This window comes from Anolis carolinensis, chromosome 5, assembly GCF_035594765.1.
Source record: "Anolis carolinensis isolate JA03-04 chromosome 5, rAnoCar3.1.pri, whole genome shotgun sequence".
Lineage (NCBI taxonomy): Eukaryota > Metazoa > Chordata > Lepidosauria > Squamata > Dactyloidae > Anolis > Anolis carolinensis.
The window spans coordinates 6,478,010-6,764,462 of record NC_085845.1 but is presented as its reverse complement, the minus strand read 5'-3'; the positions used below and the strand labels follow the sequence as shown (position 1 = coordinate 6,764,462).

The 286,453-nt window shown below is 41.9% G+C and overlaps 1 protein-coding gene across 1 annotated transcript; it reads left to right on the top strand.

The window, feature by feature from the left end:
• The first annotated feature begins 75,614 nt into the window (after positions 1-75,614).
• On the top strand, positions 75,615-286,127 carry atrn (attractin). The gene is made up of 29 exons (XM_062981636.1): positions 75,615-76,183; positions 133,394-133,477; positions 135,692-135,805; positions 150,705-150,833; positions 152,000-152,205; positions 152,841-153,009; positions 154,766-154,856; positions 155,980-156,223; positions 157,080-157,263; positions 159,077-159,231; positions 169,068-169,152; positions 172,912-173,129; positions 176,120-176,241; positions 178,237-178,375; positions 180,988-181,169; positions 181,562-181,778; positions 183,362-183,547; positions 184,703-184,948; positions 186,155-186,292; positions 187,247-187,340; positions 190,288-190,340; positions 192,687-192,781; positions 193,791-193,869; positions 195,575-195,732; positions 219,696-219,757; positions 228,849-228,927; positions 259,065-259,172; positions 275,780-275,894; positions 277,353-286,127. The coding sequence occupies exons 1-29, from the start codon at positions 75,909-75,911 to the stop codon at positions 277,475-277,477; spliced, it is 4,152 nt and encodes a 1,383-aa protein (XP_062837706.1). The 5' UTR covers positions 75,615-75,908; the 3' UTR covers positions 277,478-286,127.
• The last annotated feature ends 326 nt before the right edge of the window (positions 286,128-286,453 follow it).

Sequence of the window (286,453 nt, the reverse complement as noted above, 5' to 3'; positions counted from 1 at the left end):
CTCCCAATTGTAAATATACACAGCTGGGGTTGGGTTTTGCGTGGGGGATTTTATGCACGGCTTCCTGAGAAATTCAGGCTCCACTTGCTCAAGTTACCAACAGCAATCGGATTTCCAAATGTACAAACTAGGCTGAATTATTGATTCAGATCAGACATCCCCAAGCTGGTGTCTGCCAGATGTTCTGGATCAAAACGCCCATCCTCCCCAGGCAACATGGCCTGCTTTATCTCTCTGCTAGGAAAGCATTCTCTCCAGCATTATTTCGAAGTTTTGATCAAGCTTAAGTACAAGAGGGGAGACAGTGGCTTAAGCCAATGTGATTCTAGGTTGCATCAATAGGATCATAGTGTCCAAATTAATGAAAGTTGTATTCTCTTTCTATTCTGTTTTGGTCAGACCTCTTTACTTGGAATAATAACTCTGTGTCCAGTTCTGGGCAAAGCAATTCAAGAAGGATATTGATCAGCTGGACGGTGTCCGGAGAAAATTAAAGTAGTCAAGTGCTTAGATCAGTGGTTCTCAACCTGTGGGTTCCCAGATGTTTTTGGCCTACGACTCCCAGAAATCCCAGCCAGTTTACCAGCTGTTAGGATTTCTGGGAGTTGAAGGCCAAATCATCTGGGGACCTACAGGTTTAGATGAAAAACTTAAGGTGCCAGGTATGTTTAGCTTGGAGAAGAGAAAGTTGATAGAAGATATAATAAGTTTATTGTCATTGTATATTGTACAATGAAATTAAATGATTTCCCCAGTACACACTATAAAACAACACTCCCATCTCTCCACACTCCAACCACCACCAAACAGTCCCCAATGCCACCTCAATGTGAAGCCATGGAGTTCAACATAGCCACAGCCCTAGGATAAAAGCTATCTCTCAGTCTGTTTGTCCTTGCCTTTGTCACGCTGTACCATCTGCCAGATGGTAATAGTTCAAAAAAAGAAAAAGACAAAAAAGAATATGCTGGGTGAGATGAATCCTTAAGAATGTTCTGTGCTTTCTTAGGGTTGTGGGACCTATAAAGTTCTTCCAAAGAGGGGGAAAGAGGGCAAACAATGATTCTTTGTGCAAAAGTGGTGACCCTTTGGAGCGCTCTCCTATCTGCCACTGTGCAGTTACTAAACCATATGCAGATCCAGTGGATTAGGAATCATAGAATCATAGAGTTGGAAGAGACTTCGTGGGCCATCCAGTCCAATCCCATTCTGCCAAGAAGCAGGAAATCACATTCAAAGCACCCCTGACAGATGGCCATCCATCCTTTGCTTAAAAGCCTCCAAAGAAGGAACCTCCACCACACTCCAGGGCAGAGAGTTCCACTGCCAAACAGCTCTCACAGTGAGGAAGTTCTTCTTAATGTTCAGGTGGAATCTCCTTTCCTGTAGTTTGAAGCCGTTGTTCTGTGTCCTAGTCTCCAGGGCAGCAGAAAACAAACTTGCCCTCTCCTCCGTGTGCCTTCCCCTCATATACATGGCCAAAATGTCTCCCCTCACCCTTCCCTTCTGCAGGCTAAACATTCCCCGTTCTTTAAGCTGCTCCTCATAGGGCTTGTTCTCCAGACCCTTGATCATTTTAGTCGCCCTCCTCTGAACGCATTCCAGCTTGTCAACATCTCCTTTCAACTGTGGTGCCCAGAATTGGACACAGTACTCTAGGTGTGGTCTGACCAAGGCAGAATAGAGGGCTAGCATGACACTCTCTATAGTGCACTGGTAGAAAGTCACCAGCAGTTTTTCATTCAGTTGTTGGTTCCTTAGGAGTCTCAGATGGTACAGTTTCTGCTGGGCCTCTCCACCAATGCTACCATATGAACGCTGCCCCAGGTCTGATCTTTCTTAACAGTGACTCCAGGAGCTTAAAACTGGCCACCTGCTCCACTTGGTCTTCATGAGCTCCTTCCTCTTGTTGATGTTAAGAACCAGATGATTGTCCCTGCATCACGAGAGCAGCCCATTGACCTCATCCTGATAGGCAGAGTCATCCCCTTCAGATGTATCATCCGCAAATTTGATAATGATAGTTCTCCGATGGATGGGTTGCAATCATATGTATACAAAGTGTAGAGCAGAGGACTCAACACTTCAGAATGAGAGCTGAAGAGGTATGATTCCCTAATGTAACCCTCTGGGAATGTCCAGACAAGAAGTCCATAAACCAAGAACAGATTAAATATGACAGTGCAAGATCCACAGGTTTAAACACTAGTCTATATGGGAATAATGGAGAAGAGAAGGTTGAGAGGAGACATGATAGTCATGTTTCAACAGTTGAAAGGATGTCATGTTGTGGAGGGGGCAATTGTATTTCTGCTGCTCTGGAGGCCAAGACACAATGGAGCAATGGATTCAAATTGCAGGAAAAGAGAGATTCCACGGAAACATTAGGAAGAGGCGTTTGGCAGTGGAATATGCTGAATTGGAATCCCATAATAATAATAATAATAATAATAATAATAATAATAATAATAATAATAATAATAAAACTTTATTTATACCCCGCCACCATCTCCCCAACGGGGACTCGGGGCGGCTTACATGGCGCCATGCCCAAAACAATACAATGTAAACAGCATATAAAGGAACAGCACAACACAATACAATAAGCAATACAGTAAATAATATCCATTACAAAATAAAGCAAGGAGACAATGAAAACAAGGGCAGACCACATGAACATTAAGTTAAAACTCGGGGTGAGAAAGACATAAAAATAAAACCACATCGAACAGGGTCATAAGGGAGTGGGGTATTCTGGAGGATAGATATTAGAGGTAACAACGGAAAAGAAATATAAAATGGTTACTCTCCAAAAGCACAGCGAAAGAGCCATGTTTTCAAGTCTTTCTTGAAGGCTGCTAGTGTGGGGGCTTGCCTAATCTCCGCAGGCAGAGAATTCCACAATCGGGGGGCCACAGAAGAAAAGGCCCTCTCCCTTGTTCCCACAAGGCGGGTCTGGGATATCGGGAGTGGGGACAGGAGAGCTTCCCCTGAAGAACGAAGGGATCGTGTAGGTTTGTGATAGGAGATACGGTCACGAAGGTAGGTGGGTCCCAAACCGTTTAGGGCTTTATATGTGATGGTGTACACCTTGAATTGGGACCGGAAAATAAAAGGCAGCCAGTGGAGCTCCTTGAACAGGGGAGTAGATCCCATGGTGTTTCCTTCTCTGGAGGTTTCTAAGCAGAAGGCTTAGATTGTAAGAAGGAGGTGGATTGGATGGCTTTTGGGTGCCTCTTCCAACTCTTGGATTCTTATGATTCTAAAGCAGCGTGAGTCTTCCAGCTCTGGGACCATTGCCTTCTTATGGACTCTTCCCGGCTGCAGGGGAGACTGCCAGGAAAAGGACGCTGGGGAGACGGGGGAGAAGCTAATTAGAGCAGGTTAGGCCTGGCGCTTTTCCTGACCTACTTTCCCTCTGACACGCATCCCCGGATCTGGGTTAAGTACGCCTTCTTGCTGTACTCCTGACCTCAAGGCAGCGATTGCGAAGAATGCACAGCCTTTGGCTCACATCTCTCTGGGATCTGGCTCCCGTCCTGGAAAGAAAGATCCCTGCTCTTGGCTCTTGTTTTATTCTCTAATACTCTGAACAAAATACAAATAATAATAATAATAATTAAAAGAGGTTGTGGTTTTTGCCGCACACCTGCAATGCCTTTTAGATAAACCGCACTGATTTCATCTGGCCACATCTGCGGAGATTGTATCTTGTAGGTGTGAGTGCTCACAGCGGATGTCTTTTATTACTGTTTCAGCCGCAGAAGCAGTAAGAGAAGAAGGAGAGGAAGCGTTTGCGCTTGACAGTCGCAGAAAGTCACAATGGCTCTCTTATGCCGGATTGAATTAATCAGAGCGAGTGAACACAAAGGACATTCGCACGCCCAGCAGCTGCGTCCCTTCCAGAAATGAATGAACCACTAAGGGTGCATCTGCACTGCAGAATTAATGCAGAGTGACAGCACTTTAACTGCCATGGTTTAATGTTATGGAATCCTGAGAAGTGTAGCTTTACACATTCTTGCAGCGTCTCTGTCAAAGAGTGTCGGTGCTTCAGCAAACTAGAAATCCTTGGATCCCATTGCACAAAAATGTCTGTGTGCAAATGAATGCAAACACACTTGCATAACAAGCACAGAATCTGATTGATGATTAAAAAATGATTTTGAACAACTATTTACAATTACTGTTGTACAATTGTGTTGTCACACAGTTTGCTTTCTAAAACCACTGTTTTCACAGATGCAATAACACTTGCCAAGAAAGGCAGAAAATGCCTTGCCATCTTGCAGACTTGGAAAAATACATGAGATGTAAGTCCCTTCTATCATGGTTTGCAAAGGCACGGTGCTGTGTGTGTTAACTGGAAAATGAAGTGCATTAAGCCGATTGGCTGAGCCTGCAAAGACCTGGGAATTGATATGATACTGTTTCTGTTCTGCTGTTGCAGAACCAGTTTGGACAGGTTTTTCAATGCTGACTGAGTACTGTTGGTGAAGAGAGTAATGTGTACTCAGAGAGGCCTTGCTATTTTTGAGGCCTGTTTGCTGCTAAGAAAAGAGGGTGAAGAACTAGGACTGTATTCTTCTCTGAAGCAGATTTGTGGACTGAAAAAGGACTGTTTATGACTGTGGACTTCTGTAAGCAATCAGAGGGACCATTGTAAATACTACTTTTTTTTGATCTCTTGGAATTAGTAACATTCCTGTATTTTTGTTCTGCAAACCTGAGTGGCATGTTATTGTTCTGCGAGTGACTCTGGATCGCGGGCACACATAAGAGCTTCCATTTATCACCATCAATCCATAATACCTTCTACACTGCCATATAATCCCGATTTTCAAAAGCAGATAATCTACATTATCTGCTTTGAATTGGATTATATGAGTCCACACTGCCATATAATCCAGTTCAAAGCAGATAATGTGGATTTTATATGCCATTGTAGAAGGGGCCCATGCTCTTCCAATAATTTGTTTTTTATTATCCGAAAGTAACTGAACGGAATTGGTTTTCCATTCATTCTCGTTAAAAGAGAAAAAGCATAATCATCGCTATATATTTCCTGCCTGCTTTTGTTCATTGTTGTTTTCTTGTATTCTGCATTTCCTATGTTGGTGTTGTTTTCCTTCTCCTTGTAGTGTGGTACTAATGGTGTTGTTTACTGCTGTGAGCTTTGCTGCAAAAATTTGTTATAAATAAAAATCAATGTTTAAACATTATTAGCTGCTAATGTTTGCACACAGGCTGCTAATTAGAGCGGCTGGCTGGAAAGTGGCTGCATCTTTACTGAAGCAAAAGCACGTTTGCTAGATGTTGTGCTAAATGAAAACACATCTGGTGCCTGCTTTTCAGCTGGGTGTCAAATTAATCCTGGGTTCGAACAGTGGAAGATAGCAGAGAGACTCATCTATGGAACGGAGAGCACAACTAAACAATTAGCTTGCCAAGTGTAGTAGTACTAATGATAACAACAACAACTACTACTACTAACATATATACCCAGTGTTACTTAAATCTTTGTGCTCTTTCCTTTTTTTCTTCCTTCCCCTCACATACATGTCACCTTTTTTTCCCAGTCACATTACAAAGGGCCAGTCAACCTTGCAACAGCCAACCCAGTAACATCACAGAGGGCCACTCCACCCAACAACAGTCAATCCAGTAAAAAAACACAGAAGGCCACACTACCTAGCAACATCCAATCTGGTAACATCACAGAAGGCCACTCAACATAGTAACAGCCAATCCAGTAAAATCACAGAGGGCCGCTCTACCTAGCAACAGCCAACCCAATAACATCACAGAGGGCCACTCCACCCAGCAATAGCCAATTCAGTAAAAATCACAGAGGGCCATTCCACCCAGCAACCCAGTAAAATCACAGAGGGTCGCTCTACCTAGTAACAGCCAACCTAATAACATCACAGAGGGCCACTCCACCCAGCAACAGCCAATCCAGTAAAATCACAGAGGGTCGCTCTACCTAGTAACAGCCAACCTAATAACATCACAGAGGGCCACTCCACCCAGCAACAGCCAATCCAGTAAAATCACAGAGGGTCGCTCTACCTAGTAACAGCCAACCTAATAACATCACAGAGGGCCACTCCACCCAGCAACAGCTAACCAGTAAAATCACAGAGGGCCACTCTACCTAGCAACATCAAATCTGGTAACATCACAGAGAACCACTCCACACAGCAACAGTCAATCTGGCAAAATGATAGAGGGCCACTCCACCCAACAACAGCCAGTCCAGTAACATCACAGAGGGCCACTCCACCTAGCAACCACCTTTGTGATATAAACAGACAGACAAACATACATACACAATTGAACTTTTATAGATGATGGATAGATAGATACTTAGATTTTGCAAGGCTCAAGAAGTACAACAGAACTAAATTACACAGATGAAGCGAAGGACTGTAAAATGCATATATTAAAAATAAAATAAAGGTTAAAATGCCAATACTAATAAAATATGAATGTTATTAAAATATAAGGAAAGGAGAGAGAAATAAATGGCATTTGGGATCCCATGTAGCAGGTGTCGAATCCACATAGCAAACTCCGAGAGTGCTATCCAGGGTGCTGAACCCTTTTGGGATTAGAGTTCAGTACCTTTGGCTGTCTCTTTTAATGTACAGATGAAAAACTGGTGTGGATTTGCTGATTGACATTGGAGCAGCTAGTCCGCAAAGGAGGAAATCTAGCAATGCCATTAGACAAGCTCCAAAGTTCTCATCTTGGGGTCCATAGGATGGCGCAAACTACATTAAATCTGCAGTGCAGATGCACCCTTAAGTCTTCTTGTCCTTTCTTCACTATGGTCTCCTTTTGATTGATGTCTGCACCAAGGTGTAGAGAAATGTTAACAACTGTGATGCCTTTCTTATCAAACTGAAAGTTACTATAATTAATGCATTTATATTTCTTTTTCCTCTTTCTTGGCTTTGCTTGTTTTGCATTATTATTATTTTCTTCTTCTTCTAAGGCAATCGTCATTTCTGCTTAGAGCACATAAAATGCCTTTTTAAACCATTTCCTGGTAGAATGTAAATTCCTGTATGTTTCAGACGGTTGGGATTAAGCAAATTCCTTGATCCCTTCATATCAAATTATTTCTGCTAGGTTTTCCTCCCTCTCTATCAGGGAAGCCGGAGATATAATCTTCTATGACTGAATCCCTATAAAAGATTTAGGAGTTTGAGAATGAACAGATCCTCTTTACTCCAAGGACCGCTTCCAAGGTTATTTAGGGGTCACATCTAAGCTTTTCTAGCTGATGAGTTTTGAGGGAGAAAAAAATCACTGTCTACACTGCCATATAATCCAGTTCAAAGCAGACAATCTGGATTTTATAAGGGTCTCATATACGAGGGTTGAATGAAAAGTAATGCCTCCACCTTCGTAACTCCTCAACAGATGTCAATACTGGTATGTGGCAGGTCCTGGCTTGTTCAGTAGACTCTCCTCTACAGTTAGTTCCATTTGATGGGAAGCCTTAGCATTGAACGGTTGTGTTGTTAAAGTGCGAAGTATGGAACCCTGCGCAGACGGTCGGTCAATGCGACTTAAGCAACATGCACTCACTGAATTCTTGACAGCAGAAGGTGTCACCCCAAAGGAGATTCATCCGAGAATGCAAGATGTTTATGGTGATTGTGTTGATGTGAGTCCTGTGCGACGTTGGGTGAGTAAGTTTAAAGATGTTGAGGTGGGAACATCTGACTTGCATGACAAATAAAGAGTTGGACGTCCTGTGACAGCAACCACCAAGTTTCACAAGCCAAAGTTTGACAGATTGATTCAGGATGATCATCGTATTACTTAAAGAAAAATTTCAAGCATAATCAACATTTCACAAGAACATGTGGGTCACATTCTTCCTTGCTTGGCTCTTGGAAGATCTGTGTACGATGGGTCCTGAGAGACGCCAGTTGCGGAAACAGAGTGTCGACTTCTTCCGTGACGGCTTCAGAAAACTTGTTCATTGTTGAAAACATGGGAATTGAAAACATGGTTGTTCCAGAGCGCGTTTAAATGAACAGGCCCAATAGAGCTGTTATTAGAATACTTCTTTCTGTTTTAAAAGCATATGACACTTTATCACTGCTACTTATTCCCATGATACAGCACTTTATGAAACCTGTCCCCACTGGGTTGCTTTTAATTACTCTGATTTTATCTGCTTGGATTTTAATGTATTTATCCATTATTTTATTTTGTGTATTGTTGTAATGTTTTAAGTTTATGTTAAATATGTTGTTGTTGTTTGGGCTTGTCCCTGTTGTGAGCCACCCCGAGTCCCTTCGGGGAGATGGGGCGGGATATAAAAATAAAGTTTATTTATTATTTATTATCGTTGGCAGAAATGTATCCAATGGTCTGGTGGTTATGTGGAAAAGTGAATAGTGGTAGTTTAAGGGCACATTCTAAGGATTAATTCTGCGTTTGATTTATTAAAATATTCCCACCCAAACCAAAGTAACGAAGGTGGAGGCATTACTTTTCATTCAACCCTCGTAATGCAAACTGAATAGCATTGAACTGGATTATGAGTCTACGCTGCCATACAATCCGGTTCAATCTGCGTAATAATGGCAGCATAGATGGGGCTGTAGGCAGAGAAGGCTAAAGACCTAACAACAACAACAACAAAAACGACAAAAACAACAACATCAACAACAGAAAAAGAAGAAAACTGATGACAATCCCCTACTCATTGCACCCACGTAGTGATGTCGACAGACCTGACCTGCCCAGAAAATCAGGAGGCAAAGGCTTCTGCAAGTAAATCTATATATATAAAAGGGTAATGAAATTTCGGCCTAGGACAAAACAACAAAACTACACATCCCAGAAATACTAAACTTGGCAGCACAACTCCTCAACCATGCCTCTACGTTCATACAACAAAAAGCTACTCCAAAAAACGGCCAGGCTTTGAGACTGCAAGGCTATTCACTGCTATTTCACCTGGCCAACAAAGGATTCCCATAAGCCACAGCAACACGTGGCTGGGCAAAGATAGTAATATAATAAGAATAAAACTTTATTTATATTCTGCTCCATCTCCTCGAGAGGACTCAGGGCGGTTTCCAACATGAACATCAAAACATTCAACTGTCAAAAAACACCATACAACAAAATTAAACATAGTAAACATAATAAACAACATCATAAGACAGAACCAAAACAATTCTATTAAAACAGACACAAAATTACAAATCCAAATCAATATACTCCATCAGGGATTCAAATACCAGTAAACAGGACTTCAAGGTAGACGTGATCAATTCTAGGGATAGGTAAAATTTTGTCCATCAGAGTATTATAGGGCCAAGGAGTGGATAAAGTGCAGAGCAGGGTCTTAGTTGACATGCAACATGCACTGGCAGAAACACGTGAAAGACAGTCAAGAACCAACATTGATGGAAATCAATAGCTTAAAATGCAAAAGACAACGGGTGAATACTGTAAAAATAGAATGCATTGAAAACTGGCCAAAGAAGGCTCTCCATGGACAGTTCCTGAGAAAAACTGAGAGCAAAATTGACAAGGAAAGCACATGGATGTGTCTCACAAATGGAACTTTGTAAAAGGAGACAGAGGGCCTGATTCTTGCAGCCGAAGAACAAGCCATTAGAACAAAGGCCATCAAAGCCAGTCGAAAAGTCGACTACAGATCCCAAGTGTAGACTCTGAAAGGAAGCAGATGAAACAATGGATCCCATCCTCAGCTGCTACAAGAAGATTGCGCAGACAGACTTCAAGCAGAGGCATAATACCGTTGCTCAGATGATCCATTGGAACTTGTGCCACAAAGACCATCTGCCTGAGACAAAGAAATGGTGGGATCACTAGCCGGAAAAAGTTACAGAGAATGAACATGTCAAACTACTCTGGGGACCGAATTCATACTGACAAGAGTTTTGGAGCATAATACTCCTGACCTCACAATAGTGGAAAAAAACAAATTATAGATTGTTGATGTTGCAATCCCAAGAAGCAACTGGAAAAGCTTACCTGATACGAGGATTTAAAGATCAAACTGCAAAGACTCTGACATAAGCCAGTCAAGATGGTCCTAGTGGTGATCGGCACACTGAGTGCAGTGCCTAAACACCTTGGCCAGCACTTAAACACAATCGGCACTGACAAAATTGCGATCTGTCAACTGCAAAAAGCCACCTGGCTTGGATCTGCACACATTATTCGCCGATACATCACACAATCCTAGACACTTGGGAAGTGTCTAAAGTGTGATCCAATACAACAGTCAGCATAGTGATCTTGTTTGCTGTGTACTAATCTTGTTGTGTATCAAACAACAACAGCAACAACAACAAGTAGTTTTCTTCTTACGCGCCTCTCCTTGTGGCTCGAGGCAGGTTACAGACTAATTAAAACACATGAATGTTGTAAAAATATCACAAATACACATATTAAAACATACTTATATAAAATACATATTAAAATACACAAAACAGAGATTAAACAAAGGACACACGTTTAAAATTCATGCTTAAAAACTACAGCTCCCAGGATTCCTTAGCATTCAGCCATGGCAGTTAAAGCGATATCAAACTGCATTAATTCTACAATGTAGATGCACCCCTAAGGAGATGACTGTGAGGTTGCATAAGTTGACAGGCAACCTGAAAGCATGTGTGTGTGTGTGTGTGTGGCATTTCATGCCACCAACTTCCACTTTTGGCCTCCTTTCTTGGCAACACGTTTCCTCCGTTTTGCTTCCTGTCGTTAATGAAAGATAATGTGCCAAATGCATTGAACCAATGTAAAAAGAGAGAAAGGAGGCCCAGATTTTCGTCTCTTCTTTGCAATTGCAGCCTGTTTTCATCATCCTCCCAGGAGAAGCCTGACTAAACCTCACCTGGAGCCAAACATGAGAAAAAGATCCCGTATCTTCCCGCTGAAAGACATCTTTGTTCCTCCTTGCACTTGGATGCCATATATGATCTCTCTCTCCCTTTGGCTTTTCCAATAGAATTATTCTCAACGCAGCAGTCTGGATGATTTCTGGAAATGCCCTTTGGGAGAGTCTCTGGAAATCACACCTCAGGTGGTTTTCATCCCTGCAATGTCCCTTGATGGTTGCAATCTCTTTCACCATCTAAGGGCCCTTTCACACAGCCATATAACCTAGAATATCAAGACAGATAGTCCACAATATCTGCTTTGAACTGGGTTATTTGAGCTCACACTGCCATATAATCCAGTTCAATGTGGATTTTATACAGCTGTGTGGAAGGGGCCTAAGAGGCTGCTTTTGGGGTGGTTGAGAAACAATAGTAATAGTAATAGCATAATAATAATAATAATAATAATAATAATAATAATAATAATAATAATAATAATACCTGGCTCTGGCTCACGAATGGGACCCTGAAGAAGGAGACAGAAGGCCTGATCCTTGCAGCCCAGGAGCAAGCCATCAGGACAAAGGCAATTCAGGCCAAGATCGAAAAATCAGCTGATGACCCAAAATGCAGACTGTGCAAGGAAACCGACGAAACCATGGATCATCTCCTCAGCTGCTGTAAGAAAATTGCACAGACAGACTACAAACAGAGGCACAACTATGTGGGCCAAATGATTCATTGGAACTTATGCCTCAAGTACCACCTTCCAGCAGCAAAGAACTGGTGGGATCACAAACCTGCAAAAGTATTGGAAAATAAGCACGCAAAGATACTGTGGGACTTCCGAATCCAGACTGACAAAGTTCTGGAACACAACACACCAGACATCACAGTTGTGGAAAAGAAAAAGGGTTGGATCATTGATGTCGCCATCCCAGGTGACAGTCGCATTGACGAAAAACAACAGGAAAAACTCAGCCGCTATCAGGACCTCAAGATTGAACTGCAAAGACTCTGGCAGAAACCAGTGCAGGTGGTCCCGGTGGTGATCGGCACATTGGGTGCCGTGCCAAAAGATCTCAGCCGGCATTTGGAAACAATAGACATTGACAAGATTACGATCTGCCAACTGCAAAAGGCCACCCTGCTGGGATCTGCGTGCATCATCCGAAAATACATCAAACAGTCCTAGACACTTGGGAAGTGTTTGACTTGTGATTTTGTGATACAAAATCCAGCATATCTGTCTTGTTTGCTGTGTCATACTATGTCGTTGTGTCAATAATAATAATAATAATAATAATAATAATAATAATAATAATATTTCTTCATCCACCTATCCTTGCAGCTAATAGTTGGAATAGTTAGAATACATTGATTAAAAGCATAAAACTATTAGAACATATATTCTAAAAACACAGACATGAGATTAAAACTCATTTCTTACTATTAATGTGCCAATCTAAAACTCATAGTTTAGGACAGAAATGGACGCTGGCAAGTAATTCAAATAATTCTAGAATCTGGTGGGGAAAGAAAGGCCCCATCTACACTGACCATATAATCCAGTTTCTAAATTGAGTCTACACTGGACCCCTGGTGGTACAGTGGGTTAAACTGCTGAGCTGCTGAACTTGCTGACCGAAAGATTGGCAGTTTGAATCTGGGGAATGGAGTGAGCTCCTGCTGTTAGCCCCAGCTTCTGCCAACCTAGCAGTTCAAAAACATACAAATGTGAGTAGATCAATAGGTACTGCTCCGGCAGGAAGGTAACAGCACTCCATGCAGTCATGCCAGCCACATGACTTTAGAGGTGTCTACGGACAATGCCGGCTCTTTGGCTTAGAAATGGAGATGAGCACCAACTGCCAGAGTCAGACACGAAGGGAAAACCTTTACCTTTAATTACACTGGCATAAAATCCAGTTAAAAGCAGATGAGCTGCATTCAGAAACTGGATTATATCACTGTGTAAAATGGGGCCAAAGTACACCTATCCCTTACCAGAATCCTTTTTGGTGTTTTCTGGTGGGCATAAGTTCAACTTTTTCAGATTTGACTGTTCATGGATTTGATTGACATGAGGTGCATCTATATTATAGAACAGATGCAGTTCGACACCACATTAACTGCCGTGGTCCAATGCCATGAAATCCTGGGAATTGCAGTTTCATAGGAAGATTTGACTGTCCATGGATTTGATTGACATGGGATGCATCTACATTGTAGAACGGATGCAGTTTGACACATTAACTGCCATGGTCCTATGCTATGAAATCCTGAGAATTGCAGTTTTATAGGAAGATTTGACTGTTCATGGATTTGATTGACATGGGGTGCATCTACATTGTAGAATGGATGCAGTTCGATGCCACATTAACTGCCATGGTCCAATGCCATGAAATCCTGGGAATTGCAGTTTCATAGGAAGATTTGACTGTTCATGGATTTGATTGACATGGGGTGCATCTACATCGTAGAACGGATGCAGTTTGACACCAAATAACTGCCATGGTCCAATGCTATGAAATCCTGGGAATTGCAGTTTTATAGAGAGACTTGACTGTTCATGGATTTGATTGACATGGGCTGCATCTACATTGTAGAACGGATGCAGTTTGACACCAAATAACTGCCATGGTCCAATGCTATGAAATCCTGGGAATTGGAGTTTTACAAGCTCTTTAAAGCTTCTCTGCCAAAGAATGCTGCTGCCTCACCAAACTACAAAATTCCAATTTGCACAACCCTAAAGATGATTATAAACAAAGGGATATTTTTTAGTGTAGCACGGGCCTGGACAAACTTAGTTAAAGTGGCTTCAAACTGCACAGTTAGCTGCACCACAATTCCCTTACCTTTAGTAATATCGTCAAACTTGTTGCATTTTTAAAGGATGGGAAGGATGGGAAAATATCTCCTTGTTGCTTCAAAATGTGCATTCAAAATAGCACAGCAACAGCAAGGACTATATTTCTTTCTCGCCAGGAAACAGGCTAAGAGACTATATTAAATATAGCCCCATTGTTCTCCTGAAATAGAAAGAATACAGGTCATACAAGGAGAAGCAATATATCAACTGTCACTTGAGGCAATTTGCACAAAAACAAAGGGATATTTTAGTGTAGCTTGGGCATGGGCAAACTTGGGCCCTCCAGGTGTTTTGGACTCCAACTCCCACCATTCCTAACAGCCTACCGGCTGTTAGGAATGGTGGGAGTTGAAGTCCAAAACACCTGGAGGGCCCAAGTTTGCCCAGGCCTGGTCTAGTTGGATATGACTGCATCTTCACTGTAGCATTAATGCAGCTTGACACCACTTTTAACTCCCATGGCTCAATGTTATGGAATTATAGGAACTTATAAGGTCTTCAGCCTTTAAGCAGCCTCCAAAAAGGAACTTTTCCCAAGCTCTGGATTGCGTCAATTTGGTTCTCAGTGTTCTTTACTGAGTTGCTGGATTTTCCGTAAACACAAGGAGGCAGCAAAACCCCAAGAAAACCACAGTTGTGTTTGTGTAGGAACTGGAAATACAGATGCGATTGTTTTCACTCTTGAGAGCCTTCCTCACCAAAACATAATCAGTCTTCCATATTTCCAAAAGGACTTTCTCAGGCCCAGATGCGAGGTGAAAGAAAGGACAGCCAGATGTTTTTTTGTTCCTGGTGGAGAAGCTGGGCTTTTTACGGGGGTGAAGCTTGATGAAAAATGAAGACTTCTGGGATGTGATTGTGGAAGTTTGGAAAGATGTCTCATTAGTGTCCCCATATAATACAGCTGTCTCACCAAAGATGGGACAATATTCCATGGATATTTTAATACTCAAAAGTGGGCATTAAGAAGGTTGGATTTTCATAGAATCATAGAATAGTAGAGTTGGAAGAGACCTCATGGGCCATCCAGTCCAACCCCCTGCTAAGAAGCAGGAAATCGCATTCAAAGCACCCCCGACAGATGGCCATCCAGCCTCTGCTTAAAAGCCTCCAAAGAAGGAGCCTCCACCACAGTCCGGGGGAGAGAGTTCCACTGCCGAACAGCCCTTCTCACAGTGAGGAAGTTCTTCCTGATGTTCAGGTGGAATTTCCCTTCCTGCAGTTTGAAGCCATTGTTCCGTGTCCTAGTCTGCAGGGCCGCAGAAAACAAGCTTGCTCCCTCCTCCCTATGACTTCCCTTCACGTATTTGTACATGGCTATCATGTCTCCTCTCAGCCTTCTCTTCTGCAGGCTAAACATGCCCAGCTCTTTCAGCCGCTCCTCATAGGGCTTGTTCTCCAGAACTTTTATCATTTTAGTCGCCCTCCTCTGGACGCTTTCCAGCTTGTCAATATCTCCCTTCAACTGTGGTGCCCAAAATTGGACACAGTATTCACAGTATTTTCTACCCATAAGAAGAGCATAAGCGACTTCAGGTGCCTCTACAGTGTAGGTAACGGTTTTCCTTTGACTTTAAGTCTAGTTGTGTCCGACTCTGGGGGTTGGTGCTCATCTTCACTTCTAATCTGAAGAGCCGGCATTGTCCATAGACGTCTCCAAGGTTATGTGGCTGGCATGACTGCATGGAGCACCGTTACCTTCCCGCCGGAGCGGTCCTATTGATCTACTCACATTTGCATGTTTTCGAACTGCTAGGTTGGCAGATGCTGGGGCTAACAGCGGGCGCTCACTCCGCTCCCCGAATTCAAACCTGGCAACCTTTTGGTCAGCAAGTTCAGCAGCTCAACGGTTTAACCCACTGTGCCACCGGGGGCTCCTACAGTGTGGAATACGATATTGAGTAATTAAACCCCCAAATGATCAAATATGCAAATATGAAATGGACCCTCCGGTGGCTGAGTGTGTGTGCTGGGAGGGAGTTATAGTGCAATGCGTTGGATTAATATTGAGCAAAGGAGGCTTTGAACAAAACCTTGCCACATGGAGTGTTGCTCCCCAGGGTACCAGTCATCCATAGGTTTATCTATGCTTGGGTGTTCGGGTGCCTTTAAGGACAGGCATACCCAATCCTAACTACTTTAACATCTTGGGTTTCAGCACTGATTTCTATCAGAAACTCTCTTGGTTTCATTCCCTTGGAGAATAGCAAGTCGATGCAAACTAGAGAGAAAGCTACCCAAAGAAGGGGACAATTCTCTCTAAACTTCTTAACAAGTTGGTGAAGAAGCCCAAGATACTCAATCCAGGACGCAAATGAATTCAGCAGCTTGGATAATGCCTTTAACGGTCACTCTACTATCCAAGATTGACCATTTCACTGGTGTGATAGGCAAACAACTGTCTTTGTGGTGGCCAAATGCACGGTTCCAAGACAAAACACAACAACTGCAGACACAAAGAAGTGGATTCTAGAAAGGGGGATACATTTGTGATTCTGAAAAGGGTGCTGCCTCGTGAAAGCTTATTTCACAATAAAATTGTTAGGCTTCTGAGTTCTATAGTAGGTTTTAGGCTTGCTCAAATAATTCGATTTCCCCGTTACCCGTTATTAATTCGTTACTTTCGTTACCTTTGAAGCAATATACGACCTTGATTGTCCACACGTCTGGATATCGCGGTTTCGAACCGCGACTAGCCGTTTTTGTTATGTCGTCGTTTTTTTCGTTTTGCAAATCACCCAAACTCCCACCATTCCTAACAGCCTCAGGCCCTTTCCTTTTGCCACTCAGCAAAAGGGGCGTCACGGGCTCAGCCAATGGGAGGGGGCGAGGGGGAAGGAGGCCGAGGAGGAGGAGGAAGACGGAGGGGGGAAATGGCCGCCGCCGCCGCCGCCGCCTCGCCTCAGCTCAGGCCTGGTGTCTCTCTGTGAGGCGGGAAGGCGGCGGATGGAGCCGGGAATGGAGAGACCGAGAGAGACAGAGGTCTGACACGCAGAGATGGAGGCTGGCGCGGGGCCCGGCGGTGACGAGGAAGAGGCCCGGGATGCGAGGGGGTGTGGGCCAGGCCCGTCCTCGGCTGCTCCCGGGGAGGGAGGGAGGGAGGACTACGACTCCCAGGGGCCCAGATTCGCACCCTCCCTCCCCCCAATACAGGTCTCCATACGACGCTACATGAACTTGAATGGATACTGTGGTTGTGTTGTCGAAAGCTTTCATGGCCGGGATCACACTGTTGTGGTATGTATTCCGGGCTCTATGGCCATGTGCCAGAAGCATTCTCTCCTGACGTTTCACCCACATCTGTGGCAGACATACTCAGAGGTTTTGACGTCTGTGCGAAGCTAGGCAAGTGGGGTTTATATATCTGTGGAAGGTCCAGGGTGGGAGAAAGAACTCTTGTCTGTGGGAGGCAAGTGTGAATGTTGCAATTGGTCACCTTGATTAGCATTGAATAGCCTTGCAGCTTCAAAGCCTGGCTGCTTCCTACCTGGGGGAATCCTTTGTTGGGAGGTATTAGCTGGCCCTGATTGTTTCCTGTCTGGAATTCCCATTTTCTGGGTGTTGTTCTTTTACTGTCCTGATTTTAGCTTTTCTGTAGCTAAAAATGCATATAAAATTGATTCTATAGGAAGGATAAATGATTGGATTTCAACTCCTACAGCTTGGCTTTCTCTGCCAATAATGGTACCATACCAAACTAAAGCTCCCAAGATTCTGTAGCAGTGAGCCATCTTGGATATTGTAAGGGATTTTATTATTATTATTATTATTATTATTATTATTATTATTATTAATATTTATTATTATTATTAGACCTTGCTCCCAGGAAGGTGCCTTCGCTGTGGCTCCCAACTTATCTATCTACCTTTCCACATATTCTCCACATTGTGTGTATGTGTATGTATATTATATATACATGAGCCCCGATGGCGAAGTGTGTTAAAGCACTGAGCTGCTGAACTTGCAGACCGAAAGGTCCCAGGTTCAAATCCCGGGAGCAGAGTGAGTGCCCGCTGTTAGCTCCAGCTTCTGCCAACCTAGCAGCTTGAAAACATGCCAATGTGAGTAGATCAATAGGTACCGCTCTGGCGGGAAGGTAATGGCACTCCATGTAGTCATGCCGGCCACATGACCTTGGAGGTGTCTATGGACAACACTGGCTCTTGGGCTTAGAAATGGAGATGAGCACCAACCCCCAGAGTCAGACATGACTGAACTTAACGTCAAGGGATACCTTTACCTTTACCTATACACACACACACACACACACACACACACACATATGCAGGGACTATATATATATATATATATATATATATATATATATATATATATACACATACATACACAGTATATATCACACACACACCAATTTAACAAGGTTTCAGCCACAAAAACAAAGTTTCTGAAGTAGAACAATGACTTTCACAGTAAAGACAACCCAATTTAACAGGAAATAAGACTTTCAAACCAGGAACAGATTTCTGCAATTATTAAAAAATGGTTTATTATAAAAGATATGAAAATTCGCCAAAAATCAGAGGATAAGGGAAACGTTCCAAATTTTGGTGAGCTATCAGTGTTAAATGTGTTCTACCACTGTACCAAGTTTGAAGAAGATCACTCAAAAAATGAGGGCGGGAGAGTCCTGTAAAATCTCCCCTCGTGCTGTTTTTTTTGGCCACTGCACATGCGCGGCCGCCATTAACGAATTAATTTCGAAAATAACGAATTTTCGTTAATTTCGAATTTTTTGGGGGGCAAAATTCGGAAATGACATCAGAAACGAAGCGCTGGCGCCCCCTACTTTTGAAACGAGTTTAGAATCAATTTTTTCATGGATCGCTCAAGCCTAGTAGGTTTCTATGATGACTTTTGTGTCCGAGACTTGGGGAGCAATGCCACCTTGTGTTGGTCTGTGTGAATTACTCAAGAGAAATGTCACTTTGCAAGCAGTTCTCTCAAACCAGTACCTCCTCTAAATGGTCAGTGGTTGATAAAAAAAATGAATTGAAACAGGACAAAACTCTGGTATAAATCCGACAGAGCTCTTTCTCTCATAGGAGCAGCGTTGAAAGTGCTGAACCTGATTTGATGAAAGGGTTTCTTTGACACCTTGGTTGTATGTAGAGGGCTGTAATATCTGTAAAACTCCTTATCTGTGGCTTCATTTATCCACAGCTGACAAAATATGTCCTCTCTTGGCATTTCCTGGGTCCATCAGAGTAGAGTGGCCCTGTGGTATTTTTGGGTCAGAAGAACTTCATTTCAATAGGGTTTGTTATGCATATTCACTCAAAATCCTGAAACATATCCTTAATTGATATGAGGTCCATACTGTACGTCAAGCAACCAAACAATGGGGAGATTGCCCATAAGTCTGTGTATTTTTGAATGTTTTCTGGTGATCTTACTTATGCTGACCCAAATATTAGTTTCCCGCAAGGATTTCTCAGCCAGATCCTCCATAGGTTTGCCACCGGGAGGACCTTTGCACAATTAAAACTTGTGCGCCAACTGCGACCGCACCTCGTGAAGTCTGAATTCGTTTGTGTTTTTATACTACTTGTTGCTTGTTTTTTATTGTCTTGTTTTATATTTTAACTTGCTCACACTTTGTCTTTTGGGCTTGGCCCCTGTTAGCCACCCCGAGTCTCTTCGGGGAGATGGTGGCGGGATACAGAAATAAAGTATTATTATTATTATTATTATTATTATTATTATTATTATTATTATCATCATCATCATCATCATTATTTTGTGGCTGAAAGAATGCAACCTGCTCATGATTGCCCAGAGGGTTTCTATGGCCGAGCAAGGATTCAAACCCTAATCACAAGAGTCCTAGTCCAACACTAAACAAAGCTCCATATATTCAAGAGGTAAACCAATACAATACAACATTGCTGATTGAGAGGTGCTGGATTAATCAGAGTTTCTGATCTGGAAGGAGCCTCTGATCTGGGATGGGAAGAAAATCCTGCTGATTGAAAGGTTTGCAGTTCGGGCTCGGGTCGGGGTGAGCACCTGCTGCCAGTCCCAGCTCACCTGCCCACGTAGCAGATTGAAAGCAGAAATGTGAGTAACTAAATAGGTACCCCTTTTAGTGGGGAGGTAATAAAAAGCGCCCTTAAGGACATCATTAGGGAGGATGAGATTACAAAAAGCTTGTCGGCACAGATAATGGAGCAACAGCACCTCCTGTGGCCGGAGTCTAGCACAGCCTCCAAGATGTCGGAAATAAGATGGAGAAAGCCTTTACCTCTGTTTGTGTATTGTCTGTCTTTGTTTAACGGCATTGAATGATTGCATTATGTGTGTTCTGTAATCCACCCTGAGTCCCCTCGGGGAGATAAAGTGAAATATAAATAAAGATTATTATTATTATTATTATTATTATTATTATTGACACAACAACATTGTATGACACAGCAAACAAGATAGATATGCTGGATTTCGTTTCACAAAATCACAAGTCGAACACTTCCCAAGTGTCTAGGACCATGTGATGTATTTTCTGATGATGTGCGCAGATCCCAGTCAGGTGGCCTTTTGCAGTTGGCAGATCGTAATTTTGTCAATGTCTATTGTTTCCAAATGCCAGCTGAGATCTTTTGGCACGGCACCCAATGTGCCCATCACCACCGGGACCACCTGCACTGGTTTCTGCCAGAGTCTTTGAAGTTCAATCTTGAGGTCCTGATAGTGGCTGAATTTTTCCTGTTGTTTTTTGTCAATGCGACTGTCACCTGGGATGGCAACATCAATGATCCAACCCTAGTTCTTTTCCACAACTGTGATGTCTGGCGTGTTGTGTTCCAGAACTTTGTCAGTCTGGATTCGGAAGTCCCACAGTATTTTTGCGTGCTCATTCTCCAATGCTTTTGCAGGTTTGTGATCCCACCAGTTCTTTGCTGCTGGGAGGTGGTACTTGAGGCATAAGTTCCAATGAATCATTTGGGACACATAGCTGTGCCTCTGTTTGTAGTCTGTCTGTGCGATTTTCTTACAGCAGCTGAGGACATGATCAATGGTTTCATCAGTTTCCTTGCAGAGTCTGCATTTTGGGTCATCAGCTGATTTTTCAATCTTGGCCTTGATTGCCTTTGTCCTGATGGCTTGCTCCTGGGCTGCAAGGATCAGGCCTTCTGTCTCCTTCTTCAGGGTCCCATTCGTGAGCCAGAGCCAGGTCTTCTCCTTATCAGCTTTTCCTTCAATTTTGTCAAGGAACTTTCCATGCAATGTTTTGTTGTGCCAGCTGTCAGCTCTAGTTTGTAGTGCGGTTTTCTTGTACTGGTTTTTTGTCTGCTGTGCTTTGAGGAGTTTTTGATTTTTGACTTCAATCAAAGCAGGTTCTTCCCTTTGCTTGACATATTCTGCCAGGGCATGTTCTTCTTCTTTGACTGCTTGTTTGACTTGTAAGAGTCCTCTGCCCCCTGATCTTCTAGGCAGATATAGCCGGTCAACATCACTGCGAGGATGCAGTGAATGATGAATGGTCATGAGTTTTCTTGTTTTTCTGCCCAAATTGTCCAGTTCCGCCTGTGTCCAATTTATAATGCCAGCAGTATATCTTATGACAGGTATGGCCCAGGTGTTTATGGCCTTGATGGTGTTGCCTCCATTGAGCTTGCTTTTGAGAATTTTTCTGACCCTTTGTGTGTATTCTTTGCTGACCACAGTTTTGACCACATGTTCATGCTTGATGTTGTCCAGCTGTAAGATGCCCAGATATTTATAGGCTTCTGGCTGGTGACACTTCATTGTTTGGCCATTGGGCATATTTATGCCCTCACTTTCAATGATTTTTCCCTTCTTCAATGCCACTGTCGAGCATTTGTCCAAACCAAACTCCATGCTGATATCAGTGCTAAAAATTCGGACAGTGTTGGTCAGAGACTGGATTTCAGTAATAATAATAATAATAATAACAATAATAATAATAATTTTATATTATTATTTTATTATGACACAGCAAACAAGATAGATATGCTGGATTTCATATCACAAAATCACAAGTCGAACACTTCCCAAGTGTCTAGGACTGTGTGATGTATTTTCGGATGATGCGCGCAGATCCCAGCAGGGTGGCCTTTTGCAGTTGGCAGATCGTAATTTTGTCAATGTCTATTGTTTCCAAATGCCGGCTGAGATCTTTTGGCACGGCACCCAATGTATTATTATTATTATTATTATTATTATTATTATTATTATTATTATTATTATTCTGTGTGAGATAAGCACAAGGAAAACTATCCCTTCCTTTCTTTCTTCCCTTAATAATAATAAAAATAATTAAACTTTATTATTCTCTTGTGCTTCCATAGCTCCCACCAAGAAAGGAGGGGATCAATGTGTTAAGGCAGCTCCCTGGTTCTCCTTCACCTCCAGCAGCAGAGACCCCAGGGAAGTTCAAAAACGAGAAAGGGAAAACATGAGAACAAACCCTTCTGAATAAAATAACAAGACATTTAAAAACCTCGTCTCCCCTGGGCTCCTTTTGCATTATAATGAGCCGGTGTTTCGGCACAAGAGACCCAAGGGCTGCATTTGTACAGCAAAATCCTTTCCTCCCGGGAAGGGAATCTCTTCCTCTTGGATTGCCAGGCGTCTGCAACAAGTCAGCCGTGAAAGGAAGAATTGCTTCAAGAAGAAAGGAAGAGATGCTTTAAGAAGTGGGACTTTGGTGAGGGTTTTTGTGTGTGCAAGCAGAGGCCTTCTACTCCATGAGTCCTTGGAAAAGACTTTGGAAAAGTTCCTTTTTTTTTTTGAATAAGCACTGCCTGAATCCCCTGGGCAACACTGTACTTTGATTGTTTGGTTCGTCCCCTCGATCTTCCACCAGCAGGCAAAAGTCTTTTGATTTGAATTGTCCTTGGTTTGTAATGTGTGTGATGGAAATATTATTTGTTTATTTACGACATTTATATCCCGCCTTTCTCACCCAGAAGGGAACTCAAGGCAGCTTACATGAGTGCCGTTATTTCATGCCCGAGCAACAACAACAATCAAAAGCCTTTAAGTAAAGGTAAGGTAAAGGTTTCCCCCTGACATTAAGCCTAGTCGTGTCAAACTCTGGGGAGTTGGTGCTCATCTCCATTTCTAATCTGAAGAGCCGGTGTTGTCCGTAGACACCTCCAGGGTCGTGTGGCCGGCATGACTGCATGGAGCACCATCACCTTCCCACATGGGAAATACCTATTGCTCTACTCACATTTGCATGTTTTCGAACTGCTAGGTTGGCAGAAGCTGTGGCTAACAGCAGGAGCTCACCCCACACAGATTCGAACAGCCGACCTTTCAGTCAGCAAGTTCAGCAACTCAGCACTTTAACACACTGCACCACCGGGGGCTCCAAAAAGCAATTAAACAACAATTTAAAACAACATTAAAACAACATATGTAAACATTAGACAGCTATTGTGCATAGGTCCAAAGCCAGATAATCAGATAATCATATTCATGAGTCCAAAGCCAATTCCAACTGTATTGCACAGATAATTATGCTAGGCCAAATGCCGCACGCCGGATTAGTTGAAGCTTCAGAACAGTCTTCAAAGGCAGCCCCACGTAGACGGCGTTGCAGGAGTCTATACAAGATGTAACCAGCGCATGTACTACATGGCCAAGTCTGACTTCCCAAGGTATGGGCACAACTGGCACACAAGTTTTAATTGTGCAAAAAGCCCCCCTTGGCACTGCCAGGGGTTCCAGGTTCAGCAATGAGTCCAGGAGAACTCCCAAGGTTTAACATGGTTGCATTTTTATCTTTATGTTGTTTAAATATTTTTTTCAGTCTTATAAAAAACATTTCAACTGATTTTTAAATGCACTAGGAAGTTTTGAATCCTGTACGAGGAGAAAAGCAAAGTATTAATTAAGGAAGTCAACCACATCTAGTGCATATCGATTGGCAGCAACTCATATCTTTATTCAAAATTAAATATCTCAAAATTCGCATTACCTGATCCAAACCACATTGTCATGCACAATGCTTTCCTTCTGTAGAAAGGAAAAGGAAGCCAAAAAAACCCCAAAAACACTGAAGCAAAAGATATCTCTTCCTGTAGAATGACGGATGCCTTCCTTTGAAGAAGCCACACAACTTACGGTGTCAGAAAGGTTACCAAAGTCTTTCGTAGGTAGTTTTATTATCCCTTTGAAGGGTAACTGTGACAGCTGGTGGGTTCTTGCCATTTCTGGATTTGACAGAATGCCCTTTTCTCCAGTTTTTGTCTTGTTTAAAACTGAAAAAGTAAAAGATGTGTGGGACTTCTCAGTGACACTTCTGTCTCTGCAAAAGACTGAGTGGTCTTTGTCTTATTACTTATCCATCTGTAAGTCAGAGTTCCTTCAAGTCTCCCAGTTTGGTCGTTTAGGACTCACCTAGCTTGCAAACAACACTATAGTCTCTTATCTGTTTATGTTCTGGATTTTGAGGACTTCAACTTCCACAATTCCTAACAGCCTATTTATTTATTTACAGTATTTATATTCCGCTCTTCTCACCCCAAAGGGGACTCAGGGCAGATCACAATGCACATATACATGACAAACATTCATTGCCATTAGACATACGACATATAGACAGACACAGAGGCAATTTTACATTTTCCAGCTTCTGGCTCCATGAGGGTATGCTCGATTCCTGCCACAGGGGGAGCTGCCGCTTCATCATCCACTTGTGACACCGAGTCCTTGATGGAGTACTTCCTAATTCCTTTACACACACTGCTGGAAGTTTTATGGTGTCGTAAATTGGTTAAATTAGCCTCCCCACATAAAGCAGTACCTAGAATTTTCTACTCAATAGATGCAAATGTGTTTTTTTTTTGCAATTATTTTTTATTATGCAATTTATAAGCAACTTGTACATATTGTATTTCAAACAAGGTCCAATAATCTTTTCCATAATGTGATGCAACTGTTTTTTGAGCTGCTTAGGTCAACAGCGAGCTAGGCTATTAATGGTCGGGAGTTCAATCTCAACCAGGCTTCAATCTCATGACCTCTTGGTCAACAGTGATTTATTGCATCTGGCTACTAACCAGCTGCGCCATAGCCCGGCCCTACTGGCTGTTAGGAATTGTGGGAGGTGAAGTCCAAAACACCTGGAAGGCCAAAGTTTGTCCATGCCTGCCATAGAATCATTGAGTTGGAAGAGACCATATTAGCCATCCAGTCCAATCCCATTCTGCCAGGCAGGAAAAGCACCATCAAAGCACCCCCAACAGATGGCTATCCAGCCTCTGTTTAAAAGCTTACAAAGAAGGAGTTTCTACCACACTCCAAGGCAGTGAGTTCCACTGTTGAACAGCACTTACAGTCAGGAATTTCTTCCTAATGTTTAGGTGGAAACCCATGGATCCATTGAGTCTTAGTCTGCATGGCAGCAGAAAACAAGTCTTGCTCCCTCTTCCTAATGGCATCCTTTCACATATTTATACATGGTTCCTCTCATGTCTCCTCTCAACCTTCTCTTCTTCAGGGAAAACATCCCCAATTCTTTAAGATGCTCCTCATAGGGATTAATGTTCTCCAGACCTTTGAGCATTTTGGTTGCTCTCCTCTGGACATGTTCCAGCTGGTCAATATCCCTCTTGAACAGAACAGCACACAGGGTTGTTATTCCAGGTGAGGTCTGACCAAAGCAGAAGAGAGAATAATAATTACTTGCCTTCTATTTGGAGTCTTTGGTATTGAATATGCTTCAAACTCCAACAAAGACAAGGTCTGGGGAGATTTTGAGTGATCTCTCACCCACAAACGTTTTAAGGAATTCAGGGACAAAAGCAAAAACAAAAGAAGTTTACTCTGTTCACAGAATAATTCCTTTTCCCCACAAAGAAAATAAGAGGAAACTTGAGGTCCCCAAAAGCAGTCTTGAGGTCCACATACAGGTTGCTTTTGTCGTGGTTCAGTCTGATGATGAAGGGGGATTTGGGTTTGCACAGTCTGAAACTGAAAATGTTAGACAGTCTGAGCAGCAGGAAAATCAGAGAAGGCTGAAGGCAAGCAGCCAAGATGAGCTAGCAAAGATAACAGGCTTCAGATCAGAGTGACCTTTCCCAGGTCTTAGAACGAGAGGAGGGCAAAGAAAGTCAACAACAACCAGGTGGTTCTGAAAGTGATAATGAGGAAGTCCAACTAGACAGAGAAACAAGGCTGAGTCTGAGAACGAAACTCCCTAGACGCTCGCTATGGATTGCTGTCAAAAGGCTGGGAACCCAAGGTCAAAGGAATGCCTTCATGTCTTGTAAGAATGGGTAAATAAGGGGAAATGTGGGGACACATTTCAGATCAAGCAACTTTGCTTTCAGAGCAAGATCTCCTGCTCTGTTCCTGTCTTGGTTCAAGTGTTGCCGATGGTTTCTTGGGAAAGTATTCTTGCTTTCATGCTCCTGTTTGTATCATGTACTTTGGATTTTGCTTTGAAGATCATGTTCCTGTTTTAAGCCTTGTCTTTTAAGGATTTATTTGCTGTTTTTGGCACATTGAACGCTATTTGGATCACTGCATTTCCCTTTGGATTATTGCATTTCTGTATTGCTTTTTGCCTTACGTTTTGCTACCTTTTTATCAATAAACTGATTATATCAAGTCTGTCTCAGTGGTATGTGTTGAGAGCAAGGTGGACTCTCGCTGGGGTACAACAGCTTTACACTATACAAAATCCCAGAATACTTGTAAAGTATCTACACAAATACAAGATGGTCTATGTACAAAGAAAATATGTCCAAATAGCATATAATATTATTAAAGTTCCCCGTACAAAGCTCAATTTGGCAGTACCAGACAAAATGAAAAGGAGCAACATCTCTAACACAAAAGTTATCCAAGTCTGATACTGGTTCCAATGTATAGGCTTCAGGGATACATAGTCAATGAAAATATCTTCCAAACAAAGTAAACAGACGGTTGGTCATGTTGCTGTATACTGGAATGAAGAAAATAATGATGGAGCACCGCTCTCAAAAAAGTCTTCGTAAGTAAAGTCCAAATAAAGTCTACAGGGGTTCCCGGGTATTTTTATACCCTGTTTTGGGGAGAAAATCGCCTTCTTCCCAACTCCCAGCTTTAGCTTAATGGGCTCCCGGTTGCTGATATAGGCAGCCCTATTCATATATTCATTGCAGATATGATGCCAAAGGTTCCCTGTTTGTATGAAGTGTCTCTTGAATGCTGTTCATGCAGAATAAGAAGTGAGGAACATAACCTTTTTTCTGATTGAACATATACTGTGTCAATTGAAAGTATTCAGGGAGAAACCCGTGACATTTGAAGCCCGGTTCAGGAAATCTCACGGTCTCCTCCAACAGCAGTTTTGCAAGCGTCTAATTCTGTCTGAGGAGACCTTCTCGGTCACCTTGCAGAGGAATCAGGCACTTAATCCAACAGACCTGCCAAAGAGATACAGTTTTTTCCATATCTGATACCTTCTGCAAATACACAAAAGGATTAAACAGGATTAAGGAAGGGGAAGGGGAAGTACCCTGTGTTTTGGATAGATACCGCTTTCAGGGGCTGATTAAACGTGGTGTCCGACGTGATTAACTCTGAAGGCTGACCTTGGTTGGAATCAGGCTGCAAACAATGTGAGGCTGCCTGGATTTAGAAGGCACAGGCTTCATTCAGGTTGCATGGGTTCTCCCTCTTTTCTGCAGCACCTCTTGTCATACTCCGCTATAATACTCAAACTGGGAAGGGACAAGTTTATTACGGATTGGTGATGATAAATGCAAGCTCCTACGTGTGCCCACGATCCAGAGTCACCTGCAGAACAATAACATGCCACTCAGATTTGCAGAACAAAATACAGGAACTTTACTGATTCTAAGAGATCAAAAACAGTAGTATTTACAATGGTCCCTCTGATCACTTCCAGAAGTCCATAGTCATAAACAGTCCTTTCTCAATCCACAAATATGCTTCAGAGAAAAATATAGTCCTGGTTCTTCTCCCTCTTTTCTCAGTAGCAAACAGGCCTCAAAATAGTAAGACCTCTATGAGTACACTGCTCTCTTCACTAACAGTACTCAGTCAGCACTGAAAAACTTGTCCAAACTAGTTCTGCAGCAGCAGAACAGAAACAGTATCAAATCAATCTCTAGGTCTTTGCAGGCTCAGCCAATTGGCTTCATGCACTTTATTTTCCAGTTAACGCACACAGCACAGTTCCTTTGCAAACCATGACAAAGTTGAGCTTACATAGTTTAGTTTTATGTATCATACCCCATGTTTACATTCCCAAATTTTAATTACATCTAATTTGTACATACTGTTTTAGATGTGCCGTCGGTAGGTTGCGAACGTGACGCTTATCCTGTGGTCTGCATATGCTTATGTTTCCCATTTCTGGGTCTGGAACTCCAATAAATGAAACTTGAACTTTGCAAGCAAAACTTTCCTTGGGGAAACCAATTGATGTTTTATTAATGTAATCGAGGCCCATAATATTGCTAAGGCAATTGGCGAGTCCAAATAAAAAATCTGCTGGCTTAATGCCAGTTGGCTTCTTAGGTGCAAGGCATTACAATTAATTAACCAGCTGGAACATGTCCGGAGAAGTGTGACCAAATGGTCAAAGGGTTGCTGTGAGTCTTTTGGGCTGTATGGCCATGTTCCAGAAGCTTTCTCTCCTGACGTTTCGCCCACACCTGTGGCAGGCGGAAAGAACTCTTGTCTATTGGAGGCAGGTGTGGATGTTGCAATGATGATTAATTACAAAATCCACACCTGCCTCCAACAGACAAGACTTCTTTCTCCCACCCTGGACCTTCCCCAGATATATAAACCTCCCTTGTATAGTTTCCAACATACCCCACAACCTCTGAGGATGCCAGCCACAGATGTGGGCGAAATGTCAGGAGAGAGTGCTTCTGGAATATGGACATACAGCCCGAAAGACTCACAGCAACCCAGTGATATTGGCCATGAAAGCCTTCAACAATACATTAAATGGCCAAAGGTCTGGAAACCAAGAATCCTTATGAGGAACAGCTTAGGGAGGAGATTTTGTACAGCTTAGAGAAGAGAAGGAGGAGAAGAGGGGACATTATGGCCATGATTAAATATCTGAAAGGATGTCCCATTGAGAAAGGGGCAAGCTTATTTTCTCCTGCTCTGGAGACTAGGACACAATGAAGGCATGGAATCAAACTTAGTTTTTCCTCTTTCGCAGCTTCAAAAAGGGCTAAATGAAGAGGCCAGCACCTTGACATTCTACTAACCTCACAATTAATTATTATTATTGTCTCAGTTGATCAACAGTTTAAACCAGACATGGGCAAACTTCAGCCCATGTTGTGCCTTCTTGCTTGGCAGAAGAGGGTTGGACCGAAAGATGTTTGGGGTCTCTCCTAACTTCAAAAGTCTATGGCCCCCTTTAAACTACCACATAATCCTGATTATCAAAGCAGATAATCCATATTATCTGCTTTGAACTTGGTTGAGTCTACACTGCCATATAATCCTGTTCAAAGCATATAACCTGGGTTTTATATGGCAGTGTAGAAGGGGACTATGATTCTACAGTAGAGTCTTGCTTAGCAAACCTTTGCTCATCCAACGTTCTGTATTATCCAACGCGGTCTGCCTCCTGCCCGGATCCACAGCTATTTCTAATAGTCAATGTTTTTGTAGTCAATGTTTTCAATACATTGCAATACTTTGGTGCTAAATTCGTAAATACAGTAATTACTAGACATTACCATGTACTGAATTGCTTTTCTGTCAATTCATTGTAAAACATGATGTTTTGGTACTTAATTTGTAAAACCATAACATAATTTGACATTTAATAGGTTTTTCCTTAATCCCTCCTTATTATCCAACATTTTTGCTTATCCAACGTTCTGCTGGCCCGTTTATGTTGGATAAGTGAGACTCTGCTGTATTATTATTTCTCAAGGATCACATAGGCCCGTATTGCAGAGTTTGTGAGACAAATAATTTTTGTAAATCACTATCATCCGATCCACTGCAAACTTGGCTGCCTTCTTATGAAAAGTGCCAGACGCACAATCCTGGCAAGACAAATGGAAAGCTGCCAAGTTAGTTAGTTGGACATATACACCTTTCTGAGTTTTCTCCCCTACGATACTCCCAGTTATTTGGTCAGATGTTTTGCTCCCAGGTGAGACACAAAACCTGCAAGTGAACTCCTACAGTGAGGAAATCTATTTCACTTCATAGGGACTATCTGGGCCCAACCAAATTATTTCATCTTTTGCATACAAACAAAAATCAATCTCAACCAAAATTAAGTATCAATTTACATCATAGATTTGATGTCACAGATCCAAATGCATAAACCCCTGCAAGAGAAACATGATCTGCTTTTTCGTTCTGCTGCTTCAACAAGCGTTATCGCTTATAAAATGAATATCTGGTCTCATTTTCCTTCACCAAACCAAAGAGCATCCTTCAAACCCTCCTGCACACATTGGCTTCCCATTTAAACACTCCATTAGAGGTGAATGCATTACCTGCTTCACCATTCCTGTCAGTTTCACATGTCTTCTTCATCCATAAGTGCACTCTCTCCGACATTTTAAAAGCTGCAAAATATTGCTTGATATTTGTGTAGACTTTTGTTTCTTTTTATACTATCCAGGTTTTTAAGTTGAAAGATGTATTCTTACACGGATCGGATCTCTTTTAACGAAGGCCTTTTTCTCTCAGCATTTGGAGAAGTGCATAACCAGAAAAATACTTGCATTATGAAATGCCTGTTAATTGGAGAAATTGACAATTTATCTGCATTGGCTTAAAAATGTAAATTAAAAAACACCCTTGAACATCCCTTTACTACAAAACCTGAATGTGTGATCAATATGTTTATTATCATTTCTGCATCTTTGGAACAAGTGAAAGATGAGGAAATAGTAATACATGTATTGACTGCACATTTCGGTTTTGTAGTAAAGGGAGGCTCAAAGGCATAAAAAGACTGCTAATAGATGGGGGAAATCCCTTATTTCATTTATGATGAGAGCATTTACTTACATATTAAATCTGCAAATCAGTTCATAGCAGATGCCATCATTGACTAGAAAGCCAAAAATGTTAAGCTGCCCAGATGCAAAGTAAATATGCAAACACAAACACACAAATGTATCATATTCATCATCATAGCCTATTCCTCGTGGCTGAGTATGAGTGCCTTCCAAGTGTAGGGTCTTGACGGTAGGTCCATAAGTGATTGTAGAGACCTATTCTTGATCTGCATGTTCTTTCTCAGTGAGGACATCGGTTTCCAGGTAGAAGGTGATCCCAACAAGAGTTGGCTTGATGTTCCTCCTTCTTCTTGACACTTTTCTCCCTTCCACCCTCCATTCGTGCCTCTTTGAATTCCACAGCACTGTGGGTCACAGCTGACCTCCAGTGAGAACGTTTGAGGGCCAGGACTTCCCAGTTCTCTCTTGGTGTCAATGCCACAATCTTAAGATTACCTTTAAACCCATTTTTACGTCTCTTTTCCTGTTCACCAACATTTTTTTTTCAGTTCGTGAGTTGGGAGTAGAGTAACTGTTTTCGGAGACGGTGATCTTTGGGCATTCGGACAACGTGGCATTCAGCCCAGCAGAGTTGATGGCAAATGATCATCGCTTCAAAGCTGGTGGTCTTTATTTCTTCCAGGACACTGACATTTGTCCACCTGTCTTCTTCCCAAGAGATTTGCAGGATTTTTTTGGAGGCAACGCTGATGGAATCGTTCCAAGAGTTGAGTGTGACGTCTGTAGACAGTCCACGTTTCGCAGTCGTATAACAGGGTTGAGAAGACAATAGCTTTATAAAAAAGCACGTTGGTCTCCCTATGAAAGTCCCGATCCTCAAACACTCTCTGCTTCATTCGGAAAAATGCTGCACTTGCAGAGCTCAGGCAGTATTGTATTTCAGTGTCAATGTTGACTTTTGTGGAGAGGTGGCTGCCAAGGGAGCGGAAATGGTCAACATTTTCTAATGTGACACCATTAAGCTGTATTTCTGGCCTTGCAGAGGGATTGGTTGGTGCCTGCTGGAAGAGCACTTTGGTTTTCTCAATGTTCAATGAGAGGCCGAGCTTCCCGTATGCTTCTGCGAAGGCGTTTAGAGTAGCTTGTAGGTCTTCTTCTGAGTGTGCACAGACTACGTTGTCATCGGCATATTGGAGTTCTATAACAGATGTTGTGGCGACCTAGGTTTTGGCTCTCAGTCTGCTGAGGTTAAAGCGCTTGCCATCTATCTCATAGATAATTTCCACACTGGTGGGAAGCTTCCCATCAACAAGGTGCAAAGCTTCCCACCGGCACAAAAATCATCTGTCGGACAGATGGCAAGCTATTTAACCTCAGAAGACTGAAAGCCAAAACTATGTATCCACTAACTTCATACTTATATAAATCATGATAGGCTGCACAGTGTGGCTATAGCCCTGACTTTACATTAAAAGGAAATAGAAGATCATACAAAAGAAACCTTCCAAAAGGAGACATTATTCCACCCTCCTTTTCACATATTATTAATATGCAGCCATTCAGCTGGGCTTCAGAAATGGATTTGGTTATCTGCATCTTGGAGGAATGAGCTTATGTATTATATCACCAACACATCATTTAGGTTGGACAAAGGCAGGAGAGCAGACACTGCCATTAGAAAGTTATTGAACTTCCAAAAAGACAAGGGAACATAAGGAAAATCTGCCTTCTGGTAGTAGACTGAGAGAATACAGTTTGAGTGGGTAGTAACCAGCTGGGCAATCCTTTCTCAGATTCACACATATCAGGTGTCTCCCAATGGTCTTATGCAGCCTGGTTTCAATCACCGCTGAGCACTAAATTGAGCAAAATGGGTTGTTCAAGGAAGGATAAAATCTGTGGGATTCCCTTAGGAGCAACTGCCTTAATTGACGTGAAACAATTAACATGTCTCTTTCCAGGCTTCTGCTGGGAGACAAGCCTGTCGATGGGAGGCTCAGCATTCAAACAGCTCCAAAAAGCTTAGAGAAAAGCAATATAAATAAATAGAAGCTTTACCACTGTTTCGGAACCAAAACATACCCTACAGTATAATAAAGTGTCACTCAGGTTTGTGTAACAAGTCATAGGCATGTGCGATCCATGAAAAAAAAATGGTTCAATACTTGCTTTGAAAGTAGGGGGCACTGGCGCTTTGTTTCTAAAGTCATTCCCATATTTTGAAGCAAAAAGTTCAAAACTTTCAGAAAGTTCCGATTCTTCGTATGTACTTTGTTAATGGCGGATGCACATGTGCATGAAGGGAAACATTATTGTCAATGGGAAAACTTGAGGGGCTTCTCTCTCCCTCATTTTTTGAGCTATCCTAATGAAATTTCATACAGTGGTAGAACACATTTACCACTGTTAGCTCACCAAATCTAAGAACATTTGACTTACCCTCAGATTTTTTTTATAAACACATTTTTAATAATAACAAAAAGCTGTTCCTGGTTTGGAAGTGTTATTTACTTGGGTTTTCTGGGGCTGAGAGTGTGTGACTTGCCCAAGATCACCCAGTCGGTTTCCATGGCTGCGTGGAAATCAAGCCACAATTGTAGTCCAACTCTCAAACCAGTACACCAGCGGGCCGTTTTGAGACACCATGCTGTCTCAAAACGGCCCGCTGTTTCTTCCTATGAGGCTTAGCCCTGTTCTAACCACTCAGGAGGGAAATGCTCACCTTTCCCTCCTTTTCCTCCCCTTCCCCGGCAGAAGCCATTAAATAAATGGGCTCCAATGCTTTGCATTTGAAGGTTAATTCAGAATGGCCAAACCACCTCGGAACCCCATTCGGAACCCAAAAAGATACGAATTTTTTTTACGATTAACGACGATTCCGAGAAATTTGCTCACATCTAATAAGTAACAGTAACTTTACTTCAGTTCAAAAGGTCAAATAGGGCAACAATATTTACAGCAGTCTCTCTGAATTCTTACAGACAACAGAGGGAACAAACAGTATTTTTTAACAGTATTTAAATATGCCTCAATTTCTTTAGAAATAATCAGGCTTCAGAGAGTTGGCAGCCCATTCCTTCCTGGCTATTTCCAGCCAGCACTCTCTTCACTCTCTGAGGTGAAAAATGGCAAGCCAGAGATAGTAGCCAATCAGAATCTTGGCTCCTGGCATGCTCAGCCAATCAGCTGCCGACACATGCCTTTCCAGGCAACTCATTATATCATGGTGCCTTTTACAAATCCCCACAGGAGCGACTGCCTTAATGGATGTGAAACAATTAACACGGCTCTTTCCAGGCTTCTGCTGGTAGACAGGCCTGTTGATGGCAGGCTCCGCATTCAAACAGCTCCAAAAAGCTTGGAGAAAAGTGACATAATTCTCAGAAAGCCACATAATGACCACATCTGATCACTATTGAATTCATCCTACTGTTGAGAGAGAGACACTTCTGAAACAAGGTCATACCTGCAGAAGGGAAAATACAAAATATAGACGTTTTGTACTCAGGTTCAAAGCTGCTAATTTATACTGCTCACAACACTCGAAGGAGAAGAATGGGACACTGAAAGGGATATTTACTTCGCTCATAGATAAAACCAGTATTGATTTGGGTACCTAATCCTTCTGCCGATAATATAAACTTCTGTTCTTTTTATTAATATGGAAAAATATCCTCAGAGTAACTTCAAATAAATTCAAAAAGTCTGTGGAAGACAAAATGAAAAAAGAGTGAGATTATTCTATCCCCCCCCCCCCCCCCAGTGCTATCTTCAAATGTTCTCCTTGGACATCATTCAAGCAGGAGATGAATAGGGAAGTTCTCCTTTAATGTCTTTTCGCCCTGAAGTTCTGTGCTTGAAAGCCAGCTCGTCACTCAGCCGCATGAACTACTGTTTGATGCTCCTTTTAACTTCCATGGCCCCAGACAACGGGACCCAGAGACCTGTCGCTTCATGAAGTATTTAGACTTTTCAGCCAGGGAACTGCATTACCTCCCAAAACTACAAATCCTGGGACTGTTGGAGGCCGTCATGCCAGTTGAAGTAGTATGAGAGTAGTATGACATGGTTATAATTTAGCAGTCTGAGATAGTTCAATACTTTTTCCTTTGGTAAGCCAGATGAGCAATAATTTCAACACTTTTATAGGTGACTAGCTGTGCCCGGACACGCGTTGCTGTGGCGAAGTCTGGTGGTATGGGAAATAAAGTATTGAGGAATTTGTGGTAGTTAAGGTAAAGGGTAAAGGTTTTCCCCTGACAGTAAGTCCATTATAAATGGGTTATATAGCTGTGTGGAAGATCCTTGAGTCTACACTGCCATATAATCCAGTTAAAATCAGCTAATCTGTATTTTATAGTCAGTGTGGAAGAGGCCTGAGTGAGGCCTAACTCTGCCTGTCCCCTGGGCTGAGTGGGTTGCTAGGAGACCAAGTGGGCAGAGCTTAGCCTTCTAACTGGCAGCAATTGGATAAAAACAATTATTCCTCTCCCTCTAATTAGGACTTTATTTTTCTTTTCTTTTTGTTGTATGAACATTGAGGCATGGATGAGGGGTTGTGCTGCCAAGTTTAGTGTTTCTGGAATGTGTGATTTTGTTGTTTTGTCCTAGGCCGAAATTTCATTACCCTTTTATATATATATAGATGTCAAACCCTGTCTAATTTTAAGGTACATCATCAAAGAAATGCAGGAGGCCACAACTTCTGGGACCATCTCATTGCTTTCCCTAAGCTGTGTATCAAAACAAATGATGATCAACATATGATGCTTTGAGTTTAGCTTGTTCAACATCAAGGGAGATCTGTGGAATTGGAATTTCCCACTAATTTCCAATCTTGAGAAGGATTACTAGCAGCCTAAACAGATATGCTGCTTCCCGGTACAGGCAGTCCCCGAATTACAGAAAGAAAGGTTCTGTAGGTTTGTTTTTAAGTTGAAATTTTGTGTGTAAGTCAGAACAGGTACATTTTGTAAATGTGACTCTAGTCATATACGGGTGTGAGTTAAACCGCTAGCTGCAGGAAATCTGCTGACCAGAGGGTTGTCCGTTTGAAGCCGCGAATCAGGATGAGCTCCTGCTGTTAACCCTCGCTTATGCCAAACTAGCACTGAGAAAGCATGCAATGCGAGTAGATCAATAGGTACTGCCTCAGTGGGAAAAGGTAAAAAGGCATCCCATGCAGACATGTCGGCTATACAATCAGAGACGTCTACAGACAACAGGTTCCTCAGCATGAAAAAATGAAACAAGAGCACCTCCCCATGGCCGCAGTTGATAATGAGATTTTGAAAAAGCTATCTTGTGGAAACAAGGACTGGAGAGAAAGCTTCAGTGGAGACACTTTTTCCCCATAATAATGACTTATCCAGGAGTGGATTTCCCTTCCAAGGGGTTGATTTCTCCCTCTTCCTGTTCTTAACTATGAGTTGTATGTAAGTCGGATGTCTACAACTTGGGGATTGCATGTATTCATTAATGACACCGAGAGTCGAATCCAGAAATTCCACTATGCAAGGATATCAGGGCGGGAGATAACTTGTAGGTAATACTAAGGCCCCTTCTACACTGCCATATAAAATCCAGATTATCTGCCTTGAACTGGATTATATGGCAGCGTGAACATATAATCCAGTTCAAAGCAAATAAAACTTTGATAATCTGGATTATATGGCAGTGTAGGAGGGGTTTAAGAAGCATTTCAGTATCCAAAGAATGAGAACCTACAGAAACAAGCAACTCTCCTGAAAAATTTCAGAATATCTCGGTCAAAAGCATGAGAAAAATGATTAAAAACCAAAAATCTTTTTAACTCTGCCCGAAATTAAGTTTATGTAAGTTCTCTATTGTGAGGAAGGTAAGCTGCAAAACAAATGAATGAAAGCTACCACCGTTATCAAGGTAAAACAGAAACCAAAAGCCTATTTTCATATATTGAAATGTGTTTTCTCTTCTATTGCTGATTTCCAAGTGTTTCCTATAAAACTTCAAAACACGCAGCTCGTTAGACTCATGAACTACTTAGGAGGCCAATTAAAAAGCCATTCATCTGAGAAGGATTAAATAAAAAACAGCCAACTTCACTCTTTCAGATTAAAATGCAGTTTAATGTATCTGTTTGATTAGAGTGTAACGGCTACATTATTTGTCCAGGCGGACCACTTCTTTGTTGTGCTCATGTGATCTGAATGCCGGCTAAAAAAGAAATAAGGTTCCAAATACTCCCATTAAAAGCCCCCAGCCTGTGGTGGGTCAAGCATGGGCTTCATAATTAAAACCCCATCAAGTGTTCTCTGTTGGTGTTTTTTTGTTGTTGTTGTTGTTGTAAGTGTGAAATGTTGAATCAAGTGTTTTGCTGTTGGAGTTTTGCAACTATGTATTCCAGCATGCTTTCCAGCAGCACACAAGTTAATGGCAAGCCAACTTGATTGATAGCCTGCCTAGCCAATAGGTCAAGCCTTCCGGTCTCAGAAGTGCGGACAGGACATTCGTCATTCAGCAATGGAATGTGGGAGTTGCTGGAAGATTTTTCTTCTCAGACGATCGGTTTTGCCTTTGCTTGGGAAGCATGGGTCCTATGAGCGATGGATTTTGTAATTGTATATAGTTGTATATAATAAAGCCTTAGAACCGCTGGGATCAGCTGAATTACGACTGTGGTGTCGTTTGTCGGGGCTGCTTGTAGCCAGTTGCTTAAGCGGTCTGACGGAAGATGGATTGGTGAGAGGCCTGATTCACCAATAAATCAGGGAGGTTCAGAGTTAATTAACCCCCTGGCATTCTCCTTTGCCTCCCTTTGAGGCTGAGAGAGTGTGAGAGACTGGGTTTCTATGGCCAAGAGGGATTTGAACCCTGGTCTCCTGAATCAGAGCCCCATATTTTAAGATTGGCTTTGAATCTCGTGGTGCCAGAGCACAGTCTGTTCAGTGCCTTCCAAGTCGCCCAGTCTTCTGTGTGACCAGGAGGGAATTCCTCATCCAGTATCGGCCGCTGATTGAGGTTCTGGGTCTTAGTCTGCCACTTTTGGACTCTCATCTGCTGAGGTGTTCCTACGAGTATCTCTGTAGATCTTAGGAAGCTGTTTCTTGATTTAAGGCGTTGGCTTGCTGGCTGATATCCGAACACAGGATGGGTCGGAGATATCACTGCCTTGGTACTTTCATTGTTGGCTGCTCCTTCCCGGTGGATTTCAGATGGTGCAATACCGGCTAAACAGTATAATTTCTCCAGCAGTGTGGGGTGTAGACATCCTGTGATAATGTGGCATGTCTCATTAAGAGCCACATCCATTGTTTTAATATGGTAAGATGTACTCCATACTGGGCATGCATACTCAGCAGCAGATTAGCAAAGTGCAAGGGCAGATATCTTCACTAGGTCTGGTTGTGATCCCCAGGTTGTGCCAGTCAGCTTTCATATGATATTATTTCTAGCACCCACTTTTTGCTTGATAGTCAAGCAATGTTTCTTCTAAGTCAGAGCACGGTCCAGAGTAACTCCCAGGTATGTTGCTGTGCTGCAATGTTCCTTCCCAGGTAATTCTCAGGGCTTGAGGTGCTTGTCTGTTCTTAAGATGAAAAGCTCACATTTGCATTTTAGATGGGTTAGGAATCTGTTGGTTTTCCCTATAATAGGCAGTAAAAGCACCCAAAGCTTTGGAGAGCTTCTGTTCAACCATTACAAAACACTCTGTTTGAGCGGTGATGGCATGATCGTCAGCATAGATGAAACTCTCTGTCCTTTCTGGCAGTGGCTCATCATTTTCGTAAACACTGCTGGAGCAAGCACGCTCCCCTGGAGCAGGCCGTTCTTCTTTCTTTGTCATTTGCTTCTCTGACCCTGGAATTCAACAAAAAAGCTCCTGTTTTGTAGCAGTTTTCCTATGAAATGGGAGAGGTGATAATCCTTGGTGATATTATACATTTATCTCAGGAGGAGGCAATGATTTACGGTATCATAAGCTGCTGACAGGTCTATGAAGAGAGCTCCTGTAATCTGCTGACTTTCAAAACCATCTTCTACGTGTTGATTCAGGTTCAATACTTGTGATGTGCTTTTCCCTTTCCTGAAATTACCATATATAGTCGAGTATAAGCCGTCCCGAATATAAGCCAAGGCATCTAATTTTACAACAATAAAACTGGGAAAACATTGACTCCAGTATAAGCCGAGGGTGGTAAATTTCAGAAATAAAAATAGATACCAATAAAATTACATTAATTGAGGCATCAGTAGGTTAAATGTTTTTGAATATTTACATAAAGCTCAAATTTAAGATAAGACTGTCCAACTCTGATCAAATCATGATTCTCATCTTCTTCAATGTAAATGTGATTATGTATCCTTTTAATAATAATAGAGTAAAGTAATACATGTAATAATAATAATAATAATAATAATTATTATTATTATTATTATTACAGGAAAATAATACATGTAATAATAAACAGAGTAAAATAATAAATGCAATAATAATAATAATAATAGAGTAAAATAAATGTAATAGTAGCAACAATAATAGAGAAAAATAATAAATGTACCATATATTCTCGAGTATAAGCTGACCCAAATATAAGCCAACCAGGACCCTCACCCGAGTATGAGCCAAGGGGGGCTTTTTCAGTCTTAAAAAAAGGGCTGAAAAACTAGGCTTATACTCAAGTATATACAGTAGTTTTGAATAATTAAGAATAAATAATGGTTAACTAATGGTAACTTATTCACCATAAGATCTACATTTGCAGAACAACGTTTTTGTTACAACGAATCTTGCAAATCACGGCTGGAGATGATATAGGAAGGAATTGTGGCTGTCTATCTGCTTGTGTCTTGTCCATGGCTGTGTCTCAGCTAAATGACCTTCCCGTATTGCCGAGCCCAACATCCTGAATTTTTGTAATGCAAACCTCCAGGCTAAACAGGAAGAATCACATTAAAACAGTATGACAGAGCAATTAGCTTCCCGCTGTGCTTGGTGGCTTACCTAAAAGCAGCCAGTAAAGGAGCGTAAATGGAATCGCCATCGTAGACATACAAGTGGTGCCAGCTGCATTCCGTCGCAAAATGATTAAAGCGGAGCCTAAGGATTGCATTTGGAAAATGCAGGCAGCAGGGTTACTACATGTTTTATTGACATATTGCTCTGAGGAGAATGCTGTCCTCTGGTTATCATAATACTTTCTGGTTTTAAAAAAAACCCCCTTAAATTGCACTATACTTGTCTCATAACAATGGGACCATTGTCAGCATTTGTTTAAGAGGAGTATTTTTCCCTCCTGAAGAGTCCTCCACACAATGCAAGTCTGCAAAACTGGACAAAGCCTAAACTCCGGAGGATGTAGACTTGACACAGAGAGGATCAATCAGAAACACACAGAGAAGCTGTATCCCACTGTCAAACCAATCCTGGTTTGTCGCTTCGATAGAGTATGTGTCCTGTCTTGTCTTTCAAGAACAACCTTAAAACACTGTGGTAAGTAAATGAAAACTGCTTTACTTCAGCAAAACATAAAGAACAGCACACTCAGTGGAATAATGCAAAAGGAAGCAAGGAAGTCTTAGGGCAACCACAGTTCTTAGTCTCTGATAAATTCCTAAATCAAATATCAGCCTTACTTCAGACAAAGAAACAGCAATAAATCCTTAGAAGCAGTTTCTCAGATGCAGATTCGAAGCAGGCACAAGGGGAGCGAAGGCTTAGGCATTAGATAAATTCCCAAATCAAATATCACTCTTACTTCAGACAAAGAAACAGCACTAAATCCTTACGAGCAGTTTCTCAGATGCAGATTCAAAGCAGGCACAAGGGGAGCGAAGGCTTAGGCATTAGAGTCAGTTTGTTACCAGCAAGAGCTGGCTGCACCTCCTTCTGCTTTATAGCCCTGAGTCCCCTCCCAGCTGCAAGGGCAGTTCCCAATTACTCAGCTGCATTTCTGGCAGCTATTCTAGCTGAACGACGTCTCTGCTCAGTTTCCTTTCGCCTCTCCTGAAAAGTGGGTACTTGCAAAATCTCCTCCTCAGATTCCAACTGCCCCTCTGACTCATGAACACTTTCCTGCTCCCCTTCCTCCTCTGAAGAAGAGGAATCCCTAACACTATGCTGCATTTCAGAGTGAGATCCTGCGTGCAAACATTAACTGCATAAACATGGCATGAGCAAACTTGGGTCCTCCAGGTGTTTTGGACTTCAACTCCCACAATTCCTAACAGCCATTAGGCTGTTAGGAATTGTGGGAGTTGAAGTCCAAAACACCTGGAGGACCCAAGTTTGCTCACGCCCAGTATAAACTATATGTGCCTAGTGTAAATTCTATACACACATGACAAATGGAACATTCTGTGCCTTGAAAACAAAGGTTGTATTTGCCATAATTCAGAGGAAAAGCTCCTATCATGACTAAATATAGGCATAAGTCCCCCTCAGGAGGTTGGATAGTAAGGCTTGCCATTCTTTGAAATGAAGTCCCTTAGCAGAAATAGCTGGAAGGAGATTAAATTATCAATGGAGTTCACAAAAACTCCTCTTCACAGCTTGAACACAACCCTCCCTAAAAAGGTCAGCTTTCTTTTGAAGGCTTGTCTGAGAAAATGTGAATCTGGGACAACATCAGAGAAGCCCAAGCTTTCTTTGGGGGAAAATGACTTTTCATGCAGGAGAGAAAGCTGTATGAAGTCCAGTCTTTCTTGCCTTTGGCACAATCATAAAAAATGGACATCTATGTTGTGATGCTGAAGTTTAAGGTCGGAGGAGAATAAGTAACTGATCTTTCTATCCATCTTTCCATACTTGAAGCACCGGAGCAGCTAGAAATGCTCATGGAGAATACCAGGAAATACTCATAGAATCATAGAATCATAGAATAGTAGAGTTGGAAGAGACCTCAAGGGCCATCTAGTCCAACCCCCCGCTAAGAAGCAGGAAATCGCATTCAAAGCACCCCCGACAGATGGCCATCCAGCCTCTGCTTAAAAGCCTCCAAAGAAGGAGCCTCCACCATGGCCCGGGGGAGAGAGTTCCACTGCCGAACAGCCCTCACAGTGAGGAAGTTCTTCCTGATGTTCAGGTGGAATCTCCTTTCCTGTAGTTTGAAGCCATTGTTCCGTGTCCTAGTCTGCAGGGCAGCAGAAAATAAGCTTGCTCCCTCCTCCCTATGACTTCCCCTCACATATTTGTACATGGCTATCATGTCTCCTCTCAGCCTTCTCTTCTGCAGGCTAAACATGCCCAGCTCTTTAAGCCTCTCCTCATAGGGCTTGTTCTCCAGACCCTTAATCATTTTAGTTGCCCTCCTCTGGACGCTTTCCAGCTTGTCAGCATCTCCCTTCATCTGCGGTGCCCAAAACTGGACACAGTATTCCAGGTGTGGTCTGACCAAGGCAGAATAGAGGGGGAGCATGACTTCCCTGGATCTAGACGTTATTCCCCTATTGATGCAGGCCAAAATCCCATTGGCTTTTTTAGCTGCCGCATCACATTGTAGGCTCATGTTTAACTTGTTGTCCACGAGGACTCCAAGATCTTTTTCGCACACACTGCTGTCAAGCCAGGCGTCCCCCATTCTGTATCTTTGATTTCCATTTTTTCTGCCGAAGTGAAGTATCTTGCATTTGTCCCTGTTGAACTTCATTTTGTTAGTTTCGGCCCATCTCTCTAGTCTGTCAAGATCGTTTTGAATTCTGCTCCTGTCTTCTGGAGTGTTAGCTATCCCTCCGAGTTTGGTGTCATCTGCAAACTTGATGATCGTGCCTTCTAACCCTTCGTCTAAGTCGTTAATAAAGATGTTGAACAGAACCGGGCCCAGGACGGAGCCCTGCGGCACTCCACTTGTCACTTCTTTCCATGATGAAGACGACGCATTGGTGAGCACCCTTTGGGTTCGTTCGCTTAGCCAATTACAGATCCACCTAACCGTAGTTTTGTCTAGCCCACATTTTACTAGTTTGTTTGCCAGAAGGTCGTGGGGGACTTTGTCGAAGGCCTTACTGAAATCTAGATATGCTACATCCACGGCATTCCCTGTATCGACCCAACTCGTAACTCTATCGAAAAAAGAGATCAGATTAGTCTGGCATGACTTGTTTACAATTACAAAGCAGATCTCCCACCATCCCTATTATAGAAGCCCACCCAAACTGTCAATATTTTACAAATTTGCCATCATATCCCACCAGTCAATAGAAATCTCTAACTCTGAAGGAAATGTCACCTGAAAAATTATTGTGGCCTATACCAACAAAAACTGTTTCTGGTTAGTAGAAGCAGAACCAAAACTCCCACGACTTGCTTCAACTGTGAAAAATGGCCTTAACAAGATGAGATACTGGCAGGAATCATGAAGAGTATGTTAAGGATTGTAGATGATGTTAAATAGAAACTCTTAAGTCCCCTTGTGAACCAAAGTCACCCTGTAGGGCAATGGAATGGGTAAGGGAAGGCCATAAATGGAGTAATCTATATATATAAAAGAGTGATGGCATCACAGCGACCCACAAAACAACAAAACTACAGGCCCCCCAACCTCGAAATTTGACAACACAACCCATCATCCACGCCTCTAGGTTGATACAACAAAAAGAAAAGAAAAATAAAGTCCTAATTAGAGAGAATTGAATAATTGCTTTTATTCAATTGCTGCCAGTTAGAAGGCTAAGCTCCTCCAACTTGGTCTCCTAGCAACCCAATAAAAAATAATAAAAAACACTAAAAAATTTAATACAATAAAATACTATAATAACAGAAAATAACTAAAAATAATACAAGAAAATAATAAAATATAATAAATAAAAATGTAACTTACAATAAAATTAATAAAAAAATGCAAATACAGTAGAGTCTCATTTATCCAAGCTAAACGGGCTGACAGAAGCTTGGATAAGCGAATATCTTGGATTATAAGGACGGATTGAGGAAAAGCCTATTAAATATCCAATTAGGTTATGATTTTACAAATTAAGCACCAAAACATCATGTTATACAACAAATTTGACAGAAAAAGTAGTTTAATACGCAGTAATGTTATGTTGTAATTACTGTATTTACGAATTTAGCACCAAAATATCACGATATATTGAAAACATTGACTACAAAAATGGCTTGGATTATCCAGAGGCATGGATAAGCGAGGCTTGAAGTGAGACTCTACTGTAATGTCAAATAAAAATTACACAACAATTTTTAACCAATACCACCACCACTTTGCCACAGCAACGCGTGGCCGGGCACAGCTAGTAAATAAATAAAAGGTTGAATTCCAGACTGATAGATTCAGCCCCGAGACCATTGAGAACAGGGTGACTTGGAGGTTTCTCCTTCATAGGATCAGCTTTAGTAAAAGTTGTCTTGAAGGCAGCTATCAGCAAATATATCTCGTACATATATATCATGTCTATCTTTCCGTCAACTAGATAAGCAAATTATAGCATAAAGGCAGTGGGCACATACTTCCTACATTCCTATCTAGTCTGTGGCAGCTATAACGTTAGTAAAAATATGGGGAAAATATGAGACAGATACTCAAGAAAGGTAGTAGATGAAGCAATGAGAACAAAAAACCAGCAAGGTCTGTCATTCCCTTCAGTGACTTTTAATATCTCCCTTTTTATTGTATGATTGCAATAGGGAATGAACGCAGACAAAACACAATACCAACACAAAGATCCCAATTGTCTGGCTGGAATTTATTTTTCCAGACATGTGAGCATCAGATAATACTAAACCATATTTATTAACATTTCGGCAATGGCGGGGAGATAAAGATCAGAGCAAGGAGGGGCTCAGAAATGCGATGATGTGAGATGACACCAAGAAAATGCTGGTTTGACACCTAGATTGTATTGCAGTGATTACAACCGCTCTCGGCCGATACGGCAGTGCTGAGCTTACTTGTTAGATAGAGCAGAAGAGAAGTAAACAAGCAATCCTAAGAGAGGGCATTTTATTAGAGGACTGCCTTAAGTGGGATTTAGAAAGTAATTTCATGTGTAATAAGCAGCCGAGAAAGAGGTGAGACCATAAGCTCGGAAACGTATGGCTGGCGTTTAATTACAACAGCCCACAGGAGAGAGCATTTATGGAAAATAATTTTTACATTTCATCAGTGTTCTCAAACCCATCAATACATCTTTGAAGATACCAACAGGGATTCGCTGAACACAGCTCTGAAGAAGCCAGATCAATATACGGTATTTAACGTTTCAGAATCATCAATAAACTCTTTATGGTATTCAATATTGTAACTTTTGAATTCAACCACTGTCTCCCCAAGCCTAGCGAATTTCAGATTCTATCTCCCAAGATGTCTACCAACAGAGACATTAACCATGCCGACTGAGGATGATGAGAGCCATGGTCCAATACATTTGAAAGGTTGTTCCCATTGAATAAATAACTTTGATTTTGCCAATAGGAAGTATATATGAGAGTCATATCTCAATGTATCTAGAAGGGCTTTCTCTGCCCGCTTAGCTGGAAGGTGAGCAATTGAAGTCTGATGTCTTCACTTGGCGAGCATCACAAAAAAGGTAGGGCAGATGTGCTACTTAATTTACAACCAAGCCCAACCAAAAAGCCATCAAATCAGGCCTCACACACCTGAGTTTCAACAACTTCTCACGGAGTCTCTCTGAATGCCTAATTAATCTATCTTTCACTCCCTCTCTCCGGAGACCTAATCTGACATCACGGGAAAACTCCCCATGGACTGAAGGCTGATTCCCAAGAGAAATGGACGTTTCACCCGTTTCCTTTTCCCCTGGTGCTAAGGAATGAACATTGGAATCCAAAACATCCTCTGTCTCATCTTCAACTGCCTGCAATTTTCCCTGATTACACACAGACTCTTAACTTTGCTCTGTTTGAAACCCATCATCCCTCTCATCCTTTGTCAAATTTTATATGGTCTTTTACACAATGTTGTGAGCCACTTTGGGTCCCCTTTAGGGAGAAAAGCAGGATACAAATAAAGATGATGATGATGATGATGATTCTCCTGCTCCTTGCTGAGCCCTAACACTGGACTTCTCCAGATATTTTGGACTTCAGCTCCCACAATTCCTAACAGGTGGTAAACTGGCTGGGATTTATGAGAGTTGAAATCCAAAACACCTGGAGGAGCCCAGTTTCAGAAACACAGCCCTATGTAATAGGCTCCCCTCAGACTCCATTTGTATAATGAGTTCAGGAGCCACAACACAGAACAAGATTTGTCCGTATTCCAAATCTACATAGTGATAGCCACTGAATAAATTAGACCTAATTTTCCACCTTTGTTTGCGATACTATCAAGGACAGGGCCAAATTCCCACTAGGGATCTCATAGGTTCATGGAATCCAGCCAGAGGATAGCCAATTGAGTACTAACTTATATTGGAAACCCACAAAAAGCTATCAATTCCATGCTCTCTGTTTCTACTCAAAACATCCCACAGAGTTCACTGCCTATAGTCAAGCATTACAATCATATTTTTATAGAGTTGAAAGAAGCCTCGAGGGCCATCTATTCCAGCCTCCTTGACATGTTGAAATGAACCCGCCCTTAAAACACCCCCGAGAGAAAGCTACGCAACTTCTGTGAAAAGCCGTCCAATGAAGAAGAGTGTGCTTCAAAACTGTTGTTGCCGTTTTACTGACAGAGGTGGCATTTTATTTGAGACCAAAGAAAGATCAAAAGAAGGGATGCACCTGAGATGAAAGAAACTAATAACGGTGGCATATGACAAAAGACTTGACAACTGCCAAGTATCACTACTCCACTAGCAGCAGATGCAACAATGGAATTATTAAGAACATAAGAAGAACTGTGCTGAATTAGACAAAAGGTTTCTACTAGAGATATGTGTGAAAAAATTTCCTTCTTTTCCTTCATGCTATGGTTTCGTTTCAACCATTCTTCTACACAAAACGAATGACGACATTTTTGTAGGAAACGAGAGGCGACACGAAAATGAAAGCCACACAGTCATTGTGCTTGCTTTCATTGTCCTTTCATTTTGGCCCTGTAACAATAAGCAGGTACTGAGAGAGAGCTGCTTTCCCATTACAGCTGATGTGTACCAATGGGCGTTAATAATAATATTAATATTAATAACGAAAGTTACTCTGGCACTCTAGCTGAGTCTGAGAGAGGTCTGCTTCCCCATTACATCTCATATGTACCAATGGGTATTAATAATAAGATTAATATTAAGAACAACAGTTATTCTGGGACCCTAAGCTGGGTTTGGGAGAGGAGTGCCTCCCCATTACATCCGAAGTGTACCAATGGGTGTTCATAATAAAATTAATATTAACATTAAGGACAAGTTATTCTAGGACCCTAAGCGGGGTCTGGGAGAGGAGTGCCTCCCCATTACATCCGATGTGTTACCAATGGGTCTTAATAATAAAATTAATATTAATATTAAGAACAACAGTTATTCTAGGACCCTAAGATTAGTCTGAAAGAGGAGTGCCTCCCCATTACATCTGATGTGTACCAATGGGTCTTAATAATAATAATAATAATAATAATAATAATAATAATAATAATAATAAATTTATTCTTATATCCCGCCCCATCTCCCCGAGGGGACTCGGGGCGGCTCACAACAATAATAAAAACAGTGACAAATTACACATTGTAAAATCAAACATGAAAAGCAGTCATACAATCAATACATACATCACATGTTAAAAACAAGGAGATAAAAATATTGATTAATATTAATATTAAGAACAACAGTCATTCTGGGACCCTAAACTGAGTCTGAGAGAGGGCTGCTTCCCCATGACAGCTGATGTGTGCCAATGGGTGTTGTTGTTGTTATTATTATTATTAATAATAATAACAATAGTACTCTGGGGAAGACCCAAACATTTTAAAAATTGGTGTGTTAAAAGGGGTCGAAATGCCCTCCGTGTGTATTGATTTTCACCCTTCTAGCTTAAAAACAGAGCTGGGGGGAGGGGGGCCTTGGAAGCCTTCCCATTGCAGCCAATGGTCAGAAAATTTTAGTTTTTTTCATAAGCCAGACGAAAATTCTGTTCGTATAGGCGCCCCATTTTTGTTAGCGAGAACAAATACGAAAATGAGATGAAACGAATGAAACTACAAAACGAACAGCAATTCCATACAAAAGCACAACACTAATCGCTACTCCAGTCTTTCTCTCCTTCCATAGTAGCTACAGCAAAAGGCATTCAGAAGCATATTTCCCTCCAACAGTGGAAGCAACATATAACCACTGAAGAGGAAAAAAATACTGATAACATCATCTTCTGTGGAAAGAAAGACCTGGGAATATGGAAAGTCACTCCTAAATAAAGCTGAAGCTTTTCCTGGGGCCAGCTTCAATGCCCCTGATTCCCTAGATTCCCTCCTTAAGAAAGTTTGTGCAGAAAGAAAACATTATTGTAGCCAGTTCTCTGCTGCACACCACGGCTTGTTTAGAATTGAGACCCTTTAGACCGCCTCCTGAATCCTAATCTTGTAGACTTGGATTTTTTTAAATTTTTGCAGAAGCACTTCTTGACAAAGTACAGTAACCACGGACAACCATTTCAAGGTGCTGACTTTCAAGAAGTCATTTTGAGCAGTGAACTGAGGAGTCCAGGTGGTTTGCAGTGGAGTTCATAACTATTTAGAAGAGTTTCTTGAGAAAGCGTTGATGGATGTCGTACATCTGAACTCACACACTAATGGATACAGCTCTTCCCAGCTCCATTTCCTCAAGGCAATTTTTTCCTGACAGTAAGTGCAAAGCAGTTTTCAAGCATGAATTATTTCTGTTTAGGGACTGTCCGTATACTGGATTTGTGGAGGGAATAAGCAAGTGTGCATTACAAAACATCATGGATTTTATTACAGCTCACTTAAAGACAGGAACCGGTAGGGCTAAAAGCAAGTGCTTCACCAAAACATAACCATTCTGAGACCCCAAAAACATACACTTTGCAACCAATAAACCATATATAGGGTTGTTGTATGTTTTGCGGGCTGTATGGCCATGTTCCAGAAGTATTCTCTCCTGACGTTTCGCCCACATTTATGGCAGGCATCCTCAGATGTATATACACACACCTCACAACCTCTGAGGATGCCTGCCATAGATGTTGGAGAAACATCAGGAGAGAATACTTTTGGAACATGGCCATACAGCCCGGAAAACATACAACAACCCTGCGATTCCAGCCATGAAAGCCTTCAACAACACATTAAACCATATATAGATTGAACACCGATCTTCGGGATCTTTAAGGAGACATGAGTGCAGCGCATGAATAGATCAGTGGTGAGGATATATAGGAGCTACAATCCAGATTTGTCCATTCTTCATTGGACATTGTCCTGATATTTTCATCAGGACAATGTTGACCGGGCTGTGGTGCAGCTGGTTAGTAACCAGCTGCTATAAATCACTACTGACTGAGAGGTTGTGAGTTCGAAGCCCGAGTCAGATTGAGTGCCCGACTGTTAAATAGCCCCAGCTTGTTATTTACCTAAGCAAACTGAAAGACAGTTGCATCTGTCAAGTAGGAAAATTTAGGGACTGCTTATACGGGGAGGATAATTTAACTAATTTCCAACACCATAAAAATGTCCAGCAGCGTGCGTGCCAGATGAGGAAGTACTCCATCAAAAGGACTTGTTGTCACAGTGGATGATGAAGCAGCAGCTCCTCCTGTGGCCGGAATCGAGCAGACCCTCACAAAGCCAGAAACTGGGAAGATAAATAGCCTCTGTGTCTGTCTGTGTGTTGTTTGTCTAATGGCATTGAATGTTTGCCATATATATGTACATTGTGATCCACCCTGAGTCCCCTTCGGGGTGAGAAGGGTGGAATATAAATACTTAAATAAATAAATAAATAAATAAATAAATTTTCAGCTAAAGCAAGGGGAATATAGACTGGACAGAAACCACTGCCTAGGTGTTAGGGAAGCAGGAAAGTGTTCATGAATCTGAGGGTGAGTTGGAATTGGAGGAGGAAACTTTGCAAGTACCCTCATTCCAGAAGAAGCAAAAGGAAACAGAGCAGAGATGTTGTTCAGCTAGATTAGCTGCCAGAAATGCAGCTGAGTAATTGGGAACTGCCCTAGCAGCTGTGAGGAAACTCAGGGCTATAAAGCAGAAGCAGGTGCAGCCAGCTCTCGCTGTTAACAAACTGACTCTAATGCCTTCACGTCACTCTCCTTGTGCCTGCTTCAAGTCTGCATCTTGATTTATTGCTGTTTCTTTGTCTGAAGTAAGACTGCTGTTTGTTTTGGGAGTTTACCAGAGACTGTGTTTGTCCTATGACTTCCTTGTTTCTTTTTGCATTATTCCATTGAATGTGCAATACTTTATGTTTGCTGAATTAAAGCAGTTTTCATTTACTTACCACAGTGTGTTAAGGCTGTTCTTGAAAGACCAAAACTGGACAATAGGTGCATTTTGGTGATTATGTTCAGACTCAACCTACAAAAAGTCAAATGAATCAGGACTGGAACAAGAACACTCTGTACCCAGAACTGCAAGGTCGACACTGCTTTCAGAGTACTATAAATATTTCTATATGTTTGCATTGAGTTGAGTCAGTTTTTGCAGCACAGACTTTGCTGACATCCACTTTGGCCGAGGTGGATAAATCGATCTGTTCTTTGCCTTCAACCCATTTGTGTCTTATGTGGTCCTTTGGAGCTTGACACGCCTGGCCCCTGAACCCACGGTTCTTGTGGAGCTGAAATCACAAAACAGTAGTGTTTACATAATGTCCAGATGGTCATCATGGGTACTATCATTGTGCTACATTCCTTCCTTGAGTATGGGACTGGGCTAAATGGCTTCTAAAAGGCCTTACAACTGGACCATTCACTGATTCAGTGAATCATCAGTTTGATGCACAATTACATTTAAAAATTATGATTCAGGTATTTTCTGTATTTGTCTTTAAATTCTGCATGAGCCTTCAGAGACAAATTTAGATAGGAGAATCCCAGAGCTGTGCCTAGTAAGTTCCTATATATAAAGAGAGAATTGAAACCTTGTCATCCGGATTCGAGCATCTTCTACACGCAGGCTATAGAGGAAGTGGTGCTCTGTTATTTGAAGTCTTCTTTCAGCAGAATGCTTCCCATGGATCAACTGTCAAGAAGAGCTAGAGATGCTTAAGTGTTGCTTTTGTCAGTTGTGAAGTTGGCATTGCGCATTTCAGGGCCGTCATGATGTTCACTTTTCTCTCTCTTGTTCTGCTGTTCCTGCCACACTTTTCCGCGTCCGTCACTCCTTGTTCAATAACATGTCATGGCAGCTATGACTTGCGCCATGCGTTTAAAATCTCTCTTTTTCATGACGGCTCAATATTTCTGAGTTTCTTTTAATCCTGTCTGCCGGGTCGAACAGCGGCAGGCCCGCGTTCCTGGGGAGAAACAAAAGATAGCTACTCCGTCTCGCTGGCTGTTTATTGACCTCCGTCTCTTTAGAGCCGCAGAGGAGCCCATTGATTGTCTCCAAATCCTTTTGTGGAGGAACCTGCATCTAACAAGCCACGGTTCTGCTTGACACCGTTTTATTCAGGAGCATCGATACACCAGATTTGCTGCTGGAGAATCACGAGCGGAAAAAGAGAAGTCTTGTAGTCCGATGCCTGAAGATAGCTAGATAGGTAGATATTAACATTAACTGAGATGTTTTGAAATGAAGTTGAATCAATTTGTGGTTTAGAAACCCAACAACAAAGCAGAATTGTGTATCTTTTATCTGCTTGTGACCTTGATCTAATTCAGTGTTAACCTGGGGGTTAAGAAACATTTGAGCATATTGAGTATTCATGGCAAGTTTGGTCTAGATCCATATTGTTTGGAGTCCACAAGCTCTCTGGATATAGGTGAACTATAGCTCCAAAACTCTAGGTCAGTCCCCAATGTCAAGGTCTATTTTCTCCAAACTCCACCAGTTTTCACATTTGGGCATATTGAGTATTCATGGCAAGTTTGGTCCAGATCCCTCATTGTTTGGAGTCCACAAGCTCTCTGGATATAGGTGAACTATAACTCCAAAACTCTAGGTCAGTGCCCAATGTCAAGGTCTATTTTCCCCAAACTCCATCAGTGTTCACATTTGGGCATAAAGAGTATTCATGGTAAGTTTGGTCAAGATCCATCATTCTTTGAGTCCTTGGTGCTGTCTGGATGTAAGTGAACTATAACTCCAAAACTCTAGGTCAGTCCCCAATGTCAAAGTCTATTTTCCCCAAACTCCATCAATTTTCACATTTGGGCATATTGAGTATTCATGGCAAGTTTGGTCCAGATCCATCATTGTTTGGAGTCCACAAGCTCTCTGGATATAGGTGAACTATAACTCCAAAACTCTAGGTCAGTCCCCAATGTCAAGGTCTATTTTCTCCAAACTCCACCAGTTTTCACATTTGGGCATATTGAGTATTCATGGCAAGTTTGGTCCAGATCCCTCATTGTTTGGAGTCCACAAGCTCTCTGGATGTAAGTGAACTATAACTCCAAAACTCTAGGTCAGTGCCCAATGTCAAGGTCTATTTTCCCCAAACTCCATCAGTTTTCACATTTGGGCATAATGAGTATTCATGGCAAGTTTGGTCCAGATCCATCATTGTTTGGGGTCCACAAGCTCTCTGGATGTAGGTGAACTATAACTCCAAAAGTCAAGGTCAATGCCCACCAAACCTTTCCAGTATTTTCATGGTCATGGGAGTTCTGTGTGCCAAGTTTGGTTCAATTCCATTGTTGGTGGAGTTCATAATGCTCTTTGATTGTAGATGAACTATAAATCCCAGCAACTTTAACTCCCAAATGACAAAATCAAAACCCTCCCTACCCTACCAGTATTCAAATTTGGGTGTATCGGGTATTTGTGCCAAATTTGGGTCCAGTGAATGAAAATACATCCTGCATATCAGATATTTACATTGCAATTCAGAACAGTAGCAAAATGACAGTTATGAAGTAGCAATGGAAATAATGTTATGATTGGGGGTCACCACAACATGAGGAAGTGTATTAAGGAAGGTTGAGAACCACTGGTCTAATCACAAAAGGACAATGACAAACCTCCTCTGAACAAATCTTGCCATGATATTCGCCAATATAAATCGGAAATGACTTGAAGGCACCCAACAACAAACAACATCAGAGGGAAACAAGCATCAGATTCTCCCCCGTTACTTTTTTCCCCTTTTCCAATTATACACAAGCAAATGAGCACTGCTAAAAATACACATGTTTGAAGGATGCTATTGATATGCTTTAGGCAACTAGGAAAATGTATACAAATGCATATATTAAGGTAAATGCATAGCAAAAAGCATATATTAGGCAAAGTGCCTACGCATATATGCTTGAATTCCTGTGTGGGAAGACCAAAAAAACTGCTCATGACCCAAAATAGAACCTGAACAGCTGAAGATATTTGTGGAAATATGAGAAATGTACCAAAGGAGATTGTGACATATTTTCTAGTTTTCTAATGGCGGATTGGAAGTAGGCCTGGCTAAAGCTAAATTTGTGTTGTTGCTACACCACTTCCAAATGGAAGATGTGGGGTTAGCTAGCATCTTTTTTTAAAAAAACCTATTTATTCATAATGCATAAATTGTACAAATCACACACAACTAACGTTAGCTAGCATCTTAACTCATTGCCATAAAATCACATTGGTATCATGCAAGTTTTCTCAATCTCACAGAATTGAACTACAGCTCCCAGCATCCTGATTCAATATGGTCCTTGAGTATGCTGGTTGGGATTTTTGAGAATCGTAGTCCCCTATGTGATTGCGAAAAACCAAGTTAGTCTTCTCAAATACATGATAGATAGGGTATTATGGTCCTAGCATTCATTGGCTGAGAGCCTACTATTGGGTTGTGTGGCATACATATCTATATGCAGACTTACACTTTTAATTGCATGATGCAACCCTTGTATTGTTGGAAATAGCAACCTCCCAAGCCTTTCACCATTTATTTGTTAATGAATATATTTGCTAACCTATATTCTATGTGTATGTTGATTTGCCAGTTTGACTGACCTCTTTGGTGTGGGAGACATGTGATTGTACCGAGCATGTTCAGACTCAGGACTCCATTTTGTATTCAGTATGTGTTTGGTTTGTTTCATCCTTGTTTTTGTTTTGTGCCATGCATTAATTTGGCACGATACAGGAGACCCCTCACCAATTGGAAAAAGCAGTGAAACAAAAGGAAAGTGAGAACAGTAACTATTTGGTCTCCTGATTTTCTTCCAATTGGCAGCAATGGGCAAGCTTGCCATGCTCCCCTTGCTCTCAGTTTTAGGGCTAGAGGGTCTCACCATTTCACTGATCCTCAGACTCCAGCATTCATTTGAGTTGTTAGGGTTGGTGGGATTAAGGTTCATGTACAAGGTCTTGTGGACGAATGGCTCAAGTATTTTATATTGTTTAAATCTATTTATTGTACTTTGTTAAATTATCTAATTGTTTTAATTGCTTATGTTTTATCTTTTTGTATTGTATATTGGCATTGAATTTTGCCAGATTGTGAGCCGCCCTGAGTCCCTTTGGGTGAGAAGGGCGGGATAGAAATGATGGAAATAAGTAAATAAATAAACTGCCAGGGCTTGCAGCTGAGTGCCAAACGCTGAGCGGAGCATAGAGCACTTCTTACTAGGCACTCGGTGCTCAGCTGCAAGCCCTGGCAGTTGTGGGCTCTTTGGGCCTGCAGGCCACACACACACACACACTTAAAGAGCCCGCGACTGCTAGGGCTTGCAGATGAGTGCCGAGTGCCTAGTAAGATGTGCTCTGCGGTTCATTTGGTGCTCAGCTACAAGCCCTGTCAGTCACAAGCGCTTTGGGTCTGCAGGCCACACGCACTCACTCTTAAAGAGAGTATCTTTCCATGTTATTATGTGTTGAAAAGTACAGGGGGACCTTATTGCTCATTTAAAATGATAATGGAGCCTGAAGAAGAGTCAAGGGCTGCAAAAACAGCATCAATGAGCCACAAACTGCATTTTACCTATCTAGATTAAGAGACAGGTTTATACCACCAATCCGAACAACTCCGATGAATATTGGAGAGAGCCTGAGGATCAGTGAAATGGTGAGACCCTCTAGCCCTGAAACTTAGAGGAAGGGGAGCATGGGAAGCCCTCCCATGTTGGCTAATGGGATAAACATTTTCATTCATTCGGACAAAAGAACAAAACAGCTCATTCAGAAAGGCCTCATTTTTGGAAGCAGTTCTGAAAAATGAAAACGAGACCATACGAATGAAACAATCAGAAATAGTGATTCTATACAAAAGCACCAGACTACTGTAGGGACTATTAGCCAGAAAATAGTAAACCATTGCCTATATAGCTTTGCCTCTGCATATATCATATAGCCTTTATATAGACAATATAAGCACTTTGTATGAACCAAAGAAGTATGTGCAACACAGAGCCTGTACTCCTCCCTTCCTGTGAACTGGTGCCTTCCTTTAGGAAGTTCCAGAGAAAGAAAAGCTCAGAGTAAACAAGTTAGGTCATTGGTATCACTTGTGCCAAAGTAGGTGTGGAAGGTGGGGAAGATCCTCAGCCATTGGTCAATTCTAGATAAGCCGAGATATAAAGTTCTTTGTTTGCTACGCATATGTTACGACGGCCATTTGCATGGTACAGAACCACTAGAGTGGGTACCTACGGCTGTTTTGCCTTATCATCAGCTGTGATAATAAAAGGCTTGTTTTATTGCTCTCCTGGAATTCTCTCCTTTACTCCCTCTCCGGGCTAGTCTCCAACACTACAAGACACTATACTCCTATTGATGCAGCCTGGAATCACATTGGCTTTAGCTGATGCATGAGAGGAGGTGGAATTGATGGCCCTGGGTGTTCTTCTCCAAGTCTATGATTCTATGATTCCACTTAGCTCTCAAGATCAGGATTTGGTGGCTTCAGGGCCTTCTTCAGACTACAACCCCCAGGATCTCTAAGCCATCATAGTCCTGTCGCCGGTACCAGATTTTCCAAGTTCTGCTCACTCATTCCACAGCAGGGCTCCCAGTCTAGACAAAATCTCATCAAACAAGCCTTGAATGACACCTTGCAACAGAAGAGAAAGACAAACTGACCTTGTCCATTCCATCCTCCCTGCTCCATACCTAAGTGTTGGGAGTGCATCTCATTTTCACTTCTGCTTCTGATCCACGCATATACAAGCATCTCTAAATGCGACGAAAAAGAAGCAGCAGCAGAGATTGATTGCTTTAAAAGTGCGGAAGGATCAGGAAATGCCTGCGGCCGAGGGAACTGAGACAGGCGTGATGTATATTCATAAAGACTTCAATAATTTAGATCCAGTAGATGTAGAAAGTTGTTTGCCTTCTACTACCTCCTTGCTCCATCTTTAGTGATGATTGGAGAGTGTTACCTTCCTATCGATGAGATGAGGCATTCATGTTATACTGTGAACATCCATCTATATATATATAAAAGGGTAATGAAATTTTGGCCTAGGACAAAACAACAAAACTGCACATCCCAGAAACACTAAACTTGGCAGCACAACTCCTCATCCATGCCTCTCTGTTCATACAACAAAAAGAAAAGAAAAATAAAGTCCTAATTAGAGGGAGAGGAATACTTGTTTTTATCCAATTGCTGCCAGTTAGAAGGCTAAGCTCCGCCCACTTGGTCTCCTAGCAACCCACTCAGCCCAGGGGACAGGCAGAGTTAGGCCTCAGGCCTCTTCCACAGATCATCTAATTTGCACTGGATTATATGGCAGTGTAGATTCAAGGTCCTTCTACACAGCTATATAACCCATTTATAATGGACTTAATGTAAGGTAAAACCTTTACCCTTTACCTTAACTACCACCAATTCCTCAATACTTTTATTTCCCATACCACCAGACTTCGCCACAGCAACGCGTGGCTGGGCACAGTTAGTATTATAATAATATATTACATGATACAGCTGTCAAAGTCTTCTCAGTAGCGGTTTCAAAGTTGTCCAGGCAGCCTCCGTTTCCCTTCTTCTAAAAAACTAAGAATGCATCTACACTGTAGAATTAATGCAGTTTGACACCACTTTAACTCCCAATACTCAATGCAATAGAATCACGAACACCGTAGTTTTGCAAGATCTTAAGTCTTCTATGCTAAAGAGTGCCAGAGCCTCACCAAACTGAAATTCCCAAGATTTCATAGCATTGAGCCATTGCAGTTAATACAGTCTCAAAATACAGTGGCGTCTCACATATCCAACATAAAGGGGCCGGCAGAACTTTGGATAAGAGAATATGTTGAATAATAAGGAGAGATTAAGAAATAGCCTATTAAACATCAAATTAGGTTATGATTTTACAAAGTAAGCACCAAAACATCATGTTATACAACAAATTTGACAGAAAAAGTAGTTCATTACATACTAATGCTACATAGTAATTACTGTATTCACAAATTTAGCACCAAAATATCACAATGCATTGAAAACCTTGACTACAAAAATGTGTCCAGAACGTTGGATAAGTGAGACTCTACTGTACATCAATTCTAGAGTGTAGATGCAACCTAAGCCACTTGTTCCCAAACGTTGATCTTCCAGATGCTTTGGACTACAATTACCAGAATCCCTCTTGCCAAGTCAGCTAAATGTGTTGTCAAAGGCTTTCATGGCTGGAATCATTGGGCTGCTGTGAGTTTTCCGGCCTGTATGGCTAATGTTCCAGAAGCATTCTCTCCTGACGTTTCACCCACATCTATGGCAGGCACCCTCAGAGGTTCTCTCCTGACAATAAACCTCACAAACTCTGAGGATGCCTGCCATAGATGTGGGTGAAACATCAGGAGAGAATGCTTCTGGAACATCACCATACAGCCCGGAAAACTCACCGCAACCAATTCAGCTAAAGCTTCTGCGAGTTGAAGTCCGTTTGAGGAGGAAAGCGTGGAAATTGTTGATCAAAGCCTTGACAGATGGAGAAGGAGACAAGAGAAGGATGCAGTGGGTTAACTGTTCAGTGTGATTCTCAAAAGGCTTGTTAATGAGAATAAAACTGTGAAAATTACCCTGGTCAACTCAGCGAGATGGCTTTTGAGGTCAAACGGCTGAAAAGCTTTGAGGATACTTCTCCAAAGCTACTCATTCCCACAGAGCTCCATTGACGTCAGTGGGCTCACCACAAATAGTCACTGTGGGATGGATTGGCTGAGGAAGCCTGCCTGAGGCATGATATCTATTACTGTGGCAACAGACAGCCTGTGTGTGTGTGTGTGTGTTAGAGACTAGGACTGCACTTAGAATCATAAAATCAGAAAACTAGAGGAGACCCCCAAGGCCATAGAGACCAACCCCCTGCCATAAAGCAAGACACAATGCAAGTATTCCTAACAGATGGCCACCCAGACATATGCAAAATGCCAAAAATATGTTTCATTTTAAAATACAAAATGTGGATAGCCTCCATTTAATTTTGCAAGTGTTTCTTGCAAAAGGGTCCGTTTTGTTTCTAATCCGAAATTCTGTTATTATTTCGTTTTGTTGTTCTGCCCATTTGCGTCAATGGGAACTCTTCCGAGGCTCGTTTCTCTGTCATTTTCATGGCTATCAGGATGAAACTTACAACACTTGTAAGACACTTTTACAACTATAAGTCCCCCAAGTTTTGGAATGTTACACTCATCCACTGATTTTTGGGAAATTTGTAAAGCTTTTACAAATAACATTTAAAAAATACAAGAGCTATCCCCATAACTTTCTCCACAATGAGACAACATAACGAGAGTGTCATCAAACATTGACTTTGCCATTTACCATAAGGGACCTTGTTTTACTACACATTTCTGTATATCATGGGATTTAAGAATTCATGGGCTTTGGTATACATTGCAAGTCCTGTGTTATTGCTTTGGTACAGTTAAATCCCCGCAGATACTGAGAACCACTATATTTTATTTAAGGAGGTTTGATTTTGGAGCTTAGGTCTTGCACCTCAGGTTAGCCTCACCTTGCTAAAGACACCAGGCTGCACACAGAATGTAGTCTTTTGTAGTTTACTAGGAAATGGGAAAAACACAATTCATAAAAGGCAAAAGTATAGTTCCAGAAGATAGTTGCAAAACAAGGCTGTAAGAAACAAATCCATGGAAACAATAGACATAAAGCAGAGTAATTTCAATAGACACCAAAGTCCCAGAAACGAGGTTACATCCAAGCCATGAGATAACACAGAAAAGCAGTCTTGGTCCTTGACTCAAGTGAGGAAATTGCTTTGAGGAAGATTTCCCTCTCAGCCGACTGCTTTAATAGCATAACATGAAGGCATTTCTTTGCCCTTTGCCCTCCCTCTTATTTGCTATTCTAAAACTTCTGCGCAGTCCCTGAAATTCCAGACGTCTAGTTCGATCCAAAGATGTGGCCCCATCATCAAGGCCACAAGCTTCGTTAGTGTTATCAAGCTGAGGCTGGGAGCTGCTCTCCTTTCCTGCTTCTTGCACCTGAGAACCATCCTCATTAACAACAACATTTCTTCCTGTGGGAAAGCCTCCGTGCTCTTCATTTTCCACAGCAGGAACATCCTGCACCTGAATCCCATAATTCCTATCAGAGTCATCTTGAAATTCATCCTGAACCTGAATCCCATCATCTTGAAACTGCATCCCAGAATCCTCATCAGAGTCACACAGAGGCTGAGTCACAACATTAGGTGTGTATTAAGTGTTATTGCTTTGGTACAGTTGGACTTCTGTATCTAGCAATTTAACAATTTGATTAAAAAAATTATTTATATGCTTATTTTATATACCTGGGACCACATAAAACTTTCTTGGGCAAAAAGGGGCTGCAAGTTGAAAAGGTTTAAGAGGCTTTGCTCCAGATCATGATACCTACATGACTCATGTTCTTTACCTGAGTTTCACTAAAGTATACGCTGACCAGGATATCAGGTGCTCCATCCCACCCTTGCCTTTTCTGTCCCTCTAGGACCATTTTCCCAACTCTAAATTTACTCATTTCTCGAGACCATGGCATCATTTGTTAGCTAGGATAGCTGTTCTTGCTGTGGTTCGGGTTGGCACTGTAACAAAGCAAACCTGAGTCATCTGCGAGTGGCAGAAAAAAATAGATGCAAAATGCAATGACTCAACAGCAGAAATAAATCCTGTCATTGCTGCTTTTGTTGGTGTCACGCCCGTGGCAACGGAGCACCAAGAACCAGACGCAGAGACCAATATCTATCTAATATCTTTATTAAGTAAATATATAAAAGTAATAAAAACCAGTGAAGAATATAGTTCAGAAGCAGACCTATCAAATGAGGTCAAAAATGTATTGTCCAATAATTGATATTAGAGTTCAAAGTTTATAATCCAATAACCGAAACACACACTATTGCCAAGCAATAGTGTGGGGAAAATGCCCAGAGTCTTTGAAGTCCAAGGTAGCTTGAGAACAAGGCTGGAAACAAACTTGAATCATTAAACAAGGTCCGTGACTTAGGAACAAGGCGAAACAGAGATTCTAAGAACAAGGTCCGTGGCTAAAAACAAGGCTAGACAAATCTTGAATACTTGATCCGGAAGGCAAGGAACTGGGGTTGCGGACTTTGCGAAGTCCACACAAGGCTGGAAACACGAAGTTGCTTCTCGAGCTGCTCTGTTGACTCCGCAACAATTCTAACGTGCCAGGCACCTATATTGGGGTCTCGTTTTCCCGCCAAAGACCTCTTTCCCTAGAGAACGGGAAACGAAACCCAACTTTGTCCAGATGTGAAACTCCTTAGAATTTCCCAAGGGAAGCATGGCTAATCAGCCTGTTGTTTAGCTGCAATCCGTAAGCTCCTGCGAGTCTGTTCTCTCACTCCCCTGTCTGCAGAATAGGACTGTCTCCTAGGGAATGGGGGTGAGGAATGCCCAAGGTCTGTTTTACTGGGTTCTTGGGCGAAAACATCCGGCAGCTGGAAAGATTCCGGCTCTTGTTGAACCGGTAAAAACCCCATGTTTTCGTCTTCATCTGTCACGGTGGCAGTAGGAGCAGGACTACAAGGCCCATGAGGCATCACAGTTGGAAATAGCAACCTTCTACAAGCCTTCAATACTAGTTATTTGTTATGTATATAATTGAGATTGCTTACTATATTGCATGTATGTATTGGTATGCAGTTTTGCCTTAACTCTATGTTGTTTGAAGTTGTGGGCGGGACTTCAGACCATGTGACCAGATCTGAGACTATTCAGACTGAGACTCCATTTTAGAATCCGTTTGAATCAGAAGTTAGAGTATGAGTCAGTTTGCATCAGTCTGTTTGCATCAGCTGATGTATTAAGTTAGCAGAGTATAGTTGAGTGTAGTACAGTATGCTGCAGTGAGTAATCAGTTTATATTAAGTCAATGTTCAGTAATGTATTAGACTGAAGAGAGTTCGTTAACATAAAACCAATAAGAAATGTGGTTGTACGCTAATACATGAAGTTTGTAAGTAAATCAGCTATGTTACCTTTTAGCAAAGTTTACTTATTTTTGGTCTCTTGAGAGCATTATTTGAAAGCAATATACGTTATGGGAGAATAGATGTTCTTTTGGTCAATTGAAATAACACTTCTGAAGATCTGTTATATATTTTGTGCATTGGCATATCTTTGTTCCTAACAGTTTAGAGAGAAAACCAGGGATATCAGTCTAACAACTGAGCAACCTAAATTGCCCTGCATGAACAACACTAGTGGATATTTATCATTACAAGAAGATTCACTCAAACAAGTATTTAACTCTTCTCAGGAATATCATCTATATATATAAAAGAGTGATGGCATCAGGGCAGTGGACAAAACAACAAAACTACAGGCCCCCCAACCTCGAAATTTGACAACACAACCCATCACCCATGCCTCAGGGTTGATACAACAAAAAGAAAAGAAAAATAAAGTCCTAATTAGAGGGAGAGCAATAATTGTTTTTATCCAATTGCTGCCAGTTTAGAGGGCTAATCTCTGCCCACTTGGTTGCCTAGCAACCAAGGGACAGCCAGGTTTCAGTTAGGGAACAGGCAGATTTAGGCCTCACTTAGACGTCTTCCACAGATTATCTAATTTGCACTGGATTATATGGCAGTGTAGACTCAAGGGCCTTCCACACAGCTATATAACCCATTTTAAATCTTACATTATCTGCTTTGCACTGGATTATCTTGACTCCACACTACCATATAATCCACTTCAGTGTGCATTTTATACAGCTGTGAAGAAGGGGCCTCATATAATCCAGTTCTAAGCAGATAATATAAGATTATCAATATACAGTAGACTCTCAGTTATCCAACATAAACAGGCCGGCAGGATAAGTAAATAAATATATTGGATAATAAGAAGGGATTCAGGAAAAGCCAATTAAACATCAAATTAGGTAATCATTATACAAATTAAGCACCAAAACATCATATTATACAACAAATTTGACAGAAAAGGTAGTTCCAAGCGCAATAATGCTATGTAGTAATTACAGTAGAGTCTCACTTATCCAACATTCGCTTATCCAACGTTCTGGATTATCCAAGGCATTTTTGTAGTCAATGTTTTCAATATATCGTGATATTTTGGTGCTAAATTTGTAAATACAGTAATTACTACATAGCATTACTGCGTATTGAACTACTTTTTCTGCCAAATTTGTTGTCTAACATGATGTTTTGGTGTTTCATTTGTAAAATCATAACCTAATTTGATATTTAATAGGCTTTTCCTTAACGCCTCCTTATTATCCAACATATTCGCTTATCCAACATATTCGCTTATCCAACATTCTGCCAGCCCGCTTATGTTGGATAAGTGAGACTCTACTGTACTGTATTTACAAATTTACCAGTAAAATATCACAATGAATTTAAAACACTGACTACAAAAACATTGATTATGAAAAGGCAGACTGTGTTGGATAATCCAGAACATTGTATAAGCGAATGTTGGATAAGTGAGATTCTACTTTGATATGAAATAATTTCTGGGATATAATAATGCTGAACAATATAATCTCTAAAACCAGGACAATAAATAAAGAAATAAAGAAAGTAAATAAAGCAAGGAAATTGGAAATTTCACAAAGGAAACAATCAGGGCCAGCTAACACCTCCCAAGAAAGGATTCTTCCAGAAAGGAAGCTGAGAAGGCAGTGAAGCACTGTGTATTACCAAAGTCATTATTATTACTATCATTACTATCATTACTATTACTATTATTATTATTGTGTTGCGGTCAACCGTGAAAATGAATACAATCTCGCTCCAAGTATTCAAAAACACTAAAATCAGAATATACAAAAATTAATGTGGTATAATAAAACAGAACAATATAATCTCTAAAATCAGAACACTAAATAAAGAACAACACTCTGAAAATAGGGGAATTCCACACAGAAAACAATCAGGGCCAGCTAACACTTCCCAGCAAAGGATTCTCATCATCAAAGTCTGGCCAATCCTCTGTTTTCTCAGGGCCACAGACAGTAGAGGCACATAAAATATTGCAAACAACACCACTCTAAAAACAAGGTAATTCCAGACAGGAAACAATCAGGGCCAGCTAACACCTCCCAACAAAAAAATTACTCAGGGAGGAAACAGCCAGGCTTTAAATCTGCAAGGCCATTACATCCTAATCATTTTTCCTAATTGCAGCATTCATACTTGCCTCCAACAGACAAAAAAACCAAAACAATCAGAAATATTGTATATTCACAACCTTTAGGAAATAATATCCCCCGATGGCACAGCATGTTAAAGCGCTGAGCTGCTGAACTTCTGGACCGAAAGGCCGCAGGTTTGAATTGGGGGAGCGGAGAGAGCCCCCACTGTTAGCCCCAGCTTCTGCCAACCCAGAAGTTCAAAATCATGTAAATGTGAGTGCATCAATAGGTACTGCTCCAGCGGGAAGGTAACGCCGCTCCATGCAGTCATCCCACATGACCTTGGAGGAGTCTACAGACAACGCCGGCTCTTCGGCTTAGAAATGGAGATGAGCACCAACCCGCAGAGTCAGACATGACTGGACTTAACGTCAGGGGAAAACCTTTACCCTTGACCTTAACTACCACCAATTCCTCAATACTTTATTTCCCATACCACCATTCTTCGCCACAGCAACGCGTGGCCGGGCACAGCTAGTCTATATATATCATAGAATCATAGAATCATAGAATAGTAGAGTTGGAAGAGACCACATGGGCCATCTAGTCCAACCCCCTGCTAAGAAGCAGGAAATCGCATTCAAAGCACCCCCAACAGATGGCCATCCAGCCTCTGCTTAAAAGCCTCCAAGGAAGGAGCCTCCACCACAGCCCCGGGGAGAGATAAAATGATAAAGTTGTTTGCGCAGTGACTATAACAACAAAACTAAACATCCCAGAAATACGAAATTTGGCAACACAATGCAAAAGGCTTGCCTCCAGGTTACAACAACACAACCACACCACAAAACCACAATCCGGACCCACAAAACTCACAACAACGCATCATGCGATAACAACACAACTAAACGCCCCAGAAATACAAAACTTGGCAACACAATGCAAAAGCCTTGCCTCCCAGTTGTAACAACACAACCACACCACAAAACCACACAGGACCCACAAAACTCACAACAACGCATTGTGACTATAACAACACAACTAAACGCCCCAGAAATACGAAACTTGGCAACACAATGCAAAAGCCTTCCCTCCAGGTTGTAACAACACAACCACACCACAAAACCACAATCCGGACCCATAAAACTCACAACAACGCATCGTGACTATAACAACACAACTAAACGTCCCAGAAATACGAAACTTGGCACACAACTAAACACCCCAGAAATATAAAACTTGACAACACAACGCAAAAGCCTTGCCTCCCGGTTGTAACAACACAACCACACCACAAAACCACAATCCGGACCCACAAAATTCACAACAATGCATCTTGACTATAACAACACAACTAAATGCCCCAGAAATACGAAACTTGGTGCACAACTAAACGCCCCAGAAATACAAAACTTGACAACACAACACAAAAGCCTTTTCTCCCGGTTGTAACAACACAACTACACCACAAAACCACAATCCAGACCCACAAAACTCACAACAACGCATTGTGACTATAACAAATACCAAATTTGACAACACAACTCATCCACCTCCCCAATCCCTACATTCACACTTGGCCTCAAAAAAAAACAATTACAATAATAACAATAACAACAACAACAACAATAAGAATCAACACCATCACAGGCACGAAACAGCCAGGCACTGAGGCTGAGAGGCCAGTCAGTGCTACACTGGGCCTCCAAAAAACAATACAGTAGCATCTAACTTATCCAACCTTCATGACCACAACAACAACAATAATAATAAACACATACACAGGCAAAACAAAAAAAGGACTATTGTACCACAATAAAAATATAAACGGCACTCAGCAGAATCAGACATTACAACTAACAACAAACCAAAGACAACAGGGATCTCAAGCAATTATCAATCAACACAAAAATTGAAGAAGGTAACAGACTTGAAATACTACTACTAATGTGAGTATAAAGAAGGTCACAGCATAAATACAACCTAATGTAGACTGACCAACACCACCAGACTAAGCCACAGCAACGCGTGGCCGGGCACAGCTAGTATTTTATAAAAGGTTACGATCGCTGACAAGGTCATGCCTTTCCAAAAGGTTATGATTATTCCAAACAGTGTGCATGCCAATTAATCTCCAAAAGGGTCACGCTTCCAAAAGGCTTTGGAGATTCCTGGTTTTTCAAAAGTTTTGTGGTTTAATTCAGCCATACACAAAAGGTGTGAGTTCATCCCAACTGAAAAATAAAGGAAGCTCCTGGTTGTGATTGGCTGAGTTGCTGCAACGTCAGAAAAAGGAGGCATCTATACTGCAGAATTAATGCCATTTGACGCCATTTCAATTGCCACGCCTCAAGACTATGGAATTCTGGGATGGATTTTTTTTTGATGAAGTACTATGACAGAGAAGGCTCAAGGGCTTATAAAACTACAACTCCCAGGTTGCCATAGTGTTGTCTGAAATCTTGGGGTCCATTCCCGGCATGCCAATTCCAATGTTTCCCAATCAAAACATACAGAGATGAGGGCAGAATCAGAGATTTATTACTATAGTTGGCCAAGGAAGAATTTTCCAGATCTGACTTGCCCTCCATTTGGGAATAATAGACAATGGTTTGATTGGTAAAAATGACAATCTGTTGCCTTGTTGGACTGAAGTACCTTCATTATAGTCATGTTTTACAGCTTGCAATTGGCGGAGTGTGCATGCTGGGATCTACACTATAAAATTAATGCAGTTTGACACCCCTTTAACAACCATGGCTCAATGCTATGGAATCCTAGGCACAACTACGTCTGTTATAGAACTCCAATATGCTGATGATAATGTAGTCTGTACTCATTCAGAAGAAGACCTACAAGCCAAAACATACAAAAAGCTTGGCCTCTTACTGAACATTGAGAAAACCAAAGTGCTCTTCCAGCAGGCACCACTCAATCCCTCTGCAATGCCATAAATACAGCTTAATGATGTAACATTAGAAAATGTTGACCATTTCCACTACCTTGGCAGCCACCTCTCCATAAAGGTTAACATTGACACTGAAATAAAACACTGCCTGAGCTCTGCAAGTGCAGCATTCTTTCAAATGAAGCAGAGAGTGTTTGTGGATCGGGACATTCATAGGGAGACTAAGATGCTTGTTTATAAAACTATAATCCTCCAAACCTGTTATACGCCTGTGAAATGTGGACCGTATACAGATGTCACTCTCAACTCCTGGAATGATTCCATCAGCGTTGTCTCCGAAAAATCCTGCAAATCTCTTGGGAAGACAGGTGGACAAATGTCAGTGTGCTGGAAAAAGTAAAGACCACCAGCACTGACCCTCTGCCATCAACTTCGCTGGACTGAAGGCCACGTTGTCCAAATGCCCAGAGATCACTGTGTTCCAAACTAGTTATTCTACTCTCAGCTCAGGAATGAAAAGCACAATGTTGGTGGGCAGGAAAAGAGATTTGAAGACGGACTTAAAGCAAACCTTAAAAACTGTGGCATAGACAACGAGAGAAAACTGGGAAGCCCTGGCCCTTGACTGTTGGAACTGGAGGTCAACCATTACCAACAGTGCTGTGGAATTTAAAGAAGCACAAATGGAGGGTGAAAGGGAGAAACGTGTCAAAACAAAGATGCTTCAAGCCAACCCTGATGGGATCTTCTTCCATCTCGAAATCCATATCCTCACTGCGAAAGAACATGCAGGTCAAGAATCGGTCTCTGCAGTTACCTATGGACCCACCACCAAGACTTTACACTTAGAAGGTATTTATACTTGGCTTCAAGTGATAACTTATGACACTCTCAGCCTTTGAAAATCTCATAAGTTAAGGGCCTTAGGGCTACCATAAGTCAGAATAGACTTGAAGGCACACAACAAGAGCCAAACCATGCTGATGTTCTCCTAGAAGCCAGGATGACTAAACTGAGGTTGTCATGACTCAACCTACCATAAGACGACATGATTCACTAGGAAAGATTATAATGGGAGGCAAAGTAGAAAGCTGCAGGAAAAGACCACATGACAGATGGATAAACTCAAGCATGTCCTCACTGTGGAAGAACATGTGGATCAAGAATAGGTCTCTACAGTCAGCTACGGACCCACTGCCAAGACCCTGCACTTGCAAAGTAATCATACTCAGCCACGAGGGATCGTCTATGATGATGATTCAAACTTGGGCACAGAAGTCTAAAGGTCTTAGAAACTGCAACTCCCATAGCATTGAGCCGTGGCAGTTAAAGGGGCGCCAAACTACATTCATTCCACAGTGCAGATGCACTCAATATCATGCAGTAATCTCATTCCATCCAAAATAGTTTTCGTCTTATGCTATCTATACACATAATAAAAGTCAAAAATGTGTATGTGTATGTGGAGGAGGTGTCAACTTACACAGACAGCCTCCCGCTTCCTCAAACAGCCATAGTTCCCACTGAGCAGGGCCCTCCCTAAACTGACATGCAGGTTATTATTATTATTATTATTATAGTGAGTGCCATGAACATGGAGCCCAGACCCTGTCCGTGTCCTCCACAACCACCATTCTTTCCCCCACCCAAGTGAAGGCTTTCCTTCGGGGACAATTTCATCCTAGATGTTCTGTTTCTCCTCCAGAATGGACATCCTAGGATTCCTTAATTTGCATGACACTTTTGCACCTCAGGTTAGCTTCACCTTGCTAAATACACCAGGCTGCACACAGGTTAAAGTCTTTTGTAGTTTATTAGGAAATAGGAAATAAATAGTTCTTAAAAAGCAAAAGTAAAGTTCCAAAAGATTGTTGCAAAACAAGGCTTTAAAGAATAATCCAAGAAAACATAAGGCATAAAACATAGTCCTATTAATGCATGACAATGTCCCATGAATATGAACACACCAAGGCTGCAAGCTAATCCAGGAAAGCAAGAGCTTGCTTCTTGACTTGAATGAGAAGTTGCTTTGACAAAGATTTCTCTCTCAGCACACTCTTTTAATACCCCTTGCATAGCATGAAAGCTTTTCTTTGGCCTCTGACCTCCTTCTTGTTTGCTATTCTAACACTTCTGCGAACCCGGAATTCCAAACGGCCAGCTCGATCCAGAGATTCCGTTTCATCAAGGCCAGACAGCTCGTTAGTGTTAGCGTCTGTCTGTATGTTATCAGACTGGGAGCTGTCCTCCCTTCCTGAGTCAATTTGCACCTGGCTAGCTTCAGTATCATCAACACCATTCCCTTCCATGGGAAAGCCTCCCTGTTCCTCATCTTCCACAGCAGGAACACTCTGAACCTGAATCCCATAATTCCCATCAGAGTCATCTTGAACCTGAATCCCATCATCTTGAACCTGAATCCCATAATTCCCATCAGAGTCACTCTGAGGCTCCAGGTGAGTCACAACAGACCGCACCTACTGCCTCTACCATAACCCTTTCCTGCCCTTTCCTATGGCTCACAGTTAACAGAGGAATTGATCAGCAACTGAACAAGAGGTTTGGGGAGAATTCACCATGATTTACAAGAGTTGTACTTGACCTACATCCAGAGAGCACTGTTAACCCAACCAATGATGGATCTGGACCAAACTTGCCACGGATAATGGAACTTGCGGTACCTTCACTGATACTGTGACTCCTACCAACAATGGACTGGGACTAAACTTGGCACAGAGAAGCCCCATGACCAACTGAACATGCTGCAGGGGTTTGTGGGAATGGACTGTGATTTTGAGAGTTGTAGTTCATCTGCATCCATTGTGATGTCTCAGGGACCTTTGGCCCATGACCCCGCAGCCATCATAGATCAAACTGCAGAGGATTTGGGCTTTTTTCCATCTCAGCAAGATTCTGTTCCATTCCAGATGTCTCCTGTTGACATTTTCGTTCCAGAGCCAATTAGGGACGCCCTTGAAACAGAGCCTGTTTCTCCGGAAAGCTTGGTGTTTGATAGGAAAGCTTTTCTCAAAACACATCGCTCCCAAAAGCAATTTTTAAGGCGAAGTGCGAGATTAGCGGAGAGAGACGATTGTGACTAAACCGTTTCTCTGGGAAGATTTGGGGAGTCAAACACCTGCTTGGGGGAAGCTCTAGAACTTCCATAAAAGTTCTGCACTGAGCTTTCCCTATTGCGGTGTCAACGTGACTATTCATAGAAGAACATTGTCTCTTGTTCCTGAGCTTCCAAGCGGCCCTCAGGTGCGCTTACTCACGAGTAGACCGGGAGTTGCGTTCCACTCCTTGCCAAGTTTGGACTGCGTTTCAGATCCACCATGAAATACCTTGCCTAGCCTTGAATCCTTGTTCTGGACTTCACTTCAAGAATCTCCCTGTGAATCCTTGCTCTTTCCCCACTCAAACTTCCAAGCAGTTTGAGTGTGTTTCGGTTATTTGGATTATAGACTTTGGACTCTAATACTGGACATATAACTTCATTTTATTGGACTAATTTTGATTTTCTCTAAAAGATATACTCTGCTTATTTTTGTTTAGAACTTTTATTGCTTTAATAAAGATATTAGATTGTTTATTGGCCTCCGTGTTGGTTTCCAGTGTTCGCGCTGCTTAGGGGTGTTACATCCATAAAACACTGAACCCAGTCGATGTCAGATCTGGACCAGACTTGGCACACAGACCCAACATGGACAACTGTGCATACAGGCCTGGTTTGGGGGTGATTGATCTCGGATCTGGGAGTTGTAGTTCACCCTTATCCAGAGAGCCCTGAACCTGGCCGATGACGGATCTGGACTACACTTCAGTGATATTACCCAATATCCCAAAACAAACAATGCCTTCTTCTAATAACCCAGGCAATGTCGGGTCTCCAAGCTAGTCAGAAATAAAGGAAGGCTTTTATTTGGCAATGCTGGGGATGTGACCTGGTGATGCTCATGCTGATGCATGTCCTCTTGGGGCTCGGCTATAGAGCCACAGGCTCTCGTTTCCTTTCCTAAACCTGGCAGTATAATAATAATCTTGTATGGACTGCGTTTTCTCCGACGTCGTCGTTGGCGGCTATTTGAAGTCGGCACGCATCCCTGCCCTTTCATTGAACCGATAAGGCTTTGCCTGTTTTCCAGGCATGACCTACAAGCCTCCAGATAATCCGTAATGTAAAATTCATAAGGACCCGCTTTGTAAGACACCGCGGACTGGGTTACTGACGAACATAGATTTTTCTCATAGATGGCAAAACGATAATTGCTAATTAACTCCGGCTGGATTTTCGGCCACTAAAAAATGAAAAAGTACACCCAGCTCTAAGTGGGGAATAAAAATGAAATGGGATAATTAAAAGGTAGCGATAGCTAATGCTTTTTTTTTCCTTGACAGACAAAACAAAATCGATAAGTAGATATCACCGTCATTTAATTATCTCCTTTTCTTTCACCCTTTAGAACTGAGTATACAATAGAAGCTGCAGAAAACAGAAGAATATGCCCACGTTGAAGTCAGTGTCCTCTAAATCTGGGCAGCCTCATATTGTCTGCAGCGTAATCCCAATCAAGGGCAGGCTTTGGAATTAATTTGGGTTGCCTGACGAGGACAGGATGCAGCAATATTTAATCAGCCCCTGAGATGCAATATCTATCAAAAGCACAGGATACTTTCTCTCCTCCTCCCCTTCATCCTGTTTAATCATTTTGTGGGTTTGCAGGAGGTGTCACCTATAGAAAAACTCTTATTGTGTGCACATCTGTTGGATTACGGGTTTGATTACTTGGCAAAGTGAGCGAGAAGGAGGATGGCATTAGATGCTTCTTTGCCATACCTTTGCAGCAAATGCCATTGAGGAGGCAATGGGATTTCCTGAATCTGAATGCCATGGCCCTAACCCTGAGAAAGTCCCGTTGCATTCAATCAAAACAAGGAAAAGAGGACCCTTAAAAAAAAAAAACACCTCATATGCGGCACCAGCTTACAAAATACTCACTCTGGATTGTCGGATTCCCTGGCATGTCTTTAATAAATCTAAATATATACCAATTCCATTTCCGTGGGACTAGTATCCGTGGTGTGTATGGCCCCATCTGCGTTGTCATTATAATGAATTTCTGGCAGGTTCCAATGGGAATAGAGATCACCCCTTAACTGTTGTCTTGGAAACTGCCAGGAGATTCCAAAACATCTCTCTCTGGGCCAATTCCAGGGTGGGATATATATAAAGTTTATTATTATTATTATTATGACACAGCAAACAAGATAGACATGCTGGATTTCGTTTCACAAAGTCACGAGTCGAACACTTCCCAAGCGTTTAGGACTGTGTGATGTATTTTCGGATGATGAGGATGATGATGATGATTATTATTATTTTATGACACAGCAAACAAGATAGACATGCTGGATTTCGTTTCACAAAGTCACGAGTCGAACACTTCCCAAGCGTTTAGGACTGTGTGATGTATTTTCGGATGATGCGTGCAGATCCCAGTAGGGTGGCCTTTTGCAGTTGGCACATCGTGATTTTGTCAATGTCTATTGTTTCCAAATGCCGGCTGAGATCTTTTGGCATGGCACCCAATGTGCCCATCACCACTGGGACCACCTGCACTGGTTTCTGCCAAAGTCTTTGCAGTTCAATCTTGAGGTCCTGATAGCGGCTGAATTTTTCCTGTTGTTTTTCGTCAATGCGACTGTCACCTGGGATGGCAACATCAATGATCCAAACCTTTTTCTTTTCCACAACTGTGATGTCTGGTGTGTTGTGTTCCAGAACTTTGTCAGTCTGGATTCAGAAGTCCCACAGTATCTTTGCGTGCTCATTTTCCAATACTTTTGCAGGTTTGTGATCCCACAAGTTCTTTGCTGCTGGGAGGTGGTACTTGAGGCATAAGTTCCAATGGATCATTTGGGCCACATAGTTGTGCCTCTGTTTGTAGTCTGTCTGTGCAATTTTCTTACAGCAGCTGAGGATATGATCAATGATTTCGTCGGTTTCCTTGCACAGTCTGCATTTTGGGTCATCAGCTGATTTTTCGATCTTGGCCTTAATTGTCTTTGTTCTGATGTCTTGCTCCTGGGCTGCAAGGATCAGGCCTTCTGTCTCCTTCTTCAGGGTCCCATTCATGAGCCAGAGCCAGGTCTTCTCCTTATCAGCTTTTCCTTCAATTTTGTCAAGGAACTTTCCATGCAATGTTTTGTTGTGCCAGCTGTCAGCTCTAGTTTGCATTATTAATTATTATTATTATATCGATAGCATTTGGGTTTTACATTTCTGTTTGATAAAAAGAGGGTGAGTCTGAGTGACCTCATGGGGTCCCCATTTGAGAAAGAAAACGCAGAAGAGAAAGCAGTTTTCCTCAGCCTGTCCAAGCAGTTAAAGACAAACAAATGCCTACTTTGGTATTTTGATTTCTTGATGAATATGCACTAAAAAGGTTGCATTCAGTATAATGCTGTTTGTCATGTCCAATCAACAGACCCTTTATATAAATACACCAGGTTATATTACACCAGGTTCATATTGCTGTGCTTTGGAAAAAAACGCCGATTTAGAACCTTTTTTTCAGGGACTTCTTTCCCCCATTCTGCAGAATGCATCTACTACACTCTAGAATTAATTCAGTTTGACACCACTTTAAGTACCATGGCTCAATGCTGTGGAATCCTGGAAGCTGTAGTTTTAATATGATCTTTAGTTTTCTCTGCAAAAAGATTGCTGTTGCATCACTAAACTACAGATCTCCAGATTCCATAGCATTAAGCCATGGCAGTCAGAGTGGTGCCAATCCACATTAATACTATAGTGTAGATGCATTAATAAATAAACGACTGGATGGTTTAATTTTTGGGAGAGAAAGCAACAATGGTGATGCCTGAAAGACTGGCACCTATCTTGAGTTATAAATGTGATAAATGAAAATTCAAACCTGCCAATTTTTGCGGTGCCAAGGTAATGCATAATTTCATAACAATGTCTGGTATGCTTAACTTTGAACTCCAGATAGTATCTATTAAGGGGCAATTATTTTCCTTCCTGGAGATCATTAACTAGGAAAGCAAACACTTCCCTTGGCTCCTAAACACAGCTGTTAGACAGCAAAGACAGCTGATAGAAAGGAGCCATTAAAAGTATTTAAGGGAGAAGGTTCAAAGTTCAGGAAAGTATTGTGTTGTTATTGTTGTTGTTATCATTGTTGTAGGTTCACAGTTAACCAGAGCACTCAAGCAACTGGCAGAAAAAAATCCAAGAAATAATACTGCATTCCCAAAGCTACAGTAAAACTGTCTGCATTAAGTTTGTGATTATTTGTTTTTAATGCCTATATTTCAATATATATTTCATATATTTCAATATGCAGCAGCAGCATATTTCAATATTCATGCCAAGAGTTTACAGTATGACATAGTATGGGGTATAGTAATACAGTAGAGTCTCATTCATCCAAGCGTCGCTTATCCAAGCCTTTGGCTAATCCAAGCCATTTTTGTAGTCAATGTTTTCAATATATCATGATATTTTGGTGCTAAATTCATAAATATAGTAATTACAACATAACATTACTGAGTATTGAACAACTTTTTCTGTCAAATTTGTTGTATAACAATGTTTTGGTGCTTAATTTGTAAAATCATAACCTAATTTGATGTTTAATGGGCTTTTCCTTAATCCCTCCTTATTATCCAAGATATTCGCTTATCCAAGCTTCTGCCGGCCCGTTTAGCTTGGATAAGTGAGACTCTACTGTATTTAGGTCTATTGTGGCATTATTTGGCATCTCCAATGGTGTGGGGCGTAGACATCAATGCAGCATGTCTGTAACAGATTGATGATGATAAATGAAAGCTCTTGCGTGTTCCTGCGATTCAGAGTTACCCGCAAAACAATAACATGCCACTCAGGTTTGCAGAACAAAAGTACAGGAACTTTACTGATTCCAAGAGATCAAAAACAGTAGTATTTACAATGGTCCCTCTGATCACTTACATAAGTTCGTAGTCATAAACAGTCCTTTCTCAGTCCACAAATCTGCTTCAGAGAATACAGATCTGGTTTTTCTCCCTCCTTTCTCAGCAGCAAACAGGCCTCAAAAATGGCAAGGCCTCTGTGAATACACACTGCTCTCTCAGCAGTACTTAGTCAGCACTGAAAAACTTGTCCAAACTGCTTCTGCAGCAGCAGAACAGAAACAGTATCAAATCAATCTCCAGGTCTTTGCAGGCTCAGCCAATCGGCTTCATGCACTTCATTTTCCAGTTAACACACAGCACAGTGCCATTGCAAACCATGACAATGTCTCATTAAGAGCCACTTCCACAGTTTAACGTCTTGAGATGTTCCACACTGGGCATGCATACTCAGCAGCAGATAATTATAATTATTATAATTATTACAAACTCAAATGATGCAGCTGAATTGCATTATAGTAGTCTGCACTGACCATATAATGCAGTTTCAAACTGGATTAAATACCGGTATGTCGAGTTGAATGTCCATCTAGGCAACTCCATTAGATTCTTAGTGTTCCCTTCACGGGTATCTACACTGTAGAATTAACCCAGTTTGACACCACTTTAAAGTGCCATAGCTCAATGCTGTGGAATTCTAGTTTGTTGGCAAAGCTACAGTTCCCAGGAGTCCATGGCATTGAGCCAAGGCAGTTTAAGTGGTGCCAAACTGCATTAATTCTACAGTGTAGATGCATCATCAAACATTCTTCAACCTATTCTGAACCTGTTGAAAATTCGGCTTGAAGTCCAGGTTTTTAATTGGTCGGCGGACCTCTCAATCGCGTTTGTCAACCAATGACATAAGGATTCCCACCCCGAGGCCCCGCCCTAATCCCTTCAAACTCTTGTGGTCTTGTCTTGTCTGAGGTCCAGATCTTTAATTGGTTGGCGGTCCTATCAATTTAGCTTGCCAACCAATCAGATAAGGATTGCCATCCCGAAGCTCTTCAAACTCTTGTGGTCTTCCCTCATGCGTTTGAAGCTCTGAGGTCCAAGTCTTTAATTGGTTGGCAGTCCTATCAATCTAGCTTGCCAGCCAATCAGATAAGGATTGCCATCCCAGAGCCCCGCTCTAGCTCTCTTCGGTCTCCTCTTATGGTTCTGAACCTGTTGGAAGTTCGGCTTGAAATCCAGGACTTTAATTGGTTGGCGGTTCTATCAATCTAGCATGCCAACCAATCAGATAAGGACTGCCATCCTGAAGCCCCGGCCTATTCCTCTTCAAACTCTTGTGGCGTTCCCTCATGTTTCCGAACCTGTTTGAGGTCCAGGTCTTTCATTGGGGGGCGCTCTTTTCAATCTAGCATACCAACTAATCCGATCAGAGCTTCCATCCCTAAGCCCCGCCTTACCCTCCCTCCTTTCGCTTCGTCGGTTGCTTGGATACCGAGCCTCTTCCCTAGAGAGAGACGTCCTATGCGAAGCTGGAGGCCTAGTCCAGTTCTCTTGTAGCTCCGCCCCCTAAATCAGGGTGGCCGTTGACGTCATCGGGAGGGGACGCTGAGAAGCTTGAGCTCGGAGAGCAAGAGAAAAGATTGAGCCTCGCGGGGACCCGTAGTCCTCAATCCGAACTGTGTTGTGACTGAAGGAGAGAAAGGGAAGGGGAAGATTGAGCCTCGTCGGGATCCGTAGTCGGCGGCGCTCTCGTCGGCGGCGCGGCTTCCTCTCTGTCTGTCAGTCAGGCGATGGAGCGGCGGCGGTGGCGGGCGCTCTTCTTCGTCCTCCTCCGGGAGGGCCTCTGGGCCTCGGTGGCGCTGCTGCTCCTGCTCCCGGCGCTGGGCCCTGTCTCGTCGTCCTCCTTGGCCGTGGCCGGAGCGGGGGCCTCGGAGGCGGCGCCGGCGGAGAAGGAGTGCGAGAAGCCCTGCGCCAACGGCGGCCGCTGCCAGCCCAGCACCGGGCACTGCGAGTGTCCCCACGGCTGGGTCGGAGAACAGTGCCAGCACTGCGGGGGGCGCTTCCGGTGAGTGCCAGGGGGAGGAGGAGGGAGCCGGCCCGTCCCCCGTCCTTGGAAAAGTACAGCTCCCTTGCTTGCATAACATTGAGCCATGGCAGTTCAAGTGGTATTAAACTGCATTAATTTCACAATGCAGATCAGTTGTTCCCAACCATTTTTTGACCAGGGAACACTTGACCAAGGCCCACTTTGACTTGGGACCACTTCGTCCCAAGTCAAAGTGATCTTTTGAATAGGGATCACTTTGAGCAGGAACCGCTTTGACCCAAGGCCACTTTAACCAGGGCCCACTTGAACAGGGATAACTTAAACAGGGATCACTTTGAGCAGGGACCACTTTGACTCGAGGCCACTTTAACCAGGGCCCACTTGAACAGGGATAACTTAAACAGGGACCACTTTGAGCAGGGACCACTTTGACCAAGGCCCACTTTGACTTGGGACCACTTGAACAGGAACCACTTTGACTGGGGACCACTTTGACTGGGGACCACTTTGACTGGGGACCATTTTGACTGGGGACCACTTTGACTGAGGACCACTTTGGCTGGGGACCACTTTGACCAGAGGCCACTTTCACCAGGGCCCACTTGAATAGGGATCACTTTGACCAGGACCCACTTTGACCCGAGGCCACTTTCACCAGGGATGTCAAGACCCAGGCTGCAGAGCACCAATAACCATACACAGAGGCCAGAATCTATCTAATATCTTTATTGAAGGAATATATAAAGTTAATAAAAACAAGTGTAGAAAATAGTCCAGAATTAGACCTTTCAGGAAAGGTCAGAATTAGTCCAAGAAGGCAATGTCCAATAAGAAATATTAAGGTCCAAAGTTGTAATCCAATAACCGAAACACTCACTTTGCCAAGCAAAGTGAGGGGAGACGACAAGGTCCTTTAGTCCATGAAACTTGAGCGAGGCTAGGAAATAACTTGATACTTGAAACAAGGCTTGAACGTGGAACAAGGTAACTAGGAACAAGAACAAGGTCCGTGGAATAACTTGGTAAAATCCGTGGTACAAGGCAAGGATTGGTCCTGGGAAACAAGGCAAAGTCCGTAGGTAAACAAAGGCTGGGAAGCAAGGCGAAGGCTGGATAGCCAGGCAAGGCTTGAGCGAGAGCGAGGCTTGAATCGGAGCGCGCTGTCCAGACACGACCCGCTCCGTAGGCTGACGAATTGACTCCGCGAAGTTACTACGCGGGTAAAACACCTAAATAGAGTCTAGCTTTCCCGCCGAAGCAGTTCTCTGGGAATCAGAACCGAAAGCTAACTCTGAGACCAGATGTGAGACTCCCCAAAGATTCTCACGAGAAGCAGTCTTAATTGGCCACATTCTTAGCTGCAATCCTTGCACTCCTGCGCGAAGCTGAATCCAAACTTCTCTGTTGTTTACAAAACTCCCGGCGCAAGAATACGGGAGAAGTAGGCTCTGGGCTTGTTTGACATACTTCTGGGAGACAACTTTCTTGCAGGTGCAAGGTTCCCAGATCTGCCTGGGAAAGATCTGGCTGAGAGGAATCCAGTTCAGACTGGGAAGGTAAAAAACCCAAGTTTTCATCTTCATCAGGAATTACAATGTCCTGAGCAGGACTACAAGGCCCATGGGTCATCACACTATCCCCCTCCTCAAGGCCCCTCCCAAACTGGGGCCCTCTCCCCGAGGCGCGAGGTCGTGGTTTGGTGGGATAGGTCTGATGAAAGCGACGGGTTAGATCAGGAGCATGGACTGTGGAGGCGTCTTCCCAGGAGCGTTCCTCAGGGCCAAAACCCACCCAGTCAATGAGATATTGTAGGCGGCGGCGGTGAAAGCGAGAATCCAAAATGTCCTCAACCTCGAACTCCTCCTCCCCATTCATCAAAACAGGAGGGGGGGCCGGTTGGTCTGTATCAGGTCGCACACCATCCGCCGGAAGGAGCAGGGAACGGTGAAACACTGGGTGAATGCGCATTGAACGCGGAAGTTGGAGTTTGAAAGTCACGGGGTTAAGTTGCGCCACCACTGGATAGGGGCCAATGAAACGGGCATCTAACTTCCGGCAGGGGCGGTGGGAGGGCAGGAAGCGAGTGGACAGAAAAACCCGATCTCCTACCTTGATTTCGGGGCCCGGCTGGCGATGTTTGTCAGCGTGGCGTTTATAGTCCTCCTTGGCTTGGTCCAGTTGCTGGAGCAAAAGTTGTTGCACCGCTGTGAGTTCCTGCAGCCAATCCTCTGCTGCGGGAACTTCTGAAGTTTCAATGACAGGGGGAAAGAAACGTGGATGGAAGCCGTAGTTTGCAAAGAACGGCGTTTCTTTTGTAGAAGCTTGAACTCCATTGTTGTAGGCAAACTCAGACAGTGGTAACAGAGAAGCCCAATTGTCCTGTTGGTAGTTTACATAACAGCGAAGATACTGCTCCAAAGTGGCATTGGTGCGCTCCGTTTGCCCATCTGTTTGGGGATGATGAGCTGAAGATAAGCGAGAGTCTATGCCCAATAGTTTTTGTAGTGCCTTCCAAAAACGAGAGGTGAATTGAGATCCACGGTCTGTGACTAAACTCTTGGGCAATCCATGTAGTCTGAAAACATGTTGAAGAAATAGATCCGCAGTTTCTTTGGCCGTGGGGAGGCCTTCACAGGGAATGAAATGGGCTAACTTGGTGAAAAGGTCCACCACCACCAAAATCGTGGTGAATCCACAGGAAGGTGGTAGGTCAGTGATGAAATCCGCGGAAATTATTTCCCATGGGCGAGATGGGGTAGGAAGGGGGTGTAAAAGCCCTGAGGGCTTCTCCCTTCGTATCTTGGAGCGCTGGCATACTGGGCAGGTGTTGACATATTTTTCCACATCCTTGCGGATCTTGGGCCACCAAAAATCCCTTAGGATCAAATGCATAGTTTTAAATAGTCCGAAGTGTCCTGCTGGTTTGCAGTCATGACACAGACGAAGCGCTTTTTCCCTGCCCGGTCCGGGTGGGATATAAACATGATTTCTATAGCAGAGCAGCCCATCTTTAAGCGAAAAGGGAAAGTGCAGACCTTGGCGAAGTTGGTCCTGCGCCCAGGCATCTGCTTGCTGACTAGCCCTGATTTCTTGAGCACAGATGGGTCCTGGAGTAGGGGAAGTTGAACCAATGGGAATGGATTTGGTGTTCCCCACCGTGAGCGTGGCAAAGTTCTCGGGTTGTAGCAGTTGGGATTCAAAGGTCTCCTTGCGTCCTGCAGCGTATTCCGGTTTACGTGACAGGGCGTCTGCTTGCTTGGTTTGGGCTGGGGTCACATAATGGATCTGGAAGTTGAAACGTTCAAAGAATAAAGCCCAACGTTGCTGCCTCTGATTTAGTTTGCGGGCAGTTCTTAGATGTTCTAGATTACGATGATCAGTGTGGACTTCAATGGGAAATTTGGCCCCTTCTAGCCAATGTCTCCAAGTTTCAAAGGCTGCCTTTATGGCCAGTAGTTCTTTTTCCCAAATGGTGTAATTCCTCTCTGGTGTGGTTAGTTGACGAGAATAAAAGGCACAGGGATGGAGGTGATCTCCCACCGGTTGTAAGAGTACAGCCCCAATTGCCACATCAGAGGCGTCCGCCTGCACCACAAAAGGGGTTCCAGGATTTGGGTGCTGTAGAATTGGCTGGGAGGTGAATAGTTTCTTTAGTTGCTGGAACCCTTTCTCTGCTTGATCAGTCCAGCGGAAAGGCTGCTTTCCACGGATGCAGCTAGTGATGGGGTCGGACCAGCGGGCAAAATCTGGAATGAACTTGCGGTAATAGTTCGCGAACCCCAAGAAACGCTGCACCTCTTTCTTGTTAGTTGGCGCCCGCCATTCCAATACTGCTGAAACCTTGGCTGGATCCATGGAAAGCCCTAGAGGCGAGATGCGGTAACCAAGGAAATCTACCTCTTGTAGATCAAAGGCGCATTTTTCCAGCTTGGCATAAAGTCCATGATCCCGCAATCGTTGTAACACCATTTTGACGTGGTTCTCATGTTCTGATTGTGATCTAGAAAACACCAAAAAATCGTCCAGGTAGATTATCAAGAACCTGTCTAGATAGTCCTGAAAAATGTCGTTGACAAAATGCTGGAACGTTGCGGGGGCTCCGCATAAACCGAAATTCATAACTCGGGACTCGAATAATCCGAATTTGGTCTGGAAGGCGGTCTTCCACTCGTCCCCTTCCCTGATGCGAACTAAGTTGTAAGCCCCCCGAAGATCCAGCTTGGTGTAAACCTTGGCTCCTCGAAGCCGATCCAATAGATCCGAGATTAAGGGCAGGGGATAGCTGTTCCGCTTGGTGATATTGTTCAATGCTCTGTAGTCCACCACCAAGCGTAGTTCCCCTGACTTCTTCTTCACAAACATCACTGGGGAGGCGGCTGGGGATTGAGAGGGTCTGATGAATCCCTTGCGAAGGTTTGTCTCTAGGAATTCCCTGAGAGCTTCTTGCTCTGGTTCAGTCAGGGAGTAGAGATGCCCTCGCGGGATCGGGGCCCCCTCCACCAAGTCAATGGCACAGTCATAAGGTCTATGTGGGGGTAATTTTTCGGCTTCTTTCTCATTGAATACATCCCAATACTCGGAGTACTTCTTTGGCAAGGTGATGATGGGCTCGGTGTCCGTGGCGTGGCATACCTTGGCTACGAGGCAATGGTTTTGGCAGTACGGTGAAGCAAACTGCAGTTCTCTGTTGGACCAGGAGATGTTAGGGTCGTGGAGAGTCAGCCATGGAATTCCCAAAATCACAGGGAAATGAGGAACCTCGGTAACAAAGAAGGAAATCTCTTCCATATGTTCCCTTATCCACATCCTGGTGGGTTCCGACCACTGACTTACGGGGCCCGTCTTGAGGGGGCGGCCGTCTATGGCTTGCACCACACGGGCATTCTTGAAATCATGATATTGTAATCCCAGAGAGTCGGCATACTCTCTATCGATGAAATTGTTGGTAGCTCCAGAGTCTATCATGGCGTGGATCATGACGGGTCCCCTTTTTGCTGACCATAATGTGACCACGAGAAGGAACAGGACCCCGGTTGGCGGCTCTTGGATGGATTTTTTGACCGGGTTGGCGAGCCTCTCTACACCCGGTCGTTGGCTTCCCCCGCCGGCTGTGTGCCAGTCGGCTCAGACGTCTTCGTCTCCGTGGAGGACGCCGCCGCAAGACGGGCGGCAGGCTTCCCTTTGGCTGGGCACTCTCTGGCGAAGTGGCCCCCGTTCCCGCAGTACCAGCAGAGGTTTAAGCGTTGACGACGGGCCTTCTCGGCGGCATCTAGTCTGGGACGCACATTGCCCAACTGCATCGGCACCTCCTCGCTCCCTCTGGGGTATGGGGTTGGCGGTGGGGGTCTCCAGACCGGACGTGGCTGAACGCTGGCGGGAGCGGGGGGTTTTGCCCCGGCTCTACCGCCCTGGCCTCGAACCCACTGTTTCCTGTTGGCAATCATGACTTCAGCCCGTAAACATTGATCAATGAGTGCCTCGAGGGTCTGGGGAGGATCCACCTTGGAGATTTCTTCCAGCATTTCAATGTTGAGACCCTCCCGGAATTGTCCCCTGAGGGCTACATCGTTCCAGCCGGTGTTGTGGGCCAGCACTCGGAACTCGGCTATATACTGAGACATAGGTCTGTCTCCTTGGAAAAGGCGACGGAGTTTGTGACCGGCTGCCTCCAAATTGTCCTCGATTCCCCAAGTCTCCTTGAGGTGGTCCAAGAAGCGTTGCGCTGATCTTAGGTGTGGAGAGGCTTGGTCGTACAGTGCCGTCGCCCAGCTGGCCGCTGGCCCGTCTAGAAGACTGTAAACCCATGCCACTTTGATGTCTTCTTGGGGAAACTCGGCAGCACGGGCCTCTAGATAAGCTTGACATTGGCGACGGAAGACATGAACCTTAGAAGCTTCTCCAGTAAACTTGGTTGGCAACGCCATGGCCGGAAGACGAATTCCGCGTTCCTTCAAACCCCTTATTTCTCCATCCTGTGCATTGAGCTTATCACGGATTCGGTCCACCTCCTCCTTGTCGATGGTGTAGGTAATCGGCTGGCCGCTCGGCCCAGGTACGACTCCGGTAGACATTCTGGCCGAGGTTAATTGGTGCTTAGGGTGGCGGAGTCAAACTGTCAAGACCCAGGCTGCAGAGCACCAATAACCATACACAGAGGCCAGAATCTATCTAATATCTTTATTGAAGGAATATATAAAGTTAATAAAAACAAGTGTAGAAAATAGTCCAGAATTAGACCTTTCAGGAAAGGTCAGAATTAGTCCAAGAAGGCAATGTCCAATAAGAAATATTAAGGTCCAAAGTTGTAATCCAATAACCGAAACACTCACTTTGCCAAGCAAAGTGAGGGGAGACGACAAGGTCCTTTAGTCCATGAAACTTGAGCGAGGCTAGGAAATAACTTGATACTTGAAACAAGGCTTGAACGTGGAACAAGGTAACTAGGAACAAGAACAAGGTCCGTGGAATAACTTGGTAAAATCCGTGGTACAAGGCAAGGATTGGTCCTGGGAAACAAGGCAAAGTCCGTAGGTAAACAAAGGCTGGGAAGCAAGGCGAAGGCTGGATAGCCAGGCAAGGCTTGAGCGAGAGCGAGGCTTGAATCGGAGCGCGCTGTCCAGACACGACCCGCTCCGTAGGCTGACGAATTGACTCCGCGAAGTTACTACGCGGGTAAAACACCTAAATAGAGTCTAGCTTTCCCGCCGAAGCAGTTCTCTGGGAATCAGAACCGAAAGCTAACTCTGAGACCAGATGTGAGACTCCCCAAAGATTCTCACGAGAAGCAGTCTTAATTGGCCACATTCTTAGCTGCAATCCTTGCACTCCTGCGCGAAGCTGAATCCAAACTTCTCTGTTGTTTACAAAACTCCCGGCGCAAGAATACGGGAGAAGTAGGCTCTGGGCTTGTTTGACATACTTCTGGGAGACAACTTTCTTGCAGGTGCAAGGTTCCCAGATCTGCCTGGGAAAGATCTGGCTGAGAGGAATCCAGTTCAGACTGGGAAGGTAAAAAACCCAAGTTTTCATCTTCATCAGGAATTACAATGTCCTGGGCAGGACTACAAGGCCCATGGGTCATCACAAGGGATCACTTGAACAGGGATCACTTTGAGCAGGGACCACTGACTTGGGACCACTTGAATAGGGATCACTTTGACCAGGAACCACTTTGACCAGAGGTCACTTTAACCAGGGCCCACTTGAACAGGGATCACTTAAACAGGGACCACTTTGGCCAAGCCCACTTTGACCAGAGGTCACTTTACCCATGGCCCACTTGAATAGCGATCACTTTGACCAGGAACCACTTTGACCAGAGGCCACTTTAAACAGGGATCACTTGAACCAGGGGTCACTTTGACCAGGCCCACTTGACCAGGGACCACTTCGACCAGGGACCCCTCTCCAATATTAGTACCAAAAGGGTTGCGAATCAGTTTTTGGTCAGCTTTATATTCAGTTTGGGTATTTGGGGTGCTGATTCAGAAAATTGCATTGGATAGACCACATCAGCTCTAGTTTCTGTTACAGAACGTATGTCATCCAGTAGTCGCCTTTTGCTTGGTCAGCTCTGTGGAAAGGAGCGGAAATAAAATAAACAAATAAATAAAATAAAGAGGAAGGAGGTTCACGGACCAGATTTTCATCCTTGCAGCCCACTGCTGTAGATGCACTTAGTGAAGAATGACATTTCTGATCCCAAGATTTGCGAAACTAGTCGTGTGTATATATTGACATTGGGTTTTAAACAGGGGTCCCCAAACTTTTTAAACAGGGGGCCAGTTCATTACTTCTCAGATTGTTAGAGGGCCGGACTGTAGTTGGCCACCAAGCAATAATAATAATAATAATAATAATAAGAAGAAGAAGAAGAAGAGACCCCTTGGGCCATTTAGGTCAACCCCCTTCTGCCTTTGTGCACCAAAAGCACTAGCAAAGCACCCCTTAATAATTAATTATTAATTAAATCAATAATCAAATTATTTTCAAAATAGTGTGATAGAATGCACAAGCAAAGCATTGGAAGATGCGCACCGGGCGAGGGGGGAGGTGGGAAAGGCACGCGTAGGGCAAGTAAGGAGGCGGGAAAGGAACACAATTTTCCCTCCTCCCTCACCCCGTGCCCATCTTCCCTGACAGCGGAGGCGAGGGAGGAGGGAAAATCGCATTCCTTTCCCACCTCCTCACTTGCCCCACATGCGCCTTCCACGGCGGAGGTGGAGGGACCCGTGGTTGGGGACGGATAAATGGTTTCGGGGGAGGGGGGCACATGTGGCCCGCGGGCTGTAGTTTGGGGACTCCTGGTTTTAAATATATACTTTGAAGGCACTGGTGAATAGTTATACAGTAGAGTCTCACTTATCCAACATAAACGGGCCGGCAGAACGTTGGATAAGTGAATATGTTGGATAATAAGGAGGGATTAAGGAAAAGCCTATTAAACATCAAATTAGGTTGATTTTACAAATTAAGCACCAAAACATCATGTTATACAACAAATTTGACAGAAAAAGTAGTTCAATACATGGTAATGCTATGTAGTAATTACTGTATTTACGAATTTAGTACCAAAATATCACGATATATTGAAAACATTGTCTACAAAAATGCGTTAGATAATCCAGAACCTTGGTAAGCGAGTGTTGGATAAGTGAGACTCTACTGCACTTTCTTGTATAAGCTTCAGTTGCTGTTTTTGATTTAGCTGCTTTCTGTCTTTGGCCTGGCCACACAACAGGGCTGTTGAGAGAATTAAATGAGCATGAATGAGACATACATTGTTTTGACCTAATGTATTGATGTGAGAAAGGGTTAAAATACAAGAATTTAGAAGTCTAAGTGAGATTAGAGCATGCGGCTATTTCTCCCGTTCTCTTTCCAACAACTTGAATTTTTTGACCATGTATTTTCCTCCAAAGGCACTTATTTTTTGAATTTGTGCATTGAAATGTGTCAGACTCTTGTCATGTTTGTAATATCAGTTGCTCTTGTATTGGAAACATTTACAGGACTGTGATTGACATTCTCCATTACTCCTCAATTTCAGGAAAGTCACTTTTGGCAGGACAAAAAGAGGCAGCTATTTAGACAGTTCTCATTTATGTACACAATTTCTCAGTAGACAATTTCCAGGGCACTTTGGCAATTTTTATAAATTAAAGAAATATATAGAAACAAAATATTTGGTCTGCTCATGTTAAAGCCCAGGGGATAAACACACATCTATAGTTGCCATTCAGACTCTGCTTAAAAGCCTCCAAAGAAGGAAACTCCACCACACTCTGGGGTAGAGAGTTCCACTGCTGAACAGCTCTCCTTACAGTGAGGATGTTCTTCCACATGTTCAGGTGGAATCTACTTTCCTGTACTTTGAAGCCATTGTTCCTAGTCTCCAGGACAGTAAAAAACAAGCTTGCTCCCTCCTCCTTATGACTTCCCCTCACATCTTGCCACATGGCCCTCATCATGTCTCCTCTCAGCCTTCTCTTCTGCAGGCTAAATATGCCCATTCGTGGCAACACTATGAATGAGAGACCTCCAAGTCTCTCTCTGCAAGCTAATGTCTTTCAGTCAGGATAGCCCTGGCTTTCTTGATGGATTCCATCCTTTTGCAATGTACTCTCTCTCTTTTTCTACTACCTCCAAACATTGTCTTTTCTAGCAAGTCCTATCTTCTCATAAAAGGTATGGCACATTAAGCTGAGTAATATTGGTTTCTAAGGAGAGTTTAGGTTTAATTTGCTCTACGACCCATATATTTGTCCAGGTTATCTGGACAACTATCTTCCAGGACCACCTTTCAAACAAGTTGATTAACACCCCTGTAGTGCTTGTTTTGCTGTCTGAGCTCCTCCTCAGAAGATTTCACCTCACTTTCTGTTCCTGGGATAATTGGATATTGCTGTGTAAACAAGGATTGGAGATAAAGCTTCTGGGGAGAGCCCTTTTCTGCATAACAACAACTCTTTCAGGAGTGAATTTCCCTTCGAAGAGATCGATTTCTCTCACTTCCTGTTGTCTCACCCCAGTTCTTAACTAGGAGTTATTTGTAAGATAGATGTTTGTAACTCAGGAACTGAAAGAGATGTAAAACAACAAAGCAGGACTTTTCTGTGGAGGAGGAGGTATCTCCAGCTACATTTTTGCTGTGTCAGTGTAGATCATGCATCTGCCAGTTTTGACCCTCCAGGTGTTTTGGACTTCAACTCCTACAATTCCTAACAGTTGGAACAGGTACATTGTTAAAGTATAACTCTCTCTCTCTCTCTCTCTCTCTCTCTCTCTCTCTCTCTACTTGTATGTATGTACGTAATGTGGTTCAGCTGTAATAAACTGCATTGCATGCAACTACTCTGAATTTAGAAGGCAGTTTCAAACTGCATTATATAACAGTGCAGAAGGTACTGTATAAGCAGACCATGTCTGGGATAAAGAATTGTGTATTCTTTAGCCCAAACCTGGGGGACTCCCTGCAATGTGGTTCAATGTTTCTACACTGCATTGCATGCATTTACACTTATCTTAGAATGCAGTTTCAAAATGTGTTATATGACAGTGTTGATGGAACTTAAGAAGAGTTGATGGGAAAGCTCAGGGATGCATAGCAAGAAGGGAAGGAAAACCCTCAGAATGAGGAAAGGATGAAGGGTGAAGGGTTTGAGATTAAGGCTCCATTTACTTCATTAAGGAGCCCCAAGTGGCGCAGTGTGTTAAAGCTCTGAGCTGCTGAACTTGCAGACTGAAAGGTCGCGGGTTCGAATCCGGGGAGTGGAGTGAGCGCCTGCTGCTAGCTCCAGCTTCTGCCAACCTAGCAGTTCGAAAACATGCAAATGTGAGTAGATCAACAGGTACCACTCCAGCTGGAAGGTAATGGTGCTCCATGCAGTCATGCTGGCCACATGACCTTGGAGGTGTCTACGGACAATGCCGGCTCTTCGGCTTAGAAATGGAGATGAGCACCACACCAACCCCCAGAGTCAGACACAACTGGACTTAACATCAGGGGAGATCTTTACCTTTACTTCGTTACGAAACCGCATTATACAGCAGTGTAATAGGTATTGTTGGAGTGGCTGTGCCCCTTGGGTTGTTCGGGTGGCCTTCATTGGCCCTGTCTACACGAAGCTAGATTCAAACTGTGGCAGCTAGACAACAGATGCCCAAAAAAGTGTGCAAAAGAAAGCCTCAAATGTACGTTGGAGCTCTGTGCTTTGTGTCATCGCCACCCGGGCCACAAGCTGGTTCTAGGATTTTCTGGTTGAAACTTCGTGAAGTAATCACCATAGATGGGGCCATAGACTTGGATAAATGAAACCAGAGTTACCAGGAATGTACTGTTTTTGGATTTTCTGCTTCTACAGATTTACTGGGAATCCCCCATCTGTCTGGAGGTAGTCCTTTATGTGTTCATGCCACATAAGAAGTGATTGAATGCAAATGGGCAGTGTAGATGGGGCCTTAGTTTTGCTTTGTAGAGTGCTATGCACACACTTGGTGCTAAATGAATCCCAGAATCAAAGAGATCCCCAGCGCCATGCAGTCCAACCCACTTCTGCTATGTAGGAAAAGCACAACTAAATGACCCCCGACAGATGGCTATCCAGTCTCTGCTTAAAATCCTCCATAGAAGGAAATTGTCCCAGACTCTGAGGCAGCATATCCCACTCTTGAACAGTTCTAACCATCAGGAAACAGTTCTTAAGATTTAGGTAGAATCTCTTTTCCTGAAATTTGAATCCATTGCCCTAGTCTCCATAGCAGCAGAAAATGAGGCTTCCTGCTCCTCCATCTGAAACCCATTCGGATATTTAAACTTGGCTCTTATGTCCCCTTTTAGCCTTTTTATCTCCAAGCTAAACATCCTCAGAGCCCTAAGCTGCTCCTCATAGGGCTTGCCTTCCAAACCTTTGATCATTTTGTCACCTTTCTCTGCACAATTTCATGGAAATTAATGGAAATGTTCAAGGATTCAAATGGAGAAGTGGGGGGGGGGGCAGTGTGAGAGATTGCAAAGATGGGGGGGGGGTATGTGGATGTATCATCAGAGTGGATGTATGTATTGCATGTGCTGCCTATTTTTTCAGTTTTGCTTTGGAAATTATGTTCACACATGTTGCTATAGGAATAAATGATGGTGGTAACAACAATCACTGAAATAAGGAAACTTGTGATGGTTCAAAGTGCATTGCTTAGAGGTGAAGAAGGGAGGGAAGGAAGACTGGAGATAAGGCTGATGGAAGGTGAGCTTCCATGTGTGGCTTACTTATCCAGGAGACTTTGTATGTAACCTGTTATGCCTGCTCTTCCTCACAAGGAGGGAAGCCAGGATATCTGGGTGAGGGGTTTCTGGAAGAGGTGAGGGCAGAGAGTGGTAGGGAGAGGATATCATTGGAATGACTGCAAGAACAAAACATTTTGTGATGTTTCATGTGCACCACTGGCTCACTCTTATTTTTTATTTGGCACAGCTCCTCTGCCTTCTTGATTATAATTGAGAGTTCCATTTGGATTGAATGAGGGGGAAGTTTTACCTCTGCTTCTTTTGCAAAGTATAGCCTGCCTTTCAGGAATGAGCTGAAGTTTTTGGACTGGGGGCCTTGCAGCAGTGCCTGGGCTTTCCAGGTATTGTAGGGAGGAGATAGGTTTGTGGAGGTGACAGTAGAGGTGGAAAATCTTCAGGCTTTTCATACCTTGACCTGGGTGTGAAAGCAGTAAAACTTAGGAAATGAAACTGAGCTGTAACTTGGAGGCTTTAGTCTTATAGCTACCAGCTCAGGAACAGCCTGCACTGAACTCATCTATGGCATTATTCTGTTAATGTAGTAAAAGACAAGCTTCCAAGGTAGCTCAGTTGTCTGAGGAAACCATTTGAGTAGATAGGAATAGTAAAGGAAGAGGTTGGACCACAATTGCCTAGGTTAGATCCGAGAAGCAACTGCAGAGAAGGCAAGAATGGATGCAAGGTTAGTATGCTTAAGCAAAGAGGAGCCATTCTGTGTATTACACCTCTTAGGTGTCAGCATTGAAGAATTATAGTATAGTCAGCCCTCCACATTCACTGGGATTAGGGGTGCAGGACCCCTGCAAAAGTGGAAAAAAGACAAATAAAAACCCTGCTATTTTTATCTGGGAGAACACCTCTCCAGGAATCTCTTAAGTCCTCTATGACTCTATGATGAACTCTGTTAGAAGATCACCGGTAGAAGTCTTATAGAATTTAGAAGTCTTATTGCCAAGAGAACATATTAATCAAATCCATGAATAATCACATCTGCAAAAGTGAAACCCATATATGCAGATGGCTGATTACAGTTTACCTCTATAATATGTGTTGGTGGGTATTATTATTATTACTATTATTATGTTTGTTTATATCCCGCTTTTTCTCTTCACAAGAAGACTCAAAGCCACTATTCATATTTTATTGGCCGAAGGGATTAAAGAACCAGACTGCTCCAAGATAGCAGTTTTTTTTTTCTTACTGCAAAGGACTGTGAGTCTTACAAGAGCTTAAAAGACTTATTAATTGTGGCATAAGATTTTGTGGACTAGAATATATTTCTCCAGTTATAAATGCTGATGAAAGTACGCATTTATAGGTATTCTCAGATGTGAGAAGTTGGAGAATTGGGGTTGACAATATTAGCTCACATTAATAAATGCCTTTTCAGTGGTTTTACAGCAAGACTGCAGAGACGTGAACATTCTTTGTTCTGCTTCACAATTTAGACTGCAAATTATTAATCAGTCAGAATGGTTTATCTGCCCATGAAAATATATTGTCATAGCATTGCTGTGCCATATTTTTCAAGGTGTTCTTTGTTCTCAGTGGTTAAATCTTTTGTGCCTTCCTGGTTACACTCCTCACTTTCCGGAGGTGAACTATTAAGTCATGTTAGCTGCCTCCCTTTCCTGAATATCCTGTATAGCAGATGAAGGAAAACTCTTACCTGTTTTCATCTTGCAAAGACAGGGTGAATTTGTCTTTCCAAGGGCTGAGAACTTTCCTGAATGGAAAGTTAGTGAGGTGGGAGTCATAGTTTGCACATGCAAATAATCAGATAACACAATGAATAAAGGATCCAAGTTGTAGGCCTCACTGGTTGTGTCAGAAGCAGAGTGATACCTAGTTCTGTTGAGAGGAGGGAACTAGCCTAAGATCCAGGGAAGGAGGATGAGAACTTCTGGGCTTCTTTACAGCATTATTTAGCAAGAATGACCTTAGGGATTTTATCTGCAGTTGTTGAGAGGCAGTGAAATGCCATTGCGTGTAGAGGGAGGATAGGTATGTATATAGTTTCACAGAGTGACTTTACTATAATTTTGACACAATGAAAGATGTGGGATTGGTTGAATATACTGTCAGGGTGGGGAGTTAGTGCAGCATTTATAGAGAAGGTGAAGAATAGTATTCTGCAGACTTTTTGAGTTGTATTTAAAGCAGTAGACTTGTTTTTATGACTCAGATGAACTAGAGGATTGCATTGTCTTGTAATGAATAATCAAGTTTATCTGTGATTTATTAGACTGAGATACAAATAAGACAGTGAGATGGAAGCAAAATCTTAACATGCCTTGCAATATCTCCCCTGAAGGTAAAGTGATAATGTCAGAGATTGGGCTTTAATCCATTGGCTTCCCTAGGACTATCATTCTTGTTCTGATGTTCTTGACCTTTTACATGTTTTGGATTTACATTCTCATGATCCCATCACATTGGACATATTAATTGGTCTGAGTGGAACTATTGGGAAGTCTTCTCTTGACTGTCTTAAAGATTGAAGAAACTAGTGACAAAATCTAGAATAGATTAATTGAACCATTGCAATCTGCTTGAGGGTTTGTCATTCAGCAGTTGATTCAGTGGACCTGCTCTAGTTAAGAATAACAATTGAACTTTGGCCCATTAAAGTGCTGTAGTGTTCTGGGTCATCTTGGCTTATATTAGATGTGCCAACTGAAAAGCATGCTTCAAAGGCTCGCTTCTCTTGTATGAGTAGACCATGTGTTTACTTCAATCTGTTTCAATCTTATTTTGAAATTGAAATGTCTCAAAATTGTTGCTGGTCCTGGTAAATGAGTTATGGTAGGGACAGGGAGAATTTGGTTCTTCTGGACATTTCTGTGGACTTTGACACCATTCAGTCTGCCATTCTTCTGAGACTTAGCAGATGTAGAATTGGTGGTAGGGGTACAACACTACACATGGCCATAGTTCTTTCTAGAGGGGTGTACCCAAGATGTGGTGATCAGAATTCTGTTTTCTTCCGTCTTGTTGGCTTTTCATGTGATTCTGGGTTTTGTCTTGTTTCACATGCTTTTTGGCATCTGGAGACCTTGTCTTGGTTGGGGCTTTTTCTTCTGCAGTTGGTGTGCCAATAGTGCTTTCCTTTCAAAAAAATAGTTCTGGAGTTTCAGTGGGAATCCTGATCAGTTATCTGTATGCAACTTTGAGAAAGGAGAAAGCAAAGAAGTTGAGTGTCAATTCAGAATAAGATGGTATTGAAAACCTTTATAACTGGATGAAGGTGTGAGATTATTGTGGGAAGAGATTGCCTTTCTCTGGAAGAACAGGGGCATGGCTTGGGAGTTCTGTACTTGAGACTATTTGCAACGGCACAGATTTTGTTTATTTCCAGTAGTGGATTTTACCAGCTTTGGCTGATTTCTTGTCAGACTCTACTACAGTCATCCAATGACTAAGTTACTACCAAACTGAGCTGGAAAAATATGGAGATATCTTTAAAGAAGTCGTAAGATTTAGGTGGACAAGTGTTGTTGAATGGAAACACCCATCAGTCCTAGCAAGTGCTGAGAAATGTTGGGCAAGAGTACCTGGAGGTCTGCTCTTTGCCCACCTTTGTTTCAAGGATTCACTTGGTACAGAATGTAGCTGTCAGATGGTTTTTGGGGCTAGGAGTTCACTACATTCAATATTGTTTCTGTTATCAGTTTGAGATAACTGCTATTTCCAGGGCTGAACTGGGTCTTTTGAAAGATTGTCTACTCCCATACCAACCTGCTTGGTCCTAAGATTAGTCACAAAAATCCAATTTATGTTTTTGCTGGTGTGATCCAGGTTGGTAGAGGGGAGGGAGACTGCCTTTTCCAACCTTGATAGAAGGCCCTCCTGAGATGAGCTTTTCAGTAATTTTCAAACGGACCTTAAAGATTTGCAGGCTGTATTCAATGTAGAATGGTATTTTACTACCACATTTTTAAAAATTGCTCTAACAACAGATACTCTTTTTGATTAACGATGCTGCATATTTTTCTGTTTTAACCTTTTGGTTTATGCCCCCTTCTCCCTTGGGAGGCTTTGTAAGGAAAGGTGACCTAAAATACTTTTAATAGGTTAGCAGTTGATAAGGTGAAGACTGCATCTGTAAAGAGAACAATTATCAGTCATGGACAAGGTGAATCTGAAGTGCAGGGCTAAGATGTGAGTGAAAGGATTCTTTTGATGCATACTTGATATTTACTGTCCTTCAGAAAATTTCAATGGAACAATGTCTGTATCCATTTCTATTGGTGTATATACTACTAGCTTTTGACATAAAATTGTTTGATTTTGTAGCCTACAGAAACTAATGACACAAATGTGTTAATCCAAAAGGCACCACAGAAATCAGAGTCATGTGTCCTAGATGGACAAAGATTTCTGATTCTGTGGGAAATCTGTAAATGTATTTAGATCAGTACTCTAAATAGACACCTTTCCTGTAACAATGCATTTTTCTGTTTCTGCCAGAGCTACAGTTTAGGTTTATTGTTATGGAATGGAGCCTATTTTATACAAGGCTAATATTGTTGCATGGAAGTAATGTCATAATTAGATAACCTTACCAAAATCAGATTTTAATGGCAGTGAAAATGGTATTTTAATCCATGACTAATTTGATTGAGCAAAAAGATCCCAATGTGGGGTGTTTTGATTTTACCAGCCTGCATTTCGCTTGAGGATGCAGTTCTGCCAAAACCTGTTTGCTTCTTGTCATGGTGCACTGGGTTATTTTAAGCCTCCTGTACTTGATAGCAGTGATGCTGAAGGTTCGCTTTATGGGTCCTCTTGGGAAAATGTGTGAAATTACTATTTATGAGAAGATGGCAAAATAAAAGTATCTTGGGGCTATTTAGAGCTTGGGGGCGCTTCACGCAGTGTGGAGGCGGGCATGTAATGACTGCGTTGTTGTTTGTGGTAGTGGGTGTGAAGGAGAGAGGAATGTTTACAAGCACACAGTAGATAACATATTAGGGAATTGTTTGTAGTACATCAGGAGAGTTCTTCCTCTTGGCTTCATACTGAATGTGCCCAAGTATCTCGAGTACCAATATAAAAGGCATGCCTGCTGATGTCAACCGTTAACTGATCTCAGCAGGTTGGTCAATTTCAATTGATTTGTCAATTTATTTTTTAAACTTAATGTCCTTTTTTTTTTTGAAGTACTGTATACTCCATGAAAAAGAAGGAAAACCATCAGGCTACTGCAATAAATCAAGCATATTGGTTTGTATCCATGCATCTTCACTATGCAACCCCTTTATACAGCAGAATTAAGACATTTTTGTTTGGCTTTCTCTGACACTGTTAATGGGCAAAATTCACTCCTTGTTCCTGTGCATAACAGTGAAGCTGAACAGGAAGCTCGTAGTACTATGTACCCCAAAAGTGTGAGATTTCCCCTTAGTATTTGAGGCTAAGCAGTTGGCCCTGGCATGTACTTGAATGGGAAGCTTCTGGCAAATACCTGGTTTGACTGTCAAGTAGCAGTTTGAGACTTGAAAGAAGTGGAATGCATGTCACATGTTTGTACTGGAAAATATCTTTTGATTTATGCTTACAAAATACATCCTTTTAAATGCCTTTACATGCCTAAAGCTGCAGCCGAATGCCTTCATATATATGGATATAGCCCACTGAACCCATTTCTGAGTGAATATGCATTGGATAAAACTCCAACTCAAAATACAGTTGTTGGCTTTTACATGTGTAAATGAATATGAAGAACACCTGTAAGTGAAATGTAGCTAGGCATGGAGAGAATAGCAGAAAAGCCTTGGTGTTCAGTTGCTAAAATCAGTTCCCATATCTTTTATTATGTTAATAGAAACAGTTATGGATTAATCCTTTTATTAGGGAATATTTGTAAATGCAGTTTAACATAGAAACAATAAATAATACATATCGGAACCAAACATATAATTACAGGTAGAAATAATATGATAATGTATTTATACATACAAAACAAATTTCATTCCTTGTAGAGATTAGCTTCCCAAAATGTATTTTAAAACAAGAAAGAGCATACTAGATACCAAATATACCTGCTTTTTTACTTTTATACCATACAGGTGATTATTATGTCCAAACAAGTACATATATGCAATATAGGTTATTTCTATGATTGAAAAGAGGAGAGAGAAAAAAGAAAAGGAGCGACTCTTTCCAAGCTTGCCATGGTTCCCTGTCTGTAGGAATAATGATTGACTCCTCATATTGACAGTGACCCAAAATATGCTCAGTGATAGTATCTTGAAACCATCAGATGGTATACAATAGCATTAGCTTGTGCATAGGTTTGGTATAGCACTTTCTCTCCCCAAAATTCTCAACACAGGTTCATTTTCTGGGTCCAAGGCACTCAGGACTCTCAATCAGTAACGCATGGTTGGACACCTTATATCTCTTAGTACAGTGGTTCTCAACCTGTGGGTCCCCAGGTGTTTTGGCCCACAAGTCCCAGAAATCACAGGCAGTTTACTAGCTGTTAGAATTTCTGGGAGTTGAAGGCCAAAACATCTGGGGACCCACAGGTTGAGAACCACTGCCTTAGTACATCAACCAGAGGCATTTATTTGGCGCTTATGCTCTCTAGCCTCCCTCATGCTTGGCTTCCTGTTCTCAAAGGGAACTGTGATATTCGCTATAGTTATCTTTTTCTAGTTTTTGAGATGACTACATTGCATGTTGACTGGCTGCACAACTTTTATGGCCTCAAAATTGCTGAGTTGTACACTGGAAAAATATAATCCAGTCTTGCTTTCAGAATGTGGCAGCACACTATAAGAAGGATAAATTACACTAGCATCTGGTGCAATACATTAAAACCTCTTGTAAGTCAAATAAGGAAGACATAGTGCACCACTAAACTTCAGGGCCATTAAAGTGTAAACATGCTAAAAAGTTACTTCTTATTTTAAGTCGGAGAAAGTAACTAAGAGGTTTGAGTAAGAAGCCATACTAAGGCTGCAATCCAGGATCAGTGTAGGGTCAATGTCTGCATGTAGAAATACTCTGTGCCAGTGCTACACAAACTTCATGCAAACTAGCAACATTGTGAAGTATGTATTGATGACCGAGTGTCCTTGTGCAGCATGCAACCACAATGCACGAACACAATGCACAGTGTGTTGTCGAAGACTTTCATAGCTGGAATCACAGGGTTGTTGTGTGTTTTCCGAGCTGTATGGCCATATTCCATAAGTATTATCTCCTGACATTTCTCCCACATCTATGGCATCCTCAGAGGTTGTGAGGTATATTGGAAAAACTAAACAAGGAAGAAGCGTAAGCTATACAAACTATTCACCAATTAACAGATGTATTCTGCTAGCAATAGCAGAAATGGAGTTGCACATACAACAACAATGTACAGTGTTGTTGTATGTGCAATTCCATTTCTGTCATTGTTAGCAGAATACATCTGTTAAGTGTTGCATACTTTGCATAGCTTATGCATCCATAATACAACAGCATCCCACAAAAGAGCAATATCTTTATTGACCAACTGACATGCACAGAATTCATCATGAAAGCTTTTGATGTTCCTCTGACTTCTTCATCAGGCAAAAGATGTCCAAAATCATATAGGAGAAGGAAAACGATGATGGTTTCATTCGGTTTGGGGGAATCTCAATGCAGGCAGAGACCAACCGCCTCTTGACCATGTGTTTGCCAGAGACTGAGAACAATAAAAAACAAGGCATGAAATTTCAACTCCATTAGCAGCAGAAAAATAACTTTTTTCCTGTCCCTATCCTGTGCAAAGTTAACTACTTCTTTCTGAGGGAAAAACATCAAATTTCTCAAGTCCCTGTCCTGTTACATCTGGAAAAATGTTTAGGTGCTGTATAGGTCAAACGTACCAAATTGTAATCCAAATGATTTTTTAAACTTCATTGGAAATGAAATGTAGTTAATCCTCTTGACTCTCTCCTCAAAGTTTTCCGTGTTACGGCAAAATCTGAAGTTTTGTGGGGTGGCATGGGGTTACAAAATGGGACGTGGGGATGTCCTTCCCCATCCTTGATTTGCACGTTGGAACATATATGTCTATTAGGTTTTCACTTTGTAGAATCCTGTCCTTATTTGAATCTTTATTTTTTAGTTTGTGCTTCTGATCATATCTGCACATTAGTTACACAAAAGTGCAGTAACGGTGTGAGTTTGTAAGTTATAAACACAAAATAGAAATGATAATTCAAAAGCCATCTTGGCTGCTCCTACTTCCTGCAGGGAGCAAATTGTCCAGTATAATTCTGACCTTTGGAAATCTACTGTGTTCTTTGAGGCAGAAAACTGTGACCTCTATAATGTGTGTAATTTATACTTGTCGGGTTTGTCTCTAGAATGAATTTTAAGTCACACTTCATGAAGCACAAATGACTGAGCCTGCAAAATAGTCTTGTTCTTAGTTTGTTTCTTTTGACTTTCTCAGTGTCCTGTATCCAATAACAATTTTCAGAATTAGCCTAGATATTCTAATTTTCATCCATTCTATATTTTCCACTCCCAGTTTGAGTAAATTTGTGTTAACATTTACTGTAAGAATGGGGAAGAGTATCCATCCGGACATTGTTGATTGCAGCCCCCATAATCTCTCAGCACTGGCTAAGGCTAACAGGAGCTACAGCCCAACATTTGGAGGGTCATTCTTTGCCAATTCTGATTTCTTGGCATGAAGAATTGGGTAAAGAGAGTGTACTTCTGAAAAGACAGGACAAATTTGTTATAATTTGTTCAGTCTCCTTGGCAGGTTTTGATTCATATGAATGCTTCTGCTCAGCTCTCCTGTAAAGTTGCGCAGGTGGGCAGCTTTACATACGATGTGAATGTTCTTGTGTTTTCAGTGTGGTCATGTGCCTGTGAATGGTCTCTTTTCAGTCTTTTCAGTCTACTACTTGCTTTGTGCAAAGCATTATTTTAAGTTGAATTATTGAAAAATGAGTGAGTCTTCTCCTTTGGATCACATCTCTCAGTTTTTCTACTTGTGAGAAACTCTCAAAGCAATTTTTCTGCTCTCAGAGAACCCATTTATCTACAGGTAAAAAAGGTTATGTTTTCCCAATCATGATGCTTTGTGGAACCTCTAGTGACCTCTTGTAGATCCCTAGGGTTTCAGAGAACCTTGGATGAGAAATACATTATTTTTTATTTCAGTCAAGGACCAGCCACAAAAGAAACAATATAGGATAAAACAAAACATGGGATAAACATTAATTAGTTTGTGTGTGTGTGTGTGTGTGTGTGTGTGTATTGAAGGGTTCTGGGTGGGCTAAATAGGCCAAATGCAACCACAGCTTTGTTTTTCATGGTTTTCAAGCCTGCCAGTATCCCTGAACACAAAACAATTACTTTAAAAAGTTTTGAGGGAGCCAAAAAGCATCCAAGATTGTTATCATCACTCCTGGAGTAGTGCCTTGCTTTAAAAACAAAAACAAACTCCAGTTTCCCTACTAAACGAAGAGGTTGAAAGTTAAAGCAGTCAAGCCAGAATTAGACTTTTGGTCACCTCAGATCACATTTTGTGGTTGGGTTTTAAATGTTCAATTTACGAAGAAGTGTGTAGGTGTTGTAAATTGGCCCTGACTGTGGTTGTTTTGTCCCTGATGAAGTACTTTTGATTCATAACTTGTCCTTGGTTTATCAGAGCTGTGAAGTTCTCACAAGGCAGGTGAAATAGTGGTCTGAGAAACCTTGTGGAAAAGGCACTCTCCATATTATAGTCACTACCACTCTGTGTCAGACTGTTGTGCAGATGGCCTGAAATAAAACATTTTCTAGTATGTGGCCTCCTAACAAGCTTCTCTTGTCACCAGCTGCTGCCAGCTGCATGTGACTTCATATCTTGTGTGCCTGTAACTAATTCCAATCCCATCTGCTGCCTTGCTCTCAGTCTCACTTTATCCACAAGAAAGCAACCGAATCAAGATCACTCCCACCCAACATCCTTCAGAGACACATAAAAGCACAGTGTGGACTTAGTTGTATATTATCCCATGGTTAGTGGTTAAATACTAGGGTATTATGATGGTAATGTGGCCATGTAATTGGTAGCATGATCATGCTGAGAACATCCATGGTTTCTTACAGTGAAAGCCTATAAATTGTGTATCAAGCCTGCAAGGCTCCTTGGATTATTATACCAATGGTCTGACATGTGTTCAGGCAACAGGGAATCCAATAAGCAAAGCGAGATCGTGACCAGGGTACAATAGCTGTGAACAGGAAAGTTGCACTTAAAAGCAGTATACCATTCAAACCGCTGCAGCCGCCTAAGACCATAAATTCCATAGATGAGTAATGTATGTCTCTGTAATGCTTTGATTTACCTGTGAGCTTTTTGGAATGACTTGCAGCTTTGTGTTTTGAGAGAGGATTCCCTCCCTCCCCCCCCACTGGTTATACACAACTAGTATATAACAAAGCGTATCGATTCTTTGCATTTTATTGTGTCTGATAATATCCTATAAGATGAAGCAACTAATTAAACTCTTCATTTAAAAATGTTTGGACGTATTGCTTGTTTTATATACTGATTATATGAGCCCAAATACTCAGAAGGCACCAGATCCTATCTGATTTTGGAAGCACAATAATAACAACAACAATAGGGTTAGGTTTGGTTAGTTCTTAGATGCAGACTGTCAGGGAATTCCAGGGGCTGGAATTTTTCTTTTGAGTATTCCTTGCCATTGAAATTCATGGGGTCACCGTAAGCTGTTTGGTGGTTTGAAGGTGTATATGCCTGCTGACTTGTAGAGAACTCCATGTCAAAATTGTGATGCTTTAAGATAATATTGAAAATATTATGGCCTACATGAAGATCCTGGATGCCATTTCTGATGCCCGTAAAGAGCCCAAGCCCTAGAAGATCTCCACCTCCCATTTAGAAAAAATGTTGGCATAATTTTCAGCCAAATGCACTACAAAATGCATGCCCCCCCATCTCCTCCACTAATTTTCCCTTGCTTTTCACAAATTGTATGCTTTTTCACATAGTATTAGGAAGAAATTGTGCTAATTATTATTATCATTGTTTATTTATATTCCGCTTTTATCTCCACAAAGGAGACTCAAAGCGTCTAAGCCAACTAGAATGGAAAGTATCATACTTCACCATCATAGACCCTCTTGAATGCATATGATACTCTTTGGCGATAGTCTTAGGGCCCTTCCACACAGCCATATAATCCAGAATATCAAGGTAGATAATACACAATGTCTGCTTTGAACTGGATTATCTGAGTCCAGACTGCCAGGTAATCCAATTTAATATGGATTTTATACAGCTGCGTGGAAGGGGCCATGGTGATGGGTCCATAAGTGACTGTGGAGATTTATTCTGGATCCACATGGCCTTCCACATTGAGGACATAGATTTCCAGATGAGTGTCAATCAATCGTTCATTATTACGGTCCATGACCAGCACAAAGTGGGGCACAAACACCCTGGGAATGGGAAACACAGTTCCCTATGGGACAAGGATTTGCTTGGCATGCACTTTTGTCACATTTCTAACTTTTGCCTTGTATTAATGCCTCTTCATACATGTGAGGGTGTTCGTGCAAAGGCGAGGAACCCAATGGGTTCATTTCTTTTACAATTCATTGTTTGAAGCCCACGGTGAGCAGTCTGGATTCCTTAATTTGTCGGGTAAATATTATATTGAAAAACAGTGTCTTTTATTAGAGTGTCAGCGCTCACTGTATTTCAGAAACATTGTTGCATAAAATCAGAGGAAAGCATGGTTAATAGTCAGGAATAGGTCTGCAGATTCTTGGGTTGTTCTGTGACTTCTGAATGAGTCTGACTGTATGAAGGAATATAGAATTCTACCTTAAAATGTTTTTTTTTTCCTGTACCAAACTCTGCTTAAGGAATGGAAAGAGTCCTGGGGAATGTTGGGTTCTAGGCTAGTCTTGATGAAATGTTTATCCTGTCTTTGCACATTAAGTAATGAGAATAATAATAATAATCCAAGGAGCCTTGCAGGCTTCTACATAGAGAAGAGGGTCTTAGAAACCTAAAGATACCTATACTTGGAAGTGAAACAGGGTCAGCCCTGGTTAGTACTATGCCGGAGACTGTCAGTGGATACCAGGCTCTATTTCAGAGGAAAGAACTAGTGGAATGACCTCTGAGTATGCCTTGCCTAATCCTATGAAATGGATGGGGTCACCATAAGTTGACAGGCAACTTGAAGGTACAGACACACGCAAGGCTACTCATCATGGCTATCAATGACTTCTTCTATTAGAGGCAGCATATATCTTAATACAATTTTCTGCGGCCACTGCTGGAAGAGAGTCAGGCTGAAGCCTGTTCTCTGATTCAGCTCTCCCTGTGTACTTAACAGTTTGTTATTAGGAGAACAACAATACTGGTACTTTGTGGTTGTCACATTTTGTAATGTATGCAGCTGGAGTGATTCAGGGCAGAGCTTTTGTAGGCTTGGACAGATTCTGTCTGCTTTTCTCTTTGCACCTCAGATGAGACAACAAAGAATCTTATAGCAACTTAAAGACTTAAAGACAAAGAAGTTTAATCTGGCATGAATGTTTATTGACTCTGGAGTAGGAAAGATATGGAAATACTTATTTTCCAGCTCCCAAGCAGTTTCTTTATTTTTCAAATGGAAATTTAGGGAATATAAGGAAAAACTCTGATGAAATATTTTCTCTTTGGGAATGAAATAGAAGATTTTTTTTTTAAATAAAAAGTTTTAGTGGCTTAGTTGCTAGGTCCTGGCTGGCATGAAGGTCAGTCTGTAAGACAGCCTTTAGAATAATTCATGTGCATACACAAACAATACACAGATCGAAGATTTTTGGCCATCTTAATTAGAGGAATATGTAGGAGGTTTTCATTATTTGTGATGATACATTGTTGAAGATGTCAGGATTTGCAGTTTTGAGTCTCACTTTATGTTTAAATATTCAGGTAACTTAGTTCTTAAAAGATATAAGGTAGAGGTCATAACACTGGTCATTTAGCAGTCACCCAGAGGTAATTGGGGCATCCTCGTTTAAATAAGCTGATTAACACATATGTAGTGTTGAGAGGCATTTGTCCAGTGCAAGTAGATTTTAACCTCTGCATGAACTCAGCTGGATTGCGGACTGCAATAAAAATGAAAAAAAAAGGGGGGCCAAGAAACTTGCTTAAACAATGGTCATAACGCAAGCAAAAGCTCTGTTGTGATAATAATGGAAAACTTGAAGGCATGAGCTGAATAGCATTCATAGTGAGATGAAAAACTTTTGTCCCAGTTCAAAATGCAAGTGTTAAGAAATGAATCTCTTGATGTTTCCCTGTAGAATCTGCCCTGGAAGTGTCTCCATTAAAGCTAGGGCATTATGAGGTCTCAGGCAGACTGAAATCCCTTCCCACATGATTTTGGATTGATATTTCTATTGATTTTTTTTTTGTTTCTCTGTTCTTTTGCACACAGGCTGGCCTCTTTTGAACTGTTTAGAAGGCCGTAGAGCTTTTGTTGGCAAATGATTTTGTTTTGGGTGAAAGCAGGGAACACGCACATTTTCTGTAGGTTTCCAATACAAGGTCATGCTTACCTACCTGTTGTGTAGTTGAATGGGAATCTCCAGGTTCACAAAAGTAAGCATGTTCTGTAACTATTGTCCCCTCAAAATCTTTAGTCAGGATGCTGCCCTTCATACTGTTCCAGCCAAGGTCGCTGGTCAAGTTGATCTTGTTAGTTGTGTATCAGCGTGGAAATCTGGGAGCATCATTTGTTGATCAGATCTCTGGGAAATTCTATAGGTCTAAGTGACTTTGAGAGCAGAACATAGAAACACACTGGGTGTTTCTGCTCCACATTTATTTCACTATAGGCAGTCCGCATGTTACAAACATCTGACTTACAAATGACTCATAGTTAAGAATGAGACTGCAGACGACAGGAAGTGAAAGAAATCTGCCCCTAGGAAGGGAAATTCACTCCTTAAAGAGTTATCATGGGGGGAAAGGGGTCTCCACTAAAGCTTTCTCACTAATCCTTGTTTCCACAAGAAGCTGAATTTTTCAAAATCAAATGATCACAGTGACAGAAAGTGAGGTAGAATCTTCTGAAAAGGAGTACAGACAGCACGACAAACACCAGAGGGGTGTTAACACTTCTCTATACTATCCAAAACTAAAATATATATCAAATTTTGGCTTGATTTACACTTAAAAATGTACCTTTTCTGACTTATGTACAAATTAAGAACCGACCTACAGACCTACATAGTCAATCTCGTTTGTAACTTGGGGGCTGCCTGTACTTTGTAAGTACATTACAGAGGCAAGACCTCTGTGCCCCCCTACCCCACCAATAAATAGGGCCAGTTGCTTTATAGGCCCTTGATACAGCAAGCATATTCTGCTTTTTCTCTCAGAGAAGGCAAAGAACCTGTAAAAATTCACTATTTGGTATTTGCATAAATTACCAGGTTTTATTAATATCACCGTTCCTTCAGGAATTGCCTGTGGCTGTTTAATTTCAATACTGTTGCTGCTGGAGACAGAGGATATATCCATATTCCAGTATCTGGGTGTAGATAATCTCTCTTCTAATGAATTTAAGGGTATTCTTTTCTGAATACGTCCAGGTTTATTGAACAGGGATGGATATGACTGGGCTGTCTGGGTACTTTCATTGTGCGTAGATCTGCAGAGCAGTGCCTTCAATTGTAGATTCATACAAAATGAAGGAATGCTATACAGCAAATTTGAGTAACTGTGGTGCTCCATATATTTTAAACCTGTAACTCCCATACCGTTTCATATTGTCAAACTAGTTAGGACTAATGGGTATTGTAAGCCCTTGAAAGGTCTGGAGGGTCGCTATTGTCCACCCCTTGCATATAGTTCTTCCAGTTGGAGTCATCCTAGATACAACTGTGATTTTGTAGCCCTGCAGAAGCTCATGGGTTTGATATGTCTTGCTTCTGGATGGCTCAGGTTAATGGTGCTTCTGAGTCCTTATCACTTTTTTCTGCTTTCAAGGCTCTTCCCCTTAAAAGAAGCTGTTTGACATAAGTCCCACTTATTAATTTTTCAATCTACCTGCCACCTTGACCTATTTTTATCCCAGTTTTGCCAGCTGAAATGCATTCCAAGAATAAGTTATAGCATTTCTGTGTTGTGTTTGTAGCTCAATTTATCAATGGAAGTTATTCTTACAAACGCAAGTCCAAGGGGTTCAGGTTTGCTTTGTAAAAAATCTTGTTTTAAGTTTTGACAAAAAACGGTTGCTTATTTTTTTTAAAAAAATAGTAAATTACAGCACTGTCAGCAAAAATCTATGCTATTAGAACTGCTTTTACAATTTGGTGGCCTTCAGGGATTTTGAAAGACAACGCCCATCTTGTAAATATTCACAGGCAGTTCAGAATCATTATATATTACTAGACTGCTCTGGGAGCAATCGCCCTTAGAATGTGTCTTGGGAAGTGTTGAAACACAATTCAGCTTCTTTTCAGCCAGCATGGTGCATTGCTATTCTGCTGAAGGTGATGGGTGTAAGAGGCCAATTTGGCTGCAGGTCACCAGGTTGGGGTGCCCTGAGGCTGATATTGAATGTTGTAAGAGATTTATTGGTCAAATTGGAATGTTAACTAGATTAGTTTGGCTTTTGGTTTCAGTTAAGTGTGCTGCATAGGCACATGACAAAATTGTCCTGCTTAGTCTTTTGAGTGGACCCGCTGTAGCCATAAATTCTGCATCCATGGATTCCACCATTCATGACTTGATTTTTTTTATCTGAAAAACAAAACCTTAATTTGCTATTGTATATATGGGACACTATTTTACTATGCCTTTATATATAATAGGATTTGAGCATTCACAAATTTTGGTATCTGTTTTGGTATCCTGGAACCAAATCCCAGTGGATGTGAATGGCCTACTGTGTTGACCTCTCGCCACCTCTGATGCTGAGGTAGTTTCATCTGTCATTCCTCTTCCTGTTGTTGATTTGTGTTGGAAAGAGGTTGGCTTGAAAATGTGATCAAATCTGTCTAAAGAGTATTGATGACCCATTTGTGTGACATTTTAAACTAGAAGGATGTGTCTTCCCATTTGACATCTTTAGTCTCAATTGAATTCTTCCTCAAGAGTCACTTAGATATTCCCTTAAGATGCCATTCTCTGAAGCAGGGCATACCGATCTTTTCATGCGGATTGGGTGGGTGGAGAATTCCTTTTACACTTGATTCATCTCTCTTCTCAGATGAAATGTTTAGGGACAGCACTTGTAAAAAGAAAACATTTTGTGACCATGGAAGAGTGGGAAGTCATTCGTTTTATTCCAGATCAATCACATTAGTCATTTATGTATGCTCAGAATTGTCTGATTGAGCTTGCATTGGGAATGTTTCCCTGTCTCAATAGAGGACCATCCAGCCTCTAAAAACGTTCAGAGGGAGCCTCTATCTCACTTTGAGGCAGCATGTTTACTGTGAAACAGCTTTTACTACCAAGAAGTCTTTACTAATATTTAGGTGGAATCTTTTCTGAATTTGTTGCTCCATGTCTTTGTCTCTGAAACAGCAGAAAACAAGCTGGCTCTCTCCTCAACATGGTATCTTTTCAAATATTTAAACACAGTTACATGTTCCTTTGGTCAGCCTTCTCTGGACATCTTCCAACTTGCCCTTATCCTTCTTGAGTTGCTCTGCCTAGAACTGGACACAGGGTTATTATTCCAGGTGTAGTTTGACCAAAGCAGGAGAGAGTGGTACTTTCCTTATCTAGGCACTACACTCCTATTGATGCAGCCTCACATTGGCTCTTTTAGCTGCCATATTTTTACCCTATTCTTCTGCCAGTGTGAAGAATGGAAAAATTGCTTTTTCCTGTTCTGCTTACAGAAGAATTGGACTTGAAGGCCTTATTGAGCCACAGAGGGACCCTTCTCATTCTGATGATGCAGTGACAGTGGGAGAAGCGCGGGATGGCTGCTTTTAGTCAAAGATCAGGTGTTTACTATTACTGTATTTTCCCAGTTGTCCAGTTTGAGATGTATTATGTTTCATTCTGTAACTAAACTTTTCTTAATTAAACTGTATGCAAAGGGATGTTGTAGCGCCTCAGAGACTGAGATGATGAAGATGGCCAGATGAACTTTTGTAGACTAAGTCTACTTCCTCAGATGCAGCCAACTTTGTTCTCTCCATTAGTCTCTAAAGCACTACAAGATCCCTTTACATACTGATATTTCATACCGATAATTGCCTTTGAATTAATTAAACATTTCACTTCCAAAAGTGGAAAAGCTTTCGTAGAAAAAAAAACATAGCAGTAGACCAGTGAATCTCAGGTGCTGCAGGCTTTATTTCAAAGGAAGGAAGTGGCAAAACCACCTCTTAAGAATTCCTTGCCTGTGAATTTATTGTGGTAAGTTGACAGGAACATGCACAGGACTTTTCCCCATCTGTCCTAAATAACTTGGCCAAGAATCCAGCTAGTTTGAGTCAAACCTGGGCAGAGGTCAGTCAGTTCAAGTGAAACAAACCAGAAGGATAGTCTGGAGAAGCTGTTGTAAAAACCCATAAGGCTGAGGTATCAGGATTGGGGGAGATGGCTCTCACAATTTGGGTCAGTGTTGCTTCCAGCAGTCTTTCTGGGCTCTAGACTGCTTTTCTTCTCAGGCTGATGATAGATCTGGGATGTGCTCTGATTACACAATGTTGTTGGACTGCAGTTCCCAACAGATCATCTCGCCGTTGCTATTCTGGCTGAGGCAGGTGGGCATTATAGTTCCAGTGGCATCTGGAGGCTACAATGTCCTTCTACAGGCAGATACTTCCTTTAGGGGCTTATGATTTTCCTAAGAATATGAAATCAATACGTGAAGGTATCTGACATGTATTTACCATGATAGTTATGCAGAGTCCAAGCCACAAAGGGGACTTATAGCGTAATATTTGCTCTGAAGGTTATCTTGAGTGTACTTCTGTTGGTATTGCAGAAGCTGTATTGGCAGGCTTAAAAACACTGATGAAATGCAAGCATTATAATTTAAAAATTCTTTCTCCCTTAGGCTTTTGTAATTAAAGGGCAGCCATAGGTTTTGGAGCTTATTTATGCCATGTTTTGCGTTTCTCACTGCTTCCTCAGTTGCTTATTGCACTTGAAATTACTTTCCAATCCCATTTAAGGCAGCTGCTCGCTTTCCTCTGAAATGCCCTCCTTTAGAACGGCTTGTTTATTTCTTCTCTTCTGCCTCCAACACCTCAAGTGTGCTTAGCGCTGCCGTATCTGCCAAGTAGGGTTGTAATCTCTGCTTGATACAATCCGTCTTTCAAACCCAGCCTTTTCTTGCTTGCTCCTTACATCAGTGTATTTTTTCTGTGATCTTTATCGTTCATTCCTGTTGATGGAATGTTACTAAATGTGGTTTGCTATTATCTGATACACTCCATGTCTGGAGAAATAAGCCTTCTTGGTTCTAGCCAAATGATTAGGGTTTTTTTTGTATTTTTGTCTGCTTTTGCCACTATTGTTTGTAAGTGTTTCTATCACTGCTGAAGCGCTTAAATATATTTCCTAAATGTTATTCCTTCACCTCATATTAATAATGCCATAAAAAGGGTGATCTTAGAAGTCGTTGAAGGGACTGATGAGGCCTTTTGGCATTTTCTTCTCATTGCTTCATATGGATATCTACTAGCTGTCTCTTAAGTGTCTCAAATAGGTGTGCCACATATTTCCATAATCCTTTTTATTGCTATTTTATAGACTGCCATGTGCTAGATAGGAATGTAGGAGGTACTTGTCACGGCCTGTGTGCTATAATTTGCTTATCTTTGTTATTTGGATATAAGAATGTAAGACTTGTCTGCCTGGCTTGCATTCCAGGCCAATATTTTGTCTGCTTCCAGCAACAACTCCCCAGCAAAATGTGCGGGGGGGGGGGGGGAGACAGGGACTGGGATGACTGACTAATTCATGGACATGCTGTTTCCTTTGTGCTGTTTAGGTCTGGCGAAAAGCTTACTCTGATCATAGCTGTCATGGCTAATAATTCTTCTCATCTCCTTCCATTGATAGACTAACCTTTTTGGTTGCCTTGATAGGTTGTACCTGTTAGGTCTTGCTCGTAACTTAATTGGAACAATGATCACCTGAGATTTAAATTGTTGTTCTTGTGTGCCTTCAAGTCATTTCTAACTATGGTAGCCTAAGGTTAACCTGCCATGGGAGTTTATGAGGCTAAGAATAAGTCTTTTGCCAGGGGCATATTTATGCTGACCACTTAATCCAGTTTGAAGTCAGTTTTTGTTTAGCTGATATACACTGCAAATTCATGCAACTACATGTATTAAGCTCTTTAAATTGGAATAAATTCCAAAACAGAGCCGGTAATGCACATCAGAACACCTAAGTGTGAACCACATTGCATGGTGAAACTGATTAATGGACAGATGCTCCGGCTATTTGCACATGTGCATTATAGTGGACACGGATATGAAGCCGTGAATACTATGGACCCTGGAATAGCTTCTATGCTATGCTATGGAATATGCTTCTGCAGTGCATATGCACTCCTCCAGGCCTTGAACAACTTCCAGAACTTCACGTGTGATCATCTACACAATGAAATCACTTCTTTCTCTGCCAGTTTTACACAGATGTGTCCCCCAGCAGGTTTTGATGATTGAGTTGGGATTCCAACCTTGTTCTCCAGAATCCTAGTCCAACAATCAAACCACCATTCTGTCCTGGCTCCATGTGACGTACTCCTTAATATTTAGTGGTATTGATGGCAGGTGCGCATTTGCGGCTTCCAAGGGAGCTTCTTCGTATATTGATTGCACATCTATGCCAACTTCCTCTGCCATGTGCCAAATTTGAAAGAAAAGCAATTGCAGTAACAGCAGGAGGAGGTTTGCCTTGGTTTACTTACTTGGAGGCAGGTTACCCTTTTGTTGTGAAACCTCTGTGAGTTTTCTCTAACAACACCTTAGAGATTGGTGATAGTAGACGTATGTGTTATTCAGGCACTCTCTTTCCAGGTTTTTCAGTGTTGTGAAAGGCGAACTCTTGGTTGTCTTTAAGATGTATATTCTCAAAGCTCAGGTCCAAATAGAAAGGAGTGTTTGTGCCTGTGTGGGCGGGTGTTTGTGTGTTTCCCTTTGCATAAAGCAATGGGAAAAGAGGATGGGTGAGTCACTCTGGTGCCTTTCGTTTTCCGTCTTGTGTGTAGACTGAGAAGAGCTTCCTTTCTTCTTAGATTTTATACTTTTATACTGCAGAGAGAGATATTTAAAGGCTATTTTTGATTTTGTGACCTTCAGGATTTTCAGAAAAAGGAGATACTGTTGAAGTTTTCCAGTGTGTAAACATGCATGTATTTCTGTTGAACAGCAGAGAGCTCGCTGGCTGCTTCAATTAATGCGCTCCTTACTTTCATTTGGGGAACAGACGTTGGCTGCGTGAAGCACATCATTAATCGTGCCTTTCTAGGTTGCTAATTAGAATTCCTGCCAACACTTCCTCCCGTTGAGAGCAAATGCCATGTTTTGAGGTTGAAGCGCTTCGCGGCGCCTTTGGTTTTGCTCCTGCTAAGATCTAGTCCAAAAGAATGGTTTCTATTTTGCATTTATGGGGCATGTGCTGTTATTGTGATGTCCTATGAGGCAAGAAGAATGGGATGTGGTCACCACCCATCAACAGCTACTACAGAGACCTGGTTAGATTATTATGGGATGGTTGACTTCAGAAGGACTTCACATGGACATCTCTTTGGCTTATATGTGCTCTTTCGGGAATCATTGGACCATAGCGGCTAAGGCTGTGCTCTGGGCAGAAAGCTCTATGTTCATTCTTCTACCTTAAATTCCCTCTTCTCATTTTTTTGAATAAGCTCTCCACTTGGCAGGTTGGTGTTCGGAATGCACTAATATCTAAACTAATGATAATCACAATATCATTACGAGTTACATCCTTTCAGGCAGTGGTCTTAATCTTTGGTCCTTTGGGTCTTGCGGACTTGGAACTTTCACAAACCCTGATCATTGGCAGTACTTCTTTGGAGTTTGGGCAGTGGAAGTATTTGAAGCACCAAAGATGTTCAGAACCACTACTTTAAGCCACTTTTATTTGGCAGAAAAGAATGAGCTTTAGTTTGTAATGAGCTGATGATTTCCTAGTAGTGTCTCTAAAATGCTAATGAAGGAGTCAGTTTAAAGATCAATCCATATATTTTTGTTTGGAAACTTTCAAACAAAGTAACCTCTTTGTTTTTCAGGAATGTTACATTTGTTTGTTATACTTTCTAAAAATAAGCTGTTCATTTGACCATCTCTACCTCATCTTGCCTCTCAAGGCAACATCCTCTGCCTGATCTTAGAAGCTAAGTAGGGTCAGCCCTGATTAGTACTTGGATGGGAAACTACCAGTGACGGATGCACATATATTTGTGTGTTTCTCAGTTGTTCTGTGTTGCCTTTGTAGAAATTTTAGAACTACTTGAATGATAATAAATTGAGGTGGGGTGTGTGGGTCACCCTGCATCTGGTAACACTGCCAACTAAGAAATGTTTTATTGTATTGTATTGGCTTTTACGGCCGGAATCACTGGGGTGTTACGTGGTTTCCAGGCTATATGGCCATATCCTAGAAGCTTTTTCTCCTGATATTTTGTCTGCATTGTGGCTGGCATCTTCAGAGGATTGCAAGAAATACTTTGCATGGAAGGTACAGCCTCTCGAGCGACTGTTTCAAGCATAAAACCATGAGGAAGAGGTGAAGACACAAGATTTGTTAGTCACAAAGTTGCTGCAAGGTTCATGATTGTGCTGGCAATAGATGACCATGATTATCCTTAGTTATCTGATGTTCGGCGCATTTACGGATTGCTGTGATATATGTCTGTTTGTAAGGATTCTTTTACTGATTTAGTTTGTGGTGAGTGATGTTGTTAGCCACCTTGGATGTTGCTCTTTTTAGTGGAAAGATAGATCAAATAGAAATGTCACCGTATACCTTCCTTGTCCTTTTGGTATACAGCACTCTGCTTTCCATAGTTCTGTGGGGATTGGTATTTTATACCTTCATGGTTTGACTTAATGATTTTTCAGGCACTGAGGATTTGAATGCTTTCCAGTACTTCTTAAGATCCTTTATATTAACTTGGTGCTCCTCCAGCTGCCTACATGTATCCTAGGTTTTATGAGAACGTGATAGCTTCTGTTTTTTTAAAAAAATAAAACGCATAATTGGAAGATATGATAAGATAAAAAGGCTGTGGAAATAATAAGAGTGTGTGTTTGTGTGTGCAAAAAGCTCTGAAGAAGCCGTTGTTCTTGAGGTCAGTTCCTGAAAAAAAGACATGCAGCAGATTATTTTTGGATTAAAGGCTCAGCAGAAGATTTTAGTCAGTGGCTTGTAATAGGAGGAAAAACTTTGAATTGGGATGGTTCTGTAAGACAAGCATCTTTCACAGTTAGTTTTTGATTTTTCTGATGGCAGCAAACTGGCTCCTTGGGTGCCTGCTGCTTCAGGGTGAACATCTATACTTTATGTCTGACTTCTCTTCATCACCAGAAAGAGGAATAGGATGCTGAATAGGTCCATTTATGAATGTTTGTTGACATTTATGCCCTGTACTTGTAATTCAATGAAGTGCCTGAGACAATGACATAAAAGTGTATGCAGTCAAGTATGAACAAAAGGCTTAAAATACATCCCATAAAACATTAAGACAGAAAATCTAGGACGAGCCAATGTAAGAAAGCAGCTTTTAGCAGCAATGTGAAAATAAGAATAATATGAAATGAATAGCAACTTGCCTCTCGAAGGCTGTCCTAAATGAACTCCACTGCGTCTTAGAAAGATCGGATAGAACTGTCTCAAGAAGGAATTCCTAAAATGGAGTGTATCCTGGGAAAATCTGTCTTTTACCAGCCATCCAATCACTCTGTGATGGTACACCATATGAAAAGATTTCATTTGGAAAGAGACCCTGTTCTCTCATCATTGACAGGAGGGACCCCACTAACTGTTAGGAAGAGAAAAGAATACAATTTTTGTGTGCTATATTTATTTTTATTGGGAAATTGTTTTAAAAATTCAGGTTTGCTTCTTCAGCTGGAAAGATTTATTCAGCTTGCAATATTCCCCAGACTTGGTGCGGGTAGGCAGACAAGGGAAGCTGTTGCAAAATGATTTTTTTAAATTATATTGTTTTCAGATTTGAGTGATTGGGGAAATTTTTGTGAATTTGCCCTGGGGATCGGTGGTGGTTCTATGATTTGGTGCTCCCTGTGCATTTAAGGACCTCTTAAATTAGGAAAAATATTATTTAACTCCTGTGATATAACCGTTTAAAATTTGTAGACCTTAACACTGCAGTGATAAATGCTCATTTTCTGTGAATATTCTTCCTCAGAAAAGAAGTGTGTGTGATCTCTGGCTGTAGTTTCAACATTCATTATTTTTATTTCTTTCTAATAATTTGGATGACTCAATACACTCTTTCCCTGAAGGTTTAACAAGGTGACCCCACACAGACTTCCGAATAGCTATTTTTCCACGTAATATTCCCTGGGTTTCCGACATGAGTGAAAAAGAAGGAATAAGCTCCCTGAAAATTTCCATATAAACAAGGCCTTATGCAGGAGGTTTTTTTCTTCGTGTCAGGAGCAACTTGAGAAACTTCAAGTCGCTTCTGGTGTGGGCATACTGATTTTTGTCAATGTTTGAAATATTTATTTAGGGAACACAGGAAGTAGCCTTGTGCTTTGTTAGTGATCTGTCCAGGGTTATCATTCCAGGGAAGTGAATGAAGAAATCCGTTCTGGAGGAACTCTAGAATTTCTAGGCAAATGAATGAAGGCCTCTCTGGTGCTCCGTTAACCAAGAACTAAGTTATAGTAAATCCTGATAAGAAGCCTGTAATGAGTATTTGTTATAATTAAATTAAATTAAGGATAATGGCTTTTGGTGGGCTGCTTAGTGGAACACATGCTTTTTTGCCTTCCTCTGAAAAGTTTCTAAAATGGAAGGAAAATAAGACAGAAATTAATTTGTCTATTAAGCCTGAGTGTTTTGATAGTCTTGGCCCCACCTCTCCCCCATCCCCTTTTCTGTTAAAGACTGGAATCTGATGAGAGCAGATAAATTCTACATTTGAAAATATTAATGTCATGGGTTCAAGAAGTGGTGGAGAAAATAGTTCAGAATGATAAAATCAGCATTCTAGCAGCCAGTTTCGAATTGTGAGTAGCCAACGGTTTACTCCAGAATTGTGCAACAGGTGTTTTTAGAGCTGCAGTAAAGTTATTTGTGAATACATTTTTTAAATTTCCCCCCTAAAAATGTGGGCGTAAATATCTATAGCATATATGGCTTGTGTTTTTACGACTTAATGTATGTTTTGAAATGGCTTTTAGTTGCAACCAATTAAACTGGTATCATACGCTGGATGGTTGAAGCAGCTGTTCTAAATTCCTGGTGGCTTGCTTCAGATTTGTAGGTGCCTGAAGGTTTGTCTGTGTTTTCTCCACTTGTAAGTCTGCCAGAGAAAACAGCATGAGTAATGAGGGAGCAATATTGACATCATCTGTCTTTTGAGATGGAGGAATTAAAGTTCAGAGGCGTTTCCAGTGGAGTAACGTCATGTGGAAGAAGTGTACCATTGTGTGGGTTGCTTGCTGGCCTAGCATAACAGGGCCGTCTTGCAGTGGGGCAGGACAGGCCTGTCCAAAAATACTACCGGAAGCAAACTCCTGCTTACGTTCGGGCTTATTGGTTTGGAAGCAAAGACCAGAACTCATCATGCTCTTCCTGTGCAATGAAATATTCATTTGTGTTTATCTCCCACTCTTTTGTGTGCCCTTCCCCGGTCATTCAAGGTGCCCAACAGAGATAAAACTAGATAAAGGCCAGTAGAATTAGAATGTAAATATCGCTTAAAAGCACAATTAACACATGACCCAAGGGAGCTGCATCTCCTAATCAGTCAAAGTCTGTTTTACCTGTTGCTTTGAGTTTCCTTTGGGAGAGAAGAAGCGGGATTTAAATAAATTTAATAATACTGATAATACCCAGCTATGCAGCTTAGAGGCCAGCACCTGTCTTTAGAAAAACAACCTGCTTGTATAGGCACAGCCTAGTCGGCCTTGTAAAGAAACTCCAAAGCCTGGGAGTAGTTGACAGTCTTGCTTGTGTCCCCAACAAATGTGTCCATAAAGGTGACAGGACGGAAAGCAGCTCCCTCCAAAGATCTGAGAACCTAGGCTAGCTTTTAATGGAGAATATTATTTCAGAAAGCCTGAGAATCACTAGCCAGACAACTGAGAGCTAAGCTATCTGATGTTGTGAACTATCAACATTGCATTCATTTGCCTTAATTTTCTCTTTCCTGGGAAATTAATAGGGACCAAAAGCAAGGGGTCTGTCGCTGTCATCAGGCCAGGGACCATCACTTTGAGCAGTACTGATACTGGGATTTGTAAAAGGACTTAATCAACCTTTTGAATTCTTATTACAAATACATTTGTAGTTGGCTAACTTATCAAAAACAGTTCAGGCCAAATCTGGCCAATAAATCAAAGCACACATTTGGATGGATGGTACAGAAGATTTGAGGAGTTTTACAGGGAAGGTATTCTCAAGCCTTCCTCAAATCATAGTTAGCAACTAAGGTAAGATTTTTTTTTAAAAAAAAACAGGTGGTGGATTTTTTTTTGAAATAAACAATCTTACCTTGTTTGCTAACTATGCAGTTGTCTTCTTGTTGTTACGGGCTTTCAAAGTGACTTATGGTGACCCTGTTCTAGGATTGTCTTTGCAAGATTCTCAGAGTTGGCTTGCCATTGCCTTCCTCTAAGGCTGAGTTGTTGACTTGCCCAACGTCACCGAGTGGGTTTCATGTCTGAGCAGGGATTTGAGGAAGGCTTGAGAATACCTTCCCTGTAAAATGCATAGAGTTGCCATAAGTTGGCCAGCAACTTGAAGACATACATAGCTCTCTTTTAAGCGGCTCTCTGTGAGTGCTGTAAAATGTTCAGGCTTTTATGTGAGTAGCAAGGGGTAAAAGAGTTAACACACAGCCTGCTTAAAAAGAACCCTTTAGAGATAATTTGCCTTTTCCATTGATTGTATTTTGTGAAAAGAGTCACGTAAGCAGTTCCTTTCCAAGGGAATTATAGGTCTTGTTTTTTTTTGTTTTTTGTTTTTTGATCTGGTGTCTTCTTTTACTTCTTGGGCAGATAGATCAGTAAAATAGCAGGACTGCTGTCTGCAGTTAGTGATAATGACAAAACCTCTTTTAAATCCCCCTTTCTAACCACTGGAAAAATTGATATTTGCAGTCTTTTCCCCATACTTCTAGGGAAACTGATAAGACAGATTTGTGTTTGTGTGTGGAAATGATGAAAATATGAAAGTTGAAATGTGAGAAACTCTTGCAGAATTTAGACTAAGCAGATTGCTTTTCCAGAAGTTACCGGTAAGCAACCTGCTGATTTCTGCATATTTTGAACTACATACCCATATTTCATTATCATTGGCTGTATGTTAGAATAATACCCTTCAAGTTTCGAACCAAGGTCTGTGAACTAGTATTGTTTGGTTGTAATTGTGACCCCAACAAAAATCTTTGTGTGTATGCTGAAAGATTTAGCTAGGGAATCTGTTTTTCCTGCTTCTCTTGTTTTGATCATCATAGATCTTCATCCTTTTTCTCACCTGTTTTTCATCTGCCCCTTTCTCCAAAGGATTCCCAAAAGGGAATGCAGTTCACCAACAAAGAGCAGTGTTCTTGCCCTCAGGAACTTTCATGAATACCAAGATCTGTGGATGATCAAGTCCTGTTATATACAGTGGCATAGTAAGATGGTGTCTCTTATATAAATTGGTAAAATCAAGCTTTTCTTTTTGGAATGTTTGGTGGGAAGGAATATTTCTAAGCTAGGGATAAAGAATCTGTGGATACAGAAGGTTGACACATAAGGAGGAAATAAAAAGGAATGAAGAGAAAAACTAGCAAACCTACTCTGAAAGTGACATAATTGCCTTGTGAAATTGCAGCAGGTCAGGAAGAGAAAGAGCCAGGAAGAGGAATGGTACTGATTCTCCTTGCTCCTTCTGTTGTTGTCTGATAGAGTGGCTGTTGCTAGATAACTGCTGAGGGACTGAGGAGGCCAGTGAAGTGAGTCTTGTCAGCAAGGTTGATAGAATGCTTGCAGAGATGCTCATTAAACAGCACTCCTCGACAAGTTGCTTTTTCTGCCTGCGCTGTTAGTTTTGATCCTGTTATTATTTCAGTTTACAGATAGCTCTCAGTCAACAAACTGTATGTAAATGAAAGCCAGGGTGGCTTCAACTGAAGGTGATTGTGGCCAAGACCTGTGAGGCTGATCCTTTTTTTGGTGTCATCTGGGTGCTCCTCTGTTGCTCAGTCAGAGCATGTGGAGCCACTTGGTTGCTGTGGTGCAGCCAGGAAAGAAGGTGCAGTTTTCTTCCCCTTGAACTTCCAGTGCACTCTTCCTAGGAAACCAGAGAAAGAATACAGGACTTGATCATGGTGTGTTGAGAGGAACACATGTCCAGAGGACAGCTAAGAATGCCAAAGGGCTGGAAACCAAGGCCTGGAAGGAAAGGCTTAGAGAACTGGGTAGGTTTATCTTGGAGAAGCAAAGATTGAGAAGTGATAACGATATCCATCTTTAACTGTCTGAAGAGATGTTATGTGGAAGATACAGTGAGATTTTTTCTGCTGCTCAAAACATTAGCACATGATCAGTGGATTCAAATTACGAGAGAAGAGATTACAGATATAGATTAAGAAGAACTTCTTGACTGGAAGAGCCATTCAAAAGTGTCCCAGAGGGTGCTGGACTCTTTTTCACTGGAGGCTTTTAAGTAGAGGTTAGTTAGGCATCTCTTAGGAGTACTTTAGTTGTGTATTTCTGTGTGGTAGGGGATTGGATTAGGTGGCTTGCAACTCTAGGATTATGGGATTCCATGACCCAGTAAACCAAAGCCAACAAAGTTAACGTGACATGCACATTTGCCCCCCATGAGTAAGTTGGTTGGCCATGTGTTCTTTTGACTGACATTTTGGCTGAATGCAGGGTTATGGAACAGAAATTTACTAGATTCACAACTTAATAGTGATATTAAAGTGCACATTATCATAGAGAAGAGCAACAACTGCCAGTCAAACCATCTTATATTTTCTTTCTTTTAGAGAGGCCTATTTGTTTGCGTGTGTATCAGCATTTGAATGACACATCTGAAGTACTAAAAACCAGGGCAGCTTCCAAAATACTTTTAGAAATGTACGTGCTCCACACAAAATTTGTTTTTCAAGCATAATGCCCTGCATTTGGAAAATTGGAACCCACCCCCGCTGCTCCAGTTATTTGGTGATCTTCTGACTTAAAAAGAAAAGCTTTGAAGGCTTACCCTGAAATTTGTGTTCTGAGTCTAAATTGGACCTCTCTCAAGTACCATTTCTGGAAACAGATAAGTCACTTGATAGGCCTCGTGACTGATGCCAAAGTGGAGCCTTTGTGGGGATCAGACAAGGAGTATGCACACTCCGAATGTGGATTGTTCTACTGATTTAATGCTTCTATATCCTTCATGTGTCCCAAGTAGCGGGAAATGGGACACCCTTAATGGCAATGTAGCAATGGTGTGCTGCTTTTTTGGACTGTAGAGGAATGAATTGTAATTTGTGTTTGACACCTAAGCGGTAATACTGTTTGTAGCTTCTGCTGCGCTTCTTTCAGAATTGATTCGGAAAATATATTGCTTCTCATACAAAACTGAGATCTGTTGATGTAAAAGGTGTCTGGTTCTCAAATTGCTTTGACCTCTTCATTTCAGAAAAACCCCCGAGAAGGTAGCTGATGCTCTGCTAAACAGAGAGCAAAGACGATTTGAAGTCCAAATGCTTTTGGTGCTCCAGGCAGCGTCTTAGATCTTTCAAATTCCTCTGTCTGAATGCAGTGTGCACATTACTCACATGCCCTTATAGAAGTGTTCTAGTCCCACACATGCCATTAATTTCCCCTCCTCTGGGAATATATGAACTCATCTGACTATGAGAACAGCCTGTCTGTTTTCTGTATGTTATCAGGATGAGGGAGAGATGAGTGTGCAGGGCTTCTGAGCCAGTGTCGTGTAGTGAGTTGTGTGGGGACTCTCTTGTAGAATCATTTGAGGCTTTTCTGAGTTACTCCAGTGATTGTGTGACATATAAAGTGGCCTCTTTTGCTTTGGATACAAAAAACAAAACAAAACAAAACAAAAACAGCAAGAGAGAGCTAGAAAAAGTTGCCATGGTAAACACATTAATTGGTTGAAATGTTGGACAATGGTTCTGGAGATCAAGAGTTCAAATCCCTGTTTAGCTGTGAAGATCCATTTGGCCAAAACTATTTTGGGCAATTTACTGTATATACTTATGTATAAGTTGGTCTCAAGTATAAGTCAAGGGTGGATTTTGTGGCCCACATTATGGATTTTGATATGACCTGTTGGTATGTTGAGGGTCATGTGAAGTAAAGGGGAGTTCCAGCACCATCCGAGGGGGCCAGTTATTCCTGTCCATTACAATTTTCCTATCCAGACTTTCAAAATCATCAGAAATGCGGACACAATGGAGAGTAGAAGTGGTTGGTGCTTCTTTTAGAATGGTTCTCCCAGGATGGACTAAGTTATCGCTTTCACCACTTTAGTCAGAGAAGGGGATGATTTCTTTTATAATAAGAGTTAAGGTACAGGGCTCACATTGACCTCTGAATAAGTTGATCCAGGTTTTTTGGGTTGATTTTTGATTAATATTTCTAGACTAATACACAAGCATATACAGTATGTTTTCTCAGCCTCAGAGGGAGGCAAAAGCAAATTCCTTCTGAGCAAATCTTTCAAGGAAAACCCTTTGAAAGGTTCACTTCAGAGTTGTCATAAGTTGGAAACAACTTGAAGACACCCAAGAACAGGGTTTCTCAACTTAGGCATTTCAGTGAACATTGGCCTCTTGCTTTTGTTTAGTACTGAGTGTGCAGACAAATGAGAAGTTAATACACAACTGTGATTCTGAGAGAACTGGTCATAGATACAGTACAAAAGCTTTGGATTTGGTGCTGGTGATTCAATTCTTAATCTCTTTTCACGAAATTCTCTGAGTTTAACATGGTTTGTAGGATGACTGGGAGAATGAGATGAAGCATGTCTGATTCTGAAGAGTGCTACTTAGCTGTGTGACTGTGTTATCTCATTGCATTCATTGTGTGGCTCAGAGCTTCTAACAAATGCAGAGTTGGGAAGATGACTCACTTGACTTGAATTTTCATGCATATTTTTTGTTTCCTTCCGCATTTTTTCCTTTGGCATCTAAACAGAAAGTAGTCCTATTGGTTCCATTTCTCCTTATTGATGTTTCTCCTGCGTCTGAGCTGAGGGCAAGGACAACCACAGCCAGTACCTTGTTTGTTTAGTCATATGTGGGCTTGGCAAGACCTGATGTCATGCGAAGCCCATTAGAACAAAGCCTGAGGATCTCTTTTATGCTAACAGCATGGTGTGCATTTTTGACATCCCTTTCAACTTAGAAAAAAAAGCCACTTAATGTTAAAGATTTAAGCAGTCTCAGGCAGCCTGTTGTTGGTTGCCTAAAGATAAGGCATAGATTACATTATCTTTTTGTAAGCCAGCTGTGCTCATTGAATTAATGACTGTATGTTCGGATTTTTTGGTTGGTTCTCTCCTGTCTACCTCCCCCTGCCATTTCTTTGAAAATCTGTTCATGAACATGCTATTAAGTAGGACTGCTGCCCAAGAACTAGAATGTAAACCCCATGGAGCTTGACATTCAGGTCCTTTGCATTTCTCTATATGAATGAATTGTCTAGTATGGTAGGTTTTTTGGATGTGTTGGGTATTACAGGTCTTATTTCTTGTATTGTATCTGTGTTTGGTTAGTTCTGCCTAAGTGGCTCAGTGTGTTAAAGCGCTGAGCTGCTGAACTTGCAGACAGAAAGATCCCAGGTTCAAATCTGGGGAGCGGAGTGAGCGTCCGCTGTTACCTCCAGCTTCTGCCAACCTAGCAGTTCGAAAACATGCATATATGAGTAGATCAATAGGTACCGCTCCAGTGGGAAGGTAACGGCGTTCCATGCAGTCATGCCGGCCACATGACCTTGGAGGTGTCTACGGACAATGCTGGCTCTTCGGCTTAGAAATAGAGATGAGCACCAACCCCCAGAGTCGGACACGACTAGACTTAACGTCAGGGGAAACCTTTACCTTTACCTACCTTGTGTGTGTTTCTGTATCTATTATCTACATCACAAACACTTTAATACAGCTGGTGTCCAGGCTGTGCATGCAACTCATGGATTATTTCCCAGTCCCTGCCTTAAACCTTCTTTTTGCTGATCTCTAATTCAAGAAAGCCTGACATCCTGCTTTCTACGAATCTGTGTATCTGTGTGACCTTCACATCACTTGTTGACTTACCTCTTGACTTATTAGTTTCACAGGTTTATCTTAGGTCTTTTGATGGGGGCTCTGACTATTATTATTATTATTATTATTATTATTATTATTATTATTATTTACTTCATTTCTATCCTGCTCTTCTTACCCCGCAGGGGACTCAGAGCGGCGTACAACATACATTTAGGCAAAAATTCAAAGCCTCATTATACAAAGCAAATAAAACATAACATAAAATCAATAGAAACAATCAACATATAAATACAACTTAAAGCCATTAACATTAAGATATTAAAACATAAAAACAGCATCTAGATACACCCTACTAGCTCCCCCCCCCGATCTTAAGGTCTTCTTTGGCTCTCTTGGATGGTGCTGGGTGGTGCATTTATGTTTCAAATGTTTTAAATGTGATGAGTCATGGGCCATGTAGTCCCATTCCTGGCACTGTAGTGCCAGATGAAGAGGAAAACTTGGGTTTTTCACCGTCTCAGTCAGATTTGGAACTTTCCCAGCCAGATTTGGGAACCTTGCACCTGCAAGAGATTTGTCTTCCAGAAGTCTGTCAAACAAGCCCTGAGCCTAAATCTCCTGTGTTTTCTCGCCACGAGTTTTGTAAACAACAGAGGGGAGTTCAAGCAGCGTCTCGCAGGAGTGCTAGGATAGCTGCTAAGTATTCAGCTGATTAAGCCTGCTTTCCATGGGAAACTTTAAGGAGTCATGCATCTGGACTCAGAGATTAGCTTTCGTTTCTGGTTCCCCAGAGAACTGCTCTTTGGTGGGAAAACTAGACCCTATTTAGGTGTTTTGCCCACAAAGGGTTCTTGCGGAGTCAATTCGTCAGCTACGGGAGTAAGTTGTGTGTGGACAGCGCGCTCCTGTTTCCAAGCCTTCGTTCCCGTTTTCAGCCTTGTTTACCTCCACGGATCTTGCCTTGTTTCCTAGGACTTAGCCTTGTTTTTCCAGGACTCAGCCTTGCCTTGTTTCCCGGATTTTGCCAAGTAATTCCACAGATCTTGTCCTTGCTTCTCGTTCCTTGCTGCCTTGTACCAAGCCTTGTTTCAAGTTACTCCATAGCCTCGCTCAAGTTTCATGGACTAAGGGACCTTGTCATCTCCCCTCACTTTGCCTGGCAAAGTGAGTGTTTCGGTTATTGGATTACAACTTTGGACCTTAATATTTCATATTGGACATTGTTTCTTTGGACTAATTTTGACCTTTCCTGAAAGGTCTAATTCTGGACTATTTTCTACACTTGTTTTTATTAACTTTATATACTCCTTCAATAAAGATATTAGATAGATTCTGGCCTCTGTGTATGGTTATTGGTGCTCTGCAGCCTGGGTCTTGACATTAAATGAGTTATTTTAAATAAGGTTCTTTATCTAAAGATTTATTTCTAAAATGTATTATACATCAATTGATTTATATTTTACTTAAACTTATATTGGAAACTGCTTTGGAGAAAAGTAAAATAGTGAAATGAAATGTAGCTTCCTTTTTATGTGACTTGGATAGGTGATCATATGCAACAGTGATTTCAATGGTTCTTGCAATGATTTCTCTGGAAATACTGCTAGGTTTTTATTTTTTGATAATAAAGAGAATGGTAATGATGACACAGTGGCCAAAATACAAAGGCCTTTGCAAGTGCCCATGGTGGGAACGAGAGACAGGGCCTTCTCAGTGGTGGCCCCTAGTGATATTAGATCAGCCTCCTCCCTCCTAGCCTTTGGAAGGAGAGTAAAAACCTGGCTTTGGGAGCAGGCCTTTGAAAAATAGCACAGTGTTATACCTTTGATGGGAATTTGTGCAATTTGATTACGGAATGGCCTTAGACTTTGATTCTGGATGACGAGTTTTAACTTTGGAATGTATTTTAGTTATGCTATTATGTATGTACAGTATTAAATTTAATCCAATTTTATCTCAAGTTTATGTTTTTATGCATTAGGGCACTGTATAAGGGCTGTCTGTGAGCTGCCTTGAATCCCCCTTGGGGTAGAGAAAGGCAGGGTATAAATAAGTCAAATAAATAAATAATAAATAGCTGTCCCTGGCTTCCCCTTCCCAGTCTCCTCCTTGATGGAGAGATGTTTTGGTGACTTTGCAGACTTTGCATGAGGAATTGGATGTGGGTGGCTTTCTTTAAAATGATCGGCTGAGATGCCACTGCGCATGGAGAATGTCAGGCTGCGCTCTGGATCTCAGCCAATGTTTGAAAGGCTCACAGGTGCAAAATGTAGATTCAACACCAGCTTGTGGGTATTTCTAGATATTTCCATTTCTGGCATACTGCATGTATCTAATTTTGGGAGATCGCTGTTGTCTCAGTAGGCAATCCACATTTTCTGTTTATAAGTGCTTAGTGATTGCAGCGAACTTCTGAAATGGAACAACGATTATATAAAGGAAAGGACATGATCTTTAGCAATCTGTTCGATTCTGAGTCCTAGCGTTCATTAACCTTGGCTCACCCTTCTCTGCGTTTTATTTCCCATATTTGACATCCTGATAGTTAACTCCTCCTATTTTGGCTTGTTTGGTAAAGGACTTTGTATGTTAATGACGATATATAAAACTAGCTTGGGTACCCGGCAATGCCCAGGTTATTTGACCGGGGCTTTGTTTGTTTTTGGATGTTAGGTCATATCAGTGTGGTCATATTTTACGCTATGTCTTAGAATAAAACTCAATCTTTCCTGTTGTTTTTTTTTAATGAATGCACCCATTAGAAAATGTATTAGGATGTGAGTGAACTACAATTCCCAAAGATCTTGGGTCAATAAACCCAAACCCTACTAGTGTTCACAGTTGGGCATGTTGGGTCTATGTGCCAAGTCTGGTCCAGATCCGTCACTTGCTGGGCTCACTGAATACAGGTGAACTATAACTCCCAAAGTTAAAGGTCAATCACCCCCAAAGTCCACTTGGCCATGTTGAATTTGTGTGCCAAGTTTGGTCCATTTCCGTCATCAGATGGGCACCAGGTGTGGGCAAAATACAGCTTGTGGGATCAACAAATGTGGTCCCTGAAGCCCCTCAAAACCTCACCAGAAATTCTCTAAAGTCCCCAGACTATTTTTTAAAAATTCAGATCATCTAACCCCCCCTCCCATCCTCCCCCAAACGCAAAATAATTATAAAGTTAGTGGAAAGTGTTTAACAGGATTACAGGGTAATATGTTGCTTTAGGTTATGAACCTGTTTGTCATGGAACTCCATCCCCTTGTCGTTATGGCCTTCTCAGTGGCAGCCCCCCATCTTTGGAATGCCCTCCCTAGCTTTCCCAGTGTTAGCTGAAGACCTTTTCAGTCGCTTGCAGATTTTACAAACTAGTTTTATGGCCACAGAGCTTGGCACTGCTATCCAAATGTTAGTTTTTAATGTTTGTTTTGATGCTCTTAGTTTCTGGTTTTATTGTGTGTAGTACTCATCAGGGTTTACTCTCTTGTATTTTATGTTCTCATATTACCTGTACGCTGCCAGGATTCTTGAGCAGACTGGGAGTGTAAAATGATGACTGTACATTAGAAACCTTGCCAGACTTTTCACAAGCGTTGATTCCATCGCCGTTCACCGCTGCTGGGTTTGGAATCTCAGTTGCTTTCTGTCTACATTGCATTTCTTGGCACCTAGGCAACTGAATGCCTAGGATTTGTCTAGACTGTCTGTGTGTGTTGATATGTGTGAGAGAGATGGCAGGAAAGGGTGAGTTGGATGTATTCATTCTTTTTTTCAATTTTTAATTCAAAATTTTAACAAAAGAAACACAAGTAAAGAAAATAACAATACTTATGCATACATAATGCACACAAATATAAACAATACACATAAACATGTTTGAACAACAATTATCTAACAATTGCACACTTTCTCTTACATTTCTACTCTAATTAAATGTAATTCTAAAACACAAACTTACATACACAAATCAGTTTTAAAAGATGCTTCCTGCTTCCCTTCCACTGTTTCTCAATATTTTCCTTCCACCTTATATCCAGAAAAATACAGGTTATTTTTACATTAATAAATAATTACCCATTTATATCTCCAAACTGTCCATGAAGCTTTTTTCCTTTTGCTTAGATATATATTAATAGAAAGGTTTCCCTTAATCTAAGAACCTGTCTAGTGATTTATCCGTCAGAGTTGTTGACTTGTCTATTTCTATGAGTTCCCACATTTTCAGTAACCAAGCCCTTATTGTGGGTATTTCTATATTTTTCCATTGTTGAACAAGATACGGATATATTCAAATACTTAGCTTAATCTGGTGTATTTGAGGCTGCAGCTGGTTGAGAAGGGGGCCGAATTTGGTGTTGCATTGTGATTCAAAATTTATTTTATTTTATTTATTTGTTTATTTCAGGCATTTATATGCTGTCCTTCTCACCCCCAAAGGGGGACTCAGGGCGGCCTCACAACAGGCAACCATTAGATGCCAAACACATACAATTAAAATAGCAATTATAGTTAAAAATAAATACTTCAAACATTAGTTATGAAACATCAATTTAAAATTATGCAAGTTCACAGTCATAATCCAGGGTCTATCCATTGTTCATCACATAAAGCAACTCTCACTATTATCGCTGTGTCTGCTGCTCGAATGCTTGATCCCAGAACCATGTTTTCAGGACAGGAGGGAGGGGACTGACCTCTTTTCATTGGGGAGGGTGTTCCACAGATGAGGGGCCACCACGAAGAAGGTACTGTTTTTCGTCCCCACCAATCGTGCTTGCGAGAACGTTGGGCCAAGAGCAGGGCCTCCCCAGAAGATCTTAATCTCTGCAATGGTTCATAGAGGGAGATATGTGTGGACAGGTAAGCTGGGCTGGAACCGTTTAATGCTTTATATGCTAAAGCCAGCACTTTGAATTGTGCTTGCTAGCAGACTGGCAGGCAGTGGAGCTGACGTAACAGGGGGATTGTATACTCCCTGTACGCCACTTTGGTGAGCAATCTGGCTGCTGCCCGTTGGACTAGTTGAAGCTTCTAAATAGTCTTCAAAGGCAGTCCCATGTAGAGCGTGTTGCAGTAGTCTATTTGGAATGTAACCAGAGTGTGGACTATCGTTGCCAAGTCTGACTTCCCAAGGTATGTGTGCTACTGGCACACAAGTTTTAATTGTGCAAAAGCTCCCCTAGCCACCACCGAGACCTGGGATTGTTCAGCCTTACAACTGACCAGGAGGACCTCTGTCTTGTCTAGATTCAGTTTCAGTTTGTTTGCCCTCATCCAGACCGTCACAGCTGCCAAGCACCGGTTGAGGATCTGAACAGCCTCCTTAGTAACAGGTGGGGAGGAGTGTAGATTTGAGCAGCATCTGCTTACAGAAGACATCCAACCCCAAAACTCCGGATGATCGCTCCCAACGGCTTCATGTAAATGTTAAACAGCATGGGGGACAGTACTGAACCTACAAGACAATGGTTGCGGGGCCTAAAAGTTGTGTGAGTGCTGAGGAAAATGCAGGGGGAACATTAATAAACTTCATGAAGATGTTAGAAGACATCCAATAAACTTGTCCAGTAGCTGGAACATTTTATATTAAGGTGTGAATTGCCTCCAGCTCAGTAAATGGTTGGAAGAGAAGAGCTGGGATATTATCAATCCAGTGACAGTTCTTCCGATCCTTGGACTAATTCGCTTAGTTCATTCTGCTTCTGCGTTATTTCTTCATCCTTCTCTTCACCACGAGACTAGACAGGGTTTGCTTTGTACTAATTTTAACATGCCTTTGAGGTAGAGGGCAAGGCGAGGCTTGGAGAAGATGCAGTCAGTTTCTGTGCCAAATTAACTCAGTCAGTTGATTTTTTTGGTGCCAAATAGAATAAGCAGTTAATGGTAGCTAATCTACCAAAGAAAACGTAATTAGAGCAAGCTTTTCCAAAAATTTGTCCTAACTTGGACTTATCTCTGTGCCTGGTAAAGTGTTAAGAAGTTTGATAGCATTCGCTCCTTCTGTTTTCATTGCATGCTAGAAAACAAAAACACAAGAGTTGTAGCCATGCATATCATTAGAAAAGAGCCCAATGTTATCATAGATTCCTGTCTGTCTAGAATGGCTATCCATAGCAAATCATTGCAGTATAGCATTGGAATGATAATAAGAAGACGACTTTATTTGTATTCCGCCCTATCTCCCCAGGGGGACTCATTAATAACTTTGGCTTAGAAATGAAATTCACGTACTCCGCTTTGGTTAGCTTGGGAGACTTGAACAGTTTCCTCTCCTTGGTACAAAAGAAGAAAGAATGGGAAAGTTCATTTTGTTTAAAGATGGAAAAAGGCCATTTTCATGAACTACAGTTTGATCACAACGATGGTTTGCACTTTTGGGAAGGTGGTCTGTTGTAGACAAGTAATGGAAGCTTCTAATGTCCCTCTTTTGCTCATGAAAGAAGAAGAGAAGCATTTGCAAGAGCCCATGTCTCTCGTTTCAACAATTTCATGGCACAATTTGAAAGTACTTTTTACCTAGAAAGCCCTAAGTGAAAAATCCAAAATCCATATCTCTGCATATAAACCTCTTTAGGGATTAAGATCTTCTGGGAGGTTCTGTTTTTGCCTTAACCACCTTCACATTTAATATTGTTCACTAACTTTAGGCTATTAATAATTTGTTTAAAGTGATTTTAATAAGCAACAACAACATAGTTATTATTAAATATGGGAATTTGATTATACTTAATTGTACTTCTTTAGTAATTCAGTATTTGCAGTGGGCTCAGTGAATGCATGGAGTTTTCCATCAGATTGGAATGTATCCATTGGTTAGTTTATGCATTTATGATGAAGGGTTTGCACTGTGGGTTGTATCCTGTGGCATTGTAGGCTGCTTTCTTGTTGCCTTCTTCAAAGTGAATATGATGTTTATGCTGGAAATAATTTCAGGCCGTACTGTTCTTCTGCTGTTTGAACCAGGAGCATAGAAGGAATCTTTGAGTATTTGAATCTTTGGAATATAATGAGTTCTATTTATTCATTCAAACATCTTCCCACTAATGCTCCTTTACATATTTTTCCTCTTGGGAAGTACTTGATAATTTGTCTACATGTTTTCAGTTGTGCAATTACATTGAGCATGTGTGATAAAACAATTAAAGATATAGAGCCAATGTTACTTGGGAAGGCATAGACCTGAGTGTATTCAAGTAGGTATTGCTCTACCAGCAGATACTTTGTGTAGTAGTAGCACATATGCTATTGTGCTATCTGAAAATGCCATGATGCTTTGTAAAGTAGTGAAGGCAGTCTCTTAAACCTAAATGAATTTATGTGTTTCACTTCATTATTCATAACATTTGCATATGAGTAAAACAATATTTTTCTGACAAGAACTATACCTTGTTTCCAATGTTATGTACATAATGCAATAGGCATCTTAAAAGAGACATTCCCTTTTGTCTGAGAGCCCTTCCAGACAGGCCCTATATCCCAAAATCTGATCCCAGGTTTCCTGCTTTAAACTGGATCATATTGGTCTGCACTGCCAAATAATTTGGGATAAACAGAAATCCTGGGATCAGATCTCGGATATAGGGCCTGTCTGAAAGGGCCCTGAGAGTGGCTGATATAGTGACACACTTATTTGCTGGTAATTCAGTGGACTCAAAATTTGTTTCATATACAAAATTATTAAAACTATTGTACAGAATTACATTCAGGCTTATGTGTATATGGTTTATATGAAACATAAACAAAATTCCTGTTTAGTCCCGGGTCTCATCTTGAAGCTTAAATATACATACACATATGCAATACAAATATTCCAAAATCTAAAAAAATCCAAAATATTTCTGCTGCTGCTGCTCAGTCATTTAGTCGTCCCCACTCATTTGGAATAAAGAATACTCAATTTATATTACATACAGGCAGTCCCCAAGTTACAAATAGGTTTGTTCTTAAGTTGAATTTGAAAGTGTAACTCTTATCTATCTATCTAAAAGCTGTGGCTAGCATAGGGAAGCATTAACACTTTTGTGGTGTTTCCTTTGCTCTCTGTGTCCCTGTTCAGAAGATTTCACCTCACTTCCTCCCTTTGTCATAATTTAATTTTGAAAAATTGTTGTGGAAACCAGGATTGATGATAAAACTTAAATGAAGACCCCCTTATTCCTGATAATAACTCTTCCAGAAGAGAATTTCCCTTCCGAGGGGTAGATTCCTCTCACTTCTTGTTGTCTCAATTAACTAAGAGTTGATTGTAAGTCGGATGTTTGTAACTTGGGGATTGCCTGTATATATGGAATACCTATTTATACCTGTGTTATATGGAAAACCTATTGCTCAATTAAATTGGGGTACATTTTAAGTAATTGTTGCAAAGATATCGTAAAGATACCAGATCTTTTCTGATTTTGGAGGCTGAGCAAGTTCAGCCCTGATTAGTACTTGGATGTGAGATTGCCAACAAATTGCCTCTATTTCTGAGGAAGGAACTAGCAAAAAGACATTTGAGTATCCCATGCCTAAGAGAACTCCATGGAACAAATTTTCTTAGGCAAGAGGTTTCAAGCGCAACTTAAGGTACACACACACACACGCACACACACACACACACACACACACACAGACATGAATCCTCTGTGTTACTTGGAATAGTCCAGAGGCTGGTGGCACAGAGGATGAATTTGTCAAAATAGCTATGCTTATGAACTAAATTTCTTTGCAGCAAAAGCAGTTCAGCAGTGGAGACAGTCACCTAAAGAGATGGTGGGTCTCCTTTTCTCAACATCTACTTGCTGGTGTCATTTTAACTGGAGATCCTTCTCTGTGTGTGGCATTCAGTTTCATGGGCCAAGAAGTCCCTTCCAACCCTATGATTCTTTGCATGTGTCCATGTCTAACAATGGTGTTATTTTGAGGCCCAGGATCAATGTGGAGTGGTGGTTATAAGGCACTGTTGACATGAATTCGCATCCTTTTGAAATATGTTTTTGGATCACACCGAAAGGCTCTGTTCCATATGATTGCCCACAACACTGATATTATTGTTTGTAGTTGTGTAGAAGTGGTGATTGCAGCTACAGTAGAGCCTCACTTATCCAAGCCTCGCTTATCCAAGGTTCTGGATTATCCAAGCCATTTTTGTAGTCAATGTTTTCAATATATCATGATATTTTGGTGCTAAATTCATAAATACAGTAATTACAACATAACATTACTGCGTATTGAACTATTTTTTCTGTCAAATTTGTTGTATAACATGATGTTTTGGTGCTTAATTTGTAAAATCATAACCTAATTTGATGTTTAATAAGCTTTTCCTTAATCCCTCCTTATTATCCAAGATATTCGCTTATCCAAGCTTCTGCTGGCCCGTTTAGCTTGGATAAGTGAGACTCTACTGTATTTGTTGAGAGAGAGGCAGTCGTTAGAACGGCAAATGGTTCATGGACTCTAGATTTGTTTTGAATATATATTTGGAACTAAAATTGAGCCTAGTAGTAGTGGAAATGGAGAGGGAGGTTTTGTCTCAAAAATGATGTTCACTGAGGATTGCCTGTAAGATTTTAAAAGCGGTCATTATAATACGTTGTACAATACTTCTAGTTGACAGTTGCTATAATTCATTCTTCATTGAGAACGTTTAATCTCTGCAGTAAAAAAGCAATTGAACATTCCGTATCCTGTGAAAATATGTCATTTCTGTGTCAGTCATGGGAATATCTTTTGGCTTAAAACAATCTGGAATGTAATATGTTTCTCCTTCATTATTTATCAGTGACTACACATAGATATTACTCTGTCGTATCTAGTGCAGCATGGTAAGCATTAATTGTCCTATTCACTTTCTTTATAATTTCAGCTTGTATTGTTTATCATCGGTTTATGTATCTAGAACAGTCCTTCTGATTGAAATTTTTGTGAGTTGCAGGACCGTTCAATATTTTGTCTACTGCAGAATTAGGGCTTAGCCTGCCTCTTTGGTACCATAATTGCATCTTGTTGCATCTAAATATTTTTTGGCTTTGCATATCTCTTAGCATGATTTTGAATGCATAATCCACTGTGCAGAAATTTACCAACTAACCAAGTAGTCTGAACATAAATGACAGGCTTATTGTTACAGTTCACAAACAATAACCACAGTTGTGGAAAGTTTAGGCTGTACAGCAATTATTTGGTTTAAGCTCCTGGTCTGGGGAGAAGATAATCTCTGTGTATTCCATAAAACCATGGAAACGAAGGTGTAGGAGGCAGCCTTGATGTGTGCTGCCACATCTTGTTTCAACCTTGGGCCTAAGGGACTTAGGGTGCATCTACACTGTAGAATTAATGCAGTTGGATACCACTTGAATTGCTATGGTTAAGTGTTATGGAATCAGAAGAGCTGTAGTTTTACAAGGTCTTTAGCTGTTTCTGGCAAATAGTGTTGGTACCCCACTAAACTGCAAATCCCAAAATTCCATTTCATTGAGCTGTGGCAGTTTAAATGGTGTCAAACTACATCACAAACTACATTACATTACGTACAGCGTACATAGATGAAATTAGCATTCAGTAGCTGCTGTGAATATGCAGGTCAAGAATAGGTCTCTACAGTCCCCTACGAACCCACTGCCAAGACCCTACACTTGGAAGGTAATCACACTTGGACACGAAGGATCACCGATGATGATTACAAGAGTTACAACAGATACTTGTCAGAACTGTGCTATTTGAGAGGCTGGTTCATGGCTTTGGGGATCATATCTGGCAGAAAAAGAGTCGTGGCTGCAAGGTTTTCATAATTAATTTTACTGAGATTACACATATATACATTTTAGTAAAACATAGACCAAAAAACCAGGGTAGACCTGCTCACAGGTGAATGTAAGTACTGTTCCTGAACTCTTATTGGGAACGAAATCATTCCCTTTTTCTGAGCAAGTGGCAAAAGGCAGGAGTTTAGTCTTGGGAGACCCTAAGAAGCAAACTTGCCCCCGACTTATACATGAGTATATGAGTAAAGTTCTTCCCTTTGGGTTTCACTGGCAATGTTGGCAATATCCTGCACTACTGTTTGCATTGTGAAGCAATAATTGTTTTTGGCATGCACCAGTTGTAGTACTTTCTCCTGTAAAGTTGTTTGAGAGGAGAGAGAGAGGGCCCAAGATCTCTTCCTGCTCAGATAAGATTTGTTTGTGCTTCCAAAGTCTGTTTGCTATCAATTACCGACGCGGAGCCAGCAGAATTGATAACGCAGGTGCTCTTTGCACATTTAGATTCACAGAGCTGTGCTTTTCTTGAAAGGTCAGTGCTTAGAGAAAACAAGACCAAATTAGGGCTCTGAATCTGTATTTACTAATTGGCATTTGTATTCTGGATTGTTTCACAGCGTCTGAACATGCACTCTCTTTCGTTGCAGCTAAAAGTTTGAATTTGGGAAGTGGCCTGTAATGAATAATATCGATAACAAGATATTGCTTGTCATTCTATAGTAACTTGTGCGGAATGTTTTAAACCTGAAAGTATCCTCCTCCTCCTCATCATCATCATCCTGCTTTTTCTCACTTAGCCAAGATCCAAAGTGGTTTGCAACATTTAACAACAAAGCAAGCTAAAGCCTACAATATATAAATATAATTGTTTAAAAACACTTACTCAAATCTCCTAAAACCATTGAAAACCACGAAAGAAAGCAGTGGAATTTCCTAAAATGTGTACTATGGAAAACTTATGTGGAACCTTGTTCCACAGTTGTCATTGGATAGACATATTAGGAGCTTTGTATGTCTTGAAAGATTGTCCTTTCCAGCCATTGTCCTTTATGCTGGGCTCTTAAAAGGCTAAGAGACAGTTCTTCCCCCCATTTTTCCTATAGTTCCTTCTTTCTAAATCCAATCCATTGTGCTGACCAGTATGTCCACTGGGATGAGTAGTTGACGGGATAATGTTGTCCTCAAATGCCTTATAGCTGGGGTTATGAAATCTTAAGAGAATGAAGGGGGCACAAGGGTCATCTAGTCCAAACACCTGTCATGCAGGAATAAACAGCTACACACAACTGAAAGATACCCATGCAACCAAGACCTCCAAAGAGAGAAAGGTCATATAGTCACACTCCCTTCCCTCAAAATGATTTTATCTTTGGACAAAACATTGGCCTTAGTCCCCCATCTGTTTAGTTTCTTTTATTCATAGGGCATGTTAGAAGCAAACTCTGTAGTGTGCAATCCTATACTTATGTACTGCATTTACTCTTGACAAATACCAGTGTAGTGGCTTTCATGTTTATGTTCTGTTTTGTTATTTATTTCCTGATTAAGTATTCCTTATCTAGAATTCCAAAATTGGGTGATATTTTAATTGGGTGACACTTTTGCTTTCTGATGAGTCAGTGTGCAGAAACATTGTTTGATGCACCGAGTTATTAACGATATTGTATAATGTGTGTGTGTGTGTGTGTGTGTGTGTGTGTGTGTGTGAAACATAGATGAACGTCATGCTTAGACATGGTTCCCAGCTCCAGAATATTTTAGTATGTACAGTAGAGTCTCACTTATCCAATGTAAACGGGCCGGCAGAATGTTGGATAAGCGAATATGTTGGATAATAAGGAGAGATTAAGAAAAAGCTTATTAAACATCAAATTAGGTTATGATTTTACAAATTAAGCACCAAAACATCATGTTATACAACAAATTTTAAAGAAAAAGTAGTTCAATACACAGTAATGCTATGTAGTAATTGCTGTATTTAAGAATTTGGCACCAAAATATCACGATGTATTGAAAACATTGACTACAAAAATGCATTGGATAATCCAGAACGTTGGATAAGCGAGTGTTGGATAAGTGAGACTCTACTGTATATGCAAAAGTCTGAAAAAAACCCACCCCAAAACACTTTTGGTCTCAAGCATTTTGAAAAAGTTATAATCAATTTGCATTTCAATAGTTCCTTCCTATCCTATATCACAAGATCTCAGGGTGGTGTATAAGTGAAATCAATATAAAGAGGTTGTGAAAAATTAATACATTTATTAAAGATTAATATATTTACAGTTTAGCATTTTTAGAATTTAAAAGCTTAAAACAACTAACCTTTAAGTACATAAACTGGGCGATCAGCCCTGTTGAAGCAATTCATTCTGTGATTTATTCAGTATCTTAAAAAATGAAGGCAGTTGACTCATGCTACATATTTAATACTTGCTCCTAAAAGTGCCTGGGTGCCTGCATAAACATTCCAGGGCTGTGATGAAAGGGATGTGCTGGTTGCCAATGTACAGTTTCTGTACCGGATTCATGGTACACAACAATTTGGGACTGGCTTGCTTGAGATATTGTCTTACTCTATAATCAAGAGGGTCAATCTCAACCTGGCAGACCACTGTAATCTTGAGGAAAAGTCTTGCTCAATACAATAGATGTTTATAAAGGCAGCATGATATTGGACATTTTAATTTTGCTTGTCTTTGGGATGGCCTTGGAAAAGCAATTACGAAACCATGACCGGATGCTACATGTTTAGTTTCTTTTTGCAGGCTTACTGGGCCTTCAGGCTATGTGACCGATGGACCTGGGAACTATAAATACAAGACAAAATGCACCTGGCTCATTGAGGGAAGGTGAGTAATGGATCCTCATTTCTACTGGATCAGAGGTTGTTTTGCTTTTGTACAGTCAAAGATGGTAGACCTTTTCATAGAGTTTATCCCCCACTTCAAATATAAATATGTACAAGGTGGGCAGGAGCACTGTTTCTAAATTGGAAACACACTACTTATGAATCATTCTAATAATGAAGATATTTGCAGTGCTGTTTGATGGTCCATGAAATCTTACCTAATACATGCAGCACATGTTGGTGGACAATGGTGCATAAAAATAACTTTTTCTTTATTTGTAGGAACTATCCCTGGGATATTTCAAAGAATACAGCTAATAATTCAATGACCACAGGGAATAGTGCAAAGGGGTTCAAATCCAACCAGCAGGTCCCTCTGCAGGTTTTGGCTGAACATGAGCAGAGACATAAAAAGACCTGAACAGTAAGACCTTCCAGTGATCATTGTCATAATTGTAACAATCTGGATGGCTTTTCTAAAAACTGAGATTGTGGTGGATCTACTCTCTGATCATTGTCCTTTGTCCATGAGTATTCCTGGCACCTCCAGTTCCCCAGTTGTGGAAAGACAAGCGGAAAGATCAGTCTCCCTTTCTCCTCTGATCTTCACCTTCTGCGTCACAACTTTGCTGTCCGGTTTTCATTGTGCCAGAGGCAAGAGAGAGATTGGACTTCACACAGTTTCCTCCTGTGCATGAAAAGTCAGTTCCCCCAAAGAAACCTTGGGCTTCTCTGATGTTGTCCCAGATTCACATTTTCTCAGACGAGCCTTCAAAGGAAACGTTGACCTTTTAGGAAGGGTTGTTCAAGCTGTGAAGAGGAGCTTTTGTGAACTGCGCTGGTATTTAATCTCCTGCAGCTATTTCTGCTCAGGGATTTCTTTTCAAAGAATGGCAAGCGTTACTATCCAACCTCCTGAGGGGGGCTTATGCCTATATTTAGTCGCAATTCTTTGTAGGAGCTTTTACGCTGAATTATGGCAAACACAGCCTGTATTTATGCATTTGTGCCTGTGCATGTGGGTTAGACAAGGCACAAGAGGGTTGTGACACAACATATAGTTTAGATACGATTGACATTTCCTTACAAGATCTTGAAGAGCAGCAAACTTCACTGAAGAGACCATTCTCTGTGTTGTTAGCTGTGTTGGTGTGTTTGGGAAGCATCATTCTTTTAGAAAAATCTCATTGGCAGTGCTCAGAAAAGTTACATTTCCAGGTTCCAGAATCCTCTAGGAAGTTGTGGCGCATTGGGGTCAAGGAAGTAACTCTTTCAGGCTGTTGTTTATTTCTGTTCCTAATGGGATTGAACTGGATGTAAATGATCACTTTCAGTACATTGCCTTCTGAAGTAGCCAAGCAGCTTCATATGCGTGGCGGAGATGCCTTTGCCATGTAATCTAACAATGTTTTGGTTAATGGTGCAGGCAGGCTGAGTCAGCCTTAGTCTTTGGATGGGAGGCCACCATGGACCCACCAGGGATCCTTGTTAGGCCTAAGAAAGAGCTTTGTCTAAAACTCAGAAGAGCTCCTGTGGCTATTAGTAAGCATTGATAATACTGGCCTTAATGACCCCATGGTTGCACTCTGCATTAGGCCATTTCCTCTTAAACCAGGCATAGGCAAACCTCTGTCCTCCTTCCAGGTGTTTTAAGCTTCAACTCCCATAGTTATGAGAGTTGGAGTCCAAAACACCTGCGGGGCTGAAGTTTGTCCATGCCTGCTCTAAACCAAGGAGGTGTAACTTTTGTAGGCAAGACACAACACCTGTGGATGTTGGTTTGCGTTTTGCTTGCAGGGCTCCTGACCTGCTGTTTGCAAAGGTTCAGCTGCAGCTAAAGCTCCACCGCCTGACTGCTCTTGAAATGTTTCTCAGATGATCAGCATTGTGTGAAGCCAGGATCAGTTTGACGGTGGAATACAGCTTCTCTCTGTGTTTTAGATTGATCCTCTCTGCATCCTCTGGAGTTTTAGATTGGGCTGGTGTTTCGTGATATGGAGCTTTCTGAGGGGGAAAAAGTGCTCCTCATAGACAAACACCGACAGTGGCCCCATTGTTATGAGACAAGTGTAGCTCAATTTCAGGTCTTTGAAAGAAGGTATAATGGTAACAGGTGCCAGAGGCCAGCATTGTTCTTGCATATGTTTTAGAAAAAGAACAATATGTCAATTCAACATGTGTAACCCTGCTGCCTTTATTTCTTTCTTTTTTTAAGGCCGAACACAATCCTTAGGCTCCGCTTTAATCATTTTGCAACGGAATGCAGCTGGGACCACTTGTATGTCTATGATGGCGATTCCATTTATGCTCCTTTACTGGCTGCCTTCAGGTAAGCCACCAAGCACAGCGGGAGGCTAATTACTCTGTCTTACTTGTTTAATATGATTCTTCATGTTTTGTCAGGAGGTTTGCATTAAAAATATTGTGTTGTGCTCAACAGTAATGGGGGTCATTTGGCTATCTTTTTAATGCATTGCCCACAGATGTGATGAGTCACATCAATGGGCTATGCATTAAAAGAAAGACAGGAACAACTCTCTCCTTAGTCATGTTCACCCAAAATTTGCAAGATTTTGTTGCAGCAAAAATGTCACAGAAATCCAGGTCTCATGGTGAATAAGCTACCATTACTTTTAACTAACTCTTTAATATCCTTATGCATACCATATATGTGCCATTTATAAGAGTATAGAGCACTGGGTTTCTTTATGGGGCAATCTGGAGGACAGATATTGAAGGAAAGCAGCAAAAGGGATATATGTAGCAGTTACTCTCCAAAAGCACAGCAGAAGAGCCATGTTTTCAGGTCTTCCTTAAAGGCTGCTAGTGTGGGGGCTTGCCTAATCTCACTGGGCAGTGAGTTCCACAATTGGGGGGCCACAGCAGAGAAGGCCCTCTCCCTTGTTCCCACAAGGCGGGCCTGAGACATCGGCAATGGTAACAGGAGAGCCTCCCCTGACGATCGAAGGGATCGGACTGGTTTATAATAGGAGATATGGTCACGAAGGTAGGTGGGTCCCAATACAGTAGATTCTCACTTATCCAACACTCGCTTATCCAGCGTTCTGGATTATCCAACGCATTTTTGTAGTCAATGTTTTCAATATATCGTGATATTTTGGTGCTAAATTCGTAAATACAGTAATTACTACATAGCATTACTGCGTATTGAACTACTTTTTCTGTCAAATTTGTTGTATAACATGATGTTTTGGTGCTTAATTTGTAAAATCATAACCTATTTTGATGTTTAATAGGCTTTTCCTTAATCTCTCCTTATTATCCAACATATTTACTTATCCAACATTCTGCCGGCCCGTTTACATTGGATAAGCGAGACTCTACTGTATCTTCTAATACAGGGGTCTTCAAGGCTTTTTATGCAGAAGGCCAGTTCGCAGTCCCTCAGACTTTTGGAGGGCCAGACTATAGTTTGGAAAAAAAATGAACTAATTCCTATGCGCAGTGCAAAAAAAATCATAATGAAAGAAGAATACAACATTTAAAATGAAGATCAATTTGAGTGTGGGCCTGTTATTGGCTGAGGAGAGAGTCAAGTTAATTAAAATAGTTGTTGTTATGTGCCTTCAAGTAGTTTCAAACTTGGGGTGACTCTTACTCTAAAGTTTAGGATGGGGGCAGGTAAATGACCTTGGAAGGCTGCATCCGACTCAGATTTGGGGACCATTGTTCTAGTAGATCACTGTGTACTTATGACCACTGAAGTGCATGATGACCTCAGGAAAATGCTCTGCATGGTGGCCTTTGCCCTTTGGTGAGCCAGCGTGTGCTGTGCCAGTAATTCAGCTGCCAGGTCTTCTTGGAAGCATGGGTGCATCCAGACATTTTATTTATGAAATTGGTGCAAATGGTTAACCCACAATAATCTGGGGGCTATTGTGAGTCCTTTCACCCTTCTTTCTTTGTTGGCAAACAGTCAGACTCTTCCTTAGTAAGAAATTCTATGTGTACTAGGGAAGAGAAGAGAGAAATATTTTGTAGAGAGTTTGTTTATCTAGAATGAGCACAACACAACAAAGAAATGGTCCATCTGGGCAAATAGTGTAGCTGTGTCTTTCTAATCTTGCAGATGTTTTAAATGGCATTTTAATCTGCAAGGGGTGGAGTGAGCATGATGTGAGTTGGCTGTTTTTATTTAATTCTTCGCAGATGAATGGGTTTTTAATTGCCCTCCTAAGTAGTTCATGAGTCTAAATAGCTATGTGTTTTGAAATGTATATAAAACCTTTGGAAATCAGTCCTGGAGGATAAACACATTTCAACATGTGAAAATAGACTTCTGTGTTTTGTTTTACCTGAAATGGCGGTGGGCACTGTAATTGATTCATTTTGTCACTTGCCTTTCTGACAACACAGAGCCATCTTAAGTAAAACTAATTTAAGCCAGCACTCAGTTCATTTTGCATATTCATCATGTTGTCCTCATGCTCTTGACTGATATATTTATACACTTGTCATCTCTAGAGTGGGCAGGTGTTGATAAACCCAGGTTCCTTGGTACTCAAGTGCTTTAGGAGACTGATGGCTCCCCATCACTGACAAATCTATGTAATTTGCTGGTTGTTTCAGTAGAGTGGATGCTCATCCTTAGGGCATTAGAATGTTTTTTTTCCGTTGCCTACAAGTCATCTTCCCATATGGCTTCAGCTTCTGGATTTTAGATGCCCGTGATGAATACGACAGAAACAGAATATTTGGCTAGGCTGCTAGTAAAGCTTCTCAAGGCTGGAAATTGGCAGCAAAGTCCAGTTCTACTGCCTTCCATTCGTGTCGAACAAGTGGATCTCAAAGCGGCTTACATCTTTTGAAACGGAAAACACAGGCATCAGTTCCATAGCTCCATCTCTGTGTAAAGAAAGGAGAAATATGGGATGGCACCTTGAGGAGCTTTTCAATGACAGAATCATAGAATCATAGAGTTGGAAGAGACCTCACGGGCCATCCAGTCCAACCCCTTGCCAGGAAGCAGGAAATCGCATTCAACAGATGCCATCCATCAGTGAACCAACTTGACAAGTGTCTCCTCCACCACTGCAGTTTCTAAAAGGAGCTCTGGAGGACTGGGAAACTCTCTAGAACCATATCTGGTGGGCACAGAGTGGATGTGGGAAGGATAAACATTCTAGTACAACTCTCAGCAGAACATTGGACTTAGCACTTGGAAATTCCACATTCTTGTGACCGAAAGTTGGAGGCCTAGGGATGCACAGTTCCTAGTGTGCTTTGATACTCCATCTGCAATAGAATGAGCTTTTCTAGTGCCCTGAAACTGGAGCATAAGCAGTGACTGGAAGCTCTTTTCCATCCTATTCCTATAGCAGAAACATAGTGCAACTACAGAAAGTCTAATGTGTTCACAGCTTGTGCTGTCCCTTTAAACATCCGTTCTGTTGCACTATATCCTTTGGAAGGGCATAAACGAGAACAGTTGCTCCCAGACTCTTGCCCATCAAGGAACTCTGTCACTAGGCTCCCTCTGACTTGGACTCTGTTCCTTATGAGTCAAAAGGATCTTTGATTTCCCCTCCCCAGTTGATCATAGATTTCTGGGGATGAATGAAACAATTATGGTAAAGAAACATGTTCCTAAGCTTAAACTGCTGACAGGACTTCAGCCTTAATTGATATGGGATGTGAATTGCTCAGTATAAGTAGGGTTTTGTCAAAGAGCCAGCTGGTTTCTGCAGAAGTTCCATCATTTTCAATGTTTCTATTGTTTTTGCACTTGCATCATATGTGACCATCCATTGAGCTAAAGCAGACTTGTGGCCATCCGGGTGTTTTGGACTTAAGCAAGAAGAATTCCTGACCATTAGACAAGATATTTTAAGTCTTCCAAACACCTGGAGGATTACAGGTTGTGCAGGCCTAAGTTAAAGCCAAGCCTGCTTTGCTTAGCCGGGTTGAAGAGTGCATATACACTGTAGAATTAATGCAATTTGATGCTGCTTTACCTCCATGCCTCAGTGCTATGAAATAATTAGTCCTGGAGGTTTTGCAAGAGTGTTGATGTCTCACCAAACTCTGATTCCCATGATTCCATAGCATTGAGCCATGATAGTTAAAGTGGTGTCAAACTACATCAATTCTACAGTGTTGATGCATCCTGCAGTTCCATCTTTCTTCTCCACCCTCCACAATTTCTCAAACCTTCACACAATCATTGTTACTACATAGATGCAACCTTTCTGCTCCTTGGCTTCCTACACTCCACAGCTTGTGTGTGTTTTAAACCTGTATATTGATGTGTGGTAGCAATATGTTCAATAGAGAATAACTACTGGTGTAGAATCACACAGATATGTACAGTAGTGTTTCGCTTATCCAACCTTCGCTTATCCAATGTTCTGTATTCGATGCAGTCTGCCTTTTAGTAGTCAATGTTTTCAATACATTGCGATGTTTTGGTGCTAAATTCGTAAATGCAGTAATTACTGTATAACATTACCATGTATTGAACTGCTTTTTTGTTGATTTGTTGTAAAACATGATGTTTTGGTGCTTAATTTGTAAAATCATAATGTAATTTGACATTTAATAGGCTTTTCCTTAATCCCTCCTTATTATTCAACATTTTCGCTTATCCAACGTTCTGCCGGCCCATTTATGTTGGATAAGTGAGACTCTACTGTATTAAAATATGTCTGGCGTTGTAAAGGCTAAATGTGCTAACACAATGGGCTTATCTGTGAACAACTACTTGAACGTGGTGGAGAGGTTTTAGTAGGTCTCCACTGTGATGTGCAAACAAAGTGCTGCTTGTTCTTACTTTTCCCTTTGCTGAGCAGTTGGGTTGACTTTCTCTGAAGCTGTAATGGAACCGTGCCTTTGGAACAGCTTCTGTGGAGTGTGGCAAATGCCAAGTTGGACTTTGGAAATCTAAAGAGGCTGGATGGCCATCTGTCGGGGGTACTTTGATTGTGCTTTTCCCGTATAGCAAGGGGTTGGACTAGTTGATCCATGTGGTCTCTTTCAACTCTATTATTCTATGAATCTGAGTGCTGCCAATTTAGCATTGAGATCTTCCTTTTCCTTTGATGCATGTGACAAATGGAGCACTGATAAATGCAGACTCTACATACCTTCGGTTCTGTCCATGGAGATTTTTAGGTGAAAACCAGAAATAGTTAGATTACATGAATGCAGGATCCGAGCACCTGAGTGTGCACTTCAAATGCTTCTACTCCTTATGTTGTCTATGGATACCTATTTTGATTTCCTGTTTCGTCTGAGGTTTTGTTCAGGAATCAGCAACAAATGTATGCTAAGCATTGATTCTGTTTCATTCTATGAACCATCCCCAAGAGACTCTGAGTTGTTTGGATGTATATAATTTCATCTGCAATTCTGAGAGTGCATTTATTTCTTGATAGAACAAAGAAATTCTTGAATACTGTGTGTACATGTGTGCAGTTCAGGCATCCTCAACCTGATGCTCTCCAGCTCCAAGAATTCCTGACCATTGAACAAGCTGACAATAGAAGTTTCTGGGTGTTGGAGGACAAAACAGCTGGAGGGACGCACTTTGATGAAGCCTGGTATAATTCTTGAAAGATTCACACTCCCTCTATTGCTAACAGAAGGGTTTTAAACCCAGAATTACAAGGAGAGATTATGTTTCCATACTCTTTCTTGTGGAGATGCAGATTCTCATGTTTATGTGCATGTATGTATATATTTATTTATTTATCAATTACATGCATTTATACCCCACCCTTCTCCCCGAGGGGACTCAGAGCGGGGACTATGTGGGTTCTTCTTGTTGTGTGCCTAAACTTTGAGCAGGGACCACTTTGACCAGGGACCACTCTCCAACATTAGTACCAAAAGGGTTACGAATAAGTTTTTGGTCAACTTTAGATTCAGTTTGGTTATTTGGGGTGCTTATTCAGAAAATTGCATTCGATAGCCCACATCAGCTCTAGTTTCTGATACAGAATATATGCCATCCAGTAGTTGCCATCTGTCCGCCCACAGAAAACCATATTTAATAATCTAGTGCTGACATCTATCCAGTGCAGTTTTATGGATCAGCACCCCAAAGAACCCCAGGAACAGGCCTATAAACGAAGATACCAAGGTGCCTTGCTTCCAGGTGCCACATGGAACGGCTCCGCTGGGGGATGGAGGAGGAGGAGAAGCAGCAGTCAGGAGGCTTGTTGTCATGCCTTTCATGGGTAGTCAGCCTCTCCCCTTCTGACATCCCCATTGCCTTGGCATTATAAGAGGGTTTTGTAAGACCAATCGCTCTCATTGCAACGGTGTAGTAACGGTAAGGGCGCAGACCATATTTAAGTTCTTGGTGGCCCACGGACCACAGGTTGGGAACCACTGTATTAAGGCATCCCATGATGGAAAGCAGAAGCAGCTTACTTCATTGTCAAAAGAGAGACAAATATGAGATTAAAAGTGTTTTTCCCAGCTTGCACTTTGCATCCCTTGAAATGAGCTAGTACCTCTTTTGTTGTTGATACAGACAGTTCCCTGCCGTCTAATATTTCATGGTTTCACAGCTTGGAGAAATTACCTTTTTGGAGTGACGCTGTTCCCCTGCACATGTTGGCTGAGGTTTTGGGGAAGCTGTTGTCAAAAAAAAAACAAACCCAAAAAAACTTTTCTAAGCTTTGCATGGTTTTCTACAATTTGCAGAGCAGGGGAAGGATCATGGTTTGAATGCCTCTGTAGTTGGTTGGCTTGAGTTCTGCTAAGTATTTGAAATCAGCATCGACTGCAGTCTGTGTGAAGCGGAGAGCCAGGAAGCCTCTCATTCAAGTTTCACCAGACATTGAACTTGTTGAGGAACTTAGGGAAGTCATTGCCTTCCTTCCTTCCCCTTCCTGCAGTCTGTAATCATATTTGACCTTAGTTGTAGGGAGTGTCGAAGTGATGGATGAGGAAGATACTGAGCTTTCAGCAGCAGTAGCTTGTAATTTATATAGCATTTGTTCTGTCTAGCCTATCATATTTCCTGTCCTTGTGAATAAATATCTTCAGTGCCACCACCCTTCGCTTTTTTCAAATATTTTCTCACTGCTGGGCACCTTTCCCCCTTATTTTTTCTTCGTGTACTCTGTGAATGCACACTAATGGAGAGGCTGCGCCTGCGCAGGTTCCAACGGAAACTCTTCCCAAGCTGAAGTTTAAATTTTGGCGGTAGCCACGCCCCTCCGTTCCCGGAGGGCATATAAGGCAGCCCTCGGCGCCTGCTCTCCAGTTCCTTTTTTTTCCGCCGCAAGGTTCACTTCGGATTCTCATGTCTACGACTCGCTTCAAACGCTGCACTCAGTGTGCCGCTAAAATTCCTGATTCCGACGGCCACGCCAAGTGCCTCTTCTGCCTCGGAGAGGCACATGTCATCGGTACCTGCCGTTTCTGCCTAGCCCTGACGGCTCAGGCTAGGAAAAATAGAGCCGCGAGGCTTAGAGCGGCGCTCTACGAAAAATCGCTTGCTCCCGAGCCCGTTCCGTCGACATCGGGCACGAAGCCGTCGCTCAACCCGAGATCGATGTCGGCTCCGACAGCTAAAGCTCCCTCGGTCTCGTCCAGGGCGTCCAGGGCCTCCAGAACGGCTAAGCCCGCCAAACCGCCGTGCACTCTCACCACGGCTACCATGTCGACACGTTCCGGTCGGGTCGGCCCCTCCTCGACGTCGAGCTCGGTGGCCTCCGTGTCCTCGGTTCGATCCCATCTCGGGTCTCCTCCGTCGACCTCTGCGATGAAGATCGCCTTTAAGAGGGCTCATGAGGAAGCTCGTCGGACCCAATCCGACTCAGCAATGGTCCCTCCCACACCGGGAAAATCCCTGAGGGTTCCATCAAAACAACTGCTCGCAAAGAAGAGGGCGACCCAACGTTCTTCCTCCTCTGCTTCCTCCAAGATGGACGTCCCTTCTTCGGCGACTTCTTCTAGAATATCCTCTCCGATCGCTCCCGCTCAACGGTCTCGTCAACCTTCTCCTCAGCAACTTTCTGATGGCGAGTTGCAGGACTCACCCCACCACTCCACCCAGACAGTGGTCAGGGTGCCATCTCCTCGACCTACTGTCTCACATCGCCCGTCTCGACAACAGCTTTTTTCCCCGACCTCGACACCGGAACGGGGTAGACAAACCACTCGCCTGGCTCGAGCGGCCCAGGCCTCGGCCTCCAAAGAAACTCGGCCACAGATTGCTCCTGCTCTTGAGGCTTTGCCACCACCAGAGACTGTGTTGTCATCTCCCCCTCAGTCCCCCCAAGGGGCTGAGGGCGATGAGATCGATATCGATCGTCCCGATTCCGCTCTCTCGGCCTCGGTGGTATCTCTAGGCCTTGATCTCTCTCCTCCTCATGATGCGTATGAGGTCGACCCTCCTTCGCCTACCGACAACATTCGGGCTTTCTCCGAACAGATGATTAGAATGGCTGATGCCCTGGGCCTAGAAATCAAACAAACTTCCAAGGCAGTGTCTGACCCGGTTTTCAAACGGGTCCAAGCCCAAGCCCCTCCAGCCACGCTGTTACCGTTTTTGCCTTACCTTCTGGATGTCATCCAATCATCCTGGAAGACTCCTTCCTCGATTCCTCCTACCTCGAAGAGAATCGAATCATGGTATCGTACAGATGACGACACCCTAAAATGGCTTAAACACCATCCCGACCCAAATTCCATGGTCGTTAAGGCTTCTCAAACTTCCGGTCGTGAATCCACTACCCCTGCAGATAGAGAGGGCAAGAGATTTGACGCGGTCGGTCGGAAGCTCTATTCCGGGGCCCTTCTACTTTGTAGGATGGCGAACTATGGGGCCTGTATGGGCGCCTACCAACAGATTCTTTGGGAAAAAGCGCAACCCTTCTTCTCCAAGTTGTCCGACGAAGACCGGTCGGTTATGTCCACCCTCCAGCAAGAGGCCGACTCGTTAGCACATCATCAAATTCAGATGGCTAAGCATACAGGCGACACGGCCGGCAAGATGATCGCCCATGCCATTGCTATCCGTCGCCACGCCTGGCTGAGGTCGTCCGGTTTGTCTTCCTCCTCCAGGCAAGTCATCGAGGACCTCCCCTTCGACGCCATGGGTCTCTTTAATTCCGCCACTGACGACAAGCTCAAAACCAACCATGACTTTAAAGTCCTGGCTACTAAGTGCGGTGACCAACCCCAAACTCACCGCACCAAGTGGTTTCCTCAGCGTTTTCGGCGTTTTCCGCCTCCCTCTTACCGCCATCAATCCTTCAGGCGTCCCTCGGTATCGAACAACCAGAACCGCCAACAGCCTCGCCGCGCTGTTCAACCGCAAAGACAACGCGGCCGAACCACCCCCACCGCTGGTCAGCCTCATCGGCGTACCTGACGCCATCTCTCTCTCCCGAGACTCTTTCTACGGTATCGATGCAGCTCTCATTCCTCCGCACCCCTCTCCTCTACCAAATCAACCTCATGGTCTCTTTTTAGACCGCCTGGCTCCCTTCTTTCACCGGTGGAAATCTATCACTTCCGATGCCTGGGTTCTCAAAATTGTCCAAGAAGGCTATGCCTTAGAGTTCGAGGAGCTCCCGCCCACGGGACAGGTTCTTCTCTCCAACCCTTCTCGAGAAATTCTTGCCGAGATCGACGCCCTCCTCGCCAAAGGGGCTATTCGGCCTTCTCCATCGATACAGGACCCTCGAAGCTTCTTCTCCAGATACTTCACGGTCCCGAAGAGGGGTGGGGGCCTTCGCCCCATTTTGGACTTACGTATGCTCAATGCCTTCATACGTCCGACCAAGTTCAGGATGGTGTCCATCGCCTCCATCCTCCCGATGCTTCAACGCGGGGACTACTTCGTGTCTATAGACCTACGAGACGCTTATTTCCACGTAGCGATTCGAGAAACCCACAGGCGCTTCCTCTGTTTCAAAGTTCTCGACCAAACCTACCAGTTCACCGTTTTACCCTTTGGCCTCGTTACGGCCCCAAGGGTCTTTACCAAGGTCGTCGCTGTCGTGGCTGCCCACCTCCGGCTCCAGGGGATCACAGTCTTTCCTTATCTAGACGACTGGCTTCTGGTCGAATCCGACCCTGCCCTCCTCCGACGTCACGTCGACTACACCCTCTCTCTTCTAAAGTCTCTCGGTCTCCAGCTAAACCCCGACAAATCTCACCTCACTCCGTCGAACAAAATCCGCTTCATCGGCGCCCTGTTCGACTCAATCTCTCAGACTGTCTCTCTCCCGCTCGACAGGTTCCTGGCCCTTCGTCAACAAATCACCTTTTGCGAGACCCACCGGAGGGTTCGGGCTCGGTCCATCCAAGTATTGCTGGGCCACATGGCCTCCACAGTCCTCACGACCCCGTTTGCCAGGCTTCATCTCCGGACTCTGCAGAGATGGTTTATAGACGTTTTCAAGCCATTTCGCCACCTCAACTCGAGGTTTCTCTCCGTCCCGCTCCACGTTCGTCAGTCGCTTCACTGGTGGAAGTCCCTCTCCAATGTCTGCAGGGGTCTTCCGTTTCACCCGTCTTCTCCCTCGACCACCATAACCACGGACTCATCCAATTTCGGCTGGGGAGCCCACATGAACGGCCTCACTGTTCAAGGCCTCTGGTCTCCCTCCGAGAAGGCAAACCACATAAACTTTCTGGAACTCCTTGCCATCTTCAAGGCTCTGAAGGCCTTCTCCCGTCTGATCTCCCAAAAATCTGTCCTTGTCCAATCAGACAACACAGTAGCAGTCTTCTACATCAACAAACAGGGCGGTACGGGTTCAAGGAAGCTGATGCTTCTCTCCTCCCAGCTGTGGTACTGGTGCATAGCCCGCAACATTCAAGTCTCGGCGATTCACCTTCCCGGGATCCAAAACAACTTAGCAGATGCCCTCAGCAGGATGACGACCTCCTCCCACGAGTGGATGCTCGATCCAGAGACTCTCCTCTCGCTTTTTCACAAATGGGGCTTTCCCACTCTGGACCTCTTCGCTTCTCCCCAAAACGCACAGTTGCCTCGGTACGGGGCGAGATTTCCCCCGTCCTCCTTTCCAGGCTGCCTGGGAGACGCCTTCCTTCTGGACTGGTCAGCGGAACCGATCTACCTCTTTCCGCCTTTCCCTCTCATACCAAAGGTTCTACAGAAACTCCGGTCGATACCGACGTCGGCGATCCTGATAGCTCCAGCCTGGCCTCGCCAACCTTGGTTCCCGGCTCTTCTTCATCTCTCCAGAGCGACCTTCTTCACTCTGCCTCTCCTGCCACATCTCTTGTCCAGAGAGAACGGCCAGATCCTGCACCCGGATCTCCCCTCTCTACATCTCACTGCTTGGAGAATTCTTGCCTGACCTCCCTCCCGCAGAACCTGCAGGAGGTCCTCCGCGCAGCTCACAAGCCGGCTACAACCAGATCATACACTTATAAAGTCTCTCGCTTCCGCTCTTTTCTTCGCTCCCGGGGAATTACTGCCTTCCCAACCTCGATACCGATAGTGCTGGACTTCCTTATGTCTCTGGCAGACCAAAAGCTTTCTCTTGCTTCTATGAAATCTTACTTGGCCGCCCTATCCTGGTGTTTCCAACAACATGGTAGACCATCGTTGTTCTCTGATCACCTTGTCAAAACCTTCTTAAAGGGTTACAATAATATCTGCCCGCCGTCTCAGCCTCCTACACCGGGGTGGAACCTCGAGCTCGTGCTTTCCCAGCTCACTGCCTCCCCTTTCGAACCTTTGGCTTCGACCGACCTACGTCTCCTTTCGTGGAAAGTTGCCTTCTTGGTGGCCATAACTTCGGCGCGCAGACCCTCTGAACTGGCGGCCCTTAGGGTTGATGAACCTTACCTCCGCTTTCATCATGACCGTGCCGTTCTCCGCCCGGACATCACCTTCCTCCCCAAGGTGGTCTCAGCCTTTCACCTTAACCAGGACATTGTCCTCCCCGCCTTCTTTCCAAACCCCTCGTCTCCCCTTGAGCGGAGGCTGCACCTCCTTGACGTGCGCAGGGCACTCCTTTTCTATCGGGACCGTACTAAAGACATTCGAAAGACTCCAAAACTTTTTGTGGCCCATGCTCCAGATAAACTGGGCAATCCTATTTCTTCACAGAGACTGTCTCATTGGATTGCTCAGGCTATTGAACTGGCCTACGAGCTGGCCAAACGCCCACCCCCTCCGTCAGTTCGCCCACGTTCGACGAGAGGCCTCTCCACGTCGACTGCCTTTCTAAGGGGCATCCCCCTGGACTCTATTTGTAGGGCAGCGATCTGGTCCAACCCCCTTACGTTTGTGTCTCACTATAGGGTAGACCAGAAAACCTTAAAGGATTCAGCCTTTGCTAGGTCAGTTTTATCATCCTGTCTGTCCTGAAAGGTTTCTTCATATACTCCTCCTCTGTGAATGTTTTTTCATGCGACCCTTTTGTCGATTTCCTGCTCAGTACACGTTTGCACTGTTCTCTCTGACAATTGTGCCTTATTTGCTATTGCCTTCCTCCTTTGGGGAATGATACACCTTACTTGCCCACGTTTTCTTGAATTGTTTATATCATGCCTCACCGGGTTGCTCTCGGTGTTATGCGTGTGTTCATGCAATACTTCAATGGGCCCTTCGGGCCATGTTATTGATGTTTAATAAACATATGTTTGGACATTATCTCGTTCTCAGGGTTTGCTTAGCCCGCCTCCGAGACCTAAGCGTGCTAGTCTCCATTAGTGTGCATTCACAGAGTACACGAAGAAAAAGGACAGGTTGCTTACCTGTAACCATGTTTCTTCGAGTGTACTCTGTGAATTCACACAAGCCCGCCCTTCCTTCCCCTCTGGCAAACCCTCTTCCTTCCTCGTTGCCTTAGCGGCGTAGGAACTGGAGAGCAGGCGCCGAGGGCTGCCTTATATGCCCTCCGGGAACGGAGGGGCGTGGCTACCGCCAAAATTTAAACTTCAGCTTGGGAAGAGTTTCCGTTGGAACCTGCGCAGGCGCAGCCTCTCCATTAGTGTGAATTCACAGAGTACACTCGAAGAAACATGGTTACAGGTAAGCAACCTGTCCTTTCCCAGTCTTCTCATGTATTCCTTTTCCAGACTTTTGGAAAATCTATGTTCCAAGCAACAGGGTCTAAATAGCTTGAAAGCACCAGCTCTTATCTGATCTTGTAGGCTCACCAGGGCCAACCCTGCTTATATTAGATGAGAGACTGCCAATGAATGTCAGGTGCTGTAGGCTATGTTTAAAAGGAAGGAACTGACAAAAACAGCTCTCTCTGTGTTCCTTGCCCAAGAAAACCCTATGAAATTCATGAGATCACTCCAAGTGAAAGCCGACTTGAAGGCACATATCTACTCACACATGCTTCAAGCAACACATCAGGTCCTCTTCCTCAGCACAGCCTTTGAGCAGAAAACCTGTAGCTGTTTTAAGTCCTTCAAGGAATCTGTTCCTTTCACATAGTTGCAAAATATAAATAGGTATTTGGTAGAAACACCCGAGGAATGCTAAGATTTACTGTAGACCACACTAATTTCAGTTACTGAATGTTGTTATTGCTGTCATGCTGCCATTATACATGCCCTTGAATTCTAGACAGCTTTCACATTCTGATAATTGTCATAGTGATGTTTGATAAGCTCTAGGTTTACAATCAAAGCAAACAAATCTCAGAGTTAACGATTCCAAGCTACTTGACTGCGGAGATTGCTTTGCAAATATATTCTTGGATCTTGGATATATTCTTGCTTAACCCTATCATACAGCAAGGCTATTTGCAAGTGCAAGAGTTTTTGTAGTAATAGTTTCTAAGTACATTGAGTTCTTTGAGTTTCTTTTTTCACTTTCAAAAGCCTGAAATCCTCCTCTTAATCAGATGATTTTCTGTCCTTAAAAGTACACAAACCAGGAACATCGGATGTCATTTTTTATTATTTTTAATTACCCTGGCTGCATCATACCTGTTGGCTTTAAAGGAAAATATGAAATGCATATAGAGATTCGATAGGTTGTGAGTTCTTTCAGCTATTCTTAGAAATACATGTGAGATCTTGCTACCCCACCTTTGATTTATGACTAAGATTATATTATGCATAATTTAAGAACATTATATGCTTGTTATCTCAGGTTGCAAGAGGATCTTCTTCTTGCCTCTTTTTTTAAAGCCCTCACTGTTAAAAGGAACCATATGTTTCAGTGACACATAGAATCATTCCTCTATATTTGTAGTTTGGACTTTTGTGGATTTGATTATTCATGGGTTTAGGGGAATCTCAAGGGTATGACTCTGTGGTCAACTTTTTCCAGTCATGCTGGAGGACCTATAGATTTCTAGAGAGAAAATATCTCTAGGAGTCTTTAGGTACTCCAGTGTGATTCTAGGGCAGGCATTGGTAAATTTGGGCCCTCGAGGTGTTTTGAACTACAACTCCCACAATTCCTAACAGCTAGTAGGCTGTTAGGAATTGTGGGTGTTGAAGTCCAAAACACCTGGAGGGCCAAAGTTTGCCCACTCCTGCTCTAGGACCACCTTCCAGCGCATGTTGACTATAGAGCTGTGCTAGAAGACTTAGACATTCCTAAAGAGGTGTTCTCTCAGATTAAAAATCCCAATTCTTTTATTTGTGGTCACTTACTTTCATGGGAGTCTTGTGCCCCCAACCCTAGTGAATGTGAGGGGCTGACTATGCATTAAATTGGTCGATGAGAGATTTATGAGAATAACGTGGTGATTCAGTAATATCTTGTGACACATCTAAACTATGCCTGCAATAAGAGGTCATGAAGGCCTTCATCCTATTTGTCAAAACCATCAAAAATATACACCTATATTTCTTAGCCTTTTGCTAGATAGTGGAGACAGCTGTGTCTTTGGACCAACTAAAGGTAAAGGTAAAGGTTTTCCCTGACGTTAAGTCCAGTCATGTCTGACTCTGGGGGTTGGTGCTCATCTCCATTTCTAAGCCAAAGAGCCGGCGTTGTCCGTAGACACCTCCAAGGTCATGTGGCTGGCATGACTGCATGGAGCGCCGTTACCTTCCCGCTGGAGCGGTACCTATTGATCTACTCACATTTGCATGTTTTCAAACTGCTAGGTTGTCAGGAGCTGGGGCTAACAGTGGGCGCTCATTCCGCTCCCCGGATTTGAACCTGCGACCTTTTGGTCCGCAAGTTCAGCAGCTTAGCGCTTTAACACACTGAGCTACCGGAGGCTCCCAACTGCACTGGACCAACTGCATTTGATGAAATCCCTCTTTTTACTGTAGTGTCCCCTCTCTTGCAGCGGCCTTATTGTTCCTGAGAGGGAAAACAACGAGACAGTCCCAGAAGTCGTTGCCACCTCCGGCTATGCGCTTCTGCATTTCTTCAGTGACGCGGCTTATAACTTGACGGGGTTCAACATCACCTACAAGTAAGTAAATACACATAAGGGGTGCCAAAGAAAAATGTTGAAAATACTGTATGATAATAGTACTTTTAAATTTATTCTGGGGTAACATTCCAAGGCCGTTTCAAAATATATATCACATTACTTCTCTTTCTTGTAGTACAACATAGGGATGCCTTGGTTTCACTTTTGATAGTTTAGCAGGTGATGAAAGTAGGCCTGTTTATTATGCAAGCTCATTGCCCACAGTTTCACTTTTACACAAATAGTTGAATACCATAGGTCCAGCTTGGAAATGCTTTCTCTATGCCGTCAGGTATGCATTTATGTTACCTGCAGCAACTTCCTGACATTTCACTGGCTGCTTGTCTATGAGAAGCAACACATAGACAAGACGATTGCTACTTGACATGTCATTTGTTCCCTCGCAAATCCTCTAAAAAAAGTTTTCTTTTGTTATTGTTGGCAAAATGCAGCCCTTCAAGTGCTGTTGGGCTACAATTCTCGGTATTCATTAAGTGTATAAAATTCTAATTTCATCCAGTGATAACTAGCTTTTGCTTGCGAGATGGAGCTATAAACACTTTAGGAACCTGAGATTCTAGACACAGCACTACCATCTTGTGGTCTCAGTTGGTACTTCACAGGCACAACAGAAATGCAGTAGTCCCTCCATATGTGTAGTTTTTTTTTACAGGTTTGATTATTCATGGATTTGACTAAAAAGAATCTTTCTAGGAACCTCTAGTTCTTTTACTGTAGTCAGCTTCCTCCAGTCATGAACAAGGACCCAGAGATTTCTAGAAACAACAGGTTCTCTGATACAGTTCTGTGGTCACTTTCCAGCAGAATTGTGTGCAGTCGCCAGAAAATGTTGGAAAGACTGGAGAAGCCTTTCACAGAGGGGGCTTGGCAAATTGCATGCCATTGGGGCAGTAAATCTGCTTTGTGCTTTAAATGAACTGTCCATGGTGCTGAGCCCTAGTTTCATCGTTATGAAAAGCCAGCAGCCGCTTCTGCTTTTTCATCATTCTGACCATGTGTGTAAATATGTGATGAAGAGGAATTAGGTCCTGAAGTAATCTTATTTACTTACTTGAAAGTAAAATGCTCAGAGTTACGTCTTGCTTTACAAAAACTGTGCTGTGAGAACAATGCTTGACGTGACCCTTCTGTTTCTCTCCCCACAGCTTCAACGTCTGCCCTCGCAACTGCTCTGGCCAAGGGGAATGCAAGCTCACCCACAGCAGCAAAGTGGTTGAGTGTGAATGTTCAGAGCATTGGAAAGGAGAAGCCTGCGACATTCCTTTTTGCCCTGAAGATTGTGGCTTCCCAGAGAGGGGCCAGTGCAGTAGGAATGTCTCTCAGGGGTGTGTCTGCACCGCTGGATGGCAAGGTGGGTGAGAAGTTGGCAGGTGCTAACAGAGTTTCAGATCTGGCTCCTCCTTTTTTGTTGTATCTTCAAAGATGAGATCCTGACAGACAGTAACTAGCCCTATCCTAACAAAATTTACTACCAGATTTTAGCTGAATCTTTGGGCTTCTTTGTTCTTTCTTCTTAGTCTTCATTTCTAAATTTTTCTTTTTGTGATCCCTGGGTAAGGATTTCTCCCATATCTCTTCCATTCCTGTACATAATCTCAATGGCAGAAAAATAATCTCAGTGGTAGACACATAATCTCAATGGCAGAACCTTTTCAACCCTGTAAGCAGAACTTGCCGTATAGGCTACTGTTTGGCCCTTTGTGGATAGAATATTAGGTAGGATATATAGCTTTGGCCTTGTCCTCTATGGCTTTTCCAGAGTTTTTATTTTCTTGCAAATCTAGAGCCATCTAATTACAACATCTTTTAGGTTTTTGGACACTTTCACACCTCCAGTTATGAGTATATTTTGACTCCTCACTAGCTTTTAGTGAATTTATACTCTATTGATGTCTGTAATATTTTGTGGGCTAGTAGTTTGCACAGGATCCTTTTACCGATACCTGATCCCAACTCTTGAAATGCAATATCTGCTGCTCCACCTAGGCACAGACTGCTCAGTTCCTGTTCCAGCAAACCGCTCGTTTTGGACCCGTGAAGAATTCTACCTGCCCAAGCTCCCAAGAGCATCGCATAAAGCGATAGTCCAGGATGACATCATGTGGGTTGTTGGAGGCTACATGTTCAACCACACAGATTCCCAAATGGTTTTGGCGTAAGTAAAATTTTACAGAATGGTTGTAAGTTTGGGGATGGACAGGTGGAGAAGTTCCATGGGCAGCTTCATGTAAATTTGTTTCTCTCATGATAACTCTTAAATCGCATCTTATGTCAGAGCAAATAACAGCACTTGTTTTACATAAACTTCTATTAAATGTTTTTCTTCTTTCCATTTGGCCTTTTGAAAACTGCTTTGATAAGGTTTTCCCAAAAACACGGCTTGTAGGTACTTAATTGTCCCTACAATTGGGATTGTGTTGTGTGCTTTTCTCTCCTGTGAATATTATAGAATAATTGAATTGAAAGAGACTAATTAATCCCTTGTAGGAATGCTCAATTCAAGCGCTCCTGATGAAAGGCCATCCAGTCTCTGTTTCGCAATCTCCAAGGAAAAAGTCTCTACCATGAGACAGTAGAGCATTCCACTGTCAAACAACCCTGAGTATCAGGAGGTTTTTTTTCCTAATATTCAGGTGGAATTTCTTTTTTGTCATTGAATCCATTGCTCCATGTCCTAGTTTCTAGAGCAGAGGAAACTAAGCTAGCTCCACTTGCAGTATGACAACCTCTAAGATGCATAAGGCTTGGTTTCTAGAACTTTTTCCATTTTGGTTGCTCTTCTCTGGACATTTTTCAGTTCGTCAGTATCCTTATTTGACTCCTTGTAGTCTCTCTGAAGTCCTGTGTAGGAATTCAATGCTGAGTAATGTTCAGATCTTTGCATAATTGGATGCTCAGAGGCCTGGCAGAAAGCCTGACCCAAATCTCAGGATATCTGTCGGAAGGAGCATGTATTCTGTCTTTTGCAAATGATTCCTCTTGCCTCAACAGAACACAGGGCTCCCTCTTCAATCTTCACCCATGTATTTTTTGTGAGTGGCACATAGTGGACAACTGTCCAGTGTCCAGCCAGTCCAAAGTAGGTCCTTCTTTCAGGAAAACAAGAAACAGAGGGTGAGGGCTAGATTTGAAGTCTTCCTTACTGAATTATTATTATTTTTGGCTCCAGTTTACTTCTAGGTTAAAATAGAAGCATTTTCTGGGCCTAAAAATGTCACCAGATCTCTAAAATGTGGGAAATATGCTTCCAAACCTGCTGCTGCCTTCATTTTCCAGTCTCACAACACATTATTGATAGAGTTTTCTTTATACTGACTTATTTTATCCCCACAGTGAGTTCTCATACTTTCTTAAAAGCATATTATACATTGTTTATGGGTGCACATATTTGAGGCATATAAGTGGGTACATTTAATAAATATATCAGCCAATCAGTCAATGTGAAGTCAGTACAGCTGACTTCAATAAAAGTTAACCAGAAGTGGCAATTCACGTGGCTGCATGCCTGACTGACTGCGATAGAACTTCAGGATAAAAAAGCATTAAAGGATAAGGTTCCCATTCATCTCTCCTGTTTTGAATGATATCCAAGGAGAATATTTGAAGACAGGACTAAACAGAAAATGGAATAATCTTTCCTCTTGTTCACTGTATCTTCCATAAACTTTTGGAATTTATTTGAAGTTGTTCTGGGGCTACTTTTTCCATACTTAAAAAAGTGCAGAAGTTTATATTATCGGTATGATGTTTATGCCCACATCAGGACTGGTTGTATTTATGGGGTAAATATCCCTTCCATTATTATCTTTTTTTGTCCTATTCTTTTCCCTCAGGTATTGTGAATAGTATAAATAGTAGCTGTGGGTTCAAAAGGACATACCAGTCTGTTTTTTGCCCTTTTCCTTCTGCAGGTATGACCTTGTTTCCAGTGAGTGGCTACCTCTCAACAGCAGCGTGAATTCAGTTGTGATCAGATATGGTCATTCTGTGGCCTTCCATGAAGTAAGTGGGTTCTCCTTATTTTCTGCTCTGATCTCAATGCTAAGCCTGGCGTGAAAAGAGATGTCCCCTGGCAGAAGGCTAGAAGGATATTCGTTAAGTTTCCAGATTTCAATGAGGGCTCATCTTCACTGTACAGTTAATGCATTTTGATGACACTTTTAACCATACATAGCTGGGTTTGCCCATATTTATCCAATCAGTTTTCATGGACAAGAAAGCTACTTACCTTTCTCAGGTACCGAGCAGCTTCTTAGTGACTCCATTCCATTCTTCTGGCAATGTCTTCTCTCCTGCCTTTGCCCATTCTAAATGGTGTCTTACCATGAATATCCGTTCTTTTAAAATGAGTTCCCCATGCACCCAAATGGTTGCATATACAGTAGAGTCTCACTTATCCAACATAAATGGGCCGGCAGAACGTTGGATAAGCGAATATGTTGGATAATAAGGAGGGATTAAGTAAAAGCCTATTACACGTCAAATTAGGTTGTGATTTTACAGATTAAGCACCAAAATATCATGTTTAACAACAAATTTGACAGAAAAAGTAGTTCAATACGCAGTAATGCTATGTAGTAATTATTGTATTTACGAATTTAGCACCAAAATATCACGATGTATTGAAAACATTGACTACAAAAATGCGTTGGATAACCCAGAACGTTGGATAAGCGAGTGCTGGATAAGTGAGACTCTACTGTAAATACAATTTCACCAAATCTAAGACATTTTTTCAGCTCGAAAGTAGGGAAAATGCACCTTAGAATCGATGAAATATGATACTATGTGGCAATGTGGAAGTATGTCTTTTCAGTGGGTGAGACGAGGGTCTGTGTCATGTATTTTTCTGACTTTCTTCTGACTGTGAAGGCAGATCAATAAAGGAAAATATCAGAAGAAGGGGTGTAGTTCTTAGGAAGCAACTGAAGCTTCTAAGGTTCATGTGATTCTGGTCCAGAGAGGGTGATAGAAGGGAGAAGTCACATTCTTGTGCAAGAACTTTCACAATCAGTCACCGGGTTCTTAATTTTTTCATTGGTTGGTACATCCAAGTGCTTATTTGTTTTTTTTATTTGTTTGCATTTTCATGTGAAAACAATTTCTGGGTTGATTTCTTTTCCAGAATAAAATCTACATGTACGGAGGCAAGATAGACGAATCCGGGAATGTCACCAACGAGCTCTGGGTGTTCCATATCGCCAACCAGTCCTGGGTCCAAGCCTTCCCCAAAGCCAAGGAGCAGTACGCCGTGGTCGGCCATTCGGCGCACATCGTCCCCTTGGATGATGGCTCGGTTGTGATGCTGGTCATCTTTGGGCACTGCCCTCTTTACGGGTACATCAGCAATGTGCAAGAATACAATCTGAGTGGGTATTGCTTTGTCACAAACTCTTAATCTGTTACTTGTAAAAGAATTGGAGAGGAATTTCTTACACAAACTGGAGCTGATCTTTCTGTGTTTCTCCTACGAATCCCTTCCTTCTCTCCAGCCTGTCCCCTTTTCTCCTCAAAGCTCTTTCTTGACTGTTTTAAAAGTGTCATTTATTATTCCATGACTTAGACTCCATTTTTACCTCTGGCTTCCATTATGCAATGTTTGTTTGAATATTCATTTCCTCATCCTCCCCTGTAAGACTCTATCTGAGTTTACTTTTCCACCCTTTCTTTTGATGCCCTTTTTCTGATAATCTGGTTTCTGCTGTTGTTAAGACCTCACCTTGCATGCCTTTCTCTTGTCAGCTACCTTGTTTTTATCAGATGCATAATATTCCCTTGCTTTTTCCAGTTTCTCTTCTTTGCCCTATTGCTGTCTTGTTGATCTCTGCCATATTATAATGCCTCTTGAGCTTGTCTTTTGTATAAATGTTTATTTAATAGGATAGCAGTCTGCTGTTTTTATGTTTGTTGTCTTCTTACCCCAGACTCTATAGTCTTGGGTAGGCACCATTTTAAATATATATACACATACCAACAATGATGGTAGTATAACAAATGAAAGCATTATAGTATGTTTTCTCTTACCATTGTGCAAGTCTGCTTTAATAACAGTTTTTTTTTAAAAAAATGTTATGGCACCCTTGTCTTATCTTTGATGGGCTCCATAGCTGTTGAACTGTGGTGGGGATAGTGCGACAGACAATTTGTCTCCCTCAATAACAGGAAGGATCTCTGTGAGAAAGAAGATCTTGCTCCTTGTAGTGATTCTGTTTCATTCTGTTTTAGCATCAAACACATGGAGTATTTTAACAACAAATGGAGCCTTGGTGCAAGGAGGCTATGGCCACAGCAGTGTGTATGATCCCAACGCAAAGTCCATCTATACCCATGGGGGATACAAGGCTTTCAGTGCCAACAAATACAGGCTGACAGATGATTTATACAAGTATGAAGTCAATAGGCGTGTCTGGTAGGTACATCTGTATACCTGAATTCTCAACGCATATTGCCAGCTGAACATCATTCTGGCTCACTAATTAACATTGTAGTCTGCTGTATCTTGATTTATAGATATAAAATTTCAGATATTTCCATACTAATTGCAATATTGTAGTCCCTCTACCTTTGTGAGGTCCCCATGAAACCGCAATATTAATCAAAATGGCAGATGCTGTCTTTTTAAACTGAGAAAACACTTCTCTTTGCATTTCTAGATCCTTCAGTACAATTTGATGGTCACCATCTCTCTAGGCGTCCCTATGTTTTCAGTTTCATTTAGGGCAGCAGTAGACATGGTGGCCAGTACTGCAATTGCCAGTAATCAAATCTGCATATGCTCTACACACGAATGTTGAGGGACAACTGCAACTGTGTTTTATTTTCCTACCAGTCTTATTCCTAATGTTGTGTATAAATGCAGAGTCACTCTATGCAATTACGCTTTTGAGAAGAGTTTGGAGAGCCATTGAGTTGAGCAGGGTATTTCATTCGAAGGGAAGGGCAGGAGATGACAGATGTCAATTTTATAGCAGATATATATTGCCTTAGCCAGAAAATATGTCAACCATTAAGGTAGATACATTTCATTCTAAATTCATAGTTAGTATATTTACATGTAGTAAGTCTATATTTCTAGGGAAACATCTCTCTCTCTTTTGCATTTTGAAAAAGGGGTAAAATGACTTTTTAGAATCCAGCTAGGCTTGAATTCCTTTGAAATGACAAATGGGTGGAAGATGCTGAATTTTTCCTCTGCCTTCTTCTAGTTTTCTACAACATATTTTTTTCTCAGAAGAGAAATTAACTTACAGTTCTGGAGCATCAACGGAGTAAAATAACTGAAAGATTTGAATGTAGGGTGGAGAATCACTACCTCATACGTGCACTTTCAATCCACTTTATGGGTGTTCACTACTCACAAGCTTCTGGTCAATGTGTCTGCAGCTATGATACCTCATCTGGCCCTAAAGCAAATTGGTGATGAGGACTGAAGGCAAATTTTACAACTCACTTGCTACGCCATACTGTTGGCATTTGGATCGAGTCTCTATGGACCATGTCAGCTTGATATGCTACTGCACTTTGTTGATAGCTGAACATTCATCCCAGGAAACTAAGGCCAGTGCACTATCTTTCCTGATAAAGACAAGGTTTCACAAGGAAGCGGATGAACTCAGCAGCTTTGCCTTTGTCCTTGCAGGAATCTGCTTCTGTCACATTTTATAGGAAAGTAGCCTATTTGTAGGCTGTACATGCTGATCATCCCTTCTCCAAAATGCTTGACACCAGAAGTGTTTTGGACTTCAGATCTTTTTTTGGATTTTGGAATACCTGCAATGGGGTGTGTGTGTGTGTGTGTGTGTGTGTGTATGAGAAGAGATATCATGGAGATGGGTCTAAACACCTCATTCATTTGTGTTTTTTAGTCAGTTTATACACATAACCTGGAAATAATTTTATTTTATAATTTTGTGCACAAAACAAAATTTGTGTTCATTGAATCATCAGAAAACAAAGGTATCACTTTCTCAGCCACTCATGTGGACGATTTGGGAATATTTCATATTTTGGTATTTTGAATAAGGTATCCTCAACCTGTTTTGTCCCAAGCCTGCAAGGTTGGCCTGTGTGATCCTTGAAAAATAATTGTTCAGTGATTCTTTGATCTGCCTCACCTAAAAGCTTTAATTCTTGAAGTGAAGTTTGTTCATTTTTCTCTTGTTTTAGAACAGTAGATTATGCTGGAATAGGTTCTGAAATCAAGGTTCTCTTTATTTCTGCAGGACAATTCTCAAGGAGAGCAAGTTTTCCCGGTATTTGCACACTGCTGTGATCATCAGTGGGACCATGTTGGTCTTTGGAGGAAATACCCACAATGACACCTCCATGAGTCATGGGGCCAAGTGCTTCTCTTCGGATTTTATGGCCTACGATCTGGGTAAGTTCCATTGTGCAGCTGAATTAAATCCACATTGTGTAGTACATTGTTTCCTTGCCAGAAGCGATCGTAGAACTATTATGGAAGTCCAGTTACGCACCAGCTTACTTTTATGTTTGAGTTTATTCAATGAAAGCGAGAGAGTTGTTCGTTTTTCCTTTTCCCTATTCAATTTCCCAAAGTTCATTGGGGAACAATGCTTGCTTTCTATGTTTTTGGCTGGAGAGATAAATAACAATAAGCCTATTAATTGGAGACATTTATACCCTGTGCTTCGGGGGGCATTCCCAGGGAAGTCTCTGATGAGAGTTTGCAGTGGTGTTGCCACATCAGATGGCCCCTTTAAAGGTGAAAGGGAAATTGGAAATGCTTCAAATGCCACCAGTCCTTCCTGCTTTGCATTGTCTCAGATTAACCAGAGCAGCAGCAGATAGATTAGACTGGCGACTTTCTGAGATTTGGCACTTGATTTTTGCTATTACTGCTTTCTCCAGACTTTTCTTTTGGAAAAGATTGCAACTGGGATGGGCAGGGGAAGCAGCAGAAGACATTAAATGCAGTGCAGCATATCTCTGGCAGAAGGTTATTGTGAAATCCCACATGTAGACATTTGTCTTCCTGGCACATATGTGTTGTTTGACCCAAGGCAAGGCTAAATTTGTATTTGGGATCAGAATATGGCTCAACAACAGTCCATACGAGAAAGATCTTGGAGTCTTTGTGGACAACAAGTTGAACATGAACCAACAGTGTGATGCAGCAGTTAAAAATGCCAATGGGGTTTTGGACTGCATCTAAAAGAGTCTAGAGTCCAGATCGAGGGAAATAATGGTGCCTCTTTATTTGCTTTGGTTAGACCTCTTTACCTGGAATATTGTGTCCAATTCTGGGCACCACAGATTAAAAGAGATATTGACAAGCTGGAAGATGCCCAGAGGAGGGCAACTAAAAGGATCAAAGGTCTGGAGACCATGAATCCCTATGAAGAGCTGGTTCTGTTTAGCCTGCAGAAGAGAAAGTTGAGAGGAGACATGATAGCTATTTATAAATATTTGAAATAATGTTATGAGGAGGGAGCAGGCTTGGAGACTAGGTCTCAGAGCAATGGGTTCAAATTACAGAAGAGGAGATTCCACCTGAACATTAGGAAGAACTTCCTGACTCTTAAGAAGAGCTGTTCAACAGTGGAACTCTCTACCTCAGAGTCCAATGGAAGCTTCTTCCTTGGAAGCTTTTTAAACAGAGGCTGGATGGCCACCTGCTAGGGGTACTTGGTTTGTGATCTTCCTGCATGGAGGGGTTGGACTAGATGGCACATGTGTCCTCTTCCAACTTTATTCTATGATTCTATACACATTGTCTTCCTGAATCCTAGGCAGGGTTATAGGACCACTAGGTGCCTTCTTGCATGAATCTTGTCCTGTCCTGTTGATGTGCTCAAACTAGGGAATCCAAGCCCTGGATGATTGTGCAGCTGAACTATAAAAGTAATTTCATTGTATGTGCTCTGTGGCAGTGGGACTTGCCCCAAGTTTTAATTGTGCAGTAAGATGTCCTATCCAAGTGGAATATGTTCCTGACTGAACGATGGTTACATGGAACTGCAGATATAACTGAACATCATTACATTATATGACTTCTGGTCCTAGCATGCTCTAGAGGTGTGTCAGGGGACCCAGAGATTCCTAGAGAAATTGCTAGGTTCTCCAACACAACTCTCATAATTTATTTTTTAAAGACTAATTTTTTATTCAGAGACTAAAGAAAAAATAACAGAAGAACCAAGACAAAACTTAAAACTAAGCATTTATTAAAGTAGCCACTACGACATATTATAAATTATATCAAAAGCCCAAACATAAACCAAATACATGCCTACACTAACAAATAACTACAGAAACCATACTGCGAACCTCATACTAATTGTCTGTTGATTTTTGCCCCTTATTAATCCATTCCCTTTACATAGTACTATAGAACCACACTTCTACTTTATTAATGTTCTTCTAATTCTTAAATCCCAACAGTTGACGTTTGTTCCTATTGTAGTTTTGAAAAATCTTATGATAATATCCAAGGCAAATGCATCATGTAATTGCCTGGTGGCCCACACACATTTATTTATTTACTTACTTACAGTATTTATATTCCGCTCTTCTCACCCCAAAGGAGACTCAGGGTGGATCACATTATATACATATAGGGCAAACATTCAATGCCCATATACACATAGAACCAAGACAGAGACAGACGCAGAGGCAATTTAACCTTCTCCTGAGGGGATGTTCCATTCTGGCCACAGGGGGAGCAGCTGCTTCATCATCCACTGTGATGGCACTTCCTCACTTCCTCATTCCAATGTTGTAAATTAGTTAAATTTGCCTCCCCACTTTATAAGTGGTACCTTATTTCCTACTTGTTAGATGCAACTATCTTTCGGGTTGCTAGGTCAGCAACGAGCAGGGGTATTATTTATTTATTTTTAATTGACGGATTTTTAATTGACGGGTGCTCACCTGCCACCGGCTGGCCTCGAACTCATGACCTCATGGTCAGAGTGATTTATTGCAGCAGGCTGCTCACCAGCCTGCACGACAGCCCGCCCCCCTAGATTCCTAGAATCCTTCTACACTGCCATATAAAATCCAGATTATTCGCTTCGAGCTGGATTTTATGGCAGTGTAGACCCATATAATCAAATTCAAAACAGATAATGTAGATTATCTGCTTTGATAATCTGTATTATATAGCAATGTAGATCTAGCCCTAGAGAGACAGACAGACCCCTTTAGCTCCTGAGTGGAGTGAAACAGTGGATATGGGTTCTTCTGTTATTGGGGTCTTATTGTACAACATACAGGAGCAGAAGGGATTGCTGGGACTAGCGTGGGTCCTGCTTTCCATATGAGCAGGATTTTTCACAGTTCTGCCATTCTTTGCAGTGCGAAATTGCTGTCCTAGGAGACATTCTCATGCAAATAGGGACCTCATTTGATCAATCAGCACAGCTACATCTTGAATCACCAGAAGAGGGCAGCATCCAACAAATCCATGACACGAGTCCTGCTTTCTTATACAGGATGAGGATCAGTTTATACACAGACAAATAAAATCCAGATCATCTCTTAATACTCTCCCTAGGTTTTTTATGAAAGCCTTGCCATAATTCCCAGGCTTCTCAAATGATTCTTTTTTCCCTACACGTTGTAACGCTGCAAATCATTTTTGCTAATCCTCTTCTGTGGAAGAGTTTGGTGTCTCTCTTCCCAGCCTCGAATGTGTTTTTAAGGAACTCCTTCCAGCCATCAAAGGCCCTTCACAATAACGAAGCTGCTGATTGCGCAGCCCTTGGCTTGCAGTGTTTATTGAAATATACTGGAGAGCTTTTCCCCGAGAACAGGGGAACGTGGTCAGAGGGATACATTCTGGTAGGTTTCGGAGCTGTAAATCTCAAATTGGCTTGATGCAAAGGTCAGGAAGGAAATAATTCTTGGTAATTTCAAAACCATTAGCTTTTCCCTCCTCTAGTTGATTTCCAGCAAAAGAGGGGAGAAGAGAGCACAGAGTCAACACATTCCAAATACTCCTCTTAATCTACCAAAATATGTTCCTTGGCCTCACAGCTCTCAGCTTTCATCTTGGCTGACTAAATGAAAAAAAAAAGGAATATGAAAAAAGACCATTGAGAGCTTTGGCTCACCACCCTTAGATCTGCCTTTTAAAAAATGGGAACAGCATATTTACCCATTCAGTAGTTGAGTATTTAACGCTCTCAGACCGAACTTTAGACAAAAGAAATGGGAAACAATCACTAGATTTGAAGTAACCCTCATGATGGTGTAGGCATTGGCCAAACCTATGATGGAGGGCTGTGGCCTTAAATGCTAGAGAACTGCTTGATCCAGGCAAAATTATTCTGAGAAGGGTTAGCTTTGAAATAATTTTATGCATACGCAAAATTCTTCTTTAATCTTCAAAATTATGTTGATGCTGACCCATACAGGTTTTCTAGTACATAGGCCTGCTACTGTTTATTATTTGTTTATTAAAACATATTTGTTAAAATATTCTTATCCATCTCTCAACATGAAGGAGTCAGGACAATGTACAAAAAGCTTTATCTGACTTAATAATAATAATAATAATAATAATAATAATAATAATAATAATAATAACTCTTACAAGTAAAACAAGCAGTCAAAGAAGAAGAACATGCCCTGGCAGAATATGTCAAGCAAAGTGAAGAACCTGCTTTGATTGAAGTCAAAAATCAGAAACTCCTCAAAACACAGCAGACAAAAAACCAGTATAAGAAAACCGCACTACAAACTAGAGCTGACAGCTGGCACAACAAAACACTGCATGGAAAGTTCCTTGACAAAATTGAAGGAAAAGCTGATAAGGAGAAGACCTGGCTCTGGCTCACGAATGGGACCCTGAAGAAGGAGACAGAAGGCCTGATCCTTGCAGCCCAGGAGCAAGCCATCAGAACAAATGCTATTAAGGCCAAGATTGAAAAATCAGCTGATGACCCAAAATGCAGACTGTGCAAGGAAACCGACGAAACCATTGATCATATTCTCAGCTGCTATAAGAAAATCGCACAGACAGACTACAAACAGAGGCACAACTATGTGGCCCAAATGATTCATTGGAACTTATGCCTCAAGTACCACCTCCCAGCAGATAAGAACTGGTGGGATCACAAACCTGCAAAAGTATTGGAAAATGAGCACGCAAAGATACTGTGGGACTTCCGAATCCAGACTGACAAAGTTCTGAAACACAACACACCAGACATCACAGTTGTGGAAAAGAACAAGGTTTGGATCGTTGATGTTGCCATCCCAGGTGACAGTCGCATAGATGAAAAACAACAGGAAAAACTCAGCCGCTATCAGGACCTCAAGATTGAACTTCAAAGACTCTGGCAGAAACCAGTACAGGTGGTCCCGGTGGTGATGGGCACACTGGGTGCCGTGCCAAAAGATCTCAGCCGGCATTTGGAAACAATAGACATTGACAAAATCACCATCTGCCAACTGCAAAAGGCCACCCTACTGGGATCTGCACGCATCATCAGAAAATACATCACACAGTCCTAGACACTTGGGAAGTGTTCGACTTGTGGTTTTGCGAAACGAAATCCAGCATATCTATCTTGTTTGCTGTGCCATACAACGTCGTTGTGTTGATAATAATAATAACAATAACAATAACATAATAATAATAAATCTTTATTTATATCCCACATTTCTCTCTCATGGGATCCAAAGCAGCTTACAACATATTAAAATAATGTAAACAACAATTCAAGTACATCACTAATAAGTATAAAACATCATAAAATAAACAGTTTAAAACAACAGTAATATATATTCACATTCTTGTGGCATCATGTCAGATCATATTGGACTTTGTTCAATCTGTAAACATTATGGTGTTTCTTATCACTCCAACTTAGTTTCCTTTACTAAAGGCCTGTCTAAACAGGAAAGCTTTCAATTGGTTCTTGAAAGAGGAAAGGGAGGGAGCTGTTTTAATTTTTTTTGGGAGGGTGTTCCACAAGGTTGGGGCAGCCACAGAAAATGCCTTCTCCCTTGTCGATGTCAGGCGCATTTGCGATGTTGGTCTATTTGTGATGATAGGTGCATTTGCGAGTATTTTAAGCAATAATAGTATCTTTATATAATACGTACAAGTCAAAGTCTGTCTGTTTTTCTGTACCAGAAAGGCTGTTGCTAGGTGAAGTGGTCTTCTATGATGTCACTGGGAAAGAAAGTGACGTGTATGAAGGGAAGGGAGGAAGGAAGAAAAGAAAGAGAAAGGAGAAGTAAGGGAAAGAAGGGAAGGGGGAAGAAAGAAAAGGATGGGAAGCGAAAAATGCAAGAGGAAGAAGAGAGAATAGTGGGTCAGTGGCCCCTCCGATATCCAGGCAACACTGGGTATATACCCTAGTAAACAGTAAAAATAATGAGGCTAAAAACACACTAAACAAATCAACACATTAAAGAGGGAGATTCCGTTAAAAGAGGCATTGTGTTGTCAAAGGCTTTCATGGCCGGAATCACAGGGTTGTTGTATGTTTTCCGGGCTGTCTGGCCATGTTCCAGAAGTATTCTCTCCTGACGTTTCACCCACATCTATGACAGTCATCCTCAGAGGTTGTGAGGTGTCATAGATGTGGGCGAAATGTCAGGAGAGAATACTTCTGGAACATGGCCATACAGCCCAGAAAACACACAACAACCTTAAAGGAGACATTATTTTTTAACTTGTCACATACACAGTTGTTTATTCACATTCTTACATTTTTATCACTCTTAGGGAGGGTGAAAGAGGGAATGGCTTCTCCCACATCTTTTACTAGATTTCTGGACATTTGACACACCTTTGTTCATGAGACCACATCATGAATGCCTTTCCTTAAGTCCCAGCCTTTAAAATGCCTTGCAGTATCCACAATGCATCCCCTCTTGGAAAGGGCTCCTTTTTATTGCACATGTGTGTATTTTACCTGCCTTGGGGATTTGCCGAGACGAAACAGCCGACAGAATTGATGAGAAGTGTTCTTGGGCCAAGGATTTGCGCCCGTCTCCCTTGGTCACCCTTGGCTTCCTCTCTTAGAAGCTCCGCTGAGCAGATGGGGTTTAACAGCAGGCCACAAGCTCAGGTCTTCTCAAGGTGGCTCTCTCTCCAGCCCTTTGGTTTTCTGGCTGTTATTTCATCCCAAAACATACAAGAAGAAAGTGCCCTTTCGGGTATAATTTCCCTTAGCTTTCTCAAATGATTTCTCTCCTCCACCATCCGCAAGCCAGGCAACCTTTTGAAAATATGTTTTAAAAAATGGTAGCTTGAAGATGGCATGTCAGATCTTTGTTAAGGTGCCGCACCTGTGAATTGTTTGACCTGACAAAGCCATCGTTTGAAATGTGTTTGCAAGCCTGCCTTGCGCTCCGTGTGATTTGGCGCTATGCTGGAGTTGATGGACTGGCGATGCCGCTATCGTTTTGCCTCCAGAGGTTTCTGTGCCTCGGAGATAGGAGCCAACTTGTGAAACTGACAGAAACCAAAATAGAGGAAGGAGGAGCGGTAACACAAGATTTGTCTGTATATTTGCTCTCCTGGGTTCCCATCAGATGACTATTGGCCCAACTCTGCCTTTGTGTCTGGGCTGGGAGCCTAGGAAGGGTTTTCTAGAGGCTCCGCTTTTACTAGAGCAGACTGAACCTTTGTTTCATTCTTCCGATACCTCATTCAGTCCTCAAATTTCATCTGATTTATACAGAGGATTTAACTTAAGTGGCTGGGAACTTGTACACTGTTATCATAGATCCTCATAAGGTCTAAAGGATTACAAGGCAAAGCCTCCCTTTCTAGCTCAATGATATCCCATTTGCTGAACGCAAAGGCTTGTTGATTAACCACCTTCTACTGTTTCCAGTGCATTTTCTTTTACCCTTTGGTTCACATTAAAAGCAATTTGTTCATCTTATACATTTCAGAAAGTCTATTTTTTGTTTATATTCTTTTTATTTCCATTCCTTATGTATGTTTAGCTTGCAGAAGAGAAAGTGGAGAGGAGACATAGTGACCATGTATCACGATGTGAGGGGAAGTCATAGGGAGGAGGGAGCAGGCTTCCTTTCTGCTGCCCCGGAGACTAGGACGCCATGGAACAATGGCTTCAAACTATAGGAAAGGAGCTTCCACTTGAACATTAAGAAGAACTTCCTCACTGTGAGAGCTGTTCAGCAGTGGAACTCTCTGCACCGGATTGTGGTAGAAGACCCTTCTTTCATAGAATCATAGAATAGTAGAGTTGGAAGAGACCTCATGGGCCATCCACTCCAACCCCCTGCCAAGAAGCAGGAAATCGCATTCAAAGCACCCCCGACAGATGGGCATCCAGCCTCTGGAAGCTTTTAAGCAGAGGCTGGGTGGCCATCTGTCAGGGGAGCTTTTAATGTGATTTCCCTGCATTTTGGCCAGGGGGTTGGACTGAATGGCTCATGGGGTCTCTTCGAACTCTAGGATTCTATGATTCTATACATTGCAGTAATAATCATATCCTAGACCAAACCTTTTCTATTTTGGATTTTTTAAATTAAAAATATATTCTGAATTATTTTACAATAATATTATGTAACATGATTTTTGTTCCTGGGTTATCAATGTAATTTCCTAATTGGTTTTGTCATAAAAACATGGAAACAGTTAATTAAACTACAAAACCTTATATTTGCGGGAGGGACATCCTGGAGCACATTTTGCTCTAGTTCTTCAATGAATATCTCATTGAGTCTCAACCAATTCAACTTAGTTTGTGGCAGCCACTAAAATGAAGTGTCTGGAGTATAACAACTACTTTCAAAGTAAGTACTGCACAATTAAACAGGAAATAACACTTTCAACCAGGAACAGAACATTTTTCAAATTTTGTTACATAGTGTAACACAAACATATTTCCCAATTTTATGTATAATGTCTAGATTTGGAGTAAATTTTACTCTTAATATTTTATGAATACTATTCCAATATCCCAAATGTCTTTTATCTCAAAAACTGTACAAGAAAGGAAAAAATTGCAAAAGAAAATGTGGCATCAATTTGAAAAATCAACTAAGTGTGAATCGTTCTTGTTCAGGTGGCAAGTAAAACGCTGAAATGTGCAACCAGTAACTACATAACTATCTAATAGCAACATCTGTAGCACAAAATTGCTCTTACAGTGACTGTAAATCAAATAGTTGGCCTTTTGCAGTTTTATCTTAAAATCTGTTTTAAGTTTGATTTTAAAGATTTTGCATGGAATCCCCATGATGCCTTTGAGATACCCTAGGGTTCCTTGGAACACAGTTTGGGAACCGCTGCTCTACACCACCTTTCTCATTCGTTAGCGTTAGGATCACAAAACCCTTGCAAAAATGAAAAACCATACATTTTTTTAAATCCATGAGAACACATCCCTAGGAATTTCTAGGTCCTGCAGCATGACTCTGTGGCCAATATCTGCTGGAAGTTACCAGTCCATCTCATTGGCGGATGTAGAGATCCCCAGAGAGACATTTTTAATCAGCTCTGTGAATAATCAAATCTGTAGAGATCAAAACCTGCACATGCAGAAGGTCAACTTTATTGACAATTGCAACTTCAAGCTGAACAACTTTTGCTAGACGTAAGCCCCAACGAGTTCAGTGAGTCTTATTTCCTGATAAGTATGTCTGAGATTGCAGCTCTGAAATAGAAACGCTTTATGCGAAGATGCAAGGCTATTTTCTTGATTACATCTATATGTGGTTTTGTGCTAATGACCTATATTTTCTAAAGACACCAGATTCCACCTGATCTTGGTAGCTAAGTAGGTCAGTCCTGGTTATTATATTTGGATGGGAGATTGCCAGCAAATTCCAGGTGCTGTAGGCTCTATTTCGGAGGTAGTAACTACCAAAACCACCTCTGAAGGTTCCTTGCCTGAAAAATTCTTATGGCATTCATGCAGTCGCCATAAAGACATAGAAACATATACACACACTCTTTCTGGCGGCTTATAGGTTTTTTTTAAATAAGGAATTGGAAGGCTGTTGTGTGTTGTGGTGGTAGGAGATAACCTGGGAATCCAGGAGAGCATTTGTGTAAGTTTTGGCTACATCTTCTGAGATGCTTGAAAGTGTTATCATCTTTAGAACTGCTCAGGTGGTTCCTCTGTTATTTACATTACATTTCAATTTGAGAAGCTGTATTTTGATAAAATAATGTGATACGTTCTTGCACTAAAGATGCGAATTAATATGCCAGACAGAATTTTACTGAAATTGAGTTTTATCTAATTCTAGCTTGTGACCGCTGGTCTGTGCTTTCTCCACCCGATCTTCCCAACGATATCAACAGGTTTGGACATTCGGCGGTGCTGCACAACAAGTAAGAAGCCAAAACACCTGGTGTGTGTTTGTGTTTGTATGATTGGAAGCAAGGGAGGCCTGGGGAGAAGGGATCCCATGCTCCTATTCAAGAATATCTGGCCACGGAGCACATTGAAAGCTGTAGGACTCTTAAGGACAAGATCAGAAGCCCTGCTTTTGTCCCTACTATTTGAGACAACTGCCACCAACTATTTGTGGCTATCAAAGCTTTGTATTAATATTGCTGAGGATCAAGGTTAAACAACTTATGGATCTCAAGACATATTGGAATTCAGTTCTTATCAGCCATTGTTAACATAGTTAATTGTGGCAGATATTATCTGATGCTTATTTGGAAAGTCGCATATTGCACAGAAGGAAAGAAAAGCAAGACAGTTATGACAGTTGTGGAGATAATAATAATAATAATAATAATAATAATAATAATAATAATAATAATAATTTAAATTGCATTTATTATTATGATAATTTAGCTTAACTGTGTTGTGTCCCGCTTCAAGCATAAGGGAGAGGCAGGTCATAATAATAATAATAATAATTCGTCTTGTGATTTTGTGATATGAAATCCAGCATATCTATCTTGTTTGCTGTGTCATAATAAATATAATAATAATAATAATAATAATAATAATAATAATAATAATAATAATAATAATAATTAAATCCAGCATATATATCTCATTTGCTGTGTCATACTATGTCTTTGTGTCAATAATAATCATTTTATTTATGACCTGCCTCTTCTTATGGCTTGAAGTGGGACACATCAGTTAAAATATATAGTCATAATAAAATACATTCAATAAAAAGCACATATTAAACATATTTCTATAAAATACATGTGTTCAAATACATAGGACAAAGATTAAAACACAATAGACATAGAATGTGAATTTAAAATTCAGTTTTAAATGTGAATGTAAAAGTGTCTGGATAGACTTGTTGAAAGAGATAAGTCTTCAGTTGCATCTTGAATTCTGACAGCTGATTTAGCTGTCAGATAGCAGTGAGCACCATATTTAATCCTGGTGAGATTGGAGCTCTGAGATGGCTTAAATTGAAATCCTTTGTACAAAGATGCAAAGGCATTTTTTTATTGTAATGTTCTTTGCATCAAGATTTTTTTATGCTAATAGACAAAATACTTTACAGGCACCAGATTCTATTTGATCCTTGAAGTTAAGCAGGATCAGTTCTGATTAGTACTTTCATGGGAGCCTGCCAATAGATACCATATGCTGTCGGCTATGTTTCGGAGGAAGGAACTGGCACAGGCCCCTCTGAGGATTCTCAGAGGCATGGATGTTTGAATGAGGATATTCGTAGGACTTTCACTGAAAATGCTTCCATGACTGCTTTTAGAAACTCAGATTTTCTGTACTAATAACCATTTAGTGTGGGAACCATTTAGCTTAAAAAGATAAATCTTAAGGCAGTAGGAAAAGAGGAAGACTACATTACAGATGGATCAACTCCATCAAGGAAGCCATTGATGTTCTGTGTTTGCAAGATCTGAGGTGGGCTCATGAAGGTTCTCAAAGTCTCTCATAGGATTGCTATAAGTTTAAGCTGAGTTCATGGAGATAAAATAAAACAATGTGGGGTCAGACATCCAAACTGCATAGATTGTAATTTATATATTAGCTCTTCCTCCCTTGTCCTCATTTCCACAGTAGATATGCAAACCGTATGCAATTTGGTTGCTTTCTTCTCACACGGAAGCATTATATCCATGTAGAGAATGCATTACCTGTTGAGCAGTTTCTCTTCTTCATTGTCCCTTGTGCTTGCTTCCTTAGCATTATCCCCCCACAATAATGAGTGCCATGGGTTAATTGAGAAAGCACACTTTTACTAGTTTTGAAACATAACTGTTTAGCTCATTGAGTTTTGCCTTCATCCTTGCTTTGAACAACAGTTTCCAGCTCAGCTTTTCCACCCCATTCGCTAGCTAATGTACCTCCTATCATAACAACATGCTTTTATCGCCTCTTGGAGAGCCCCCTCTTAAATCTTCTCCTCTTGGGCGAAAGCCATTCACAGCTTCTCTGTGTTTCCCGTGGCCCTTTTCTGAACTCTTTCTTGTATCTACTGGGCCATGTTTGACTTCAGCCACCCGTCACTTAATCTGAACAGCCACAGGTGGCTTTTTTTTGCCTTAAAATACCTAAAGAAGCCATTTCCACACTTCACAGATTCAGTTGAAAAGTCTGCTTTTTTTGAGGTCCTGGTCTCCAGTGCTTGTAAAGCTGAGCTAGGTTTTTTGGGGGGATTCTGTATGCCCTATGCACCTCCTACATTACGAAAAGGGATCCTTCAATCAGAAATCATTCTGCAACATATATGTATGTCTGTATATCTGTAAATTGGTAGGTCGGTATAAATATAAATCTAGATATCACTTTAGATTTAAGTCGATTGGGAAATCCAGTTGGCAGGTTTTTGAAGTATTAGGTTTTGTCCAAGGCTGATGGAATTGGAAGTACTGTATATACTCGAGTATAAACCTAGTTTTTCAGCCCTTTTTTAGGACTGAAAAAAATGCTCCTCGGCTTATACTCGGGTGAGGGTCCTGATGGGCTTATATTCAGGTCGGCTTATACTCAAGTATATATGGTATATTTATTATTTTTCTCTATTATTATTGGTATTGTTACATTTATTATTTTACTCTATTTATTATTATTTTTACATTTATTATTTTACTCTATTGTTGTTATTTTTACATTTATTTTACTCTATTTTTATTATTATTAATACATTTATTTTACTCTATTATTACATTTATTATTTTACTGCCTTTATTATTTTTATTACATTTATTATTTCACTCTGTTATCATTAAAAGGATACATAAGCACATTTACATTGAAGAAGATGAAAATAATTATTTAATCAATTAAATTACAGTTTGATGTAAAGATTCAAAAACATTTAAATTACTGATGTCTCAATGTAATTTTATTGGTATCTCGGCTTATACTGGAATCAATGTTTTCTCAGTTTTTTGTGGCAAAATTAGGTGCCTCAGCTTATATTCGGGTCGGCTTATACTCAAGTATATATGGTACATATATACTGGCTAATGGGTGATCAGAAGAGAAAGGACATTGGACAGTATTGGGTGTTGCAGTAATAGTCATACTGGGATTTTATTTATTTTTATTTATTACAGTATTTCTACCCCGCCCTTCTCACCCAATAAGGGGACTCAGGGTGCCTTATAATATAAAACGCATATACAGTAGAGTCTCACTTATCCAAGCTAAACAGGCCGGCAGAACCTTGGATAAGCGAATATCTTGGATAATAAGGAGGGAGTAAGGAAAAGCCTATTAAACATCAAAATAGGTTATGATTTTACAAATTAAGCACCAAAACATCATGTTATACAACAAATTTGACAGAAAAAAGTAGTTCAATACGCAGTAATGCTATGTAGTAATGACTGTATTTACGAATTTGGCACCAAAATATCACAATATATTGAAAGCATTGACTACAAAAATGCATTGGATAATCTAGAACCTTGGATAAGCGAGTCTTGGATAAGTGAGACTCTACTGTATCAACAATTCCAATAACATTTCAATTCAGTTTAAAATTAAATTACATTAAAGCCTTCATAAATACACATATAAATATACATTTTCTAGGCTGTGGTCTTGTTTGAAGGCCACACATCAATCCAGCACAAGTAGCATTGTATTTGTATATTTTCATGCAGCAAATTGTTTTTCTGCTTTCTTTTGTTTAGCGCTATGTATATATTTGGAGGCTTCAATAGCCTCCTTCTAAGCGACATTGTGAAGTACACTCCAGAAAGCTGCGAAGCGTACAGCAATGACACCTGCGCAAGGGCAGGGCCTGGCCTCCGATGCGTGTGGAATGCCTCCGTTTCCCAGTGCCTTCCGTGGGAAATGGCCACCGCACAACAAGAGCAGAAAGTCATCGAGGAATGCCCTCCTTCACCAGGTAGGCTTGCAGATTGTTCCTCAAGGGTTTTCATCCCATGGCATTTTTGACATTGATGTTGCACTAGCTATTTCATAACTCTTTGGTATGGTGTGTGTATGTAGTAAGATGGTAAAGTACATGGATAAAAAAGCACCTCAGAATTTCAGTTTTTGATGTGATCATTTGAGAAGATCCGATTTGGAGAACTGATGGTTGTCCCTGTTACAACTAGAGGATTATCTTTTGTTAGCAGTGTTCGAAACATTCACAGATATGCAGCATCTATCAACTGTTGGTCTGTCATATTTCTGGCTGTTTGCTTCTGGAAGATACATGAGAATGGAGGGAATAGAATAATAATATTGAGTCCCCTCGGGGAGAAGGGCGGGGTAGAAATACTGGAAATAAAAAAATAAATAAACAAATAATACTTTATTTATACCCCACCACCATCTCCCCTCAGGGATTCGGGGCGGCTTACATGGGGCGAAGCCCCACCAACATAATTAAGCAGAGAAACAACAACATAAATACAATTCATAGTATAAAAGATAAAAACAATAATACAATATAAAAGGAATATTATACCAGTTAATAATATCAGTCAACCACCAGGCACAATTCTGTCGACTACATAGGTGGAGAGACTGAGCAGCTATGAAAGAATAAAATTATAAGTTAATGTGCATAGTTAATAATGTGCATAGAAGCCTCCTTTTCGTGTCACCTGCAGCTGGCATTCAGAAATAGACTATCTTGAGGTCTTATATAGTCACAAATGCACACTGTTAGTCTTATACTATTTGCTTACCACGGACCTCTGTGGAATAAGGGCCTTGCTGTACTTACAACACAAAATGCACTTTGGGGTTAGAATTTTGTTTAATGCTTTATTACTTGCTATGGTTATCAATGTTCCAGTTGATTCAGGAGGGATTTTTGGAAATTCAAGGACATTCACAGATAGGCAGTTGGCTGCACAGTGTAGATATTTAGCAGAAGGGTGGTTTAGCACAAACCCCACGAAACTACATGAGTAAAGATTGGCATTACACAAATGCAATCTAGGGGCTCTGCTTTGCATGTTAGAAGCTGCCTTGGGAGACTTAGATCCTAAAAAGTGGCCTCTAAGTATTTGGAAGTACATAAAATACAAATAGTTTGAGTTACTAGCCATTTTTATCAGTAGCCTTATCAGTGTATGGTCAGTGAGGCCTATCACTAGATGCTAGGAATGTGGACATCTCCAAAAGAGATTAACATAGTTCTTCACCCAAGGTTCCTTTGTCATTTGATAGTCTTAGGATAAAGAAGACACGTCCCCTTAGGACATGGAAGCTGAATAGCAGAGCCCCTGCTTTCTTGCTGAATGTTTTTGAGCTTTACTGTAAAAGAATTGAACTGCATGGCCACTGAAATAGTCAAGTTTGAGGGCAGCACCAAATTACTCTCAAATACTCTGAAAGGACTTCTCCGTATTGATTGACTGGGTGGAAAAGTGGCAGGATAATCCTTAGTATAAAGCACCAAAAGCAATTTGGACTCATTCTCCCAGTTTTGTGCATGAATTGGAATGTAAATTACCTATAAGAACCAAGAAAAATCTTGTGTGGAACAGAAAGTTCAGTGACAGCATAACCTTAGAGTGTGGCAGCTATGAAAAAAAGTGCTGGCAATTTGTGAAAAAAGGTGCTGAAAGTCAATCAGCCAAATATAAAAATGTTTCTTTATAAACTCAGAGGCATTTGGAACAGTGTGTTCAGGTCTGGTTTCCTCATCTCAAGAAGAATGTTCAGCTGGAAAAGCTAGAAAGAAGGGCAGCTGAAAATATTTGCCAGGGGCTGGGAAGAAGCAAAATTGGAGCGTTGTGCTTTTGAAGAAAGATCTAAATAGGTCTAGAGGCTGTGCGTTTAGGAAGAACCAATCTGCACAAGTGTGTCTTTGTGGGCAGACAGTTGTGAAGAGAGTGGGATTTGTTCCTGGAGGCAACACACAGAAGCAGCAGCAGCAAGTGCCACCTTTGTCATGCTTTGCTTTGTGTGAGAAAAGAACACCTTTTCTCAGGTGCAGGTTTTGTTGGTACTTAAAATCAAACATGAAGGATGGTGTGCATTGTGTGGAAGCATCACAAAGCTTTTTATAATCCCAGAGGACACCTTGCTCTATGTGTGGCTAGTCCTTGATTTAAATGACATTGAAAGCCTAGTTCTCAGGAGGTGGGCAAAGCTGTATCTTGGTGGTTGCCACCTCAGATCCCTGTGTGGGTCTTCTCACATGTTTGAATGTTTTTGTGTCGGTGTTGGAAGTGAAGAAGCACCAATGCTTGTATGTAGAGCAGTTAAGGGGAGAGGGAGCATCCTCTTTCCCAGATCTATCTATGTAACTCAAGGTGTTTTGCTTCCTGCTTGCAAGACAAGGTCACTTCCCTCTTCTTCCCGTAAGGCTTTGGTGTCTGTCTATGACCTTTTGTCTGAAAAGGGACCATCATGAGACTTCTCTGCTTCAGGATACCTTACACATAGAGAAATGGGAGTCAGTACTAGGGACTCTGCTACTAAAGTTAGGGAACTTTCTTTTTTCTGTCTATTCCGATCTCAGATGCATTACCTGCAGCAATAAAATCACGTTTTTACCTTTTAAAACCTTACCAGAACATCCTGCGTATTTTCTTTCCTGTTTACTACCATAAGGTCATACACAGCACTGGCTGCACTGCTGTACTCTGGATACCAAATGTTGCTAACATAAGAGGGGCTCCACTTTGTAAGCCCCCACCTTGCATGTTAATAGCTCTGGATGAGCAAGGGGAGGATGGAGCGGCCTCCTGTCATGCGAGAGTACCCATATGCGGCCTGATGTGTGAGATAGACGAAACTGCATGTCAGTCTTGTTGGCTCAGTCGTGCGTCTCTAGCTGGTGCGCGATGTGCAAAGAGCTTGACTGTCTCTCTCTCTCCCCAAATGTCTGTATTTGGTCACACAGATTTGCCTCTCCCCCCTTTTCTTTAGCCACAGACCATGAAAAATGCGATCAGATCACAGACTGCTTCAGTTGTACAGCCAACACAAACCAATGCCATTGGTGCCCTGACCAGTGTTTGCCGAGGAATCGCAACTGCTCAGAAGACCAGGTAACTCCCCCCGCTTCTTGTGCCCGAGAATCCTAACCTCCCTCACATTTTTATTGCAAAGAAACTGCTTGTCAGCAGTTGCAGCTGTACTTGTAAAGCCATTACGGTTTGTTAGTGAGGAGCGAGCTGCCTCTATTGTGTTTAGCACTTCCAATATTTTGGTACCTGCAGTAAGAGAGAGGGAGGAGTGCCTACTCCACAGTATTTCCTCCCTCCATATAGAGTCACATAGAGCAAGCTGGAGGTAGTCATTGTCCAGGCTCTTTGTCCACTAGTTATTTAAATTCCTCTCTGGCACACTCCTTTAGGTTACTTATATGTTTCCAGACCTTTCTGGAGGCTCAATTTTCTCACAAGTAGGGTAGAGATTCCTGGAAGGCTATTGAAGTGTTTTGTTTGTGAATACAGTCATCATGGCATTGGTAAAACATACTTCAGGGAATAAAGTCACACAGCTATTCTGGATAGCAATTTCCTGGTTACTTAGCTTCTAGGCACATTATTATCATATAACTCAAGGGTGAGCAAAGGCTTGGAGCCACATGTGGCCACCAAAAGTGTTCTTTTTTCACCCCAGACTCCCTTGTTCCCACTTCTCTTGAAGAGTGAATTGTTTCTCTTGGAAATTACGAGGAGCGGCAATTCACCTTTTAAATAAATGGCAGGGGAAGCATTTACCCCAAATGCCAGACCTATTTTTCCTATTTTTTAAATGTTGGCATTTTTGACAGTCCATGTGTCCTCCAGAGGGTCCCAAGAGTAAAAACTTTGCTTCCAGAGCTGTTACTGGTTCCTGTTTCTGATAAACCCCAATCTTCAGGGTTCTCTGTTTTCTGCTTTTTGACCCTAGCAACTGTTGACTGTTGTCTGTACACAAAAAATTAGGGAGCTCCTAAATGGCTTGGAAATATAATTACAGTAGAGTCTCACTTATCCAAGCTTCACTTATCCAACGTTCTGTATTATCCAACACAGTCTGCCTTTTAGTAGTCATTGTTTTTGTAGTAAATGTTGCAATGTTTTGGTGCTAAATTTGTAAATACAGTAATTACTACATAACATTACTGTGTATTGAACTGCTTTTTCTGTCAATTTGTTGTAAACCATGATGTTTTGGTGCTTAATTTGTAAAATCATAATGTACAGTAGAGTCTCACTTATCCAACACTCACTTATCCAACGTTCTGGATTATCCAACGCATTTTTGTAGTCAATGTTTTCAATGCATTGTGATATTTTGGTGCTAAATTCATAAATACAGTAATTACTACGTAGCATTACTGCGTATTGAACTACTTTTTCTGTCAAATGTGTTGTATAACATGATGCTTTGGTGCTTAATTTGTAAAATCTTAACCTAATTTGATAATGTAATAGGCTTTTCCTTAATGCCTCCTTATTATCCAACATATTTGCTTATCCAACATTCTGCCGGCCCGTTTATGTTGGATAAGTGAGACTCTACTGTAATTTTATGTTTAATAGGCTTTTTTCTTAATCCCTCCTTATTATCCAACATTTTCACTTAGCCAATGTTCTGCCGGCCCATTTATGTTGGATAAGTGAGACTCTACTGTATTATTGTTTGGCCTCCTTTACATGCCTTTCTCTTCATCCCACTACAACCTTGAAATGCTTTTGAAACATTAACGCAGTGAGCGGTTACCCATCTCCACGCTGGAAGCTTGGCACTCGTGGATACTCATCTAACTATTCAGTGGCAAAACTGATCACATTGTGAGCTCTGATGATGTGTGAAGAACCACACCTTGTAGCTGAAACAAGACCCCTGTATTAGTATCACACTGTATTTGCATTAGAAGGTGTTTGTACTTAGACACTTGTGACAGCTTTGGCATCACTCTGGGCACTACGTTCATTCAGTGGTTCAGGTTTTTTTTTTTTAAATCTAGCCAGCTGCCGCCCTTGCAGAAAGGTGGGTACTTCTTGTGTATGTCATGAAGGAAAAGGCTTACCCATTGTTGTCTATTTCAGACTCCCATTACTGTCTTCGAAAATTGCTCCAAGGATAATCCTGCCTTTTACTGTAACAAAAAGACGAGTTGCAAGAGCTGCAGCCTGGATCAGAACTGTCAGTGGGAAGGCCGGAATCAAGAGTGCATTGCTTTGCCTGGTATGTCTCTCTTAGGCATATCACCCACCTGTGTCTACTCCCATCTTTTACACCTCCAAGGAGAGAGGAGCCGTGTTGTCCCCCCGAACGAGCAAACTGACTGATTTATTCATACATGCTGTGTACAATACCTTTCAAAAGCCAGCTTCTGTTTCAAATTCATCATGTCAGCTTTGCATAAAAATTCCCTCAGAGACAGGGAAGCGATTGCGGGCAAATGCATCAGAGACCAGGAGCCCCTGGCTTCCTCCTTGCATCTGTTGGTTTACTACAAATGGATTTATCTCTCTTTTAGCAGCTAATTGTCCTTAGTGGCCAAGATGAGAAAAAGAGCCACGATCATAGAGCTGGGTCACCCTGCAGGCTTCCCTACCTACCCTGTTACCATTGCACAAAAATACATTGAAGGCCTCAGCTTTTCCTTTGTCTTCAGCAGGCATGGGCAAACTTTGGCCCTCCAGGTGTTTTCGACTTCCACTCCCACAATTCCTAACAGCCGGTAGGCTGTTAGGAATTGTGGGAGTGGAAGTCGAAAACACCTGGAGGGCCAAAGTTTGCCCATTACTGGTCTATAGCATGCTAATCCCAGCCTGTATTATTTTATGCTCTGCTTCAGCATAGCATCCACTTGTATGTGCCTCCGTTACCTTACTAACTCCAAAGAGAGAGAAGTTGTGTTGTGCCCTGCTCCATGGGTGATATTTCTTGTCACCTAAGAAACAACACCAAGACTGGATCAAGACTTTAGGCATCTCACCCAGTCAGAAACTGTGTGATGTTATTTTCATGTGATTGAAGAGGAAAGAAACTGAGCATGTGTTCACAGCTGTTATTTTCACTGCGGTTTACAAAATACTCCCAACACCCAGTTTGCTTTTCTACAAATCTGAATGCAAGTGTGATAAATACTGTACTTGCTTGTCTCATTCCTGCCTGCGAGAGAACCTGTCATTTCATCTCCTCCCCTGCAAGATGAGAGATTTTCTCTTCTCAAGACTTACTGTGTTTGTGAAAACATATTTTTCTATTGCTCCAAATGTGCGAGAGGTGTAGCTCAACCGCCTCGTGGCCTGCCCTCTTTAGAATCAGGTGGGCTGTTGGCAATTTGTTGACCAAGCAGCCGTTCCTTATGGACTTGCTCTCTGGGCATGTGCGCAGAGATGCTATTGAGCAAATCACAGAAACTGCAATAAAGAAAAAGAAAGCACTCATTGTCATGTTCTCAGAGTGGAAACTTGCAGAGGCTGGCGATTTCTCTTCGTCACACAAGGAGTTTTACAGATAATTATCCCATCCCTCCTGTAAGGACCTTGCTATCTGTTTTGCAGGCAGAAGGGCAGAGCTCATTGCCTGCAGCAGTGGACTGCATTCCAATGTACAGGGATTATCTTGTGCCAACTACCTCTTCAAAACTACACACAGGCAGGAAACAGGAGAAGGAAGACCCATCTGTGTCTGAGCTCTTTTCCTTTCAAATCTCTTTGGGATATTACAGAGCAGTGAGGGTCCATTCACCCATGACAAATCCAGTGCTGGGTCTTATCCTCCCCTGGAACACAGGTGCAAAGTATTATATTCCTAAGGTTAATGCTCTCAGACCAGAGATTATCAGGACTAAGATTTCCAGTGTTTATATTTTAAATGTGTATTATTCAAATTCGATTTTTCATCTGTGATGCCTGACAGTCTTCAATTTAATGATGGACTAAATCAGTGGATACAATTCAGCGGATGCAACCAAATCTTGGTGATATATTTATACAGGTTTTCACTCTTTTTGCAGTTTTATTTCTTGACTTGGTTCCTCGGCTTCTGTGCAGTGAAGGTTTCCACACGAATATTACGAATATTAATCCACAAAAGTTTGTACAAGTCAGTTGCCTCTGCTATACCTCAGTCATTCCTTAGGGTCCAAAACAAGCTACGTTTTATAAAAAAACCAATTGCTTGTCCTGTTTCCTACAGTTCTTGGCACAGATAGCTTGAAGTGTGTCTCTGTGCCAAGGCTGGGCATCTAGAAACCCTTTCCATTTTGTTGGGTTGCAATTCTCATCTCTCCTGGAGATTATCTATACCAGGGGAAAAAAACAACCCCACCTCTATTCCAGTGCTGTAGGAACGCACAATATACGGTTGTTGTAACAGTGAAAGTGTTTCATTTATGCTTTAACGTGTTTTTCAAAAACTCACTCCTTGCTCTGCAGTTTCCAAGAAAAGGAAGAAAACCTTTTTTAGTGTGTCCATTTGGATCAGGGCAGCAAAGGGGTACATGGGACAGATTTATGGATGGCAATCGCTGCTATTTTTAAATGATGTTTGAGGCATTCACCTTTGTTGAGGCAAAATAAGCTGCGTAGTCAGATTAGTTGATGCTGGGATTGCTGTCTAATAGCACATAGAAGGCACACATTGCTCGTCTCTGGTCTTACTCATTGTTCCTACCATGTATTAATGGTGAATTCCTTCCAAGAAAACCCTGCCAGACCTTTAGTACCATTTGGTTTTTTATTAATAGCTTAATTGTGTTCAGGGTAGCGATTCTTTTAGATACTATCCTACAATGGGTTATTAATGCAAATGCAAAAATCTGTGGGGATTTATTTGTTTTACAGAAAACATCTGCGGGGCCTCGTGGCACCTAGTTGGCAATTCTTGTTTGAAAATCACAAACACCAAAGACAGCTATGACAACGCCAAGCTGACCTGTAGGAACCACAATGCCGCCCTGGCATCGCTCACTACTCAGAAGAAGGTGGAATTCGTTCTCAAGGAACTGCAGAAGATCCAGGCCTCGGTGAGTGGTCAGGAAGCTCTTCTCAGAGTGATGTGGGATTGTTATGTACCTTATTGTACACCAAAACCACTGTTGCAGCAAGGGGCTTGTGTACCTCTTATAGCCAGTCCCCCTTAGTAATCTGGCTGCAGCTCTTTTGGACCAGTGGAAATTTCCAAACACCCTTCAAAGGCGTCCACATGTAGAGCATGTTACAGTAACCCAGCTTTGATGTAACTAAAGCATGTGTCACTATAGTTAAATCTAGCATCTCATTATGTGACATTAGATGTGTTCAATAACTAGAGATATTTTTACTTACTGGTATGCCTCTGGTTGCACCATAACTCAATGTCTCTTCTGAAATGATGGATTTGTGGCTTCAGTTCAACGTTGGTTTTCTCCACCTTTAGGCCAAAACACTGACGCCATGGGTTGGACTACGGAAGATCAACATCTCATACTGGTGCTGGGAGGACATGTCTCCCTTTACAAACACCTTGCTGAAGTGGATGCCGGAGGAGCCGAGTGACATTGGGTTCTGCAGTTATTTGGCAGACCCCAGCAAAGGAGGGCTGAAGGCAGCAACGTGCATCAACTTAGTCAATGGCAGCGTCTGCGAAAGGCCTGGTAAAATATATCTCATTGCTTGTGTTCTGTAAGGGATATTTCTTTTTTTTGAGAATAGGTAATATAGGGATGTATCTGGAAAGCCTTCCCAAGAGCTCTAGAACTGAGCTCTTAACAGATCCCAGACTTTCTACATTAATGCTGAAGTTGTTTTGCTGAGCTGTTGCTGTCTTACATAGGGTACGTAAGAGCAACTGCAGAGGAGATGGGGGCCAATTTTGGTCTCAGAAACCCAAATAATCTAGTTTGAGCACACCACAAGTTACTTTGCATTACTTCTTGCTTCTGTTTCAGCTGATATTTTGGTAAAATTTTAGTGTTTTGAGGGGGCGTGGGGTGCTCTTGTGGTAGGAGAAAACTGCTACGCTTGTGTGTTGCTTTTTGTTGATTTGGCAGGTTTGGAACAAAATAAAAACATCTGAAAATCAACAGGATTATTTTTAGGAATTGAAAAAAATTGAGGGGTCATCAAGGAGGTTTCAGAGGCCAGAAAAGTGGGGTTCAGGAGCTTCATATTGCTTACATTTTGTCCAACCTCGCATTAGAAAGTATGGAATGAAGAAGGAGGGTTTTGGGCAGCAGTGTGGTTTTGGTATAGGATAGTGTTCCAAAGGAGAGGGCTAGTGTTATTCCCGATGTTGATGAAGGAATTGATTTGTGTAACTACAAAATATCAGAGTGAGAATGAGTGAAGGAATTCAGGGTTCCCAGTCATATGAAGACCTTTGACTATAGAAATTCCTTATATCAAGCCAGACACTTTGATTCACCAGTATGAATCCTGTTTACACTGATTATCAATGGTTCTCCAGGATTTCGTATGACATTTCCTCCATTTTAATATTGGGGATTAGTCATGCAAAACCTCTGCTTGACATTAAGCTATAAACTCTTCCCAAATATCAATAAATCACCCTTGTACATTTGGGGAAGGTGGCATACCCAGTAGGTTGTACTGGGAGATATGCTATAGCTGTATTATTGAGAATGATGCCCTGTCAGTAGTAAATGACTTACAACTCACAATAATCAGTATCCAGGTTAGCTCTACAGTGTAGCCAGTCTGTATACATCCTTCCAGCCACATGGATGATGGAGCGGGGTGAGTGGCCCTACATCCATTTAGTTGGTGCTTGCACCCCATTATTGACAGGGATATGTTACCTTGACACTATCTCCCTGAAGTTCACGATATGAAGTGCTGCCCTTGACAATAATTTACAACGGAGGAAGAACAGGGAAGCTTGGTATCAAGACAATCAACATAGAGTCTTGAGGGGAGAGTGTAGGTGCCTGTAAGGTTGTGGGAAATAGATTATCAGCCCATTAGAGGAAAGGACAAAGGTATTGACATTAAGCAATAGACTTAGATGGTGAAGGATTTTTGATCACAAAGGAAAGGAAGAACCATACAGAAACAAGAGAAGGGAGCAGTGTCAGGAATGTGTAGTCCTTTGGATGTGGTAGGAGGAAGTTAATGTCTTGATTCTCATTGGACTGTGTTTCAAGTGCAGTGGAGGAAAAGAAGACCCGTAAAGGCTGTAGGAGCTCCTTGTGCTAATTCTGTGTTTGTCACTTCACAGCCAATCACAGCGCGAAGCAGTGCCGCACTCCCTGTGGTTTGAGGATGGCCTGCAGCGAATGCACCAGCAGCAACTCGGAGTGCATGTGGTGCAGCAACAAGAAGCAATGTGTCGACTCAAACGCCTACGTGGCCTCCTTCCCTTATGGACAATGTATGGAATGGCACACTGTCAGCAACTGTCCACGTAAGTGATCCCTTGATGGAAAGGGTGCAAACACAACAGTCATGGGGCATTTGGTGACTATGGCCTCAGCCACATTGTCCTCTGGCCCCAGCACTTTGCATGCTCTTCTCTTGACACGGGCAAGGAAATCCACTTGTGTTGATTGGCTTATTGTTGGACAGAACATCCCAACTGGATTGGATTTGGGCCAGTTCATAGGATGGACCCCCAAATAAAAGGGTAATGGTAGAAAACTCTGTGGGCTGGAGTCCAAGAGTCTCATTGAGATCCCCAGTGACTTCTGAGGTTTTCTCTTTTTATCCCAAGCTTACCGTCAAAAAAACAGAGTAACAGTGAAAAATCTCTGGTAGTCTGGTTCAGAAAGTTTGAGTAAAACTTACTTTCTATCTGGTTTCTCATTTTTTGTGATGTAAATCTTCAGTTATTTAGTTATTGTGTATGAATTTATTTTTTTGCTTTTTTCACTTCTTCTTCTTCTTCTTCTTCTTCTTCTTCTTCTTCTTATTATTATTATTATTATTATTATTATTTCTTGCTTGCCAAAAATACTTTTGTTCAAAGGAATCTATTTTATGACAAAATTTGTTTTTGTGCAGAAAACTCATGTGTTTTGGTGGGAGGAAAATCATATCCATTGACTATCTTTTTGACAGGGCGCCTTGATGTGTTAAGAAACTCTTTCTCATCAGGGATGAAATAAATACATTTTTACATATCTCCTTCTGAAATTCCACTGTGGAGTAAATGCTCATATTTTCTTTCTGGAGATGCCTGTTAGTCCCATCAGGACTTATGACATTATCCAGAGATGGACTTCTGTAGTATTGGCCATATTGATAAAGGCTGCGTTTCATTATTTGTCAGATTGCTTTATGACAATGTTTGAGAAGGTTTCACCCCCAAAGTAAAGAAGTAGAACCCAACTTCACATTACAGCTTCCACTTTGGAGGCATCTTTCAATGGTAGTTGGAAAGTGATTGTACTTCTGAACAAAGCAGTTTGAATGAGGCGATGAAGGGAAAGTGCCTCAGCTGCAGAACAGCCAGTCTATGGTTTGTTTACTGCATGCAACCGGGCCCAGAGTGGGATGTTTTAAAACCCCTAGTGCTTTGTCCTCTAATTTATGGCACTACTTTTGTGTGTTTTCCCCACAGCTGAAAATTGCTCTGGCTACCTCACTTGCGCTCACTGCCTGGATCAACCTGGCTGTGGCTGGTGCACGGATCCCAGCAACACCGGCAAAGGGAAGTGCATTGAAGGCTCATCCAGAGGTCCAGTCAAGATGCCAAAGCCAACACCACCCGCTCTGCCAACTGTGAAGGCTTACCAAGAACCTGTCCTGGATGTCAGCCTGTGCCAGGCGGAGAACAAATACAACTGGTCCTATATTCAGTGCCCAGGTAATGGAGTGCACATCTGAGTCCATGTACCTTCCATCAGTTTCGTGTGAAAACTGATGTTTTTAGTATTACCCAGTAAATGGAGGAGTTGGAGGAAGCAGGGCAATAGCTGGAATTATTTCATGTATTGTTTAAATTTTGTTTGAAAAGGACTCACCTGATAGTGCCTATTTCGTTTGAATTTTTGTGGAACAGTTAGCGATGGAGTAGGACAATGGAAGAGGGGTGGAATGGAGAGAAAGACTGCAAAACTAAGGCAGGTTCATATAGAGCAGTTGGCCTCCAGGTGTTTTGGACTTCAGCTCCCAGAAATCCTAACAGCTGGTAAACTGGCTAGGATTTCTGGGAGTTGTAGGCCAAAACACCTGGGGACCCACAGGTTGAGAAGCACTGATACAGAGAGAGGGGGTAGGATCATCCAGGTACTCTGAACCCAAACCTTACAGGGCTTCATAGATCAGGTAGCCACGAGTATCAGAAGTGTGTGGCGGTGGGTGGGGATTGACATTGAGAAATTGAGTTGGTATCAAGAGCTGCTCATCCTTTCCCTCTCATCACCTTAGATCCAATGCATCAGCGATCCCAAACTTTGGCTTTCCAGGTGTTTTGGACTTCAGCTCCCAGAATCCCTGACAGTTTAACTTTGCTTTTTTACTGTGGCTGTGAATTGTGTTTTATTGATTTTTTTATGTTTAGTTATGATTGTTTATATTATTATTTGCATTTTTAATTTATTATGTATTTGTGTGACATGGAATGGTTGCCGTCCATGTTGTGAGCCGCCCCGAGTCCTCATCAGGAGATGGGACGGGATACAAATAAAGTTGATTGATTGATTGATTGTGTTGACCAAGCTGAATTGAATTCTGTGAATTGAAGTCCCAAACACTGGCAGAACCAGAGGTTGCAAATCACTACTGGCTGTTAGGAAATGTGGGAGTTGAAGTCCAAAACATCTGGAGGGCCAGTGTTTGCCTATTCCTAGTGTGGGGCCTTTAACACAAAAACCTCCTTTTGCACGTTCCTATTTGCTTAATTTTGGAGACCTAATCTCTGATTGCTAATTCAGCCTGTATCCAGCTGCCAGTCAGTCTTGTAGGGGCTTGGAAAATGAAGCTCAGAGGGATCCCCAGAAAATGCAGTGCTGATCAATAATGAATTGGGTGGTAAAGCGAGGTCTGTGCTGAGGCTGCCTTTTGTCCCCAGCTTGCCAGTGCAACGGGCACAGTAAATGTGTGAACCAGAGCATCTGTGAGAGGTGCGAGAACCTGACGACCGGCAAGAACTGCGAGACCTGTATCTCTGGTTACCATGGAGATCCCACTAACGGAGGGACCTGTCAACGTAAGTCCTGTCCTCATCCGCTCCTGTCTCCTGACCAGCATGATTTGTATTCTGTTGCCTATCCAGTCTTACGGTTGAAAGGCAGAGAGCAATAATAATCAAAGGAACTGTTTGTTCCGTGCTAAACGTCTTTCAAATTCTAAGCCAATGTAAGCTGATTTGTGCCACTTGTATAGGTCATTTCACTTGGGCAACCTTGTGTGGTTTCTTGCCTTTATTTATGCTGTTTTGTATAATTTCTTCTGATTTTTACCATTTGGGAGAGTCACATAGAAAGTGCCATAACCTCCCTACTTCCGAATTTCAGTAAGCATTTTTTACCCGCTTTTAAACATTTCTCTACCACATTAAGGCCTAGAAAGGTTACAAAAGTGAGAGTTAGGATGGTTAGGGAACTTGTCTGTGTTTTCTGTGCTCCTAAAGACGTATAGCAGCGATAAAGGACCAGTCATAAAGGACATAACTGTAGCATCAGCTCTCTTTTAATTTCAGATGTTTGGAGTTGTTCAGGGACCATTGAGCAACTGTCCAAAAATATCATCCAAAAGTAGATCACACGATTAATTAAAATAGATGTTTATCTGTGGTCATCTGGAATTCAAGTATTAAAGACTTAAGTATTCAATTTCCCAGCCATTGACTTTTACACAGCCTGTGGCATTTTATCTTAGGTATTTACCTAAAATGAATGGTAGAATCCTGTATTTTGTTTAGTAGGATGATGCAGGGTGCCAAACTATTCTTGATTTAGCTTCTGCTCATCAGACATTAGCCCATCTGTAAAGTTCTGAAAATACTTCTTAAGTATTATAAAGGCAAGTAAAAAGCCGCATGTTGAGTAAAGTCGTAAATGATGTTGAATGAAGAAGCTCCATGCATTACAGATCAAATTGTTTAATGCTCATTAATGTGGCCTCGGTGTCTGTTTTACTGAAACCGGCCTCTTTCTTCCAGCTTGCAAGTGTAACGGCCATGCTTCTGTCTGCAATACCAACTCAGGGAAGTGTTTTTGCACCACAAAAGGAATCAAAGGAGAGGAGTGTCAGCTGTGAGTAGCAGTTTGGGATGCCTTGGGGAACCATGGTTTAAATGGAAGATGAAATACTGCTTCAGTGTGTGTCTGTGGACCTTATCACATTGGGATATAATCCCCTATTTTTTTAGGACAGGATACGTACTGTATTGAGATGGAATTGCATGCTCTCCCCATCCCACCTCATTCTTACAGTTGGAAATAACGTAGCTTTGACTCATCACACAATGGAAGGCTGGCTTCTTCCAAACCATTCAAATGTTTTTGGATGGGAGAGAATGCATCCCATCTCAATACCATTCTTATTTCGTTATACATTTAAATGAAATATACATTTAAACACCCACTATCCAAAGTGTGCTGTTATGTCAGGTATCCAGGTGGGAAACAATGGCAAGATACAGTTCTTCCATAATGTTCAGCTTCCACATTTGAAGTGTGTGTGCTGAAATTCTTTGTTAAAAACAGAAAGTATATGGGAAAGATGGCAGAAGTCTTTAGGTTGCTTCAAATGTTAACATTTCGACTATAGAATCTGAAAGTGCTGAAAACTTAGCAAAGTGATTGGAACTGATCTCGCTGTTTTATTAACCTGTGGTTTGAGAGTGGTTTTAATCTGTTTTGAAGGCTTTTATTGATGTAATTGAGGTTTAGAATGTTTTCATCCATTGTGCATAACCTGATTCATTGTACAGCACCTTGGCAGTTGAGTTGAGAGGCATTTCTATGCATGTCTTTCAACTCACATGCACACTCTCATGTAACCTGTCAATTTATGACAATCCATTGAATTTCATAGGGCTTTCTTAGGCAAGGAATACTCAAAGGTGATTTTGCCAGTTCCTTGCTTTGAAATGATACCTATAGTAACTTGGATTCATTGGTAGCCTCCCACCCAAATGCTACCTAGAACTGACTCTCATTAGCTTCCAAGATATGTATGTGCCTTCAATCTCCTGTTGACTTACACCAATCCCATGAATTTTATAGGGATTTCTTATGGCAAGAAATCCTCAGAGGTGGTTATGCCAATTCTTCTGAAATAGAGCCTGTAGCATCCAAGAACTAACCAGGACTGACCCTGCTTTGTTTCCAATGTCAGGCAATATCTGGTATTTACACCCTTGAGAAACAATACCTCAATAGTATAAGAAAACATATGAACAAATATTGCCATATGTATTTGAGGATTTTCCAGGTTATTTGCACCTTTAAAAACAGTGTCCAATCTGGGTTGCTGTGAGTTTTCCGGGCTGTATGGCCATGTTCCAGAAGCACTCTCCCCTGACGTTTCACCCACATCCATGGCAGGCATCTTCACAACCTCTGAGGATGGCTGCCATAGATGTGGATGAAACTCCAGGAGAGAATTCTTCTGGAATATGAAAACTCCGTGATTGTATTCTTATCCTTTTCTCACCCCAAGTTTTAATTAAGTGTCTCATGCGGCCCGCCCTGTTTTTTTTTTTATATATATATATATATTGTGTTGCAGTGTATATGATCATTTATTGTATTGTTTAATTGTATTGTGATATGTTGTTTTATATTTTGCTATATTGTACTGTTCTGGGCATGGCCCCATGTAAGCCGCCCCGAGTCCCCGTTGGGGAGATGGTGGCGGGATATAAATAAAGTTTTATTATTATTATTATTAACCCAGTGATTCTGGCCATGAAAGCCTTCGACTACACAGTGTCCAATTCTTTTACTGCAGGTATCACTTTTACATTATCAGAATGGAGAGGATTGATACATCCACCTGAGAAGTTCTCACCCAGTTTAGACAATGGCTGAGTCTCTCAGGAGCTGGTCCTACTGTTGTGGAAAGGGGTTGCTGGCTAGGAAGGTCTAAGAAGAATGGCCAAGATCCTGTTCAATAATTTCTAGTGTGTAAAGTCCTTCCAGCCTATGCACACGAGTGCAGATGGAAAAGGCAAGGGGCAGGGTGCCGTGGCTGGTAACTTCCCAGTCATTCCTGAAATCATTTCAGTGACATATATGTGGAGGGACAAAGCTGTGATTATGTGTCATTACACTATGAATGAATGAAGAAATCGCTTGCAAAAGGGGTACTGAATGCTTACATTTGCAAGTGTGTACATAGTATGTTACCCTGTATATTAGCCCTGTGCAATACCTTGAGAAAATTTGGATCAGCACATACAAGTTTTTTCCATAAGTTACAAAACACAGGCAGTCTGAGTTACAAATGTCTGACTTACAAACAACTCCTAGTGAAGAAGAGGTTGAGACAACAAGAAGTGAGATAAATCTATCCCTTGGAAGGGAAATTCACTTCTGAAAAAGTTATTATCCTGGGGAAAAGGTGTCTCCACTGAAGCTTTGTCCCCAATCCTCGCTTCCACATCAAGCCAATATTGTTCAAAATCCAGTGAATACAGAGAGAGAGAGAAAAAGGGAGGTGAAATCTTCTGAACATGGACACAGATAGCAAAACAACCCCACAGGGGTGTTAAGCCCTTCCTATGCTATCCAAAGCTTAGATAGATAGATATGAATGGAGTTACACTTAACATATATACCTGTCCTGACTCACATACAAATTCTACTGAAGAACAAAAGTGCAGAATCTAACTAGGGGTTTGTCTGTAGTTGTAGCTTATTCTTGGATAACTGTTTACCATTTTAGGCATTTGTTTCAAGTAGTGCCAAGGTTCTTGTCGTGTTCTCCAGGTTTCTCATTTATTGTTGCCTTTCTGTGGTCTGGTCTTATGTCTTGATATTTTTTAAAGCTGAGCCTTAAATATTTATTCTTGTTCTATTTTTAAAAATGAGAAACCGCTTTTAAAGTTAATAATGGGTGTGACTTAATAGAAAACAAACCTTTTACAATGTTGGGTTCAGGAAAAAATTAAACCTGAAGGTCAACATTCTTATGTGAATAATTTACTACGATCAACAGATCAGACAAAACATTCTTATGGGTTCTTTCTTGTAGGTGTGAGGTCGAAAATCGGTACCAAGGCAATCCACTCAAAGGGACATGCTACTGTGAGTACAAACTATGGGTTATTTTTTTGGTTGTATGTAAAATCAGTTCTAGTGCATGAAATACATTTATAGATGGACCTTCAAATAAATAACTTCCAGGAGAATCAGTCATTTCTCCTTTCCAGCTACCACTTCTGGAGAAATGTGGTAGTGGTCTAGCTACATTTTTAACGACTTCATTGTCACCCTTAAAGTTATTTATTTGGACCCCCTTTCCATTCCATTCTCTTCCATTCCCTTTCCTTGAACTCGGTTTCTATTGCACTGTTCCTGGGTCTCGGTTTTCTTATGCTCAGATCACAATGTGAAATATCTTGTACATAAACAGCGTTTATTATTGCTTTTTTAATCCTTTACCTGGACTGTTATGGAGTAGCGATCTAATCCTTTGTCGCTATAGCCAAGTAGATACTTTCAAAGCAAGGGTTCATAGGTGAACTATATTTCCGTCTTGTAGATGATGACTGATTGTTTGTTCTCTCTTCCTTCATGCTGTCCAGTGGTCTAGGAAATGAGATTTTCTTTGCTCCACCAGTGTATTCCCAAATATTTCCTTTTTTATTCGCAGTGGATTTTGAGCTGGAAAGCTCTTAAGAGAACACCTGAAAAAACAATACCGGAGGTTGCTTGCTGAGCGAGAAGCAAGTAGACTTCAGGAGCCTTTTGAAAGCATTAGGATGCTTGGTATTGTTCTTAAAGTGTTCCCTTGAAAAGAGATCTTTTTAGAAAAAAAAACCCCTCTTGAAATAAATTGGTAATAAAGAAGAGAGTGAAAATATTTAGAGGAAATACATTAGTGCAGCTGCTTTTTGTTTTCATACACAGTTTTACAGTTATTACTTTGATCCACTTTGGTGGGGCACTCTCCGCAAGAAGCAGGATCTTTTCTTAAATTGAAGACTATTTGGATGAAGGCCGGCAAGGAAGCACCAAGGCTTTGAGGCTTAGAGTGGGAGGGAAAACCAAGTCACGGCCCTGCATGAATCTCTGCAAGGCAGGCAATTTCTCTTAGTGAAAATTCTGTCTTAGGTGCGTTAGATGCTTTAAATCATACTTGAGAGAGAAAGCAAAGGAGCTAGACTTACCTTTTGCATCTGAGCAAAGGGATAATGAAAGCAGATGAAGTAGAAAACTACACTATGTGCTAATGTTGTTTCTTCCCAGGAGCCCCTGTGGTTTTGTGGGCTCCAGGGAAGGGTAGGAAGAAGCATAGAACCATAGAGTTGGTTCCACAGAGCCACTCAATCCAACCCCCTACTATGCAGGAAAAGCACAATAAAAGCTTCCCCAACAGATGGCCATCCAGCCTCTGCTTAAAACCTCCAGAGAAGGTGACTCCACCGGTTTCTGAGGCAGCATATGCCACTGGTGGAGAGCTCAGAAAGTTGTTCCTACTGGGTTACTGTGAGTTTTTCAGGTTGTATGGCCATGTTCCAGCAGCATTCTCTCCTGACCTTTCACCTATGTCTATGGTAGGCATCCTCAGAGGTTTGTTCAGAGTAGTTGTTTCTACTGTTTAGGTGAAATCTTTTTTCCTGAAATGTGAACTGGAAGTTTTTCCAGACCGACCTGACTGTTGAAGGATTTAGTCATGTCTGCAGAAGGGACACCCAATTTGTCTGCCCAGAAGAGCTCCCCAGTTCCATCCAGTGATGGCTTTCACACACTTTTTATCCATAACCTAACTGTAGATAATGCCTTCACTTACATTTGGTCTGTCAGAACTTTTGGTCAGTTGGGCAACATCATCCATGGTGCTAGAAGGTCCCCGAAAGAGGCCCTGAGTCAAGGCCCTGAATGGCACAGCTTGGGAGTGTGTCTGGCTTCGTTCCCAGAAGGCATTTGAACCATATAATTGAATCCTGGTTCTGTCAGCAGAGGTTTCCTCCAGAGCTTGAGCTGGTGGGAAGTGGCTTCTTGGCCAAAATATAGGTCACCCTACTAATGGTTCGGTGGCCAATGCCAAAGCCAGGCTTCTCAGTTATAAACCACAAAAGTTGTGGCTTGTTTTGATTCCATACTGGACGTGTTTGAGGGTGACTTAGAGACTGGAGCTCTGACTCACTTCTAAAAGTCACAGAGAGCAAACCCTCCAGGTAGAAACTCTCTCTCCCATTCCTTCTGACAACATGAAGACATCAGATGATAAACCAGTGGTGGTATTTCCGCCTGATATGCTTAGCTGATCTCCTGTACCTGTTTGTGTTTCTTCATCTTTCCACAATTCACGTAGAGAACAATGATGCGGCACCCTCATATTTTCTTTTGCGCACGCCGCCAGCCTCCCAACAATTCTGGCTTTGGACCAAGGCACTTTCTCACTCTCTTTTGTATACTCCCATACAGACACTCTTCTTATTGACTATCAATTCACCTTCAGTCTTTCGCAAGAAGATGATCGCTATTATACAGCAATCAATTTTGTAGCAACGCCTGAAGAGGTTAGTAAATTCTCTCTACTGCACTTCAAGTTATTTATTAAAATGCCTTGGTGCCTGGTGCAGTTTGTATATTATGTGTCATGATGAATTTCCTTCCCCCAGTGAGCTGCGTGCATACGCCTTCTCCCACTAGCTTGCGCTCCCTTTACCCTGTGAGGTAAGGTGCAGCTTTCCTGCTTTTCCAGATGGGAAACTCAAACATGTTCCCAAGGCATCTAGAAAGGAGTGGAATGACTCTGAAGTGGCGTCACATGATTTGTAATCCACTTGAGGAGTCCGTTCTTTTTGTGAAAGCTATGGCTTACGCATTAAAAAACAAATCCAAAACTTTTTACTGTGAATTTCCAAAAATGACAACAATTTGTACATACATATCAGCCAGACTTCTGTAAAGGGAAATAAGGCACTTGTGTAAGCATCTTCACTATACAGTAGAGTCTCGCTTATCCAACCTTCGCTTATCCAACATCCTGTATTATCCAATGCAGTCTGCCTTTAGTGGTCAGTGTTTTTGTGGTCAATGTTTTCAATACATTGCAATGTTTTGGTGCTAAGTCCGTAAATACAGTAATTATTACATAACGTTACTGTGTATTGAATTGCTTTTTTATTTGTTGTAAAACATGATGTTTTGGTGCTTAATATGTAAAATCATAACGTAATTTGATTTTTAATAGGCTTTTCCTTAATCCTTCATTATCCAACATTTTCGCTTATCCAACGTTTTGCCAGCTCCTTTATGTTGGATAAATGAGACTTTATTTTCCTCCCATGATTAGTAGGTGAAGTCCATGAGCCTGATGGCAGTGTGGATATGCTAGATCCCACAACTAATTGCACAAACTTAATTTCAACTTCCAAACTAAGCCTAAAATGTGAGAGAGGATTGTGCAGATTTTAGCATGCTGTTGGTCTTGGTTTCAAACAATACCAATCTGGTTTTAATGGTTGCAGCTCTATCTTTAAGCTATTAATCCATGTTTTTTCCCCTTTTGTCTCCTGGAATTAGCAAAACAGAGACCTGGACATGTTTATCAATGCTTCTAAAAACTTCAACCTCAACATCACTTGGTCAACGAGTTTTGCAGGTGAGAACTGTCTTCTCTATCCCAAGCATGGTGTATATAGGCATGGGCAAATTTTGACCCTCCAGGTGTTTTGGACTTCAACTCCCACAATTTCTAACAGCCTACCGGTGAGCTGCTGAACTTGCTGACCGAAAAGTCAGTGGTTTAAATCTGGGGGGCGGGGTGAGCTCCTGCTCTTAACTGCAGCTTCTGCCAACCTAGCAGTTCAAAAACTTACAAATGTGAGTAGATCAATAGGTACTGCTCTGGTGGGAAGGTAACGGTGTTCCATGCAGTCATGCTGGTCACATGACCTTGGAGGTGTCTATGGACAACGCCGGCTCTTTGGTTTAGAAATGGAGATGAGCACCAACCCTAGAGTTGGACACGACTAGACGTAATGTCAGGGGAAACCTTTACCTTTACCTTAAGAAATAGTGATGGTTTTAGTTTACTAGAAAGCTGCAATATTTGGCCAGTTTACCACGTCAGCAGGCAGTAATCCTCCTTGAAGCCTCACATTGACTTCTTTCCCTGACCTTATACTCTCAGATCTCAAAATATATTTTTCCTCCTAGACTCCAGACTTGTTCCTCCTTGGCTCATTCTTTCATCTGCTCCTCCTTCAGATTTCTCCTCCCTCTTATTTTATTTGTTTTCCCATGTCTTGCCACCTAGACTTTGATTCCCTCAGTGTCCTAGCTTTATGCTTAAACTTACTTTCTTCTATAGTCATGACATTAATTGCAGTACTTCAGTGGCCGCGAGGCAGTTCAGTGAATGCCTGGAGGAGGCTCCTATCAGAAAGGCAGCCTCTCCCACTTCATCACATTGCAAATTTAAAAGCTGTGCTGGGCTGAGAAAGCAATGCTTTTATTCTAGTTCATGTAGATAGATTCAATGTTCTTTGAAGGATCTAAGCCTGCTATTTGCCCCAGGGGTCTTTCCTTAAAGTTTTGCATTGAATCAAAGCAACTTCCAGGCTACCTACGGAGTGTCTGCTATTTCTAATACTAAAAGTTCACCCATTTATTCTTTTGCATAGGATTCTGAACCATGAAAGTAGTAGCTCATGATTCCAAATCAGTAGTACACGTATTTCTTTAATCTCCCATTTTCTCTGACTGTCTAATGACAAGTGGAGTGTTGAAGATGAAAGGCAGCCAGTTTCAGTTCCTCTTCCTACACCTGGAACAAAGGTGGCTTAGCAATTCAGTAGTTTTCTGTGCTGTATAAAAGTATATATTGAAACACAATTTAAATATGATGGTACAAAGAGGATCTGAAAAAGAAAACATTGATCTAGCTTCCACATCATGAACGCATGTGTTGGCTGCTGCAACATTAACTTTTTATGCAACGGTATCGCCTATGTTCAGTGATAGCAGCCATGAAACTAAACTCAGCATCTCCTAGTTTAAATGACACCATTTAATTTTATTATCAACGGGTCTTGCTGTATAATTAAAGGAATAAGAGTACCCTTTGGAATATGACTGAGGATTTCACGAAAGACAGACGGTTCATTTTTATTGCATTTATATCTTGGCTTTCCACCAAGTTGCACTGAGTGGCGTACATGGTTTTCTCTCCCTCAGTTTTGTCTTTTCAATAACCCAGACCAGGTTTGTTTGAAAGGATGAGACGGGTCCCAGGCCCCTTGTACACACACGCGTGAGGTAACTTGAGTGGTAACTTAATCTGCTCCCCTTTAAAACATTCACAGATGGCACCCAGGCAGGGGAGGAGATCCCAGTGGTTTCAAAGAGCCAGATCAAGGAGTACAAGGACAGCTTTTCCAATGAGAAATTTGACTTCCGCAACAACCCCAACATCACTTTCTTTGTCTACGTCAGCAACTTTACATGGCCAGTAAAAATACAGGTAAGGGACTCTTAATGCACTAGAGGATGACTGAGACTAAATAGAATGTATGTGAGCATAGAGATAGCCAAGGCGACAGCTTTTGGGTCATCTTACTGGACGTTCAACCCACAACCATGGTGTATCTTTTGTTTATCATTGCTGGAGGGTGGATGGGTGAGATGGGGATAAACTGATATTGGAGATATCCACAGACTCCCAAGTTGTACATATTGATAATCTGGAAGGGGACTTCTCTTTCCATCCTCTCAGGTATGTTTTATGGGAACAAAGGAAAGGTCCTTTTCAGTGGCTATTTCTCGACTCTGGAACACTCTCCTTAGAGAGGCTATCTCTGCTTGCCTTTCTTAGGCAGATCAAAATAGTCCTCTGCCATCAGATATTTATGGGCTCAGGAGGGCTGGGCTTCTGGGAATGGTATGATTGGGATTTTGGGATGCATGTGAAGTTTTAATGCACTTTTATATTTTAATGTTTATTTTTTAATGACATGATCTAATTGTTTTAATGTATGTATGTATGTATGTATGGAATGTGGTGGAGGCTCTTTCTTTGGAGGCTTTTAAGCAGAGACTGGATGGTCATCTGTCGGCAGTGTTTTGAATGTGGTTTTCCTGCTTCTTTGCAGGGGGTTGGACTGGATGGCCTGTGAGATCTCTTCCAACTCTATGATTCTATTGATATTATATTAATTACCAGTGTTTTATATTTATTATCACTACCGAGAATACCTATTATTGGGAGAAAGGCTGAATATAAGTAAATAATAAATAAATACATTGTAGACTTGCAGGAAACAAATTCTCACTGGGAATTCTCACACTTCTCAGCTTTAGTTCGCTTTGTTCATCTGATAGAGCAGGCATGGAAAACTTCGGCCCTCCAAGTGCTGTGGACTTCAACTCCCACAATTCCTAACAGCCTCGGGAGTTGAAGTCCAAAACACCTGGAGGGCCGAAGTTTGCCCATTCCTGTGATTTGTAGCTCATGGCCAAGTAAGCTCCAAAGGTTTTAAGAGACTATGGGACTTCTACCACATTTTGGTTAAGCTTGTGGTCATTTATGTAATGGTGGTGGAATGTTTCTATCTTGTAAAACCATCTCCCCTACTGTGACTAATCCCTGAGGACTCTTCCCTTGTTTACCACTGCCCACTTCCATCTCCTTTCCCTTCCTCAGTTGGGTCTTTTGTGTTGAACTATAGATTGCTGCTCTTAATTATGAGCACAGTAGTGGCAGCCTATCTGTAGATCTCTACTTAAATATCAGAAAACACAATGCCTCTTTTGGATGTCATATTCCTCCTGCGTCTATGCGTCCTAGAATTGTGTTGGGTTTTTGACCATTTGAGCATACTGTTGTGTCGTGTTTTGCTTGTGATCTTCTAAGACCCCCTAAATCATCTCATATGCTTGGGTGTCATCCGTCATCTGCTTATGTATTTTGATTCTAGATCCTAGATTCAATGCCTGGTCACTCTTTAGAGTTTAGACCCATAAATTTGTTGCATGGCATGACCTGAGGTGTCCTAATATTATGTCTTCTTTTTTGGTTGGGCAGATATTGAATGGTGGTCAAATAATTGCCTTAGGAGAAAGATCAGTTGTGTAGGAAAGCAAATAAGGGTGTTGTGGTTCAGTCTGATGATGAAGGGGGATTTGGGTTTATGCGGGCTGACCATGGAAATGTTGATGAGGGAAATGTTGAAGGCTCTGAATTATTAGAGAGGCCGCAGACTAGCAGTGAAGCAGAAGTTTGTGATAAACAGATTAGCAGTGAAGCAGAAGCCAGTGATAAGGGTGACCTTTCACAGGATTCAGAACATCAACAGGTCCCAGGTGTGTCTGGCAGCGAGTCAGAGGAGTCTTCCTTAGATAGGGATACAAGGTTAAGGTTAAAGTTCATCATCCCAGATGTTCTCTTAGGATAGCTGGTAAGCATGTGGGAACCCAAGGACAAAGGAATGCTTTTTTGGCTTGTAAGCATGGTTAAATAAGGGAGAAACAGGGAAAGATTTCAGACAAAGCAACGTTGGTTTTGGAAGCAGAGTTCCTGTCTTGTCCATGCTCATGGAAAAGTATTCTTGCTTTTGTTCCTGCCTGGATCTTGTATTTTGGATTGTGTTTTGAAGTTCCTGCTGCCTTGTTTTCAGGATTGATTTGCTATATTGGAGACTTTGAACTTTATTCTACAGACTGCCTTGAATTTGGATTATTGCCTTCTATTGACTGCCTTTGCATTTGGATTATTGCTTTCTACTGACTGCCTTTGCAATTGGATTATTGCTTTCTTTACTGCTTTTTATTTAGACTTTACTATCTTTTATCAATAAACTGTTTTGACCAAGCCTGTTGTGGTGGACTGTGTGTTAAAAGCAAGGTGAACCAGCGCTGAGGTACAACAAAGGACTGAAGAAACTCTTTACCTAGACTTAGTTTTCCCCACCTCCTCAGGCAGTCCTCTTTCTGTTAGATTTTGGGAGAGCTAGTTTGCATAATTGCATAGGCAAAGCATTTGGTGAACTGGGAGTTCCTGTTTAACAAAGGGCAGGAATATGTGCCACACAAATTATGCATCAAGAAATTCTTTTGCCGAATGACAACTGCAGGTATATGCTTAGAAAGCAACAGTGATGTGGCACTTCAAATAATAAAAAGTATATTGTAGAAGTACACCTCATTAGATGCATATGGCGTGTTGTTATTTCAGTTGGCAAATGGTGCACATGTTCCTATCAGAGGGTAGGAAGAAGGGGAAAATACATAAAAAGAGAGCCTGTTCATCATGGAAATTTAAAATGCACAGTATGTGGCAGGTTGATTAAAGCTTTAGTGTATGTAAAATACACACTGCAAACATTCACGGCAGTTGTGACTCCTTTATTCAAGTCCACGTAGACATAATCAAATGGATTGAAAAGTTCGAGTCGGAACGTTCTCCCCTGGTTTCTGATGTTGCTTGTTTTTGATTTTTGATCTTTTCTTCCTATTTTCCCTTTATCATTAATAGGAAAGAAGTTAAACTTTAAGCATCCCTTTCTCATGTATCAACGACCCAGATTATAATTTACATATGCCTGTTCGTAAATTACAAAATGAACGTGTTTGTCCATGATCTTTTTGTATCATGTGTGGATTTGTGTGTGGGTGGACATATAGTGCCGTGACTTTCCTGAGTGCCTCTTTGACCACTGCATAGCAACCTTTGGGGAATGTGATCTCTTTCAATAGCTGTTTCTCCTTTTTCAAGAATTCTGACTTTCTTTCTTTTCTTTTCTTTTCTTTTCTTTTCTTTTCTTTTTTTTAAATTGCTTTGAGTGTTCTTCAGGGTTCTCTCTTTTCCTCATTTTTGTTTATAACATATGGCCATAAAAGCTCTGCTCCACAAATGCATTGCTTGAAGCACTGAGCTCTTGCTCTTCGACAGATTTCCTCTGCCTCAGAGAGAGAGAGAGAGAGAGAGAGAGAGAGAGAGAGAGAGAGAGAGAGAGAGAGAGAGAGAGATGAAGTTTAAATCTCTGCTTTTTACTAGCCATTTAGCAGCCAGACAAGGAAGAAATGTTTCCCCTGTTTAAAAGGTTACATTTAGATGACAGTTCTTCAGGATGCTGACCCTATTTGGAAATGGTTCAGATCAATTTCCTCAAAAACACCCAAGAAATGGCCTCTGTGGCATGTCATAACGGCTTCTTCTTCCATTCTGTGAACCTGAAGAGCTCCAGAGACCTCCACATCATCAACTAGAGTAGGTTTCTGTTATTGCTCAGACCTTTAAAACAATTATGATGGAAGATATAATTCGTACTATGGAATTAAGAAGGCATTGAGAAGCCATTGCCAGCTCCAGCACTATCCCTCTCCATATCAAGACATCACGAATAATGTTTTAGAAAAGTTTCAACATGCTTTTAAAGTGTCTGATTTCCTAGCTGATCTTTATTCAAGTGACAGAAGCCAAGAGAAATCTGTAGAGGGTCCTATCTCGTTGTCCCAGAATCTCTTGGCTTCTTCTGTCATATCAGATCCCTTGACTGAGATTATGACTCTATCACCATTGGGACACTCTGCCATTTCTCCCAATTCATATGAGTTAGGATACACCTGTAAGAGAAGGGAGGAAAGGGATGAACATTGGCTGCATTACATCACATTTTGCCAGGATTATTATCTGTAAGGCCAGGAGGACTCTTGCCTTTGAGATCATCCACATCTCCCCAATCCGGATAGAGGTCACAAGTAGAAGGTCACAGGCACCATGCTCTGTCCCTCTTTCAGCCTGTCATAATTTTCTGTGAAGACTGAATGTGATGAATAAATTGTTATGCAACCTTGCAGTTCATCCCATGCCCTCGTCCCACGGTAACAGCTTTGCACTTATCCCATTCCCAGTTTGATCGTTTACAGTCTGCCGATGTTTACAGTAGCTTACTACCATTGGTTGATGAGCACTTTTTAATTGAGTTTTAAGTTGTTGATAAATATGTCTATATGTTTTATTCAACTGTATTTTAAAATTGCGTTTTATTCTATGTTCTGTTTTTGGCATGTTGTGCCATGTGAAAGCCACCCAGAGTCCCTTAAGGGGAGATGGTGGATACAAGAACAAAGTTGTTGTTGTTGTTGTTGTTGTTGTTGTTGTTGTTGTTGTTATATGGAGGCCTCCAGAGCAGGAGCACATGACTTCTTTTGTTTTTCTCAGGACCATTAGATACACTCCCTATTTCAAGACCTGGACATGAGATTTAAAAAGTTGTAAAAAGTTGAATGGAGTGAATCTGCAAGCCTATACAGCATTAATTCTCAAGAGTTAACTTGAGGTTTTCTAGTGACACTTCAGTGCTTTCCAAAATGGGTTGGCGATACTATTCAGTTGACTTTCCAACTCACAACATTGCTTATTATAAATTTAGTTTGTTGGGCTCTACCAGAATGGTATTTTCTTCAGTAGCTGTGCTTAGAGTCATGCTTGGTTCTAACCCTGTGGTTCCAGCCCTTTATCTTTGTGAAACATTGCAAGCTTCATCTTTGAGCCTCATCCGATGCCTCATTCTCCTCAATGGTTTTATCCTGGGGGACTTCAATGTCCACGCTGATACGGACCCTTGCTCAGCAGCGGCTATTGACCTAGTGTCTACCATGGAGACACTAGGACTCTTGCTCTGCAGTACTGGGCCCACGCATCAAGCAGGACATACGCTAGACTTGATCTTCAGCGCAGGACTTCAGGTGACCCAAGCCTCTATTTTAGAGGTTCCATGGTTGGATCACTGTGCCCTGAGAGTCAGGCTGGAGCATGCCTACCCACCTGGCAAGGGCGCCGAGCCGATTTGGGCTCGCCCAAGAAGACTTATGGAACCTAGTAGGTTCCAGAATGCTCTGAAGGATCTGGAGCCGGTCAGCGACTCAATCGATGTGCAGGTGGACATGTGGAACATCGGTCTGTCCAATGCACTCGACAAGATCGCCCCTAGACGCCCTCTCCAACCCCGCCGAAATCGGTCTCCTTGGTTCACCGAGGAACTTTGATCGATGAAGCGGGAAAAGAGACGGCTAGAGGGCGTGTGGCGAGAACTTCATGACAGAGCTTCGAGATCAGCTTACAGGGCATTTATGGAGTCCTATGAGCATGCTACCATCGAAGCAAAGAGAGTATACTATGCCTCTTTGATAGAGTCCGCCAGCTCACGCCCGGCAAAATTGTTCAAAATAATTAGATCTCTAACGACGGTTCCTACCAACCCAAAAAGTGATGATCAGGCCCTTTCAGCCGAGGCTTTTCAAAGCTATTTTGCTGAAAAGATCTCACTACTACGCCGGGACCTCCTCGCCACAACTGATACAATGAGAGAACTTGAGACTCCGTGGCCACTTGCTGGGCCCACCCTCGACCAGTTCATCCCACTGGACGCAGAGGCCCTCGATAGGCTCATAGCTGCAGCTAGACCGACCACTTGCTCCCTCGACCCGTGTCCCTCTTGGTTAGTAAAATCCTGCTTGGAGGGATTACGTGACCCGCTGCTGAAGATAATAAACAGCTCCCTTGAGCAAGGAGTCTTTCCAGAGGGATTAAAAGAGGCAGTGGTCTCTCCTCTGCTGAAAAAACCAGATTTAGATTGTTTGGTTCCCTCCAGCTACCGCCCAGTTTCGAATCTTTCATTTCTGGGCAAGGTGATTGAGAGGGCAGTAGCGGTGCAGCTGCAGCAGTTCCTAGACAACACAGCCGGACTGGATCCTTTCCAGTCTGGCTTCCGTGCAGGGCATGGGACAGAGACTGTATTGGTTTCCATCACAGATCATCTCCGATGCCAGCTTGACCAGGGCGGGTCGGTGTTGCTTGTGTTATTGGATCTCACAGCAGCATTTGACACAGTCGATCACAATCTTCTGACCCACCGCCTTGCCGTTGCTGGAGTTAGGGGGACAGCTTTAAATTGGCTGGCCTCCTTTCTTCACAACCGTGGACAGCGAGTGGAGAGGGGGGGCCTGGTCTCTGAGAGGTCCCCTCTACATTGTGGGGTTCCTCAGGGGGCCATTCTCTCCCCTCTGTTGTTTAACATCTATATGCAACCACTTGCTCAGCTGGTCCGAGATTTCGGGCTCGAGTGTTATCAATATGCTGACGACACTCAGCTTGTGTTAAAGATGGAAGGCCAACCGGAGTCTGTACCCGACAGTTTTCACCAGTGCCTCGGGGCCATTATTGGATGGTTGCGTTCCAGTAGGTTGAGGGTGAATCCAGCAAAGACGGAGATCCTATGGCTGGGCTGACCGGGCAGTGGGGATATCCAGTTGCCAACCCTGGATGGCGAAGTGTTACGCCCGTCTTCACTAGTAAAGAGTCTGGGAGTCCTCTTGGACCCTTCATTGACGATGCAGCCCAGGTCTCCGCCGTTACCAAAACTGCCCTTTTTCATCTTCGGCAGGCTAGACGGCTAGCCCCCTATCTATCTAGGGAGAACCTGGCTACAGTGATCCAGGCTACAGTCATCTCGAGACTGGATTACTGTAATGCCCTTTACATTGGCCTTCCTGTGTCGGTGATCCGGAAGCTCAAATTGGTGCAAAATGCAGCTGCCCGGCTCCTTGCGGGAGTCCCGATAAGATGCCACATAACACCAATCTTACGGCAGCTGCACTGGTTACCAATTGAGCACCGGATCACTTTCAAAGTGATGGTGCTTACCTTCAAGGCCTTACATGGTCCAGGGCCGATGTACCTGAGGGACCGCCTCACCCCCTACAAACCCCAGAGATCCCTCCGTTCTGAGGACCAAGACCTGCTGGAAGTCCCCAGTTTTAAGACCTTGCGTCTAACTGCAACTAGACGCAGAGCCTTTTCAGTAGTGGCGCCATCTCTGTGGAACACCTTGCCACCTGAAGTTCGTGCCTTGTGGGACTTGTTGGCCTTCCGCAGGGCATGTAAGACATACCCCTCAAAGAACGGCAAGGAGTGATTGCAAGTTATCTTCCTTTTCTTTGATTTCAGCCTCAGACTCATAATTGTTCTGGGCAGCATAAATGTGCTGCTGCATTTTCCTTACATTACTTGGCTGCCTTCAACTTGGCTGTTTCTTCTGGACCTTATCTAAGCTTCTAATACATTGTGAAAGGTGGACTTGTGTATAACAATACATGAAGCACTCATTCTTGTTCCTCTTGCAGTTCTCCAGTCAAGTTCCGCCTTCTTCTCCTGGCTCTCCTGCTTTTCTTTCATAGCCTCCTCAGAAAGTTCCCACTGTATAAATGCTCTTTTGTATGACTGATAGTTGTGCTTTTGCCAGTGCCGAGTTCTCCTCTCCTCCACCCTTTTAAAATGTTGCTCCGCCTCTCTTCAAAACCACATCAGTTGGATTCAAAAGTATATTTATGTAGAATGTGTTTCCGCTTTCCTTCATTTGAACGATTTCTCTAAAAAAGCTTTTGGAAACACGCAGTTGGAAAAATGTGGATTATTATTTCTTTAAAACTGAAATTACTGGGTTGGTTTTGTTTCAAAGTAATTCTGGCTGGTGACAGCTAAGTTATGAAGTCTGCCGAAGTTGGTCGGCTTCCTTCCAGGAGGATAGGTAAGCTCTTGTATGGATTTCAGCCTGCCGCTTCTGCAAATTATTGTTGTTAAATTCAAGTCCGATTTTGAAATTTAATCGATCTTATACTTGGTTGTGTCGTATTTACAGGTTTGCTTTTCATTTCTTTCTTTCTTTTTTTTGGAATGTAGTGCATGGCATAAGCTTTTAGAGCAACAGAACAGACAAATGCATCTCTTGTCAGTTCTCAAACTGACGTAAATGTTGATCTCCCAGAAAGTATTATTGTCAAATATGTGATGTTTGGTTCCTTCAGAGCCTTATTGTCAGCATGGATGATGATGAAAGTGGTGATAGGATGAGGTTATTAAAGGGATAAGCTCAACAGTTTTAGTTCTGTCTGAACTGAGCACAGAAAATAGTTCAGTTGTAAATACCAGTAGTGGAATTTTACAGATGGCTTTTAGTTCACAGTTGTTTCCTCCTCCCCTCTCCATCTTGGCTCATCTCGCACACCCCAAACTGAATTGCTGTGCCTGACAAGCTACTAATGGGGAACACTTCAAATCTGCTTTGTATCTGTCCTCGGTTTTATATACTAGTGTTAAATTGTGTGTTGTGTTCTCCCCTCCCTCTGCACTGCCTTGCGAGTTTGCAGTTTTAAGGCACTAGCAGGCAACTGCAAATAGAGCTGATTTGAAAGCAGTGTCGACTCTTGACGGAATGAAAAGGCCTCATCCCTGGTGGGTTTCAGTTATTGTCAGTGTTAAAAGGACATTACTAGTGTGTGGTATTAAATGGTAGTGTTTGTAGTTTCTCAACTGCTTTACAAAGTACATATTACAAGGTGAGTCCCACTGCTTCTCGCCATCAACCTTGGAATGTCACTATTTACCTCTCCGAAATGTTAAACCCGTTTGACGTAGAGATCTAATCCTTCACTGATGTCCTTCTTGAAGGTAGCAATGAGTAATTTCAGCAATTTTCTTCTTACATCAAGAAAGTATTTGAAAATTACGTAGTTCCAAAAGCTATCCATACTTTTGGAGTAATTTTATGCAAAATTTGGTATTTTTGTGGAGAAAACTGGACGTTCTGCATAGAAAACTGCATGTTCTGTGAAAAAAAAAGAGAATATTTTAGCACAATAAGTATTATTTCCTCATAGGAAATGCAAATTCCTGCTTGTCATATGCTGTAGTTGGAGGCATGTTTTATATTTGTACAGAATACAGCTTTTCCTGCACAGGGAATACCATTATCTGTATAGAAAAGGATATTCATGCACATAAGTATTACTTTTTCTGACCAGAATATTCTGTTTTGTAGAATATTCTGGAAATTGCATTTTTGGAAGATTTCCATCAGTCATAGGTTTTCCTTTTCTGTTTCCCAACATTTGAGAAATATGTTTTGAGCCTCAGATGTTTCTTTGCAAGGGGGTTAGTGTTCACATTGTCCTCCTGATGCACAGGTTAACTTTATTTATATCCCACCTTTTCTCTGCAACTGGGACTCCGCTCTTATTAAGCTGCAGTTCTCAGCAGCTCCGGCCATCATGGCTAGTGGTATAGACTGCTGGGAGTTGTAGTACATCTGGAAGTTACATAATTCCCATGCGTGCTTTAGAAGATGGACTGAGAGGTCTTCACAACACACCCATTAACCTCACTCCAAAGAGTACAGTCGATTCTCTGTAGCCACAGATCCTATATTGCTGAATTCAACCATATACGAATGTGGAATCAAAGTTGGAAGAGACCCAAAGGACCATTCAGTCCGACTCTCTTCTGCCACGCAGGAAGACGCAATCAGAGCCCTCTCGAAATATGGCCATCCAGCACCTGCTTAAAAATCTCCAGAGAAGAAGACTCCACTGGACTCCAAGGCAGCATATGCCACTGCTGAATATCCCTTACTGCCAGGAAGCTCTTCCTAATGTTTAAGTGGAATTTTCTTTTCTGCAATTGTTCTGTGTCCATTGTTCTGTGTCCTAGTCTCCAGTGCAGCGGAAAACTAGCTTTTCTTTTCCTCAATGGGACATCTTTCCAAATATTTGAACATAGTCCTCGTGTCCCTTTCTCCCAGTCTTCTCCTGCATGGCAGGGGGTCAGACTAGATGGCCCATGTGGTATCTTCCAACTCTATTAGTCTATGATTCTATGATTCTCTTCTCAAAGCTAAACATCCCCAGCTCCCTCAGCCTTCATTTCCAAACTTTTGATCATTTTGATTGCCCTTTTCTGGATATCTTCCCTCTTGTTCATATTTTTCTTGAATTGTGGTGTACTCAGAACTGGACACAGAGTTATTCCAGGTGAGGTCTGAGGATTATTCCAGTTTTCCCCCTCCCCAAATATCCCCCTCCAAAAACAAATGCTCATTTGCTATTTTGCGTAAGGGACACCATTTTACCATGTTGTTTTAGATAATGGGACCTGAGCATCCATAGTTTTGGGTTTGCAGAAGGAGTCTTAGAAGCAAACCCCAGTGGATATCAAGGGTCTACTGTAAAATACAAAGCAAGAATAAAGAAACTTTAGCCCTCCAAAGGCTTTGAGACTACGACTCCCCTTGGTCCCCTACAATATGGGCAGTGGCAAGGAATTGTGGGTCTTGGAGTTCAGAAGATCCGGAGGACCAGGTGTTCCTCAACCTTCAAATGAAGATAACAAATCAAAAACCAGTAGCTTGTACTTGTTATAGCAAGAGAAACAGTAGGCGTTTTTGAATCTAGAGTGTATGCCATGAGCTTTGACGGTATACATATCCTGAAAGACTGGCTTTATTCTTCAAATGGGGTTGTGGTCCTAGTGAATTTGGTTCTTCCTGAAACCTTTATTGTTGAATGGCGCAAAGGAAGTGGAATTCAAGTTCAGTTTCTCAGAATTTTTGCTTTGCAGCACAAGCATGCCAGTGTGCTTTGTTTTAATAAAAAAAGAAAGAAAAGGATATAACTTTCATCTTTTGATTCCTTTCATGATATTGGAAAATGCAAGTATTTTATATTGAAGGAAATATTGAAACAAATAATTGGCCTATTCACAACGAATTATGAAACAGATCAATTGAAGCACAATTATATATACTTCTCTGATTGGTTTCCCTTATCTGATAAATAATTAGTGTTAAATGTTGGTTTTATGCTGTGATTTTTTTGCTTAGGAGGATTTTTTTAATTGACCTGCTTTTTGCATAAAACTGGAGGAAAGGGAGAAGGGCGCACAATTTCTCATGTTAAAAAGGACTTTTGATGTAATGTAAAATGAAGAAATACAGTTCTCTCTCCTCAATGTTTCTTGGTGGTTATGAGCTATAATTAGTTAAATCTTAGGCCCGATTTGACAGAACAAGATTCCACAGAACCGATGGAACTTAGTAGATTTAACTTCAATCAGTTTTGGGATAGATCATCTAGCAGCCCTATGAATTTAATCTTGAGGTTTATGGAAGAAAGGTGGGATGTAGAGTTCTATCTGTCTTAACGAAGTAGATATGTTAGGTTATTACATCACAAGGAAAGAAGAATGGCTCCACATACTTGGGCAAAGCTTTCTTGTAAAACTAACACTGCTTAAGGGAACAGCCAGGCAAGCCTTCCAAAAGTCAATTAAAAACATTTTGAATCTTCTAGAGATTACCTGAATTGCATCTAAAGCTGACGTTTTCTTTCAGCAGCCTTCACTTTTCATATAATTTCCATTTTGGTGGATACTATCTAGGTACATAGGCAATGCTTCTTTAACATTCTGGGGATTGCTGATGAACCAGCCTTATCTGCTTTTCCATGTTCTCTCTGTTTTGCTATCTACGAATGCTCAGGAAGGGATTCTGGAGGCAGCTGCTGTTTATCTTGCCTTTTCTAGGGATCAAATTGAGCAGATTCCCATTCTCTGCCAGGCCAAGCTTTAGCGCATTGTTTACTTCAGATACATTGCTACACCCTAATGATGCACTGCATTTCCTGCAGCTCTCCTATAACATTCTCCCAATGCCAGTGTTGCTAAGAAAAACTTCCAACTAGACAGCGGACAAAGTGAAAAAGGCCAACTTGGACAGGCATTAAAAAAGATTTTGTAAAAAGAAGGCTTTGTTAACTGAGGCATGCCTGCACACAGCTTGGGAAAGCTACTTTTGGGGGATTAAAACGCTTTGATTCTCACAGCCAGCATGGATTCTTAAATTATATTTCAGAAAAGGAAGTTTCCCAAACTCTGGAGTAGTATGTGGAAACAACTAAAGAATGGTTAAATGACATTTCTCTTCCCTGAAGCACTGTGCCTCTTAAGCATCAGTGGCTCAATGTGGGGAGTAATTGTTAGCATCATGCTCTACTTATGGGTTCCCAAGAACATCTGATTGTTGAGAGAGCCCATTGACTCACCTTGAGAACGCCAGATGGGCTGTAAGCAAGAATGTTACCTGGTCAGCAATTCAGATTGGAGATTCCTCGGAGCACCACGTATGAGCAGGATGTGCCTAATGATGTTTGCTTCAAGAAACAGCTGGCAGCTGTTTGAAATATTTAGTTGCGGGACTGAATGGATTCTTGCCCTGATGTTTCATGATTGCAGAGTGGTCTGCTTGTGCTCTGCCTTCATTGTCATCTTGCTTCTGTGGCATTGAGCATCTTTGATTCCCACTTTGCAACTGAGCCAGAACATGGGGGAAGCCAGGCTTTTGTATCAGGATCTCCTTGAGTTGGACAACACTGAGATATATGTACAGGCAGGTCCTGAGTTACAAACATCCAACTTACAAACTGCTCATAGTTAAAAAAGGGAGTGAGACAGTAAGAAGTGAGAGAAACACCTCAGAAGGGAAATTCACTCCTGGAAGCGTTACTATCATGGGGAACAGAGGTCTCCACTAAAGCTTTATCACCAATCCTTGTTTCCACAACAAGCCAACATTTTCAAAATCCAATTCTCACAGGGACGGAAAGTGAGTTGAAATTTTCTGAACAAGGGCAGAGATAGCAAAACAAACCCCACAGAGGTGTTAACTCTTCCCTATGCTATCCAAAGCTAATATATAAAAAATGTATTGGTTCCGACATACATACAAATTCAACTTAAGAAAAAACCTGCAGAACCTATCTTGTTCGTAATGTGGAGACTGACTGTCTAGTTCTTTTCCTTCTCATGGACTCATGCCCTAGTTTCTAAAGTTTGAGTCAAATGAGATCCATGCCATTTCTTTGCTATAATGACTTTCGTGTTTAAAGTAAATCCTCTTACTGAATCCCAGTTAAAGTGGCCCCATTGAATCAATAGGACTTGTTGAGTCAACACTTACTTTAGTACTACCGATTCAGCTGGTCTGCTCTGGTTGGGATTAACAATTGGCTTGAGCTTCTGCTTGCTGAAAGCTTCCAAGACACCTCCTGCAGCTCTCTTAAAAGTATTTCGCATGGCAGGCACCTTCTTTCTTCAATTATATGGGAGGCATCATGCTATAAAATGATTAAAAGCTTCAGAATTGGGCATAAAAAACACTGCAGCAACAGCAGCAACCAAATATTACAATAGTGTGATAATGCAACAATAGACCAGTAACAAACTCCCCATCCGAACAAGCTGTGGAGAGCCATCAATCAAAAGCACAATGACAATCAATCAAGAGGCAGTTGGAATATAAATTTCTTCACTTATTTTTGAAAGCGGGAAAGTGACCCAGATCAGCAGGCATCTCGGTTGGGAATCCCAGTGTTTTGGTGCCAGTAGAGAAAATATTCATTGTCTGGGCTTCACAGATCCACTTCTAAGCAAAATCAAAGCTAGACTTGACACTAGATGGGACACGTCTGCATTCAGACTGCATTTATTCTTGTTGAAATTGTATTTATTATTGATTATAACAATGCAATAAAAGATATAAAGGGGAAAAGACAAAAGAAGTAAAGAAAAAGAAATAGATAGCTTGCAATCTTCCTCTCAACAGTTGTATATACATAACCATAATTACATAATTGTTCATACCTCTCTGTCGATCATTAAGTTCACAAATTCTCCTTCCTTATCAGCTCTTTCTAATCATCAGAACCAAAAGTTAACAATTATTGTCTATTTTGTCACAAAAAGTCCATATGGAGTTCTCATTCAGAGATAATTGGCTTTAATGTTCGAAGAGAAAGTTTGTATCTTCAGATTAGATATTAGGAAGACATTCTTGGTCTGCCTCAAGAATGGAATAAGGGGTTTTGGGTGGTTTGGGAATTTTCTGCCTGGCAGTTTTCTTTCCACTAACACTTTATTAGCTTGTCATTCCTCTGATTAAATGAGTGTCTTGGGTTTATGACTTGCTTTGTTTAATATGTTGACCTACACACTCAGGAAGAGCTGTTGTTGTTGACATAGACCTGCAAGTCAAACACCCCCATTTGAAGCAATGATGATGGAGGAATACTGGAGGCAACCATGTCCTTGTTCTTGGGATCCAGGCTTGACATGAGTTTCTATTCTAGATGCTTCCAGGCTCCATCCATCTGAATATGGAGGCCTTAATGAAATGGGCAAAATTGACTTTTTCCCAGTGTGTCCAGCTATTGCAAATGCAACTACAAGTCAACCATGTATTACAAATGATCAACATCTGAGTCCTGAGATTGTGAGTTTTCTAACAGTTGTGATCCTGTTCCAGGACTCATTGCATCTCTGTAGTGAGTCTTCAGTTTGTCCCCTTCTCTCTCAAACTTTGGATTTGATGAGAGGATATATATCGGCATGGGCAAACTTGAGCCCTCCAGGTGTTTTGGATTTCAACTCCCACAATTCCTAACAACCTACTGGCTGTTAGGAATTGTGGGAGTTGAAATCCAAAACACCTGGAGGGCTCAGGTTTGCCCATGTCTGCTATATAGAGAAAGTAATGAAGTATGTGACATTTTTCTGTAGCTTGCTTCCAGGTGCCTAGCAGACACTTTGGCGTGAACCTTAGTGTAAAAATGCTTTCTAAAGCATGATCAGAACTTTTGTTTTTCCTCCTCAATGAACAGATAAAGGATAGAAGAGTGATGCCAACAATATTTAAATGACATATCAAGGCACTTGTCTTTTACTACTTGAGGCGGCATGTGAAGTGGTGCATATATTCCCTTTTGTTGCATCATTGCGTAGAGATTGACCTGTTACAAAGGTATGCCGCTCTTAAAAAAGAAAAGAAAAAAAGAATGGGTTGGAAAAATGGCAGTGCTTACTGCCTGAGTTTGTTACTAGGAATGATAATAAATTTGAAATAAAACAGATGAAAGGCTGAAGACAGCTCTGGGGATTGTAAATTTTCAGTCATATGGTGGCTGAGACACAGCGTTTGGGGGAAAAGCTTTATAAATACTTCATGATCCATTGTGCTGTTTAAATTAGGGATCCCACGGGATTTCCACTAGGCTTGTCTGTATAAAATAGCGCTTGCCTCTTGCCTGGGTAGCAATTGTACAGGAAAGCCCTGCTTCCATAGGAAGGCAACTGAGTCTGAGATGATTTGGACTGCCAAAATGTCAATCCCCAAATTAGACATGGATGGAAATCCACTCGAAGTTTGAAAAGGTGGATTATTATTTTTTTTAAAAAAAAGCTAACTAATACAGTGAGCTGTGCTACCTATTCAAAAGGGAAATTCACTTGGAGGCTTCCAAAATAGGCACATTAGCCCTTTGGGTCCAAGAAAGGGGCAGTGGGAAGGGCTTGGAGAGAGGCACAAAAGGATCTTTCGGAGCTTTGCTCTGCTTCAGAGTTTGAAAAGGCATATGCCAAGGTATAAACCCCAGTTATTCCGACGTATGTCACCCATGTAGGGATAATTGGTATAAGAGGAGAGTGCAGCGTGGTCAGTGCTATATATGAACTTACTCTTGTTAGAGCAGATTATAAAGAAGTACATAGACAAAAGAAAGTTACCTGTCTTTGATAGAAGAGTCCCTATTGCTGACTCTCATGCCTCTGTGTAAGGCATCTTGAGGCAGTGAATCCCCATAATGCTTTCTTCTGAAGAGTAATGTAGTGCCAAAGATTTTTTGGAAGAAGGGGAAGGGGGCAGGAAGCCAACCACCTTCAGGAAACATATGTGTTCTAGGAAACAAGACAACAGACCTGCACCATAGGGTTCCCTCTGTTTGCAGTTCTGTATACAAGTGTTGATTGCTCTATCCTGCCAATAACCCACAGGATGCTAGTCTATGTATGCAAAGCATTGACTATCACTCAGCAGGAGCCCTTCCTGAGCCTACTGCTGCACAGCATGAGAAGTGTTTGGTTCATCCTTTCAGCAAACCCTGAATTCAGAACAATCGCTTTGGTGTGATTCTATCATGGCAGCTGGGCTAGAATCTTCCCTTAGGAGTTGTCATAGCTAGCAAATTGCTGGATGCAGTACAGAGGAGGAAACTGAACAACTCAAGAAAGGAAGGAATAGAGGCAAGGAAGAGAAGGCTGAACCTTGAAACATGAAGCAACAACCATCGTTGATCCGGTAATATGTGCCTGGGTGACAACTCAAGAAAGGAACTGTCTTTCTTGCACGGGAAACGATTTAAGCGTCAAGGAACTGGCTCACAGCAGAATGCTAAAAAGAAGTATCAGTAAAAGGCTGTAGTCGACTGAATGGAAATTCAGATGTCAAGTGCACAGCTTAGTCACAGATGTGCAAAACAAAATAAGCCCATAAAGCAATAATTGGGAGGACATTCCGATGGGGAAGCACCCTGCATTCCATGATAAAAGAACATTATAGATCAAGGCATTACTTTCCTTTTTGCCATGGTGGCAGAACAGAGAAGAACTGCAGTGGTTCAGTTCCAATGGATGTGATACTTGAAGCAAATCTTCCTCAGTCTGGTGTCCCTTCAAACTCTTAACTAGAGGTCCTATTGTTCCCAAGTATGTGTCCATAAAACAATGAGGAATATGTGCTATTCCTATTCCTTTTTTATACTAGTTAGAAAGAAATATGTCTTACATATCTGTTGAAATGTGTGTCTGTTCCTCTGTATGGATATTAGCTCTCCAATTAGCTTCTTGACCGAAAGGAGGATACTGCCTCCTACTTTCACCAGAAATTGGTCATCCCCATATGAACCTCCAGCAACCTTTCTTTCTCTTGCCATTGAGATGAAAGACTTATGGGAGCTGTGATTTACTATTTCCAACTTGGAGAAGGCTTCTCTGTGGCTTTAAACCTTTCAGGAAAGACTTTCACTCGTGTTCCTATTCAGAGAGTTGTGTGAGGGTATGAAGAACATGGCTTTTATATGATGACCTACAGTATGTCTACTGCCGCCTGTGAAGAAGTTTGCTCTTTCCCAACCCTGGTAGTGATTCTTCGGTTTAACCAGGATCATACTTGAACCCATAATAGAAATTTCCTTTGCATGACTTTGTTTTAGTTTGCACAAATATATTGGAATTTGGTGCTTTGAACCAGGTTTCAAGGGCATGTTAGAAAAAAAAAAGGAATCCTACATGTACCACATGTGGATACATGTTAAATGACATAAATTCACATATTACTCTTGCAAAACATTTGGTAAGAGAAACTGCGCAGGCAAGCACCCGAGCTGATTCCAACATCGCCACTGCCAAGTGGCAGATAATTCAAACCAGCTTTGTTGAACAAACACCCATGAGATCCGAAAGGAGGGTTGTTGTTTTAAGAGATTTATTAGGAAGTCTCCTTGCTTGAACTCCTTAAATTCAACTGTGGAAAAATTTGAATCTCTCTCTCACATATATCTGTATATCTATCTATTGTATCTATCCACAACACTAAATTTCATTTCATAGGAATCTTTTCTAACTACTGCAGTGAGTCTGAACTACATAAGCAAGGAGGTGGTTTTTAAATAGTTCTTAAAAGACATTACATTTTTGCTAAAAGGAACCAAGGAATGGGGAGTGAAGTGGGCAGCACTATTCTTCTTCAGAGCCAAACCCTCTTTGACATCAGGAACAGACAACTTGTAATAAGGTCAGCAGAGTAGGATCGGTCTGAAACCAGCTGAAACCGGGGTCCTGGAGGCCAAGATACACTCTCTGGGAAGCAGTTCATATTCTTTCTTCTATGTCAGTTCTTTTCTCCATACTGAGTAAGGCACAGTCAAGGAAGCCTTGCAAGGAGGTCCTGGGAAATTTCAGCTTGCCATCCCAGATGGTGGAGAAATACTGTGTGTGCAAAGTAGGCATCATTTATCCCATGCTCTTTGCTTTAGCTAACCCATAACCTTTCCCGTTCCTTAATTGTTGAGAGTGAATGCGAAAATTTAGAACTTGTATGGATTATGTGAACTGGGGGAAAACACACTTCAGTCTGTGTTGTTTGTTTGCTTAATTTTGCTTTTGCAAAAAGATGGATGTTGTTGAATTAACTTCGGTGCACTGAAAGCCTTATTCAGTCTCTCTCCCACTCACTCTCACACAAATACATACACACCCCATGCCTAGCTGCCTCTGTGTCTGATATTTCATCGAGCATTATGCATATATTTTCAGTGAAGCCTTTCTAATGATAAGAGCTACGGGATAGAATATATATATATTTTAAAAGGAAGCAGTTATTCTCAGGTGGTTGATTTATGGTCTAGGTTACCATAGTTTGTTCCCATCCTGCAGATCCATTCAGTACAGATAGTTTTTCAGATAAAAGTTTATCTCATGGCCATGGTTCTCCCTTCCCTGTCATATATTTCCTTTACCCTAACCTCCTCTAAAATAGTGCATGTAGTTAAAGTCCTACAACCTTTGTTCAACATCCCCCACCTTGAGTTGGCCTTCAGAAAGTCTCTGCTTCTTTTGCCTGTGGTAGCACTGAAATTGTGCGGCCGTCTTCTTCAGGCATGATGATTTGCCTAGTGCACATGGACAATATATATTTAGAAACATGGCATCCTGCTTCATGTGCCATGCAAAGCCTTGTCTAGGTCTTTCAAAATTATGTGTACATTTTAAAGGCTTTTTATCCACTTATTTGGTGTTAGAACTTCTGGGTTATACTTGTGCCTTCTTACAACAAGCTGTCTTGGGGCTGTCTTAATCAGAAGAGTCAAGAAACAAATTTTGAATAAAGGGAGGCAAGTGTCCCCAAACTGGATCGTTCTCCAAGGGATACGTGTATGACACCATTTGAGGACAGAGAACAAGAAGGATATTGACAAGCTAGAACATGTACAGAGAAAGGCAACTGAAATGATCAAAGTTTTGGAAGCAAACCCTCTGAGGAATGGCCAAGGGAGCTGGGGATGTTTAGCTTGGAGAAGAGAAGGCTGAGAAGGGATATGAGAGCCATGTCTAAGTATTTGAAAGGTTGTGCCATTGAGGAAGGAGCAGGCCTTGTTTTCTGCTGCTCTAGAGACTAAGAAACAATGGAGCCATAGGTTCTCTCCTTGTGGAGAGAAAAAGCGGGGTATAAACAAACATGATGATGATGATGATTATGGAAAACAGTTTCCACCTAAACATTAGGAAGAACTTCCTGATGGTAAGATGGTTTTTCAGTGCAATATGTTGCTGCCAGGGAGTCCAGTAAGGTCTCCTTCTCTGGAGATTTTTAAGAGAGGCTGGATGGTCCTTGTGGTGTCTTCAAACTCTATGGTTTTATGAATCTATTGATATTTAACTTTTCACCAAGACTGTAAAAGATATGTTTAAGTATTTCCTAGTGCAAAGTAATGCACTTTCAAGGTTCCTTCTGGGTGTGGATATTGTGAGGTGTGGAACCATTAGCACTGTGTTGTCACTCTTGGAAGAAAGTGAAGTATGCCATCAGTGGTGGCATTCCCCTTGGAAAGAGGGGAATGTCTGTTGCCCCATAGTGAATCAGATAGGGGAATAGGACAGAGATATGGGACTTGCCCTCCCCAACTCTACCCATGGGGTATGTCTCCTCTCTGGAGGATCTCTAAGTCTTACTGTCCATAGGACACTCTTCTCTGTCAGATCTTCACCCAAGATCAATTGACTGAGATCACTCAACCACAGAGGTGATTGCCCAGAAAAACTGTGGCTTTTGTGGAGTGATACTCCTCTTGATGGTCCAAGTCGCCAAGTGATTTGAGGTGTCTTCATCTTTTCCCCAGAATCAAGAAATGATAAAGCTAGTAAAGCACTGAAAAGATGAAGAAAGATCTTCATTGGGAATTCAGATTAATGGTTCCCCACCCCAATTGTGTTTCAGAATTGCTTCTATATAGAAGTACTGGGTGAAGGATTTTTCTAAACCTCCCAAAATATTTTATAGTTGTTAAATATGAACTCTTTTTGAGGACTGGCTTCCCATTGATTTGGGAAGATCTATTCAATAGTCAGCCAGTAGTCCTTGGTTTGTCACCCATCATAGATAACTTGCTTTTTCCCCTAGTTGCAAAACCTTCACCCTGAAGGCTTTGTATATTCTTTCCTCCAAATGAATATGTTCTGAGCCTTTAGCTACTCTTGTACTGTCTTAAGGTCAAGGGCAGTGTTAAAACTTTTTTCCCTTTCTACAGAAGACTGTCAGAAGCCATGCTGAATGATCCTGATGATTCTTGGCACAGCCTGGGACATACTTTAAAAAGTGTTTTTCGATAGAAAGGCAAGCACTTAGAATTCTGGCCACAGCAGCTTCATATTACCCTCTGAGGTCTGTTTGACTTCATACTTTTGAATGTTCAAACTCAGGAAACAGAAATGGCAGGGAAGAAAACAGAGGGGTTTAGTAAAGGCATGTGGCAGGTATTTTTCTGTTTGTTTTATCTGCCTGCAAAGTCTGGGTGCTTTCAACTTTGTGGGTCTTTGCTCACTTTTGTGTGGTGTGCTAATTTGCTTTGGCGTTCCATTTCCCCCCTTTCTTCTTCTGAAATATGAACCAGAAAATCCTGGAAGCTCATTTTGCGGTGCCAGTTTCAAAATCACTGGCTGGCTGGCTTTGATTTGCTGAAATGAAATATACAGTGTGTACGAGCCTAACAACTTGCAAATTTAGTTTCTTTGCCATAGGTGGGAGAGGCTACTACTTCTGTTACTGTAAATCGACATTGAGCATACTTGAGCAAATCTGTTGCAGGAGGAACGAGCGCAGAACTCCACTTCAGTGTTTCATTTGTAGCTTTTTTTCTTCTTTCCCTCGGTAAAATGTCAACTTGCATCTGCTTTTGAGGCGTGACGCTGCTGCCAGGAAATCCAAGTTCAGGCCAGCGTGAGTGCTTGGAAATGTATTTTTATCTGAATATCTCCGTTTGATCTAAAGGCATCTAACTTCCATCTGAACTGAAATAGAATTTATACAATGAGTAAATCTGCAGGAGCTGAGGTAACCTTGGAGAGAAGTTCTTTCACGTTTGCTGAAGATATTCTGGGAGAGCGTTGCATTGCATACCAACTGACTTGTGTAAAAGAAATGGAAGGATAAGTAGTCATCAGTGACCCTTTTGTTGGATATGCTTTGTTGTATAAAAGAGATGGATTCAAAGGAAGATCTTCAAAAGTTAATCTTTCTTTTAAAAGCTGGTGTCATGGCAGTAAGTTCTAGATGGCAGCGGGGTGAGTAAGTGAGGATCTGGATTGGATAGCCAAGTTGACAAAGGCTGCAAAACAGAAGAAACTTCAAAGGAGTATATTAAAAGTGCAGTATATTATATTTTGAATGATAAAGTGTGAGATAAAGATTAATCATTTGCAGCACAAAAATGCATGTAAACTTGATTTAGGGTAGGAGAACGTTCCATGATCTGAACAGTGAAAAATGTAATCTCAGAGTTCTAAATAATACATTCAAACAGTGTTTCCCTTAGATTGCTTTTAGCCTCTCCTGACACATTCCCAAATAAAATGTGAGGATCATGAGCAGGCTGGCTCTTCATCATGTTGCTGTATACCGTCCTGAGAGAAGCTTTCTACTGAAATCCAGGATTGGTTCACTGGCTTTCACAGGGGTACAGAATTCAGCATGGCTTCCATCCCTTAGCTATGGAAAGGCAGACACCTTGGCAAGTAAAACTGACCCAGGGCTTGTTGTACACCTGCTGTCCCTGCTGAATGTGACAGAGCAACCACAGCCCATTGGCAAGAGAGAAATGCTGCAGGGATCTTCAGTCCTACTGAGAATCAAGATGTAGTAGTGTATGTCTGGGACCTGGGACAGAACAAGGTGGGTGTTTTACTGATAGCTACCCAGGAGACCTTTGTTCAGAGAGCAAAGATCTTGAGAGTTTTGCCATGGAGAACCAGCTAGAGACTTTCTGATTGACCGTATAATGCTGGAGAGAGATTCTAGGCCCATCTACCTGTAGGAAGATTGAGTCTCAGAGATTACCATAAGAACCATGCTGCTAGATGAGGCCAAGCATTTTTCTACTGCCAGCCTTTTTTCATTCGGTGGCCAGTCAGCTATCAGTTGGAAGCCATCATCCAAGGCATTAATTCAACAGAAGCTATGCCTCCTTTTAGATCACTGGTGCTATATAGAGACACCTCTATAGTGGTGGAGTTAAATGTCTAACCATCTGGACTAGTACCACTGATTTCCCTCATCCATATGTATTTGCTAAGTCGCCTTTCAAAAATATCCAAGTTGTTGTTGTTATCATTATAGTTATAATTTTATTGTTGAAGGCTTTCATGGCTGGAATAATCTTCGGATCCTTTGAAAATGCGTCACAGATGCAGATGAAACATCAGGAGAAAATGTTGCTAGAACACTGCCATACAACCTGGAATCCAAACACCAATGATCATACTCACCATCACAAAACAGATCTCTACCCTCAGGCTTACAACCCAGATAAGGCATGACACAAAAGGAGAAGGGAATGGAAGTGTCAGAAAGAGTTAGGATTACTAGATACTGGCTCTTGTTCTTTCCCTCTAAGGTCAGGGCAGTAGCTGTTGGGTTGGAGGGAGGATATTTCATCTGCTTTTGGGCCTGGGCAAGATGGAACTATGCCTCCCTTCTCCCTCTGAAGACAAGGCTGAGTAAGTTAGAATGAAGGGAGGGTCTTTCATCTGCTTCTGGGCCTAGACATAATGGAAGTAAGCCTGCCTACCTCTTCTTCTCTCCCTCTGAAGACAGAGAAGTGGCAGTTGGGATGGATGGAGAGCCTTTCATCTGCTTCTGCTGAAAGTCGATGGTGGCAACATCTACAGTTTTAATTCTACTCTGCGTGAAGTTTTGGGGGAATGCTCTGGTGAAACATTTAGGTCTTCCACTGGTTAGGACAATAGGAAACAGAGGGATGAGGTTTGGGTGATCTGAGGACAAGGAAAGATGATTGGAATCAAAGGGAAGTAATGGGAAAGTCCCTTCAAGTTGGGTCTGGCCTTCATTCCTGAAAGGCTGTGTAAGAGGAGAATTACATCACTGGTTGCTTCTTTGGTAGAAGAAGTAGAAATGTTCTCTAACATTATGGGGTGTTTTTTTTGTTTGAGTATTCAGAAGGATGTCATATTACATTCCTTCTCCTAGACCAACGTTTACATTTAGGCCTTGCTGCTCTCTCATTAAATGTGAGTGTCTTTCCAGGTAGCAGTTCTTCTTAACTCTCTTCTATATAGTATCAAACATGCCGTGTCTCTGAGCATTAACTCCGAAAGAAACACCAACTAATTAGTGCTCATTTTTACAGGGTGTGGACATATGCGTGAGAGTGGCAATGGTGTAATGATTTGCCTTCATAAGACTCAAAGTGTTGCATGTTTCTTGCCATTCACTTCTTGGTTTAATATAGTGCCTATAAATATGATGTGTGCATGTGTGTGTGGGAGAGATGGGCCTCTTTTGTCTGGTACACAGTAGAGGGGTAAAGTATTAAATCTGTATGTAAAACAGTACTTTCTAATGAATGCTATGCCAGTATTATCTATTGAAGCAGGATTGTGTTGTGACAGTCGTCCTAACAGCGGCACAGTCAATTTCCAACCAGAGTTTCTGAATTGCAACAGTAAATTATTTTCTTTGTGTTTTGTCTTCACAGATTGCATTTTCTCAGCACAGTAACTTTATGGACCTGGTACAGTTCTTTGTCACTTTTTTCAGGTACCTCAAACAAGTATTATATGCATTCTTTTCAAAACCGTAGCATGTGAAACTTGTAAGGTGATATGTATTGAAAATCAGCAATTGTGTCAATTGTTTTCTAAAAAATGACAGATACCATTTCTTTGAAAAACCTTCGGTTAAAAGCCTAAATTTAGATGGTAATCTAGTAGACCTATTGAACCACTATGATTATATAAATTCTCTAATAATAATAATAATAACAACAACAACAACAACAACAACAACACCCCACCTCTCCCTCAGGCTTGAGGTGGGATACAACATCATTAAAACAAGAGATAAAACACTATTAAAACACAACAAGATAGACAAGAGTTAAAATAAAAATTAAACTCACTTAGAAATAATGAGTTGATTTAGTGAGTCTGTTCTAGTTCAGATGAGCAAAAGGTTTGTTATAAATTCAAGTGTGAAATTCAGCTGCCCACATCTATCTCTACCACGTTTTACCAATGATTGCTTCTGTGCCCAGGGTTGGACAAAGACTATACTAATACCCTTCCACTTCTCTTTAGTTGCAGTGGTTGACAGCATATAGTTGCTATGTTTGTACAACTCCACAAAGCAGGATTCTGATACAGCAGTCACAAGAGTATACTTTTCTTGCTGTCCATATTACCCTGACTTTTTAAACAGTTGTGAACTCCCTTGGGTCCTATGGTGGGAAAAAAGCAGAGGATGTGATAGATCTATCTGCCTCCAACTGGAAGCAGCTCCACTCACTAGAAACTCAACTCTAAGAAACAAAAAAACCCTAGTATTATGTGTGAATGCTCCTGGTTTGTTATTCAGCTAACAAACTAGTATCTGAAACCATAACTTGAAGTTGGGTTTAATTTCCTGGTTTGTTTGGGAGTGAGAAGCTAGGAGTGCTAGTGTGTGTGGATACTAACTAAGATACTTCTTCCTGATGAGTTTCTGGTTATTGCAACCATAGTTGCTGGTGGGAAAAAGCAAAGTACAATCAATCATGCAGTATATTACCATTGCCCATGTAACATAAAATGTCACTCTTGGCCATTCTGGCTATTGGTTTTGTGCAAACACAGCCTATCTGTTTGGTCTGATGAGAAACGTGGGTATAAAGAATCTCATCCCAAAGCAGAGAAGACACTCACATTCAAACATTTTAAATATTAAGATTAACCATATAAAAGATTTAGACGTTTCAGATTTCCAACTTGAAATAGATTGTTTTTGCTTCCCCTTCCCACCATAAGTAGGTGGAAGAGAATGGGCAGGCTCCATCAGACTTTTAAAAAGGTTTTAAAAAGTTGCCAGCATGCTCCATTCTGCCAACCAATATCCTATTTTTATGTGTTTACGTCAATATTTGACAATGAAAGGTGTTTATGCTGCATGCCGCTTCTTGCAGTGACATTGTGTATTACATGCAAATGCCAAATAAAAATCACACCCAAAGAAGTTGCAGGTGTTCTTCTACTGATAGTGAAATAAGCATAACCAGGTCCGTCATCCTCTCAAAGACCAAAATGAGGCTTTGCTGTACACACGCTGTGCCAATATTGACACTGGGTTCCCAGTCTTTTCAAATGCTGTCATTAGGAGTGCAGCCTAAAAAAATCATTGTACATTTCTGGAAGGAATTTGGAAATGTCAGTGTGGATATATTTTTGATGAACAACCATGAAATAACGAGGCCAGACATAAAAGGTTGGGTTAAACAAGGGGCACTATTTAACTTAATTGGACCTGAAAGGAGCAAGAGGGGGAGCAGCCTGATATGGGTCAGGAACAAAACCCAAGTAAAGGGGGAAAATTCTTACCTGGCCCCAATGTGACCAGTAAACTCACATTGCATTGGGGATAGGCTTAGGGACTGGCCATATTATGATGATCCAAAGTGACCCATGAGAGGGGCAGTCAGGCCTTAGACATCTACCAGCGTATCATCATCACGTGCTGCATTTATGTGTTAAATGCAAAGCCTCCTAGTCTCTCACAGGGAGGCCATAAAAAGCTTACGCTCCTTGCATCATCTTTCATTGTTCAGTCCAGGTATATATTCTTCATTTGTGGATGCAGTTCTCGCCCCAATCCCAATACCTCTTTGGCTTGTGCTCATTAGGAATCCTTTCCACTGTTGTATTCTTGCATTGTCCTTCTGTCTTTCTGTTAGGAACGGGTATGCCTTGGGCCAGTGAAAGTAGTCTGCATTGTTACGTGGCAGGATATGCTTACTTGGCTAAATGATTGAGTAGGATGGTGAGATTTTAGGGAGGTGTACAGATAAAACAATAAACAATGAACACATAAAGTAGCTAATGTAAGATAAAAATTTAAATGCATTGACAAGTTAAGATAGCCTTGAAAGCTGTGTAGAATTAGGGGGTATTTTTCAGCATTGGTGTGCTCAAGCCCATACATGTGAATTGACCTTGCCTCTGTGCCTGCATATCCCCACCCTGGCTCTATTGGTTGGTCTCACTAAGTGTGGTGGAATCCATGGCTTGGTGCTCATATCTGGAATATATCCTTTTAATGAAGCCATATTACTGAGATTCAGAGTTCTGCCTCTTTGGAATTGGTGACAGCCAAAGGAAAGGTCTGCTGTTTCAGTTCTGCTAGTGTTTCTAAGTGTGTTGACGTCAGGCCTGGCTCCTGCCATAAGATGATCTATGCCATGTGAGATTTTCAGAAGCCATGGGCAGATGCTGCCTCCTTGTGACACTTCTCCAAAGTATATGCAATCCATTGGCAGAGGCAGGAAGTGTTCTGGAGAGTGTTGAGGAGATGAGTTTTGTGCAGGCAATTTCACAAATATTCCTCCAGATTCTGTAAAATGAAGTGTTTCTGACAAGTGCCTCATAAACTCAGCAAGTATTGGCTGAAGTAGAGTCCAAAATCGACTGCTTAAAGCGTTTGACAGTGTGAAGAACCTGAATATCGTCTGGACTATGGTTCCCAGAACCCCGGCATGGTGACTGAGGGATTATGGGGATTTTAATTTGCCTCAAACATTCTCAAGCTCAGCAAATGTGACCTCATACGCTACGATTTGGCATGTGAACCGAGTCATTATAACACTATTTGGGCACCTAATGTTCTGCCTCTTTTCCGAGGTGGAAAAATGGAACTCCCTGGTTATTTTTTGAAGGTTATTGCAACAATGACAAAATACGTTTGCCAGCTGTGGTTGGCAAGCTCGACGGTTAATTGGATCAAACAATAATTACAGAAAGAATGAGACCGAAGTTCTGCCATATGAAAGCTATTAGATCCCCTGCCCTTCCAGCAATGGAAGGGGAACCTCCCTTTTGCTCTGACAGACAGGATGAAGTTTATGGCAGTTGGCAGCAGGATGGATGGAGGGACAATCCATACATACCCGACTCAGTCTTGTCACCACCTTGCTCTGAATAGCCCCCCCCCCCCCCCCATTTCTCTTTGTTTGCCTAGGGGGGAAATTAATATAAATATATTGTCTTTTTCTTTGTCATCTTTCTTTCTTGCCTATTTTTTCCTTCTATGGCCAACCTTTTGCTGTGAGTGTCTGAGGATTCTCCCCTCACACTTTAATTTTCAACTCTGGGGCCACCAGTTATGGGGATCTGGGTGGAAATGGCATGGATACAATGCAGCCAAGATAGGACAGACCTCCTTATCTTTGAGCAAAGCCCCCTGCGCTGCAATTGCCAGGCCTGGAAGCCACAATTTTGTCTCTGGAAGGAGTGAGTGACTCGAATCTAACCCTCAAATCCAGCGGCCTCACGGCTTCATGTTCATTGCTACCCCTCCGGCTGGTTCCTCCATTGTGCTCATAGCTTCTCAAAAATGCATTCCTCTCCTCCTATCAATGAATTGACCACTCCTTGTTCTAAGTGAGGGACCTCTAGAACTAAACAGTATTACAGAACCCACCATTTAGGAAAGGGCAGGAAGCCTTTGTCCATTTCAGGTCACAAAATGGTACCATCTCTGAAAGGTAGAGAAATAAAGCAGTGCCCAAGAATATCCAAAAAAGAGGAAAGGTTGCTGCAAAGCCCCAGTCTCGGGACCAATTCTCAGACGAGTAGGGTTTATCCATCTCTATTTCTGCTTTCGATCCAAATGTGAGGAAGTTGAGGTGTTTGGGGAAGAAGATCAGATCTCTGTGCTGCGTGCTTTAGTTAAGACTTTTTCCCACTGAGGGATTAGCGGGTCTTGTTACACAGAGCTTTAAAGATTTTTCTCATCGGTTGTCTCCCAAATTGAGGACCTTCCCATGGACAAGGCTGGTTCTTTCCTTAAGCCAGAACCCTCTTTTCTGATACCTTTTCCCGTGGACTTTATGAGTGTAATAAGGAAACAATAGTCTAAAGCCACTCCAGTCCACCCTGACTCGTGGTAGCTAAGGGATTTACAGTTATATTCAACCTGCAGGCTTCTTTGGTCAATACTCCTGTCCTGTTCCCTGTATCCAAAAGATGGTGAGGCTACATTAAAGATCCATGTGGAAAGAATTGCTGAAATATCCTATGAGGCTCCTTCACTGGCGATTAGAGCTGCTTCTGCCTTTTCTATTTTTTTACAGAATTTTATTTTTATGGGCCAGGGAACTCAGTGAGATTCCCAAGGGTAATCTTAAATTACTTTAGAGAATTGAACATCAAGACTGTCATCAATAATGTGGCTGTCAGTCTTGATGTTACTTTGTTCAGTACTGAATAACTCTCTGTACGTTATCCAGTTTGTCTTTAAAATTGGCATGTTTTGCTCAAAGCAAAACCTCACTTTCTCTCCCTTTGGGTCACTAAGCTATTTGGGGAAGCCCTTGAGCCTTGCTGGAGGCATCAAAGACAAGAGACAGTGTTAGCATCATCTGAGAAAAAGAATTACAGAAGAACTTTCCACCTTGGACGGTCTTCCTTTCGTCCCTGCAGGAGTCATTATGGATGCTTTTGTCTCAGAGACAGCAGATTTGGCAGACCACAGTGGTTTGAGCATAGATGCCAATCCAGAAAGCAGTCCTCACTGCATGGGCAACACAGACCTAATAGCAACAGGCAATAAACAGGCAAGCAAGTTTCCTCAATCCGGATCTCCATCTCAGCTCATGGGTGAAAGCCTCCAGTTGTTTGCCCATTATGGAGAAAAAAAATAACATCACACCAATGTGTTGTAAAGGCATTAAGGGACAGGTATTGAATATATTTTTGTTATCTCCATCACCATTTCTTCATTCTCTCCTCAAGGTAAAAAAAAGAACAGAAAAAAGATGTATCACCTGGTTTTGGGCTGACATAGGGGCCATCAAGACACTTGAATTGCCTCAAAGATTGAGGGGCTGCTAATCCATTTTTTTAATTCTCAAGGGGGAAAAACTTGGAGGGTGATGTGGGACTGAAATGGGTACACTGGTTTGTGTGGAACCGAAATTCAGGATGTAAACCCTCAAGACAATTTTGAAGATCATCAGACTGCTGGATTTTCTTGTGTCTCCAGATCTTTGGAAAGCATATTTTCACATTCCCAGCCTACCTGAAGCACAAGAAATGTCTACATTTTGTCTATCAGGGACAACAGCACAAAGACCTTCATCTTGGGCTATCGTCTTTAACAGTTTCCACTAAAATGAACACAGTTCTACTGACCTATTGGAGACAGAAAGGGATTTTTAGGTGATGAGATATCAGATCTGTTTCTCTCTATTAGGCAGTTCCAAGATGTGCATTTCATTCTTCCTTCCCAACTGTGGTTTTCTAATCAATTATGGAAAAGGCCACTTTGGTCCAACATGGTGGATCTAACATGTGGAGCCATCCTGGATACTTTGAAGGGATTTTTCCCTTTCAGAAAGGATGCAGGCCTTTCAATTTATTATCTCTCAGGTGCATCGTGCTCATACTGTAAATCTTATCTTGTTGGCATGTCTTCAGAGATTCCCAATTACCTTCATAGACTGTGTCCCAGGGACTCAGGTCAACACTCAAAAGCCTGCAGTGGTTTCTCCTGCTTGGCCAAAAGTAAATTCCCCACATCCAGTAGTTTTGAGATTGAATCCTTCCATTATGCCAGAAGTTAACAAGTTTTCCATAGGTCTCAGGAGATCATTCTTTCTTCCTTCTATCCTCTGTTAGCCAGACCTTTGGAAAATGCGTGCTTACTCTAAACCAGTGGTTCTTAACCTATGGGTCCCCAGGTGTTTAGGCCTACAACTTCCAGAAATCCCAGCCAGTTTACCAGTTGTCAGGATTTCTGGGAGTTGAAGGCCAAAACATCGGGGGGCCCACAGGTTGAGAACCACTGCTCTAAAAAATTCAGAACTCTCAAAGTTTACCTCAAATTTTCTTATCCTTTGAGAGTCTTGGACCATCTGTTTGCCTCTTTCCAAGAAGGTGTTGTCTTCTACCTTGGCAAGGCTTGCAATTTCATTTGCATTGTTTGGTCCAGTTGTCGCTCATTCCACTGGTAATGCTACCACATCTGTTACTCTGGCTGTGAATGCTCCTTTATAGTGTAAATCTTCAGGACTCCTGCTTGGGCTTCATCATTTATGTTGGCCTTCACCTTTGGAAAGATGCATTCTGCAGTGAATGGTGTCTCCTTCGGTATCTTCAATCTTGACCACCCATTGATTGGGAGTCCCACTGTAGGAGGTTTCCTCTCTACTGCTGAAAAAAGGAACAGTAGTCTTACCTGTGAGATAACAACAACAACAACAATTTTTATTTGTATCCCGCCCTATCTCCCCAATGGGGATTCAACATTTTCAGCAGTGGATGGGGGATCATCCTCCGTGCCTTTTTAGTATTGGAGTAGGGGGGACATGAAGTGATTTGTTGCAAGTTCTTTCCTTTTTCTCTGAGTTTGCCTCCTTTCTCCTATATCATGGCTGTTTTTTATTCTACAAGCATCTTCCACTTATTTGATGGGTTAGGGATCAGAGCACTGGCAAAAATGGAAATGATTGAAAAGCAGAACCCTGTCTTATTTTTAATCTATCCATCCATCTCAATCTCTCTTTCTCTAATATTACGTGTTATAATTATTCCTATATATTATAGTAGCATATATACCTGGCATTACCTGGGTGTCAGAGGGGCCACTGTCCCCCTGCTTTCATCCCTTCTTTCTCGTTCTCTCCCCTCCCAGCTTTTCCTCTTTCCTTCCCCTTCCTTCTTTCCTTCCTTCCATCCCTCCTTTTTCTTTCTTCCCCTCCTCTCCCTCTCTTCTCCATCTTCCTTCCTTCCTTCCTTCCTTCCTTCCTTCCTTCCTTCCTTCCTTCCTTCCTTCCTTCCTTCCTTCCTTCCTTCCTTCCTTCCTTTCTTTTCTCCCCTTCCCCTTCTCCCTTCTCCAGCACTGAGAAAGCCTACCTCACAATGTCTTCATGTTAATGTGACTCTCTTTGTGGTCCCTTCCTTCCCTTCATACATGTTGACATCACTGAGGGCCACTTCACGTAGCAGTAGCCAGTCCTTCACCTATCAGCAGCCAATCCAGTGACATCACAAAGGGCCACTTCACCTAGCAACAGCCTTTATGGCACAAGCAGACAGACAGACTGGTATAGTTTATACTATGACTTTTATATAGAGAGATTATATTAAGTGTGTTAAAGCCTTGGCTGCTGAACTTGCAGACTGAAAGGTCGCAGGTTCAAATCTTGGGAGCGGAATGAGTGCCAGCTGTTAGCTCCATCTTCTGCCAACCTAGCAGTTCAAAAACATGCCAATGTGAGTAGATGAATAGGTACTGCTCAGGAGGGAAGGTAATGACGCTCCATGCAGTCATGCTGGCCACATGACCTTGGAGGTGTCTACGGACAACTCCGGCTCTTCGGCTTAGAAATGGAGATGAGCACCAACCCTCAGAGTCAGACATGACTGGACTTAACGTCAGGGGAAACCTTTACCTGTATTATATTATATTGTTTAATGTGCACAAATAAATTTACATCTACTGTACAGAGGCACACTGCCCAGAATTTCTAAGACACTCAGATTGAAAAAGATGGTGCTGAGTGGACTGAGAAAACAAAAGCAGTGTGTGGTGCAAAGCTGTCAAAAGAGCGGAACAAAAATACAATTCAGAATATAAATTTAGAAAGGTCAAAACGCAGGTCATTGGTGGGACCTCCTGCATATGGCTGTTGCATGTACTGAGTTGGAGATGGGGTCTCCTGCTGCCGCCATGCGCTTCGTCCTGCCTGTCAGAGCAAAGGGGAGGAATAGCCCACTGTAGGAGGTTTCCCTGAGCAGTGCACAAAATGAACACCTTGCAGGTAAGGCATGGTCCTTTTTCTTTCTTTCAAAGATGACAGAAAAATAATTGCGCACTCTCCCAGAATGGCCCAGCACGGTCTCCGGGGAGGGGGGTCCAATCTGGCCTGGGTCCAGCTCCCATCTCAACCATGGGGGTAATTAGTTGGCTTTCAGGAGGCGGCCGGCTGAGCCTCTTGTTCTCATCTGAAAAATGGAGAAATGGTGACCTCTCCTGCTTGGTTTTTGATGAGGATTAATGATAGCATTTGGCTACTTTCTATTTGGTGCCTCAGGGGAAGAGAGGGCCTATAAAATCTGAGTGAGTGAATAAATCAGTCTGGGCAGGGTTCATTTTCTAGTTGAGTTGGTTTTATAAATAAAACGTTACCTGTGATTAAAAAGGAAACAGAGCAAACATACATTATGTAGAGTCCCTTTTGCATATTTTTACACCCCTTTGGTTCCATTTCCCTTGCTGGGTCGCAGCGAGATCTGCATTAGCGGGGCCTTCTGTCAGCACCGTCAAGTGATAACTTGATTGAATTATGCCGGCGTTCTCAAGTGTGAAGGCAGGTGATGTGGCCCCTCTCCAGCTTTGTCGTTCACACTATACAACGACGCATCTTACTTGCTTTCAACTTTCAAAAGACCTGCTGTGCACCACCTTACAAAACAGTGACATGAATGTTAATGCTTCCAGGCACTTCACATGCCATTAACATCTTTTGACAGGGGTTCAAGGAAGTATCATGTTCATTTGGTTGTTGTTGCAGTTGTTAGTTTAGGTGCTGCATTTCCTAGCATTGTAAGTGAAAGGGAAATAGATGCTGGAGTTTTATTTTCTCCTCTCCTTTCCATTTCAGCTGTTTCTTGTCGCTGCTCCTGGTGGCTGCCGTGGTTTGGAAGATTAAGCAGAGCTGCTGGGCTTCGCGGCGGAGAGAGGTGGGTCAAAATGACAGAATGAAACAACCCACTCTTGTTTTACTAGCCCCTTGCATCTCTTCTCATACAAGGTGTCAAATACACAACTGACATGGGTTCTGTTGGCAATAAGATGTGTCAGATGTCCCGGTGTTTTCGTATTTTGGAGTTCATAAAAATTTAATCTGACATTCCCAAAAAGTGATACCTATCATGCTCAGAGTTTCGGAAGTCCTCTATCAGTGGTTGGTGTCGTACATTTTTCATGATTTACAGAAATTGGGAGACAAGTTGGCCTGTCTCCTTTCCTTTTAAAACAGAAAATGGTGCCAGGTTACTTTTTGCAAACCCCTTCTAGAAACAAAACAAGATCTTACTGTTCTTATTCGCTACCATTGTTACACATATATGCTGTCAATTTGGGCGAGGGAATGGTTCTTGTCTTAACAATTGTAGGAGTCAGCAAGAGATTGTACAGTATCCCCTGCGGGCATTCGGGAAATAAAACACACATATTTTAATCTATACAATTCATCTCGTGGAGTGATATGAACATGGTTTTAAATTAAGCTCACGCATGTGCCCTGGAAAGCCAAATGGGATTTATCTCCAGTTACTTTGTTTGGAATCTGGGGTCTGCAAATGCTGCATGTGCCTCTCTTTCAAATGTTTCTCCCTGCAAGTTGCGCTCTTGGAAGCGTTTATGGCATTTGCTTTGTCTCGCTCAGAAGGCACCCATACAACCATACTTATCTTCAAACTATATATGGCATACATTTGAAACGTTAGGCACTTCAGCAGGCCTGCTCCCATTATTTGAACTATATAATATAGTGAAATATAGTATAATAAATAATCAGAATGCTACATGGCAGCCTATACTTACTATTTAAATCAGCATCATTTTTTTCCTTGAGCATTCATATTGCTTATTCTGTGAAATTGCCATGATTACAACTTCATGTATTTTAACATGTGTTTATATTGGAAAGGTTTGTCTCTCCTTTTTCCTGTGCTGATAATTCGAGACTTATGTTTTGGCTCCTTTTCAAATGGCAATCCTGATTGAAGGCATGCAGCAGCTCTCAAAGCTCCCTTTCAGTCCCCCCAACATCTCCCACCCTTCTTTTTAAAAGGATTATTTGGGGGCATTTTCCACTTGAGAGCCACTTGGTGAACTTAAACATGCAGAAATCCCAACACACTTCCCCCATACTTCCCAGCAACCCAAAATGCCTTTATGCTTCACACTCAAATGATAAGAAGACATGGCATGGCATCACTTCTTGGGTAGGACTCAGATGGAGGTAAGACATATTGGTGATCTATCAGGGATGTGGCTTTCAGGGAGGATCGGATACATACAGAAGCATCTAAGTGTGGTTCTTGGTTTGTCAGTTGCGAGACATGACCAGGTAGGATAGTAAAATGGCCTCATTTATCAAAAAGGACCAGTTTTGAAGGAAAGAGATTCCACATCTTTGGCTTATACGAAATTGTGATAATGGAAACCAGTGGCTCATTCATCTGCTGGGAAGGTGCTGTTTAAAAAGTATGGGTAACAAATCCCTAGAGTTTATTTGCGATTCTAGCAGTAAGCCAGAGAGAGGGAGAAAGAGAGAGAAAAGGGTCATTAGCAGTCTCTCTGGGATATTGCAAGAAACTTGGAGCCAATAGCTTTGCAAATCTTCACAGAAAGAACGATTCATAGCTACCCTTTCTGTGTTCCCTTTACTTAAACATTCGCTCCTCTTGTGAATTCAAATTAAAGATAGTTTGCCAGTCTCTTTGTCCACATCATTCCTTTCTCCCTTGCTCCAACTCTCCTCCATGTCTCACTGGTGGGAGCATTGCATCACACACAGACATGGGAGAAGGCCTTCTCTGCAGTGGCACCCCATTTGTGTCCTCCCCTTGCATGGCTATCTGGTGACAATGTTGGCATCAAGTTAAAACATAGCTTTTTGTTAGGAACTGCGATGGCGCAATGGGTTAAACCCTTGTGCTGACTAAACTGCTGACCTGAAGGTTGGGTTGCTGACCTGAAGGTTGCTGGTTTGAATCCGTGATGTGGGGTAGGCTCCCGTCTGTCAGCTCTAGCTTGCAGTGTCATGAGAGAAGCCTCCCAGCAGGATAGTAACACATCTTAGGCACCGTCTCTGTAGACGGCCAATTCTCTCAAACCAGAAGCAACTTGCAATATGTTCTCAAGTCTCTTCTGACACTATTAAAAATGGATTTTTGTTAAAGCCATCAAGACTAATGTTATTTATTTAAGTGTACACATAGATAGTTTTCGCTGTTTTATTATTTTCTTTTATTTCAGCTTGGCCATCTCTTTTTTACATGCTTTGATCGGTTTAAATTTTCTTGTTTTGGTTCTGTTACGATCCCTCCATGAGAGGTAGGCTAAGGCAAGTTGTCTGTGGACAAAGAGGGGAAAAAGGAAAACCTTAGTGCAGTCCTGCTTCCCTTTTTTGCTTTTCCGACAGCTGACGAGACAACAGGTACTTAAGAGTCCAAAGGTTTGCCTTGATCAGCAAAGGGCAGGTTATACAATCCACAGAAATAAATACAAGCTATAAACAAATTGATTAGTGCTTTGTCTGCTGCACCAGCAGGAGCTGGATTTGGAGGATGAATGACCATTGTTTTTGTTCTTGTTTTTTTAAAAAGAAAAAATCTCAATCTTCTTGACAAGAGTATAAAAATGGGAGGGAAGGTTTCCTGGCGTTTTTAACATAAAAAGTTAATTGGGGTTTATGCTGGATGTAGGCTCAGAAATACCGCATGCTGCCTGGAGCCAAGTTGAGGCATTTACTGATGGCTTAAAATGGAAAATGTCAGTGGTGCGAAGTTATCCTCTGGGCATGTATTTTTAAAGTTGCAGAGAGGATCAGCTGGTAGCTCAGCTTTTGCACAATTTGGTTTGTTACATGTGGTTTCTGTTCTTTAATTTCAAGGGATAGATAGATCAACAAGTTCCTTTCCCATCCGAGAAAGACCAGTGTGTGATAAATGCTCTGCCAGTAGGGAAATGCATATAAGAACAGTCTGAACTTAAAAATTCCGGGAACAGAAGAGTGTATTAAGCCAGAGGCCAGAAAAACGGCTTAACACCTGCCACAAAATGAATAAAGAAAGGCTATGAAATGCTAGTAAGGAGGGACTTGACAAATTACTGATATGAGGTACTCCTTAGTTCGTCTAAACAGGCTCCAGGGTTACACCATGGGAAGAACAAACATGATAAGCATGGAGGCTCTTTATATCATGTGGCAGAATGGGGTTGGGCTGGATGCCCTTGGTGGTCTCTTCCAACTCTATGCTTCTGTGTGGCACAGGGGAGGGCAATCTACAAAGCATCCCTCTGATGCTTCTTGTAGCCTACGCTCTCTATAGAAAGCCCAGAAAGCTCTGTTTCCCTTTGCAATCCCTGTCAAAATACATCATATCTTGTTGCCATTTTGAGGCGGATTGGGTTGATGACAGACATCCTGACCAAGCTATTGACAGAAATTATCAGTAGTCAGCAGCATTTGAACAATAAAATTCTTTTCTTTGGAAGATGTGCAACAGAAAGGGAGGGAGATTTCTAGCTAGTGTGTGTTTCCAAACGCGGTGAGAGGTGAAAAACAACACTAAAAAAAAAACAACAAACAAAAACCATGAAATACTTGGTTAAGTGTTCTTTTCTGTTCTTAGCCCCGGGGCTCAAAAACTGGGCCCATAACCTATTAGTTTTGGTTAGTGGAAAATGGAGGCACTGTGGGTCTTTCATGTCTGGTGGGGTTTGGTTAAAGGATCCCAGTGGACACCAAAATCTCTGGATTTTCAAGTGCCATTATATCAGTGGTTCTCAACCTGTGGGTCCCCAGGTGTTTTGGCCTACAACTCCCAGAAATGCAAGCCAGTTTACCACCTGTTAGGATTTCTGGGAGTTGAAGGCCTAAACATCTCCTCGTTGTCGTCTCACTCGTTCAGTCATTTTCGACTCTTCGTGACCTCATGGACCAGTCCACGCCAGAGCTCCCTGTCGGCTGTCACCGTCCCCAGTTCCTTCAAGGTCGATACCGTCCATCCATCTCGCCCTTGGTCGTCCTCTCTTCCTTTTTCCTTCCATTTTCCCCAGCATCATGATCTTCTCCAAGCTTTCCTGTCTTCTCATGATGTGGCCAAAATACTTCAACTTTGCGCCAAAACATCTGGGGAACCACAAATTGAGAACCACTGCATTATATAGAAAATGGCATTCTTTATATAAAAGGGCAAATTCAAGATTTTCTTTGGAGATTAAACATATTTTCAAGCCATGAATGGTTGAAGTGTGGATATAGAATCCATGGATATGGATGACCAGTTGTATTTGTGTTTAGTATGGTCTCCTAAGAGGTGGGCAGCGTAATATTTATTTCATTTAGTACTATCCCACCTAACTCATAAATGGATCTAACAATGTCATTTGGTTTGATGTTTCTAACTATTGGGAGAGGAATGAGAGCCAACATGTTGGCTCTGGTCAATCTTGTCTTTTTGGATTCCTTTCACTTCTCCAAAAGTGTCTTTTTTGGAGGCAGAAGCTGCTGAGATCCCCCAGGCTTGACAGAATTTTACTGGAATATTGGAGCAAAAGAGCAAGGCAAGCTAGAGCCAAACAGCAGGGCTTCCTTGGTCTTTAGAAGTTGAAGGTCTGTGCAAAGCAGTCATTTGTTCTCATTGCAGCTATTCTGCCAGTGTCAATAACTTCATGTATCTAGCTAGATGAACATAATGATATTGATGTGAAGCTTTACAGCTGAAGTTGCACTTTCTCTCAGATAACCAGGCACATCTGTATTTGTTTATAAGAAGTGAATCTTATTCTTCCCATTTCCCATTTTCTTCTCTGAAAAAGCATAACTGATTTTAAAAAGTCTCCCTACTTAATCCAACCTAACAACTGTTAACCTGAATCAAACATATTTACCCCCCCCCCCCCCCACCTTCCACTATTTATAGAATGGGAATCATGCATGTTTATCGGAGCACGATCAGAACACATTGCAGAGCTTTTGGCCAGGATGTAGTCCTGCCATTATATTATCTGAAGTAACATTTGCAGGATCTGGCAGGACTGCGTTCCAGGCCGAGTGACTCTGATCTACTAAAGGGAAGTGAGTGGTTCGTAAATTTGTACCTTTTCTCTCTCTCCACTGAGCAGTGTAACGAAATAGCTTTCAGGCACTGTATTTTCCTACTCGAGGAAATGGAAACAAGAAAGAATGCTTGTTCGGATGATACAAAAGACAGATAAAATTGCTCCTTTTATTACATGACTTTTGGAAAGTGATAGGAAGCATGAAGGAGGTGGTGGAGAATAATGCTGGAAATAAAACGGCAATGGCATCGTAAAGAGTGCATCTGTCTACAGCCAAGTCTTAATATGTATTTTTGCTCCTTTCAAGCTGCTTTCTTTCTTTATAACCCTTTGGGATTGCTGTCATCAAGTTCTTAACTACATTCTGAGGCTGATACCTAAAGCTGTGAATCACTTTGGGTGAGTCAGATGGGGGAATGGAAAGCTTCTTCAGCCGGTTTTAGCCAGTTGAGTGTCCAAGTGAAGTATCACACCTAATATCTGGAAAGTTGCCACTGTTTCTCATCAGCAATATTTGGGGTGGGCCTACACTGTAGAATTAATGCAGTTTGACACCACTTTAAGCACCATGTTATGAGTTCCTGGGATTTGAAGTTTGGTGAGGCACCAGCATTGTTTGTCAGAGAAGGCTAAAAACATTGTAAAATTACAACTCCCATTATTCTGTAATACTGAGTCATGGTAGTTAAAGTGATGTCAAACTGATTTAATTCTACAGTGTGGAATCACTTTGGTCTTCTTAAAACAATAAGTATGCTAATATTTTTGAGGTTTTGAAATTTCAGTTGGGGGGGGGGGGGCTTGGGAGAATAAAAAGAAACAGGAATTGCCCTGGAAATCTGTACCTATCTGTTTTCCTTTTAAAAATCCAATGGTCTAAAAGTTATACTGGTCCTTATCTCTGTAAATACACTACTGCCATACTTCAATGACTGTGTTCTAGGGGAATATGAACATACTATTTGGAAGACATAAAAGGCAGTGAACACTGATTTACCACCATGAGTCCAAACCTTAAGAGCAATAAAAAATAAAACACAAAAGTGGGTAGGATGTATTGCCTGGGTAGGAATCCTGTTCCTTTCCAGATGCACTACTCAGCTTTCCTCACTTTCGCCTATGTTGTTTAGGGCTGCTGGGAGTTGCAGTTTGAAAACATCTGGAAGGCTTCATGGTTCTTGCTCCTGGTGTATCATGTTTTATAGGATTGTTATTAGGTGGTATAAATCTGCATCATCTAAGCCACAGCTTTGCAAGAGACCCAGAAAGACTTCTCTTCTGCGGTGGCCATAGCGACCATAGCTGCTACCACTCTGAAATTCTCAAACAAAATGACATTATAAATTGAGATGAAAGAAAAAGCTTTTGCCATCTACATCATTACATTCTTGACACCAGAATGGTTGCTTAGCTGCTGATTGTGTTTGGGTTTCGTGATATCACCCAAGCCCACAATTCCTTGAGTTCAAACTCAACAGTTTGTGATGCCTGCTTTTAGCACAAGGCAGGAATCATGGCCCTTCATTTCTTTTCTGGTTTTGGAATTTAATCCAAGCCAGTGAGAAGAACATTCTTCTGCTCTCAATCACTTCAATTCCACATGGTATGAAGGAGATGGCATGCTCCTCTCACTGGAAAGTTCATCTTCCTCCAAAGATGAAGAAGTCCCAACCAGCAATAAAGACTGATGAGCAAGATAGGTCCTCCTCCAGGTCAAGAAGAAAGAGAGTCCTTGTAAGAAAAGAAAATTACAGTGTATGGTGCAGACTCTCTGATATAACAAAAGCTAGGTGCCTACAACAGTGGGGCAAACTCTTTAAATACTATCTGGCCATAAACTGAACTGAATGTCATTAAAAGCGGACAAGCTTCTCCCTGTCTAGCTCCTGGAGGCAAACTTCCTGTTTACCTCTTGATGGCATGATGACCTACCTTAATGCAGATTGTATACTGTCTCCTCTACTTAGATTCTGTTTTGATATATGGCTTCTTGACCTCAGACTGTTTGTTATTGGATATGAATTGAAATAATGTGGTATGAACACCAAGAAAGGGGGAGCACTGGCACTCAAGCATTGTAACTGAAGGCCAGCTGTTACCAATGGTGTTATGGACTTTGAAGAGGCACGAATACAGGGCAAAAGGAAGAAATATGCCAAGAGGAAGGCACTTCAAGCAAATCCTTGTCATGACCGCTTTCCACCTGGAAGTCTATGTGAAAGTAAGACCACGTGGATCTAAAAATGGGCTTCATAGTAATTTACTAACTGTGCCCGGCCACACGTTGCTGTGGCATTGTCTGGTGGTGTTGGTGAGAAATTGTTGAGTTAGTGGTGGTATTGAATGTCCGTTGTATGGTTGTCTTTATGTTTAGTATGTATTTGGTTGTTTGTGTAATGTGAAAGTGGTGAGAGTAGAGGGGGTCTTTGTCGCTGTGTAGTATTGTATAGTATGCATATGTTGTCCAAGTGTTGTGAATGGTTAGATTGTGTCTTGGTGCATAGTAGAAAGGGTTGGGGTGGATGGCCGTTAGGGGTGTCTCCAAATTATTGGATGGTATAGTTCTATGATTATGATTATTATTATTATTATTGCTGTTATCATCATGATTATTATCTTTATTATCATCATTATTATTATATATTGGGTGGATGGCCATCTGTCAGGAGTGTTTGGATTGTGTGGTCTTGCATGGTAGAAGGAGGTTGTACTGGATGATTCTTAGGGGTGTCTGCAAACATGAGGATTCCATGATATTGTTATTAGTATTATTATCAAGAGGCTGTATGGCCATCTGTTGGGAATGTTTGGATTGTGTTCTCCATTGCAGGAAGGGGTTGGACTGGCTGTCCTTTAGGGGTCTCTCCTATCTCTGTGACTGTAGGATTCTATTATTATTTTTATGGTGGAGATTGTGGAGATATTGGATGGCCACAGATGATGGGTGGGCGCTAGGACCCAGGGGACAGCTTTTTCCCATTGCCTGCCTTCCCTCTTGCCGGCCGGCCATTATGCTTTCTCTTTCCCTCCCTCCCGGCATGGCTCCCGATGGTGCGTTGTGGGTTCTGTCCATGTGGAGGTGCGTGAAGTGATTTTGTGTTGTTTCAACCTTAAGGCGTGGATGATGTGTTGTGTTGTCCAATTTCGAGGTTGGGGCCCCCGTAGTTTAGTTGTTTTGCTCGGTGCCATGATTCCATCATTCTTTTATATATATAGATGGACCCACTGCCAAGAGTCTATCTCTGGAAGACAATCATACTCAGCCACAAGGGATTGCCTGTGAGATGATGTTATTGGATACCTTTGATGCTTTGGCTTCTGAACTTAATTATGGCTGAATATTTAAGAATGGGACGGGGGGGGGTGTCCTCTGCCCTGTTCCTGCCCTAGCATGTGCAATGGCAACATTTGTGGATTATAGCACATGGTTTTCCCATTCCACTAGTGTCTCTGGTATGCAGGATGCTGCTTTAGCAGCATTCTTTCTAGTGACCTACTGTGAATGATTAGGGAGAGCTGAAAGCAGGAAAAACAAAGGTTTTAGGTCTATGGAAAGTGAGCAAGTATCCGCGAAATGGTGATGGAGAGAGAATGATTATTTCCAGAACCAAAGTGAATGAGTTCATTTAAGCATAGTCTAAATAGATCCTGAGTAAGAGAGTTCATTGGGGGTTCTTTTTTCTGACACTTGCATGTTTTGTTGTTAACTAATAATACTACCTAATTCCCCCCATTATTAAGCAAGCAGCACTCTGTAGATGTGTCTCCGTGGGGAGCATCCCTATAGACTCCCTGGCACTTCCAATTTATGAGTTGGTTGCCCCTGCCTTGATCATGAATGAAGAAGCATTATGAGCCAGGTATCAAATCTGCCATTTCTCAGAATGGGATTCAAGGGTAGGTTGGGGCTGTAATGGAATCCCTATATAATTAGAGGAATCTGTAAGACCTATCACAGAACCATAGAATTGTAAGGGCCATCTGACCTACACACACACATGCAGGAACACACAACAAAAACTCTCTCCAGAAGGATGCCGATCCAACCTCTGTTTAACCACCTGTAAATAAGAATCCACCATCCTCTGAGGCAGTCAATTCTATTGTCAAACACTTCTTATCATAAAGTTATTTCCAATATTCAGAGACAATTCTTTTCTTGTAATTTGAATCTGTTGGTTTGTGTTCTAGTCACTGGAGCATCAAAAAAGTGGGCTCCATCTCCTACTTGACAGCCCTTCAAATATTTAAAAATAGCTGTCCTGTCACCTTTCAGTCTTCTCTTCTTCAAGCTAAACATCCCAGCTCTCTAAGTTGTTCATCCTAAGACTTGGTTTTCAGATCTTACCAACAGTGCTGTGGATTTTGAAGAGGCATGAATAGAAAGTGAAAGAGAGAAACATGCCCAGAAGAAGGTGTCAAGCAAACCCTTGTCAAGACCGGCTTCCATATGGAAATGTATGTCCTCCTTTTGAAAGACCATGCGGATCCAGAATAAGTCTCTAAAATCACTTACAGATCCACCACCAAGATTACTTCTGGAAGACAATCATATTGAGCCATGAAGAATCACCTGTGATGATGACAACAATGGTTTCCAGATCTTTGATTATCTTTGTCACCCTTCTTTGTGTACTTTCCAGCTTCTAATAGTCCTCCTTGAACTGTGGTTGCCCACAGCTGGACACAGGATTATTCCAGGTGAGGTCTGACCAAAAGCAGAATAGCATGAAACTATTACTTCCCTCCTCTTGGACATTGTATTCCTGTAAATGTACAATGCTCTTAAGTTTCTTCTACTTTCAGAGAGGAAAATGATTGGGAATGGATGAGATGGAATTTGCCCATTTGGAGAATTATAATAACCTTTTTATAATTACTCCGAACACGTCTCTGGTTTTGAGCTGATGAGTGTCCTTGTTATCATAGTTTTCCTTGCGTCTAATTTGCATTTGCATCAGACCTCACCATAGCATTAGCTCTCCCCGTCCCTCGGCTTATTCTGCTTACGAAAGGTCATCCTTTGTTTCCTCCTTGTTTGAGGCCCGGTTCTGATAAAATAATGTGTTTAATACACGGCTGATTAAGATACATTTGTCTCGTCATTTCACATGACACCAAATCCCAGTTGCTTTACTTCCCATGTTTGCTGTAATTTGAAGTGTGAAAATGTCTGTGGAGAAGCATTCGGGAGTTATAATTCCTTTTCTTCTTCTTTTTTATTTTAAAAAAGCAAACCCAAACGTGGCTTGCAAAGTTGGTTACAAACCTAATTAGCTAACCTTAATGCAATCATTGCCCCAGGGAAGTAGAAACTTAATTTTCGGCTATGATGAAAATACTGCCTGAAAATTATTTATTCATTGTCTTAACATGATGACTTTCTCTGGTAACAGAGGGCTCTTGTCCAAATTATTTTTTCTGAAAGGGCACACCATTTCCCTTTCCAATAGTTTTAGTGACCACGTCGCCTGATTAAAAAGCACATTTTAAACAGAGATGGCAGAGGTGAGATTTTCACAGTCCATTCAGGATGAATTGTCCCATCCACCTTTGCTGGAAACAAAAGGAAATTGGATGGGAGATGATTAGAGAATATAAATAGGATGTAAAGACTAGTGGCGTCCCATGTTGGTTGATCAGTGAATCCACACCAAATTTCAAAGGATTTGACATAGCCACAAATACTCAGCACCTTGGAGAGCTCATTTAAAACTCTATAAAGCCTGCAGTGGATGCATTATTTTCGCTTACAAGGGAGTCATCAGCTACTATGGATATATTTGTAATAAAAATAATTAGAATTCTCTGTAGTCACCTTAGAGTTGTCCACTTAGACAAGTGTCCTCAGATAGCAAATTCTGATCTATTCCCCTGTCTGATTTATTGATACACCCAGAAGCTGGACAAGTTGAAACAGAAGAGGGAAGCCTTGCTAAAATCAGCAGTTTTTCGGTGCTGCTTCTTCCATCCAGGACAAACACGTTAACTGCTAGCAACTGCTGTTCTGGTCCCCATGGGGAACTTTATTTATTTGTTTAATCCATATCCCACCTTTTCTCTCAACGTGGGACCCAAGACTGCTTGCAACGTAGATTAAAGCATAATACAGCTGAGTGCAACTGTTGTAATAAAGTCAAAAAAGCAATTAAACTATCCCATTAAAAACAGTGCTGCCATAAAAGACTTTTAAAACATTTCACATGCACTGGTGGGAATAAAAGTAAAGCAATGCACTTCATTAAAAGACCCTTTCACAACAACTAGTTAGTCGGCGAAAACCAGTATAATAAAAGGTTTTTGCTGGCCTGTGGGAGAGGCATATGTGGGAAGTCTTGCTTTCCAGAAGCAAGAGATTTTCGCAGTCTGGGAGCAACCACTAAAAAGGACTCCTCCCTTTCTACTTGCTGAAAGAACATTAAAGACAAGTCTCTTCCAGTAGGTCTATATCCAGATGATTTAAAATTATGAATCTTAAATGATATCTATTGATTGTGCATGTTTAATGTTTTAAGTGGTCAGTGGGGTTTATATGTTTTTATGGCATATTTTGTACTCTAGTATATTGTTTGCTGCTTCGATCCACAGTAATAATTCTGTATCTTTCCAATTCTAAGACACTTTGGCCCCCATGTAACATCTTTAAAAAACAGGTGTGTCTTAGAATTGCAGGTGCTTTTTCTGTACTGTATGTAAATAAAGCTTTTTCTCAGTTGTTAGGAGTGAAATTAGTGTGCATCTTCCAATCCAAAAAATACGGGGATAATACCAAAAAGAATAACAACAGCAACAACAATCATAATAATAGTGAGGCAGGACCAAGTGAAAGCCCTCTTAGAAAGATCCTAAAATATGGGCAGATTCATCTTGGGTTCCAATACTCTTCAAAGCTTAATGCCTTTTCTTTGTGGCCCTCAGCATCTTTATCTGTGGTTTAGCATGGTGTGTGAATTAAAGTATTTTTCTCTCTTTTATTTTTCTGTTTGCTTTTCTTTAAAACCTTAGACTTTACTCAGATTTGTTCTCACAGCTCTGAAGAGTGCTACTTGTTTTTATCTCTTTCTTTTTTCTGAAAGTCTCATTCCTTCAACCCTTCAACTGTGCTGACATTCCCTGTCTCCGCGCTTTGTAGAGGCTTATTGAAACAGCCCTGTCCTGTCTATGTTGGATCCCGCTGCCTGTTTCTGTCATAAAACCCATGGATGATTCCTGTCATTATTTCCAAAAGAATCCTGTAACAGTTTGTGCAGTGCTGAGCCTACTTTTCAGTTTCAGGAGTAGGGTTTCATTTAGAGAGAAAATGGCACTAATAACTCACATTTTGCCTTCTCCAGAGTTTGGTGGGATTTTGTTGACAGCCCACTAGTGTTTAGGGTTGCAAAAATAAAACACGAAAATCAATTTATTCTTGATGGTATAATATTTCATGCTTGTTATATAAATATTTTCATTAGAGATGATTCACTGTCCAGCTGATAACCCAATATATAGTAGCAGTAATTGAGATCCGCAGTTGTGTTGGCGGTTTTGCTTCCTGGAAGAATGGCTGTTTTTGAATAAATCCCAAGGCTGAAATGTACAAAGGCAATTTTCTTGCAAAACTCTTTTGAAGCAGAGTAAGAGTTGGTTAGAAAGAGAGGCATTGGTGATGTCATGAAACATTCACATTAACTGCGTAGGTGTGTAGCCTGTATTTTTGCTAATTGATTTGCTGGAAATCTATGAATTATGTTGCTTCTAGAAAATAAACCTAGCAGTAAGCAGGACTTTAATTTTGATTTTATACAATATATTTAGCAACTTACAGCCATATGCAGCCTAATTTCCAAAGCCCTCAATAAACAGCCAATTGATCATTCCCAAGTACTTAATTCAATGTGGAAGGGAAAAGGGTGGGAGCGAGAAAGAGAAAAGAAGAGTTGTTAGAAGAAATAGGTATCCTTCACACACTAGTACAGAGCTCCCAGAAGATGGTCTTTTCTAAATGTTTTCTGTTTTCTGAATTTCCTTTCCTCATTGCCTAGGACTATTTGGGACCTGGTGTATTTTTCACCCTTAGAACCAACAACCCCAAAATGCAGTCATTTCTGTGTAATATAGAAGTTTATCTGCATAACACGGCTCAGTAGGATAATATACTTGAATGATGCACCCTTCCCCTATGCACAATACTTCTACCTTATGGTGACCTCAGGAATTTTGTAGGATTTTTTACAGCAAGAAATCCTCAGGCATAGTTTTGCCTGGTCCTTCCTCAGAAACGTGGCCTAAAGCACCTGGCAAGTCCCTGTCCAAATACCAACAAGGGCTGGTCTTTTTTAGACTACAAGATCAGGTAGGATCTGGTATATTTCAGATAAAATATGTGGTCTTAATATCGGTAGACCAAACCCGAATAATCCAAATGTCAGTTAACAACTAGTTGATTTAATGGGTGTGCTGTGTGTTGGGAAAGACTAGTAAAAGCCTAGATTGGTCTTTGAAAAAAGCTATATTAATTGTCCCTAAATGTCAGTCTCGCAAATCATGCTTCTTTATATGTCAGTCTTGTAAAAGCTCTTAACGAGATTTAAAATAAAGCTTCACCAGAACAGTACCATTTCAGGGCCTTCTACACAGGCCCTAAAATGTGGAAGAAACCGGAATAAAAGGGGTGGTGGCTAAATGAAGTTTAACTAAAATGTGGGCTGATTCACATTAACAACTGTTTAGTTTGAAATCCCTGGTTAGGAGATTGTTATAGGGAAGGCTAGACTAAAACCCATCTCACTAATATGCTTGCTGTGTCTGTGAAGGAAAGTTTATTATTATTTTTATTGTATGCCTCGAAGTCAGGTATGTCAGAGTATTTTGCAGCACAGCAGCAGTTGGATGGAGTCAGAGGAACGCAGCACGAAGAGACATCAGAGATGATGGTAAAACTATATACAAGTTTTACTGAAAGCAGTAATAAAGACAAACAGGCTTGCAGACAATGGACACAGGACTTAACACCTAGGCAGACAGCACTCAACACAGAACAGAACTGATGCAATCAGTAATGCATACACACACTTGTGTCTGGACACTCCCCAGTTCCAGCCACACATCAAGGTCATTACAGCTTCTTAGCAATTAACTCTTTCAAGACTATGCCACACTCTGGATGATGCAATCAGTATGCAATACAGGCAAGACACAAATTTCATTTTAACACTATCAATACACAAATCCCACATTAATAAGGTGATCCCACCATTTGTAAATTACAAGCGTTTCCCTACCCGTGTAAACTCTGAAGCCTTTGCTTTCCATGCTTGTGGTCATGTCTTTCATCAGTGTCACCTCCAGGTAGGACTGGGGAATTCTCTGGCCTCCACATGAGAAGAGCAATGTGGCTCCTCAGAATACGCAGCACTGGTGGTGCTCTGATTTTGCACAGAGAGGTCTCTTCCACAAGGAAGAACAAGGAAGTGTTATTTGTCAGCCAGCTGAGAATCCTGATTCCATTACTAGTTGATGCCAACATTCCTTCCTTTCCTTTGTAACTGGATTGTTCTCTTCTTTGGTTCTATTTCTCCTTTCATTGGTATTTTTTTCAATTTTTTTTTGCATGTTATGGCTCCTGCTTCTTCCATTCCTTTCAATCTGATGCTCAGCTGCTTTCTTCCTTCTTCCCATCTTCCTGTTCCTTGTTCCGTATGGAACTGTTGCTCAACTGCTCCTAAATTTGCCTGTTTATGATTTATTTCTCTCCAACCCTTTTCACCTTATCACTTTCACTGAAACTGGGTTTCCTGCCTAAGATATTGGTGCTTAAGCTGTACTCTCCTTTGGAAGACTTTCCTTGTTCTCATTTACATTGCCATGAGGATGGAGGAGTGTGGATGGGCGAAATCTCTTTTCTAGCTTATGCCTATTTCAGCCTTTTTCCTTTCCACCAACACGCTGTTTGCCTTCTTTGGAAAGCAGTGCCTTTCCCTTCTGACCCTTTGGATTTTGGCTATTTACCATCCACTTGGCCCATTTTCAGCTTTTATTTCCTTTTTGCAATCTTGGGTGACTTTATTTTTCTCAGAGGATATGCTCCCCCTTATTATGGGGTGGTTTTAACATTCATGCGGGTGATTTCAAAGACCTTGCCGCCGTACATTTTCTTTCTTTCCTGTCTTCTTTTGGGCTCAAGCTTTGTTCTGATTCATCTAGGCACTCCCTTGGCCATTGTCTTGATCTTGTTAAGAATTTTTCTGTCTCCTTTTCAGTTACAGAATTTATTTTGTCTGATCATTATCTTCTCTTTTTTGCACTTGTTCGTGATCGACCTTCTCGGTGCTCTGTTGCTTGTTCCTTTTAAGAGTTTCATTCTGTTAATTCTGAGGTCTTTTGCAAGCATTGGCCTCTTCTGTCTTCCTTTAATTCTGTTCATTCCTTGGATTCAGCTATTTCTTTGCTCAACTCAACTTTATCTTCAACTCTTGATAATTTTTCTCCTTTGTCAACACCTTCATTCCATTCTACCAAACCATAACCTTGGCTTGTGCTTTTTATTCGGTATCTTCATCCCTGCTGTCATACAGTCGAACATTTGTGGAGGAAGTCTGTGGAATAAGCAGGCTACATTAATTATAAATTCATTTTTCTTTCTCTTGGCCTGTCTCTTTAGCCAAATAGAAATACTGTACTTCATTGATTCATTCTTATTCACGCTGCCCACAGAGTCTTATGTATTACCTTTAATTCTCTTTTAAAGCTCTCTCCTACATTCTCAGAATGTCTATTGATTCCCAGAATTTCTGTAGCTGTGTTGAGAATATTCTTAAAGAAATGCATACATATAAGAAAACCATATTTTCAAGAAGAGAGAGTTGGAGTCAGTTAGTGTGAAGGAGTGCTTGTGGATAGACTTTGAAAAAATACCAGTAGATTGTTGAAAATGAGACCCTTCTTCAATTTCTGGAAATAAAAGTGTTTAGTTATTGTCTGATAAACTGACCTTTCAATGCTTTTGTAGTAAATTTCATGAAGATTCTTCATTGGTACACGCTACAATTGAAGAAGTATTTGATAACTTAAATAAATGTATACCATCTCATGACATTGGCTGAGCCTCAGGGTGGACCACTGACTGATCTGAAGTGGAAAAGTACTGATGATGTTGATGAGGGTGCATCATGTTCCAAGCAAAATTAAGCTTCCTTCAGGCACCATTATAGCAAGGGATACCTGTCCATTGGCTTCATGTGTACAGGCCCAGAAAACAAGTAACCACCACATTGAGTGTTACGTTAGTCTGTATTGTCTTGTGAGTCCATGAAACCATCAACATTGCAAAGACATCTTGGGGAAAGGTGCATAAGAAATAAAGTTATTAAGGTAAAGGTAAAGGTTTCCGCTTGACATTAAGTCTAGTCGGGTCCAGCACTGGGGGTTAGTGCTCCTCTCCATTTCTAAGTTGAAGCGCTGGCGTTGTCCATAGACACCTACAAGAACATGTGGCCGAGGTGGTACCTTTTGATCTACTCACATTTGCATGTTTTCAAACTGCTAAGTTGTCAGAAGTTGGGGCTAACAGTGAGAGCTCACCCTGCTCCCCAGATTTGAACAGCCGACTTTTTGACCAGCAAGTTCAGCACCTCAGCAGTTTAATCCACTGCGCTACCGGGGGCTCCCCATAAAGTTGTTGTTATTATTATTATCATCATCATCATCATCATCATCATCTAGATATTAATTTTTTGTGTGTGTCAGGAGCGACTTGAGAAACTGCAAGTCACTTCTGGTGTGAGAGAATTGGCCGTCTGCAAGGACGTTGCCCAGGGGATGCCCGGATGTTTTGATGTTTTATCATCCTTGTGGGAGGCTTCTCTCATGTCCCCGCATGGAGCTGGAGCTGATAGAGGGAGCTCATCTGCGCTCTCCGGGTGGAATTCGAACCTGGCAGCCTTCAGGTCAGCAACCCAACCTTCAAGTCACAAGGCTTTAATCCACTACGCCACCAGGAGTTCCGATATTAAATATAACGAACATGCTACAAAGCACATTGATTTTTTTTAACAACAGAAAGGAGCAAGAGTTTCACGAAAGCAAGAAAATTGCCTTTTTAAAAAGCTGAAGCTGGTTGTTACGCAGTGGTGTCCTCATTTGGGGTTTCTCAACTAATAGCAAAAAATAGAAATGCATACACAATAACTCTTCTGCAAAAATCATGGTTTCTGCATTAACCAACAAACCAAGGACCTCACTTAATATCTTTGTCAAATGGCACAGATAAGGAGTGAATGATTTATCAGTCAGTATTAATGAACAGTTATTAGAATTTGCATGTTCCCATTTACTCTTTGTGACAGACAAATGTGGTATGTTAGATATGAGCACAAGAGAAAGGTTTTTAAAAAGATTCCTCACTACAGTTGAAATATTTAACACCTTGAATAAACTTATATCATCTCAAGACATATTAGTTGGATGCATTGGAATTTGCGCAGATGGTTCATGAGGAATGTATGGAAAGCTTACTGGACTTGTAGGTCAGATTAAGGAAAACATACCATTGCTAAATACTTAGGGAAAGTCTAGTTGCTTAAAGGATACCAGAAAAACCAGGGGTCCCCAAACTAAGGCCCGGGGGCCACATGCGGCCCATCAAAGCCATTTATCCGGCCCCCACGGCACAAAAGAAGGGGGTTGGGCTAAATGACCCAAGGGTTCTCTTCTTCTCTTCCTATTATTATTATTATTATTATTATTATTATTATTATTATTATTATTATTATTTTATTGTATGACACAGCAAACAAGATAAACATGCTGGATTTCGTATCACAAAATCACAAGTTGAACACTTCCCAAGTGTCTAGGACTGTGTGATGTATTTTCGGGTGATGCGCGCAGATCCCAGTAGGGTGGCCTTTATTATTATTATTATTATTATTATTATTATTATTATTATTATTATTATTATTATTATTATCATTAACTTTGAGGCTGGGATGCCATCTGTCAGGGGTGCTTTGCTTGTGCTTTTGGTGCCCAAAGGCAGAAGGGGATTGGACTCAATGGCCCAAAAGGTCTCTTCCAACCCTCTTTATTGTTGTTGTTGTTGTTATTGCTTGGTGGCCAACTATAGTCCGAAGGATCGTGAACTGGCCCCCTGTTTAAAAAGTTTGGGGACCCCTGAGAAAAACCAAAAGAGGCCTTAAATGAATCAGTGAGAATTTTCAATTTTATATTTTTTTAAAAGCAAATAGTTGAATTCAGTACTGTTTGAGTAACTTTGCAAAGATGTGGACCGTGAACGCTGTCAACTTTTGCTACCCTTCAAATATAATTTTTTTAAAATTGAGAGGTGAGATGAGATAATTGTTCAAGGAGGAGTGACAAAAGAGTTTCTGAGGATGGTGATATTTGCATAAGAGTTGAAAGATTTGCAGCATAATTTCTGTGTATGCTTTGCTCTTACTAATACAAGCAAAAACTGGATTAGAGATCCATCTTCAGTGAATGTGTATGAAGTAGAGGGACTCAGAGCAGCAGAGGAAGACAAGCTCATAGAAATATCCACAAATGGTGCTTTCAGACTGCGGTTCAGGGAGCAGCCCTTTTGAAATTTTTGGGCTTGCTTAAAAGCAGAACCACCACATAGTTCTGTGAAAGTACTTACATAATGTGTGAAAAATCATTCTCTGATCTCGTTTGTCATAAAAATAAGCATAGAGTTGGAACACAGAATACAAGTTTCAATGCAATATAACAACACTAGTAATGCGGCACCAGTCTTCCAATTAATCAGTCAATTAAAATTAATAGGTAATAGTAGGCCATGGTTCGGTGTTCAGGTGTTCTTGTTATTATAATAATATGATTTTAAGTTTGTATGGAATCCTTTCAGTAAAAATAGTAAATGTGTGCATTTACTTGCTTCAGTTTTCTCTCCAAATTTCAAGACCCTTGAGGAGCAACTTTAATAAATATTTGATGCACTTTAGGGTCTTAAATCTTAAATTAAACCTTAGCGGTTTGCGGCAACAAAAGATATTTAAAGGGGTTCGGTGATAAAGAACTGCTGTGTTACAGCATGCCTTCAAGCTATCTGCATGGATGCTTCATCATTGCCTAAATCTTAACAGCAAAGACAAAGCTACATATTTTTCCTCCGAAACCTTCTTTAGAACATAATTCTACAATCATTGTTAACAGTGTTCCCATTTATTCTATGAAGGAAACATTGAGTCTTGGCATTCTTTTTCATTCTTCTCTCCCTTTTGCTCCTCACATTGAGGCTGAAGCAAAGTGATGCCATTTCTTTCTGCATAACATTGCCAAAATTGGACCTTTTCTTTGTTCTATCTTTGCGAAGACCTCAGTGCATGTCTTGGTCATTTCCCATCTTGGTTATTGTAATTTTCTTTTAACTGAGCTTTCATTAGTTCACCGTCATCCTCTGGTTTCCATTCAACATTCTGCTGCTAAGATGTTCATTTTGACCTGTCATTTTGATCATGTTGCTCCACTTTGGATTTCTCTTCATTAGTTACCTGTTCTTTCTAGTATTCAGAAAGAACACTGAAAGAACTATACAACTCAGCTCTCCCCTATTTTTCAGCTCGTATTTCTTTTTATCAACCTGCTCTAGATCTGCATTCTAGGAACTCTAGGCTTCTCAGCTGAGCAAGAGTTTTCTATTTCCTGACTCGGCTTGATCCTTTTTGACTTGTAGCCCCATAACTCTTGGAATTGCCTTCCTGAACATTTGCAGATTCCTTCTTCCTTCGTTGTTTTTAAAACTTAATTTAAAATGCACCTGTTTTCTAAAGCTTTTGGAATTTCACTTAATATTGCTTTATAATCTTGTGCATTTTGATAACATTTATAGTCAGCCCTCCATCTGCACTGGGTTTCGGGTTGTAGGATCCTCATGAAAGTGGGGAAAGGGCAAATTAGAAAACACGACTATCTTTTTGTAACAGAGAGATTTTTTTTAGGTCTTCTAGTGTGTCTCTGTTGTTAACTTCCACCAGAAATTGACAATAGGGTTGTGTTGGAGGAGCTAGAGCAGGCATGGGCAAACTCCAGCCCTCCAGGTGTTTTGGACTTCAACTCTTACAATTCCTAATAGCTGCTGTACTTGTAGTCTGCCTTCCCTGGACTTGGAACAACCTTTTGGAAAAAACATCCCGACCTTCGGAAAAATTAAATGGGTTTAGTCATTTTTTCTTCTTATTTGGGGCTTGTAAAATAGTTTGTCACTATTTTAGAAGTTTTTCTGACTTAAAGCTTCAGAAGTTTAGAAGAGTCCAGACGATCAGTCCAGGAAGCTGTAATTTAAGATATGATTTATAGGTATCTGCCTTCAAGACATAGCTGACTTTTAGCTTCCCAGAATGAATTTATCATGCTTTTCATAACAAAATATATTGAAAGTGGGGTTAATTTTGCCTTCTGAGGCTGAGAGAGTGTGACTTGGCTATAGACACTCATTGGGTTTCCCTGGCTAATTGGGATTTGAACCCTGATCTCTAGAGTTGTAGTCTAATGTAAAAATGGGAAAAGAAAACATAATGAATTTTGATAGAAACAAACATAATGCATTTGGGACTGATGAAAAAGTTGGGAGGAATATGGGGTACATATGTTAAGCTGGCAGTAATGATCATAATTGAATTGGAGTGCTTTTAGAGGAATAAAAACAATTTGAAAGCAAAAAAAAAAAACAGAATCAAGAGAGCTGTGGTGAATCCATGTTTCAGAGCCTTAGTTGAAATTATTTAAGATTGCTTTATTTCTGTGCATAGTTTGAGGAGGAAACTTGGCTTTCTGTTACTTTCCTTTATGTTTAATTGTTTAAAATGTTCTAAAATTAGTATTGTCTCTAAAACGATAATAAAGTATCCAAATTACTTGAGATCAGAAGTGTTTTGGTCCCCCCCCCCCCAAACCTTTTGGAATATTTGTATTTTCTTATTGAAGGAACCCAAGTCTAAGCATGAAATTAATGTATGTGTCATATACACATTTATACACATTGCCTGAAAGTAATTTTATACATATTATTTTAAATTGTTTTGTGCATGAAACATAGATTGTGTACCCATCAGACAGCAAAGGTGTCACTGTATCAGTAACACTTGTAGACCATTTTGGAATTGGAAGTATTTTGGATTCCAATTTACGGAATCTTAAACCTGAGATTATGTTACTTGCCTCATTAGCACTTGGGGGTTTATCAAAGGCAATTTTTTTGCATGTTTGCACTTACATGGTGGGCTTATTGTGTGATTTTTAAGTGGGTTCATGGCATTTTGGGAATCGGTGGACACATATGGCTTACAGGCTGTATTTTCAATTCCTGCAGTAAAGTGATCATGAGCAATCTCTTTGCAGCACATAAATGCCGAACCTTTCTGGGACCCTTAACCATATCCAATGTTAATTTTGGATGAAAGAGGGGTAATGGATTCTTTCACTTGTACACAACAAAGTCTCAAACCTGTGGGTCTGTGTGCACAAGTGGGAGCATGTAATATGTCACAGCAATTGTCATTAAACTTGTTTTCCCATCTATGTATGAATATCAAAGAAACAATGACTGCTGCGGAAACTGAACTTCAAGAAAAAGGAGTCCCCTCATCTTTGGGGATCACACAGGAAATACCAAAGACCTGGCTGTGTTGCAACAGATGTCCACATAGTGCCCAAGGCTTGTGAACAGTCCCTTCACAGTCCATTCTTGTTCTGGGTCAGCATGAGTCCAGTAAGATCTTTTAAAAATAATAATAATAACAAGAACCACAGATATTTGCCTAATTAATACTGCCTTGCTACTTGAAGGCCTTGAAAGCCAATGTAGGAGCAAGATTCATGTTGATGTGCCCAAATACCTCCTGGGTGGCCACCATGATGGTCTGAATGTTCAACTCCTTGCCGAGTTAATGAGTTCTACTTGATTCTTATTTTGGGCATCTTTATCAGAACAGCTTGCTCTGGGTTTTGTTTTTTAAAAAAAAACAAAAAACACAGCCATTAGACAAAGCGTTTTATGGTAGCTGAAGGGCACAATTACTGCAGCAGCAACCCAGCAATCTGCTTTGTGCTTTCTTTAGTTTGCAATCTGCTGAGCCTCTTTTAAAGTCATCTGAAGCAGGGGGCCTGGCACATGAGTGTGGGCTCCCATGCCACTTCTTCTATGGCAGGTTGTCAGGAGGAAAGAGAGCAACAGTCCCGGCAGGCAGAAGCCGCTCTCTTGTTGGCCTTGTTGTTTCATCACTTGACTGGTCCCACCTCCCTATTTTATTGAGCTGGAAGAGCTGCCTTTTCAGTTGAATTGTCTCAAGTGGGTTTGCAATACATGGTAATAATACAGTGTGTTGTATGCAGATTATGATAGTCTGGCTCCATTAAGGAAATATAAACCAGTCAACAAGCTAACAAGCTCCTCTTTTCCTACTGCCTTCCACTCTGCCAAGCTAATGCTTGGGAAGATACTCATGCTGATGATGAGGATAGCATCTGCTTCTTCTGAGACTGATGAATGGAGCAGGACTGTTTCCTCTTTATTATGTTGATTCTTTCTGGAAAGCAAAGAGTAAAATTTTGCATATACTCTTGTTCCCCAGTAGGTAACATAGACCAGAAAATGCTTCCTTCAAGTTCTTCAGTCCTGGAGTATATCAAACCTTTAACATACTGTAGCTAACAACCAAACACTTTGGATCTCTTTTTAGAGAGATAAAGCAGGATATAAATAAATATCAACACAGTTCTTGTTACTAGACATTGGACTTAAACTGGGGCATGCTAGCTGTGTGGCTAAAACTGAGAGTTTGGTGCAAAATTGGAACTAGAATTATATTAGAGTTGACCAGCTGGTTTCACATTAAGCTTGACCAAAAACATGTTGATGGGAAGAATGCTGAGGATTAGGCAAACTTTGATGGGGCTAATATGTTAGGGCAAATTCGGTAAATGGCAGAAATAGGATGCCTGCCATAGATGTGGGTGAAACGTCAGGAGAGAATGCTTCTGGAACATGGCCATACAGCCCGGAATACATACAACAACCCTGTGATCCCAGCCATGAAAGCCTTCGACAACACACAGAAGTAGGATAACTAGGATATAGAAGCCATTGAATTTGGGAAGAATTAGAAAGAAAATTTTTGTGGCCTATCGTTTACCACCTTTTTCTGGCAATAACAGACTGCACTGCGCACATTTCTGCACATGGCGCTGCAAATCAATTGATTGGGTTCTTTTTTCTGGACCTCGAAGCAAGGGTTGGCCGTCTCCTGAGTTATTTATGGTTTCCCATAATCTCAAAACATATAGCTGTCTGAATTTGTGCCTTGCCTGATTCTGATGGATTTAGGAAACCTGCTGACCTTACATGGCTAATGCTGTGCTTTGCTCTGTCCTGCTGCTGTTTCATTATAACTTGCTGGTATGGCGCATCCGACCTGAAGCTGGTGGATGAGAGGAGACTCATTAACCTCCCAATCACTCAATAATGGGGTGAAACCAAAGTTTTTTAAAAGGGGGATAGCATTTATATTCAATCTGAAATACTCTATAATTCAAAATTGTTCACATGGGTGTCTAAAATAGTGATATTTGTTTTCTGATAGTTGAACACATGGCATCTTTGTTTCATGCACAATATTATTAAAAATATTGTATAAAATGACCTTCAGGTTATGTCTGTGTGAAACATAAATGAATTTAATGTTTATACTGGGGTCTCATCTCCAAGATGAAATTATTCTGTGCGTATACGGGTAGTTCCCAAGTTATGAACAAAAGAGGTTCAGAAGATTTCACTTCAGTTTCTGCCCCTATGAGAATTTGATTTTGTAAAAAAAACAATTGGCTTGTTGTGGAAACAAGGATTGGTCAGAAAGCTTCAGTGCAGATACCTTTTCCCCATGATAGCTTTCCCTTCCTAGAGGTAGATTTCTCTCACTTGTTGTCTCACTCCCTATCATGCTTGTAACTCTGGGACTGCCTGTAAACAGGCATTCAAAAATGGGGAAAAAAATGAAATCCCAAACTCTTTTTGTTCCAAACATTTCAGATGAGGAATACTTAATCTGTATTGTGCTTCTTGCTCCTTAAGTGTCTGACAAATTCAAAAAGCATGCTTAAAATTTTGTAAAATTAAAATAAAACCACAAAAGATGTAGAATAAAGAAAAGAACAAAGAGAAGGGTTGAAAATCAATGTTAAAATGCTGAAATGGGGTAAAAATGCACAAAGGGCCGAACCTGTCATCTGATAGCCTTGCCTCTGTTCTTCTCTTCTCCAGTTTTGCATTTTAAATGTAGGGCAGTCAGCCTGACATGGTCATTGCGGTAGGAAATGGATTGCTAAAGCAGCTCCAGGAACAGGACTGCTGTCTCCTCTTTGCTTTTTCTTAACCACAAACATAACCACCGCCATCATTTTTGTGAAACAAAACAGCTTTAATATTGTTTTATGTTTTGCAAAGGCATGGCGCTTGTTAAATTCAGAACAGATGCTTGTTTGGGCAGTTATGCCGGAGGTGTGTAGTTATCTGAGGATTGCCTGGAGATAATGTCTGTCTCTTTGTTTTGAAGGATTCCAGGGTGTCTCTGTCAGATCCTCCCTTTCTGCAACGTGGTTCTCTTTTAGGTTGCTTTCTCTCAATGGCACTGTAAGCTCTGTAGAGAAATGACGGCCTTGTTCTGCTTGCTTACACACTTTTGAATCCAAGTGACTTGAGAATTCTGAACTTGAGTTCATAACAGGTTGCTCTGCCATCTCTTTGGCTTCCAATTATCCTTTTCTATGTTCAAGTAAATCTAATATCAGTCCTAGAGTATCCTCCCAAATGAAACACAGAGCCGAGAATGGCCCTGAAACTGACAGAAAGGAAAACAAACAATTTCAGTTCAACTTACAGCACTTGACTTGGTATTTATAGAACTTCAGAGTATCACAGCCAAAAACAAAGTGGGCAAGAGCAATATCTAATGTATATGTGATAATCTGTATCTGAAGTCTTTGTAGCCAGCAGAGAATATACCCAGAGCTTGCTTGCTGTTTAGGAGGATGTTCTCTGGGTCTGGCACTATATGTAGCCATAACTTCTGTTTGTTGATCCTGGGCACACAATATTGCAGTTACAGCATATGTAGCACAAATTCTGTTTTAATGTTTCTATATTTGTAGATTCCAAATTCTATAGAAATGCTTTTAACGTAAACTGCTTTGAGTCTCTTGGGGGAGAGAAAGAGCAGGGTATAAATAAACATAACAACAACAGCAAACAATACAAACAATGGGAAAAAGGGTTGATCAGGCTCACTAAAACAGATCAGCATGCAGTTGAATCTTTAATTCTTATTTCTCACCAACACAACCATATAATATGAGTGATCTGAGATTTTTACAAGGGTGTTTCAAAAAGCTTCCACACTTTTAAAAATACTGTTTATTAATTTTTTTAAAAAAATATTACTTTTCTACCCAGTCCTTCCTTTGCAATGCTGTTTTCCTAAAATCATAACATTTTAATGCCATTAGCAAAAAAAAAAAATCATTTTGGTTGAGTACGTAGCCACCAATGCACCACTTTACCACTGCTTTCATATCATCATCACATGACAATCTTCTTCCCCTTCAAGCTCCTCTGTCAGTTGCTTAGTTGCTTAGGCACTTTACTGAACTTAAAGCTGTCCTGAATCAGGACATAGGCTAACCTAACACTCACATTTTGTTGTGACTCAGCCTTTGTGTGACTCTGATGAGGATTCTAGGATGTAGTTTCAAGATGATGGGATTCAGGTTCAGGATGAGTTTCAAGATGACTCTGATGGGAATTATGGGATTCAGGTGCAGAATGTCCCTGCTTTGGGAGATGAGGAGCAGGGAGGCTTTCTCACGGGAAGAAATGATGTTGTTACTGATGATGGTTTTCAGGTGCAAGAAGCAGAAAGGGAGAGTAGCTCCCAGCCTCATCCTGATAACACTTACAAGTCCTGTGGCCTTGCAAGCGATGAGGCCACTTCTTTAGATCGGGCTAGTCGTTTGGAATTTCGGGGGTTGCGCAGAAGTCTCAGAATAGCAAATAAGAGGGAGGTTAAAGAGCAAAGAAATGCCTTCATGGTATGCTATTAAAACAGTCTGCTGAGAGGGAAATCTTCGTCAAAGCAATTCCTTGCTTGAACCAAGAACTAAGTCTGCTTTCCTGTATTATCTTATAGCCTGGATATATCCTCATTTCTGGGACTTTGGCTTTGTTTTAAGAACCTTGCTTCATGCCTAATGTTTCCATGGATTTGTTCTTACAGCCTTGTTTTTGTAACTATCTTTTGGAACTGAACTTTTACCTTTCATGAGCTATCTTTTCCTTATTTCCTAATAAACTACAAAAGACTACGATCTGTGTACAGCCTGGTGTCTTTAGCAAGGTGAAGCTAACCTGAGGTGCGACACATTTATTTTTCTGGCAACCTCTTTGGCTGTTTATTGTTTCCGCAAATCGGTTCCAGGGTTCTTCCTTCCTTCCTGGTCGTGTCTGTAGCTGGGTGTCCAGAATGCTCTGCATCCGTCACACAACTCTGTGAGAGAGGCCTTTATCTCTATATTGAATGCACATGTGGGAATGAATTTGTGCTCCTAGCACACTTTTTACCCACTAAAAGCATAAGACATAACAATGATATTTTTTGGTGCAATTTATAAGTTTCCCCACCATCTTCACCACCTCATGATAACTCTTATACTAAACTGCAAGGTCGGCTGGCTTGCCAGACAGACAGGTCACAGGACACTCTCAGACATAACCAACTACTACTATTCCCTTCACTGTTTCCAACAAAAATATAGAAATCTTTTGAAGACCCCTTGTAGATCTCTACCAAAATGTGCCACATCTCCCTCATAGGGCAGCCAAGAAATTCTGCATCCAGATCCCCATAAAGCAGCTACATGTGTACGTGTCCAAGTAGACTTGAAACACAATGTGGAGTGATGAGAAAAAGTTGCTGTAAAATGACATACAATGGCAAGAAGCTGTAACCTGTGGGAATGCACAGCTTGGGTTGGATGTGGCTCTCAGCCATGCTCTGGCTTCTGATGGGAACCTGCCAAGTCCCACTGTGTTTCCTGCTTCTGGAGTTACTCTTTCTCGCTCCCAATTAACAACATATAGACAATGATCGCTAGAGATTGCTGTGATCAGTGAAAGGGCACACTGGGATGTGTGGGTGGCGGGTTTTGTGTCTGTTTTAGAAAGCCAGCCAGGAAGAACTAGTTCAGTGAGATGCAACCAAAGAAATTGGAGACACGTTTGCCTCTCAGCTCCAGTTCTCTTGAAGTTCCATTATGATCGATGGATTTGAAGCATGTATAGCCTGTCTTTTGGTCAAAAAAGACTCTTAAGAGCACCTTGTGTTTATTTGTTTCTTCAAGTCGCCTTTCCACTTTTGGTGTTTCCATAATTTTTATAAGGTTTTATTAGATATGAAAGACTCAGAGGTGATTTTGCCAGTTCTTTCTTCTGAAATAAAGCCTGGAACACCTGGTGCCTCTTGGTGGTCTTCTATCCATGTTGCAACTAGACAATTTAACAGTCCCTTCTTTCAGGCTTACAGCCAAAATAAGGCATGACATAGAAGACAAAAGCAAATAGGGAAGGGAGATGAATTTAAATTCACCAGCAGCTCAGTCTCAGCAGGATGGAGGTGTGCCTGGCTGCATTACCTCCCTCCGTGCCCCAAACTCTTGGAAGCTGGAAACAGGGGGTCTCAGCAGCCAATTTGAAAATGTTTAGCCTTATTGGTATTCAGAGAAGCTGTTAAAACATGTTTCTTTCAAGAAGCCTTAAAAGTATCATTATGCACAGCATTGACAGCCTTGCCAGTGTTCAGATTGTGTTTTTGATAAAGTTGATTGGACTATTAATGTCCAGTTCTTCCTTGCAGTTCATTTGCTTGATGTGATTAGTTCCTTTAAAGAAAGTTTTTTTAAATTACACACACCTGTTTATTCACTCACCTAAAGTGAATCTAAATTTAACCAGATTAAAAAGCTAAGACTTACAAGACACATTTATACATTTATCTGAAAGCCATCATCTATTTCTTGTAATTCCACAAATGAAGAAAAGGTATTTCACATGCAAAAGGCACTTTTGGTTTTACTATTAGCCAAGAATTTGATATAGTCAGCCTTCCACATTCACAGGTTTGATTAAACATTCTCTCTGGGGATTTCTGTGTTCACCTGCACAAATATATGATCAGCTTCTGCCAGATGTTAACCATATAAGTCATGCTGGAGGACCTACAGATTCTTAGGGAGAAGATTTCTCTAAGCAAGTCCTCGATGGTCAACCTCTGGTAGAAGTTGATTATAGAGTAACAGTGGGAGACCAAGAGATTCCTGGAGATGTGTTCTTCAGGTAAAATATTTTTTAATCCATGTCTTTTTATCTACTGGCCTCACCCAGCACATGTAGAGGGCTGACTGTATATACATTGCTGTATAATAGAATAAATCTGCTATTGGGTGGGGGACCTCTCAGATCTTCCATGTTTAAGAGTCATTATATACTTCGCTTAAAATCTGTGTGTGTATCAGTGAATGTGCCTTCAAGTTGCCTGTCCCCATGAATTTCATAGGGTTTCCTTAAACAAGGGAAACACAGAGGGGCCTTGCCATTTCCTTCCCCTGAAATATTGCCTAGAGACCCTTGTGTTCCTTGGTGGTCCTCCAATCAAGTTGTGTTAGGGATTCCTCTTCTTCAGAAGAGGAAGGGGAGCAGGAAAGTGTTCATGAATCTGAGGGTGAGTTGGAATCTGAGGAGTACCCACATTTCAGGAGAGGCGAAAGGAAACAGAGCAGAGACGTCATTCAGCTAGAATAGCTGCCAGAAATGCAACCAAATAATTGGGAACTGCCGTAGCAGCTGTGAGGGGACCCAGGGCTATAAAGCAGAAGCAGGTTCAGCCAGTTCTTGCTGGTAACAAACTGACTCTAATTCCTTCGCTCCCTGTGTGCCTGCTCCGAGTCTGCATCTGGATGTATTGCTGTTTCTTTGTCTGAAGTAAGACTGCTATTTGATTTGGGACTGTATCAGAGACTAAGAACTGTGCTTGCCCTAAGACTTCCTTGCTTCCTTTTGCATTATTCCACTGAGTGTGCAATAATAATAATAATAATAATAATAATAATAATAATAATAATACTTTATTTATACCCCGCCGCCATCTCCCCAACGGGGACTCGGGGCGGTTTATATGGGGGCATGCCCAGGACAATACAATATAACCATATCATAATACAATTAAATAATACAATACATAAAAATGAACAGTACAACATAAGATCAAAACAGCAGTATAACAAGGGCGGGCCGCATGAACACTGAATTAAAAACTAAATTAAAAACTCTGGGTGAGAAAGGGATCAGAATAAAAACCTCGAGGGACAGGGACGTCAGATAGTGAACCAGTCTAGAGGATAAATGTTGGGGGGAGTAGCAAAGAACATTTACTCTCCGAAAGCACACCGGAAGAGCCATGTTTTTAAATCTTTCCTGAAGGCTAAAAGGGTGGGGGCTTGCCTGATTTCAATGGGCAGTGAGTTCCACAAGCGGGGGGCCACAGCAGAAAAGGCCCTCTCCCTTGTTCCCACAAGGCGGGCCTGAGATGTAGGTAGTGGTGACAGGAGGGCCTCCCCTGATGATCGGAGAGATCGGGCAGGTTTATGGTAGGAGATACGGTCACGAAGGTAGTACTTTATGTTTTGCTGAAGTAAAGCAGTTTTCATTTACTTACCACAGTGTTTTAAGGCTGTTCTTGCAAGGCAAAACAGAACAAGTTGTGATGAGGTCTGAACCTCTCTAACTATCAAGATGGGATGGGATCCGGTGCTTTTAGTTGTCCTACAACATGCTCTTCATGGGTTCAGAGATTGGTTCCTGCTCTCGTTTTCTTAATGTTCACATAAAAACTTCACAAATGTCCATGACCCTTCCATACGCCGGTGCCACCATATTAACATCCTTGCCTTTCTTCCCCAGCAACTACTCCGGGAAATGCAGCAGATGGCCAGCCGTCCCTTTGCCTCCATCAACGTTGCCTTAGAAACGGACGAGGAGCCCCCTGATCTCATTGGCGGGAGCGTAAAGGTGAGGGGTCTCTCTTCCTGTTGGAGGACCATTCACATAATTAATATTCACAGGCGCTGTGTTGCTTCACATGACCGAAGGACAGGATGGGGAGGAGGGAGCCAAATGGTAGGAGATGTCTAGCTGCAAAGAAGTCGTAAACATTTGAAAAACCCAGCAGGGCCTTGTTTTTGATCTAATTTCCTTTCTCCAGGCTGCTCGTTTGCATCTTTCAGGTTATGTTGGTTTAAATAAAAGTTGCAGCTCTTTTTAAGAAGATTTTTTATGCCTTGTAATCAAGGAGGATACAGTTTAATATAGCAGAACAGTTGGTTGGAAATAGCTGTAGGTGCTGCTATTAAAACCGCCTTTGCGAAGTCTTTCAAGTGCGGAGGGGAGAAGACTAATTGGGAAAGCATTCTGCAAGTCTTAGATTCACAACAAAAAAGGGAGTTGCCTTGGGCTGGAGAAGGGATCAGCCCTTGGGGGGCTATTTTGCAGCACTATTTGTGGCGGAAGGTGAAACGTACCCTGGCATCATGGAACTAACCTGTTTTCTGTCTGCTTCAGAGACTAGGATACAAACGAATGGATTCAAAGCATAGTTAGCTCTCCATATTTGTGGATTTCCCTTTTGCAGATTTGATTTTTCATGGGTTTGATGAATAAGTCATTTCTAAGAATCTCTGGGTCCTCCAGCATGATTCTCTGGCTTATTTCTGCCATAGAATTGTGCCAATGAACCTAGAGATTTCTAAAGGGATCATTTCACTAGGCATTTGTAGGGTCCTCCAAGGTGATTTTATCATCAACTTCCATAAGGTTGCACTGAAGTACCTAGAGATTTTTTAAAGAGTTGCTTTCTCAAGTTACAAAATAACCGTTCCCCCCATGTTTTCCCACTTTTGTGGGAGTCTTGTGCGGTTAACTCCAGTGAATGTGGAGGGTTGGCTGTACAAAGACTATAAGAGCTGGTCAGCAATGAAATTGACTCCATCGGAAAAAAGTGGACCTCTGTTTAAAATAAAACCTTTGGTTCTCCAAGTGTTTTGGACTTCAACTTTCAGAAATCCTAGCCAGCTTACCAGCTGTTAGGAATCGTGGGAACTGAAATGCAAAACATCTGGAGGACTAAAAGCTCTGCACTCTTAAGTCTGTGGCACATCCCACTGTTAGAAAGCACCCACCAGCTGTTGTTAGGTGTCTCTTCATTTACTAACCCACAGGGTGACCTGAAGTTGTTCTTTGTTTCATTCTTCACAAACAAAAACATGGCGTCCTCTCCAGACTTGGAAGCTAAACAAGTTTCTTCCTTTCCTTTCTTTCTAGTTAATAAATGGAGAGCTAGAGAGAATATAGAGAGAAAATAGGCTCTATATTAAACTATTTACTGGTTTTACCAGGTTATAGGACCTTATTTAGTATTCTAATGTTACATGCTTTTTACAGAAATATTCTAATGTTACATGCACAGGTTAAAGAGTATATAATGAATGTATTGTATCACTTAATATCATGTTATACATGTACACGTATATTTGATATTTCTATCCAAACTGTGTCTGTCTTCAGCTGTTTTTGCGAATTAGGACTTGTATTGGTGGCTCCCAAACATTGGTCCACTAGCTCTTTCGAACATCAGCTCTCAGAAACTCCAGCTAGCTTGGCCAACACTCAGAAATGCTGGGAGCTGAAATCCAAATTACTGGGAGCACCCTAGTTTTGGAACACTATCCTATATTCTTTTCTTTTGTTGTACTGTGTTTAGAATTGAGAGAGCCAAGCCATGTAGCACCAACTCCACAGCACAGCAGGCCATGGGAGGTTCTTTATAAGAAAATAAGAGAGGAATTGTAGTGTTTCCTGAAATGTGAATAGATTTTTTCCCTCCACTGTGCTTTTCCCTAGATTACGGAGAGTCTCTCCTTTTGGGTCCCGGTGCCTGAGTCCTTTGAGCCTCTCCCAATTAAATAGGGCCTGCCATCCGAGGGAATGTCTCACCTGGAGACTCTCTCTACCGAATCGTGTTTCAGTGGCGGTCCATCCGTCTCCCTCTTTGCTTTTTTGCTCTCCCTCCTGCTGCCATTGCCGCCTTCCTCTTGTTCCTTCTGGGGAATCATTTGACAAGCTGCCACTTTTTCCTCCGCGCCCTTTTCTTTCCGAACCGGGAAGCTATGAGAACTGGGCATATGTTCATCATTAATATGGAAACAGACAGCCCTTGTTCTGAATACGAAACAGGGTTAGGGAGTTCATGAGTGTACAAGCTATTAAAATTCTCTTCTCAGGTTGAGTTTCTCTCTCTTTTTTGGCAGAATCTGTGATTTAAACTGAAGTGACATGACTGCAGGGGGTGGGGAGATGGTGTGCCAGCCTCTCCTCAGCTCAGGGAAACAAAAGGACCAAACTCATCTCTTTTCGAGTCCCTGCCTCCTCCTTCCTCTGTTTTCTTTCTGCTTATTTGATAAGCTAGAAGAAATAGGGAAGGTGCTTCAGAACATACTCTGAAATAGTCTGCTCAGAGTGCAGTGTCGCACTGTAAGTGCCAAGAACCAGGATGGTTTAATTTGATGTGTTTATTGCACATGACACAGTGGGAAGAGGACATCATTGGAATATTCTGTCTCCCCTGGTCTGTCTCCACAGGTTGCTTCTCACATCATATTTTTCATTCACAAAGAACTTGGTATAAGGGACCAGCAAACAAACAAACCAACAGGCACAGCGGTGTGGAAATTAGATTGCTTAGCATCATAGAGTCATAAAGCTGGAAGGGATCCCAAAGGCCACCCAATCCAATCCTCCTTCTGTCAGGCAGGAACACACAATCAAAATCCTCCCACCAGATGTTCATCCAGCTTCTAATTAGAAACCTCCAGAGAAGAAGATTCCACCAGACTCTTGAGAGTATATTCCACCACTGAACAGCTCTTACCATCAGGAAGTTATTTCTAATATTTAGGTGGAATCTTTTTTAACTGCAATTTGAATCCATTCTTGGTTGCACTGTCACAGTTACGCAAGTTTGGAAATGGCAAATAGTAGCAACAACCAAAATAAGTGTTTTGCATCCCACCCACCCCAGTTTGCTTACATTGCAATGTCCGTGTTTGTGGTGTCTTGAGTACACAATGCTCAAATGGCCACATGGAGCCTGTTCTTTATGTGCAACCCCATCCGAGTCACTGGTAAGAAGGAGTCTATGATGGTTGAAGGCTTATGGAAATTGTAGCACCATAAAATGAACTTTCCTTTACTCAGCCCTTCAGACCAGTGGATGGATACTTGCAAACTGGGTTGATGGTAGTATCCAGCCACTTCTGGTTGGAAGTGAAGAAGCATCAACACTTGTATATATAGCAATTAGGAACAGAGGGAATATCTATGTAAGTTAAGGTGTTTTGCTTCCTGAATGTGTATGAGGTCACTTCCCCTTCTTCTCAGAAGTCTTTATTATTAGCCTTTCTTTGAGAAGGGAGCATCATAAGACTTCTCTCCCTTAAGAAACCTTACACACAGACACGAGAGTCAGCATTAGAGGCTCATCTTTTATCTATCTACTCTTCTATCTAAAACATATTACCTGCAAGAATACTCCTTTAAAACCTTAGCAGAGCATCCTGCATATTTATCTCCTGTTTCCTACCATAAGCTCATATGTAGCACCAGCAATGCTGCACCCTACTCTGCTATAGATATCAAATATTCCTACACTTCTCACTCGCTCCTATATGACTCCCACTTCATTCACTAACAGGCAATGCAAGAAAAGTGTCCCATCTGCATTTCTCAGCTTTGCCTACCCACTTTCCTTGTCCGGCTTCTTCTTTGCCCTTCTCTCCGGCAGGGACTCCAACACCAAATGCCTAGTTTTTTGCTCTGTAAGCATTGTGGCTGCCAGTTCCTGTTGCTTGACATCACTTATCGCCTTCACCTACCAAATAGGAGAAAATAGATGGTTTAATATCAGCGAGAGTCTTTTCCTTGCTTTTGCATGTGGCCAACTAGCAGGGTTAGATTAAGCTAATTCCATCCCAGGCTAATGTCTTGCAGCTGGACTCATTTTTAAACAGCGGTCCCAATTAATACCTTTCCTGCGGTGCACAAGGAGGAGAAGAGAGCGTGCTGTTCAGCCTGTTGGAGTGACATGTCGCTGAGCCAACGGGGAACTCGGGGCTTTCAAAGATGCTGTCCTGCCTCCATCGCTTTTTAGCTGACCTACGGGCAGCCATTTTGGTTGCCGGCAGGAGCCTGCGCCCGCCTTCTGCTTCATGCCGGCACGTGGAGCAAATGAACTTTAAATCTTATCAGCTTGTTTTGTCATTAGTTACCTGCAAAATGCCACCTGGAATCAGATTTAGAGCTCAGCTTCCTTCATCCACTCCTTCCAAGGAGAAATGTTGGTTTGCATTTGAAAGGGCTTTTATCATCTGCCGCTTGAAGGAGTGGGTTTTGATGTGAGATTAGTGAAAGGTTTAAGGTACTCTGTGTAGTGTGTTTGTTTCCTCTCTCCTCAACCCCCACCCATAGGTATCAATCTTTGAACAGAAAGAAGGAAATACATTTCAGGTATAATTTGTCATGCAGTTGTAGAGTTGTGAATCATTTAGTATGTACAGCATCCGCATCCCTTTTGTATATCTAGATCCCTTCTCCTTACCTTTATGAATGATAGGATGAAGGCCACAAATGACAGTCAAGCCTCTCCCCCTTCTTGTTATGATTGAGCCTCATGGCTCTGTTACTGACAGACGTGGGCGTAAGACTCCTCGAGAGTCAGATACTCTCGAGGAGCGAGAGAGAAAAAGACTGCGAGACATATTTGCAGCACCATCTGACGAGGAGTCTTTCGAAGGGTTTACGGAGAGAATGGAGGAGGGGCTGGTTAGCTCAGAGGAGGATGAGATGGATTGGACTCGGGTAAGGGAGGAAGTGGGTGCCACTGGCCATGATGGGACAGAAGATGAATGGGGACCTTCAGGATTAGACCCATGGTTTAGCTGGAGGGATGGGACGGGATCCACAGCTGGAGATGCTGTTGGGCGTAGTCAGAGGTGTTCCAGCTCTGACGAGGAAAGTGATGAGGAAACGCCCGGGTTAAGGAGGACAGCTGACAGTGATGAAGATTTGTAACTGGCATAAAATGGGGCTTGAGAGCAATTGCAAATTGCGTTGGGCAAGGTAATCTGGGCAAACGCTTGGGATCCGTGTGTGTGTGGGACGCTTCCCTGAAGACTTGTGTGCTTTCCTGTGCTGTGACGTAAGTTGATTGGAATCCAGGGTCAGACGGCGGGAGGGATTGTGTGGGCATTTGTTTGTGCAAACCTGTGCTTACTCTTATTAGCTTGACCTTCCGTCGTCTTCTTGACGGACGCCATCTCCTGCTTTGAGAACTCGGACTGAACTGACCACGGCTTGTCTTCCTCCCCTTCTTGGACTTGGAAAAACTACAAACGTCTGCTTCTGGCTTTGATCTACGGAACGGAACTGGTCTACTCAACTGCTACAATCCTTGGCTGATTTACTCGTGTTGGAGATCCTGTCTGCTGTGTGTGTGGGGGAGCGACGCAAGTTACTCTAAGCACAGTGTTGGCAGCAGAGAGGAATCTGCTACCAATTAGTTGCATTCTTTGTATCTTTTGTTCCTTGGCTTTCGTTTCGTTTATACCCAGGCTGAAGCAAGCAGTTTGTTTTTACCCGGATTAAACTCCGGTTTAATCCGGTTTATCTTTTGAACATTTACTTTTGCCCCTTTTTGCTCCTAAAGGCAAAAACTGCCTGGCCCTTGTGTTTTACGGGCATTTTTTGAGTTCTGTAATCTAATAAACTCTGTTACTTTGAATCTTGTGGCGTTCTGTCCTTGACAGATTGCCCAACGCCCATAAAAAGTTTATTGCAGCAATAAACCCGTCAGGAAGACGATGGATGAGTTAAGGGCCAAAGTAGACCAATTGCAAACGGCTTTTACCGTTATCCAAACAGCTCAGGCTGTGAAAGGACATGTTTTGACTCCTGAACGCTTTGACGGAACCAGGTGCAAGTTGCCAACCTTTTTGGCACAAGTGGAGCTTTATTTTTCTCAGCTCAGTGCTCATGCTTTTCCTACAGACACTAGCAAGGTGGCCTTTATTTTGAGTTTGTTGACCGGTCCCGCAGGACAATGGGCCACTAATTTAATTTTGGGAAATGACCCAGTCAAGGACAATTTGAATAATTTCAAAAAGTTGTTAACTGATACTTTTGGGGATCCTCTCCGCACGGAGAACGCTGGGTGGGCTCTGTATCGGTTGAAACAGGGAAAGGGGACTGTTTTGGATTACTTAAATAAGTTTAACCTGTATCGCCACCAGCTGGATTGGGGGGAAAATGCATTCATGCTTTTATTTACTGCCGGGTTAAGTGATATGCTCCAGGATGAATTAGCACGCTTGGAGCCGGCTGAAAGCTGGGACGCCTTAGTAGCTAAGGTGCTGCGTTTAGACGCAAGGTTCGAGGCTCGTAAACACTCAAAAGCAATGTGTGCGCCACCCATGCATGTAACCAGGGCACCTGTGGTGATGGGGGAAGAGCCCATGGAGCTTGGGGTCTTTAAAAAGCTGTCTACAGAGGAAAAGAGCCGTAGGAGGCAGCTGGGCTTGTGTTTGTACTGTGGGAATGCTGGGCATTTTGCCAAAAATTGTAATGTGAAACCTTCCCAGCTTTCGGGAAAAGGCCAGCCCTAGTGCGACGTGAGTCCAACGCACTAGGGCTCCTCAAGCAGTCAACTGAGGGGAGGAAGCATGTTTTCGTACCCATTACATTATCTGTTGGGGGAAGGGAACTTGTTTCTACTTTGGCACTGCTGGACTCAGGGGCTACGGTCTCCTATGTAGATATTGAGTTTGCTAAGAAGCATGGCATTCCTAGAGTGCGCAAGGCATGCGACGTGTGGGTGGAAGGAGCAGATGGGAGACTGCTGGAGACTGGGGTGGTTAACCATGAAACCTCAGCAGTAACGTGGGAGGTGCAGGGAGTAACGGGAACGTTTGTGTGGGATATTACGAGCTTGCCTAGATATGATGTGATCCTGGGGATGGATTGGCTAGCTGTAGTAAACCCACAAGTAGATTGGGCAACACGTAAAGTGATCTTAAAGAGGCAGGATTGTTGCACTCTAAATGTTACTCATTCTGATATGGAGGGAGTGCCTGCTGAGTATGGGGAGTTCTCTGATGTATTTTGTAAAAGAGAAGCGGACAAATTACCACCGCACAGGCCATATGATTGCGCCATCAAGTTGGCAGAAGGTGCGAAACTGCCAGCAGGGAGGCTGTATGCCTTGACTGTACCGGAAAGGCAAGCTTTGCGGGAGTTTCTAGATGAAAATTTAGCCAAGGGGTTTATTCGCCCATCTAGTTCTCCAACTGCGGCACCGGTATTCTTTGTAGCCAAAAAGACTGGGGAACTTAGGTTGGTCTGCGATTATCGGATCCTAAATAAATACACCATTCGGGATAGGTACCCGCTGCCTTTAATCTCGGAACTATTATCAAGGGTGCAAGGGGCTAAGGTCTTTACCAAGCTTGACCTGCGGGGGGCCTATAACTTAATCCGTATACGGGAAGGGGATGAATGGAAGACGGCATTTAACACGTGTTTCGGATGCCACGAGTTCCGAGTCATGCCTTTTGGGCTTTGTAATGCTCCTGCGGTATTCCAGAGGTTCATGAACGATGTGTTCAGGGACCTAATTGACCAATTTTTAGTGATTTATTTGGATGATATCTTGATTTTTTCTAAGGACGAGAAAGAACATCGTCAACATGTCAAGCAGGTTCTGCACCGACTGCGGGCTAATGGGCTTTTCGCCAAGGCTTCCAAGTGCGTCTTTCATGTGCCTGAAGTGGAGTTCCTAGGTCATGTAGTGTCAGGTAGGGAACTTAAAATGGACCCACATAAGGTTGACGCCGTCAACTCATGGCAGGAGCTGAAGACTAAGAAGGATGTACAAAGGTTCTTGGGTTTCGCTAATTACTACCGGGAGTTTATTCCGAATTTTGCAAAGCTCACGGTACCTTTGACGCAGCTTCTGCGCAAGAAACAGCCATTTGTGTGGGGGCGGGAAGCTCACGAGGCGTTTCTACAACTAAAGTCTAGTTTTCAATCGGACAACATACTAACCCATCCTGATGTTGACAGACCGTTCGTGGTAGAAGCGGACGCTTCTAGCTACGCGTTGGGGGCTGTATTGTCTCAGAAGGATTCCTCAGGGACCTTGCGTCCCTGTGGATTTTACTCGCGGCAACTAACACCCTTCGAGCAGAACTATACCATATGGGAGAAGGAGTTGTTGGCGATTAAGGTGGCGTTTGAGGTGTGGCGGCACTGGCTTGAAGGGGCACGGCACCAGATCGTGGTCAGATCTGATCACAAGAACTTAGAGCACTTGCAAACAGCAAAGAAGTTAAACCAGCGTCAAATCCGCTGGGCTTTGTTTTTCTCCAGGTTTAACTTCAAGGTGCAGTTCGTGGAGGGGAAGGCAAACTTGCGGGCCGATGCTTTATCCCGCAAGCCGGAATTTAAGACCAATGAGCAGGTAGTATGTCAGACCATCTTGCCTACTGCCTCTCTGTGTGTTGTAGATAATGAGCTTGGGTTACATGACCAGATCCTTGAGGCTCAGAAGGATGATGTGTGGACTCAGGAGCAACTGATGCTGCTCTCTGCAGGTAACCGTACCATACTGCCGCATCTCCAGGATCAAGACGGGGTATTGGTGCGTAGGGGGCAGGTTTACGTACCAGTAGGGACCCTCAGGTTGGAGGTGATTAGAGCCCACCATGACGAACCCATGGCTGGGCACTTTGGCAGGTTCAAGACCGTACAGCTTATCACCAGGAGCTACTGGTGGCCAAAGATGCGGCAAGACATTCTGCGCTTTTGTGACAGCTGCGCCGTTTGTCAGCAGAGTAAGACGCCTGTTGGGCGCCCTAGAGGGTTGTTATCGTCTTTACCTGTTCCGGAGAGGCCATGGCAAATCATTTCCATGGATTTTATTTCAGATTTGCCTAAGTCTGGGGGTTATACTTGTATTTGGGTGGTGGTGGATTTATTTAGTAAACTGGCTCATTTTATTCCTTGTTCAACCATTCCGGCGGCCCCTACGTTGGCCTTACTATTTACAAAGCACATCTATCGTTTGCACGGAGCACCCGAGGTGATTATTTCAGATAGGGCTCCGCAATTTGTGTCACGCTTTTGGAAACACTTCCATGAGTGTTTGGGGACTAAGTTAAACGTGTCTTCAGCTTTCCATCCGCAAACGGATGGACAGTCGGAACGGGTTAATGGGCTCTTAGAGCAGTATCTGCGTTGTTTTTGTTTAGATCAACCCACGGCTTGGGTAAAGTGGTTACCGGTGGCGGAATTTGCTTACAACAATGCGGTGCACACGTCTAGTCAGCATACGCCATTTGAGCTAACTTATGGTTTTCACCCACGGGGAGGTGTGGCGCCGTCGACCAATGTGGTCTCTTCGGACCCTGTGTACCGCTCTTCGGAAATGGCTGCATTGCATGATGTTGCCCGTCGCTTACTGTTGGAAGCTAAGGCAACGCAGAAGACTCAGGCTGACCGCCACAGGCAGGCAGGGGAGGAGTTGGAAGAAGGGGATCTGGTGTGGTTATCTTCCAAACATATTAAACAGGCTGGGGGAAAGTTTGCGCCTCGGTATTTGGGTCCCTTTCCTATCGTTAAAAAGATTTCTTCTGTTGCGTTTCGTTTGCGTTTACCGTCTAGTTTAAAGGTCCATCCAGTCTTTCATCGTTCGCTGTTGAAACTTGATACCTCTAGTCGTCGTGGTGCTATAGCGGAGGGTATCACTGCCACTTCTCCGCCATCGGGGGAGGAGGCCTTTGTGAGAGGGGATAGTGTTATGATTGAGCCTCATGGCTCTGTTACTGACAGACGTGGGCGTAAGACTCCTCGAGAGTCAGATACTCTCGAGGAGCGAGAGAGAAAAAGACTGCGAGACATATTTGCAGCACCATCTGACGAGGAGTCTTTCGAAGGGTTTACGGAGAGAATGGAGGAGGGGCTGGTTAGCTCAGAGGAGGATGAGATGGATTGGACTCGGGTAAGGGAGGAAGTGGGTGCCACTGGCCATGATGGGACAGAAGATGAATGGGGACCTTCAGGATTAGACCCATGGTTTAGCTGGAGGGATGGGACGGGATCCACAGCTGGAGATGCTGTTGGGCGTAGTCAGAGGTGTTCCAGCTCTGACGAGGAAAGTGATGAGGAAACGCCCGGGTTAAGGAGGACAGCTGACAGTGATGAAGATTTGTAACTGGCATAAAATGGGGCTTGAGAGCAATTGCAAATTGCGTTGGGCAAGGTAATCTGGGCAAACGCTTGGGATCCGTGTGTGTGTGGGACGCTTCCCTGAAGACTTGTGTGCTTTCCTGTGCTGTGACGTAAGTTGATTGGAATCCAGGGTCAGACGGCGGGAGGGATTGTGTGGGCATTTGTTTGTGCAAACCTGTGCTTACTCTTATTAGCTTGACCTTCCGTCGTCTTCTTGACGGACGCCATCTCCTGCTTTGAGAACTCGGACTGAACTGACCACGGCTTGTCTTCCTCCCCTTCTTGGACTTGGAAAAACTACAAACGTCTGCTTCTGGCTTTGATCTACGGAACGGAACTGGTCTACTCAACTGCTACAATCCTTGGCTGATTTACTCGTGTTGGAGATCCTGTCTGCTGTGTGTGTGGGGGAGCGACGCAAGTTACTCTAAGCACAGTGTTGGCAGCAGAGAGGAATCTGCTACCAATTAGTTGCATTCTTTGTATCTTTTGTTCCTTGGCTTTCGTTTCGTTTATACCCAGGCTGAAGCAAGCAGTTTGTTTTTACCCGGATTAAACTCCGGTTTAATCCGGTTTATCTTTTGAACATTTACTTTTGCCCCTTTTTGCTCCTAAAGGCAAAAACTGCCTGGCCCTTGTGTTTTACGGGCATTTTTTGAGTTCTGTAATCTAATAAACTCTGTTACTTTGAATCTTGTGGCGTTCTGTCCTTGACACTTCTCACTCCCATCTTTCTTCTCTCTGGATGCCTCTGTCTTTTCTCCATCTTTCCTCTTTCAAGAACCTTTGCTGCTGTTATATCTGTGTTTCCTGTCAAGGGAAAACTAGTTATCCAAGGTACTATAGATGGGAGCTTGGAAGAGTTAGTTTTTGGACTACATCTCACAACTTCCCCCTCCAGAAGAACTATTGGCGATGCTGTTTGTGTGTATGAAGGATCCTGGTAGTTGTTGACTCAATGGTTGGATCTCTAGGTTCTTCCTGAGACTTCTCTGCCTTTGCCCTTTGAATTTGGAAGTGAGGTGAGCAGTTTTCTGATGTGCAAGCAGCACTATATTTGGCCCCTGGTATCCGCTGGGGTCTGGTTCAAGAACACACACCTTCTCACTGTGAATACCAATATCCATCGATGCTAAGTTTCCATTATATACGGTGGCATAGTGAAGTGGTGCCCCTTATATAAAATGGCAAAATCAAGGAATTATTTTTAAAAAATTGGGGTGGGGGGAATTTTCAAGCTGTGGATGATTGAATCTGTGGATGCATCTATAGTACTCATACTGAGATCCCACTGCAAGGTGATATTAGCCCATGCCTAAATCCAAACACTTCTGGGCTGACCCTGAATTGGAGTCTGTACCACTTCAGACTGGGGAAGCTGGAAATGATAAGTCTTTTCCTGAGCAAATGCCCTCAGTCTGTAATATTTTTGAATCCTACTGGCTGAGGGTGACAAGGATTGTGGAAACAAAAGTAAACATCCTCCTTTAGGTACCTCTCTCCTTCCCTTTTCTTCTCCTGCTGGCATCTTCTTCCTTTTCAATCCGTAGAAGAGGGACGTATTGCCCTTTGAACACCTGGCAGGAGACCGAGTTGCCTGTCGCAAGGAGTTAGAGATTAGGCAGGCAGCAGAGGTATGCAAAACGGATTAGTGCTGCTAAAATTTCACTTTATTTCAAAAGACTGCTTGGTTGCATGAACAACAGGAGGCAGTAAACTCTTTTCTCTTTAATGAATTATTAAAGAGGGGAAAGTTGAATGGAGTTAGTGGGTGTTTGCTTTCTCGGGGGAAAATACCTTGTGTGGCAGGTGAGCTGATCTCTTGATGTCTCTTCCATGATGAGTTCAATCCATGCCATCAGTTGGAGCATTTTGGTCTCCAGAAGTGAGATGGGACGACAAAGGAGCCTGGTTCAGTCTTATAGGCAATACTAGAAATATGTTTCTAAAACAATTCCATAACTTTTCTCCAATATTTTATTAGATCACTTGTGATGGGAGATCACTCTCCCCATTGCCCCAAACAAACATAAGATATATGCAGCTGGCAATCATTTTCTTCCCCTTCCTCAAAACCTGTTTTTTCCTTTGGATTTTGGCAACCTATGTTTTAATTAAGATAAAAAGAAAGATCCAGCTGGATGTTCAGTAGGAGATACACCATTCAGTCACTGGGAACTGCACTTAGCATGTGTTATAAGAGTAACCCTCAACCCAGTACTTTTCAGTCTTACAAAGTGTAGCACAATACAACACATAGCAATAGAGGAGTGAGTCTCAGTACGGCAGGTTTTGGCCATGCAAATCACAGCTCAGTTCAATATATGTAGTCCCTGAGTTTGTGTTCCTTCTATTTTATCAATTGTATACTTTTTATTTATGCAATGCTTTTGACATAAAATAAATGGTCACTAAGTTACAAACAGGTACATTTTCTCAATGTGTGTGTGTGTGTGTGTGTGTGTGAGAGAGAGAGAGAGAGAGAGAGAGAGAGACTGTGGTGTTTGTTTTGCTGTCTGTGTCACTGTTCAGAAAATTTCATCTCACTTTCTGTCCCTATGATAATTGGATTTTGAAAAATTTGGCTTGTTGTGGAAACAATGATGGGTGAGAAAGTCTCAGTGGAGACACCTTTTCCAGGAGTGAATTTCCATTCCGAGAGGTAGACTTCTCTCACTTCCTTTGTCTCACCACTATCCTTAACTATGAGTTGTTTGTATGTTGGATGTTTATAACTCGGGGACTGCCTAAACATGGCTTCTGAGGATTGATGCAACAGCTTTAGGCTCTGTTCAGTGCAGCAGCTTCCTAGTTTGCAAAAAATAGATTGATTCCAGCAACTTCCTTGCCTTTCACAAGCTGATATCACCCATTGCTGATCAGAGAGACAATGGCAGAAGAAGCTAGCAGGCTGCATGAGGAATTGGGAGCAGACCCTTCAGCATCATGAGGCATCCAGGTTGGGCTCCATAGGGTACCTAGCTCAGGCTAAATACTGCAAGTCAATTCATGGATGTGATTTTAAACGGCTATTAATGAGAGCGTCATATGCCTCCATGTTCAAAAGCTACTGAGTAGTGTTTGCTGGCAATAATAGCAAGTCAGGATGGTTGCTTTTGAGATCTTCTTGTTGGATCCTCGTAGAAAGCAAGATGCAAAAGGTCCAACTCTTTTGGTCATAATTCAACATGATTTCAGGATGGAATTATTGAAAGGAGTTGTGTAAGATGAATGCAGACAAGGTTTTCTGGGATTTTCAAGATCCAGTTAAGTCTTTCTAAAACAAAGTCAGATTTCTGGGGTTTCCAGACCCGGTTTGGTCTTTCTAAACAGTGATTCATGAGAGCCAAGTAGTGCTAATTAGGCTGTTAAACTAAATTTAGATTGTCCTTTGTTGATTTTGCTCTCTCCTTCTATTTTAATGAATAATGTGTTTATTAATCCTTAGGCTTTATCACACGGTGAGTTTTTTTTGTAAACATAAGTCATGGAGGGGAGACTTAAATATCTCAGCACATATGTTCAACTGTGAAATGGCAGCCAAAAAGGAAGAGAGTTGCCAGACACACCATCTGACGTAATGGGAAGCTTGGCAGGGCAGAGCTTCAGAAGAGTTTCTCGGTTCCTATTGAAGCTGAGCTCTTCATTCTTAGGGAGAAAGGAAGAAGAAGGGAGATAGATAGCATTATAGCATTGGTAAGAGCCCCATGGGCCATTGCATCCAACCTTCTGCCAGGCAGGAAATCCACCTAAAGAACCCCCAGCAGGTAGCTACCTTGAAGATTTCCATAGAGAGACCCCACTTCTTCTGTAAGTAATTGGCTCGTTGTTGAACAGTTGTGTACTTAATATCAAAAGGTTCATTTTAATGTTCAATTGAAATCTCCCCATCTATAACCTAAAACCCTTAGACATGGTCCTTCCCTCCAAAACAGCTAAGAAGAAACCAACATCCTCCTCTCTAGGACAGACCTTTAGACATTTGGAGGGCAATCATGTCACCCCTTTCCCATAGTCTTTGCCAGGCTGATCATACCCAACCCCATCAACCTTTCCTCATAAGTTGTGTTGTTGAAGGCTTTCATGGCCGGGATCACATGGTTGTTGTTTGTATTCCGGGCTGTCTGGCCATGTTCCAGAAGTATTCTCTCCTGACATTTCACCCACATCTATGGCAGGCATCCTCAAAGGTTGTGAGGCATGGAGCAATTTCCTCATATGTTTTCTTTGGGGATTGGACTGGATTACTCTTGTTTCTACCAACTCCATGATTCTATGATCTTAGCATCCTTGTACTTCTCTGAACTTTCCCTAACTTGTCTGTATCCTTCCCTCTGCTTGCATTTTGGAACACTTAGAAGGGCTGCCATATAGAAGTGGGGATTGTGTAACTCTCAGTATAATGTTGAACTGCAACTCCCATAAGCTCTGCTTGGTCTAATCAATGGTGAGGAATGGTGGATGTGATACTTCAAGAGTGCCAAGTGGCATGTGTGATTTCCTCTAAAGAAGCTGGGATATCTGCAACATGGAGACTGGAACATAACAACTAGACTGAATTTAGATGCCTCTTTGATCTCTCCTTACCTTGAGGACAGGAATGGAGGAGTAACACTTACAACTTAAATACCAAAGAACGTATGCAGCCAAGCTGGCCATTAGTAACACTTACCAGTTTCACTCGCATACATCCAGAGATTTTCTTTGACTTGTAATTTATTTTAATTGATGGGTGAAATGCCACTAAAATTATATAAGAAAAATATGATATTAAATCAAAATTTACTAGAAGGTGCACTTGACTGCCTTGCATTCTCTCCACCCCCTCTCCTTTTTTGTTTGTCCTTTGGCCCTTTGGTAACATTCCTGTACGTTATTTTTGTAAGCAGCTGGAAATGCAATTTGTATGTTGAGGAAACTCAACGCCAGTTGATGATTGCTTTGTTAAATTGCCAACTGGGAAAGCTCAATGCCACTTGATGATGGGCTCATTAACCTGCAAACACTCCTTTTCCTTAAAAAAAGAAAGAAAGAATATACCCTGTATTCAGTCTACTTTTAAAAGAACACACACACACCAATGGTTTCATTTTGTTGGCAAGCTGGAAGCCACTATGGGCAATGTATTACTTGCATTTGCCCGGCACTGTGAGTCCATTAGTTCTCGTAATTGAGTTCCAGCAGAATATATGGTACAAGTTTGTTCTCCACTGGTTTTATTTGTAAGAAAATAATTGTTTTGAACTTTAGCAACTCTATGGGAAGGGAGCCTCCAGTACCCTGGCGGTTGTAAATACCAGCCTTCTTATTGTAGGCAGTAAAATAACTTCACCGAAGACCAATCCATCAGTGTCTTTGTTAACTGTTTAACACTAGAGTAGTAATTTTGGTTTTGCTCCTTGTTACTGTTTGGTTTATTAGACATTAGTTAACTTCATGGCAACTTTGCTTTGGGTGTCAGTGTGGGATAGTGGTTTGAGCGTTGGACTTTGACTCTTGGAGACCAGGTTCGAATCCCTGCTCAGCCATGAAAAGTCATGAAGCGACCTTGGACAAGTCTCCGTCTCTCAGCTTTGGAGGAAAGCAAACCCCCTCTGAATAAACCTTGCCAAGAAAAACCCATGATCGGTGAGAAATGACTCGAAGGCACATAACAATGACTTTCCTTCCTCTCTTTCCTCTAACTCACTTCTACCTAGTTGACTCATTTGTTTGACCTGTAGTACTATATTGCAGTGTCCTGACTAATGAGGTAAGCAATCCTTGTTTCGTTTAGGAGAACATAAAAGGAACTGGCTTAAAGCTAAAACTGAATAATAAGCAGAAAACTGCCAGACACGAAGGATACTTGGGTTTGCTTGCAAAGAGGTCACAAGGGTTGTTCTCGGCCACTTTCCGCAAGAAGCACGCTGCTACTTTTAATGGATGTTGAGGTACAGGGCTGTACTACCTTTCCGATTTAATTACATGCCCCATTAAAATGAGCTGCTGATCTATCAAAATGAAATATAGTTGAGGAGGCCTAGTGCTTTATATTCTTACCTCTTCGACCGTGGGGCGGTCCCTCTCAACACGAATTAGACCTGTCTCAGAAATGTCCGTGAAGAAGCCGGAATGACATATTAGAAGGCCAAAGAGTTGGGATCAGAGCTGAAAGGCAGAAATTATCTGAAACCCAGATGCCCTTTAAAACACAGAGCCTCGGAATTCTATTGAGTTGAAACGGTACTGTGTGTTTAACTCTTTTCGCTTCATCCTTTTTTCTCTCTCTTTCTCTGCTACAGACGGTGCCCAAGCCCATTGCATTGGAGCCATGTTTTGGCAACAAAGCAGCCGTTCTGTCAGTATTTGTGAGGTTGCCAAGAGGCCTGGGAGGGATTCCTCCACCTGGGCAATCAGGTAAGCAGCCACTTTGCCTTTCACAGTCCTCCGCCTCACATTCGCTGTTGGCCTCCGGTTTCAGCAGTTCCCTTTATCCGGGATGTATTTCTAGGCCAATTTCATTCCTGGTGGAAACAACAAGTAATTTTAGCCACCTATATCAAAGTCTTTGCATACTGCACCGCTGGCAATTCAGAACTTATTTTGCCCCAATTACACATGGGAAGCAGGGCAGCAAACAGCATTTTCTGTGTAGGAACCAGAACTATCTGGACTGAAAATAATATTCCTTCACAGAAAAGTCTTGTTTTGTATACAGCAAAATCTCTAGTTGAAGACTTGTTCTGTGAAAAATTCTTCTTTGAGTTTTTCTGTACACAAAATAGGGGGAAAACACAGCATGTTCTGCATAGGAAATACAATTTTTGTCCACTTATATTATTTTCTTCTAAGAAAATGTTGGGGTTTTTTTGCAAGTGTGAAAATTTAGTAAGGAATAAGTACCACCCTGCACAAATTCTCACCAATTCAGAATTCTCCCCCTCAAGGTTTCCCATTACTTTAAAAACAGAACTGACATCACATCACTACCTGTCACCATTTTCAGCAGATTTGGAGCAGAAGGGACAGGATTTAGGAGGAAAGCAAAATGTACAATTTTGGTAGCATGGTGGCAGTTTAGAGGCACACAGTCCTCCAAAATAATTGTAGGAGACCTTCGCCCATCTCTGAAATGCCAGCATATACATTCTTTGGACAAAGCAGGACCATCTGTCTTCAAGATCAACCTATGCAAAGAATACTTCCCCAAGACCTGTAAAAGCCATATGCTCAGTCTCATTTTAGGGTGCATCTACACTCCAGAATTAATACAGTTTGATTGCTATGATTCAATACTGTGGAATCCTGAGAGTTGTTGTTTGGTGAGGCACCAGCCCTATTTAACAGGAGAAGGTAACTACATTATGAAACTACAACATCTGTGCAACTCCATAGTATTGAGCAGTGGCAGTTAAAGTGGTGTCAAACTGCATTAATTCTAGAAGCACCCTTTTGACCAAGGAACAGAATCCAGGGCAGGTTAAAGGAGACACTTCGGTCCTTCCTCAGCAATGAGTTTGGTCTTTGGAGCAAAGCAAAAGGATGGCCCTTGTCAAGATTGCATTCCCAAGGTCATCCCATGTGAAAAATTCAGAGCTTGAGTTCTTCCTATGGAAGAAAACATGGCTGTTGGTCTGCCATGTATACGTGTCCCTCCTTAATCACTGGGGATGTTTGGTCCAGTTTCAGTTGCTTAGAGACACCAACTGAATCCAAAATAGGTACATACAGAAAGACAAAGGTATGTGAAGTGGGACCCAGCAGAACTCTTTCTCGCCATTTGACTGGAAGTTGGGGATTGGGGAAAATTGTTAGGTCTGGTGGGATTTCTTGCTCTTCCTTCCATCTATGAACACTCTCTTTCTGTTCCTCCAGGTCTTGCCGTAGCCAGTGCTTTGGTGGACATTTCACAACAAATGCCTATTGCCTACAAAGAGAAATCGGGAGTGGTACGAAATCGCAAACAGCAACCTCCAGCCCAGCCTGGAACCTGTATTTGATGCATGGACATCAGAACTGCCTCTTTAGGGTTTTAAACACAAGGGGTTACCTGGGAGGAGGAGGAAGAGGAGGAGGACAAAACAACAGAAACAAAACCCTTGCAAAATTCATGGCGCAAAGGAGACCTCGAAGCACCCGGGACCACCTTGGCCTTCTTGTTGGCATTGGAACCATTTTAGTTGGCTTTTTAGACATCCACTTCGTCACAGACTTGTCGGCCCCATTGTCTCGTACGGCTCCAGGTTTTTTTTACAGTTATTTTCCCTGATCTTGTTAAAGAGCATTCTTTTGTAAGCCCATCAGCATCCCTCTCCACCCCTGAAAGATGGCATTACCCTGCAAAGACGAAAAGTCCTCGGCTCTTAGCGGAAAATGCTTTGTGGTACTTGAGGTCTCTCCCCTCCCTCTCCAAATTGTACAAGAAAAGATGCAGCACATAAAGATAATGCTCTGCCCTCGGCGGTTGAAACCCTACGATTGAAGGAGAAGCTAACTCAATTTACTCCAGGAACCTGCCGTTATAAACACTGTATTTATTTTTACCTTGTTTAGAGCGCGCTTCCAACCACAAACCATACATACGTTGGGCCTGGGTTACGGTTGCAACTTTACCATCATTGCATCTGACTACATTACCTTCCAAGATGAGACTGAGTAGGTTGGGATACGATATGTGTGGCGTTGCCGAAAAATCATTTCTAAGTGGGTTAATGTGCTTTTGTTGTGGCGGGTATGTGGGCTCAGGTATCCCAAGGTGTTCAGTATATCTGGAAAGCGAGAGAGCTGGCACAGCTCAGCCCTTCTTTCATTCCTTTTTTACTCTGGTCCATTGTTGTTCAACATCTTACAGCCAGGAAGGAACGTGTTTTAGGACGATGGAGCAGTGCCGAAGTCAGGGAGGGCTGACTTATACTCAGTTGACACTGTGTGTCTGCATCCATTCAGGGCTGCTTTTGCATTGACACTCCCTGTTTTGGGATCCTGCTCTCCCCATTGCTATTCTTGTACCCCTTCACCCCGATCACTGGGAGGCGGAAGATTTCAGCAGAATAATAGGCAATGCGCTGCTGGAAGTGGCTGAGCTTTATGTTGCCTGGCTTGTTTGTTAGTAAAATACCTGTTCAGTAGCCTCATTCATCAGACCTATGTAAATCAGTTCATTGCAATGTCAGGGTGTCATTCTCCTGCAAGAAAGACTGGTTGGTGCAAATGTGATAGGAGGACACTCACGGCCCCAAAGTTACAAAGCATCCTTCCCACTGGGGCCTTTGGGGATCCAGCCTTGTGTGGCACTGGGAACCTAGAAACACGACCATTTCTTTGCCCCTGGGAATCCCCAGGAACTTTGCAGATCAGCAAAAATAGCTAGTTTTTATTAGCTGGCAGCAATAAAAACAGCAGCCTTGAGAGCAGCAAGAGATGACGCTTACGCTGCAGACTGCGCTGGGCTTGCAGAATCAACATGTGTTTGAAGTTGCTATAACTCAGGTTTTACTTGCTCTCAGCGCCTCTTAAGTTCCCTTTGCAAAGTGTCAACATCTGTGCTTAGAAGAGAGCAGGGAGGTTTCCAAAAGGGGACAGCAATTCCCATTATAAATGAACTATTACCTATTGTTTGCATGTGTCATACTATCACCAAGGACTTGTTTAATGTGTTGTCAAAGGCTTTCATGGTCAGAATCACAAGGTTGTTATGTGTTTTCCGGACTGTATGGCCATGTTCCAGAAGTATTCTCTCCTGATGTTTCGCCCACATCTATGGCAGGCATCCTTGGAGGTTGTGAGATGTATAACTCACAACCTCTGAGGATGCCTGCCATAGATGTGGGCGAAACGTCAGGAGAGAATACTTCTGGAAAATGGCCATACAGCCCAGAAAACACACAACCACCCAAGGACTTGTTTGTTGGTTAGCTCTAGCCAGAATTATACTGCTTTTGCACATGTCTGCTCTGATTGATACCAAGCACTACGGTTTCCTGCAAAGGCCTGCCCTGCTCATGGTAGTATTGCTTGCACCCCTTCAACTGGGGTCTGTTGCTGTTGGCAATCCTAGATAACCAGGCTTTGGGCAGATCAGGGCAGCTGTAATCTCAGAGAATAAAACTGTTCCTTGCTGTTGAGGCCACCACTGCAAATGGCATTGACATTATGTTCCACCCCACCTCCAAATGCCATGCATGTGGCACATAATAATAATAATACAGTCTTTATTTGTACCTCACCACCATCTCCCTGAGGAGACTCGGAGCAGCTCACAGAAGTACTGCAAGTGCCGTGTATGAACAACAATACACAAGTATGAATACATGACATAAGTATTAAAACAACAATAAACGTAAAATCCCAGTAAAAATTGTAATAATTATAAAATTTCCTAAAACTTAATGGAATTTGCGAATAAGCTAGCTATCTACAATTATAAAGTGTGGAGTGGTGCAATTGGTGGGTCATCAAGCTGGCCAGATTACACAGGATCAAAGACCTGTCTGAAGAACCATGTTTTTAAACTTGTCTGAAAGGCTTGGACGGTGGGGTACCCTGTTCTGGTTGGATAGGGAGGGACAGTTTGCCCAGAACATGTAATGAAGTTGGTTTCTTGACAATATCCGATATCATGTATACTTCTTGAAGCAACCCTTCCCCCTTCACTTACCGTTTTTGAATGCATTAATGTATTATGTGTTATGCACAGAATGTGCAACGGTTGTCTTTCTAGCGGGAAAGGAGGAATGGGGAAAGCCAAAGAGTTTCCCAAAGAGTTGGGGTGAGGAGTGGAGCATGTTGTGCCGCTGGAATTGCTACATCAGTTTTCATCTCATCATAAAGTTTCCTCATTTTGGGTGGCCTGACTTGAATATTGGGTGAATCCTCTACCTGTTGAATGCCATTGAACTGGAACAAATGTACAATTAAAAGTGGCATGTCTTTGGGTTTTCCCCTCCCCCGGTCCCTGAATTTGTTTCCTTGAAGCTGCACAAAACTCAAATAACTCTCAGAAAGCTGGAGGAGAGATATGGTGAGCAGGGTATTAGTCCTGAGACCTATTTTTATCTTTAGGGAGGCATTGAGCAACCTGTATAACTTTGGAAAGAGTTGGCCAACTTTTCCCTTGTCTGCAAGGCTGACTTTGGTGCTTGAAACCCCATTTCTTCTTTGTGCTGGAAGCATTGGATCTGGCAAAGATGTCCTGCCAAAGTCTGGAATGAGGCCAGGCCTCCAACTAGCCAACGGGACCCTTTTCTGATAGCTGATCCAAGAGCTCAGATCTGGGGAAGGAGAATGGAGTGCCATCCAATGCGTCTTCTTCCAGGTTGTTCCATCCTCACCAATGCTACTTTCATTTGAGGGCAACAGAATTTGGAGAACCAGATAGGGGTATGGGATGGTTCTTCCTTTTCTCTTCTTCATTCCTAACACAGGCAGAACCCAAAAGATAAACTTAATCCAGCCCTTGTATCTGTAATGAGCCAAACCATGAAAGGGGGTTGTTTCTTGGAGAACCTCAGTTCAGGAGGCCTTGAGTGTTTGTTCTGCCGAGTCTAGAACTTCCCTCTTGGTCTGTAAAAGAGGAGGCTTTCATTGGTATTCCCAATAAAACAGTTTTACTATCTTCCTCTTCAAAGGTCGGTTTGTCATCCTGGAGGTGGTCAGTAAACCAAGGCGACACATTGCTGTTGCTGAGCCAGCACACTGACCTAACCAAAGGGTAGTATTTCGATACGTTTTTAAGAAAAGTAAAAAGCTATTTCAAAAGCCCCGCAACCCAACCCTCGTCCCTTATCTTTTACTAGAATTATATGTCGATAAAAGCAGAAGAAAAAGATAACACTACCTTTGTGCGTACATCTTAACAGCGTGCAGAATGTCAGGAGGTTTATTGTGTCTATAAAGTCTAGGGAGGGGTTGAGAGGGAATATAATGTATTTTTAGGTGCGTTTTAAGGCAATGCAAGAGCATTGTCTTTAACAACTTGCACAAATGCCGGGCGTGGATGGCGCAGAGCTTTTAAGCTGTCAGCCTCACTAAACAGCTGGTAGGCTGTGGTGCGGAGAAGGAGAGGCCACCCGTACCTGTGTGTCTGGCTTTATAAGGCTGTTCTCCACCCCAAAGTCAGGGACATTTGCCCATGGCAAAAGAACCCATTGAAACAAACACATCCCTCTAGAAATGCTTGGGTTTTATTGGAGCAAACCAACACTATTTTTCAGCAACTGTTCCTCCCAGAAAAGATGTGTGCTTTGTTTGCAAAGGAAGGATTTGGGAACCTTAGCATTACTATAAACGAAGAACATTAGTTTGGAGATGGAATTGATGGTTTCTTTCCCAATTGCTCTAGTTCCCAAACATTTCTCCCGTCAGTTCCACTTTTCTTTTGGTGAGTTTAGCCCAGCCATTAGTGACCAGCGCTGGCTCATAATGGTTAAATGGGGGATTGCTGGTACCTCCAGCTTGCCCTTCAGACCCTAGACGTGTTGCCTTGTTCCAGCCAGAGAACCTGTGTTCCATGCCGGGTGTCTCGGTTTCTTTCCCTTTTCTCGAATCTTCTCTATGAATAATGTAGCTAACGGTGGCGAATTGCAAATGCTCAAAAGAATGACAAGCTGTGAAAACACCTCTTGACAGGTACCTGCTTCTTTCCAGTTACCATGCACACTATATTTTTAAAAAATCCCCCCGCAGAGATGGTTGATGTGTGAGAATATATTCACTTGGTTTCCAGTATACTTTTAAAATTACTGTCAGAAGCAGGCTTTGACAAAAGGCATGCTCAGGAAAGAAGCCGAGGCAAAGATGGAGAGCTTGGGCCAGCAGATCAGGAATCAAACTTTGCATTTGCTAGGAAATGTGCTTTTAAGCAAGACCTCTTTGTTTCCTGATTATTATTATTTTTAAAACCCTCTTAGTACCAATCCCCATCTATAATTTGGAAATAATTGTGTCCTAATTTACAGGGTCATTGTTAAGAATCACTGCAATTGTGTGTGACACATTCAAAAGCTCTTTAAAATGTTATACAGTGTATCACCCTGGATGCACCCAGTCGCATCTGTTTTTTGAAGCTAAGCAGAAATCATTTTAAGGAGAAAAATAATAATAAAATACTTCGCTGAAGCCTTGGAGAGAGGCACTGCAGCCTGCCAGAGTTAAGGATACTGTCCCAGATGGGCCAAGGGTGCATCTACATAGTAGAATGAATGCGGTTTGAGACCACTTGAACTCCCATGGCTCAATGCTATGGAATCCTGAGAGTTGTAGTTTGGTGAGAGGTCAGCCCTCTTAGATAGAGAAAGCTATAGGAAAAGGCAGCTTCCCATGTGCATGTTTTTAGCGTGTGTGTATGTGTGTGTTACTAGGATTGCTCCTGAAAGCCAGAAAGACGCCCAAGTGCTTTCCCCGTCTCCAATCCTCACATAAAACAGCTTTCTCGGCTCTTGTCTCATTATTGCAGGTAAACATAAACAGCGCCTTTGGGTGAAATTGATTTCTTTCCACTTAACGGATGTAATCCAAACCCCGCTGTGAGCCTGAGTCGCATCTGCAGCTCCTTGGTCCCTTGGTAGGGATGGCAACTGCGTGTTCACGTGTGCAGTAGCAATGCTCCTGGTTATGTGGATGCCCAGATCCCTGGGTGAGATAGAGAGAACCATTCGCCAAGGAAACTGGATTTGAATCTCTCGGATTCTGTTTCCCAAAGACAGGAATAGCTTTTGTGTTTCAATACGAAGGAGAGTCCAAGAAGTGAGGGGTAGGATGGGATTGCTATGCATAAGGTGCCCAAAGAAAACCGTAATTCTGTACTTGAGGCCTTAAACAACAACCTAACATTGAATGTTTGTTGCATTACAAGTTGAGTATCCCTTATCAGAAATCCTTGTGACCAGAAGCATTTTGAGGTTTTCCAGATTTTGGAATATTTGCCTATACATAATGAGATATCTTCGAGATTAGACCTAAGTCTAAACAAGGAATTAATTTCTGTTTCATATAGTCTGAATGTTCTGCACACAATAATTATGTGCATGAAGCAAAGTATGTGTACATCAGAAAGCAAAGGTGTCCTTATCTGAGTCACCCAGGTGGACAATTCTGGAGCATTTTGGATTTCTGGATAAGGGATGCTCACTTTGTTCCTTCTTTTCATGGGAAGCTTCATAGCTCATCACTGGGCAAAAAAGGTTGCCTGCTGGGTCTGCCTGGTCCAGAGATTGGTCCTTTGGGAGCTGCCAAAACCAGATACAAAGGCAACAGCTGTCCCATTCTCTCCATCCCCATTGACATACGCCAAATCAGATGACCTCTGAATGCACAAGGTCCACTGAAAGCCACCAACACCATGGTGGTGGACATGGTTACATCTTCTTTAGCTTCCTGAGCCTGCTCTCTCCATGCTTCTCATTCCTACTGAAATAACTGGAATTTTAGCTAATGAGCATAACACTAATTCTCATTCTACAGTTTTGGTAGCCTGGGCTTTTCCTGGAATGTGTCCATTTTATGTACAAACCAATTCTCTTTCTTTATGATTATGATAGTGATGGAACAACCTGGAGATGGGCGGCGTACATGCTTTGGTGCTTGTCTCTATTCTGTCGTCTCTTCTCCCTGTTTGGCAAGCTCCAGATGTGTTGGCCAACCCATGTGATGGTTGGAAGGTGATGGGCTAGCACATCTAAGAGGTGTTGAGTTGGAAAAGCTTGTTCTGTGGATTTGGACAGAACTGGTTGCCTTTCTTGTGACCGGAAAAAAATAGGAAGTATTTTTTTTGTCCTGGTTCCTTTGTCTTCTGCCGCTGGTTTTCCTTCCTGTCTTCCCTCCCACTCTTTTCTTGCCATCCTCCTTTCCTTTTTCCTTTCCTCTTCCTTTCTTTTCCTTCCTTCCTTCCTTCCTTCCTTCTCATCCCTCTTTCCCTTTTCCTCCTTCCCTCCCCTCTAGCCTTCTTTCCTTGCTCCCTTCCTTTTCCTTACTTCCCTTTTCTTTTTCCTTACTTTCTTCTCATCCCTTTCTTTTCTTTGCTTCCTTCCTCTCCTTCCTTCCTTCCTTCCTCCCTCCCTCCCTCCCTCCCTCCCTCCCTCCCTCCCTCCCTCCCTCCTTCCTTCCCCTTCTTTTTCTCTTTCCTTACTTTCTTCTCATCCCTTTCTTTTCCTTCCTTCTTTCCTCCTTCCTTTCTTCCTTCACGTCCCTTCCTTTTTCTTCAATTTGTCCTTCCCCTTCCTTCCTTCCTTCCTTCCTTTTTTCTTTCTTTCTTTCTCCTTCCTTCCTTCCTTCCTTCCTTCCTTCCTTCCTTCCTTCACATCCCTTTCTTTTTCTTCATTCTTTCCTTCCCTTCCTTCCTTCTTTCTTTCTTTTTCTTTCTCCTTCCTTCCTTCCCTCCTTCCTTCCTTCACATCCCTTTCTTTTTCTTCATTCTTTCCTTCCCTTCCTTCCTTCCTTCCTTCCTTTCTTGCTTTCTTGCTTTCTTGCTTTCTTTTTCTTTCTCCTTCCTTCCTTCCTTCCTTCCTTCCTTCCTTCCTTCCTTCCTTCCTTCCTTCCTTCCTTCCTTCCCATCCCTCCCTCCCTCCCTCCCTTTTCCTTCCCTCTCCCCTCCTTCCTCCCTTCCCCTTCCCTCCCTTCCCCTTCTTTCTTTCTCTTTCCTTATTTCCTTCTCATACCTCCCTCCCTTCTTTCTCTTTCCTTCCTTCCTTCTTGTCCCTCCCATCTTTCTCTGTCCTTCCTTCCTTCCTTCCTTCCTTCCTTCCTTCCTTCCTTCCTTCCTTCCTTCCTTCCTTCCTTCCTTCCTTCCTTCCTTCCTATCCCTCTCTCCCTTTTCCTCCCTCCCCTCCATCCTTCTTTCTTTCCTTCCTGCCTTTTCTTTCCTTCCTTCCTCCCTCCCTCCCTCCCTCCCTCCCTCCCTCCCTTCCTTCCTTCCTTCCTTCCTTCCTTTTTTGTGACCTGTAAACCTTCCCTGAAAAGGCATTTCCTGTGTTAGGGCCATCTCTCCTCCCCGGCTTTTTGGGCGTCTTCCAGATATGGAAAATGCTTTGACACTTGAATCCTGTCCCTTCCCACCCGAAACCGGCTCCGATACTCAAACCAGGTTGGGGGAAATTAAGTGCAATGTGTCCTGGTGCGTTAAATAATGTGGGTCCGTTGGAAAGGGAGGGAAGGAGGGACTGGTTCATTTCCATTGCTCTGAAATTTGTGCACAAAGCATTCTTTTCTCCCGAGCTCTTGCATTAATTTTCTCTTTTGAAATCCCCTTTTGGGGGAGGGTTCTTCCCCTTGCTGTTCTTTTCTTCTTTTTTTTAAAAAAAGTATTCTGTATTTTGGACCTGAGCTTAGTTTTGTTCATATGTATAATTTCGCTTTTATTGCATTCATATGTAAATAACGAGTAAGTATTGTAAAGTATTTCATTGCTGGGCTGGGGTGGGGAGGGCTATGAAAATACACATTTTAGGGCTGCTGATTTTTTGGTATTTTTTTGTATTGTAAAAAATGAAACAAAATAAAAAAAAAACCCGCTAATTTAAAAGCTGGAACAAGGTGATGAAGACATGCATTTGAAAAACACCAATGTGAACTCTGTGTATATAAATAAAAGTCAGTAATGAAGAAGCTTTTCCCCCTCCTTCTGGAATAAAAAAAGTGGAAGGTCTGGTTTAGAAACGGCTGGTTCTGTTTGTATTCCTCTTTCACTTCCCTTGAAAACAATCAAAGTCTTTCCATCCATCCTTTTGTCCGACTAGGAATGTAGATCCCATTTGTGTTATAAACCCATATCTGGATTATACTGGAGCCATGTAGGTGTATACTAGTTCGAGTCTTGAATTGTGACTCGTAGACCAGGGTTATAATCTTGCCCAACAAATCCTTCAATAGGGTCACCATACATCAGAAGATGCATCTACACTGTAGTATGAATGCAGTCTGACACCACTTTAACTACTATGGCTCCACTCTATGCAATTGTGGGACTTGTTTGGTGAGAAACC

What these genes read in the sequence shown, in the direction of transcription:
- atrn (XM_062981636.1), top strand. Translation starts at nt 75,909, where the DNA reads ATGGAGCGGCGGCGGTGGCGGGCGCTCTTCTTCGTCCTCCTCCGGGAG. An exon ending in CACTGCGGGGGGCGCTTCCG is followed by an intron (nt 76,184 to 133,393) that starts GTGAGTGCCAGG and finishes TTCTTTTTGCAG; the next exon opens with GCTTACTGGGCCTTCAGGCT. An exon ending in GATTCCCAAATGGTTTTGGC is followed by an intron (nt 153,010 to 154,765) that starts GTAAGTAAAATT and finishes TTCCTTCTGCAG; the next exon opens with GTATGACCTTGTTTCCAGTG.